General features: G+C 35.3%; 6 protein-coding genes across 7 annotated transcripts; 1 reads left to right on the top strand and 5 right to left on the bottom strand.

Annotated features, from left to right (window-relative positions):
- The first annotated feature begins 610 nt into the window (after nt 1-610).
- Septin4 (septin 4) lies at nt 611-106,169 on the top strand. 2 transcript variants are annotated; one of them, XM_073977338.1, is made up of 5 exons: nt 611-1,067; nt 33,006-33,539; nt 91,398-91,756; nt 92,850-92,950; nt 93,019-106,169. In XM_073977338.1, the coding sequence occupies exons 2-5, from the start codon at nt 33,260-33,262 to the stop codon at nt 93,680-93,682; spliced, it is 1,404 nt and encodes a 467-aa protein (XP_073833439.1). In that variant the 5' UTR covers nt 611-1,067; nt 33,006-33,259; the 3' UTR covers nt 93,683-106,169. The 2 variants fall into 2 exon arrangements, with proteins under 2 accessions (XP_073833439.1, XP_073833441.1); XM_073977340.1 differs by lacking the exons at nt 611-1,067; nt 33,006-33,539 and adding an exon at nt 83,124-83,695.
- Nucleotides 106,170-112,614: 6,445 nt separating this feature from the next.
- Nucleotides 112,615-113,321, bottom strand: LOC141397260 (uncharacterized). Its single transcript, XM_073973363.1, has 3 exons — nt 113,139-113,321; nt 112,796-113,066; nt 112,615-112,675 (listed from the first exon to the last, which is right to left on the bottom strand). Exons 1-2 carry the CDS (start codon nt 113,242-113,244, stop codon nt 112,804-112,806), a joined length of 369 nt encoding a protein of 122 aa, XP_073829464.1. The 5' UTR covers nt 113,245-113,321; the 3' UTR covers nt 112,615-112,675; nt 112,796-112,803.
- Nucleotides 113,322-122,332: 9,011 nt separating this feature from the next.
- Nucleotides 122,333-129,695, bottom strand: LOC141399159 (uncharacterized). Its single transcript, XM_073977337.1, has 9 exons — nt 129,171-129,695; nt 128,638-129,105; nt 128,495-128,562; nt 127,019-128,429; nt 124,056-124,742; nt 123,605-123,996; nt 122,971-123,203; nt 122,630-122,900; nt 122,333-122,509 (listed from the first exon to the last, which is right to left on the bottom strand). The coding sequence occupies exons 4-8, from the start codon at nt 128,180-128,182 to the stop codon at nt 122,638-122,640; spliced, it is 2,739 nt and encodes a 912-aa protein (XP_073833438.1). The 5' UTR covers nt 128,183-128,429; nt 128,495-128,562; nt 128,638-129,105; nt 129,171-129,695; the 3' UTR covers nt 122,333-122,509; nt 122,630-122,637.
- On the bottom strand, nt 128,226-129,268 carry mei-217 (meiotic 217). Its single transcript, XM_073975754.1, has 5 exons — nt 129,171-129,268; nt 128,638-129,105; nt 128,495-128,562; nt 128,319-128,429; nt 128,226-128,239 (listed from the first exon to the last, which is right to left on the bottom strand). Exons 1-5 carry the CDS (start codon nt 129,266-129,268, stop codon nt 128,226-128,228), a joined length of 759 nt encoding a protein of 252 aa, XP_073831855.1.
- Nucleotides 129,696-135,635: 5,940 nt separating the features above from the next.
- LOC141399158 (uncharacterized) lies at nt 135,636-138,375 on the bottom strand. The gene is made up of 6 exons (XM_073977336.1): nt 138,321-138,375; nt 137,829-138,134; nt 137,546-137,773; nt 136,888-137,058; nt 136,624-136,809; nt 135,636-136,554 (listed from the first exon to the last, which is right to left on the bottom strand). Exons 2-6 carry the CDS (start codon nt 138,121-138,123, stop codon nt 136,148-136,150), a joined length of 1,287 nt encoding a protein of 428 aa, XP_073833437.1. The 5' UTR covers nt 138,124-138,134; nt 138,321-138,375; the 3' UTR covers nt 135,636-136,147.
- Nucleotides 138,376-146,645: 8,270 nt separating this feature from the next.
- LOC141398467 (uncharacterized) lies at nt 146,646-156,211 on the bottom strand. The gene is made up of 3 exons (XM_073975753.1): nt 155,878-156,211; nt 150,412-150,544; nt 146,646-147,021 (listed from the first exon to the last, which is right to left on the bottom strand). The coding sequence occupies exons 1-3, from the start codon at nt 156,209-156,211 to the stop codon at nt 146,769-146,771; spliced, it is 720 nt and encodes a 239-aa protein (XP_073831854.1). The 3' UTR covers nt 146,646-146,768.
- Between the last annotated feature and the right edge of the window lie 87,582 nt (nt 156,212-243,793).

The raw sequence follows: 243,793 nt of genomic DNA, 5'->3' as shown, positions 1-243,793 counted from the left end.
TATGCGGTCTATGGACAGAAGTCGTTTATGAGGTCTTCTCTTAAAGGCAGAGGGATTTGTCTTTTGTCAGAGATTGTGAGGTCATCTCCTATAGACAGTAGGCCTCTATGAGGGCCTCTTCTATGGACAGAACAATTTAATAAGCTATTTTATAAATAGAAGAGCCTTTGAAAGTCTTCTATAGACAAAATACCTTTTAAGGGTCTTCTTCTATAAAAAAGGCCTTTTTGAGGTCGTCTTCTATAGAAAGAAGTCCTTTTTGAGTTACTCTTCTGCAGATAGAATACTTTTATGGTGTCTTCCATAGAAAGAGACCTTTACGAGATTTTTTTTCTATTGACAGAAGACCTTCATGAGGTCTTCTTCTATAGATAAAATATATTAATGGAGTCTTTTGCTATAGACAGAAGACCATTATGAGGTCTTTTATGACCGGAAGATTTTTATGATCTACTATTTACACAACACTACTATGATATGTTCTGGGGACTTCTACAGAAGAAGGTCTTCCAAGAGCAGAAGACCTTTATGTGGCTTTCCTCCATTATATATTTTCCGCGTACTGTAATTCTCATTGAATTTGCTATGATTTTATTTACCCGTTGTCTTTGGATTGTTGCTTTTTGTTTTGAATCGATGAGTTGTGTGAGAGTGTTGTGCCCTCCAAGCATTTGAGAGTTGTGCAAGTCAGCCAGCCATCCAGCCATTCATTTTGGCCCAGCTACATTCAGTTCATACGGAATTGTTGAGGTGTTCACACGCGGTGTTTCATAAACGTACGATAGCGCGTTTGTACGAAGTGGTGAATGCGGCGCGTTTTTAATAGTCAGTTCGAATAAGAAGAATAACGTTCGTTGTTGTTATTATTCTTGGTGTTTGGTGAATAGAATCAAATAAGAAGAGTGGTGGTCAAAAGTGAAGTAAACGAAAAGAAAAAAAATATTGAAGAAAAAATTCTATTCAGCAAAGGTGGTGTTTCAGATAAATGCGACACATATGCCAGTGAAATAAAAAAACAACAACAGCAGCAATCTAATTTCAAGAAGAAGAGTGATAAAAAATTCTAGGTAATATCGCTGATAGTGTTTTTGTCATAGAAAGTGAATTTGTTGCGGAAGTGGGTGAAATTGCTTTTTGGGTGGTTCAGTGGGATTCTACGAAGAACATTTGGAAAAGGGGTGGATTCTGAGGATACATACACACACGCACACCCTTCCTCCTATGCACATGCACAACAACAAATGTATGGACCGTGCCAAAAACAAAAAACACCGTAATAAAATGAAAAACAAAAAAATTGAAATGCATAAACGCCCCATTCGCAAGATTTATGCTGTTTATAATACCAAACAATATTTAAAAGTAGAAAAATTGGAATTTGAGAAAATTAAAAAAAAAAATTTAAATTAAGGAAATTTATCTTTTTCATGGCGTAGAAATGCGCAATTGATGTATTATTGTGTGTTTATAATAATTTTTTATATAGTCAAGAATTTCTTTTTATTGTCAGTTCTGATGTACCTTCATTCGTTTGCCCATTTGTTGTTTGTTTGTCTGTCAGTTGGGTTTTGTTTATGTTACGGATCAGAAGAAATAACCAACCGCAATCAACAACACTGCATCAACTCAACGGCAGCAATCAAAATAAAAGCAAAGCAAAAACCCAAAAGCAATCAACAAAACCAAAACCTATCGACAATCATCCATAAAGTGAATGGCAGCAAGTTGAATGAAGAAGGATGGATGGAGAATGGAGCATTCAAAAGCCAAACACAAACTGTGTAATGAAAAGAAAAACCTTAGAAAGAAAATTTTGCCCTATGGATTAATGCCCTCCTGCTGCATCATCGTCGTCATGGCGGTAGCCAAATGCCACCCAACTTCGATGGGGGGTTTTCTTAGTTGGATTTAATAACTTTAGATTGCTTGTGTTTAAATAAGTCCAACTGTAAGCGTAAAAAAGTAAAACTTCAGGTAGTGAGAAATAGTATTTCGGAGGCCTGACTACTAATGCTTTTAATATTCGATTTTTCACGCAATAAAGAAATTCCGTTCGGGCGTATGAACCGACAAAAATATGGATTTGGATAGAATTTCAAACAGTATTGCGGGGAAGGTATCGAAAGGAATGGACCGACATATTCCATTTTGAAAGTAGGTCTTATTTTGGGTGTCATTCCCCTCGAAAGATATAGCGACCACCTGTCGTTTCAGTTGGTCACCATATAATTCACTGGTTTTGGACTATTATATCAGGAAGCATGTACTTGCCTACGAAAAACATTATATCGCTGTAAACTAGACGACTAGGTAAACATTTTCAAGGGATCCTCGTACAGACGCTTAACCGGGTTGCTCTGTTTATGAGATATAACGCGTACTATTTTTGCTAATATTTTCGAATTTTTGTGGGGGAGGTACCGGAAGCAGTGGATCTACAAGCACCAGCTTCGAATTTCATCTTATATTCGAAGAAATATTACTTACTTAGCTGGCCCATTACAGAACATTTGTTCCATAGACCGAACTAAGAAAAGATCTCCAACTCTCTCTGTTTCGTGCTTCGTTTTTTTGAATACCGCGCCTTGTCATCTCATCATCCACTTGTTTGCGCCATCTATTCTTTGTCTGCCAATTCTGCGTACACCACCATGTGGCTCGAATTTATACGCTTTTTTAGCGGGTTCATCATCGCTCATTTATATTATATGGCCTAGGAAACGCAATCGCTGCATCTCGATACGTTTAACTATATTGATGTCGTTGTATAGCAGATACAGCTCGTGGCTCATACGACGTCGATATTCACCGTCAATGCAGATTCTACGGACCGATCTTTCGAAGAATTTTTCTCTCAAACACACCAAGCACTGCCATGTCTGCTTGCGCAAGTATCCAGGCTTCAGAACCATACATCAGCACGGGTAGTATCAGTGTTTTGTAAAGCGTTATTTTTGTTTGACTAGATGTGGTTTTGTTTTTAAACTGCTTACTTAAGCCAAAGTAGCATCTGTTAGCCAATACAATTCTTCTTTTTATTTTACAACTGATATCGTTTGTTGTGGTTACGGCGGTGCCGAGGTATACGAAGTCTTTTACTACCTCAAAATTATAGGAACCAACTTCAACAGTTGATCCGATCTCAATGGACGCTTTGTGCGTCGACACCATCAACTTGGTCTTCTCGCCATTTACCGCCAGACCCACTTTCGCACATTCTCCTTTGACCTTCATAAAGGTATCGATTACTTCTTTTACTGATCGCCCCATGATGTCTATATCATCAGCATAAGCAAGTAACATGTGGCTATTGGTGTAGACTGTGCCACTTCTTTTGACGTTTGCCTCTCGTATAATCTTTTCTAGCAGGATGTTGAAAAGATCACACGATAGGCTGTCTCCTTGCCTGAAACCTCTTTTGGTACAAAACTCTTCGGAGAGGTTCTTTCCTATTTTAACTGAAGATCTTGTGTCAGTTAGAGTCATTTTACAAAGCCGAATGAGCTTTTCGGGGATACCAAATTCAGACATAGCTTGGAATACCTTTGAACGTAGCGGGATGTCGAAGGCTGCTTTATAATCGACAAAAAGGTAATATGTCGCGATCTGCATCTCTTGGGTCTTCTCCAGGATTTGCCAAAGGGTAAATATCTGGTCCCTCCCCGATGGATTGTCATCTCAAGCGCGATGGGGAGGTCCAGTAAGCGTAAAGATCCTGATAGCGATGCCGGCGGTAGCAAAGCTACTGGTAGGGCCACCCTTGCCGGTAAGGTTGAAGGTGAACGCTGAAGCTAAGAACAATCCACAACGTGGGAAGTCAACGGTGCAGTATGTAACATTAATATAGTTCAACTTCGGCGGATGAACAAACCACACTATTGTAAACCAGCGTCTGTCTCGAAGCGAGCGGCTTTACGAGAAATGCTGTGCCTTTTAAGCTAGATCCAAGATGGCAGCCCCATCAAAAAGGCTAAGAGCCTTGGGTTGACAACCTACTGCTCCTAAAACACAATTTGTCACTGAAACCAATTTTGGCACTATGCGCCCACGACTTGGCGTAAAAGCAATAAATAATAATAATAATATCTGGTGAACTTGCCAGGTCTAAAGCCACATTGGTATGGTCCAATTATTTCGTGGACCATTGGCTTTAGTCGTTCGCACAATATCCCTTACACTATCTTATAGGCAATAGGGAGAAGACTTATGACCCTATAGTTGGAGCATACAGTCTTATCTCCTTTCTTGTGGACGGGACACAGGATGCTCAGGTACGCGTTCTTCCTGCCAGATGGTGCAAACTAGCTGATGCATACACCTTATAAGCGCGTCGCCTCCGGTTTTAAACAGCTCGGCTGGTAAGCCATCGGCTCCTGCTACTTTATTATTCTTAAGCCGGTTGATTGCTGTTTTTACCTTATCTTGGCCGGGCGGTATACATTCTATATCATCTTCTGGTATTGGATCATCGTGGTATCATCGTCTTCGCTACTATTGGATACCAGCAGATTGGAGAAATGTTCCTTCCATATCCTGAGCACGCTTTCTGTATCTGTTACCAGATTACCTTGCTGGCCTCTACAGGAGGATGTGCCTGTACCAAAGCTATATGTTTGATGTTTCACACTTTGGTAGAATTTTCGGACTTCATTCTGGCTCCTGTACATCTCGATTTTTTCACACTCCCGTTTTTCCATTTCTCTCTTTTTCTTGCGGAAAAGACGTTTCTCTTCTCTCCTTTTCTCCCGATATCTCTCTTGTGCACTACGCGTTGCTACAGATTGTAAAGTAGCTCTATATGCCGCATTTTTCTCTTCGGTAGCAGCACGACACTCCTGATCATACCATGAATTCCTTTGTGGAGGTCTCTGGTATCCAAGTATGGACTTTGCGGAAGTTTGCATGGAGTGGGCAATATTTTGCCATTGGGCTGTTATGCATTGATGTCAACGCCTGCACGTTGTCGTAACAACAGAGAATAAAGAATTCAAATGAGAGTTATGCCAGCCGTTGTTTAACAAAGGCACATTACTCTCCGATTAACTGTCTCTCAATTATTTTGAACGCCGGTGGTGCTCAAAATATTTTGTCCATTAGTTTCTCTGAGCGAGTCTTTCCTTTGCTAAACCACAACAGATGAGAAAAAAAGAGAGCACATGTTGTTGTTGCAGTCACGTTAATGTATATGGGTGATCTTGGCTGTTGTACACAAATGCTGTTATGTTGTCGGGACAAGGAGTGCTCTCATTAAGCAATTGGGCTAGTTGAGTGAAATATGCTGTGGCTATCTGTTGTGTTTGCAGCCTATCGATGTCCAACTTCCGCGTTGTGTCTGTTCGTGTTTTATTTGCACGTTTAGACGGGCACGTACCTTTGCTGCAACAAGGTAGCGGTCCGAATCAATGTTTGCGCCTCGGAACGATCGTACATACAACACGCTCGATGAATGTCTTCCATCTATCACAACATGATCAATTTGATTACTTGTTCTTTGATCTGGAGACAGCCAGGTGCCCTTATGAATATCGAGATGATTAAATCTGGTACTGCTAACTACCATGTTTTTTGCAGCTGCAAAGTCTATCAGCCTCATACCATTGTCAGATGTTTCACTCTGTGGAGACTGAAATTCCCGACTGTAGGGCCAAATATATTCTCCTTTCCAATTTTGGCATTAAAATCGCCTAGAATAATGTTAATGTCATGGGCAGGTCGACGGTCATATGTTTCTTCTAAGCGCTCGTAAAATATATCTTTGGTCTGCACGTCCTTTTCTTCAGTGGGATACGTATTTCAGCAAGTCTTTCATTCACTGGGGTGAAGCTGGATACCAGATGTTTTAGTCTCCGACTAACTACAAATCCGCAACCAAACTCATGCTTTACGTCATGGCAGCTATAATACAGTGCGTCACCTTTAGGTGTTGTTGTGACGCCTTTCCTTTAGTATTATTGGTTTTATATGAGAAGATCCATTCCACCCCCTTGGAAATATAAGTGTCTCATTTTGGGTTTCTATGCGAAGATTTATTGGTCTTCGGTGACCAACAGGTCTTCTATCAGAAGAACAATTGGTATTTTATACGAAGATCTTATGATGAGAAGACCCATTAGTCTTCTATGAGATGACCTGTTGGTCCGTTATGGGAATACACATTGATCTGCTATCGGTCTTCTATGCGAAGACTTATTGGCCTACTATGAGAAGATCTATTGAATTGGTCTTCTATGCGAAGATCTTCGTATAGAAACCTAATAAATCGTATCTTAGCAGACCTTGTCATAGAAGAACAATATGGGAAGAATATTATTAGAAGCATTGGTCTTTTATGTGAAAACCTATTGGGTTTTTATGAAAAGATTCCTTGGTCTTCTATAATAGAAGACCTATTGGTTTTCTATGAAAAGACCTATATGCCATCTGTGAGAATTCTGTGATAAATTAATAAGAAGATCTACTGGCTTTCCAATAGAAGTCCTAATGACCTTCTATTGATTTTGTATATGGGGCTAGTTAAGACGGTACCCTTTTTCGGGCGTCAGAAGTAGTGTGATTGTTTTTTTTTTCTTTAGATCCAAGGCTGAGGGTATATCTCTGTCGGCACAGCTGACTGATACTTTCATACTTGTTTATTCTATGAGAAGATTAGTATACCTACTTTGCTTTGGAATTTTCATCCATTCCTTGTTTCTAATTAATCACACAACAATGTAGCGATGGCAATGGCTTTATTAAATGTTCTACAAAAGCAGTATTTGCTTAGGACTTATATACACATGTAAGACATGTAAGGTTTCCAACAAAACTAATCCCTCCAGCAATTCAAGGCTTTTATTTGAGGATTCCAAGATTTGCATGTAGAAACAATTTCACTTTCATTGATTTGTTCGTAAGTGCTGATGTAAAGACGACACTACTGGTATACATGCATATATTCGGATGTGATATTGACTACCGAAAATTATTAAAGAACAAGTAAGAAAGTTTTAGTCAGCTGTGCTGACGGAGATATACCCTCAGCCACTGAAATAAAAGACAAGTAAAAAAGTATCAGTCGGCTTTGTCGACTGCTATCTGAATTGAAACTTTCATCTACTGTTAGATCGAAAATATCGATTAGGATTAAAGTTCAAAAGTGTTGCAGAGGAGGTACTTAAAGGAATGGACCGACATAGTCCATTATGGAAGTGGATCTTATTTTGATAGTCATATTCTTTTTTATATATATTGGGCTCAATAGTGATTTCAGTGGGTCATCCTATAACTTTTGGACCAGTATGCCACGAAGCAGGGAATTGTCCACGGAAAACATAATACCGTTGTAAGCAGGACAACAACAAACAGCATCGGCATACATTTCCAAAGGATCTTCGAACAGTCCTTAAACTGCACTTAGACACAAATGTTGAACTTTTGTGGAGGACGTACCCTAAGGTACCTCCATTTTAGAAGTTAAACTAAATTTGGACAAAATATTAGGAGATCCAAAGTTTGGAACAAATTTGTTCAAGAGATATCGTGCATACCATTTAAGTGACATTTTTTAAATATTCGGGGGAGTACCGGGTGTGGACCGGTATTGCCTATCGTGGAACTGAAAGTATGACAAACTATCAGGATGGCCAAATTTTGGACCAAATGGGTTAGCTCGAGAGTTATCGTGCTCTCCAGCCACTACATATGGTGCCATAGGTGTTTTTTCACACCTTTCGGGCTGTTTTCTCGATAATTATGGTCTTACCCCTGAAAAAACTTTAACCGTCGTAATTGAGGCAGTAAATTCCGGTTGCTTCATCAAAAATTAAAGTGTTTCGAGAGCAGGTCTTAAAGTGAACTTATCCGTAATTTTGTGTGATAGGTACCCGAAGGAGTGGACAAACATAGTCCATATTCGAACCTGATCTATATGTGGTAGCTATATTAGGATGTGTAAAGTATGGACCAAATCGGTCACTCCCTTCAAGAGTTATCGTGCGAACAATTTTTCCGAACATTTTTGAGCTTTTGTGGGGGAGGTACCTGAAGGAGTAGACCGATATGGTTTATGTTCGAACTTAAACTATGTTTGGATAAAATATTACGAAAGCTAAATTTTAAACCAAATCGGTTGATCCGCTCGAGAGTTGTCTTGCGCTTCAACCACTACACACGGTGTCATAGGGGTTTTTTTGCATCTTACAGGCTATTTTCTCAGGAAGAATGACCTTGCGCCTAATGAGACATGTACCGTCGTAAGCGGGGCAGTGAATACAAGTTGCTACAACAAAAATCAAAGAGATTCGAGAACAGGTCCTAAACTGGACTTTTCCGAAATTTTGTGTGGGAGGTACCCGAAGGAGTGGACCGATTAAGTTCATACTAGAACCTCATCTTAGTATGGTAGAAATTTCACGATGTGCAAAGTACGGACCTAATCGGTTACTCCCTTCAAGAGTTATAGTGCGCACAAATTTTCCGAACATTTCCGAACTTTTGTGGGGGAGGTACCGGAAGGAGTGGAGCGATATAACCCATCTTCGAACATAAACTAAGTTTAGACAAAATATTACGAAAGCCAAATTTTGGATCAAATCGGTTCATCCGTTCGAGAGTTATCATGCGCACCAGCCAACCAGACAGACTGACTGACGGACATTGCTAACTCGACTCCAAATTGTATGAAACACATTTCGTCCAAACATACTTGGGGTCTAACACCATTATTTCGATGAGGCATATTTTGCCCGTATGAAAGTGTATATACCCTCGTTAGCATAAATGCTGAGGGTATAAAAATCGTTGTAGAGAAGTATTCGTTATAGGGATGTTCGATTTGTAACATTTTCATCTTCACATGCAGTTCGCCGTTATCAACAAAAATCAGGAAAATTCAAATGCTTTTAACTTTGGTAATAAACGAAATTAGTCAGTAAATTAGCTGGCAAAAATTTTTTCACGAAGTCCTACCGATAGCAACAATGTTGAAAACTTTTTTTGTACTTCTCATTCCTAATATCCCGAAGTAATTTTAGCGATTGTTTGAGCAAAAAAAAGAGTTTTAGAATTCCATTACTGAACTAATTTTTAATTGTGCCAATATTGAAGGTAATTTTGTTTTAATTTCAGTTCCATTTATTTTAAGTTACGACATGCCGCTCAACTGTAATACAATGTAGAAATTATTTTTGTTGTTGCAGTGTTATTTTCGAAAAATGTTCAGTGGTTTGAGTCATGCAATGTATTTTATATTATTTTTGCTATTGTTGTTGTTGGTGGTGTTGTTTCTATTAACATGCTATTCGAGCCAAAGTTATGACTCTCTGTTATCTTCGCCTTCGACAGTTGATTAATTCTGACGTTTGATAATATGACTAAATCGAAAGAAAACAAAAATGATTAAATCATCAGGTATTTGGAATTTGATGAAATGTGGTGTTTTATCGAATCGAAAAAAAAAATGTAGCGGCCTCTTTAATTTAAGATTTAATAATTGTTTCTGACAAATCAGAGATTTATTGTCAATTATTTTCTTTCTCTTCACTCATTATCTAATATTCTACGAATATTGATTTCGAAATGAGCATTTATTTCAATGTCCTTAACCTGACACAGTATTCACATGTCCTTGTCGTTCGTTATGTTGTGTAAGCAAAATTTCTTGTGTGCTCATTTGTTTGGCATCAAATGGGTATAGAATTGCATTCCATTGCAAATCCCCAAACACATAATAAGATACTAAAACAACGATGACGACAACAACAACAAACCTAAGGAATAACAAAAAAGTATTTGTTAAAAGTTCAAGGTATTTTTTTTACAGAAAATAATTGCAACAAAAAGGATAATCAAGTGTCACTTGGAGAACTATGCATTTTGAACACCAACAACCACCCCTTTTTTGCAATGGGGAGGAAAAACTGCCATATACTACGCAATAATAACAACAACTTTAAGTTTTTTTTAAGTTTTTGTTCTGGTGCGACGAGTTTGTTTTCACACGACCTGCTACAAAACTTCGTTTTATTTTACTTGGCGTGAAATTGAGGGACAGTGAGAGAGAGGGTGGGTGTTAAATGCAGGGGGTAGTTGTACCATTGCATAGCATAGGGCAAATGTCAAAATGGCCTTGATGCGCATTTGTTTCTGTTTGCTTTGCCATATTATATTGAATTACGAAATTTGCTAAAGTGCATTCTTTTGAAGGATACTTGGTTTGTGAAGTCTAAACTTTATTTCTTTCGTTCTTTAAAGGCTTTTTTTAAAGATTGGTTGAAGATTATATAAATGTATTGAGATTTAAAGGGTATCTATGAATAAATATATTTTTACTTATATACATATGGGGATTTCTGATTGATGCAATAATAATGCTCAGCCATATTAGAAGGGTATCAAAATACGATTAATTAAAAAAATTGAAATTTGTCAATAAAATGTTCCCGAAAAAAAAATAATTAAAAAATTACATTATATTACATAAAATTATATTTTTAACATTTGTTTTGTTGTGTTATTTAGGAAATTATATAAAAAAAATTAATATAAAAAATTTCAAGAAAATCGAAGGGTACAATTATTGATACAACATTTTTTCTATAAACGTAGATATTTTCAAAAACAGAAAAAATAATGCAATATACGTGTTTTTTTAAATATTTTTTCAATAAAGGTGGAATTGTTTTCAGTAAACGTAGATTTTTTTTAAAACATATCTTCTCAATAAAAATGTAAAAGATCCCCGTCTTTTAAAAATGTTTTTAATAAAAGTGGATTTTTTAAATAAAATTTTCAATAGGCGTCTATTTAAAAAAAAAAACATTGTTTGAATAAAAATCAACCTTCAAAAAGGTAAATTTTTTTAAAAACATTTTTCAATAAACGTCGATTTAAAAATAAAAATTGCTTCATAAACGTAGATTTTTCTCAAAACAAATACACGTGGTTAAAACAAAAAAAAAAAAAAAAACAAATTAAAAATGTGGGTTTTTTTAAAAATATTTTTTTAATAAACGTGAAATTTTAAAAAAATATTTTTTTAATAAACGCGAATTTTTTAAAAAATATTTTTTAATAAAAACTTGGACTTTCTAAAAAATATGTTTTTTTTAAAAAAATATTTTTTTAGAAAAAACATGGATTTTAAAAAAATATTTTTGCACTTTTTTTTAATAAACGTGGAGTTAGTAAAAAAATATTTTTGCAAATTTTTTTTAATAAACGTATATATAGATATATAACTTCACGTTTATTAAAAAATCCAAATATATTAAAAAAAAATTTTTAAAGAATCCACGTTTATGAAAAAAATATTTTTTAAAGAATCCACGTTTATGAAAAAAATATTTTTTAAAAAATCCACGTTTATTAAAAAATTTTTTACAACATCCACGTTTATTAAAATAGTATTTTTTTAAAAAATCCGCTTTTATTAAAAAAAAAAATATTTTTTAAAATACACCTTTATTGAAAAGATTGCAGACCGGCGAAATATCTTCTGTAGATGGAGGAAATTTAGAGGTCTTTTACGGATAGAGGACCTTCTGGAGATATTTTATGGATGGAGGACTTCTTAGAGGCCTTTTATAGATTGAGGACAGAAGTATATATTATATATTAAAGAACCCACGTTTATTAAAATATATTTTTTCTTAAAGAATACACGTTTATTAAAAGATATTTGTTTAAAACATCAACGTTTATTAAACAACATTTTTTTAAAAATCCACGTTTTTTAAAAAAATATTTTTTTAAAAAATACTCTTTTATTAAAAAATATTTTTTTAAAAAATACTCTTTTATTAAAAAATATATTTTTAAAAAATACTCTTTTATTAAAAAATATTTTTTTAAAAAATACTCTTTTATTAAAAAATATTTTTTTAAAAAATACTCTTTTATTAACAAATATTTTTTTAAAAAATAATCTTTTATTAAAAAATATTTTTTTAAAAAATTCACGTTTATTAAAAATATTTTTTAAAAAAATTCACGTTTATTAAAAAATATTTTTTTAAAAAATCCACGTTATTTTTTAAAAAATTCACGTTTATTAAAAATATTTTTTTTAAAAAATCCACGTTTATTAAAAAATATTTTTTAAAAAATCCAAGTTAATTAAAAAATATTTTTTAAAAAATCCAAGTTTTAAAAAATCCACGTTTATTAAAAAAAATTTTTTAAAAAATCCACGTTTATTAAAAAATATTTTTTAAAAAATCCAAGTTTATTAAAAAATATTTTTTAAAAAATCCACGTTTATTAAAAAATATTTTTTAAAAAATCCACGTTTATTAAAAAATATTTTTTAAAAAATCCACGTTTATTAAAAAATATTTTTTAAAAAATCCACGTTTATTAAAAAATCCCCGTTTATTAAAAAATACTTTTTAAAAAATCCACGTTTATTAACAAATATTTTTTAGAAAATCCATGTTTATTAAAAAATACTTTCTAAAAAATCCACGTTTATTAAAAAATATTTTTTAAAAAATCCACGTTATATATATATATATATATATATATATATATATATATATATATATATATATATATATTATTATTATTATTTTTTTGTAATATATTTTTTAAGAAATACTTTTTTCAATTAAGGTGTAGTTTTAACAAATATTGTTTAATAAACGTTGATTTTTAAAAAATATTTTTCAACAAAAAAGGATTTTTAAAATATATTTTTTTTAAAACGTGGATTTTTTAAAAAATATTTTTAATAAACGTGGATTTTTTAAAAAATATTTTTCAACAAAAGAGGATTTTTAAAAAATATTTTTAATAAAGGTAAATTTTTTAAAAAATATTTTTTAATAAACGTGGATTTTTTAAAAAATATTTTTAATAAAGGTAAATTTTTTAAAAAATATTTTTTAATAAACGTGGATTTTTTAAAAAATATTTTTCAACAAAAGAGGAATTTTAAAAAATATTTTTTTTAAAACATGGATTTTTTAAGAAATATTTTTTAATAAACGTGGATTTTTTAAAAAATATTTTTAATAAAGGTAAATTTTTTAAAAAATATTTTTTAATAAACGTGGATTTTTTAAAAAATATTTTTTAATAAACGTGGATTTTTTAAAAAATATTTTTTAATAAACGTGGATTTTTTAAAAAGTATTTTTTTAATAAACGTGGATTTTTTAAAAAAATTTTTTGATAAACTTGGATTTTTTAAAAAAATATTTATTAATAAACTTGGATTTTTAAAAAAATATTTTTTAATAAACGTGGATTTTTTAAAAAATTTTTTTTAATAAACGTGGATTTTTTAAAAAATATTTTTTAATAAACTTGGATTTTTTAAAAAATATTTTTTAATAAACCTGGATTTTTTAAAAAATATTTTTTAATAAACGTGGATTTTTTAAAAAAAAAAATTAATAAAGGTGAATTTTTTAAAAAATATTTTTTAATAAACGTGAATTTTTTAAAAATATTTTTAATAAACGTGAATTTTTTAAAAAAATATTTTTTAATAAAAGAGTATTTTTTAAAAAAATATTTTTTAATAAAGGAGTATTTTTTAAGAAAATATTTTTTAATAAAAGAGTATTTTTAAAAAAAAAAAAATTAATAAAAGAGTATTTTTAAAAAAAAATATTTTTTTAAAAAACGTGGATTTTTAAAAAAATGTTGTTTAATAAACGTTGATGTTTTAAACAAATATCTTTTAATAAAAGTGTATTCTTTAAGAAAAAATATATTTTAATAAACGTGGGTTCTTTAATATATAATATATACTTCTAAAATGTCCTCAATCTATAAAAGGCCTCTAAGAAGTCCTCCATCCATAAAATATCTCAAGAAGGTCCTCTATCCGTAAAAGACCTCTAAATTTCCTCCATCTATAGAAGATATTTCGCCGGTCTGCAATCTTTTCAATAAAGGTGTATTTTAAAAAATATTTTTTTTTTAATAAAAGCGGATTTTTTAAAAAAATACTTTTTTAATAAACGTGGATTTTTTAAAAAATATTTTGTTCATAAACGTGGATTCTTTAAATTTTTTTTTTAATAAATGTGAATTTTTTAATAAACGTGGATATTTTTAAAAAATATTTGTTAATAAACGTGGATAGTTTAAAAAATATTTTTTAATAAACGTGGATAGTTTAAAAAAAATATTTTTTAATAAACGCGGATATTTAAAAAAAAATATTTTGTAATAAACGTGGATATTAAAAAAAATATTTTTTAATAAACGCGGAGTTTAAAAAAAATATTTTTTAATAAGCGTGGAGTTTTTAAAAAAATATTTTTTAATAAACGTGGAGTTTAAAAAAAAAACTTTTTAATAAACATGGAGTTTTTAATTTTTTTTTAATAAACGTGGATTTTTTAAATTTTTTTTAATAATCGTGGATTTTTTAGAAACATTTTTTAGTAAACGTGGATTCTTCAATATATAGGATTTTTTAAAAACATGGATTTTTATTACATGGATTTTGTTATTATTACATGGATTTTTTAAGAAATACTTTTGCAAAAAAACGTTATTTGTTCAAAAAGTATTTTTTCAATAAACGTGGATTTTTTAAAAAGCGTTTTTTCAGTAATTGTGACTATTTTAACTAATATTTTTTATATTTGATATTTTTTAATAAACATATATTTAAAAAAAAATTTAAATAAACATGGATTTTGTAAAAAAATATATTTTTTCGATAAAAGAGGATTTTTAATTTTTTTATATATAAGTGGGATTTTTTCAATAAACGTGTATTTAAAAAAATAATATTGTTTTAATAATCGTGGATTAAAAAAATATATATATTGTTTAAAATATAATTTATTTAATAAAATATTTTTTTAATAAACATCATTGCATATATTTTTAATAGAATTCGACTTGGTCAAGGCGCGATATCTCTGGAACCGTTATTCCAAAAAAAAATGAAGATCTACTGAAATGTTTTGCTGGGGGACAGCATCAACACAAAAAAAGCACAAATGCATTTTTAAAACCCACTTGTGGGTGGTTTTAGCTCATACTTAAAAAGGTTTTACCCCCCATTCTTCAACAGATTTTAGTATAATATAAAATTTTGGGTCCTAAGACATTAGAAACCATCTTGAAAAACATTGAATGTTTTCCACAAGGCGAAGTTAAAAAAAGCGCATAACTAACAATCCAATTACATGTAAAACTTCTCTACAGGTGGTAGTTTAACACTGATCTAATACGCACTCGTTTATATAGGAGAAGTCTCCTTTGACCCTTGTGGGAACAGGGTTTTATTAGAATTGTAGTTGAAGCTTCATTCGTTGTAGACCTTTCCGGTTAATATCTTCTACTAAGTTCACGTAAAGAAATCTACAGCATTCCCTTTTTGTAAAATCTTGTATATCACGGCGGCTCCATCTCCCCAAGTAATTACCATCTATTTAAAGTTTTCTTTTCTTTGTTTTTTTTTTCACAGTTTTTTTTTCTTTCAGTGACAACGCTTTTCATTCATCACTGAAAAGTTCTTCTCCATATGAATTTTTGCCACCCAAGAGACCTCTAATAAATATTTAAATTTTATTTGTGTCACAGTGAATTTACAGAATTATAACCTCATCATCCTAAGGCTAATGTCGTTTATCTTAGAAACAAAACAAAAAAGCAACAACAACAACGACGTTGACATGATGATAATTATGAGAATTGTAAAGTGCAATTTCTTTTGTTTTTGCTCTAAACGCTAATATTGTCATAGAAGAAAAAATATAGAATAAAAGGAAAACACAAAGGGAAAAGAAAAACTTATTGGGTACCCTATAATATGTGATGAGAATTGGCAACTAACTGGATACCACATATGTATGTCTGATGTTCTACCTACTAAAGCCCACTAAGAGACCTTCTATCTAAACAAGGCCTCACAAAGTTATTTTTCTCTATAGTAGACCTCGAATAAGTCGTCTATCTATAGAAGATCTCTAAAACGTCTTTCCTTAGTAAAAAAACACTAACAGGTTTTCCATCTAAAAGATCTTCCATCCATAGAATACCTTTAAAAAGTATTATTTTCACAGAAGACATATAAAAGGCCCTCCATATAAAAAAGTCTTTAAAAGGTCTGTAGTGCTATTCTCTAACACGTTTTTTGAGTTACCGACAAAATTATCGAAAAACATCGGTAATTACCGAAATTATAAGCAATATAATTTTACCGACAATTGCCGGTAACTCAAAAACTGAGTTACAGCATCCCACTATTGAAAGGTCTTCCTTTTACAGACGTTCTCGAAAAACTGTTCCATATATAGTTGACGTCTAAAAGGTCTTCCATATAAAAATGACCTTTCTAGGTCTTCTATCTATAGGTGGGCCTTACATCTATAGAATACCTCCAAAAGATCTTCCATTTACATAAGACCTGTGAATTGTCTTCCATCTATAAAAAAACTCTCCATCTATAGAATACCACTGAAAGTCCTCCATCTATAGAAGACCTCAAAAGGTCCATATGTAAAATACCTTTAAAGGGTCTTATCTCAATAGAAGACCTCTGATAGGTCTTCCATTTAGAGAAGACCTGTAAAAAGTCCTCCATCTATAGAAGTCTAAAAGAACACCTAAATGGTTTTCCGTCAATAAAAGACCCCAAAAAGTTCTTCCTTTTACAGAAAACTTCGAAAAGGCCCTCCAAAAAAAGGCCCTACTTCTAAAATGTCCTCAAACTAAAAAAGGCCTCTAAGAGCTCCTCCATCTATAAAATACCTCTAGAAGGTCCTCTATCCGTGAAAGACCTCTAAATTTCCTCCATCTATAGAAGATATTTCGGAAAGTGGATTTTTTAAAAAATACTATTTTAATAAACCTGGATTTTGTAAAGAATATTTTTTAATAAACGTGGATATTTAAAAAAATATTTTTTATTAAACGTGAATTATTTAAAAAATATTTTTTAAAAAATCCACGTTTATTTAATTTTGGATATTTTAAAAAAATATTTTTTTAATAAACGTGGATTTTTTAAAAAATATTTTTTAATAAATGCGGATATTTAAAAAAATATTTTTTAATAGACGCGGATATTTTAAAAAATATTTTTTAATAAACGCGGATATTTTAAAAAAAATATTTTTTAATAAACGTGGAATTTAAAAAAAAATATATATTTTTTAATAAACGTGGAGTTTAAAAAAAATATTTTTTAATAAACGTGGAGTTTAAAAAAAATATTTTTTAATAAACGTTGAGTTTTTAAAAAAAAAATATTTTTTTAATAAACGTGGATTTTTTTAAAAAATATTTTTTATTAAACATGGTTTTGGTTAAAAAATATTTTTTATTAAACGTGGTTTTGGTTAAAAAATATTTTTAAATAAACGTGGATTTTTTAAAAAATATTTTTTTAATAAACGTGGATTCTCTAGAAATTATTTTTTAATAAACGTGGATTCTCTAGAAATTATTTTTTTATAAACGTGGATTCTTTAAAAAATATGTTTTTTAATAAACGTGGATTTTTTAAAAAATATTTTGTAATATACGTGGGTTCTTTAAAAATATTTTTTAATAAACGTGGATATTATAAAAAAAATATTTTTTAATAAACGCGTATATTAAAAAAATATTTTTTAATAAACTCGGATATTCAAAAAAGTATTTTTTAATAAACGTGGAATTTAAAAAAAAAATATATTTTTTAATAAACGTGGAATTTAAAAAAAAAAATTTAATAAACGTGGAATTTAAAAAAATATATATTTTTAAATAAACGTGGAATTTAAAAAAAATATTTTTTAATAAACGTGGAATTTAAAAAAAAATATTTTTTAGTAAGCGTGGAGTTTAAAAAAAATATTTTTTAATAAACTTGGAATTTTAAAAAAATATTTTTTAATAAACGTGGATGTTTTAAAAAATATTTTTAATAAACGTGGATATTTTAAAAAATATTTTTTAATAAAAGTGGATTTTTTTTAAAAATATTTTATTTAAAAAAATATTTTTTAATAAACGTGGATTTTTTAAAAAATATTTTTTAATAAACGTGGATTTTTTAAAAAATATTTTTTAACAAACGTGGATTTTTTTAATAAACTTGGATTTTTTAAAAAATATTTTTTAATAAACCTGGATTTTTGTTGGCGTTTTTTATTTTTTTAAAAAATATTTTTTAATAAAAGAGGATTTTTTAAAAAAGTATTTTTTAATAAACGTGGATTTTTTAAAAAATATTTTTTAATAAAAGTGTTTTTTTTTTAAAAATATTTTTAATAGAGGAGGATTTTTTTAAAAATATTTTTTAATAAATTTAAAAAAATATTTAAAAAAACGTGGATTTTTTAAAAAATATTTTTTAATAAAAGTGGTTTTTTTAAAAAATATTTTTAATAAAGGAGTATTTTTTTTAAAAATGTTTAAAAAACGTGGATTTTATAAAAAATATTTTTAATAAACGTGAATTTTGTTTTAAACAAATATTTTTAAGTAAACGTGTATTTAAAAAAATATTTTTTAATAAACATGGAGTTAAAAAAAATATTTTTTAGTTAACACGAATTTGTTAAAAAATATTTTTTAATAAAAGAGGATTTTTAAAAAAAATTTTAAAAACTTGGATTTTTTAAAAAATATTTTTCCAAAAAAACGTTATTTTTTCCAAATGTATTTTTTCAATAAACTTAATTTTTTTTTAAAGCGATTTTTCAATAATCGTGTTTTTTTTAAAAAAAAATATTTTTTTATATTTGATATTTTTTTAATAAACATATATTAAAAAAAAATAAATAAACGTGGATTTTGTAAAAAAAGTATTTTTTCGATAAAAGAGAATTATTTAATTTTTTTAATACAAGTGGGATTTAAAAAATAAAATATTTTTTAATAAACATGGTTAAATGGTTTTCCGTCAATAAAAGACCCCTAAAAGGTCTTCCTTTTACAGAAAACTTAGAAAAGGCCCTCCAACTATAAAATACTTCTACTTCTAAGAGGTCCCCCATCTATAAAATACCTCTAGAAGGTTCTCTATCCGTAAAAGACTTCTAAATATTCTCCATCTATAGAATATATTTCGACGGTCTGCAATCTGTAAAAGACCTTTAAACGGTCTTCCATTTATAAAAAATCTCGAAAATATTCTCCATCTATAAAGACATCTAAAAGGCCCTGCATCTTTAGAAGACCTCTAAAAGGTCTTCCATCTGAAGAAGACTTCTAAAGTATCCTCCATCTATAAAATACCTCTGAAATGTCGTTCATCTTTAGAAGATCTTGAGAAGCTCTTCCATCTATAAAAAAACCATTAGAAGGTCCCCCATCGATAAAATACCTCTAAAACATCCTCCATTTATAGAAGACCTTTAGAAGGCTCTCCATCTATATAAGGCCCCGAAGAGGCACTTCATGTATAAAAAAACGTTTAAAAATTCTTACATCTTTAAAAGATCTCGGAAAGCTCCTCCATCTATAACAGACCTCGAAAAGTTCCTTCATATATAGAAGATCTTTAGAAGGTCCTCCATAATATACCTTCAAAAGGTCCTCTATCTATCAAAGACCACTAAAAGCTTCTCAATTTTTAGAAGACCTATAAGGTCCTCCATAAAAAAAATACCCCCGAAGGGTTTTCATTAATAGAAGACCTCAAATGGGTATCCCGTCTGTAAGACTTAAATTTACAGAAGATCTCAAATAGGTCCCTTATCTATAGAAGGCCTTTAAAAGATATTTCAACTATAGAAATCCTTTAAAAAGTTCTCAATGTTTAGAAGAGTTCTAAAAGGTCTTCCATCTCTAGAAGACATATAAAAGATTCTTAGTTTATAGAAGACGTCTAAAAGGGCTTTGATCTATAGAAGACATGTAAAAAAACATCTAATAGGGCCTCAATTTATAGAAGACTTCTAAAATGTCTTCCATGTAGAGCATACCTGTAAAAGGTTATCCATTTATAGAAGTTCCCAAAAAAGTCACCAATCTATAGAAGACTTCTAAAATGCCCTACATCAATAGAAGACCTCTACAAGGCTATCGATCAACAGAAAACCTCTAGAGGTCTTCCATATACACCGACTGTAGGAAATTTCTTATCTTAGCCCACACAAAAGTCACATCACAATACCACCGCATAGCTGTGGAACTTTAAATAGCAGATGCCAATGATCTTAAGGGAATTATGCGGAAACATACTAAAATAAATAAAATATTGGGCAGTTGTTGGAATTTATCTATTAAAGAATCTGCAGATGTTAAGGTCGTAATTTAGTTAAAAGGTATCTGAAGCATCTCACACCTGTACCAGAACAAAAAACAGAACTGTAAATTGTAATCAAACTAAATAATACCGTTATAAAAAGCCTTTCAAAATAACCTGGCAATCCAGCATGACTGTTCAAATATTCCGCCCAAAAGTATGCAAATTATTTTATGTTTCTTAAGGTAAGGTCACATTAGGCAAACATATGTTCTGCGACAGCCAGTGTGCGCTTACTAAGAGCAAGTGAGCGTAAATAGTGCATTGAAATTTATGCTCACTTGCTCTCAGTTTGCGCACACCGACTGTCGCTGGAGCAAATATTTGCCTAATTTGCCCTTACCTTAAGAAAGATATAATAATTTGCATACTTTTTGGCGAAATATTTGCCTAATGAGACCTTACCTTTAGACATCTCCAATCCAATACTAATGTTCAACTTTAAATACAGAAGTCCTCTAAAATGTCCTCCATCAATAGAAGACCTCAAAAAGGCTATCGATCAATAGAAGACGTATAAAGATCCTCCGTCTACGCCGATTGTAGGGCATGTCTTATCTTTGCCCACACAAAAGTCACATCACAATACGACCGCATAGCACATTGCTGCATAGCTGTGGAACTTTGAATAGCAGATGCCAATGACAATATTCAAGGTTCGCACACCGTTACCGACCAAGTAAAACAAACAAACAATGGAGATGCAATCTAACCGCAAAACTGACTTTGACAATAAGCTAAGCGGCATCATCGGCTTAAGCAACAACAAAAATACGACAAACAGCACAGCTGCTGTATACGCTTTTCATTACACACACCATTCAATGCGTTATGCTGCTGGAAAATGAGACGAAAAACACAACTAAGACCGAAAGAACGTTGGGTGGCAAAGTACAGAGGGAAAAAGCTTTAGAAGAACCTTAAACCCACATTCAACAACAAATAACAACATCATCCTCATCATCGTTACAACAAACGACGACGATGACAGACAGACCCAAAGCACATCATTAAACCAACAACAAAAACAAAACAAAGAAGAAAAAACAACGCTAAATAAAATGACAAAACAAATGAAAAACTAAACAATTCTGACGACTTCTTCACATGGACAACTTTTTGTTGTTGTTAAGAAATATTCTTTTAAGCAGAAGAGTTGCCACAAAATATTGAGGATTATGGGGAAATATAGCCAAATTTGGGCAGTTATAGGAATTTATGGAACTATTTAAGAAACTAAAACGTCATGGCTTAGCAAAAGGTGTCTGCAGCACTTCATAGCTGTACTAGAACTCAAAACAGAACTGCAAACGAGAATCAAACAAAATAATACCGCTATAGAAAGATTTTCGAAATATCTCAGGCGTGGATCTTTTTGAAAAAATATTTTCCATCACACAAACAGCGTGGATTTTTTTAAATATCTTTTCCATCACACTAACAGCGTGGATTTTTTTTAATATTTCCAGGTAATCCAGCATGAATATTCAAATATTCCGCCCAAAAGTATGCAACTTATTTTATGTTTCTTAGACAACTCCAATCCAATAATATTATTAACAAGTAAAAAGTGTCAGTCGGCTTTGCCGACAGATATATACCCTCAGCCAATGTGAAGCGAAAGTTTCACCTCCGGACAGACCGAATGTATTTAAGGACTCTTCAGAATTTTGTGGCCATTTTTGGACATTTGAACTTGCCGACAAAAATGTGGATTAGGAATTAACTGCACTAAGACACAAATGTTGAACTTTTGTAGGACAGATATGGGCCATTTTAGAAGTTAAACTAAATTTTGATAAAATATTAGGAGATCCAAAGTTTGGACCAAGTTGGTTGCCCCATTCAAGTGATATCGTCCTAGCATTTTAGTGACATTTTTTAAATATTGGGGAGAAGTACCGAAAGTTGTGGACCGGTATGGCCAATGAAACTAAGTTTGGATATAATATGACGAAGACCAAATGTTGGCCAAATCGGTTGAATAGTTCGAGAGGTATCGTGCGCTCCAGCTAGCAGGACAGACAGACGGACGGACATGGCCAGATTGACTCCAAATTGTCTGAAACACACTTCGTCCAAACATACTTGGGGTCTAAAACCATTATTTCGATGAGGCACATTTTCATTGTATCAAAGTGTATATACCCTCCTTAGCCTAAAGGCTGAGGGTATAAAAATGAATTAAAGGTGGGGTTTAATAATGTTCAAATTGAAATATAGGTGTCTTCTTTGCATCACGCATATTTTGTTTCTGGGAAGAGATTCAACAAACTCTTGCTTAGTTTGTAAATGAAAAACCCTAATGGGGCTCCTATATATAGAAGTGCCTTAAAACACCGACGTAGCCAGGGGGGGGGCCCGGGGGGCCCGGGCCCCCCCCGAAATGATTTTAGTTCCCATATAATATTAGCTTATGTTACACGTTTTTTTAATTTTTGAGTAAAATTTTAAACTGTTTTAAATTGTTAAAGAAATATGTAAAGTAGTTGGAAGCATTACAGAGAATTATTTAACTGCATTGTCCAACATATTTGAAAATATAAAAATAATGAACAAGTTAGGCTTTTTGAGCAATTTTTTGCATAGTTCTTGTTAAGTTTTAACGTGTTGTTTAAGCGTTTAATCGGAATTTTAGGCTGACTGTAAGTGTTACTGAGTTCAGAACGTTTGTAACATATTAGGTCCAATACTTTGGCTTATAAACAACATCAGAAAAGACATTTTTGCGATATTTTGTTTTTGAAGTTTTTTATAAGAGCAATTTAACAATAATATGTAAAACCGTTGCTTAATCTTTGTGGTTTTAAGTGTTTGTATATGTTCTCTAACACGTTTTTATAATGAACTATTTTGAAATTCATAACAATTACAAATTATGTTTGAAAATTGCAAGAAAAGACTATGTATATCAACCATTTTTATGATATAATTTTTGTTCCACCGCAGTGTCGTAAATGTCTATTGACAACAGGATTTTTTCTCGAATTTTTATGTTTTGTTCGACCTTTCGAATGTTAATAAAATCAAAATTATTGAGCTTGAGGTCAATGTTTATATTTTACTAGCTGAACCCGGTGCGCTTCGCTACCCCGAATAAGGTAAAATATATTTTGACAAATTTATTTGTAGGCCAATTTTCGTCACTCATTGCAACATTCATTAAAATCGGGTATATAAAGCGTGTTTGGTGCTTAAAATACATGAAATCGGACGAAAATATATATGGGAGCTATATCCAAATCTGAACCGATTTCAATATAATTTGAAAAATTTATTTCTAGACCCAATTCCGTCACACATTCCAAATTTCATTGAAATTGGACATACATACATAGCCTGTTTAATGCATAAAATACATGCAATCGACCGAAAATATATATAGGCGCTATATCCAAATCTGAACCGATTTCAATATGATTTGGCAAATTTATTTCTAGACCAAATTCCTGCACACATCCAAAATTTGGAGACATTATCTGTTACCATTCTATAGATATTTGCATATAAAATCTAAATTTTTTGGAGGTACCTCCGATTCTGATGCTATATGTCCGGATCAACGCGGAATTTCAGAAATTTTTATAGCCTATATTACCTTCAGGTCATGCAGTGATATACTCTGAAAATTTCAGGAAGATCGGTTCAGCGGTTTTTGATTCCATAAACTTCAAACAAACAAACCTACAAACATTTTTCTACTTTATATATATTGATTTATGATATATTACATTTTATTTCCAATATTTCAAAATTACAATGAATTTCATCTTCAGAGATTTTTCTGTCGATTTCTCTTTGAATAAAACCAGAAGAAAACGTCATAGAAACCCACAGCACTTGTATTTTGGAAAGTACTTTCAATGGATGCACATTTTTAGAAATGTTAATTTTTCCTCCTTCGGTAAAGGACCTTGTGGCGAGAAACGAAATCTAAAAACTGATCGGAAACAGGTTCTTTTTCGTCAAAATCTCAACAAGTACCACTCGACTTTGCGGACAGGAATATACCCTGAGCCTGTGTGAAATGAAACTTTCATCTATAGGCAGATCGAATAGCGGCTACACAGCCAAAATCCTTAAACCCAAAAAACTATGCATGAGGAGATTTTCAGAAATTTGTAGCCATTTTCGGAGGTATGAACTTGCAAACTAAATAAGGATTTGTATCATTGATCACAAGTGTTGCGGAGTAGATATGGAGAAATGGACCGGACCGACATAGTTCATTTTGGAGTAGATCTTATCTTTCAAAAGATATTTTCACCTTTTGACTCTTATGTCAGGAAATATGGACTTGCGCACGAAAAACATAATACCGCTCTAAACACAAGGAATACCTTCAGAAAAAATTCTAAAAATCCTCAAATAGACCTTAAACTGCACTTAAACAACTATTTTGAAGGTTTGTGAGGGAGGTACCCCAATATGGCCCATTTTCGAGCAAAAACTAAGTTTGGAAAAAATATTAATAAATCCAAAGTTTGGACCAAATGAGTTGCTCCGTGCAAGAAAACTCGCGCATACCACTTTAGCTAAAATTTTTGAAATTTGGAGGAAAATACCAGAAGAAATAGACCGAAAAACGCCATCTTCGAATTTTGTTTATAAGGCTCGCTGAAATATTGCGATAAACAAAGTTTGGACCAACGCAGTATCCGGTTCGAAAGTTGTCGTGCGCACTAGCCACTACACATTATTGCCTTAGGTATTCTTTACAGCTGTCGGGCCATTTTCTCTGGAAGTATAGACTTGCCTCGGAAAAACCTGTACGGTAATAATAGGAGCCCCGAGAACACTTGTTGCAAAAAAAGCAAAGCGTTTCCAGAGAATTTTTTATTTATTCATTTATTTAGTTCATATGTTTACTTATAAATAAATTATTAGCATAAAGGAAGTGAAGCCATGACCATTGAGGACTTAAGCTTACACAGCTTATCCAGAGAGGTCTTAAACTGCAAGTTTGCCGAAAGAGTAGATCGATCTTCGAAGTTGATCAAAATATCACGAAGGCCAAATTTTGGACCGAATCGGTTGATCTGTTTGAGAATTATCGTGCTCTCCTGGCGGCTACCCAGACGAACGGATATAGCTAAGTTGACTCCATGTTTTCTGAAACAGATTTCTTCCAAACACACTTTGGCCCTAAAGCCATTATATCGATGAGGCACATTTTGGCTAAAGGCTGAGAGTATAAAAAATGTAGATTGGGAAAAATTGTGTTTATGGATTTTTGCTAAAAGAATGTATACATGTATAGACCTTGGATTGGGCGACATAATTTCATTTTAAAAGAAGTTACGACTGAATTCCAGGGTTTCCTTTGTTCCTGATAAATTTATGAGAAGATCCAACATTTCTATAAGAGAAGTCCGACGATTGGACACCAAAATTAGTCTATTGACAGATGCACGATTTGGCGACAGAATTTGTCATTTACATAACTAGTTCTCGGCCTTCAGAAATTCTTTGTGATAAGTAGACATAGGATATTGCATATTTTTTAAAATTACAATGTTAAGATATTTGAAAATTAAATGTTATGATATTTCTAAGGTTTTCCATTGTATTCTCTTTCTTTTGGTCTTACCGAAGTGATATCACTGAATTTCATAACATTCACTGTAGTTGTGAATTATTTGATAAATGATACGCCCAAAAATATATGGTATTATTAATATATTCATTGTTTTGACCATATATTAACTGTGACATATTGTCAAAAAGTTCTAAAAACAAGGTAAAATTGGTCAAGAAGTCTTACGCTATTTGAATTAAAAATAGTAATGAAACTTATTTCATCAGTAGAATAAGTCTAAAATAAGGTTTACATCTTTGCTAAATAAGAAATTTTCGCTAACATTAACTTTCAAAATTTTGGTCAGGTGGGCCCCCCCCGAAATGAAATCCTGGCTACGTCCCTGCCTTAAAATGTCGTACGGCAATAAAAACCGTAAATGGTCTTCAATTAACGGGTCCTGTGTTGTTATTTTATTTAAAAAATTCCCCTAAAATATATTCTACCTACTGTACTAGAACCCTTATACATTTTTATATCTACAGAACACTTCTAAAAGGTCGTAAGTGAATTTCATATTCGTTTTTGAGTAGCTCAAAGCAAGAATTCCTAAAACAGAAGAGTTGCCACAGAAACAAATGGATTATGGGGGAAACTACCTAAATAAATAAAATATTCAGCAGTTATGGGAATTTATTTACTGAAGAATATGTAGAAATTAAGGTCATGGCTTTGAATGTTTCTCTAAATAACCTGGTAGTTCAGTTAGGCTATTCCAATATTCCGCCCAAAAGTATGCAAATTATTTTTGCATCACAGATATTTTGCTTCAGGCCTTATTGATTCCAAAACCTCTATTATTGTTCGCAACTTAAAATCCATAATTGGGCTCCTTTCTATAGAAAAATGTATTGTGCGCAAAGAAACCCCTAAAAGGTCTTCTGTAAACATGTGACCTCTAAAAGGTATTTAATCTATAAAATACCCTCAAAAAAGTGTTCTGCCTATAGAAGACCTCCTGTCTATAGAAGAACCCTAAATGGTAGTCTGTCTATTGAAACCTTTAAGAGGTCTTCTATCAACAGATAACCCCTAAAAGGTATTTAATCTATAAAATGATCCTAAAAAGTATTATATTTACAGAAGGCCCCTTAAAGGTCTCTGTTCTCAAGTCCATCCATGCACAATGGAACTCATACCTGTACTTGAACTCCAAAGAGAACTGCAAATGCTAATGAAACCATAGAATGTCGTTACAGGAAGTCTTTAAAAATAACCTAGCAGTGGCACTCTGTCTATTGAAACCCCCAAGAGGTCTTCTATCAAGAGAGGACCCCTAAAAGGTATTTCAACTATAAAATTATCCTAAAAGGTATTCTATTTACAGAAGGCCCCTTAAAGGTCTATGTACAAACATATTTGTTCTCAAGTCCATCCAAGCACAATGGAAAATTTTTAATTCTTAAATCAGAAGAATAAATAAAATATTGACCACTTATGGGAAATTATCTATTGAAGAATCTGCAGAAGATAAGATGAAGTGACATCGGAAGGAACTCATACCAGTACTTGAACTCCAAAGAGAACTGCAAATGCTAATCAAACTATAGAATGTCGTTACAGGAAGTCTTTAAAAATTACCTAGTAGTCCAGTATGTTTATTTAAATATTCCCCCCCCCCCCCCCCAAAGTATGCAAATTATTTTGTGGTTCTTTTACAAACTCGATCCCACAATTATGGTTAAGTTGAAATATAGGTGGCGGTGTTGCATCACAGATATTTTGGTTGTAGGAGAAAATTTCAAAACCCCTATTTTGGCTCGTAACTAAAAACCCTAATACAGATCCTGTGTCTATAGAAGACTCTCGAATTGTCTAAGAGGTGTTGAACTTTCAGGGGGGAGATGCCTGAAGGAATAAGACGAAACATGGTCATACTCATTGCGTTATTGCTTTCTGTGGTAAAATAATAAATTATTTTCGTCATGTAAGAGACCTTGTTCTATTAAATTTTAGTATAATCCCAGTGTGGGAGATGTTATTGTGTTCGTTGACTTCTGCGTCATTCACAAAATTCAATGATCCTCCCGTAAGAAACTTGTCGAATTGTTCCATATTCGCTCCATCATAAATTGTCCTACACGATGGAAATTTTTAGGACTCATTCAGTCGAACAGTTGGTCTAAAAGCCAAGCATTAGTTCATATCCTAAGCATTTCCACCTGACACAAAGTGATAAGGAATGGGTCAGATCACCTATTAATAAATCAGGAGTTTTATTCCATTAGAGAGACAACCATTGTGTCGAAGGACAAAATAAATTCGTTTGGCTCTTTGAATGATAAAATCTACTACTGATAACTCTAAAGAAATCTATTTTATCGTTGAATTGGGTAGAAAAACCAACAATTCGGATGTACTACGCAAAGTTTGTATCTGAGCGCTATAGCTGAGCATTTGCCCACTACCAGCTGAGGGGCCCTCGGGGCGGCTCAGGCATATCACTCATGGGTGTTAGATGATGCTCAAAGGAAAGATCTTTTCAGTTCGAAAAAGTAGTGGTATTGGCTATCCTAAAGGTACAGGCATTTCAGTAAATGTTCTAGAACAAGGGCACAGAAGCGAGCCTTGGATTATCCCACCTCGAACAGGTCTTTCAGTAGAAATACGGTAGCCAACTTTCTATTTAATGCTCCTTTCCTTAAGAAAGTTCGCCACTAATCTTCATGTCTGGGCATTAAAACCTAATTGTCTCAGTTAGGCAAGATCCCCTTTACCACACAGATTCGAAGCCCCTTACGTCAAGCTCTATGGGTATAGTTCCATTTATAACAAAAGAGACGGAAACCGTAATGGCGGTCTCAAGCCAAACTGGAAGTCCTTTAGGATTCTTTGACTTCAACTATCTTTTTAAGGCAATTAAGAATGAAAGACTCGTGTAGCTTCCCAAAAGCTGAAAGCATCGAAATAGGACCATAGCTTTTCCCAGGCGTTTGGGAAGTACTCTAAGTTCAGTTATTGTTTGAATAAAATAGAAAATAACCCCAATTATGTCTAAACCAATAGACATAATTGGTCGGGTCTGCTTGCAGAAGTCTAGCCAACACAGCGAGTAAGAAGAAACCGGGCTTGATTCAATCGATCGAGCTTGAGAACGTTTGCAAAGAACACCGATCATCAATTGCCTCCACAACCATGGAAATAGAAGAAAATGGTCAACCGGTCCATTAGCGGATCCAAAGGCGTTCTTCAATCTATCAGCTAGAGCTTTAGCAGTGTCTTCCTCCCTTAACTCCCCAACTGGATCTCTGTAGGCCACTCCTGCTGCAGCCTTAACCTTAGCGAAGTTTTGGAAATGCTCTTACTCGAAGATGAGGATTGGAATTGCCAATAATATGAATAAGCTTCGTTTTATCCACTTTTAGAGTGTGAACTCGGTTGGGATCATTAGTTCTGCGCATTGTGCGGCAGATTTGCCTCCGTTCTCCAATAAATCCCAATATCTTGGGGTAAGCTCACCTAAGGACTGATGAGTCCATACCATTTCTAAAGACTGATTTTAAATTACTAATTTATTACCGATAAATTACCGACGTATTATTAGTCCGTTTGGGGCAGTTAAGGCCTGGGTACATAAGCTGTCTCGCCTGGTTACCTTGCTTTCCTCCTTCATTTCTGACATAACAAAAATAAAAGAATAAAGAAGGCCGAGCCAATTCCGAACTCGGTTGTACATTTCTTTTTTATTATTTTATCAGAAGCAATCAAGACAAGCGAACGAGGCAGCTTATGTACCCAGGTCTTTAGATAAAAATATAACAAGATTTGGACAATCTATTAAATACGTTGCTAGTGCCTGAAGGTGTGCTTGGCTTTGAGATCTTCTCCTATAAAAACTTCGCCCCTTAGACTTAAATTAAAAAAGTATTATAGATCTGACACCTGGATTGTTACCAGAACCAACCAATATAAGGCTGTTAGGAAATCAGTGGACCCATCTTCTTTTGAGATTTTGACAACGCAAGATTCCACCTCAACTATAGTGATTATATATTTATGTTTAATAAGCACATGCAGTTCCTTCTCCACCACAGCAATTTTTGTATAGACACTTTTGGTAGTGACATTTGAAACTAACTAAGCTAAATCTGTTTGAGGCCGAGGCTTATGTTCATCGATGGTATTCCTTTCATTTATGAAAATCTTAATGCGATATCACATAGTTATCTCTGGAAGTATGGGCTTTTTAAATTTAAATTTAAAAATTCATCACTATAATCAGGACTACCTTGGGAAAAATACATAATAATTTTCGAACAGTCCTTATACTAAAAATGTTGATCTCTTTTAGGGTGGTATCCGATCTATGTATGTTTGGAAGTTTATTCCAAATCGGTTACTCCCTTCGAAAATTATTGTTTTTACCAGCCGGCGGTTCAAGTGGCAACCTTGCCTTAGATAATATTGTAGGAAGCTGTTGCTTGTTTTTCACGAACACACACATAAAAACATACACATTACACTTCTTTAAAAAAAGAATTTATTTAGTCCGTCTGTTCAGAAGAAAAGTTCAAAGGTATTGGGTTTCAGAAAAAAATGCTATGTAGATGATACATAGACAAGTTTGATATAAGAACAAGTAAAAAAACGTTAAATTTGATCGGGCCGAACTTTTTATACCACCATTAAATATTCTGAACTAAAATGGAGTAATTAGTTTCTTTTTCTACCCACAATTTTAGGTGGAGAAGCTTTTCGAAGGATATCCCAAATGCCTAAATTAGGCTAGAAAAAGTGGCGTGGATTTTTTTAAATATTTTTCCATCACATCAACAGTCGTGGATTTTTGGATTTTTAAAAAAAATATTTTTCCACCACGCCACTGGTTGAGGATTTAAAAAAAAAATTATTTCCCTCAAAAAATATTTTTTCCTCACACCAACGGGTGTGGATTTTTTATATATGTTTCCATAATACCAACCGGTGGGAATTTAAAAAAAATATATATATTTTTCCCTCACACCATCATGTGGGACTTTTTTTTTTTGAAAATATTTTTTCCCTCACACCATCCTGTGGAAATTTTTTCAAATATGTTTCCTTCAAACCAACAGACGGGGTTTTTTTTTAAATATTTTTTAATAACACCAACGGTCGTGGATTTTTTAAAAATATTTTTCCATCTAATAGGCCTGAATTTTTTTAAATATTTTCCTATCACACCAGCAGGCGTGGATTTTTTTATTTTAAAATATTTTTCCATCATAGCAACCGAAGTGAACTTTTTAAAAATATTTTCCACCATACCGACAAGCGTGGATTTTTTAAAAAATATTTTTCCACCACACCAACAGTCGTGGATTTTTTTAAAAAATATTTTTCCACCACACCAATAGACGTGGACTTTTTAAAAAATATTTTTCCACCACACCAACAGACGTGGATTTTTTAAAAAATATTTTTCCACCGCACCAACAGACGTGGATTTTTTAAAAAATATTTTTCCACCACACCAACAGACGTGGATTTTTTAAAAAATATTTTTTCCACCACACCAACAGACGTGGTATTTTTTAAAAAATATTTTTCCACCACAACAACAGACGTGGATTTTTTTAAAAAATATTTTTCCAACAAACCAACTTGCGCGGATTTTTTAAAAAATATTTTTCCACCACACCAACAGACGTGGATTTTTTAAAAAATATTTTTCCACCACACCAACAGACGTGGATTTTTTGAAAAATATTTTTCCACCACACCAACAGACCTGGATTTTTTAAAAAATAGTTTTCCACCACACCAACAGACCTGGATTTTTTAAAAAATACTTTTCCACCACACCAACAGACGTGGATTTTTTAAAAAATATTTTTACGGCAATACCCGAAAATTTGTAATGTCCACCACAATGCTGCTGTTTTACTGTCAAATGTCAACATCTGAAGGATCCGTGTACTGCTATCGATATCACAGTCGGCCTCATGGCTACTTTCATGCTATATTCTATGGTTGTTCCTTTTTTCACCTCCTGAAACAGATCGTTTATATCTTTGGTAATAATGGTCTAGAAGACCTCATTGACCCAGTAAAAATACGCATTACAAAACACCCTAATAAGCCATTATTTTTAAAAGGGCATGTCGCGCGAGGTGTTTAGTTATTTTTGCCACTTAAATAAGTACTTTAAAACGTAGGACTTCTGCTCCTAGAAGACCTCATAAAGGCCTTCTGTCCATACAAGCCCACATGAAGGTATTCTGGATATAAAATATATCTTAAAGGTAGTCTGGCCATAGAAGGTCCCTTAAGGTCTTCTGCGCTTAGAAGACCACATAAAGGTCTTCTGCCCTTAGAAGACCTCTTAAAGGCATTCTGACTATAAACACCCCATAAAAGATAAAGGTCTTCTGGCCATAAAAGGCGTCATAAAAGTCTTCTGTCCACAGAAGATCTCATGAAGGTCTTTTGTCGACAGCAGATTTCATAAAGGTCTTCTGCCTATAGAATATGTCATAAAGGTATTCTGTCCATAGAAGACCTCATAAAGAGTTTCTGAAAAGACCTCATAAAGGTCTTCGGGTCACAGAACACCTGATAATGGTATTCTGTCTATAGAATACCTCATAAAGGTCTTTTGTGCATAGAAGACCTCATAAAAGTCTTCCGTTTATAAAATACCTCCAAAGATATTCTGTCCACCGAAGATCTCACAATGGTCTTCTGTGTATAGAAGCCCTCATAAAGGTCTTCTAATCCCTCCAACTTGTTGTGCAAACCTTGTTACCTACCTCAAAACTAGATACCGATAAAAATGATCATTACTTAATCTTATCTTTGCTGCTTGCTGACCTGGTCTATGCAACAATGTAACAAGCTAATGTCAATTACAAAGTTATCCATCAAAATGCAGATAAAAAACGCGCTGCTGTTATCAACAAAGACCTAATACAAACATGAACTCTTCCAATTAACTATAATAAAAACAACAACATACATACGTTCATCAACGCAGGTTCTCCAGGCTTTATCAGAATTATTAAAAACAACAATACCACAGAGATACTGATAAGAATAGATAACAACACCAACAAGTTGTGGGCAATCAGAACAATTTAATTGCGAAATTTAATTAAGAACAAAATGCCCTTAACCCGATGACTATTACGCTGGCACAGCAAATCGGAAAGCCACCAACAAGATAAAGCAATATACACCCACTTCTCTTACACTTTTCTCTCTCTTCTTTGAAATAAATTAAATAAAATATTAATAAAATATTTTCTTTGTTTATTGTTACAGAAAAACGAAATATAGATACAAAAACAACGAAAACACCAAACGGAAAGTAGAGTAGAACTCTACAAAAGTGAAGCGGAAGCGAATTTATTAAACCCAGTTTAACCAACAGCCTCAAAACGGCCTATATACCGCAACGTCGTTTATTTGGGGGTGGCAGTTTAACAGGGTCCGCTGGCGGCTCTGTTAATAGCACCCCCACCAGTACCACCGGCGGTGCCGGTGGCGTTGGTGGTTCATCATATGGTGGTCACAGCATGGATCATGGCATCACACTGCATCGCCAACAAAATACCAGCGGCAGTGGTAGCATTTTAAATAAATCCTACAGTGTTAATATAGCCAATGGTAATAATAATATTATCTCCTCCTCCTCCACAACATCATCGTCATCATCGATAAATCATCAGCAGCAGCAACAACAGCATCAAACTTCAACACATTTGAATGCAAATCACAACAACAATACACCCGTTAGCGGGCTCGGAGGTACTGGTGGTCTCAGTACCAAATATAAGCCACCACTATATCCAAAACGTAAGTAAACAAATTTTATTATTTTTATTTTGATCCAGAGATTCCTAAGAAAAATTGAAATAGATAACAGCAATGTTAATTTAAGATATGAAGAGGTAAATATTAGAGGATTTTTCAAGTGAAGAGGAGTAAATTATTGAAAATGAATGTATGAAATTAAATTTTTTGGCGTCCTTTTCAGTTGGGGTTATATAGTTTGATTTAGACTCAAAGTGCTTACATTTTTTTATTTTTTACACTTTTTTTACGTTTCTACAATTTTTTCGTTTCTGTACTTTTTGGAAAATGTACAATTTTTTAGTGTTCTCCCTTTTGCAACTTTTACCACTAAAAAGTACGGGAGCGAAGCTAATAATAAACTTTAATTACAGTTCTACTACAACTATTTACCAAACAAACGATTATGACAGTTCTGGGTTAATGTGTTACTGGTGCAAAAGTTAAAAAATAAACCACTGACAAATGGTAAAGCGGTGCTAAAAAATAATAACAAATAACAATAATGTTAGTCTACTATACCTACAACAATACTTGATTTTCAACACCCATTTTTTGTAAATTCTTTTAACTTAGCCATTCCATAACGTCTTTATTGCCATTTACAAACAATTCCACCACTTCACCATTCATTTGTTATAATTAAATAGGAAACAAATTCCAAACCAATGAAAAATGTACGATCTCAAACTAAGTAGCAAGTTTGTAACAACAATAAATTGTTAGAATGTTTGAAATGTCTAATAACGACAACAACAAGGTTAGACTGACTTATTGTTCCGACTTAAGCTGTGATTGTTGTACTTACTTTCATTTGAATTCTTTGTAAGGTGTCTGTAGCGGTGTTACTTTTTCGCATTCTTAAAGAAGTACTTGTGTGATGTGGTGTGTCTTCTTCTTTCGGCTTGGGAACATCTTCTTTTAATGTAATTCATCAAATCTGTAGGAAACTGCCTAACATGATCTTACAGGTTGTTAATAATTTTTTTTTTATTTTGAAGACCAGTGTTGGCATTTAAACTTTCATTAAGCCTTCATGGGCTTAAATTTCTCCCCTTTTTGCATTCTCCCTGAAAGCCGATTGTCAACACAGCTGATAAACATTTTAACGTCATCACAAATGCCTGACCACTTTTTTATCCATTTATGGGCGTATACCGCGATGACATAAATGTTCACAGCACATCAACCGCATGTCACCAAACAATGTTGTTAGGCTAGCTAACCAAACAATCGATCCATCGATCAATCAACCATCCAAAACTATTGGACCATGGCGTCATGGTGTTTGTTGCTTTGGTGCATTTGCAGAGAGAGAACGTGCACTTAAAACGTTTGATCTTGTCATCGTCATCTATGGATCACCATTTAAATTTGGATTTCAAGTTTTAATAAGTTTGACCATATCGTCGTGACATGGACAGATAACTTTAATAGCTATCCAAAAATTCAATCCAAAACAAATTAAGAAAATGAACGAAAATGGAAACTAAGCACACGCAGCATATGGAATTCGGACATTCGAAAATATAAATGAAACCCATTGGAAAAATGACAGCGATCAGTTTATTTAGTTGTTGGAGAAACAGTTTGATGTCGTGTTTAGAAACCTCGTAGATTCTTAAGGAGAAAGGGCAAGTGTTAGGAAACATTTGTGTAAAGTAACAAAAGCCTATAGTCGGGGCCGACTAATAACCAACGCCGCCCTGCATCATTATAAAGGTTTGATTTTCCACTTTCATTTTAAGGCAATTATTTTGGAATATCCCTATTATCAGTGGAGATATTTGCATAATAGTTTCAAAGTAAGTCCTCAAGACTTATAATCAGGCACTTTTGTTTTTGTTGTACCAACGCAAATATATTCGTTCGTATATTTTATATTATCTGGTCCCTGTTCCTCTGTATCCAGATTCAAAAATTCTGCAACCTGAACTGGCTGCGTCCATAAAGAATCAGCAGACAGCTGAATGGGGTTAACTGGGCAGCTAAACAAATGCAGCGTGTCGTGTAGTACCTATCCACATGCAGGGCATTTTTTTATTTATTAATCAACTTCACAATAATTCTAAGCCATTTGTTGGGTATCGTGGCATCATTTCGGGCCTAATACAAATTGAGGCGGATGCTTCGTCCGGATCTTTACTGGGCTAAAACCACTCGTGTTTAGCTTGGTAGCTGTTGTTCTTCTGCAGCCACGGGTGGTGGATGATCGTCGAGGACGATATTCGCACAGTAGGCTGCCAGAGCCTCTGCAACCGCATCAGTGTGAATGTCCCTTAAACCTACCTGGTATGCACTTTGATTTAGAGGTTCTCTTTTATATCTTTGGACCTCTCTCTCCAGATCTCGATAATCCTCCCTAACTTGCCTGGGGGGTTCAGGCATATCCACCAGATGGTGATTTGCTTGGTCTTGCCTATAGCATTTAAGCATCGTCAACTTCCTGTTGTGTCGACGCACAGGAAGGATCTTGGTCTCCTCATGTAAATGGTCCACTGCAGACATGAGGTGACGCCCTGTAGCTGTTCTCAGGGCAGCATTCTGGCAGATTTGTAGCTTATCCCATTGCGTATCCCTTACGTCAGCAAAACCACGCTGGCGTCGCATGGCTTACCACAGACCGACCTATCGCGTTGTATGTGGTTAACAAGGTTTCTTTATCCGCACCCCAAGTACTGCCGGCTAGGACTTGAGGACCTTGTTCCTGTTTCTCAGCTTATCGCAGATAACTGTAGTATGCTGGGACGACTTATACATGCTATCGAATATGACCCCTAGGACTTTGGGGTAGTTTGAGGTCGGAATAATTGCACCGTCGACCTGCACATTCAGTGGGAGCTTCATCTGCGCCGCCCATGTTGTGAACAGTGTGGCTGTTGACTTGGTGTTGGATATTTTCATATTCCTCGCGTGGAAAAACTCCACAAGATCAATGAGATAGGCATTTAGCCTGTCACAAACATTACCGATATTGGGACGTCATCATTACCGATATTGGGACAATCATCCGCGTACGTAATTAACTCAATGTCGTCGGGAGGGCGTGAAATTTCAGAGAGGTAGAGGTTAAACAGTTCCGGAGATATCATCCCTCCTTGGGGAACTCCCTGCTTCACTCTACAGGGTTTGGACTTCTTGTCTCTGAATTCCACGTATGACTGGCGACCACACAAATAGTTGATGACCCAGCGTTTCAGACAAGGCCGGAGTGTAGTATTCTCGATATCCTCGAACAGCCTAGCATGGCTGACCGTATCAAATGCTTTGGTCAGATCCAATGCTACCATCACTGTTCTGTGACACGGTTTGTCCTGGTTGAGTCCTCGTCCAATATATGTGGAAATGGCGTGCAGTGCTGTTGTGGTACTATGCTGCTTCCGGAATCCGTGTTGAAGATCCGCAACTGGATAACACGTTCTGATGCTGAGGAGGAGTAATGCCTCGAGTATCTTTGCTACTGGCGACAGAAATGAAATCGGCCTGTATGACTCACCTCTACTGGCATCTTTGCCAGGTTTTAGCAGCCTGCCCATCTTCCATGCATCGGGAACTATTAGGGTGGCTAGCGATAAGATGAGATCCTTGCTTAAATACTCGACTCCTGGGTCATCCAGCTGTTTTAGCACCACCATTGAAATTCCGTCAGGTCCAAGCGCTTTAGATGACTTTGCGCCTCGGATAACATCTGCAACATCATCCATTGTAAATTGTGGCGGTTCTTCCTCGGCTGGAAGAGATCGCAAACGACGCAAAACACTTATCTTCGCCCGATCGCTATCGGGGTGCTCGATAAATTGTCGGCAGAAATAGCCAGCACACCTCTTCGGATCTGTCACAGCCACGCCGTTAAACATGACAGATGTCCGATCGTCTCTCCTACCAGGGTTAACCGTTGTCCACAATTTATTACAGCCGGCTCCAATGTTGAAGCACTTCAAATGTTCTAGCCACTTTTTCCGCTTGTGTTCACCGACTAATCTATTGGTTTCCATTGTCAGTTTCCTGACTCTGGGGTCGTTAAGGTTCGTACGGCGAAGCTCATCACGCTCATTAGCTAATCCCGTCGCCTCTGCTTGGAAATTTGATCTTATTTCAGGTATTTGACCGGCAGGAATTAAGCGGGCGGCTGCAGCAGTGATGATGTCTCCAAATTTCCTCTCTGCTACCCGAACATCAGAAGGACTGGACAGTTCTCTGAAGCGTTGATTAGTGAACTCTCTGAAACCTTGCCAATCCGCTTTTCCACGATTAATGAAAGTGTGGCGTTCAGAGGTTATGAAGTCTGGTGGTCTGTTTATGGTAATGAGGAATGGGAGATGGTCCGACCCAGGGGAAATGACGGGTTGCCATGTCACGTCATTCGCCAGAACGGGTGACACGATGGATATGTCAGGCGAACTGTGGCAGTCTCCTCTAATCCTGCGTCCTTGTTCGCAGTGCAGAATGTGGAGCAATATATTTGCTCAGCCAGGTCTGTACCTCTCTGGTCATTCCCTAGAGCTGAATGCCATAACTCATGTGGCACATTGAAGTCCCCTAGGACCAGCCGGTTATCACCTCGCAACAGAGATCCGATGTTAGGCAAATAACGCGTGGCACAGCTATTGACCGGCGGAATATACACATTGAGCAGTTCTATCTCGCCGGTTCCACACCCTACCGCTACCCCCATACACTCCAAGTATGGGTCCCTAGGGTCTAGCTCAGGCGAGATAGGTCTGAACTGGACAGACTGGTGGAGTAGGAATGCAAGCCCTCCACCCCCACTTCTCGTACGATCCTGGCGAAGAACGTTGTATTCATCACAACTCCGAAGGCTGCTGTTGTTGCTCAGCTTCGTTTCCTGGATCGCCGCGACCATAATATTTCTCCGACTCATAAAGTTCACAATCTCATTGATCTTGGTTCGAAGACCATCGTAGTTAAACTGAAGGAATGTCACATCCTCAGGAACTGGGACAGCAATACGCGGTGTTTATGGCTGCGGCTGATACTGCTATCGGGGAGATTGTGGGAGAGTTTCATAATCCGAAGATGTTGACAATAAAGACTCACTGGAATTCATGTTGGTGCAGCAGGGAGCAATATAAACCCTGTCGTAATACTCCCTCAGGAAGGTCAGGCCTGAACAGTTCCTGAAATGCACCCATCCTCGGCAATCGTTGCATCTCATTGACACCGACCTATTGTGGATGAGACGTTGGCAAACGGTGCAAAACCATGGCCCTGGGTTACTTTTAATCCCGACACGGACCAAAAGAATTCGGAGCAGGGATTCCGGGACATGCCGCTCCCAAAATAAAAATAAAGGCGAACACGAACAAGTAGTTGCTGAGGTGACGGCCCCTGGCCGAGAAGATGATTCCTCGGGTCAATCCGGTACATAGAACCGGCCGTCGCGAGATTGGATCGGTCACATGTTCCTACTTTGTCTCTTCAACGCAATTAGTCACATGCGTATGATGCACTAGTCCATTACGGCTCTTGAACGGAATATCGGTCACTTTCTTCTTATGTTTTCTTATGTTCTAGCACACCATGGCTGCTAACCAGATTGATTATTGGTCGCTTTCATATTATATTCAGGCTCTTGATATGAACGTTAGCTTCTGACCCACTATCGCCCTCGAACGAAATATCGGTCACTCCCTCAGTATATTCTGGTCTACGATGGTTTTTGAACGAAATATCGGTCATTCATTTTCTCAGGCCCACGACGGCTATTGACACCGAGTCTTCGAAATTTGTCTATAATGTTCTGGCTCACAGCAGCTCTTGAACTTAATACAGATCACTTTCACTGTCTCTGCACTGATCACCGAAACCTCCTCTACGATCGCACCTGTTGCATTTCACATTTCCTTGTTTGTTGTCCACTTCCTTCCTTATATTTCTCCACTTTCTGTTCGCCAGTTGATTTTTCTTCCTTCAGCTTCTTCGCCCAGATTTATCTTAAGCTCACTCAAACTCGTAGTATTTCGACAAGGTTGCAAGAATCATTATGACGAACAGCTCTTCCTTCATGTCTTTGTCCGTCTCGGTTAACTTGTAGACTGATGACTCAGACTCGCACGTATGTCCTTGTATGCCGCCATCTTCCCATTCACATAGCCAATAATGACATGTGACATTAAAGCAATTTCTCCACTTTCTGTTCGCCAGTTGATTTTTCTTCTTTCAGCTTCTTCGCCCAGATTTATCTTAAGTTCATTCAAACTCGTAGTATTTCGACAAGCTTGCAAGAATCATTATGTCGAACAGCTTTTCCTTCATCTCTATGTCCATCTCGGTTAACTTGTAGACTGATGACTCAGACTCGCACGTATGTCCTTGTATGCCGCCATCTTCCCATTCACATAGCCAATAACTGCTTAAAATGCATCACTTTCTGTATAGGATCTTTTGTCCAGTGATTTCTTTTAACGTAACCGGTTTCGCTGTTGTTTAGGCAGCAAATCAGATATATCGGCTGTGGGAGTGGCTTCTCTGTCATCGAACTTTGAATTCTCATATTATGATTATTTCCGTTCTTTTTCGTTTACTGGTTCCCGAAACTCAATTTTTCTTTGTAAACAATTGGAGCATTTTCTTGTTTACAATTTCTTTTTCAGCTGCCTGCTGCGATGTTTCAACTTGCTGACTTTCGACGCACTCGTACGTTTCTTCGTGATACTCTTTGAATACAGAAAAAAAAATTTAGCCATTTGATAAAAAAATTCAAAGATTCAATCAAAAATTTATCGATTTTCCGGCGATAAAAAAATTGTCATATTGACAAAATTCGATAAAATTATTTGATCACAATGTAAAAATACAACTGATAAAATATTTCACATATTGAAAAAAATATTTATCAAAATATTCCACATATTCCATTTTATCAGTTCAATAAAAAAAAAACAATAAATATTTTATTCAATATGTGAAATATTTTATCAACTGTATTTTTACTTTGTGATCAAATAATTTTATCGAATTTTGTCAATATGACAATTTTTTTATCGCCGGAAAATCGATAAATTTTTTTATTGCTTTGTTCCAGAACCTGCAAGAAGCTACTATTTTTTACTACGATAGCATTTTTCTCTTTATGTTATCGGAAAAAATAGTAAAAATTAGTAGATTCTTGCAGTTCTGGAACAGACCAATTTATAATATTTTATTTGTGATCAAATAATTTTATCGGATTTCGTCAATATGAAACTTTTTTATCGCCGGATTTTTTTTCTGTGAAGTGGGTCTTATTAATGTCTTCACTCGCCCAGTTGATGAGACTAGGAAGTCTCTCTCTATTTCATCTTAAAATTTTGACTACCGCCTCTTTCTGACGCACCATGGTTGACTATCCTATTTTCATTTCGGATAATCTCCAGACTGCTGCTTCTTTTTGCTGATCGAATATCCTCCCAATTAAGACAGATTATCAGTTTTCCTGCGTTCTTTGTTTCGGCCACTGATCCGGGTCGAAATAGAATTAGCGTTTTCTTAGGGAACAAAAGAAGTTTGGGAAGTTTCTCAATTAGTCCAACCTCCCTAGCTTTCTTACACCCTGTGGGCGTGCCTTCAATGGATTATTCTTCAGCTTTTCCTTGCCTTTCGGGTTTGTCATTGTTAATTTTTACGGGTTTCGATCAATTTAGTGGTAAGTTCTTTGGCCTTCTTCATACTTTTCTGGTTTGGATTCGGAACAGAAATCTATTTCACCACTTTGCTAAGAGCATCGGGTTTTGTCTTTTCGACTTTTTGTTCGTCGTCGCATCCTACTTAAAAGCATCGGCTTCAACAGCTCCAGGTTCTGGGAGGAAGGTCTTATCCACCTGAAACTCAAGTCGAGGCATATGACAAAATGTCTCATGAACCTGAGTTCGCTTCTAATGAAGCAGAGTTCCTTCTCAGGGTGTATATTTGGATTCCTTCCCGTGCATTTGCGGCGATACAGCACAACGGTTTTATAATGCGTTGCGTCTCTAACTCCTTTAATTTTCCATCGCCAGTCAATGTGTCATCCCGTTTTACCACAGACGTACCTATAGCGTTATATGGTTTCTTTATCTGCACCCCAAGTGGTGCCGGCAGGGAACATTAGGACCTTCTTCTTACATCTCAGCTTCTCACAGATATCATGCTGTAGAATGTGATCCCTAGAATCTTGGGGTAGTTGGTGGTCGGAATTCTGCCAACTTCGAGCCTAGATTTTGTGATGGATTGACATATTCCTCGCGTGGAAAAAGTTGGTAAGATCAGTGAAATAGGAGTTCAGGATTTAACAAATGATCTGGTACCTGACTCCAAGATAGTACAATTATCCGCATACGTTACGATCCCAATGCCGTCTGGTGGAGAGGAGGCAATATCAAAGGCCTTGTGATAAGTCGAGCGCCGCCATCACTGTTCTATCACGGGGCTTGGTCTGGTTGACTCCTCGACTAATATGTGCGGAGATGGCGCGCATCGCTGTTGTCGCAACCTTACGCAACCCATGCTGATGATCGGCAACTGGATAGGTATTTCTGACGCTGTGAAGGATTAAAGCCTTAAGGGTCCTTGCTACGGGCGACAAAAACGAAATCGGTCTGTACGATTCGCATTCTTGCCTTCACCAACCTGCCCATTTTCCAGACTTTCGGAACGAAGTGTCTGGCTAGCGACTGGTTGAGAACTTTAGTGAGATACTCGACTCCCGGCTTATCCAGCTGTGTCAGCATTACCATGGAGATTCCATCGGAGTTCAATTTGCAAGACATGTTAAACTATTGAAAAAGGTTCCCATCATTTGTATGTAGTATGTATTTACGATTCTCTATTCAGCAAGTGTCCGCCGCCCTACAAGGTCATCAAATCGCCTAATCTTTATGGCGACGACCTATCAACTTTTTATTACTCTCTAATGTAGTTTTAACAACAATGTTTTCTTTATGGCCTTTTGATATGTTAATTCATGAACAAAATCATGCGATAAATAAAATGTCTAAGTCACGATCGTTTAAGGTAATGACTTGAGGCGATTTGAGGTAGTTAATGGTGGTGGGTGGATAGTTTATCAGATCAACGACATTCAAATAAACGTTTGTCTTTTTGTTGTTGTAAAACAAAGAAAAGTGTTGCAGAAAATGCTTAATTGAATAAAAAAACTAAATAAAATTTCCAAATTGGCTTCGAACAACCATTTAAAGGCGGATAAATAAAAGTTTAAGTTTGCTTAAATGGTTGTGCGGTCTTCATGTTAAAGAGGCCACGAAAAACAATAAAAAAGTCGTGCACATGGACAAGCGAGAGGAGAAAAACAAAAACCGCGAAAACATGCCATAATTGTTGGCTAATTTATGAATGAATAGATGTACGGAATAGTACGGAACTAACTTATGAAGCATGAACAAAAACTTTATGCAAACATAAAAAATATGTGTGTCATCAGCATGTTAACATGCTTTTGTTTTTTCTCTTTTCGATACATTGCTAAATGGCAAAAAATATGACACAAGTAGCGAAATGCATTTACTAGTGCAGTTACTACCTTGTTGGATTTACTGCATTGCTGTCCGAATGCTTTTTTGTTTGGTCTACTCCCCTAGAGGGCAATTGAATAAACCATTCAATCGTTTGCATTCATTCATTTCCACCTCAATTTTGTTTTCATTCACATAGTGTTGAGCGTTTTGAACAAATTCGCACAGCCTTTACTTTAGCCTCCCTCCTCCACCTCTTAACAAAAGTGCAATTTAAGGTTTCCAAACCATTTCCGTTTTGAGATGAGGCAAACAGAAGCCCACAAATCGTTTGCTAACATACAAGTGTTTGACACAAAGTTTCCGATTTTGGTTATGTATTTTTTTCAAATATTGACAAAGTGAAAAGAAGAAAGTTTGAAACAAATTTGTTGCAGTTGACCTGATCTCCGTCCTATTACTATGGGCATATTGAAAGGATTTAAATATGGCACGTAAGCAGTTTATAATGCCTAATATTTACCCTAGAGGCATCTCGAAAATTGTTTTTGTTTTCTTTCTTCATCTGTACTATTTAAAAACTTATGGGAAAGAGGATTGCCCGCCCATCCCCAGGGAAGTCTATTTACGCCAACTTTAGAAATATTATTTTCTTCTCTCTTTTACCTCTAAATTCATTGCGTTAAGGGAATTGCAAACTATTCCCAAAAATATGCCATGCTTCAGAAACTTTTTTGAATTGATTTCGAATTTCATTTCGTTACAATGCAATGCAATTTTATGTCCAAATATAGGACGACCACATCAATGCAACGGTAAATATATGAAAGAGAAGTACAGTGGGATCAACCACCGTGAAATGAAATTTCTAAATATAGTCCCAATTTACATTAGGCGAGTTTACTTGCGGCAATTGTCAGTTTGTTGGAGAGAGAGGTGAGGCATATGGTAACCCTTTGCCTCTCACCACCCTATCTCACCAACAAACTGACAATTGCCGCAAGTAAACTCGCCTAATGTAAATTGGGACATACAGCACAAATTTTTTCAACTACAAAATTCGTCCGCAAAATTATAGTCTCATTACGGTAATAAAACGTTCTTCATTACTGTAATGAAAAGTTTTTCATTACTCTAATGGAACTATTTCGTTACTGTAAAGAAACTTTCTTTCTTACTGTAATGAAGCCTTTTTCATTATTGTAATGAAACCTTTTTCATTACTGTAATGAAACATTTTTCATTACTGTAATAAAACAGTATTCATTACTGAAATGAAACCTTTTCATTACTGTAATGAAACCTTTTCATTACTGTTATGAAACCTTTTCATTACTATTATGAAACCTTTTCATTACTGTAATGAAGTCTTTTCATTACTGTAATGAAACCTATGCATTACCGTAATGAAACCTTTTCATTACTGTAATGAAACCTTTTCATTACTGTAATGAAAACTTTTCATTACTGTAATGAAACCTTTTCATTACTGTAATGAAACCTTTTCATTACTGTAATGAAACCTTTTCATTACTGTAATGAAACATTTTCATTACTGTAATGAAACATTTTCATTACTGTAATGAAACATTTTCATTACTGTAATGAAACATTTTCATTACTGTAATGAAACCTTTTCATTACTGCATTGAAACATTTTCATTACAGCAATGAAACCTTTCATTATTGTATTGGAACCTTTTCATTACTGTAATGAAACCTTTTCATTACTGTAATGAAACCTTTTCATTACTGTAATGAAACCTTTTCATTACTGTAATGAAACCTTTTCATTATTGTATTGAAACTTTTTCATTACAGCAATGAAACCTTTTCATTATTGTATTGGAACATTTTCATTACTGTAATGACATCTTTTCATTTCGATATTGTAATGGAACTATTTCATTACTGTAATGAACTTTTTCATTACTGTAATGAAACCTTTTCATGACTGTAATGAAACCTTTTCATTACTGTAATGAAACCTTTTCATTACTGTTATGAAACCTTTTCATTACTGTAATGGAACCTTTTCATTACTGTAATGGAACCTTTTCATTACTGTAATGGAACCTTTTCATTACTGTAATGAAACCTTTTCATTACTGTAATGAAACCTTTTCATTACTGTAATGAAACCTTTTCATTACTGTAATGAAACGTTTTCATTACTGTAATGAAACCTTTTCATTACTGTAATGAAACCTTTTCATTACTGTATGGAAACTTTTTCATTACTGTAATGACTTATTTTTCATTGCTGTAATACAACTTTTTTATTACTGTAATGATTTTTCATTACTCTAATAAAATCTTTTTCATTACTGTAATGAAACCTTTTTCATTACACTAATTAACATTGTTCATTAGTGTAATGAACATTTTAGTATATTGAACATTTTTCATTAATATAATGAAACTTTTCCATTAATGTAATGAGAGTTTTTCATTAGCCAAATGAAAATTTTTCATTATTGATATGAAAATTTTCATTAATAGTATAAAATAATTTCATTACTTACTTCACTTAGGTGGCTCTGCTTGTGTTCAAAACATTCGTCTCATAAGCCACGTTCCCCGATCTCTTACAATATCAACTCAGTTTGGAGAGATAACACGTCTTCGATGTCATCTTTCACCCGTTCTTTCCATCGAAGTCTTGGCCTACGAGCTTTTGTTGTTGTTGTAACAGCCTATGGTATGATTGTGTGTTCGTTTTCCTGTTTAATCCGGCTCTGGCTCTATATATCTCTAGGTCTAGGAATGTGGTTGCTTCGCTAGATGTAACCACAGAGCTGCTTGAGTTAGTACAGGCCTACTAACCGCATGCTTTGCAGATGTTTTAGACGGTGTCACCAATCACTTGCCCTATATGTATTCAGACGGCTAAACCATCCCGAACGTAGTTCAGACAATACTTATCTTGCTCGACGTTGCAGATGACATTCTTTAGCTGTGATAGATGTACTAAGAGCACCGCTTTCACATCTGTGTGGAAGCTATTTAAACTTGCTCCATACACTTGCTGATCTAGGGGTTCTCTCTTATATCGTTCAACTTATCTCTGTAGTTCATGAAGATCCCTCTTGGCATGCATGGGTGGGAGTGCTATCCACCATACGGTGATTAGCATAACTATCATGGTAACACCGAGTAAGTAGAGCAACGTGAGCATGTAATTGTATTGCCGTACTGGAAGAATATTCGTCACCACATGCAAACGGTCCACAGAATACATGAGGTGACACCCTGTTGCAGTTATAAGGGCGGCTTTCTGACATTTAAATATTTTTTCTATCGCGTTGTTCTTATATTCGCGGAACAAACTGGTATCACATACTTTACCGCCTACCGTTATTTCGCGTTATATGTGGTTAACAAGGTTTCTTTATACGCACAACTAGTGCTGACGACTAGGGGCTTGAGGACTTTGTTCCTACATCTCAGCTTGTCGCAAATAGCTGTGGCATGCGCGGAAAACTTGAACATGCTGTCGAATGCGAACCCTAAAATCTTGATGTAGTTGGTGGATGGAATTCTGCTACCATCGGCCATGATATTCAACTCAGTACTCACCTCTGCCCTCCATGTGGTGAACACAGTGGCCGTAGGCTTAGTTGTGGATATTTGCAAATTCCTCGCGTAGAAAAAAGTGGTAAGATGGATGAAATAGTAGTTCAGACTTTCGCAAATGACAGCAGGGAAGGCACTTGACAGCAAAATCGTACAATCATCCGCATGCCACCCCCATACAGGAAAGTTAGAAGTGAAACAGTTCCGAAGATATCACCACAACTTCGGTAACTCCCTGTTATACTCTACAGGAGTTTGAATTCTTGTTCCCGATTGGCGTCCACACCTTTAATTGATTATCCAATTTTTCAAACTTGATTGCTTGGCAGTACCAAAGGCTTTTAATAAATCGAGCGCCACCAACAATGTTCTATCACACAGTTTGCTCTGGCTGAGTTCACGACTAAAATGTGCGGACACGCTCTTGAAGTTTTGGGCTGTTTACGTAACCTATGGATAACTATTTCGGATGCTGTGGAGGAGCAAAGCCGCAACAGTCTATGCTACTGGCGACAAAAGCTAAATCGGTCTGCATTTACCTTTGGTGGCATCCTTGCCGGGGTTCAGTATCAGAAGATTTTTTGTCTTCTAGAAGAATTCCTAGTACTCTCCATGAATGTCAGAAAAAAATCTTTAAAAAATCTACGAGGCCAGAAAAAAATTTTTAAAAAAATCCACGATGTCAGAAAAAATTCTTAAAAAATCCACGAGGTCAGAAAAAATTCTTTAAAAAATCCACGAGCTCAGAAAAAATTCTTTAAAAAATCTACGAGGTCAGAAGAAATTATTTAAAAAATCTACGAGGTCAGAAAAAAATTCTTTAAAAAAATCCACCAGGTCAGAAAAAATTCTCTAAAAAATCCACGAGCTCAGAAAAAATTCTTTAAAAAATCCACGAGCTCAAAAAAAATTCTTTAAAAAATCTACGAGGTGAGAAAAATTTTTTTAAAAAGTCCACGAGGTCAGAAAAAATTCTTTAAAAAATCCACGAGGTCAGAAAAAAATTCTTTAAAAAAATTCACGAGGTCAGAAAAAATTCTTTAAAAAATCCACAAGGTCAAAAAAAATTCTTTAAAAAATCCACGAGGTCAGAAAAAATTCTTTAAAAAATCCACGAGGTCAGAAAAAATTCTTTAAACAATCCACGAGGTCAGAAAAAATTCTTTAAATAATCCACGAGGTCAGAAAAAAATTCTTTAAAAAATCCACGAGCTCAGAAAAAATTCTTTAAAAAATCTACGAGGTGAGAAAAAATTCATTAAAAAATCTACGAGGTGAGAAAAAATTCTTTAAAAAATCCACGAGGTGAGAAAAAATTCTTTAAACAATCCACGAGGTGAGAAAAAGTTCTTTAAAAAATCCACAAGGTGAGAAAAAGTTCTTTCAAAAATCCACGAGGTCAGAAAAAATTTCCTTAACAAAATCCACGAGGTCAGAAAAAATTCTTTAAAAAAATCCACGAGGTCAGAAAAAATTCTTTAAAAATCCACGAGGTGAGAAAAAATTCTTTAAAAATCCACGAGGTGAGAAAAAATTCTTTAAAAATCCACGAGGTGAGAAAATATTCTTTAAAAAATACACGAGGTCAGAAAAAATTCTTTAAAAAATCCAAGGGGTCAGAAAAAATTCTTTAAAAATCCACGAGGTGAGAAAAAATTCTTTAAAAAATCCACGAGGTCACAAAAAAATTCTTTAAAAAATCCACGAGGACAGAAAAAATTCTTAAAAAAATCCACGAGGTCAAAATAATTCTTTAAAAAAATCCACGAGGTCAGAAAAAATTCTTTGAAAAAATCCACGAGGTCAGAAAAAATTCTTTAGAGAATCCACGAGGTCAGAAAAAATTCTTTAAAAAATCCACGAGGTCAGAAAAAATTCTTTAAAAAAATCCACGAGGTCAGAGAAAATTTCTAAAAAATCCACGAGCTCAGAAAAAAAATTCTTTAAAAAAATCCACGAGGTCAGAAAAAATTCTTTAAAAAAATCCACGAGGTCAGAAAAAATTCTTTAAAAAAATCCACGAGGTCAGAAAAAATTCTTTAAAAAAATCCACGAGGTCAGAAAAAATTCTTTAAATAAATCCACGAGGTCAGAAAAAATTCTTTAAAAAAATCCACGAGGTCAGAAAAAATTCTTTAAAAAAATCCACGAGGTCAGAAAAAATTCTTTAAACAATCCACGAGGTCACAGAAAAATTCTTTAAAAATCCACGAGGTCAGAAAAAATTCTTTAAAAAATCCACGAGGTCAGAAAAAATTCTTTAAAAAATCCATAAGCTCAGAAAAAATCTTTAAAAAATCCACGAGCTCAGAAATTCATGAAATTCATGATGTGGCACCCTGTTGCAGTTCTCAGGTCCACATTCTGCCAGGTGAGAATATTTTTCCATCGCGTTTCAATTATATACGCGGACTACACGGGCGCCGCATAGCTTACGACAGACCGACCTATCGCGTTATATGTGGTCAACAGCTCAAGTGCTGCCGAATAGGGACTTGAGCACCTAGTTCCTACATCTCAGCTTTTCGCAAATAGCTGTGGCATGCGCGGACGACCTAAACATGCTGTCGAATGTGACCCCTAGAATCTCAGGGCAATTCTGCTGCCATCGGCCATCATATTCAACTCAGAGTTCATGTGTGTCGTCCATGTGCTGAACAGGGTGGTCGTAGATTTAGTGGCGGATATTTGCATATTCCTCGCGTGGAAAATGTGCTAAGATCAGTCAAATAGAAGTATCAGGGAAGATACCCGACGTCAAGATCTTACAATCATCCGCATACGTTACGATCTCAGTACCGTCTGGAGGGGATATAATACAGGATATTATATATTACCCCACCTTGGGGAACTTCCTGAATCCCACGTACGACTGGCGTCCACACATACATATAATTGATTATCCAACGTTTCAAAATTGGGCGGAGGCCGATGTCCTCAAACAGCTAAGTTTGACAGTGTCAAATGATTTAGACAAGTTAAGCGCCGCCGTCACTGTTCTACACACAGCTTTCTCCGGTTGATCCCTCTACTAATGCATATGTGTAGAGGTGGCGTACAGCGCTGCTGTTTGCTTGACTGCAGTAGGTGGCCACCCTAAACATTTTCCAGACTTCGGGCACGATGTGGGTGGCCAGCAAAAGGTTGAGAACTTTCGTGAGATACTCAACTCATGGCACATCCCGGCACCATTACGGGCCAATCGCTTTGGATGATTTAGCGTTCTTAATGACATTTTCAACATCATCCATAGTAAAATGTAGTGGTTCCTCATTGTCAAAAAAGGATCTAATGCGGCGCATTACTCCATTTTTCGCCTTGTTACTCCAGGGGTGCTTGACAAATTGTCGATGACAAATAACCAGTAGGTCTCGTTATAGAAGACCATTAGGACAGCTTATTGAAGACCAGTGAGTCTTATTATAGAAGACCAGTTGGTCACATAAAGATGGCACGAGGGTCTTCTACAGTTCTTTTATAAGCAGTATATCTTGTTATAAGAGACCAGCAGGTCTTCTCATAGGGTAAAAGTAAGCCTGGAATAGGACCAATTTCCTCTAAGAACTTATTGATTTTAAAAAACGACAGTAGGTCTTCTTCTTCTTAAAGTAGACCAATAGGTCTTATTATAGAAAACCAATAAGCTTTCTTATAGAAGAGCAGTAGGATTTTTTTAAAAAGGCCGGTAGTTCTTCTTATGGAAGACCCGTGTGTCTCCTTATAAAAGGCCACTAGGTCTTCATATTGAAGACCAGTACGTTTTCTTAAAAAAGTCTAATTTGAGAGGACTCTCTTATAGAAATCATTTTACAGGAGACCAGTCGGTGTTCTTACAGAAGACCAACAGGTCTTCCTATAGAAGGCAAGATGGTCTTCTTAGAGGAGGCCAGTTGGGCTTCTTAAGGAAGGCAAGTCTTCTTATAGAAGGCCAGTTGGGCTTATAAAAGACCAGACCTCTTATAGAAGACCAGCAGGCCATCTTAAAGAAGACCAGTAAGGCTTCTTATAAAAGACCAGAAGGTCTTCTTATAGAAGTCCAGAAGGTTTTCTTATGGTAGACCAGTAAATCTGCTTATAGGAGTTTAGTATTGAAGACTTGAAGGTCTTCTTATAGTAGGTCAATAATTCTTCTTATGGAAGACAATTAGGTCTTCTTATAGGAGACCAATAGGTCTTCTTATAGGAGACCAGTAGGACTTCTTATAACAGACAATTAGGCCTTTCTTTAATAGACCAGTAGATCTTCTTGTGGAAGACTACCTTAAAGAAGACCAGTGGGTCTTCCTCTGATTGAAGCCCAGTAGGTCTTCGTATAGAATACTAGTAAGTCTTCATATAAAAGGCCTCATGGGACTTCTTATAGAAATTTTCTTTTAGACGGGAAATGGGTCTTGTTATGTAAAGCGATTGGGTCCCTATATAAAATATCAATAGGTCTTCTTATAGTTTGCCAATAGGTCTCTTTATGGAGCAATATATGTACCCTTTGAAGTTCAACAGGTCTTTTTTAGGAAATGGAAGACCACACCTATGTCTTATAGTATCTCAGAGCATATATACATATATTAAAATTGTTACGTATATACATTTAAAGAAATATATCGTTTACAAAATTGGTGATAAATATTCGACTAATTGCGTGCACGCACATCTGTCAATAAGTCAATTAAACATAACAGAAATAATTGACAAAAAAAAACTTGGCCCACTGTCACTTGTTATGCCATGCACCACAAACAATGAACTATTTATGGACTAGAGCAGCAAAAAAATACCAAAAAAAACAAAAGAAAAAGAAAACAAAATTTTTGATGAAACATTTGTGTGGCTGTGATATGCCACCACACCATTCTTCAGGGAGCTAGCAATCAATCCATCCAACCAAACAGCTATCGGTGGCAAATGCAATATGCTCCATCCATTGTCCATGCGTCCAAATCGTCAATTTGCTCAATCGAGGTAATTTCAGTTCAACTTTGGGCGATGCGATAACAAAACAACCAATCATCCATGCCGAACATCCATACATGCAATTTCTTGGGCAGCATTTGAAGACCAGACAAGCGTTTCTTCCATCAACAAAGTTGCAACATCGAAAAAATGTGTAAATGCCACTCGACAGATACGGCCGGTGCCACATGTATAGCAGCGCGTACATGTCCATAAAATTGTATTTCAATTTTGTTGATTTTTTATTTTTTAAAAAAAATTTCAACACCATTTTCAAAAATAAAAAAAGCTAATATAAAAAATAAATTACAAAAAGCTACAAATCACAATAACTCTCTAATTTTTCATAATTCCCAACAGACAAAAACAAAATCAATGAACCCGTCTTTGTCCATAAAAAATAAATAAAAAAACAATTACAACAACCACAACAATATAAAGAAAACTTTATTGCAGATTGTTTTTCTTGTCAAGCTGATGTGAGATGAGATGACTGGCTGGCTGGTTGGCTATGTTGTTATTAGCCGCTACTTTATGGGTTGTTGTTTTTTTCTTGCTTTTTTGTTTGAGGGGTATGCTCCGCTGTCTAAATTGATCTTAATTGGAATCATTGTAATTGATTCATTTAACAATCATAACAACAACAGCAACAAAAACAATAACATATTGCAAGAGTGTGTTCATCTGTGACATATTTAATTGAAGTAGCGAAACCCGCCTGGGATTTATTACTCAAAAGAATTCTGCTCAGATGTCTTAAAATCTAAGAGACACTGTGGGCACAGTGTCGCAAAAAATTATATAGAAGAAGGGATTCTTAGTCCAGTTAGACTTCTTATAAAAGACCAGTTGGGCTTCTTATAGAAGACCATTTGGGCTTCTTATAGAAGACCATTTGGGCTTCTTATAAAAGACCAGTTAGGCTTCTTATAGAAGACCATTTGGGCTTCTTATAGAAGACAATTTGGGCTTCTTATAGAAGACCATTTGGGCTTCTTATGGAAGACTAGGTATGCTTCTTATAGAAGACCATTTGGGCTTCTTATGGAAGACTAGGTATGCTTCTTATAGAAGACGAGTTGGGCTTCTTATAGAAGACCAGTTGGGCTTCTTATAGAAGACCACAGAGACTTCCTATAGAAGACCACTTGGGCTTCTTATGGAAGACCAGACTTCTTACAGAAGATGAGTTGGGCTTCTGATAGAAGACCAGTTGGTCTTCGTAAAGAATACGATATGTCTTCTCATTGAAGACCGGTTTCTTAAAGAAGACAATTTAAGCTTCAGAAAGAAGACCAGACTGTCTTTTTATAGAAGATCAGATTGTCTTGCCACAGAAGACCGGTTGGTGGTCTTAAGAAGACCACTAAGTCTTCTTATGGAAAACCAGTAGGTCTTCTTATAGAAGACTAGAGAGGAGCACTGAGTTGAAGGTCATGGTCGATGACAGCAGAATTCTGACAACAAACTCTACCACAAGATTAAAGAGGTCACATTCGACAGTATGTTAACGTCGTCCGAGCATGTCGCAACTATCTGCAAAAAGATGGGATGTAGAAACAAGTTCCTCAAGTCCCTAGCCGGCAGCACTTGGGGTGCGATCGGTCGGTCTGTGGTAAGCTATGCGGCACCATTGTGGTCCGTGAATATAAGTGCAGCGCGATGGAAAATATTCAATCCTATCATAATGGCACCCTGAAAACTGCATTTGAGAGCCTCCTCATGAATTTATTCTGAGCTCGTGGATTTCTTAAAAAACTTTTTCTGAGCTCGGGGATTTTTTAAGGAATTTTTTCTGACCTCGTGGATTTTTTAAAGAATTTTTTCTAACCTCTTTGATTTTTTAAAGAATTTTTTCTAACCTCGTGGATTTTTTAAAGAATTTTTTCTAACCTCGTGGATTTTTTATAGAATTTTTCTGACCTCGTGGATTTTTGAAAGAATTTGTTCTGACCTCGTGGATTAGTTAAACAATTGTTTCTGACCTCGTGGGTTTTTTAAAGAATTTTTTCAGAACTCGTGGGTTTTTTAAAGAATTTTTTCTGACCTCGTGGGTTTTTTAAAGAATTTTTTCTGACCTCGTGGATTTTTTAAACAATTTTTTCTGACCTCGTGGATTTTTTAAACAATTTTTTCTGACCTCGTGGATTTTTTAAAAATTTTTTTCTGACCTCGTGGATTTTTTAAACAATTTTTTCTGACCTCTTGGTTTTTTTAAAGAATTTTTTCTGACCTCGTGGATTTTTTAAAGAATTGTTTTTGACCTCGTGGATTTTTTAAAAATTTTTTTCTGACCTCGTGGATTTTTTAAACAATTTTTTCTGACCTCTTGGTTTTTTTAAAGAATTTTTTCTGACCTCGTGGATTTTTTAAAGAATTGTTTTTGACCTCGTGGATTTTTTAAAGAATTTTTTCTGACCTCGTGGATTTTTTAAAGAATTTTTTCTGACCTCGTGGATCTTTTAAAGAATTTTTTCTGACCTCGTGAATTTTTTAAAAAAAAATTTCTGACCTCGTGGATTTTTTAAAGAATTTTTCTGGCCTCGTGGATTTTTTAAAGAATTTTTTCTGACCTCGTGGATTTTTTAAAGAATTTTTTCTTACCTCGTGGATTTTTTAAAGAATTTTTTCTGACCTCTTGGATTTTTTAAAGAATTTTTTTCTGACCTCGTGGATTTTTTAAAGAATTCTGACCTCGTGGATTTTTTAAAGAATTTTTTCTTACCTCGTGGATTTTTTAAAGAATTTTTTCTGACCTCTTGGATTTTTTAAAGAATTCTGACCTCGTGGATTTTTTAAAGAATTCTGACCTCGTGGATTTTTTAAAGAATTTTTTCTGAGCTCCTGGATTTTTTAAAGAAATTTTTCTGACCTCGTGGATTTTTTAAAGAATTTTTTCTGACCTCGTGGATTTTTTAAAGAATTTTTTCTGACCTCGTGAATTTTTTAAAGAATTTCTTCTGCCCTCGTGGATGTTTTAAAGAATTTTTTCTGACCTCGTGGATTTTTTAAAGAATTTTTTTGTGACTTCGTGGATTTTTTAAAGAATTTTTTTGTGACTTCGTGGATTTTTTAAAGAATTTTTTCTGACCTCGTGGATTTTTTAAAGAATTTTTTCTGACCTCGTGGATTTTTGTAAAGAATTTTTTCTGACCTCGTGGATTTTTTAAAGAATTTTTTTCTGACCTCGTGGATTTTTTAAAGAATTTTTTTCTGACCTCGTGGATTTTTTAAAGAATTTTTTCTGACCTCGTGGATTTTTTAAAGAATTTTTTCTGACCTCGTGGATTTTTTAAAGAATTTTTTTCTGACCTCGTGGATATTTTAAAGAATTTTTTCTAACCTCGTGGATTTTTTAAAGAATTTTTTTCTGACCTCGTGGATTTTTTAACGAATTTTTTCTGACCTCGTGGATTTTTTAAACAATTTTTTCTGACCTCGTGGATTTTTTAAACAATTTTTTCAGACCTCGTGGATTTTTTAAACAATTTTTTCTGACCTCGTGGATTTTTTAAACAATTTTTTCTGACCTCGTGGATTTTTTAAACAATTTTTTCTGACCTCGTGGATTTTTTAAACAATTGTTTCTGACCTCCTGGATTTTTTAAAGAATTTTTTCTGAACTCGTGGGTTTTTTAAAGAATTTTTTCTGACCTCGTGGATTTTTTAAAGAATTCTATCTGACCTCGTGGACTTTTTAACAATTTCTTCTGACCTCGTGGATTTATTAAAGATTTTTTTCTGACCTCGTGGATTTTTTAAACAATTTTTCTGACCTCGTGGATTTTTTAAAGAATTTTTTCTGACCTCGTGGATTTTTTAAAGAATTTTTTCTGACCTCGTGGATTTTTTAAAGAATTTTTTCTGACCTCGTGGATTTTTTAAAGAATTTTTTCTGACCTCGTGGATTTTTTAACGAATTTTTTCTGACCTCGAGGATTTTTTAAACAATTTTTTCTGACCTCGAGGATTTTTTAAACAATTTTTTCTGACCTCATGGATTTTTTAAAGAATTTTTTCTTACCTCGAGGATTTTTTAAACAATTTTTTCTGACCTCATGGATTTTTTAAAGAATTATTTCTGACCTCGAGGATTTTTTAAAGAATTTTTTCTGACCTCATGGATTTTTTAAAGAATTTTTTCTGACCTCGAGGATTTTTTAAAGAATTTTTTCTGACCTCGATGATTTTTTAAACAATTTTTTCTGACCTCAACACCATTTTTTTAAAGAATTTTTTCTGACCTCGTGGATTTTTTAAACAATTTTTTCTGACCTCGTGGATTTTTTAAACAATTTTTTCAGACCTCGTGGATTTTTTAAACAATTTTTTCTGACCTCGTGGATTTTTTAAACAATTTTTTCTGACCTCGTGGATTTTTTAAACAATTTTTTCTGACCTCGTGGATTTTTTAAACAATTGTTTCTGACCTCCTGGATTTTTTAAAGAATTTTTTCTGAACTCGTGGGTTTTTTAAAGAATTTTTTCTGACCTCGTGGATTTTTTAAAGAATTCTATCTGACCTCGTGGACTTTTTAACAATTTCTTCTGACCTCGTGGATTTATTAAAGATTTTTTTCTGACCTCGTGGATTTTTTAAACAATTTTTCTGACCTCGTGGATTTTTTAAAGAATTTTTTCTGACCTCGTGGATTTTTTAAAGAATTTTTTCTGACCTCGTGGATTTTTTAAAGAATTTTTTCTGACCTCGTGGATTTTTTAAAGAATTTTTTCTGACCTCGTGGATTTTTTAACGAATTTTTTCTGACCTCGAGGATTTTTTAAACAATTTTTTCTGACCTCGAGGATTTTTTAAACAATTTTTTCTGACCTCATGGATTTTTTAAAGAATTTTTTCTTACCTCGAGGATTTTTTAAACAATTTTTTCTGACCTCATGGATTTTTTAAAGAATTATTTCTGACCTCGAGGATTTTTTAAAGAATTTTTTCTGACCTCATGGATTTTTTAAAGAATTTTTTCTGACCTCGAGGATTTTTTAAAGAATTTTTTCTGACCTCGATGATTTTTTAAACAATTTTTTCTGACCTCAACACCATTTTTTTAAAGAATTTTTTCTGTCCTCGAGGATTTTTTAAACAATTTTTTCTGACCTCATGCATTTTTTAAAGAATTTTTTCTGACCTCTTGGATTTTTTAAAGAATTTTTTCTGACCTCTTGGATTTTTTAAAGATTTTTTTCTGACCTCGTGGATTTTTTAAAGAATTTTTTCTGACCTCGTGGATTTTTTAAAGAATTTTTTCTGACCTCGTGGATTTTTAAAGAATTTTTTTCTGACCTCGTGGATTTTTTAAAGAATTTGTTTCTGACCTCGTGGATTTTTTAAAGAATTTTTTCTGACCTCGTGGATTTTTTAAAGAATTTTTTTCTGACCTCGTGGAGTGTTTAAAGAATTTTTTTCTGACCTCGTGGATTTTTTAAAGAATTTTTTCTGACCTCGTGGATTTTTTAAAGAATTTTTTCTGACCTCGTGGATTTTTTAAAGAATTTTTTCTGACCTCGTGGATTTTTTAAAGAATTTGTTCTGACCTCGTGGATTTTTTAAAGAATTTTTTCTGACCTCGTAGATTTTTTAAAGAATTTTTTCTGACCTCGTGGATTTTTTAAAGAATTTTTTCTGACCTCGTGGATTTTTTAAAGATTTTTTTCTGACCTCGTGGATTTTTTAAAGATTTTTTTCTGACCTCGTGGATTTTTTAAAGATTTTTTTCTGACCTCGTGGATTTTTTAAAGAATTTTTTCTGACCTCGTGAATTTTTTAAAGAATTTTTTCTGACCTCGTGGATTTTTTTAAATAATTTTTTCTGACCTCGTGGATTTTTAAAGAATTTTTTCTGACCTCGTGGATTTTTTAAAGAATTTTTTCTGACCTCGTGGATTTTTAAAGAATTTTTTCTGACCTCGTGGATTTTTTAAAGAATTTTTTCTGACCTCGTGAACTTTTTAAAGAATTTTTTCTGACCTCGTGGATTTTTTAAAGAATTTTTTCTGACCTCGTGAACTTTTTAAAGAATTTTTTCTGACCTCGTGGATTTTTTAAAGATTTTTTTCTGACCTCGTGGATTTTTTAAAGATTTTTTTCTGGAATTTGTTCTGACTTTTTAAAGAATTTGTTCTGACCTCGTGGATTTTTTAAAGAATTTTTTCTGACCTCGTAGATTTTTTAAAGAATTTTTTCTGACCTCGTGGATTTTTTAAAGAATTTTTTCTGACCTCGTGGATTTTTTAAAGATTTTTTTCTGACCTCGTGGATTTTTTAAAGATTTTTTTCTGACCTCGTGGATTTTTTAAAGATTTTTTTCTGACCTCGTGGATTTTTTAAAGAATTTTTTCTGACCTCGTGAATTTTTTAAAGAATTTTTTCTGACCTCGTGGATTTTTTTAAATAATTTTTTCTGACCTCGTGGATTTTTAAAGAATTTTTTTTCTGACCTCGTGGATTTTTTAAAGAATTTTTTCTGACCTCGTGGATTTTTAAAGAATTTTTTCTGACCTCGTGGATTTTTTAAAGAATTTTTTCTGACCTCGTGAACTTTTTAAAGAATTTTTTCTGACCTCGTGGATTTTTTAAAGATTTTTTTCTGACCTCGTGGATTTTTTAAAGATTTTTTTCTGACCTCGTGGATTTTTTAAAGATTTTTTTCTGACCTCGTGGATTTTTTAAAGAATTTTTTCTGACCTCGTGAATTTTTTAAAGAATTTTTTCTGACCTCGTGGATTTTTTTAAATAATTTTTTCTGACCTCGTGGATTTTTAAAGAATTTTTTTTCTGACCTCGTGGATTTTTTAAATAATTTTTTCTGACCTCGTGGATTTTTAAAGAATTTTTTTTCTGACCTCGTGGATTTTTTAAAGAATTTTTTCTGACCTCGTGGATTTTTAAAGAATTTTTTCTGACCTCGTAGATTTTTTAAAGAATTTTTTCTGACCTCGTGGATTTTTTAAAGAATTTTTTCTGACCTCATGGATTGTTTAAAGAATTTTTTCTGACCTCGTGGATTTTTTAAAGAATTTATTCTGACCTCGTGGATTTTTTAAAGAATTTATTCTGACCTCGTGGATTTTTTAAAGAATTTTTTCTGACCTCGTGGATTTTTTAAAGAATTTTCTCTGACCTCGTGGATTTTTTAAAGAATTTTTTCTGACCTCATGGATTTTTTAAAGAATTTTTTCTGACCTCGTGGATTTTTTAAAGAATTTTTCCTGACCTCGTGGATTTTTTAAAGAATTTTTTCTGACCTCGTGGATTTTTTAAAGAATTTTTTCTGTCCTCGTGGATTTTTTAAAGAATTTTTTCCGACCTCGTGGATTTTTTAAAGAATTTTTTCTGACCTCGTGGATTTTTAAAGAATTTTTTTTCTGACCTCGTGGATTTTTAAAGAATTTTTTTTCCGACCTCGTGGATTTTTTTAAAGAATTTTTTCTGACCTCGTAGATTTTTAAAGAATTTTTTTTCTGACCTCGTGGATTTTTTAAAGAATTTTTTCTGACCTCGTGGATTTTTAAAGAATTTTTTTTCTGACCTCGTGGATTTTTTAAAGAATTTTTCTGACCTCGAGGATATTTTAAAGAATTTTTTCTAACTTCATGGATTTTTTAAAGAATTTTTTCTGACCTACAAACATGTCATATGCTGTTACAACAACAACAGAGGACCAGTGGGAATTCTTATAGAAGACCAATATGTCTTCGTGGAGGAGAGCAATGAATCTTCCAGTGAGTTTCTAAACACTGTGCGACGTCTAATAGCATTGACATTAAAATTCTCATGAGTTGATGAAAAGAAATGTGTTTTTTTTATTTGTGGTGGTTGTTGTTTTTTATAATGGAACGGCATCAATTTTACTTTTAATTTTTTTCGTCTTCATCATTTCACTTTTTTATGAAATCTGCAATCTTTTGGACGTGACAAAATTAAGATTTCATTTGTAATGTAACAAGGGAAGGAGATCAAAGGAGAGGAGGAACATGTTTAATGGACTCAACTGTATCATATGTTGACTAGAATTTGGAATACTTTTGAAAATTATTCATGTATGTATATCAATATTCGTAGTGAGAAGCCATTGGAGAGTCCATCAAAATTCCCTTATTATGGGTTTACACTCTCATTTATTCCCAAAATTATTCCCTAAAATTATTGCTTACCAAATTGCGTTTCAAATATTCTCATCCAGTTCAACATAAATAATTTATAAATTAATTATTTTTGTGTAGCTATAACTACTTTTCTCACGCTTACTTCCGTATAATTTTTTGCTCTCATCCGCATTTCGCCTTAAGAAGAATTACTAACAAATATTTAATTTATGTTTACTGGCTGTTTGGCTGGCGTATTCCAGAAGCCCTGACCACACTCACCATAATGCTAAGTTGTATAAAAAAACATTGTCCACTTGTGGTGGTGGCCAATGAACCAAACCTAAACGACTTTATGTGGTGGTTCATTCCATCCGCCACCAATCACTTTACTTTCAAAAAAAACATAAAAAAGTTCCAGCTAAGTATGTTGTCTATTAGAGTTGAGACGACAACGAAGACCGGCTATCCATAAAAGGTAACCCGCATGGACCTTTTTTGGAGGGGCCAACAATAGCGCAACAACAAGAAAAACCAAACAACAAACCTAAACAAAACAAATGAAATCAAACGATTGGAATTGAAGAAGAAAAAAAAGAAATGTGACATAAACATCCATGTGAAGTGTACAACAATCGAAACGCTTTTGGATTCCAAAGCGTTGTTTGTTTTCAACAAGGTAGCTAGGTAATCGATCGAATGTTGATTCTAACCAGAGAACCATCATTAATTCGTAGCCATCGATGATGACATTTGCCATTTGAAAGCCAAGGTAAAATTGAATAGAAAATGTCTATAGAATGGAATAGTGCAGAATTAAAAAAGAAGAAAAGAGAAGAAGAACTGGTACATAGGACTTATGCTCGGCAGTTTAGACACACATTTGGGTTAGGAAGGCAATTTGTTTTTGTTGAAGCAACGCAAATATGTTCGTTCGTGTATTATTTCAGTTATCAGGTTCTGGTTCATCTGTATCCAACCTCAAGAATTCTGCAACCTGGACTGGTTGCGTCCATAAGGAATCAGGAGACAGGTGAGTGGGGTTAGCTGGGCAGCTAAATAAATGCAGTGTATAGTGGGGTCCAATCCACTTGCTGGGCATGTGTTGGGTATCGTGGCGTCAATTCGGGCCCAATATGAATTGAGGGGGCTGCATCGTCCGGATCTTAACTGGACTAAAACCATTCGTGTTTGCCTTGGCAGTTGTTGTCTTCTGCTGCGATGGATGGGGGGTGGTCTCCATGTGCGGCATTCACACTGTACCTCTGTACTGCCTGCGCAACCATTTTAGTGAGAATACTATATAAGCCTGCCTGATAGGCTCGTTGGTCTAGAGGTTCTCTTTTATACCGTTGGACCTCTCTCTCTAGATCATGAAAATCTCGCGTGACGTGCCTGTGTGGAGGAAGCCTGCTCATTAAATCGCGGCACGGATGCTCACTGCGATAACACCCAAGCAGGTACTGCATCGACAACATCTTATTGTATTGACGCACCGGTAAAATCTTCGTCTTCTCATGAAGATGGTCCACTGGTGTCATGAGGAGGCACCCTGTTTCAGTCCTCAGGGCAGCATTCTGGCAGGTTTGAATGTTCTTCCACCACGTAGTGCTAACCTTTGCAGACCACGCTGGCGCCGCATAGTTTACCACAGACCGGCCTATTGCATTGTAGGTGGTCAACAAGGTTTCTTTGTCAGCTCCCCAAGTGCTGCCGGCCAGCGAATTGAGCACCTTGTTCCTACCTCTGATCTTATGGCAAATAGCTGTGGCATGGGTGATGAGTTAAACATGCTATCGAAAGTTACACCTAGTATTTTGGGGTAGTTAGTGGTCGGAATCAGTGGGAGCATCATTTCAGCTGTCTATGTGGTGAACAGTATGGCAGTGGATTTAGCCGCGGATATTTTCATATTCTTCAGATGGAAGAACTGCACTAGGTCATCTATGTAGACCTTTATTTAAACTATCACATATGTCATCGACGATAGGCCAAGATCGTACAATCATCCGCATACATCACGATCTCTATGCCGTCTGGAGGATGTGGAATTTCCGAAAGGTAGAGGTTAAACAGTTCTGGAGATATCACCCCTCCTTGGAGAACTCCCTGTTTCACTCCACGGGTTTTGGACTTCTTGTTCCTGAATTCCACAAATGACTGGCGTCCGCCCATATAGCAGAGAGTAGTCTTCTCTATATCTTCGAACAGTTTGGCATGGGTGACGGAATCGAAAGCCTTCCATTGGTCAAGAGCCACCATGACTGTTCGGTCGCACGGCCTTTTCTGGTTCGGTTTTCTTCTAATATGTGTGGATATGGCGTCTAATTCTGTTGTATTGTTGGGAGTAGTGCCTCTAGGATCTTTACTAATGGCGACAGGAGTGAAATCGGCCGGTACGATTCACCTCTGCTGGCATCCTTGCCAGGTTTCAGTAGCGGGGGACCACCCTGCCAACTTTCTGTTATAATATGGGTGGCAAACGATAGGTTTACGACACTTGTTAATTACTCAACTTCAGGTTAATCCCGTTGCTTAAGCATTACCATCGATATTCGGTGTGGGCCCAACGCGTTGGATGATTTCGCGTTTCGGATGGCATCTGCAACATCGCTCATCGTAAATTGTGGTGGTACCTCCTCGGCTGGAAGGGCTCTTCTTACACGGTGTAGCACACTTCTCTTCGCCCTCTCACTCTCGGGGATCTCTATGAACTGCCAACGAAGTCTTCTTATAAAAGACCACGAAGTTTTCTTATAAAAGACCACGAAGTCTTCTTATAGAAGACGACGGAGAGTTCGTATACAAGACCACGAAGTCTTCTTATAGAAGACCACGAAGTCTTCTTATAAAAGACCATGAAGTCTTCTTATAGAAGACGACGGAGAGTTCGTATACAAGACCAAGAAGTCTTCTTATAGAAGACCACGAAGTCTGCTTATAGAAGACCACGAAGTCTTCTTATAGAAGACCACGAAGTCTTCTTATAGAACACCACAAAGGCTTCTTATAGAACACCACGAAGTCTTTTTATAGAACACCACGAAGTCTTCTTATAGAACATCACGAAGTCTTCTTATAGAAGACCACGAAGTCTTCTTATTGAACACCACAAAGTCTTCTTATAGAAGACCACGAAGTCTTCCTATAGAAGACCACGAAGTCTTCTTATAGAAGACCACGAAGTCTTCTTATAGAAGACCACGTAGTCTTCTTATACAAGACCACGAAGTCTTCTTATAGAAGGCCACGAAGTCTTCTTATAGAAGACCACGAAGTCTTCTTATAGAAGACCAGGAAGTCTTCTTATAGAAGGCCACGAAGTCTTCTTATAGAAGACCACGAAGTCTTCTTTTAGAAGAACACGAAGTCTTCTTATAGAATACCACGAAGTCTTCTTATAGAAGACCACGAGGTCTTCTTATAGAAGACCACGAAGTCCTCTTATAGAAGACCACGAAGTCTTCTTATAGAAGACCACGAAGTCTTCTTATAGAAGACCACGAAGTCTTCTTATAGAAGACCACGAAGTCTTCTTATAGAAGACCACGAAGTCTTCTTATAGAAGACCACGAAGTCTTCTTATACAATATCATGAGGTCTTCTTATAGAAGGCCATGAGGTCTTCTTATAGAAGGCCATGAGGTCTTCTTATAGAAGACCACGAAGTCTTCTTTTAGAAGAACACGAAGTCTTCTTATAGAATACCACGAAGTCTTCTTATAGAAGACCACGAGGTCTTCTTATAGAAGACCACGAAGTCCTCTTATAGAAGACCACGAAGTCTTCTTATAAAAGAACACGAAGTAAACGACCACCACGAAGTCTTCTTATAGAAGGCCACGAAGTCTTCTTATAGAAGACCACGAAGTCTTCTTTTAGAAGAACACGAAGTCTTCTTATAGAATACCACGAAGTCTTCTTATAGAAGACCACGAGGTCTTCTTATAGAAGACCACGAGGTCTTCTTATAGAAGACCACGAAGTCCTCTTATAGAAGACCACGAAGTCTTCTTATAGAAGACCACGAAGTCTTCTTATAGAAGACCACGAGGTCTTCTTATAGAAGACCACGAAGTCCTCTTATAGAAGACCACGAAGTCTTCTTATAGAAGACCACGAAGTCTTCTTATAGAAGACCACGAAGTCTTCTTATACAATATCATGAGGTCTTCTTATAGAAGGCCATGAGGTCTTCTTATAGAAGGCCATGAGGTCTTCTTATAGAAGGCCATGAGGTCTTCTTATAGAAGACCACGATATCTTCCTATAGAAGACCACAAAGTCTTCTTATAGAACACCACGAAGTCTTCTTGTAAAAGACCACGAAGTCTTCTTATAGAAGACCATGGAACTCTTCTTATAGAAGTCCATGAGGACTTTTTGTTAGTTAGTTAGTTTCTTGCCCATTAGGTCTTCTCATAGAAGACCATTAGATCTTATCCATGAGGGTTTCTTATGTAAGACCTTTAATTCTTCTTAGAGAACACTATTAGTTCTTCTCATAGAAGATAAATGGGTTATCTTTTAGTAGACATTTAGGTTTTCCTGTAGAAGACCTTCTGGTCCTCCCACAGAAGACTTTAGGTCTTAGATCATAGATGGAAGTTCTTCCCAAAACAAATTTTTAACATTCCGCCTAACTTGTGTAATATGTAAAAACGCTACCCCAGACATTTCCTCCGTTCCCTTAAGACCTCTACACAAATACATTTCACTTAGATGTTCGTCGAAAAGAAATGAAAGAATTATGGAAACATTTAACACCTTAACACCAAAAGCAGCCATGTAAAACAACAAACAACTCTTACACCTTGGCACCCTAAACTCCCCGACCCCCCGAAAAAAACCTCTTGATAACAAACATTTTTGTGGGCGTTATGTTTTTATCAAATTTCAAAAAAAATAAATTTTCTATTTTGAAATTTGACATGTTTTTATATAACATAGCATAACATCCAACAAAAACAACAACAACAATGTGGAGCTATTGATGTGAAGCTGTTGTTGTAATTTGAGATAATTAAGAAAATAATCCCATTCTTATCTCTCCGTCGCGTATCTGTGTGACGACACCCACTCGCCAGATTGTGATGGCATGGAGTGGGGGGAGAGGGGGGGAAGTGGGAATCGAATTGGGGGAGTTGATTTGGGTGCAAACAGAACTGTCTAAATTTGATATTTCAGTGCAGGCACAAATACTGGCTGTTGTGTGTGTATCTTTCACCTGGGAACCCATGTCACATCAAATGGGAACTGTTTTTGATGGCTGCTGGCTGCCGATCATTTCACAACTTCTAATTTATTGAACATTTAAATGGTTGTCAAATCAAGTTGTTGCCCATTTATTTCGGTGTGGAGTTTTTGTTGGTAAGGTGTCAAAAATGATATTGATAAAGTCATGCCATGCTCTTGTCGTCTCCACGCCCGCGTTCGTAATGGGCCATTGTCAAAGAGATTTATGGAGAGCTGTCAAATTAGGAATGTAATTTTTAAAGTTTACATATTTTTATGCCGCACAAAAATTATCTTTTGGTGTAGCTGTTGTTTTAACGGACGAATTGAAATGATCGGAAAATACATAAATAATTCTCATGAAAAATCCAGGAATGGTAATGAGAATAGATTTCTTCCCTCACACCAAAAGAGCATTGCCTTATTCTGTCTGTGACATTATGATGTTGCCAAAACGCCAAGAGGCAAACAGAAAAATGCCTATATTCTATGGTAAAACTACTGCAGGTTTTCTGTGAAAGTACGTCTTTTAAAGGGTTTATAGGGGAAGAATATCATACTTGCTACTCTGTTCCTGAGAACTTATTACTCATCACTGATTTTGCACTACCTGAGAGAACATTTTTTCATTGTTTCCTGGTAGATAGAATTCCAATGTTATGTCACAAAAATTCTTCCTGAAGACCTATTTAACAGTTCAGGACCTCTGCCTCTGCCCCAGATTTTTTTTAAATACTGATTTATGGTTTTTTCAGAATATAATTCATAGGCAGAGTTATTCAAAATGTTTTCTTCAAATATGACACATCAACCCTTATCACCTCCCCTTTCCTCATCACCTCTTTAGCACAATTGTATTTTCTTTTCCCAAACCCTGATTTTTCTCAAGGTATTCCAGTGCGTTCATCCTCATCTTCGGAGAAGGTTGAGATGTAAAACCTAACTATATATAATATATGTAGGTGAATATTGAAAGAATTTATTATACCCTACACCACTATGTGGGGAGGGTATTATAAGTTGGTTTTGGCCAAAAAGTTTGTAACGCATCGAAATAATGGTCGTAGACCCATACTTATATATACCAAAATGAATGTCTCCACGAGCTGAGTCGATCTGGCTATGTGTGTCCGTCCGTCAGTCCGTCCGTCCGTCCGTCTGTCCGTCTGTCCGTCTGTCCATCTAAACCTTGTAATCACGCTACAGGTCGCAATTTTGATCGGATCGTCACGAAATTTTGCATGTTGATAGGGGTCCCGGAGGGGAAGAAGCCTATTGATTTTGGTGATGGTCGGATAATATTTAGGGGTCGGAAAGGGCAAAAAACTTAGGTGGATAAAATGACAACATTCTTTTCCAAAGTGAATATCTCAGTTTCTATATGGGGTATACCAAAAGCAAAACCTGACAATGAAAGTAGAAAATATTACCTTTCTAATGATGTAAAGCAGGTGCTCGTAGGTGATCAAACAACGAAGATATCACAATAGAAGCAAATAAAACCCCAATTTTCATTTTTGCGATTTTAATTATTTTGACGAATATCACAGCTTTGGTTGAAAACTTTCCAAAAGCAAATTCTGACTCTGAAAGTAGAAGATCCCCTCTTTACAATGATGCAAACTAGGTCGGCGTTGGTAACCAAATAACGGAGATATCGCAATAGTCGGTAATACATCCCATTTTTCTATTTTTTTGGAAATCACGCTACAGGTCGCAATTTTGATCGGATCGTCACGAAGATTTGAGGGTTAATGGGGGTCTCATAGATGAAGAAGGCTATTGATTTTGGTGATGGTCGGATAATAATTAGGGGTTGGACTGGGCAAACACTTATTTGGAGAAAAGTCAACATTTTATTTTAAAGCCAATATCTCTGTTTCTTTAAGAGGTATATCAAAAGCAAAACCTGGCGAGGAAAGTAGAAAATATCACCTTTACAACGATGTAAAGTAGGTTCTCGTAGGTGGTCAAATAGCAGAGATATGGCAATAGTCGATAATGCATCCCATTTTCCGATTTTTTTGTAATCACGGTACAGGTCGCAATTTTGATCGGATCGTCACGAAATTTTGGGGGTTAATGGGGGGAGAAGGAAGCCTGTTGATTTTGATAATGGTCGGATAATATTCAGGGGTCGGAATGGCAAACACTTATTTGGAGAAAGGTCAACGTTTTATTTCAAAGCCAATATCTCTGTTTCTTTAAGAGGTATATCTAAAGCAAAACCTGGCAAGGAAAGTAGACAATATCACCTTTACAAGGATGTAAAGCAGGTTGTCGTAGGTGGTCAAACAACAGAGATATCGCAATAGTAGATAATGCATCCCATTTTCCGTTTTTTTTTGTAATCACTCTACAGGTCGCAATTTTGATTGGATCGTCATGAATTTCTTGGGAGTTGATGCGGGTCCCACAGAGGAAGAAGCCTATTTAGTTTGGTGATGGTCGGATAATATTCAGGAGTCGGACTAAGCGAAAAGCTTATGTGGAGAAAAGTCAACGTTTTTTATGCGAATATCTCCGCTTCTGGTTGGAGTATTCCAAAAGGAATACCCGTCAATGGAAGAAGAAAAGATCTCGTTTATATTGATGCAAAGTATGTTGGCGTAAGTGAGCAAACCGAGATATAGCAAAATTCAGTAATATACCCAATATTTCCATTTTTTGTAATCACGCTACAAGTTGGAATTTTGATCGGATAGTGACGAAATTTTTGGGGGTAGATGGGGGCCCCACAGAGGAAGAAGCCTATTGATTTCGGATAATATTTAGGGGTAGGAATGGGGAAAAACTCATGTGGAGACAAATTCAAAGTTTTATTCTTTGTGAATATATCGGTTTCTAGTAGGGGTATTTCAACGGCAAAGCCTGTCATTGGAAGAAGAAAATATTACCTTTACATTGGTGTAAAGTAGTCTGGCGAAGGTGGTCAAACAAGGGAGATACCACAATAGTCGGTAATGAATTCAATTCTTCCATTTTTTGCAATCAAGCTACAGGTCGTAATTTTGATCGGATGGTCACGAAATTTTGGTTGCTTATGGGGGTCCCAGAGAGAAAGAGGCATATTATTTTTGGTGGTAGTCGGATTATATTCCCTAAAAAAAATGTTTACCAGTGAAAAGTTTATGCACAGGGGTAGTGGTGTAGGGTATCACATGGTCGGCCCCATCCCGACTATAGCCTTTGCTCACTTGTTCAATATTTATTTTGCTATCTTTTCCTTATTTTCTTTTTTTCAATCCCTTTGTTCATTTTGTTGTCTATGAAAGAAGAGGAGCACTTATAACTGTATTTTTAGCTTAGCTATTATGGACTGCAAAAGAAACAACGAAGCAACCAACCACTTATCGCCCATTGCACTTTAACCACAAAGCATTGAAGATGGTGGTGATGATGATGATGCGAATGATAATAATAAAGAATAATAATATCAGGGGAAGGGAGGTAGAATATCGTCGCTTCGTTCTGATGATGACGATGATGCCTTCAAGTGGTCCGGTGACACATTCATTGTTTATGGAAGCATTTTCAAGTGTTTCAAGAATTCGCTTGAAAATAAAGGTAGAAAGGTAAAAACAAATCGTGTTGTGGAAGATTATGGAATCATGTGAAGGTTGTTTGGATTCCATCATGTTATCATGAATGCGAGATGTTGTGGTGGATTGAATAAATTTGTAAAGGTTATTTAACTGAGGCATTACTTTGAGGTACAGTTTTATTTATTCTCATAGAAAACCAACAGGCTTCTCTTAGACGATCAATAGGTCCTCTCATAGAAGACCCATAGGACAACTCACTGAAGACCTATAGGTCATATCACCAAAGAACAGACGGGTTTCTTAGAGAAGACCACCAGGTATTCTCATAGAGGACCAAAAGTTCTTCTCATAGAAGAACAAAAAAGACTCCTCAAAGAAGATCACCAGGCCAGACTAACCTTCTCATAGAAGACCAATAGGTCTCATAGAAAATGTCTTGTCATAGAATGACAATAAGTATTCTCATTGTTTGCGTAGCAAACCTCTTTATTTATTTTAATTAATTATGAACGATAATCGTTTTAAGATTGATTTACTTGCCCACACAAATTGAGCACTTCAAGCGACAAGCGCTAAACGCTGGCCGTTTAGATTGTGTCGCAGTCAGTTGGAGTGTGTAACATATGTTGAGAATGTCAACAAATAGTTTAGTGGGTACTAAAAACACAGAAGAAAAGAGAGGCAACAGCAACCAAAAGAACTTGGTTTTTTCCTTCTTCTTGAACAAACCGCCAAACTGTAAGCAAGGAATAGAACAATCAGCAACTTTGTACAAATTAAAATCAATGATCCCCACTTGAATTAAATAAAACTGAATTGCCAAACTGAAGTGTACAAATATAAACGCCTGTGGTTTTATTATTTTGTATTGGAGAAGTGGATCATTGTGGTGGCCAATTAGTAGTGGCCGCATATATCGTGGAAAGGTGTGATACGAGTTGATTCCAACACCGCATCTCATAACCTCACTCGTTCAACCATTTTGGGAGACGAACATTCTGACACACAACATTACGGCTCCCTGGTATAGGCAAACTATTGTCGCCCGCTCTTGCGTTTGTCTCGGACAAAGGGTTGTTGCTGTCGTAGAATAAGGCCCGACAAGAAGTAGTTGTTGTCGGTGATACCAGCCGGAGCTGCCTGAATTACTTGTTGTTGTTCCCCGTGTGCAGCTAGTAAATCTGAGTAGCTGGAATCTTTGGCCGTTGTTGCTGGTGTTAAAGTTGAGTGCAGCTAGTAAACCAGAGCCGCATCAACTTTTGACTCCTGTTCACAGAGGGTGTAGCTCGTAGATCTGAGTGGCTGGAATATTTGGCAGTTGTTGCTGGTGTTAAAGTTGATTGCTGTTAGTGGACCTTAGCTGTTTCCATCCGTGGGCGGTCGTTATTGACGTTGACATTGCGTGTAGTGAAGAAGCCTGTGTTGCCAAGACCTTTGGGCTGTTGCTGTTGCCATTTGCCGTAGTGGACGTGGTTGTCGCTAAGAGAAGCCAGTGCCGAGGTGTGGATTTTGCTGGTAACCAGGTAAACACTCATATAAGGCCAATTACGTCTTCTTTTAGAATACCAATATGTCTTCTAGTAGGTCAATAAGTCTTCTCTTAGACCAAGAGGTCTCCTCATGGAAGACCAGTGGTCTTGTCACACTCACGAAAAGTACTAAACTCCACAAGAGCAGATAGAAAACGGAATAGTACTAAACACATGTGAATAAATCAAAAACGTTTGCTGGTTGATAAAATTCACAGTGGTATGCTGATACTAACTTATAGGGTTGTTAAGCAATCACATGTGTGTGTGTCTGAGTGTGTCATTGACAATACGCACGGCAAACGTTTCCCAAAAATACTTGTCGTTTCGATGGTGAATGAAACAACTCAGCAAAGCATAGGCGAAGTTACATTTCAGCAATTCCATCTTTTTACATTGAAAAGTTTGTGTTTTTGTTTTGGTTGTGAGAATGAAACGATTCAGAGAAGCTGAAAAGTTTGTGGCTTTGTGTGATTGGTACGGGAATCGTTTTGTTTGTTTCCGTTCATTGCCAATAGGTCTTCTCACAGAAAGCTAATGGGTCTTCTCACAGAAGACAAATGAATCATCTCACGGACGACCTCCTCTCACAGAAGACCAAGAAGTGTTCCTATAGTTCAATAGGTCCTCTCTCAGAACAGCAATGGGTCTTCTCACAGAAGACCAATGAGTCTTCTCTCAAAAGAAGACTAATAGTTCTTCTCACAAAAATAGACCAATAGAAGTCTTCTCACAGAAGACAAATACGTCTTCTCACAGAAGACCAATAGGTCTTCTCACAGAAAGCTAATGGGTCTTCCAACAGACGACTAACGAGCCATTTACAGAAGACCAATAGGTCTTCTCACAGAAGACAAATGAATCATCTCACGGACGACCTCCTCTCACAGAAGACCAAGAAGTGTTCCTATAGTTCGATAGGTCCTCTCACAGAACAGCAATGGGTCCTCTCACAGAAGACCAATGAGTCTTCTCTCAAAAGAAGACTAATAGATCTTCTCACATAAAGAGGCCAATAAGTGTCCTGAGAGAAGACCTCTCACAGAAGACCAATAGGTCTTCTCACAGAAGACCAATAGGTCTTCGAGTAGAAGACCAATAGGTCTTCGAGTAGAAGACCAATAGGTCTTCGAGTAGAAGCCCAATAGGTTTTCGAGTAGAAGGCCAAAGGGTCTTCTCGTGGAAGGCTATAGGGGTTTCTCACAGAAGACCAAAGTTTTACTCAAAGAAGACCAAAAAATGTTCTCACAGAAATAGATCAATGGGTCTTCTCACAGAAGAGGACCAATAGGTCTCTTCACAGAAAAAATACCAAAAAGTGTTCTGAGAGAATATCTCTTATAGAAGTCCAATATATATTCTCGTAAAAGTACAATAGGTTTTCTTATAGTTGGATAAGTCCTCTCACAGAAGACCCGTCTTCATCTCACAGAAGATCGATGGGTCTTCTCACAAATGATCAATAAGTCTTCTCACAGAAGACCAATCGGTCTTCTAGCAGAAGACCAATAAGTCTTCTCATAGAAAACTAATGGGTCTTCACACAGAAGACCAATAAGTGGAACAAGTGGTAAAATCACAGAATGTGGACCTGAGAACTGCAACAGGGTGCCTCCTCATGGATTTTTTTAAAGAATTTTTTCTGACCTCGTGGATTTTTTAAAGAATTTTTTCTGGCCTCGTGGTTTTTATAAAGAATTTGTTTTGACCTTATGGATTTTTTTAAAGAATTTTTTCTGGCCTTGTGGATTTTTTAAAGAATTTTTTCTGAGCTCGTGGATTTTTTTAAAAAAATTTTTCTTACCTCGTGGATTTTTTAAAGAATTTTTTTCTGAGTTCTTGGCTTTATTTAGACTTTTTTCTGACCTCGTGGATTTTTTAAAGAATTTTTTTCTGACCTGGTGGATTTTTTAGAGAATTTTTTCTGACCTCGTGGATTTTTTTTTGAGCTCGTGCATTTTTTAAAAAAATTTTCTGAGCTCGTGGAGTTTTTAAAAGTTTTTTTCCACCAAGTAGATTTTTTTTAAAGAATTTTTTTCCAGCACATGGATTTCTTAAAGACTTTTCTAGCACGTGCATTTTTTAAAGAATTTTTTCTGACCTCGTGAATTTTTTAAAGAATTTTTTCTGATCTCGTGGATTTTTTAAAGAATTTTTTCTGACCTCGTGGATTTTTTAAAGAATTTTTACTGACCTCGTGGATTTTTTAAAGAATTTTTTCCGACCTCGTGGATTTTTTAAAGAATTTTTTCTGACCTCGTGGATTTTTTAAAGAATTTTTTCTGACCTCGTGGATTTTTTAAAGAATTTTTTCTGACCTCGTGAATTTTTTAGAGAATTTTTTCTGATCTCGTGGATTTTTTTAAAGAATTTTTTCTGACCTCGTGGATCTTTTAAAGAAATCTTTCTGACCTCATGGTTTTTTATAGTAATTTTTCTGACCTTGTGGACTTTTTAAAGATTTTTTCTGACCTCGTGGATTTCTAAAGAATTTTTTCTGACCTTGTGAATTTTTAAAGAATTTTTTCTGACCTCGTAGATTTTTAAAGAAATTTTTCTGACCTCGTGGATTTCTAAAGAATTTTTTCTGACCTCGTAGATTTTTAAAGAAATTTTTCTGACCTCGTGGATGTTTTAAAGAATTTTTTCTGACCTCGTGGATTTTTTAAAGAATTTTTTCTGACCTCGTGGATTTTTTAAAGACGTTTTTCTGACCTCGTGGATTTTTTAAAGAAATTTTTCTGGCCTCGGGGATTTTTAAAGAATTTTTTTCTGACCTCGTGGATTTTTCAAAGAAAATTTTCTGGCCTCGTGGATTTTTAAAGAATTTTTTCTGGCCTCGTGGATTTTTTTAAAGAATTTTTTCTGACCTCGTGGATTTTTTAAAGAAATTTTTCTGGCCTCGGGGATTTTTTTAAAGAATTTTTTTCTGACCTCGTGGGTTTTTTTAAAGAATATTTTTCTGACCTCGTGGATTTTTTAAAGAAATTTGTCTGGCCTCGGGGATTTTTCAAAGAAAATTTTCTGGCCTCGTGGATTTTTTAAAGAATTTTTTCTGACCTCGTGAATTTTTTAAAGAATTTTTTCTGACCTCGTGAATTTTTTAAAGAATTTTTTCTGACCTCGTGGATTTTTTAAAGAATTTTTTCTGACTTCGTGGATTTTTTAAAGATTTTTTTCTGACCTCATGGATTTTTTAAAGAATTTTTTCTGACCTCGTGGATTTTTGAAAGATTTTTTTCTGACGTTCATGGAAGAGCACTAGTACTTCTCCTAGAAGACAAAAAATCTTCTGATAGAAGACCAATAAAACAGGTGTCCTCTAAAAGACGACCAATACCAAAGGGCGTTCTCATCGAATCCCAAAGAGTCATTTCATAGAAGACCATAGGTTCTACTTTTCATAGAAGTCACACAAGAACAAAAGGATTTCTCATGCATTTTAAAATTAAATTTTGACTCCAAAATTCCATTTGCATACACTAAATGTCACATTTTTACTTCCTCCATAAGGTCGGGATAAAATGAGACTCTGCATTAAAAAAAGCAACAAAATTTGAATGATGTAATTTAAAAGATGAAGCGATACATATGTTTCCTGGCGACACTTGAAAAGCCTACATCTACTCCACTTTCCCCCTCAATGCAACGGCTCGCGTGCTGCTGATGTAGCTTCTTTCGATGCCGTGTATTATGCCTCCGTGTGGTGGATAATATCTCTATTATAAATGTGGGTTAATCGGTTGGTGTCACACTAATGAAAAAAAATCACAAAACAATTTAACACCAGCAACAACGACATCAGCGAAAATGTGTTACACGCTTCAATCCGCCTGTCCGTACTAATAATAATAATAACAATAATGGAAAAGAAATATCACAGCAACACTTCCAACCAACACCATTGTCAGGAAATTTATAAATAGAGGGAGGGAGGAGATGCGGGAGATGAGGATTTGGAGCGACAGATTTAAAGCACACATATTGTCATAATGAAAAAGTAAAATTATATCAGGGACACATGGACGGATGGATGGATGGCATGACTGTCAGTCAGTCACAGAAAAATTCTGGGTTGGTGTGTGTGACGTTCTTCGTGTCTTCTTAATATTCTCCAATGCAAATGTACTGCATCCTGACTAAATACACCATTCAATTATGATTGCCGACAATATTGCATCGCATGCAGCAGTCAGGCAATATTCATCTGAATGAAGCGTGTGAAGCATCATGATGATTCTTAGTTGCAAACATTTTGAAGACAGTCCCCCAATATTTTTCATGTGTGAAGAGATACACTGTGGATAAATTAAAAAGGAAAAGGAATTGAAAACAAATAAAAAGTATAAGTCGCGGTTTAGGCGTGGATTTTTTAAAGATTTTTTGTGAAGTCGTGGATTTTTTAAAGATTTTTTTCTGAGCTCGTGGATTTTTTAAAGAATTTTTTTCCCAGCACGCGGATTTTTTAAAGAATTTTTTTCTGACCTCGTGGATTTTTTACAGAATTTTTTTCTGACCTCGTCGATTTTTTAAAATTTTTTTCTGACCCCGTGGATTTATTAAAGAATTTTTTCTGACCTCATGGATTACTTAAATAATTTTTACTGACCTCGTGGATTTTTTAAAGAATTTTGTCTGAAGTCGTGGATTTTTTTAAAGATTTTTTTCTGACCTCATGGATTATTTAAATATTTTTTCTGACCTCGTGGATTTTTTAAAGAATTTTATCTGACCTCGTGGATTTTTTAAAGAATTTTTTCTAATCTCGTGGATTTTTTAAAGAATTTTTTCTAAGCTCGTGGATTTTTTTAAAGAATTTTTTCTAAGCTCGTGGATTTTTTAAAGAATTTTCTCTAAGCTCGTGGATTTTTTAAACAATTTTTTCTAAGCTCGTGGATTTTTTAAAGAATTTTTTCTAAGCTCGTGGATTTTTTAAAGAATTTTCTCTAAGCTCGTGGATTTTTTAAACAATTTTTTCTAAGCTCGTGGATTTTTTAAAGAATTTTTTCTAAGCTCGTGGATTTTTTAATGAATTTTTTCTAAGCTCGTGGATTTTTTAAAGAATTTTTTCTAAGCTCGTGGATTTTTTAAAGAATTTTTTCTAAGCTCGTGGATTTTTTAATGAATTTTTTCTAAGCTCGTGGATTTTTTAATGAATTTTTTCTAAGCTCGTGGATTTTTTAAAGAATTTTTTCTAAGCTCGTGGATTTTTTAAAGAATTTTTTCTAAGCTCGTGGATTTTTGAAAGAATTTTTTCTAAGCTCGTGGATTTTTTAAAGAATTTTTTTCTAAGCTCGTGGATTTTTTAAAGAATTTTTTCTAAGCTCGTGGATTTTTTAAAGAATTTTTTCTAAGCTCGTGGATTTTTTAATGAATTTTTTCTAAGCTCGTGGATTTTTGAAAGAATTTTTTCTAAGCTCGTGGATTTTTTAAAGAATTTTTTCTAAGCTCGTGGATTTTTGAAAGAATTTTTTCTAAGCTCGTGGATTTTTGAAAGAATTTTTTCTAAGCTCGTGGATTTTTTAAAGAATTTTTTTCTAAGCTCGTGGATTTTTTAAAGAATTTTTTCTAAGCTCGTGGATTTTTTAAAGATTTTTTTCTGACCTCGTGCATTTTTTAAAGAATTTTTTCTAAGCTCGTGGATTTTTTAAAGAATTTTTTTCTAAGCTCGTGGATTTTTTAAAGAATTTTTTCTAAGCTCGTGGATTTTTTAAAGATTTTTTTCTGACCTCGTGCATTTTTTAAAGAATTTTTACTGATCTCGTGAATTTTTTTAAGAATTTTTTTTCTGACCTCGTGCATTTTTTAAAGAATTTTTACTGATCTCGTGATTTTTTTTAAGAATTTTTTTTCTGACCTCGTGCATTTTTTAAAGAATTTTTACTGATCTCGTGAATTTTTTTAAGAATTTTTTTTCTGACCTCGTGGATTTTTTAAAGAAAGTTTTCTGACCTCGTGGATTTTTTAAAGAAAGTTTTCTGACCTCGTGGATTTTTTAAAGAATGTTTTCTGACCTCGTGGATTTAAAAAACAAATTCTGACTTCGTGGATTTTTTACAGAATTTTTTTCTGACCTCGTAGATTTTTTAAAATTTTTTTCTGACCCCGTGGATTTATTAAAGAATTTTTTCTGACCTCATGGATTACTTAAATAATTTTTTCTGACCTCGTGGATTTTTTAAAGAATTTTGTCTGATGTCGTGGATTTTTTTAAAGATTTTTTTCTGACCTCATGGATTATTTAAATATTTTTTCTGACCTCGTGGATTTTTTAAAGAATTTTATCTGACCTCGTGGATTTTTAAAAGAATTTTTTCTAATCTCGTGGATTTTTTAAAGAATTTTTTCTAAGCTCGTGGATTTTTTTAAAGAATTTTTTCTAAGTTCGTGGATTTTTTAAAGAATTTTCTCTAAGCTCGTGGATTTTTTTAAGCAATTTTTTCTAAGCTCGTGGATTTTTTAAAGAATTTTTTCTAAGCTCGTGGATTTTTTAAACAATTTTTTCTAAGCTCGTGGATTTTTTAAAGAATTTTTTCTAAGCTCGTGGATTTTTTAAACAATTTTTTCTAAGCTCGTGGATTTTTTTAATGAATTTTTTCTAAGCTCGTGGATTTTTTAAAGAATTTTTTCTAAGCTCGTGGATTTTTTAAAGAATTTTTTCTAAGCTCGTGGATTTTTTAAAGAATTTTTTCTAAGCTCGTGGATTTTTTAAAGAATTTTTTCTATGCTCGTGGATTTTTTAAAGAATTTTGTCTAAGCTCGTGGATTTTTTAAAGAATTTTTTCTAAGCTCGTGGATTTTTTAAAGAATTTTTTCTAAGCTCGTGAATTTATTAAAGAATTTTTTCTAAGCTCGTGGATTTTTTTAAAGAATTTTTTCTAAGTTCGTGGATTTTTTAAAGAATTTTCTCTAAGCTCGTGGATTTTTTTAAGCAATTTTTTCTAAGCTCGTGGATTTTTTAAAGAATTTTTTCTAAGCTCGTGGATTTTTTAAAGAATTTTTTCTAAGCTCGTGGATTTTTTAAAGAATTTTTTCTAAGCTCGTGGATTTTTTAAACAATTTTTTCTAAGCTCGTGGATTTTTTTAATGAATTTTTTCTAAGCTCGTGGATTTTTTAAAGAATTTTTTCTAAGCTCGTGGATTTTTTAAAGAATTTTTTCTATGCTCGTGGATTTTTTAAAGAATTTTGTCTAAGCTCGTGGATTTTTTAAAGAATTTTTTCTAAGCTCGTGGATTTTTTAAAGAATTTTTTCTAAGCTCGTGAATTTATTAAAGAATTTTTTCTAAGCTCGTGGATTTTTTAAAGAATTTTTTCTAAGCTCGTGGATTTTTTAAAGAATTTTTTCTAAGCTCGTGAATTTTTTAAAGAATTTTTTCTAAGCTCGTGGATTTTTTAAAGAATTTTTTCTAAGCTCGTGGATTTTTTAAAGAATTTTTTTTTTAAGCTCGTGGATTTTTTAAAGAATTTTTTCTAAGCTCGTGGATTTTTTAAAGAATTTTTTCTGACCTCGTGCATTTTTTAAAGAATTTTTACTGATCTCGTGAATTTTTTTAAGAATTTTTTTTCTGACCTCGTGGATTTTTTAAAGAAAGTTTTCTGACCTCGTGGATTTTTTAAAGAAAGTTTTCTGACCTCGTGGATTTTTTAAAGAATGTTTTCTGACCTCGTGGATTTAAAAAACAAATTCTGACTTCGTGGATTTTTTAAAGAATTTTGTCTGACCTCGTGGATTTTTTAAAGAATTTTGTCTGACCTCGTGGATTTTTAAAGAATTTTTTCTGACCTCGTGGATTTTTAAAGAATTTTTTCTGACCTCGTGGATTTTTTAAAGAATTTTTTCTGACCTCGTGGATTGTTTAAAGAAATTCTTTTAAAGGTCTCTTGGTCCTAAAAAAGGTCTCCTGCCCATAAAAGTCCTCAGAAAGGTCTTCTATCCATAGAAACCTCATAAAGGCCTTCTAACCAAAGAAGTCCTCATAATGTTCTTCAATCTAAAGAAGACCTCATGAAGATTGTCCTCATAAATTTCTTCTGGTCCTCATAAGGGTCATCTGCCCATAAAAGTCCTCATAAAGGCCTACTATCCATAGAATCTTTTGTGGTCTTATCCGATTTTTCCCCAGTGTAACTGCATAAATCTATTCAGTTTATTATTGTTATGGCCCGAAAGAACACCCACATTATTCGAGCATAAATGATGCAAGTGCTTTCTTAACGGCATCTTGGTCTCCATCAATGTTCTTCTATAGACTTCCCCCTTCATTGTACGGCAAACTTTTCTTTCACATTTATACACAATATGTTTAATGATGTGTATGTGTTTCGCCCTTGTTATTTGGAACTTTTCCTAGTCGGTCAGGCAGGCCTTTTCCTTCCTGACTACATTGTGTTTTTTCGAAGGGGATAAATATGCAAAGATATGAATGAAGACTTGCCGGGCAATGTTGCCAAGATGTCTGTGTTTACATTACAGATTACCAAGTCAAAATAATCAATAAGCGGAGCGCATATCATCATCAAATGATATGTATTTTGTAATTACTTGGAAGACTTGTGAAATACTAATAATGACAATGGAAGGAGAGGGAAAGAAAGGGGGGGGGGAGAGTATTAAGGTTTCATATTTTTTAATAAGAGTATCAATTGGGGCCATAAATATTTCAGTAATACGGCGTTTATATTATAGACTTTTGCAGGGTTAACCTTCTTTATGAGGATTTATTTGAAATATAAGCAATGGAATTGACATTTAAAACCCAGTCAGTTTGTTAAATCCGGTTATATATAAACGGGGTATAATGACTTGGAAGAGGAGATGTGATTATTTATTTAAAGTATTAAATTAAATATTTGAGCATATAAACATTTGAGTTAAAAATGTTATTTTTTATAAGATTTAAATTACAACAATTTCCCCCTCAATCGTCAAGTTGTACAACAAATTGTATTGTGTGGTCTTCGTACCTGTCGTCTATCGGCCTTTTGTTTATTTGATTTGACACTTGTAAGGCGACAACCTGATTGTATTTCTTTTTTCCTTTCCAATCTCTTTTCTCTTGTGTGTTTCTCTATTGCTCGCCCTCGTTATTCTTTTCTTCTTTTGACAAATAACCGTCCGTCCATCCATTAGTTGAGTTGTGTGGCTGTCATTGTAAGTCCATATTGTGGTAGTTTTTCTTTTCACCTTTTGTTTTGCTCTGACATTTCGATGGGCCTGTGACAAATAAGGGTGTTTGTTGAACTAGAGACCATAACAATTGGGGGTGGTGTCAGCAGAAAAGGAAAATAAGAGAGAAAGTGTGGAAAATGAGTTTCATGTCATTCATTGAAAGAGAAATGGGTTCTTAACACCGTAAAAAGCAGGTGGGACAAGGCGCTATAGTCCGTGTTTATACGTTCAAACTGGAATGTTAAATTTTCTTCTCAATTTTAAAATTTCCTTGCAGTTTGGGCACGCAAATAATAGGTCTGTTCGTTTACTCAATAATTTGTACAAATTTGTACAAGTCCAGCAACTTCTTGTAATCGACTAAGATCTTTTGCATTGTACTGTAGAGTAAACGAACAACATCCAGTAACAATTTGTACAAATTGTAAGTAAACGAACACACATAATGTTTGTATAAATTTTCTGATTCTTCTTCACACTCATTTTCTCGTTTGATCATGCAAAGGCAATACTAAGGCAATATTGCTTATAGAAATAAAATTAAAGTTAATTTTAAATACATATGTAAATACGTATGTATATGTTTACTATTAGTTTTTACAGATAATTTTTTGTTCAATTTGTTTATGTTGCCGGCGGAGAAAATACAATAAAAGAAAATGCAAAAAATCTGCAAACAATAAAGAATCAAAATAGAATTTGCGAGTACAGGGGTGTGTGTACCCCCTCTTATTCCTCTCTACTCCCTCGCCAATAAACTCAATTTTCTTTCCCATTAACTTTGAACGTCTAAACATCGACATAGAAAGAAATTTATATTACAAACCAGAGATGGGAATTATAATTTCATTAAAAATATAGTGCAGTAATTTTGGTTTACCTGCATTGGAGCTGTGTTCGTTTACATACCTGAGCTTACCAATTTTAACCTGTAAAGCGTTCATTAACCCCAAAAAGTGGTAAAACTGAATCAATTTTTAAGAGAGAGGGAGAGGAGAGGGAGCGGAAACGCCTTTCTCTTCTACTGCAGGCTACCAGACAAATTTCTTCGGGTAAAAAATGGTAGAACTGATTTTTCGACATTTGTTTGAAAGACAGAAGAAAAAAAGCGAACGCTGACAAAACAAAATTAAAAACTTTGAAATAAAAGAAGAAAATTGAATTTTTATGTTTATTTTAGACATTGCTACCAGATCTACCATTTTTTCGTTCCTTTACTTTTCTGGTAAAACTGGTCATGAGAGAGCAAGTTTGAGCAATTTTGACAGTTTTCTCTTTTACCACTTTTACCATTAAAAAAGTAAAGGAACAACGCTTAGACTTAACTGCGTTTTGGCGTTAGAGGCCAATTTTATTTTTGTGTGCTTATAAGTTTTAGGTCAAATATTCCTATACAGGGGTGTGGTCTTGTAGGGGCTCTAAATCTATAGAGTAGTTCTGGAACCAAAATTTATTATTATAAAAAGACAAGCAACAAGTTCTTTTGTGTTGACAATACCACAAGTATTCAGGTGATACTATTTGGTCAACAAGGCTTCTTTATCTTCACCCCAATTGCTGCCAACTGGGGACTTGAAGACCTTGTTCCTGCATCCCGGCTTGTCACAGTGGCATGTGCGGACAACATGAACATGCTACCGAATGTAACCCCTAGAATGACATTCAACTCAGTACTCAATCCGTAACAATTGGGGGTTCATGTGGTGAACAGAGTAGCCATAGATTTAGTGGCAGATATCTGCATATTCCTCGCGTGGAAAAAGGTGTAAAGATCGGTTAAATAGGAGTTCAGTTGTTCACAGATGTAATCAGGGAAGGTAACTGATCGTGCAATCATCCGCATACGTTACAATCTCGATGCCGTCTGGAGGGGACGGAATACAGGAGAGGTAAAGGTTAAACAGTTCCGATGATATCATCCTATCTTGGGGAATTCCCTGTTTCACTCTATGAGGCTTGGACTTCTTGTTCCTGAATTCCATGTACGACTGGCGTCCACGCATATAATTGATTATCTAGCGTTTCAGACTTGTCGCAAGGTTATCTGCTCAATGACCTCAAACAGCGTGCAATAGTATCAAATGCTTTTTATAAGTCAAGCGCCACCGTTACTGTCTACTACTATCTGGTTGAGTCCCCTCGACAAATATGTGTGGAGATTGGCGTGCGGTGCTGTTGTCGTGCTGTGCTGTTTACGGAATCCATGCTGATGATCGGTAACTGGATAGCTATTTCTGACGCTGGGGAGGACTAAGGCCTCAAGGGTCTTTGCTACGGGTGACAAAAGCTAAATCGGCCTGTACGATTCACTTTTGCTGGCACCGTTGTCTGGCTTCAGTAGCGGGACCACATTGCAAATGTTGAGAACTTTAGTGAGATAATCCACTCCCGGCTCATCCAGCTGTTTCAGCATTCCTTCAGGATCCAAGGATTTGGATGGTTTAGCATTCCTGATGGCATTCGCAACATCATCCATTGTAAACTGTGGTGGTTCATCCTCAACAGGAAGAGATCTGATGCGTCATAGTACTCTTCTCTTCGCCCTGTTACTCCCGGCGTGCTCGATAAACTGTAGATTGAAATGACTTGCGCACCTCTTCGAGTCAGTCAACGTAACGTCGCCAATCGTGACTGAGGTCCAATCTTCCCTCCTTCCAGGGTTCGAGAGTGACTTAACCGTTGCCCATAATTCACTTATACCGGCCCCAATATTTAAACTCTTCAAACGATTTAACCACTTATTCTGAGTATGTTCGCCGACCAACCTATCAGTTCCCGGACTCTGGGGTCATTGGGTTTGGCTCGACGAAGCTCATCACGCTCATTTGCTAATCCCGCCGCCTCTGCTGGGAAGTTTTACCTCACTTCGGGTATTCGACCAGTAGGTATATGGCGAGCGGCTGCAGCAGTGATGATGTCTCAGAACGTCCTTTCCGCTATCCGAACATCGGCAGTATTGGGCAGATCTCTGAAGTGGTGATTAGTGAACTCTCTGAAACTAGGCCAATCAGCTTTCCCATGGTAGGTAAAAGTGCGACGTTCAGAGGCGATGCAACTGGGCGGTCTGCTACTGGAGACAATTATGAGAAGATGGACCTATCGAAGAGGAATGACTGGTTGCAGGTGACGTCGGTCACCCAGGCGGTTATGACCTACCAAAAGCTGTCTAATTTTAGGCTTGTAACATGAGATATAGCTATTTATCGGCGGATGAATAAGTTCAGCAACTCTACCTCGGCAGTTCCACTCCTAACTGCTACCCCCATACATTCCATGTACGGGTCATTAGGGCCAGGCGCAAAGGAGATGGGTCTGTATTGAACAGACTTCTTGTGCGATCCTTCCTCAATACGTTAAGCTTGCTTTCCTGCACCGCCGCGACCTCTTCCGACTCATGATGTCGACAAGGAAATCCTCGATCTCACTTATTCGTCGATTATAGGGCTACCTTCATCCAACCTATCTATGTCTGATCATGGATACTTGCGAAAGTAGATGAGGCAGAACTTGATGCGTTTGAGAGAAAAATCATCGAAAGATTTATGGATCATTAGGATTTGAGAGTGAATATCGGCGTCGTATAAAGCATAAGTTGTGCCAGCCGACCGACGTCTATATAATAAAACGTATGGTGCTACAACGATTGTCATGTCAATAGGATGCCGCTGCCAGAGACACGCCCCAAAATAAGGCTAAAGCTCCGATGAAGAAAGGCCAAATACTTCTCCCCGAAAATTGGAGAATGTGGACTATAAATTTTTGCTTTTAGAAGTTGTTGATTTCTCTTGCCGAGTTTGAGCCAACAACCGATTGGCGCCCAACAATTATATGGTGGGCGAATAGATTTGAGGCCCTATAAGAATAGATTTCGGGCGTATATATCCATAATGTATTCTATTTTATATACGACTTATTTATTTGTAAACTTTAGCCATACCCGCCCTATACAAAGAGCAAACAAACGCTCTCTTAACACAGACAAACCCCCATACCCACGACTCAAGAAAATAGGACATGCGCAGCTCATAACGGTAGTATTGGAATGACAACATAGAAATTATGTTATACGTTTTGTTATCATCAACAATAGAAATTTTCCGCTAAGGAAAAATTGCTGGTGTCCGCTGATAAGTTGGACATTTTTAAAAGAAAATGGTGCAATTTTTGAAAAGAAAAAACTCCACAAATCCGTAAAAAATATTGCGCAAGAAAACAGTTTTTGAATCGAATAAAATATTAACGAAATTTCCTATAGAAATTTGCTGAAATTCAAGAAACACGAATAAACAAAAAAATAGAAAAGACAACAAAAGAAAACTACCACCAACCAACACTCCCAAAAAGAACGCGAAAAACAGAAAATAAGTTCAAGAACTCAACACAAACCTCAAATTTTAAGGAATTTCAAAAGAAAGAATTTTGCTACACAAGGTGTTCAACAAACGATTTTTAAACTCGGGGATAGTTTTAGATAAGTTTTATATACAAAATTCCAATAACAACAATCAAATAAGAAAGCGGAGCAAGTGGTACACCAAGGACTCAAAAGCAACGACCTACTACACCCCTCAATAGGACAATAAACCAGTAACACTTTCATAATGTGTAAGTGATTTGCCTTTGTAATCCATATGTATTTTTTATGACATATCCCACATACGTGGGCTTTATGTCACCCAGCAGCTTCTTTTATCTAAATCGACCACAAGGAAGTACCATTTAGCAAGGATGCTTGATAATACTTCTTCGTGTGTTTGAAGTGAATGTTACAATTGACGCCGAGAATCATTTGAGTGTTGTGTAGGTGCCCTTTTTCTTCTTCTTGTTTTTTCTGTCTCGTTTAGTTGGAGAACACGGAAGTTCTTCTTCTGTGTTGATGTCACCTGCAAGTGGCTGTACTATGTCATAATTAGTCGTTTATTGTTGTCCCATTCTCTTGTAATTATTGTTCTAACTGAAGACCTACATGCTGGTTGGTTGCAAACTTCTGTGTTGCTTGTTAAAGATGGCATCAGAAGTAGCAGCATTACCAGCAACATGGGTATTGTTCTTCAGCACGAAACTCTTTGTTTTTATCCCTAGGCTATTTTGTGGTTATTGGAGATGGAAGGTCGCAAAACACGAATTTATACACCCTTTAAAAATCCACGCTAATGTTGGATAAAAATAATTTTTTAAAAAACCCACGCTAATGTTGGATAAAAATAATTTTTTAAAAAACCCACGCTAATGTTGGATAAAAATAATTTGTTTAAAAAATCCACGCTAATGTTGGATAAAAATAATTTGTTTAAAAAATCCACGCTAATGTTGGATAAAAATAATTTGTTTAAAAAATCCACGCTAATGTTGGATAAAAATAATTTGTTTAAAAAATCCACGCTAATGTTGGATAAAAATAATTTCTTTAACAAAATCCACGCTAATGTTGGATAAAAATAATTTGTTTAAAAAATCCACGTTAATGTTGGATAAAAATAATTTGTTAAAAAAATCCACGCTAATATTTGATAAAAATAATTTGTAAAAAATCCACGCTAATGTTGGATAAAAATAAATTCTTTAAAAAAAAATCCACGCTAATGTTGGATAAAAATAATGTCTTTAAAAAATCCACGCTAATGTTGGATAAAAATAATTTGTTTAAAAAATCCACGCTAATGTTGGATAAAAATAATTTGTTTAAAAAATCCACGCTAATGTTGGATAAAAATAATTTGTTTAAAAAATCCACGCTAATGTTGGATAAAAATAATTTGTTTAAAAAATCCACGCTAATGTTGGATAAAAATAATTTGTTTAAAAAATCCACGCTAATGTTGGATAAAAATAATTTGTTTAAAAAATCCACGCTAATGTTGGATAAAAATAATTTGTTTAAAAAATCCACGCTAATGTTGGATAAAAATAATTTGTTTAAAAAATCCACGCTAATGTTGGATAAAAATAATTTGTTTAAAAAATCCACGCTAATGTTGGATAAAAATAATTTGTTTAAAAAATCCACGCTAATGTTGGATAAAAATAATTTGTTTAAAAAATCCACGCTAATGTTGGATAAAAATAATTTGTTTAAAAAATCCACGCTAATGTTGGATAAAAATAATTTGTTTAAAAAATCCACGCTAATGTTGGATAAAAATAATTTGTTTAAAAAATCCACGCTAATGTTGGATAAAAATAATTTGTTTAAAAAATCCACGCTAATGTTGGATAAAAATAATTTGTTTAAAAAATCCACGCTAATGTTGGATAAAAATAATTTGTTTAAAAAATCCACGCTAATGTTGGATAAAAATAATTTGTTTAAAAAATCCACGCTAATGTTGGATAAAAACAATTTGTTTAAAAAATCCACGCTAATGTTGGATAAAAATAATTTGTTTAAAAAATCCACGCTAATGTTGGATAAAAATAATTTGTTTAAAAAATCCACGCTAATGTTGGATAAAAATAATTTGTTTAAAAACTCCACGCTAATGTTGGATAAAAACAATTTGTTTAAAAAATCCACGCTAATGTTGGATAAAAATAATTTGTTTAAAAAATCCACGCTAATGTTGGATAAAAATAATTTGTTTAAAAACTCCACGCTAATGTTGGATAAAAATAATTTGTTTAAAAAATCCACGCTAATGTTGGATAAAAATAATTTGTTTAAAAAATCCACGCTAATGTTGGATAAAAATAATTTGTTTAAAAACTCCAAGCTAATGTTGGATAAAAATAATTTGTTTAAAAAATCCACGCTAATGTTGGATAAAAATAATTTGTTTAAAAAATCCACGCTAATGTTGGATAAAAATAATTTGTTTAAAAAATCCACGCTAATGTTGGATAAAAATAATTTGTTTAAAAAATCCACGCTAATGTTGGATAAAAATAATTTGTTTAAAAAATCCACACTAATGTTGGATAAAAATAATTTGTTTAAAAAATCCGCGTTAACGTTTGATAAAAATAATTTGTTTAAAAAATCCACGCTAATGTTGGATAAAAATAATTTCTTTAAAAAATCCACGCTAATGTTGGTTAAAAGTAATTTGTTTAAAAAATCCACTCTAATGTTGGATAAAAGTAATTTGTTTAAAAAATCCACGCTAATGTTGGATAAAAATAATTTGTTTAAGAAATCCACGCTAATGTTGGATAAAAATAATTTGTTTAAGAAATCCACGCTAATGTTGGATAAAAATAATTTGTTTAAAAAATCCACGCAAATGTTGGATAAAAATAATTTGTTTAAGAAATCCACGCTAATGTTGGATAAAAATAATTCGTTTAAAAAATCCACGCTAATGTTGGATAAAACTAATTTGTTTAAAAAATCCACGCTAATGTTGGATAAAACTAATTTGTTTAAAAAATCCACGCTAATGTTGGATAAAACTAATTTGTTTAAAAAATCCACGCTAAGGTTGGATAAAAATAAATTGTTTAAAAAATCCACGCTAATGTTGCATAAAAATAATTTGTTTAAACAACCCAGGCAAATGTTGGATAAAAATAATTTCCTTAAAATTCTACGCTAATGTTGGATCAAAATAATTTCTTTAAAAAATTCACGCTAATGTTGGATAAAAATAATTTCTTTAAAAAATCCACGCTAATGTTGGATAAAAATAATTTGTTTCAGAAATCCACGCTAATGTTGGATAAAAATAGTTTCTTTAAAAAATCCACGCTAATGTTGGATAAAAATAATTTGTTTAAAAAATCCACGCTAATGTTGGATAAAAATAATTTGTTTAAAAAATCCACGCTAATGTTGGATAAAAATAATTTGTTTAAAAAATCCACGCTAATGTTGGATAAAAATAATATCTTTAAAAAATCCACGCTAATGTTGGATACAAATAATTTGTTTAAAAAATCCACGCTAATGTTGGATACAAATAATTTGTTTAAAAAATCCACGCTAATGTTGGATACAAATAATTTGTTTAAAAAATCCACGCTAAGGTTGGATAAAAATAATTTCTTTTAAAAAATCCACGCTAATGTTGGATAAAAATAATTTCTTTTAAAAAATCCACGCTAAGGTTGAATAAAAATAATTTCTTTAAAAAATCCACGCTAATAATGTTTGATAATAATAATTCCTTTAAAAAATCCACGCTAATGTTGGATAAAAATAATTTCTTTAAAAAATTCACGCTAATGTTGCATAAAAATAATTTCTTTACAAAATCCACGCTAATGTTGGATAAAAATAATTTCTTTAAAAAATCCACGCTAATGTTGGATAAAAATAATTTCTTTAAAAAATCCACGCTAATGTTGGATAAAGATAATTTCTTTAAAAAATTCACGCTAATGTTGGATAAAAATAATTTCTTAAAAAAATCCACGCTAATGTTGGATTAAAATAATTTCTTTAAAAAATCCACGCTAATGTTGGATAAAAATAATTCTTTTAAAAAATCAATGCTAATGTTGGATAAAAATAATTTCTTTAAAAAATCCACGCTAATGTTGGATAAAAATAATTTGTTTAAAAATCCACGCTAATGAAAAAAATTCTTTAAAAAATCCACGCTAATTAAAAAAAAAAATGCTTTAAAAAATCGACGCTAATGAAAAAAAATCTTTAAAAAATCCACGCTAATGAAAAAAATCTTTAAAAAATCCACGCTAATGAAAACAATTCTTTAAAAAATCCACTCTAATGAAAAAAATTCTTTAAAAAATCCAAGCTAATGAAAAAAAATCTTAAAAAAATCCACGCTAATAAAAAAAATCTTAAAAAAATCCACGCTAATAAAAAAACAATTCTTTAAAAAATCCACGCTAATGGAAAAAATGCTTTAAAAAATCCACGCTAATGAAAAAAATTCTTTAAAAAATCCACGCTAATAAAAAAACAATTCTTTAAAAAATCCACGCTAATGGAAAAAATGCTTTAAAAAATCCACGCTAATGAAAAAAATTCTTTAAAAAATCCACGGTAATGAAAAAAATTCCTTAAAAAAATCCACGCTAATGAAAAAAATTCTTTAAAAAATCCACGCTAATGAAAAAAAATTCTTTAAAAAATCCACGCTAATGAAAAAAATTCTTTAAAAAATCCACGCTAATTAAAAAAATTCTTTAAAAAATCCACGCTAATGAAAAAAAAATCTTTAAAAAATCCACGCTAATTAAAAAAATTCTTTAAAAAATCCACGCTAATGAAAAAAATTCTTTAAAAATCCACGCTAATGAAAAAAAATCTTTAAAAAATCCACGCTAATGGAAAAAATTCTTAAAAAAATCCACGCTAATGGAAAAAATTCTTTAAAAAATCCACGCTAATGAAAAAAATTCTTAAAAAAATCCAAGCTAATGAAAAAAATTCTTTAAAAAATCCACGCTAATGAAAAAAAATTCTGTAAAAAATCCACGCTAATGAAAAAAATTCTTAAAAAATCCACGCTAATGAAAAAAATCTAAAAAAATCCACGCTAATGAAAAAATTTCTAAAAAAAATCCACGCTAATGAAAAAAAATCTTTAAAAAATCCACGCTAATGAAAAAATTCTTTAAAAAATCCACGCTAATGAAAAAAAAATTCTTAAAAAATCCACGCTAATGAAAAAAATTCTTTAACAAATCCACGCTAATGAAAAAAGTTCTTAAAAAAAACAGCTAATGAAAAAAATTCTTTAAAAAATCCACGCTAATGAAAAAAATTCTTTAAATAAAATTCACGTTAATGAAAAAAAATTTTAAAAAATCCACGCTAATGAAAACATTCTTTAAAAAATCCACCTTAATGAAAAAAATTCTTAAAAAAATCCAAGCTAATAAAAAAAAAATTTTAAAAAATCCACGCTTAAAAAAATCCAAGCTAATGAAAAAAAAATTTTAAAAAATCCACGCTAATGAAAAAATTTTTTTAAAACGTCCACGCTAATGAAAAAAATTTTTAAAAAGTCCACGCTAATGAAAAAATTCTTTAAAAAATCCACGCTAAAGAAAAAAAATTCTTAAAAAAATCCACGCTAATGAAAAAAATTCTAAAAAAAATCCACACTAATGAAAAAATCCTTAAAAAAATCCACGCTAATGAAAAAATTCTTTAAAAATCCACGCTAATGAAAAAAAAAATCTTTAAAAAAATCCACGCTAATGAAAAAAATTCTTTAAAAAATCCACGCTAATGAAAACAATTCTTTAAAAAATCCACGCTAATGAAAAAAATCTTTAAAAAATCCAAGCTAATGAAAAAAAATTCTTTAAAAAATCCACGCTAATGAAAAAAAATCTTTAAAAAATCCACGCTAATGAAAAAAAATTCTTTAAAAAATCCACGCTAATGAAAAAAATTCTTTAAAAAATCCACGCTAATGAAAAAAAATTCTTTAAAAAATCCACACTAATGAAAACAATTCTTTAAAAAATCCACGCTAATGAAAAAAATCTTTAAAAAATCCAAGCTAATGAAAAAAAATCTTTTAAAAATCCACGCTAATGAAAAAAAATTCTTTAAAAAATCCACGCTAATGAAAAAAAAAATTCTTTAAAAAAAATCCACGCTAATGAAAAAAATTCTTTAAAAAATCCACGCTAATGAAAAAAAAATTCTTTAAAAAAAATCCACGCTAATGAAAAAAATTCTTTAAAAAATCCACGGTAATGGAAAAGATTATTTAAAAAATCCACGCTAATGAAAAAAAAAATCTTTAAAAAATCCACGCTAATGAAAAAAATTCTTTAAAAAATCCACGCTAATGGAAAAAATTATTTAAAAAATCCACGTTAATGAAAAAAATTCTTTAAAAAATCCACGCTAATGAAAAAAAATCTTTAAAAAATCCACGCTAATGAAAAAAATTCGTTAAAAATCCACTCTAATGAAAAAAATTCGTTAAAAATCCACGCTAATGAAAAAAATCTTTAAAAAATCCACGCTAATGAAAAAAATCTTTAAAAAAATCCACGCTAATGAAAAAAAAAATCCACGCTAATGAAAAAAATTCTTTAAAAAATCCACGCTAATGAAAAAAAAAATCCACGCTAATGAAAAAAATTCTTTAAAAAATCCACGCTAATGGAAAAAATTCGTTAAAAAATCCACGCTAATGAAAAAAATTCTTTAAAAAATCTACGCTAATGAAAAAAATTCTTTAAAAATTCACACTAATGAAAAAAATCTTTAAAAAATCCACTCTAATGAAAAGAATTCTTTAAAAAATCCACGCTAATGAAAAAAATGCTTTAAAAAATCCACGCTAATGAAAAAAATTCATTAAAAAATCCACGCTAATGAAAAAAATGCTTTAAAAAATCAACGCTAAATACTTCTTTAAAAAATCCACGCAAATGAAAAAATCCTAAAAAAAATCCACCCTAATGAAAAAATTATTTAAAAAGTCCGCTAATTAAAAAAATATTTTTTTTAAAAATCTACGCCAATGAAAAATGATTCTTTAAGAAATCCGCTCTAATGAAAAAATAATTAAAAAATCCACGCAAATGAATTTTTTGTATTTTTTTTTTATTTTTTTTTTTTTCATTTGCGACGTTCACAACATTTTTGTAGTAAACATATTAAAAAAATTCCATCCCTGTTATCCACACAAAAGGGCGTTTTTGTTTTTCTCCTGCTGTTGGTCTTCTTAGGCTTTCAAGGAGCCTTTCAACACTTGTAACTTGAGGTGTGCCACGCAGTCAGGCAGCCAAGGCACCCAGTACCTAACATGCTTTTACGTTTTGTAGTAGCACGTGCCAGCGTTTCCCCCCAAATATGTCCTGCATTCAATGAAAAGCGAGAAATTCTTTCAAAGACATGCAACCAGCAATTCCTTCCACCCGAAGAAGGAACATTGAACACATAATTGCAGCTGTATTGCATGTGAAAAAGATTTCAAACACATGTTGTGCCACATCCGCCTGTTTGTCTGTCTGACATTGAGGCTGTGTTTGCAGTCTCCCCCTTCCATGTTTGTTGTAGCTATCAGGAATCCATTTGAATTCGCTTATAATTATGTATTTAGCATTGAAAAAATAAATTTATCCCTTATTTGGCTTCCGTTGTTTACATTCCGTCTGAATTGGATGAAAGCAAATGGCATTGTTTAAACGGGTAATTAGCGAATTGCCCACATGGAGTTTGGAATTGGAGGAAGAAGAAACAGATTTAATGTGGACAATAAGGGCATCATTATTAAGGACATATTGGGTTAATTCACGGTATTCAGAAGCTTAACTCTCTCAAATTACATATTTTTTCAAATCTTTCCTCTTCCTCTTCGTTTCTTACATAACCTAACATTATTTTTCAACCATAACTAACCTCTCTCTCATTTTTCTCATTTAATTACAGCTAAAACACCATCATTTGATAAGGATCGTGACTATATAGGTTTTGCCACCTTACCGGAGCAGGTTCACCGCAAATCGGTAAAGCGTGGTTTTGAATTTACTCTCATGGTTGTTGGAGAATCTGGTTTGGGAAAATCAACACTCATCAACAGTCTCTTTCTGGGTGATATGTATAAAAATCGTGTTATACCACCAGTTGAGGAACGTATTGAGAAGACCACACGCATCGAAAAGAAAACCATGGACATTGAAGAGCGGGGAGTACGTCTAAGGTTGACAGTGGTGGATACACCCGGGTTTGGAGATTCCGTTAATTGTGAAGATAGCTGGAGAGTGTGCACGGCTTATATCGATGAACAGGTAAGAAGAAAAAAAGACAATTAGAATAAAAAAATCTAAAAAGTTTACAAAGGAAATTTGTGATTCAGCCTGGCTGAATACAAGTTTCCATAGGAAATTTGTGATTCAGCCTGGCTGAATACAAGTTTCCATAGGAAATTTGTGATTCAGCCTGGCTGAATACAAGTTTCCATAGGAAATTTGTGATTCAGCCTGGCTGAATACAGCTTTCCATAGGAAATTTGCTGTTCAGCCTGGCTGAATACAGCTTTCCATAGGAAATTTGCTGTTCAGCCTGGCTGAATACAGCTTTCCATAGGAAATTTGCTGTTCAGCCTGGCTGAATACAAGTTTCCATAGGAAATTTGCTATTCAGCCTGCCTGAATACAAGTTTCCATAGGAAATTTGCTATTCAGCCTGGCTGAATACAAGTTTCCATAGGAAATTTGCTATTCAGCCTGGCTGAATACAAGTTTCCATAGGAAATTTGCTATTCAGCCTGGCTGAATACAAGTTTCCATAGTAAATTTGCTATTCAGCCTGGCTGAATACAAGTTTCCATAGTAAATTTGCTATTCAGCCTGGCTGAATACAAGTTTCCATAGGAAATTTGCTATTCAACCTGGCTGAATACAAGTTTCCATAGGAAATTTGCTATTCAGCCTGGCTGAATACAAGTTTCCATAGGAAATTTGCTATTCAGCCTGGCTGAATACAAGTTTCCATAGGAAATTTGCTATTCAGCCTGGCTGAATACAAGTTTCCATAGGAAATTTGCTATTCAGCCTGGCTGAATACAAGTTTCCATAGGAAATTTGCTATTCAGCCTGGCTGAATACAAGTTTCCATAGGAAATTTGCTATTCAGCCTGGCTGAATACAAGTTTCCATAGGAAATTTGCTATTCAGCCTGGCTGAATACAAGTTTCCATAGGAAATTTGCTATTCAGCCTGGCTGAATACAAGTTTCCATAGGAAATTTGCTTTCAGCCCATAAGAAATCTTTTATTCGGCCTAGCTTAATAAATAGTTCCATGGGAAATTTAGAATTTCTCTTTAGGAACCTTTAGAGGGAGTACCTTGTTGACCTTTTTATTTATTTTTTTCCTTTCAGTTCCGTCAATATTTCACCGATGAAAGTGGTTTGAATCGACGCAACATTCAGGATAATCGAGTCCACTGTTGTTTATATTTTGTGCCGCCATGGGGTCATAGGTAAGTTTCCGCATACTATTTCCAATAAATCCTATGAATTAATATCCTCCTTCCCTTTTTCCTCTCAGTTTACGTCAAATGGATTTGGACCTCCTTCGACGTTTACATCGCAAAGTCAACATCGTCTTGGTTATAGGCAAAGCTGATTGCCTAACTAAAACCGAGGTTCGCAATCTAAAAGAACGCATTCTACGCGATTTAGAAGATAATCACATACAATTATATCAATTCCCCGAATGTGATTCCGATGAGGATGAAGATTTCAAACAACAGGATCGTGAACTTAAAGCCTCCATCCCCTTTGCGGTGGTTGGTAGTAATGTCATATTGGACATAGCCGGGAAGAAGGTGCGCGGTCGCCAATATCCCTGGGGTGTGGTAAATGTTGAGGATCCCGAGCATAGTGATTTCATCAAGCTACGTACCTTCCTCATTTCCACACACATGCAAGACTTAAAAGACACCACCCAGGATGTCCATTATGAAAATTTCCGTGCTCAATGTATTTCGCAAATATCACAACATGCCCTGCGCGAACGTGGTAAATTGAAGCGTGATTCAATTAGTTCAACAAACGGGTTTGAAGCTGCCATAACTGAAACAGATCGTTTGCTACTGCAAAAGGATGAAGAAATCCGACGCATGCAGGATATGCTGACGCAGATGCAAGAGAAGCTGAAGCAAACACATCTCATGGAGATGAAAAAGAATGACAGTGTCATAGATGTTTAGAAGTGTAGCAGCAGACACAATTTTGTACAGCAGCAGAATCGAAGGATGGCAATGAAGGTGAACCTTAATGGCTATAATAGTTATAGGGTTACATCATTTCTTTGATAGAAGAAGATTACCAGTTATACATACATCACATTACACCAAGTGTTGAAATTGATAGCGTTTCGCGGAAAGACGGTTCAAAGAGTTGAAATGCACAAAAATAAAAAAATGAGGTTTTTATTTTTCAAAGTGAATTTGAATTACAACTAACAACAAAAGCAACAAGAACAACAAAAAGCACCAAATAACCAAACAACAACAACAGCAACAATTAGTAGTTTCATGGCAAAACAACAACAACGATAAATGATTTTCCCTTTTTTATAAAGCAGAAGAAAAAAGAATTAAACAAAATAGAAAAGTTTATTAAGGTAAAAAAACAATTTTGTTGGTAGAGTTTAAACGAGAAGAAATTTTAAGGAATATTTGTTAGAAGAGATAATAACGCTTTAAGCATAACTGGATAATGTCGTTTCTTATGCAGACGAGTTTCTTATTGTTATTCACCTTTAAAATAATACTTTGTGTCTATTAGGTTAGAAGTGATAGATTTTTATCTAATTTCTCAAAATTTAAATTTTAGCGTGTTTCGTTTCTAGTGAATTGGCAACACTGTTTAGATATAGGCTTAACTTTCTTTTATTTTTCTAAAAGAAACTCATGAAGATATCACCAGAACATTTTATCCCACCTTGTGTAAAGGTTTTCATTGGGGGTTTGTATCAATACTTTTAGGCGATTACATATAATACCCACAAAAACTATTGAATATACGTCAAATTCAGTTTTAATGACCTTTTCCTATAAGGAATTCAACAAACCGGTCCCAGATGACAACGAACGCAATAAGGAATACATTTTCCTCGTCATAATGTTGCTTCTCGTCTTGTGCAAGACGGTTAATAACCCATCCTGCTGCCGAAATATTCTTCAAGCTTCTTCTTTGTGTCTATTAGGTTAGAAGTGATAGATTTTTAGCTAATTTCTCAAAATTTAAATTTTAGCGCGTTTCGTTTTTAGAGAGTTGGCAGCACGGTTTAGATATAGGCTTAATTTTCTTTTACTTTTTCTAAAAGAAACTCATGAAGATATCACCAGAATATTTTATCCTAACCCTTGTGTAAAGGTTTGCATTGGGGGTTTGTATCAAAAAGTGTTGCATACTTTTAGGCTATTACATTTAATAACCACAAAAACTATTGAATATACGTCAAATTCAGTTTAAATGATCTTTTTCTTTAAGAAATTCAACAAACCGGCTCCAGATGATAACGAACGCAATTGGGAACACACCTTCCTCGTCATAATGTTCCTCCTGTCTTGTACATGACGGTTAATAACGCAATCAATTTAGATTTTCTTCGCCTCTTCACCCCTACTTGCCAGACGATATTATAATTCAATAAAAGAAAGGGTGGTTGTAGCGTAGGTAGATCCGGATAGTGTAGTCATCGTGGGATATGGGTCTAAGATGAAGAATGTGAAAATACGATTGTGTTCTAAGAGGAACTAAATGAAAGGCGTGCATTTAAATTGAATAGCAGACAATTTTGGTAGTGTTGAAAGTCTTTACATATAAAGGAGAAAGGCAAGACTTGCAGATTGATTATCCACAGATGCCTGTATTGAACATTTCCTTGCCTAATATTAAGGGCTTTGAGATTGCCGATGAAATATCATAATGCGGATACTAATGTTCTGAATACTTTGGCAATGATGTCTTAAAGCGCAATGAACACGAACAGTTTTGACTGTCATTTTCATCGAAAATCAATTGCTTCAGTCAACAAAAACAATGAAAATGTTTATAATGTCTGACGGTCAACGATATTTGAGCAAAAATCGAAAGTCAAAACTTATCGTGTGTACCCTGCTTAAGCCATCAATCTGCAATTTAATCAATAAGTGCGAGCGTTATGATAATATAGCATGACAAATCTATGCGAACATTCAATCAGAAAATCAGTTCGGTTAGGTTTAGGATTAAGGACGCGCGATAGTAATAATTCAGCCGCTTCATTTGTAGACCAAAGGTCTATTGTCTTCATCCTGTAAATATAAGAGAAAATATAGAATGGAAGAACGATATAAAAAGAAAGGTAGACGGCGAGTAGTTGGGAAAGAGATGAAAAAGGATTCAAAGAGAAAGTCGTCTAGGTCTATGTTTAGGTTATGGGATGTGTAGCCAATATATATTGACTACGCCACTCGGAGACCTTTCGGTCCATTGTGATCATCCATTAATCAGAAAAAGAAGTTCAGATGTACCTGAAAAGACAATAGTAGAGAAACGAGAGAAAAATAATGAAACAAGTAAAAAAGTATCAGTCGGCTTTGCCGACAGAGATATACCCTCAGCCTGTGTATATTGAAATAATTTTTTCCCAAAATACTTATGTATGTATTTGGGGGGTTTTAAAAATTTTGGGCGTTTGAACCGACAAAAATGTTAATTAGGATTAAAGATCTAAAGTTTTGCGGAGGAGATACTAAAAGGAATGGATCGACATTGACCGTTATGGAAGTGGATCTCCAGCCACAACATATGGTGTCATAGGGGGTTTTTACACTCTTCGGGCTGTTTGTTCAAGAAGTATGGACTTGCCCCTAAAAAAACTTTTACCATCGTAATTGAGGCAGCGAATGCAAGTTGCTTCAACAAAAATCGAAGTGATTCGATATCAGGTCTTAAAGTGAACTTATCCGAAATTTTGTGTGGGAGTCCATATTTGAACCTGATCTATATCTGGTAGATATATTAGGATGTTTAAAGTATAGACAATTCGGCCACTCCCTTCAAGAGTTACCGTACGAACAATTTTTCCGAAAATTTTTGAACTTTTGTGGGGGAGGTACCTGAAGGAGTGGACCGATATGGCTTATCTTCAAACTTAAATTATGTTTGGACAAAATATTACTAAGGCCAAATTTTGGACCGAATCGGCAGATCCGTTCGAGAGTTATATTGCGCTCCAACCACCTCACACGGTGTCAGAGAGGATTTTTTGCAACTTTCAGGCTATTTTCTCAGGAAGTATGGACTTGCCCCTAATGAAACTTTTACCGTCGTATGGAGGGCAGTGAATACAATTTGCTAAAACAAAAATCAAAGCGATTCGAGAGATGACCCTAAACTGAACTTTTCCGAAATTGTGTGTGGGAGATACCCAAAGGAGTGGACCAATTGAGTCCGATTTGAGACTCCAAATTGTCTGAAACACATTTCGTCCAAACATACTTGGGGTCTAAAACCATTATTTCGATGAGGCACATTTTGTCCGTATGAAAGTGTATATACCCTCGTTAACATAAATGCTGAGGGTATAAAAAGATGGTAGGGTTGAGAAAGTAATAATAAATGGATTATTAAAGATTAAAAAGGCAATAAAGAAAGGAGGATGGTTTATTTGGTGATGGTAGAAAACTGTCAGAGAAGTTGTTACGCTTATGGGTTGCGCCATCCCAGCCAATTCAAATTTTTGATGATGTTATTTATGATTGTTGGTTCCATGTTTGAGTAGAAGGTAAAGCTTGGAGGAAATCATACTCCTATTAATCTATATCGCTTTCGAGTTAACATCGGGCAATAGTCTCCGTTTCCTCCTCATCTTCACAGAGCCTGCAATAATCCACGCCATCATCCTGTCATTTGTCGATAAAAGCTCGGATGTTGCAATGACCGGTAATGACCCCCGTCAATACCCTGATTTCTAATTTGCTCAAATTTAAGAGTGAAGTTTTTCTGTTTGTTGATAGAGTCGACCAAATGGCCCTTGACACGTTGCATCTTGATTCATTATGCCATAGTTCCTTGGCTCGTTCTTCAATGAACGTCTCCACTCTCCGAAAAAGGTAACATAAGGGTGGTTTGATTGAATCAGTGATTGCTAGACTTGTTGATTGGGATCAATGTCTTGCCAGTTCATCTGTCTTCTCGTTTTCCATAATGTCACAGTGTCCCGGTACCCAGCAGAGTCGGACAGCGTTTGTGAGGTTCACCAAAGCCGTTCTACACTCAGGAATGGCCTCAGACTTGATGTTGGAGAATTTGATGGCTTTAAGAGCAGGTTGACTATCAACGAAGATAGGTACCGGTTCAAAGATTTCTGCATCCAGACTTTTTATCAACTCTGCAGTCATTTTGATCGCGAACATTTCGGCTTGGAAAACACTACAGTCGCTGTTCAACCTATATGGGTATTCGAGACAAAGCTTTTCGCAGAAGACGGCAGCGCCGGTACCTTCTTCCATCTGGGAAAGCCAGACCATCCAGAGGAGGGTTACTACGGATCCAGTCATCTCTACTAGGGACCTCAACATCTTCAAATCTTTGGACTGGTGATAAGTAGTCGCTGAATTTCCCCGGCAGATTTAAGCTAAGGTTTGGTCCTAGCTCCCGAAGAATGCATGCATGTCCATAGGTGTTGTCACGCCAACGATTCAATTCATGTAGCCTTAGGGCACTACGTGCTGCTTGACCTTTGATGCTGAGTCTCATGGGCAAGAGGTTCAACATCGCATTTAGAGCTGCTTGCGGTGTACTTCTCACAGCTCCAGTTATCAGGATCGAGGCTGCCCTTGTCTATGTTGCCGGAGTTCGATTTATGTCGAAGAGGAAGTCTCAGTACCCAACAGGAAGTGATTCCATTCTACCTAGTTGATGTCTACACATGTTAACAACCTTGGAGTTGATAAAGCAGCATTTGAGAACCAAGAGTGCCGCCTGGCTGTGGAAAAACACCACCACCGTCCTCTGAGAACCATTTAAGTTGACTTCAGCTAGCTCCAGAGCCTTTAATATAGCTAGAATTTCCGCTTAGATGATGGTACTGATGTGATTCAACTTATGTTTAGATGTTTTCGAATTAGTTTGTGATGTTACACATTGGAAGATGTACAGATTCCTCAATTCTAATATTGCTAGTTTATTGGCAAAGTTGTTCCCGACAGTGTCACAGTACCCAACAGGAAGTGACCATTCTGCATATTTGATGTCTACACATGTTAACAAACATGGATTTGATAAAGCAGCATTTGAGAACCAAGAGTGCCGCTTGGCGGTCGAAAAACATCACCATCGGCCTCTCAGAACCATTTAAGTTGACTTCTGCTAGTTCCAGAGCCTTTAATAAAGCTAGAATATACGCTTAGAAGATGGTACAGATCTGATTCAACTTATATGATCGTCTGAGAGCGAGCTTCTCGCAGAACAATCTTCAGTCCCAGTGTCCTCTTCCCTTTTGGGACCATCTGTGGAAATGGTCTTTTTCATGCGTGCAGTCAGTCAAGATCATAGTTGGTCTGAAATTAAGTATTGGTAAGAAGTAATTACTGATTTCCAGAGGCAGGAGACAGGTACCATACAGCCTACATGACGGGGGTTATCATGAACGGCAATTCCCCGTGAATTTTTTCACTTTTTCCCTTAAGTTTCAACGGCGGAAAGACAAAACTCACGGGGAAATTTCATTCATGATAACCCCCGACATATCTAACATCTTCATCTCCCTGAACCAAAAAAGATTTCTGGCTCCTAAATTGTCAACTAGAATATTCAGTCTGGTTATTTCAGGACAATCTCAGGACTCTATCTTAACTTTCACCTAAGAAGGAAGTAGAGCCTTAAGTTGTTTTCTGTCTATAGAAGAGCTCTCCAACGGATCAAACGATTTGGACTATCTGCCTAAACTTAGGTCTAAGGTTCTAAGATGTGCATATCCATCCACTCCTTCGGGTGCTTCCCCACAAAATGGCAAATTTTTCGCAAAAAATGGTACGTACGATAACCACATCACATTTGATCGAGACATACGGGTATGTTCTGAGACACACTTCACCTCTCACTTCACGCCTCAAGCATTTTGTCCATCCCATTTACTCCTTGGGGCTAAGATTCATTAGAGTATTTAAAAAGAAGAAGACACCCTAGTCCATCCATAAAATACTCGAAAAATAAGCGTAAATTGGGAGAACAAAATGCTTGAGGCGTGAAGTGAAGTGTGTCTCAGAACATACCCGATAGATCGGGACTATATATGGACTATATCAATGCATTCGCAATTGTGCAGTTTATGTATGTGTCTCGGATCATTTTGAAAATTTTTTTTTAGTAGGTTGTCCTTGAGGCCCCTATTGGGACGGCACATTTTGTTTTGGAGGCAAGTCCATTCTTCCTGTAATAATGGCCTAAAAGGCCTTAAACACCCTACGGTGACCAACTAAAATGACTGATGAGCACGATAACTTCCTGATTTGAGTATCCGATTCGGCCAAAATTTTACACAGAGTAAAAGGGAGGTGTGAGGATCCCTAAGGAATTGTTTTCGAAGGCCCACCTTGTGGTTGTGATTTAGAACTATAGATTTTTTGTGGGCAAATCCATGTTTTCCTACATGATAGTTCAAAAACTCTAAAAAATCTTACGGTGACCAACTAAAATGGCGGATTGACACGATAACTACCGAAAGGAGTGGCTGACATTAGTCATAATATTTCTCTCAATCGCATATGAAGTTCGAAGATGAATACTTTCCGACATGATGACCCACAAACTCTATAAATCCACGGGGACTAACTAAAGTGGCTGGTGGCCACGAAAGCAATGATTTACAAAATTAGATCCAGTTTCATGATGGACTATGTCGGCCCCTTTTTTCAGGTCCAGTTTAAGGCAACTTCTCAAATCGCGTTGGCATTTTAATAGCCGGCAGTCGATGTGGTCGTGAGAACAATATTATCATGTTTTTGAGGTATGGACCCCGAAATCCTTCGTACACCTCCCCCACAAATGCTTTTAGTAGTCTTTGTGACTTTACTTTTTATACCCTCAGCCTTTGGGCTAAAGAGGGTATATACACTTTGATACGATGAAAATGTGCCTCATCGAAATAATAGTTTTAGACCCCAAGTATGTTTGGACGAAATGTGTTTCAGACAATTTGGAGTCGATCTAGCCATGTCCGTCCGTCTGTCTGTCTGTCCTGCTGGCTGGAGCGCATGATAACTCTCGAACGGACGAACCGATTCGGTTCAAATTTTGGCTTTCGTAATATTTTGCCCAAACTTAGTTTAAGTTCGAAGATGAGCTACATCGGTCCACTCCTTCCGGTACCTCCCCCACAAAAGTTCGAAAATGTTCGGAAAGTTTGTGCGCACGATAACTCTTGAAGGAAATAACCGATTTTGTCCATACTCAGCACATCGTGAAATTTCTATCAGACTTAGATTAGGTTCCAATATGGACTCAATCGGTCCAGTTCGGAAAAGTTCAGTTTAGGACCTGTTCACGAATCGTTTTGATTTTTGTTGTGGTGAACTTAAAAGTACAAGGTACACAAATAGAAAGAGTGAGAACCTTTAAATATCTTGGGATGTTAATAAACGACAAATGGGATCCCTCGAAAGAAATAAAAAGTCGAATAGAGATGGCGCGAGATGCTTTCTGTAAATATAGTAAAACCCTGAAAAGTCATGACATAAATATAACAACAAAAATACGTTTTATAAAATGTTATGTTTGGTCGGTGCTGTTATATGGAACAGAAGTTTGGACGCTCAAATCCTCTGATGAAAGAAAATTGGAATCCTTTGAAATATGGATTTACCGGCGAGTACTGAAAATACCATGGACTGCGAAAATTTCTAATGACGAAGTACTAAGAAGGATAAATATAAGCCGGCAATTAATAACAACTATAAAAAGGCGCAAAATAGCGTATCTGGGACATGTATTAAGGAACAACAAATACATAATTTTACAAGCAATTCTGAAGGGAAAAATTGAAGGAAGGCCAGCTAGAGGAAGGAAAGAAACATCCTGGCTCAAAAATATCATGGACTGGACAGGTTATACCAACGAAACCGATCTGCTGAATGCTGCAAAACACAGAGAGCTGACAACCACTATACAATAAGATAATAATTAAAATGCGATAAATATTAAAAAAAGATGAATTGTACGATCACTTATATCCGGATAACGGATGAGTAAATAAAGAAGAAGAAGTGGTAACATCTATTCACTGTCCTCTATACGACAGTACAACTTTCATCAGGGGCAAGTCCATACTTCCTGAGAAAATAGCCTGAAAGTTGCGAAGAACCCCTATGACACCGTGTGTAGTGGTTGGAAGATAACTCTTGAACAGATCTGCCGTTTCGGTCCAAAATTTGGCCTTCGTAAAATTTTGTCCAAACTTAGTTTAAGTACGAAGATAAGCCATATCAGTCTACTCCTTCAGGTACCTCCCCCCAAGAGTTCAAAAATGTTCGGAAAAATTCTGCGCATGATAACTCTTGATGGTAGTGACCGATTTGGTCCATGCTTTACCCATCCCAGTATATCTACCAAATATATATCAGGTTCGAATATGGACTACATTTGTCCACTCTTTCGGGTACCTCGCACACAAAATTTTGGATAAGTTCACTTTAAGAACTGCTCTGGAATCAATTTGATTTTCGTTGAAGCAACTTTTTCATTCACTGCCTCAGTTACGACGGTAAAAGTCTTTTCAGGGGCAAGTCCATACTTCTTGAGAAAGCAACCCTAAACATGTAAAAACCCTCTATGGCACCATGTAGTGGCTGGAGAGCACGACAATTCGAAGGTGGTGCTTGTAGGTCCACTCCTTCTGGTACCTCCCCCACTAAAGTTCGATAATATAAGCTAAAATAGTACACGAGATATTTGTCGGTTCATACGCTTAAAATTTTCAAAACCCCTTAAATATATACGTTTTTGGAAAAAAAAAGTGTTTCACTTCACACAGGCTGAGGGTATATCTCTGTCGGCAAAGCCGACTGATACTTTTTTACTTGTTTGATTTCGAGTTGATCTTGAATTGTTCTGAAATGTTAAGCGCAGCTTGTCTTTGTGTGGTCCCTATAATAAAGTTATCAGTTTATTCCGAAAAACCGGACCAAAGGAAGTAATTCACGAGGACATTAGTGTTAAAAAATGAACATCCTAAATGATCTTCTTGTAATAAATAAAGGTTGGAGGATTTCATCCAAGTTGGCTGTGTAGTTTTTCTGTCGGTGTAAAGACTAGTTACACTATTTCTGATATCTCCCAGCTCGGACTTGAATCGTTTGAAAGTGATTACCGCTCTACAGTTATTTGAAGTGTTTAAAGCATTATTTTAAAGGGCTCTGAACAATACGAAAACTTGTTTGAACCAACAAAAATGTGACTTCGGATAGGTCTCCGAGTTAAGTAGCTGTCTTATAGCAACTGCCAGTTGCGCATCCGTCAAACTAACCCCACTTTAAAAATATAGTATATTTCATATAGCTCGCGGTTTATACGATGCCGTTAATATCCACTTGCCAATACCGATATTGTGATGAAATTTTTAATTAACTTTTATCTGATCTTTCGGTTATTTTAACAAAATTATGGTTATTAATTTTGTATATCGAAAACATTGTAGCAAAGGCTTTACATTAACAAGCATGGCATACTTTTAGGCGCGTCATTGTAATAACCTCAAAAAATTGTATTTTTCTGGTCTCTTCCATATTTAACTTAAAAAAAAAACTAATGAAAATAACTAATGGCCTGTTTCTCTAAAACGATTCGAATTTAATTTCGTTCGAATTGCTACCAAACTCCTATAGTTGTAGAAAAAAAATTATTTGATTGAAAAGACCATGGTGTAAGAAAGAAGGTGATACAATAATACCAACTGATGTCTTCATTTGCTGTCAAAACATATTTTCAATCAAAAATAAATAACAAATATTTCGCTTCTATAAAAAATATTTGTGTACAACATCTTTGTTTAAGCTTCGCGAATAATATTTTAACGTTTTCTTCTAACTTTTGTGGATATTTCGCACAAAAAAAAATTGACAGCAAATGAAGACTACAACCTAACGTCAACTATTGGATCACCTTGTTAAATTCGCCTTGGAAAAGACAATGAATCAAATATTTTTCAAAAAATTGAAGTTTGGTAGTAAGTCGAACGAATTTGTATTCGAATCGTCTTACCCTGCGTTTACAAATGCCAGTATTGGCAAGACAATAGCAAAAATACAAACCTTTTTCACAAATACATTTATAAATTTTTAAATATGTATACCCCTCATACCAATTGCGGATATTATTCGAATGTTCGACACAACTTTCGAAAACGATATCACATTCGAAGAATTGGCAATTGTTTTTCGGGTGTACACAAGCACGTTGTTCTTTTGTTCGTCAAAAGTTTAAAAACGATATCGTTTTCGAACATTTGGCGAATGTTTTTTCTTCACAAGAAAAATTGTTTCGAGAAACATTTTTTACTTTGAAAATTTTTTTGTTTCAAAAAAAAAATTTACGTTGTTTGTAAAAAATTCCCATTTGCTTTTTTCAAATAATTTCGATATAAATGCTACGTATAATATAGACAATAAGTGTTGATAAAGACAACATATGGGTAGGTTGCCAAACACAAGACTACAATGTTTATCAACAGTTAAATATCGCGTCGCAAACATAAAGAAATAAAAACGGAAAAGGTACATAACAGAAACATCAAGAAACTCCACAAAAAATGTTTTTCGCCACTATCGTAAAACTATCGTCAATCATTCGCTAATAATATTATTAACGATATTCGAAATCGAAGGATTTCCTGCCACAAACTGAGCGACGAGTGAATCGTTTTTAATTCATTCTCGTGTGTCGTTCTCGAACAAAATATCCGCAAAACTCTCGAGAAACATTCGAAAACGATATCGTTTTCGATAGCAATGGTATGGGGGGTAAAGAAAATTATGAATGTATTGGTGAAAATGGTTTGTAACTTTGCTATGGTCTTGCCAATACTGTCTGTGTGTAAACGCCTAGTTAGTGAAACAGGCCATAAGATTTACCTTGCTATTAGTTCAAAATTTCTTTAAATATTCTTTATTTTTTTCATCTCAAAAGCTCTGCCACATTTTATTAATGCAAAAAACAAAGTAATTTTTAAAGCAAACAGCAACAAAAAACATTTTTAATACAAATCAGAAATAATGGAAAACAATTTAAAAAAATATATTAAAATTACAAAATATCAGAAAAACAAATAACAAACAATTAAAAAAATCCTTCCCCACCATCATTTTCGAATTATATATACATAAAGAAAATACAAACATAACAAAGTTGATATATAATAATAAAACAACATACCTTCAAACATTTAACCAAGACTATAAGGAAAACAATTACAAAACAAACAAAATAAGAAAAATCATTTTAAAAAGTCAATCAACTCTAATAAAAGGACACACATGGACACAGCAACAACAACAGAATGAAAACAGTAAGCCAAAAAAATGCAGGATATAATATCATCAACATGGAATAAAAATAGAAAAGAGAAGATAGATGCCTGTTATACTTAAAAAAAATAACAAAAAAATATTTAAAAATAATAAATAGCAATAGTATTGAAAAAAAACTAGCCCAGAAACAAACAATAGAACAAAAAAAGTATTTAAAATATTCTAATAACAAAAACAACAAACGACATTCAAACAATGTTAAGGCTGCTAACACAGCCAATTTACTACAAGAAATTAATACAAATTACAACAAAAAAATACCAAAGTAAAACATAAAACTAAACATGTTTAAAACATTACAAAACACTTAGCATCATACAATACACACCACACACACATACAAACTATGTACTACTATAATATAAACATACAACTACTATTCAATCAAGCATTTCCTTTTTCGAATCCTTCCTAATTCTTTTTTTTTAAATAAACTTCTTCCTTAGGCTTATTTTTTCATTTCTGTTTTCCTTCTTTAATTGGAAAATAATCTTAGTTAATCTAAATATTTATATATACATAAAAATAATATAAAAATTTGGCGAAATGAAAACACACATTCGCATCACATCATTACGTACATATAAAAACAATATGTATACTACAAATGTATTTGAATTTTTTTTTTTGTATTATATTATTATGTCGTATCAAATATCATTAGTGTTAAGTTTATTAATATTGAATATATTTTATATATGAATTTAGTATTCTATTCTGGTCCTTTTTTATAAAAAAACACTACACACAACAAGAACAACAGCAACAACAATATTTTTTAATATAGACGAATTCAACAAACAAAATCGATTAGAGTAACAAATGAAAAGATCCATTGGCTTTATAGCTTATTCGTCTATATTTACTATTATCAACTCCTCTTTTTAACTATTTTTATAATTTTTATATTGAATATTTTCTACACGTATTATTTTTATTGAAATTTCCTTGTTTTGTTATTTTACTTAAATTATTCTTGGAATAAAAATTAAAAAAAAAACATATTTTTTATTATAGTCATCTAAGGTTATATTGAATGAACATCAACAAAGTGGAAACAAAAAAAAACAACAAAAACGCTCATAAATAAATAAATTATTAACTTTCAATTATACAAAAACAGTGTTTTCATTTTGGGAGTGACAAGGGAGACTTTTCTCATATCAATGAGGGCAGCCCGATTCATATTACTTTTAATCGTCAAAATAAAAGCGGTTTATTTTAAGAAACCACCCGTAGAGAAGTTTTAGGGGTCGATTATCGATAGCAATTATCGTTGAGTGGAGTTGTCAGTTGTAAATTTCCTTCAATACGTTCGACAATGTAGATTGAGCCATGCAATTGTTGTAATCATTGTCATGGAACGTTTGGAAACTTCCCTCCGCAAAAAATCTCAATGCATCGCACACTTTTAAAAGTGGGGGTATTGCTGTTTATCTGTAACTTACTTTGAAGTCATCCTTTAACGTTTCCACAATGTAAACTACGGCATCCTTTTCAATCCAAAATACGCTTTAAAAAATAATCTACTGATTATACAGATCTTTCCCATATGAGCTTGAACTTACAGTGCAAATGGCAATTCCAATAGATTCGACTTGTCCCTCAAATTTCCTCTAATAGATGCAATGCCCAGTACATTTCCTTCATCATCAAAAAATAATTCCACTGAACTTATTATTTTAAAATAGTTTTTTTTGCGAATTTTGCCTTTTGGATTCACAAGTTTGAAAAAACACTTATCGATAACACGTTTATCGACAACGCAGTGGGGTTGACATCAATAATACAACATTTCATCTCAGTTGTGCTGACAATTCGTCGGTGTCATGCTTAAGTGTTCCATACGCCATTTTTGACATTTTGAGATAAAGGTACCTTGCAAGGTTTTCAACCATGCTCTTTCAGATTTTTTGGTCGGTTTTTCTCTATCTTTTATAGTTTCTGAGATATTCAGATGCCAGTATGTTCCATATCCGCTTTGTGACCCAAAAAATCTTGTCGTTTTGTTCCATATCCATAAAGCCTGGCGTATGGAACAAAACAACTTTGAACTTTTTAGTTCCATATCCATGTCGTTTGGCGTATGGAACAAAAAGAGACAAAAACGAATTGTTCCGCACCAATAATGATGGCGTATGGAACAAATTGTTTTAAAGGACTTGGTTTAAAAACTGAAGAATAATAGTTTCTAAATCCAAATTTTTTTGAGTATTGTATTGTTATATGATAATGAATATTTATCAATCGTTTAAACCAAAAATCCCTAGTTTAAAGACAAAATTTTGATGTAAGTCTACAAAAATATACGCAAAAACGTCCATTCGACTTGAAACTAACCGACTACAAAAATGGTATTATAAGAAAATCGCGTTTAAATGTTTTATGTTACCTTAGAAATGCAAAATATCAATCCGTTTTGTCCGATCGAAATTTTGACCACAAAAAAATAGTGATAAGTGGAGGAAGTCACTTAAATAAATGTTAAGGAAACCTATAATAATGGTCCATATTGTATTTATATGAGAAAAATAAATGTTTCATTTAAAGTCCTGATTTTTAAACTCCACCGTAGGTAGCACTTCATATAAGGGAGGTGGAACACGATTGATAAAAAGTGTTTTGGTTTAAATGTGACAAAACGTGTTCCATGTGACACAAACTGCCAAAAACATGAAAAAAAGATTCCATGGAACAATTCAGAAACTTTTTGCAATTATAAAAATTGGCCATAACTTCTAGACTATCACAGATATCTGACTAAAATAAACTACTGATATATTCTATGAGCTTTGAGTTTTTCTCGAATCAGGCAAATGGCGTATGGAACACTTAAGCATGACACCGACGAATTGACAACACAACACAAGTTTAGTGGCAATGCATAATCGACTCCTTGCCTTGTGGCAATCGGCTAAATACCACTCCTCTGATAAAGATCCATGTTCGATATGCAGTTGTTTGGCCACCATATGTGGAGAATAAAACGTAGGCATCTATTTACGAAGGCTTATTCTTGAGCTCATTGGAAGCAAGCCAACTTTCGCATCTATATAACAGAACTGACAGAACATTATTTTTAAATATGAGTATCTTTGTCTTCGTAATTGATTCGACCTCCATATTTTAAACAAACACGTATCGTCACGTGTACTTCCATTTTCCGTTATTTGACTGCCTAGGTACGAAGTTCGCCACATGTTCGATGTTCTGTCCATACAGAGAGAGAGAGAGAGGTTGCCTTTAAATAGTGTTTTAGTGGAGTGATTTGATCTTACCCACATTAATCGTTAAGCCATATGTATTCGAAGTCGATGCTATGCCGGTTTTTTTGCATCTGATAACCGCTTAGATATTAAACGATGTCATCAGCATATACATACAAGGTCGTTCAGGTGTTCCATCTTTAATTGGTGCCACACAAGTATTTAATCAATAACAACAAGAAATAGCAGCGATGACAGCACATAACCTTGACTTATTCCGGATTTTACGGTTATAGCGGGGTGGGCTTATTATCATGTCTTCCTCTGCATTCAAAAGGGTGGTATTGTGCTTTGATTAAGTTGCAAATCTTGTCGGGGACACCTTTTCTGCTCATAGCTTCCCATATATGGCAATATGGTCGACACAGGATTTGCGACTGCGGAATCCGGCTTATTGGCGCCTAAGCGTAAGTAAAACCCTTATTTCTACACCTAATTCCGTCTCAAATTCAAAATTTCATTGAAATTGGACATACAACGCGAGTTTGGTGCATCGAATACATGAAATCGGCGGAATATACATATACGAGCTATATCTAAATCTCAACAGATTTTGCATCAAAAGGCATATACGGTAACATGGGGCGCCTTCGCCACGTTTTTGTTCAAAATGTTCTCATACCGACACCGTTCAAGTTTTTTCAAATATTATTTTTGGTACAAATATTAGCATATCTTGACTATAAGTTTTGATATATAAATGTTTATAATGTTGTTTTTAAAATATTATTTTTGAGAATTTACAAAATGTCTAGAAAGTGGCGTAGCCTCCCCACCCATGGGGCAGCTTCGCCATCGATATTGAACATTCTCCAACGGACTCTAAAACTGTAATTGACTATGCTTCTTCCTTAAATATCAAAATTATGATAAAAACGAACATGTTGTCTATTGAATAATCAAAAATTATCTTAAAATTCACAAAAAGTAACCGATTCTAGCGGTTAAATGAAGTAGGTACCTTGAATTTAGGTACAAAAATCATAATATAACTAAAACAAGTTACGTTTAGGATAATAGTTGATTTTAACTTCACATTATAGTGTGGTGTATCTATGGAATAATGAAGTTAAATTGAACATGACAAATTTCTAACATTTACCCACCACGCTCCTATCATGGCGTAGGCGCCCCACCCCTTACATATTTCATAATATAATATATTGACATTTGCAATTGCTCTTTTCATGCGAATTATTGGGATTTTTATTCTTCAGTAGTTGTCTTCTAACGGTATAAAATGTGTTTTTGATATCACAAAAGGTAAAGAAGATATCACAACAAATACTTACCATAATTATTTTTTTTTCAATACCCTTATATTTTGCGAGAAAATCGGCGCTGGCGGAGCCGCCCCAGTGAAGCTGCGCAAACTTAAAAGAATTTAAATAAATAAGTTGAGGAATTATTTTTCAAACAAGGATTTTTATTATTTTTCAGACGTCAATATTCTAAGAATTATTTTTCTGACAATTTCTTAAAAATTATTTATCAAACTTGGATTTTTTAAATTATTTTTCAAACGTGGATTTTCAAGAATTATTTTTCAAACAAGGATTTTTAAAAATTATTTTTCATACGTGGATTTTCAAAAATTATTTTTCAAATATAGACGTTCTTAAAATTATTTTTCAAACATGAATTTTTTAAAATTATTTTTCAAACATGCATTTTTTTCAATTATTTTTCAAACGTGGATTTTTTAAAAATTATGTTTCGAACTTGGTTTTTTTCAATTATTTTTTAAACGTGGATTTTTTTTAAAAATATTTTTCAAATGTAGATTTTTTAAAAATTATTTTTCAAACTTGGTTTTTTTAAAAAATTTTATAGTTATTTTAATTATTTTTTAAACGTGGACTTTTTAAAAATTATTTTTTCAAATGTAGATTTTTTAAAAATCATTTTTCAAACATGGATTTTTTTAAAAATTTTTAGTTTTTTTAAAATTATTTTTTAAACGTGGATTTTTAAAATTGTTAGTTTTTTTAAATTATTTTTAAACGTGGATTTTTAAAATTTTTTATTTTTTTTAAATTACTTTTTAAACGTGGATTTTTAAAAATTTTTATTTTTTTTTTTTTAATTACTTTTTAAACGTGGATTTTTTAAAAACTATTTTTCAAACTTGGATTTTTTCGTTTATTTTTTAAACGGGGATTTTTAAAAACTATTTTTCAAACTTGGGTTTTTTCGTTTATTTTTTAAACGGGGATTTTTTAAAAATTATTTGTTAAATGTAGATTTTTTTAAATTATTTTTCAAACGAGGATTTTTTAAAAATTATTTTTCAAACTTGGATTTTTTAAAAAATTATTTTTAAAACTTTAATATTTTTAAGAATTATTTTTCAAACGTGTTTTTTAATTATTTTTCAAACCTGTATTTTTTAAAAATTATTTTTCAAACGTGGATTTTTAAAAAATAAGTTTTTAGACGTGGATTATTTTAAAATTTTTTAAAATAAAAAAAAATTTCAATTATTTTTTAAAGGTTGGTTTTTTTAAAAAAATTATTTTTAAAATGTTGATTTTTTTAAAAATTATTTTTCAAACGTTTGTTTTTTAAAAATTGATTGTTTAAAAATCATTTCATGGATTTCTTAAAATTTGTTTTTCAAACTTAGATTTTTTAAATTATATTCAAAAGTGCATTTTTTAAAAATTATTTTTCAATCATGGAGTTTTTAAAGATTATTTTTAAACATGGATTTTTTTAAATTATTTTTCAAACGTGGATTTTCTACAAATTATTTTTCAAACCTTAACTATTTAAAATTTATTTTTCAAACGTGGACTTTTTAAAGTTTTTTTTTTTCAAAGGTTAACTTTTTTAAACATTATTTTTCAAACATGGACTTTTTAAAAAATATTTTTCGATAAGTTGAAGCATTGATGCCTTTCCAATGGGACTTCTTTCTGTTCGATTTTAACATCCGAAAATATTTTAAGTTGATGATTAAATGAAAATACTGTACTCACCGGGTATATTTTTTAAAAAATATTTTTCAAACATGGATTTTTTTAATTATTTTTTAAACGGAATTTTTTTTAAAAATTATTTGTTAAATGTAGACTTTTTAAATTATTTTTCAAACATAGATTTTTTCAATAATTTTTTAAATGTGGATTTTTTTTAACAATTATTTTTCAAATGCAGATTTTATAAAAATTATTTTTCAAACGTGGAATTTTTAAAAGCTATTTTTCAAACGTATTTTTTTTAATTATTTTTCAAATGTAGATTTTGTAAAAAATATTTTTCAAACGTGGATTTTTTAAAAACTATTTGTCAAACTTGGATTTTTTCAATTATATTTTAAACGGGGATTTTTTAAAAATTATTTGTGAATGTAGATTTTTTTAAATTATTTTTCACACATGGATTTTTAAAAATTATTTTTAAAACGTTAATATTTTTAAGAATTATTTTTCATTTTCGTGGATTTCTTAAAAATTATTTTTCAAACGTGGATTTTTTAAAAATAATTTTTAAACATTTATTTTTTAACAATTATTTTTCAAAAATGGATTTTTCAAAAGTTGTGTTTTTAAAAATTATTTTTTAAACATTGGTTTTTTACAATTATAATGGTTGATTTAAAAAATTATAATAATTTTTCAAATGTTGAATTTTTTTTAAATTATTTTTCAAACGTGTTTTTTTAGAAATGGATTTTTTAAATATTATTTTTCAAACATGAATTTTTTAAATTATTTTCAAGGTGAATTTTTTAAAAATTATTTTTCAAACGTCGACTGTTTAAAAATGGTTTTTCAAAAGTGAACTTTTTAAAAATTATTTTTCAAACGTGGACTTTTTAAAAACTATTTTTCAAACGTGGATTTTCTAAAAACTATTATTCAAACGTTAACTTTTTAAACACTATTTTTCAAACGTCGACTTTTTAAAAATTATTTTTCAATAAGTTGAAGCATTGATGCCTTTTCAATGGGACTTCTGTCCAATTTTTAACATCCGAAAATAATAGTGGATGATTAAATAAAAATACTGTACTCACCGGGTATATTTTCTGTAACTCACGGGGGAAATGATTTGTGAAATGTTGATTGTTGAATATTTTTTGAAAATGTAAGTTTAAATTGTTTGTTCTTTATTTTTTGATTTGTTTTATATTTACTTCACTAGTATAATTAAATATGTATGAAAACTTAAACACTATTTTAGGTTAGTCTCCAGAGGAGTTTAAGTTAATGTTGTATTATGTAACTACTTATGGCCTATAGGCTTTGTTACGATGAAAGAAATAAATTAAATTAATTATTTTGAGTTTCGAATCTCGTTCCAAATATCGGAAATATTGATGCGTTATTTTTAGCCTTTATTCTATTAATAGAAACTGAAAACATATAAAGAAGAAATATTAATAAAATAACTTATATTTATAACATGTCAGGGATTTTATTCAGTTGCCCCATTATCTTTTGGTATTTATAATTTAATTGTAAAAAAAACTTACCTAAAATATTAATCTTTGTAATATTTTTCAATGTAATCATCTAACCACTGCTTAAATTGTGCCACATATTCATCCACAACTGTTACAAAAGGCACAGCGCCAAATTGTGGAGGTGGATTATCACTGACACCAAAAATGTGTCCTATAGAATGTTCACATAATATAATCGATGACAGAACATCAATGGGCAGAACTTCATGGCGTAGACAAAGTTTGGCAAATGATTCGGAAAATTGTTTTAAAACAGTGAGGCCTTGTTTTGTGAGACAATCTACAAATGAGAGGTAAATAAGAAATTTCTATAATTTTACTCTAACATGTGAGTGGAGATGTAAATTCTTACCTGGTCTTGCTGTCCTTGTTGCTACAAAATATTTTTGTAGCAGATCCGAAGCCTCTGGAGTATGATCAACACAACGTCGAGATATATTAACCACAAAATCGGTCATATCTTTTGAACTGATGGATAAGTGATCTATCGTAGATTCAAATGTACGTACAGAAGCCTGCTCTAGGATATAATTGATTAGGGTTTCATGATTATCATCAGCTACATAAATGGGTATACCAAAAATTCTGCAAAAGGGGAAATAAATACGAAAGTTATGAGAAGGGAATAAAAGAAGAATAACAAGTAAAAAGTCGTTAAATTCGGCCGGGCCGAACTTTTTATACCCTCCACCATAAAATAGTCTTGATTAAAATGGAATAATTAGGGTCCTTTCACAATTTGAGGTGGAACAACTTTTCGACAATGGATAGACTCCTACTGCCTCCCACTATTGCTTAAATTACACTGTGAACACAAATGTTGGGACAGAAATAATTCCTTTTGGAGATGAAAGCCCTTGGTGTGTGTATATTAAAAACCCCGAAGGACAGATGCGCCGTGAGTCGAACTTCCGCGTTATGGCGTGATGAAGTTTTTACAAGAGACCCTGTTGAGCACTTAAGTAACAGTGAACAAAGATATAACGCTAATTCCTGATGGCCCACAGGGTCTCTAACAAAAATTTCATCACGCCATAACGCGGAAGTTCGACTCACGGCGGATCTGTCCTTCGGGGTTCATAATATACTCACCAAGGCCTTTCTTCCCCAAGAAAGGTAGGTGAAAGGTACTACCTACGGGGCTAAATCAAAGAGTCAACATATCTTTAAATTTTTTGGCGGAAAAATTTTATAGCTCCAGGGAACTTCAAGAGTCAAATTGAGGGTACTTTCATCAAAACAATGTAGACCCTCAAAAATGGACCCATGTTGACGAATTTTAGTGAAGAAATTTCGTGACCACTGAAAATTCCCGAAAATCGGGAGGTACAGTTATATGGGGGGATATACCAAAACATGGACGATTATTTTTGAATAGACAAAATTGTAGCTAAAATTCGCAAAATACCGATCATTACAGCTAGTTCGGTTAAAAATTGCAGTTAAAATTATCAAAATACCGAAAATATGGGGGCTATAGCAAAAAATGGACTTATCTTGACGTTGCTTTGTTGGAGATGTTTTATGACCACTGAGAACTTCAAATGTCAAATTACAGATATTTTTGGGTTAAAAACTGTAGCTAAAATTCTCAAAATACCGAAAATTGGGAGGTACCGTTGTATGGGGGCTATACCAAAAACATGGACCTATGTTGACGATGTTCGGTTGGGATGTTTCATGACCACTGAGAACCTCAAATGGCAAATTGCAGATTGTTCGGTTAAAAATTGTAGATAAAAATTCTCAAAATGCCGAAAATCGGGAGGTACCGTTATATGGGGGCTACACCAAAACATGGACCTATGTTGACGATGCTTGGTGGAGATATTTCATGACCACTGAGAACCTCAAATGACAAATTGCAGATGGTTCGGTTAAAAATTGTAGATAAAAATTCTCAAAATGCCGAAAATCGGGAGGTACCGTTATATGGGGGCTACACCAAAACATGGACCTATGTTGACGATGCTTGGTGGAGATATTTCATGACCACTGAGAACCTCAAATGGCAAATTGCAGATAGTTCGGTTACAAATTGTGGCTAATATTCTCAAAATACCGAAAATCGGGAGATACCGTTATATGGGGGCTATACCAAAACATGGACCTATGTTGACGATGCTTGGTGGAGATGTTTCATGACCACTGAGAACCTCAAATGTCAAATTGCAGATAGTTCGGTTAAAAATTGTGGCTAAAATTCTCAAAATACCGAAAATCGGGAGGTACCGTTATATGGGGGCTATACCAAAACATGGACCTATGTTGACGATGTTTGGTGGAGATGTTTTATGACCACTGACAACCTCAAATGTCAAATTGCAGATAGTTCGGTTAAAAATTGTGGCAAAAATTCTCAAAATACCGAAAATCGGGAGGTAGCGTTATATGGGGGCTATACCAAAACATGGACCTATGTTGACGATGCTTGGTGGAGATGTTTCATGACCACTGAGAACCTCAAATGTCAAATTGCAGATAGTTCGGTTAAAAATTGTGGCTAAAATTCTCAAAATACCGAAAATCGGGAGGTACCGTTATATGGGGACTATACTAAAATATGGACCTATGCCCATATCCTTTGGGATATAAGTTTGTTGATCACTAAGAACCCTAAGTGCCAAATTATAGTTAATTCGGTCTGCAAATATGGCGAAGAACGTCAAAATACCTCAAATTCGGAGGTACCGTTATATGGGGGCTATACCAAAGAGTGGACCTATATACCCCATCTTCGAACTTGACCTGCCTATGGAAAAAAGACCCTCGGGTGCAAAATTTCAGCACTCTATCTCAATTATTGCGAACGCTAGAGTGATTACAACAGACGGACAGACGGACAGACGGACATGGCTAGATCGTCTTAAAATTTTATCCTGATCAAGAATATATATACTTTATAGGGTCGCAAATGATTAGTTCGATGTGTTACAAACAGAATGACAAACTTAATATACCCTCCATACTATGGTGGAGGGTATAAAAATAGGAAATAGACCGGTAAATTGATTAGATATATTACTGTTGGTTAAGCGATCATCTTAATCAATAGTGAAACGGTCGTAGAATATGGGATAATTTTTTCAATGCATTTATTAGGCCCTAATAGCTTAACTCGAATGGAATTAATAACTAGACATCGGATTTTAGCATGTTTTTTATTTCTTATCCGATTGGACTCAAATTTTGGATCTAGGCGTTTTGAGGGTCAATTTTTCGATATTTGGGGTCATATCAAATATATGCAAAAAATATGCAAAATATATGCAAAAAGTATGCAAAATATATGCAAAAAATATGCTAAATATGCAAGTGTTTTTTTGACAAAAATCGTCAATTAAATTTGGAAAATCATCAAAAAAGCATTCTAAATTAAGTTTTTTGACGTTTAACATAGTTTTTTGCAGATTATTATGTTATTGAGACTCTCCAGATATTCCGCCAAAGCAATAAATCTAGACAACAAGACTTAAATCCGTTTTCACAAGGTGACAAAATGTCAAATAACCCAGCATTACTATTACAACATAATTTGCTCCCTATACAAATGTAGATAGATAATGGAAAAATTTCAAAAACTCAATCAGAAATGTCAAAATCAACATGTTCAAATATGATGATAGTTTCTAATCGGCTAAAATTGTCTAGCAGAAAAACAAAGGAGCTGGAGTTAGTCATCGCTATTTTTGTTTAGATAAAAGCGCAATTTTTTCTAGTTTTTGGAAAAAGGGTTCGTTTTTTAGCGCAAAATGGGAAAAAGTACTAAAGTATCATTTACGATTCCAGGTTCTGGAATATAACTATAATTAGAAGTATACTTTTTGAATATCCACATATTTGATTTGAATATATTTTATAGTGTTTAGTCCTATATTTGTGGTCAAAAAACTTCTTTGGAAAAACGCTCTAACTGCCGCTTTAATATTGATGACATGGTTTTAGTTTAATGCACTAAAAATACATAATTTTATATGTATATTGTAAGCATACAACCGCTTAATGCAGAATTGGGATATGTTCACTCCTCGGCAAAAAGTAATGCATTATTTTTAGATTCACTTTTGGCATTTGTGTTGAGATGTGTATTATTTTATTGTTGTAAAATAATTTCAGCTTAATCTCGGGTTTTGTTGTTTTCAAATTTTAAAAACAACAAGTTTTATTTAAAGTGGGATGTAGTTAAAATTGATGTAAAGAACACCAAATGATTAGTGCAAAATGACATCACTCAGAAAAACCACACAATAGCGTGGTAGTGGTAAAATAAGTCAAACCCTTGGAATTATCTTTAACATGGCAAAACCACTCACATATTTCTGCTAGAAAAGCATTTGGAATGCTAAAAAATATAGTTCTGTTATTCCTGCTACAGGAAAACAATTTTGATAACACAGTCGAAAAGAAATTATACAATTAATTAACTTTACCCGACCGTGTACTCGATAATTTGAACTAATTATTACAAATGTTTCGAATTTGGACAGTTGTTTAATGGAGGAGTTGCTGTAAAAATTTTTTTCAGCAACATTTAGAAAAAATTACCGAGTACAAGGATATAACACCTTTTATAACACGTTAGTCTTGTTGTCTAGGATATAAATAAATATATTAAGAAAAATATTCGCCGCAATATTGTCATTAAAATTGCCAAAGGCACTATACACCTAAAAGGCAAAGATTTCAAGGAATCTTAATTTTCAAACAAAACACGGAACGCCCTAGGGCCAAAAAAAAAATTTTTTTTATGCGAATTGGTCTATAATGTGACCTGTACTTTGTTTTCAAAAATACCTGGATAAGTGCGAATCTATGCAGATAATCAAAAGGAACTGTGGGTCTATTTTGTTTCCTTTTGCATATTGCAAACTCATTCACTAAGACATAATACCCTTAGGGTATTAAAATATAGTTATCAGTGCAATCATGAATAAAAAATCCGTGCAATTCCGGTGGGTGCCACCGTGGTGCACACCCGCCTTGCACGCTAAAGGTCGTGGGTTCGATTCCCCGGCCAGTCAACATCAAACACTTTTCAACGGTGGCAAAATACCCCTTAGTAATGTTGGCGACATTTTCTGAGTATTTCAGCCTTGTACAACTTCTCTACACGTGGTGTCTTAGACACGCCGTTCGGACTCGGCGATAAACAGTAGGTCCCATATTATTGAGCTAATATGAATCGGGGTGCACTCATTGATATGAGAGCAGTCTCCCCTGTCCCGCCTGGGATGTTTGTGGAACAATTATATTACATAATTTGTTTCCTTTCCCAAAATTCACAATTTTTTTCCATATTTATACTCAAAAAGGGAATATTTTTGTCGATTCGACTAGAATATGCCATCATGAAGCGAATCTAGTAGCTTTCAACTTTTAACAAATATTGATTTTAAAAGAGTTTCACTTTCTAAAATTATTTTCCGTGCGGAAAATTCGGAGGGAAATATTCATGATTGCCCTGTATATGCTTTATATGTTTTAAAAACATGTTGTCTTATATGTTATATGTTTTTAGTAAAATATGAAAGATTTTATGTAATATTCAATATTGTCTTAGTCTTAATTTCTAGCTCATTTGTTATTCTGTCAGACAATTTGGCCGAGCAGAAACTATCAACATATTTGGATACGTTCATTTTGACATTTCTGATTGAGTTTTTGAACAAATTTGTATTAGAAAGCAACTTATGTTGTAATAATAAGGCTGGGTTATAGGAAATTTTCTAAGTGTTTTAGTCCAGATTTATTGCTGTGGCGGAATAATAATTAATAACATTATAATCTGCTAAGAAATCGACGTTTAACGACAATAAACTTAATTTAGAAAACTTTTTGATGACTTTCCAAATTTAATTTGACGATTTTCGTCAAAAAAATTAGTTGCATATTTTGCATATTTTTTGCATATTTTGCATATTTTGTGCATATGCAAAATATGCAAATATGCAAAAAAATAAAAAATATGAGCCTGTCATTGCATTCAGTTTTCTTCAAAACGAATTTTGGTCCAATCAGAATTTTCGTATCTTTATTAATAAAAAAATATGCAAATATGCAAAATCCGATGTCTATTAATAACACAATATCTCAAAAATATGCCACTGGTCCAGCTGGAATTCAAAACTAAGTATTTGTCAATCGCTCTAAGACACTATCCTAGATAAAGCAGTGGGAAAAATGAACTATCCTAGATTTCTCCTGATAGACATGTCAATTATATTAGAGAATTAATTGAAACCAGGGTTTAAAATGCTAACGCCATATTAGCAAAAGCACCGAATATTTGCAGCTTTGCCTGCTAAAATTTCTTCGAAATATGCTTAGCAACAATGAACAACGGCAACATGTAGCAACAAATTTCACAAAAATATTGCTAGCGATGCTGATGCTATTTGATATTGTTGCTATAATAAAAAAGCGTCGAACACGCATACTCATATTTTGCAGCACACATGATCAACACATATCAGAAAAGTGAATAAGCAACAAAGTTTCAACGGCTTAGTCATGTTTTCAGCAAACAATTGTTTTTGAGATCAGGGTTACCAGTGTAATGCATTAAAAATCACGATATAATTAATTCCACTTTTTCGTTGAAAGGACATGTGAATTTTTGGTGAAGAAGTTCAAAATATATTTTTTTATTTTTAAACAATAATAATTAAAGGGCGAGTACATAACACTGCGTTTACAAATGACAGGACAGTTGACTTCATGTATTGATTGTCAAAATCCCACAACTTGCCTGTGTGACGTAGGCGTCCCGACAACTGCAAAAACAGTTTCAACATTTTGAATGAAAATCGTCGATTTCTTTTTGTTTTCCGTTCACATATTTTGTTTATGTCCATGTTCTTTTGTTTTCAACACATTTCAATTTTTATTCCACCTATTTTTACAAAAAATGCCAAAAATTTGTCCTGGGAGACAAACGACAAATGTATGTATGTGTTAGTAAATCAGAGTTGTATTTGAAGACAAACTGTCTGGTGTAAACACCTAGTAAGCTGCCTTGCCTTCTTAGTCCCAATTTACATTAGGCGAGTTTACTTGCGGCAATTGTCAGTTTGTAGGTGAGAGAGGGTGCTGAGAGGCAAAGGGTTAAAGAATAAAAAAGAAAAGGGCAACCCAGTTCGAAATTTGCTCGGCCCTCTTTATTCTTTTATTTTTATTATGTCAGAAATGAAGTAGGAAAGCAAGGCAATCAGGCAAGGCAGCTTATGTACGCAGGCCTTTAGTATCCTTTAGGTTCTACCATATAATGGGAGCATTTTGACAATGACACCTTTTTTATACCCTCCACCATAGTATGGAGGGTATATTAAGTTTGTTTTTTCGTTTGTAACGCATTGAAATACTCATTTACCCTATAAAGTATATATATTCTTGATCAGGGCAAAATTCTGAGTCGATCTGTGCACGTCCGTCCGTCCGTCTGTGGTAATCACTCTAGCATGCACAAAAATGGAGATAGAACGCTGAAATTTTGGGAAAATGCGTCTTTTGTTTGCAGGCAGGTCAAGTTCGATGATGGGCTATATCGGTTCATGTTTTGGTATATATAACGGTACCCCCCAATTTACGGTATTTTGCCGGTTTTAGCTACATTTCAGACCGATTTAGCTATAATTTGACATTTAGGGTTCTTAAGTGTCAATAAACTTATATAACAAAACTTGTGGACATAAGTCCACGTTTTGGTATAGCCCCCATATAACGGTACCCCCCGATTTACGGTATTTTGACGTTTTTAGCTACATTTTCAGACCGATTTAGTTAAAATTTGACATTTAGGGTTCTTAAGTGTCAGTAAACTTATATAACAAAAGCTGTGGACATAGGTCTACGTTTTGGTATAGCCACCATATAACGGTACCCCCGATTTACTGTGTTTTGATGTTTTTAGCTACATTTTCAGACCGATATAGCTATAATTTGACATTTAGGGTTCTTAAGTGTCAATAAACTTATATAACAAAAGTTGTGGACGTAGGTCCACGTTTTGGTATAGCCCCATATAACGGTGCCCCCCGATTTACGGTGTTTTGATGTTTTTAGCTACATTTTCAAACCGATGTAGCTATAATTTAACATTTAGGGTTCTTAAGTGTCAATAAACTTATATAACAAAAGTTGTGGACATAGGTCCCCGTTTTTGTATAGCCCCCATATAACGGTGCCCCCCGATTTACGGTGTTTTGATGTTTTTAGCTACATTTTCAGATCGATATAGCTATAATTTGACATTTAGGGTTCTTAAATGTCAATAAACTTATATAACAAAAGTTGTGGACATAGGTCCACGTTTCAGTATAGCCCCCATATAACGGTACCCCCCGATTTACGGTATTTTGACAGTTTTAGCTACATTTTCAGACCGATTTAGCTATAATTTGACATTTAGGGTTCTTAGGTATCAATAAACTTATATAACAAAAGTTGTGGACATAGGTCGACGTTTTGGTATAGCCCCCATATAACGGTACCCCCGATTTGCGGTGCTTTGACGTTTGTAGCTACATTTTCAGACCGATGTAGCTATAATTTGACATTTAAAGTTCTTAAATGTCAATAAACTTATATGACAAAACTTGTGGACATAGGTCCACGTTTTGGTATAGCACCCATATAACGGTTCATTTAAGTTCATATTTTCGTATAGCCCAGATACCTCCGAACTAGCTGTTAATGACATTTGAAGTTCCCACGTTATGAACCGATTTTCGATATTTTGAAAATTCTAGCTAAATTTTTTAACCGAATTAGGAGTTATTTGACAGTAAAGGCTCCCATCAAAAACTGTCAACATAGGCTCATGTTTTATTATAACCCCTATATAACAGTACCTCCCAATTTCTAGCCCACCAAAAAATGTCAACATTCATAGTTAGATATAGGCACCATAAAAAAGGGCCTCCCGAAAGAAGCATAAATGTACATAAACATTATCTGACATTTTAACGTACCCACTTAAAGTTGGGGACAGGAATGAAAAGTAATTATTCCATTTTAGTTCAGAATATTTTATGGTGGAGGGTATGAAAAGTTCGGCCCGGCCGAACTTAATGCTTTTTTACTTGTTAAATATTATTTTTCAAACATGGATTTTTTAAATTATTTTCAAAAGTGAATTTTTTAAAAATTATTTTTCAAACGTGGATTTTTTAAAAATTATTTTTCAAACGTGGATTTTTTTAAAATTATTTTTCAAACGTGGATTTTTTAAAAATTATTTTTCAAACGTGGACTATTTAAAAATTATTTTTCAAACGTGGACTATTTAAAAATTATTTTTCAAACGTGGACTATTTAAAAATTATTTTTCAAACGTGGACTATTTAAAAATTATTTTTCAAACGTGGACTATTTAAAAATTATTTTTCAATAAGTTGAAGCATTGATGCCTTTTCAAAGGGACTTCTGTCCGATTTTTAACATCCGAAAATATTTTAAGTGGATGATTAAATAAAAATACTGTACTCACCGGGTATATTTTCTGTAACTCACGGGGGATTTGATTTGTGAAATATTGATTGTTGAATATTTTTTGAAAACGTATGTTTAAATTTCTTGTTCTTTATTTTTTGATTTGTTTTATATTTACTTCACAGTATAATTAAATATGTATGCAAACTTAAACACTATTTTGAGTTTCGAATCTCGTTCCAAATATCGGAAATATTGATGCGTTATTTTTAGCCGTTATTCTATTAATAGAAACTGAAAACATATAAAGAAGAAATATTAATAAAATAACTTGTATTTATAACATGTCAGGGATTGTATTTAGTTGTCCCATTATTTTTTGGTATTTATGAATTAATTGTAAACAAAACTTACCTAAAATATTAATCTTTGTAATATTTTTCAATGTAATCATCTAACCACTGCTTAAATTGTGCCACATATTCATCTACAACTGTTACAAAGGGCACTGCCCCAAATTGTGGAGGTGGATTATCACTGACACCAAAAATGTGTCCTATAGAATGTTCACATAATATAATCGATGATAGAACATCAATGGGCAGAACTTCATGGCGTAGACAAAGTTTGGCAAATGATTCGGAAAATTGTTTTAAAACAGTGAGGCCTTGTTTTGTGAGACAATCTACAAATGAGAGGTAAACAAGAAATGTATAATTTTACTCTTATATGTGAGTGGAGATGTAAATCCATACCTGGTCTTGCTGTCCTTGTTGCTACAAAATATTTTTGTAGCAGATCCGAAGCCTCTGGAGTATGATCAACACATCGTTGTGATATATTAACCACAAAATCGGTCATATCTTTTGAACTGATGGATAAGTGATCTATCGTAGATTCAAATGTACGTACAGAGGCCTGCTCTAGGATGTAATTGATTAGGGTTTCATGATTATCATCAGCTACATAAATGGGTATACCAAAAATTCTGCAAAGGAAGCAATAAATATGAAAGTGATGAGAAGGAAATAAAAGAGGAATAAAAATAGGAAATAGATCGGTAAATTGATTAGGTATATTACTGTTGGTTAAGCGATCATCTTAATCAACAGTGAAACTGTCGTAGAATATGGGATATTTTTTTTTAATTTAATTTAATTGCATTTATTAGGCCCTAATATCTTAACTCGGATGGAAATAACACAATATCTCAAAAATATGCCCCTGGTCCAGCTGGGATTCAGAACTAAGTAATTGTCAATCGTTCTAAGACACTATTTTAGATAAAGCAGTGAGAAAAATGAACTATCCTAGATTTCTCCTAATAGGCATGTCAATTATATTAAATAGTTAATTGAAAAGAATTAACCATCATTTGTTACGACTTACTTCATAAACTTATTAAACATTTGATGATCTTTGGTGTTATATTGAAATGAACGCCAATGGGCCCATACAGCTGCCTGCAAGGGGTATTGATGTGCACTGCTACTACTTATGGTCACCATTGATGATTCTAGATCTTTGTATAGTTTATCAGCTCTTAACAGTTTCAAACGTGACCAATCACCAACATAGTAAACACCACCTTGAGCCAAGATAAGGGGATCAGCTTCAATCCATTGATGATTACGATAACCATTGCTTGAAGGTGGTTTTGTATCTTCTGTGGGGCCAATGAAACGTGTAGCCATTTGCCCCACGGTAGTCATAAGATAATTTGTCATATATGTGTCATTGCCAATTGCAATTATGGGTATGGGTGGTATGTCGGGATTGAGCTGTTAGGAGATCATATTAGTCTAAAGAAAAAAATTGCCTTAAAGTGAATTATTATTACCCCTATGGAAGCCAAACTGAGAAGTAGTCCCATTTTGAGGGTCACAAAACAATCCATGGGTACACGATCCTGACACAGCTGGGCACTTAGGGCATAAATAAAGGCAAAATCGGAATACTGTTCCTTGATAACATCATATAACTGCTTCACAGACAGAGGCATCATTGTGGCATCTGTTGTAGATTTATTAATTCGCAGGCGTGTAGGTAATGATGTGGTAGATGATTTACTGGTGTCAGTTTTTGCTGATGAAGTCTTTGAGATATTGAGTTCAGGATTTGGTAGAGGACTGTTTGATTTTTCTTTACCATCATTGGATTTGCTGGGAATATCGAATGTTCGGGCACTTTCAGATGGAATTGTTTGTTGCTTTGGCGTTTCTTCTTTATTTGCATTGGACTTATTGGGAATATCAAAAGTACGGGCACTTTCAGCTGTAGAATTTTTTTGGTTCGATGATGCATCCATAGCTTGATTTAAAATATTTATAGAACTTTGTAGACTTGGTAGATCTTGACTACTCTGCACCGATGATGATTTGCTATAATTTAGCTCCAGATAATCCATTGGATGTTTACTTTCTGTTGGGGTTTGTATCAGTGGCCTCAGATGTGGTGGCGGACATGATGGAACCATTTTCTCTGTTATGCTAGGTCGCACTGAATTTATGTCTAGTTGGGTTTCACACTGAAAAGAGAAAAGTAGAAAGAAAAGGTGGATTTTTAAAAACCTTTTTCAAACGAGAATTTTTTAAAAATTATTTTACAAACTTGGATTTTTTAAAAACTAGTTTTCCAACCTGGATTTTTTAAAAATCATTTTTCAAACCAGAATTTTTAGAAATTAGTTTTCAAACATCGATTTTTTAAAATTTATTTTTCAAACGTGGATTTTTTAAAAAATATTTTTCAAGCGTCGACTTTTTAAAATAAATTTTTCAAACGTGGATTTAAAAAAAAAATACTTTTCAAACGTGGATTTTTTAAAAACTATTTTTCAACCGTTGGTTTTTTTAAAAAAATATTTTTCAAGTGAGGATTTTTTAAAATTATTTTTCAAACGTGGATTTTTTAAAATTATTTTTCAAACGTGGATTTTTTAAAAACTACTTTTCAAAGGAGGATTTTCAAAAAATTATTTTTCAAAAGTGGATATTTTTTAAAAATTATTTTTCAAACGTGGATTTTTTAAAAATTATTTTTCAAACGTGGATTTTTTAAAAATTATGTTTCAAACGTGGATTTTTTAAAAATTATTTTTCAAACGTGGATTTTTAAAAAATTATTTTTTAAACGTAGATTTTTTAAAAATTATTTTTCAAAAATATTTTTCAAACGTGGATTTTTTAAAAATTATTTTTCAAACGTGGATTTTTAAAAAATTATTTTTCAAACGTAGATTTTTTAAAAATTATTTTTCAAACGTGGATTTTTTAAAAATTATTTTTCAAACGTGGATTTTTAAAAACTATTTTTCAAACGTGGATTTTTTAAAAATTATTTTTCAAACGTGGATTTTTTAAAAATTATTTTTCAAACGTGGATTTTTTAAAAATTATTTTTCAAACGTGGATTTTTTAAAAATTATTTTTCAAACGTGGATTTTTTAAAAATTATTTTTCAAACGTGAATTTTTTAAAAACGAGGATTTTTTAAAATAATTGTTTAAACGTGGATTTTTTAAAAACAAATTTTTTAAACGTGGATTTTTTAAAAACAAATTTTTTAAACGTGGATTTTTTAAATACAAATTTTTTAAACGTGGATTTTTTAAAAATTATTTTTTGATCGTGATTTTTTTAAAAACTATTTTTTAAACGTGGATTTTTCAAAAACTAGATTTTTTTTTAAAATTATTTTTCAAGCGTCGACTTTTTAAAATTCATTTTTCAAATGTGGATTTTTTAAAGACTATTTTTCAAACGTGGTTTTTTTTTAAAAAATTATTTTTCAAACGCCTATTTCAAAAAAAAAAATAATTTTCAAACGTGGATTTTTTAAAAATTATTTTTCAAACGTGGATTTTTTAAAAATTATTTTTCAAACGTGGATTTTTTAAAAATTATTTTTCAAACGTGGATTTTTTAAAAATTATATTTCAAACGTGGATTTTTTAAAAATTATTTTTCAAACGTGGATTTTTTAAAAATTATTTTTCAAACGTGGATTTTTTAAAAACTATTTTTCAAACGAGGATTTTTAAAAAATTATTTTTCAAACGTGGATTTTTTAAAAGTTATTTTTCAAACGTAGATTTCTTAAAAATTATTTTTCAAACGTGGATTTTTTAAAAGTTATTTTTCAAACGTAGATTTCTTAAAAATTATTTTTCAAACGTAGATTTCTTAAAAATTATTTTTCAAACGTGGATTTTTTAAAAATTATTTTTCAAACGAGGATTTTTTAAAATAATTGTTTAAACGTGGATTTTATAAAAACAAATTTTTTAAACGTGGATTTTTTAAAAACAAATTTTTTAAACGTGGATTTTTTAAAAACAAATTTTTTAAACGTGGATTTTTTAAAAATTATTTTTTGATCGTGATTTTTTTAAAAACTATTTTTTAAACGTGGATTTTTCAAAAATTATTTATCAAACGTGGATTTTTTAAAAATTATTTTTCAAACGTGGATTTTTCAAAAATTATTTTTCAAACGTGGATTTTTTAATAGTTATTTTCCAAACGTAGATTTCTTAAAAATTATTTTTCAAACGTGGATTTTTTAAAAATTATTTTTCAAACGAGGATTTTTTAAAATAATTGTTTAAACGTGGATTTTTTAAAAACAAATTTTTTAAACGTGGATTTTTTAAATACAAATTTTTTAAACGTGGATTTTTTAAAAATTATTTATCAAACGTGGATTTTTTAAAAATTATTTTTCAAACGTGGATTTTTTAAAAATTATTTTTCAAACGTCGATTCGTTTCAAGTATTTTCAAGAATATTTATTATGACTCACCTGTCTGTCAACTTTTCTAGAATAGGCCCTTTCCAAAGCATTCAACTGTTCAAAGTCAATGTCATCCAGTTCTTCCATTTCAATATCATCAAAATTTGGAACAGTAGAAGGTTTTTCTGACACCTTATTTGTACCAGGCTTGTTAATAACATCTGTGGGTTTCTTGAACAAGTCAATACGAGCTTCGGGTTTGGTAAAAACAAAATCGCCTTCAGTCTGCTTTGTAGATGTCGCGTTCTCAATACAATAATCATTGCCTCCGTCAGAAGAAAAATCCAAAGGGATTTCATTTTCCTTTTCATTCGATGTTGGTTCCTTAGAAATAGCCACATCAACATTTTTAATATTTCCCTCTGGAATATCCCTTTTAAATGAAGTTGTTGTACGATTTGTATTAAAACTTTTCTCTTGCAATTCAACTTCTTCTAGTATTTCCATTAGTTCCGTATCTTCGAGGGTTATGTGATCAATATCAGGTGAGGTTATAATAACCGAATCCATAGATTCCCGATTCTTGTTTGGTGAATGAAATTCCTTTTCATTTTCTATCTCTGTTGGGGATTTTTCTTGTATTTGTTCTCCATAACCGGGGCATAGCTCGCCTAAATCCAAATTTTCAATTTCTTGGGTATTTAAAATATCGGATGTTTGATTTCCTGTTAAATTATCTGAAGCTTCTGCCACATCAATGTCCTCAGATTCCATAACCGTAATTGAAGCTTCAACATTTTTGGGACTTTGTGGTACCTCTTTTACGGAACCTGAAGTTAATGAAAATGGTTGTGAAAATCCTAGATTATCATCATTTGGGTGGACTTGATTGAATATCGAAAAGTCAATTTGGGAATTAAGTTGAGAGTCATCCAGAGGCTGATTGTTAAAACGCAAAACACTACAATCGACATTACTGTCTTCCAAAACATCCTCACGTGTCGTCCTTTCTTTGTGGGAAAATGCCGATATTCCAACACTTTGTTCCACAATACCACCCGCTGTGGCTCTACATGAATATAGTTCGAGGCGAGAGCTTTGACTTAATTGCATTTGTGTTGGATCTAATGGTGTTTCTGGTGGACTATCAATGTTTAGCAATGCATTCATTTGCGTTGAGGATATATCCCGCAATGATGCAAAATCAGTACTCAAATTGTTGTTATATTCCATGCTTGAAATTCTTGAGATTGTTCGGTGTAATTATAATAACCTGTTATAATGTAACGACTTCCCAGTAACAGGGGAGAATCGTGTACGTGTTCGGGAACTCTAGCGGTAAGGGCTCGATAAGTTTGATTAAATTTACGTGGTGTTTCAACACTGGCAGCTGGTAATATTCGCACCAAACAATATTCTTGGGTATGTCGCAGTTTGGGATATTCACTCATGGGACGATTGCAATTTGTGCACAAGGGGGCTATAGAAGGAATGAAATTAGGAATTATGTAGTTGTAGTTTTCAAATGAGATCTTACAAACATACCCTCAGCAGCATGTGATTTAACTTTGTTACTGGAACAGCCTGCGGAACAATACCAAACAGATTGTAGGCTGAAAAGCAAAAACAATACTATGTTCAATAATCCGAGACGGACCTACATAATTTCATGTAACATTCGTACTTACATGATTTTCTCTGGAACCGTTATTGCCGACAAAATACCAATCAATAGTGACAATCCTGTGCGATAGACATTCAAATGTGGTTCAAAACACAATTCAGATTGTAACGGTAAACCCAAAAAACGCACCAACACATGAACCTGATCAATGTCAATGAATTTTAGACATGATTCCAAATCACTATAGCGTGCAACAAAATCTTTAATTATTTCCCGGACAATAGCAAATACACAATATTTGACGGCATTATAAAATTCCACCGGCTCTTCAATACACAAATGCAATAAATCCAATGTGTGTCCAAAAAAATCCGAGTAGACGAATGTTAACCTTACAATTATTGCATCCAAGGCGTCTTCAGGACGTTTTGATTGTTTATATTTATTGAGATAGTTATGGGTAGTTTCTTCAATGGCTTTCAGCAATTTGTTACTGCGCACAAAGTTGTCGATTTGTTTTTGATCGCGGAAACTAGAAAGGAAATTAATTTTATTACGTTTTATTTTTTGTTTTAATTGTATTTCTTTCCTACTTACGATTGTGTCAAATAAGGATTGATTGTGCTTGATCGATTCTGTTGTCCACTTATTGCAACTGATGATATCGTGGATGTGGTATTATTATTCTCTGCCATTAGATGCTTGTGAGTTAAGCGTTTGTTTTTATTTTAGTTTTCCTTGTGTTTCTTAATTTTTTCCACAAAATAACTTTTAAAAATTAATTTCGCAATGACAAAATAATGATTTGGCGCCTTTTTCAATGGTTCACTATGGTGAATAAGAGACTCTTATTATGAGTTCATCATTGATGACCATCGGAGACACGAATACGGATACAAAAGAGATAAACCAATAAAAGTAAGTACCCAAAACAAAACTCGAATGTGGGACATATAAAAATGATAATCAGCTTATCGTTTGACTACGAAGCCAAGGCGAATTTAATTTCATTAAAAAATTTCATGAAATTAGGCGTTCTTAAATCGAATTCCCCACTACAGCAATTTTATGACTTACTCCCGGTCCACACTAGAGTGATTTCATTGTAAAAATTGAATGAAATTATGCGTCTCTTGATCGACTTCCATAGTAGAGTAAAATCATAAAATTGCTGTAGTGGGGAATTCGATTTAAGAACGCCTAATTTTATGAAATTTTTAATGAAATTCACGCTAGTGTGGACCGTGACTTATACTATGTTTACATTTACGAAATCCACTTGATTTCAACTGTCAATTCCATTGCTCAAACGTCAAATGAAATCGAATCGATTTCAGATGAGTTTTCATTTGACGTATACGCAAAGGAATTGACAGTTGAAATCGAGTGGATTTCGTAAATGTAAACATAGTGTTATAGAGGAAAAAACGGATTTGGTGTTGAGTTACAATAGCTCTGTTCCTTTACGCGCGAGAATAGTCAAGTTTTACAACTTTTTACTCGAAAAGCGTTCCTTCGCTTTGAATTATCCATGGCACACTTACCCAGGTAGTGGTATCATACCAGCTGATCGAATATGAAAAGTCAAATCTCTTTATAAAAAATTATTTTTCTTGTAATTTCCCCAATTTTACATCGGATTGAAAGGGTTTCATTTCCAAAATCAAAATAGTTTTGATTTCTATCCTGCAAAAAATATTCACACATTGGCCCGTTCTTCCATCTTGCCTTTAAAGTCAATTTTTGTTATACCGTACTTTAAGAAAAGTAGGGAATAAAGTTCACATTACCAAAGATTTGTTATTACATCTGTCATTTGAAGTATGTGTTACATTTTAATATCTTTGTTACCCGGCGCCTCTTTCTATATTTTGTAAATTTATTTTATAAAATATTTTGTAAATAAATAAATAAATTAATAAATAAATAAATTAATAAATAAAAAAAAAAATAAATAAATAATAAATAAAAATAAATAATTTTTAAAAAATCCACGTTTGAAAAATAATTTTTAAAAAATCCACGTTTGAAAAATAATTTTTAAAAAATCCACGTTTGAAAAATAATTTTTAAAAAATCCACGTTTGAAAAATACTTTTTAAAAAATCCACGTTTGAAAAATAATTTTTAAAAAATCCACGTTTGAAAAATAATTTTTAAAAAATCCACGTTTGAAAAATAATTTTTAAAAAATCCACGTTTGAAAAATAATTTTTAAAAAATCCACGTTTGAAAAATAATTTTTAAAAAATCCACGTTTGGAAAATAATTTTTAAAAGTACCACGTTTGAAAAATAATTTTTAAAAAATCCACGTTTGGAAAATAATTTTTAAAAGTACCACGTTTGAAAAATAATTTTTAAAAGTACCACGTTTGAAAAATAATTTTTAAAAAATCCACGTTTGAAAGATAATTTTTAAAAAATCCACGTTTCAAAAATAATTTTTAAAAAATCCACGTTTGAAAAATAATTTTTAAAAAATCCACGTTTGAAAAATAATTTTTAAGAAATCCACGTTTGAAAAATAATTTTTAAAAAATTTACCTTTGAAAAATAATTTTTAAAAAATCCACGTTAGAAAAATAATTTTTAAAAAATCCACGTTTGAAAAATAATTTTTAAAAAACCCACGTTTGAAAAATAATTTTTAAAAAATCCACGTTTGAAAAATAATTTTTAAAAAATCCACGTTTGAAAAATAATTTTTAAGAAATCCACGTTTGAAAAATAATTTTTAAAAAATCCACGTTTGAAAAATAATTTTTAAAAAATCCACGTTTGAAAAATAATTTTTAAAAAATCCACGTTTGAAAAATAATTTTTAAAAAAATTCACGTTTGAAAAATAGTTTTTAACAAATCCACGTTTGAAAAATAGTTTTTAACAAATCCACGTTTGAAAAATAATTTTTAAAAAATCCACGTTTGAAAAATAATTTTTAAAAAATCCAGGCTTGAAAAATAATTTTAAAAATCCACGTTAGAAAAATAATTTTTAAAAAATACAGGCTTGAAAAATAATTTTTAAAAAATCCACGTTTGAAAAAAAGATTTTTTTAAAAATCCACGTTTGAAAAATAATTTTTAAAAAATTCACGTTTGAAAAATAATTTTTAAAAAATCCACGTTTGAAAAATAATTTTTAAAAAATCCACGTTTGAAAAATAATTTTTAAAAAATCCACGTTTGAAAAATAATTTTTAAAAAATCCACGTTTGAAAAATAATTTTTAAAAAATCCACGTTTGAAAATTAATTTTTAAAAAATCCACGTTTGAAAATTAATTTTTAAAAAATCCACGTTTGAAAAATAATTTTTAAAAAATCCAAGTTTGAAAAGTAATTTTTAAAAAATCCACGTTTGAAAAAAAATTTTTTAAAAAATCCACGTTTGAAAAATAATTTTTAAAATATCCACGTTTGAAAAATAATTTTTAAAAAAATCCACGTTTGAAAAATAATTTTTAAAAAATCCACGTTTGAAAAATAATTTTTAAAAAATCCACGTTTGAAAAATAATTTTTAAAAAATCCACGTTTGAAAAATATTTTCTAAAAAATCTACATTTAAAAAAAAAGATTTTTTAAATCCACGTTTGCAAAATAATTTTTGAAAAATCCTAGTTCGAAAAATAATTTGAAAAATAATTTTTAAAAAATCCACGTTTGAAAATAATTTTTAAAAAATCCACGTTTAAAAATAATTTTTAAAAAATCCACGTTTGAAAAATAATTTTTAAAAAATCCATGTTTGAAATATAATTTTTAAAAAATCCAAGTTTGAAAAGTAATTTTTAAAAAATCCACGTTTGAAAAATAATTTTTAAAAAATCCACGTTTGAAAAATAATTAAAAAAACACGTATGAAAATAATTTTTAAAAAATCTACGTTTGAAAAATAATTTTTAAAAAAATCCACGTTTGAAAAATAATTTTTAAAAAATCCACGTTTGAAAAATAATTTTTAAAAAATCCACGTTTGAAAAATAATTTTTAAAAAATCCACGTTTGAAAAATAATTTTTAAAAAATCCACGTTTGAAAATTAATTTTTAAAAAATCCACGTTTGAAAATTAATTTTTAAAAAATCCACGTTTGAAAAATAATTTTTAAAAAATCCACGTTTGAAAAATATTTTCTAAAAAATCTACATTTAAAAAAAAAGATTTTTTAAATCCACGTTTGCAAAATAATTTTTGAAAAATCCTAGTTCGAAAAATAATTTGAAAAATAATTTTTAAAAAATCCACGTTTGAAAATAATTTTTAAAAAATCCACGTTTAAAAATAATTTTTAAAAAATCCACGTTTGAAAAATAATTTTTAAAAAATCCATGTTTGAAATATAATTTTTAAAAAATCCAAGTTTGAAAAGTAATTTTTAAAAAATCCACGTTTGAAAAATAGTTTTTAACAAATCCACGTTTGAAAAATAGTTTTTAACAAATCCACGTTTGAAAAATAATTTTTAAAAAATCCACGTTTGAAAAATAATTTTTAAAAAATCCAGGCTTGAAAAATAATTTTAAAAATCCACGTTAGAAAAATAATTTTTAAAAAATCCAGGCTTGAAAAATAATTTTTAAAAAATCCACGTTTGAAAAAAAGATTTTTTTAAAAATCCACGTTTGAAAAATAATTTTTAAAAAATTCACGTTTGAAAAATAATTTTTAAAAAATCCACGTTTGAAAAATAATTTTTAAAAAATCCACGTTTGAAAAATAATTTTTAAAAAATCCACATTTGAAAAATAATTTTTAAAAAATCCACGTTTGAAAAATAATTTTTAAAAAATCCACGTTTGAAAAATAATTTTTAAAAAATCCATGTTTGAAAAATAATTTTTAAAAAATCCACGTTTGAAAAATAATTTTTAAAAAATCCACGTTTGAAAAATACTTTTACAAAATCCACATTTGAAAAATAATTTTCAAAAAATCCACGTTTGAAAAAAAAATTTTAACAAATCCACGTTTGAAAAATAATTTTTAAAAAATCCACGCATGAAAAATAATTTTTAAAAAATCCACGTTTGAAAAATAATTCTTAAAAAATCCACGCTTGAAAAATAATTTTTAAAAAATCCAAGTTTGAAAAACAATTTTTAAAAAATCCACGTATGAAAAACAATTTTTAAAAAATCCACGTTTGAAAAACAATTTTTAAAAAATCCAGGTTTAAAGAATAACTTTAAAAAAATCCACGTTTGAAAAATAATTTTTAAAAAATCCACGTTTGAAAAATAATTCTTAAAAAATCCACGTTTGAAAAAATAATTTTTAAAAAATCCACGTTTGAAAAATAATTTTTAAAAAATCCACGTTTGAAAAATAATTTTTAAAAAATCCACGTTTGAAAAATAATTTTTAAAAAATCCACGTTTGAAAAATAATTTTTAAAAAATCCACGTTTGAAAAATAATTTTTAAAAAATCCACGTTTGAAAAATAATTTTTAAAAAATCCACGTTTGAAAAATAATTTTTAAAAAATCCACGTTTGAAAAATAATTTTTAGAAAATTTAGGTTTGAAAAATAATTTTTAAAAAATCCACGTTTGTAAAATAATTTTTAAAAAATCCAAGTTTGAAAAATGATTTTTAAAAAATCCACGTTTGAAAAATAATTTTTAAAAAAATCCAAGTTTGAAAAATAATTTTTAAAAAATCCATGTTTGAAAAATAATTTTTAGAAAATCCACGTTTGTAAAATAATTTTTAAAAAATGCAAGTTTGAAAAATAATTTTTAAAAAAATAAATGAATAAATCTTACATTTAGTAAAAAAATAACGTTTGAAAAATAATTTTTAAAAAATCCACGTTTGAAAAATAATTTTTAATAAATCCACGTTTGAAAAATAATTTTTAAAAAATCCACGTTTGAAAAATAATTTTTAAAAAATCCACGTTTGAAAAATAATTTTTAAAAAATCCACGTTTGAAAAATAATTTTTAAAAAATCCACGTTTGAAAAATTATTTTTAAAAAATCCACGTTTGAAAAATAATTTTTAAAAAATCCATGTTTGAAAAATAATTTTTAAAAAATAAATAAATAAATAAATAAATAAATCTTACATTTTGTAAAAAAATAACGTTTGAAAAATAATTTTTAAAAAATCCACGTTTGAAAAATAATTTTTAAAAAACCCACGTTTGAAAAATAACTTTTAAAAAATCCACGTTTGAAAAATAATTTTTAAAAAACCCACGTTTGAAAAATAATTTGTAAAAAATCCACGTTTGAAAAATAATTTTTAAAAAACCCACGTTTGAAAAATAATTTTTAAAAAATCCACGTTTGAAAAATAATTTTTAAAAATGCACGTTTGAAAAATAATTTTTAAAAAATCCACGTTTGAAAAATAATTTTTAAAAAATCGACGTTTGAAAAATAATTTTTAAAAAATCCACGTTTGAAAAATAATTTTTAAAAAATCCACGTTTGAAAAATAATTTTTAAAAAATCCACGTTTGAAAAATAATTTTTAAAAAATCCACGTTTGAAAAATAATTTTTAAAAATCCACGTTTGAAAAATAATTTTTAAAAAATCCACGTTAGAAAAATAATTTTTAAAAAATCCACGTTAGAAAAATAATTTTTAAAAAATCCACGTTTGAAAAATAATTTTTAAAAAATCCACATTTGAACAATAATTTTTAAAAAAATCCACGTTTGAAAAATAATCTTTAAAAAATCCACGTTTGAAAAATAATTTTTAAAAAATCCAAATTTGTCGATTAATTGCTTAATCCTCGTGGTGTGTTGTGTTGAAATTTTCATCGACGGTTCTGATTAAAACGATGTAATTTTTTTCGTGAGTAAGTGCCATGCTTCGCGACAAAACGACAATTTAAAAAACTTATAAAATGACTCCCAAAATTATATCCAATTGCACTATAATCCAATTAAAATCCAGTTCTCGGATAATGTTAAAATATTAATAACGGGTGGTAATTTAGGTCAACCACGCCATGTTTTTTTTTTTTTTTTTTTGAGGTCACACTTGATGACATCAGTGGTCCATGGTCATTAAACTAAAGCTTCTGAATGAAAGTGGTATATTTTAAAACAAATATTTTTTTATTAATATGCAAAAATATTTACAACATTTACAAAACGTGTAAGATACAGAATATATGCTACTTATTAATGATAGTCTTGTAATCTAGTTTTTTGATTTCAAGACTATCATCTATAAGAAACTAAATTTAAAAAAGAATATTAAATAGACATTTTAAATTCTTAAAACATAATGGTGTGCTGAATATGTAATAAATATTTAAATGTTTTTTCTGCAATAGTTAACATTGGAAAAAATAGACTGAAAAACTGTGTATTGGACATACGCAATACGCATACTCAAAGGAAACATTGGACAAGTGTTGTTTATGATTTGTAATTAATGTCTGCATTAGGATTCAAATATTATTCTAGACCCTTTATTATAGTTAAACAAACACATACTTTATATTGCTTCCCTTTCTAAATGCAGATTTTAAAATGAATTGAATTTCATTTTTTTATTTCACAATAAAAAATAGACACTTGAATGTGTAAGATTAACTGCCAAATATTAACTACCTTCCTCAAGCTTGATTTGAGCCTTCCCATGCATAGAAGGATCACCACATGCTTTACATTTCTGTAGTGTTGTTGCTTCCCCTTCCTTCCCCTTCCCATGTGTTGTACAATTTTCCTGGAGCAAATTCAATTTGGTTTCCAAACTTTTTACTCTTGATTCTAGTTGTGATATTAAATTGCGCATGCTACGATTCTCTTCCTCTAGGCATTTAAATTTGTTGGCATATATAATTTGTGATAATATATTACGCATACCACGATTCTCTTCCTCTAGACGTTTAAGTTCTTTGGATTTTTGCATATCATTAACATTCGCTGCTGCTGCAGGTGAATCACATTGTTGCAGTTCTTCCACGACATCATCCACTTCAACAACGGCGTCCTCAATGTACATATGATCTATGAAAAAAGGACAAAATGAAATTTAATATCACAATTTTCAATAGGTTATTATTTTAGTGTATTTACCTGGATATAAAACTACTTCATCACCTTCGGCATTCTCATGATTTAAGGGAGATTTGTTGTTTATTGTCTTAACTGTCTTTGTATCACATATTTCTTTAGGTCTATCATCTAAATTATTACTACATTCCGAGTCTCTAATACTGTCTTCGACCTCTTCAACAATGACATCTTCAATGTCAGCAGCATCTAGTAATTGTTAGGAAAATGGTTAGCATCACAGAATCTCTGTATGTGTAGTAGAAACATCTTCTTTGATCTACTTACTTTTGGGAAATACAACTATTGTCTCATTAACAGTATTTGGTTTAAACTTCTTTGCGGGAATTGTGTCTTCCATTGTCTGAGGACTGTCGCTTCTTACATTGACAACTATTTGATGAATTGGTTTCTCCACAATTTCTTCTATTTGAACTGTGCTCCCTATTTCAATGTGATCTGTAAGAAAATAATAGAAAATTAGAACACATAAAATATAGGACACTTGGAAAAGTTTCAACGAAGTACATATTTTCTAAATGACACCTGGGACCTCCTTAATTATCACCGAGATTGAACAGCGTGTCAATTTAGTACGACACCACTCCTGAAGAATCATATCATTGCCAGAAAATATGGCCATCATTTTGCTAGAGTAAATTTGCCACTGCCCAAAAATGAGATGTTCTGTTCAGGAATTGAGCCATCGTAACGCAATTGTAAGCACGCCCTTCTCACACACTGAATACGCGAGTTCGGTATCCACTCCTTACAACATCACATTTTTCAGCAGTTGCAAAATAATCTACTCATAAACAAAAACCCTACGCCGCATTTCCTGAGTACTTCAGTCATGTACAAATTCATACGGCAAATAAGAGGAGGTTTCATGCCAGGATGTTCATGGAAGATATTTGTATGTATAAACACCCGTATCAATACTTACTGCTTGGAAATATCACAACACTTTGATATTCATCATTTTCATTTGTGGCAGCTGTTGTTGTGTTAACCTCCTTCTCTGCTACATCATTTTGTCCATTCTGTTCTTCTTCCTGAATGTGTTCACCATCTTCGACATCATTTTCTATGTCAAATTCAACAGTTGAACTATTACTATCAATGTAATCGACTTCTTCGATGGCATCTTCAATGTCAATATATTCATCTGTTTCTGGTTACAACAAAATAAGTTATTAGCCTGCACAAACAAATTCCATGTGACTTACCTTCCAAAATAACCACTTCTTCTAGAAATTCAACATTTTTAGGTTTATCTGTAATTGGTGGAGGCATATTGAGTGTGGGTATGGCATCTTCCATTAGCTTTTTGCCCCGTCTCAAATACAAGTGGGGTGCAAAGTGATTTGCACATATAAACATTCTGTTGTGATCAATTAGTTTGTATCGATTTATTAACAGTGTCTTCAGTTTTCCTCTAAGCATGTGGAGCGATGTGGTGCTGTAGTGGAATTTTTTGCCATTTTCACAACCCGGAACAACGCACAGTCTCTTTGATGGCATTGTGATGGAGTCTGGAAGAAATACATACGTATATTGAGATGAAAAAGGTTTAGGATACTTATTTGGATTATTTTAAGTAATGTTTCACAAGGAGACGAGACGACTTCTTTCAGTGATGATGGGGGACCAAGAATTACAATATCAGCCAGTAGTATAACAACTGTGGCCACAAATATGTCAACGAGGATTTTACACACTTTGACTTGGATATGGAATTCTAAAGAAGGATGTCCTGTCCAAAACTTCCTCATCTTATTTATTACCTTTTTAAATTTTTGTTTACAAACAGCGAAACACAACAAAATAACCGAAAAAACATAAAATGTGTGGTGAGGAAAATGTAAAATGTGAAAAATGTGAGGAGGAACACCAGCAAACATTCAACACAGAGTGATTACAAAACAACCACTGTGAATGTCACATTAAGAAAGAGCGCGAGAGAGGGAGTTGCCATACCGAATATATTATTTAGCATTGCCAAATAGTTAGGATCAACGAAATAAAAGCTCTGTTCCAGAACTAAAAAGTTTTTACAATTTTTACCACTTTTACACATTTTGCGTTCCCGTACACTAAATTTATATGAAAATCGTTTACGACTTTTACCACTTTATAAAGTACGGGAACAGGCCAAAAGATTTGGAGAAGAGATTTATAAACCAGAGATAAATAAACCAGTTAATAAATCAAAGATAAATTACAAACTTACCAACTTACAAACTTGATTGATGTACGGAATAGTCGAGAGTAGTCAGCTGATGCACATCCGTTCCCGGCAAATTATTTTATGACTTCTACTTCCATAGTTACGCAGTTGGCTTTGCAATGTTTATAAATTCATTTATAGTACGTTTACATTGTACTGTATTTAATAAATCAAGAGGATTTAAAGATCAACTTCGTTGCATATACGTTAAATATATGTTCATAAAGGTGAATAACACGGCAAAATGTTCTAAAGTAAATATGCTTCGCTTATTACTCCATATAATGGCTATATTCACATATCTGGCATTCTCTTTTCGTCAAATAAATCAATACGGACATGTATCTTGGTAATAACAGCTAGTGTAAACCACTCAACTCATAAGCCAATAAATCATGAATATGATAAAGTTCTATTGTAACAGCTTGGTCGCGTCGTCCGTGATTATTTTTTTCCTTAAAACATGTCTGTCGTAATAATGTCATGTTCACACGAGCAGTCTAACGACGTACACGAATTAACCCGTTTCCACGACATTATTCGTAATTAAGAGAAACATAAACAAAATTTCCTTCATTTTTGTTTCCTTGTTTTCACGAAAATGTGAACCGAAAACACATAAAATATACATGGCCTGTTCCCGTACTTTATAAAGTGGTAAAAGTCGTAAAAATTGTAAAAGTCGTAAACGATTTTCATATAAATTTTGTGTACGGGAACGCAAAATGTGTAAAAGTGGTAAAAATTGTAAAAACTTTTTAGTTCTGGAACAGAGCTAATAAATTGAATAGGAAAAGCAATAGACTTTCCTTCAAATGTATCTTCCGTATTCGGATTTTGGCGATCATACAATTACAAGTTGAATATTTTAGATGTATATATAATATCTACTGTGTAAATTTATTCTGCAATGGTGAGTTCTCTATTCCTCGCAGCATTTATAAGGTTGTTCTCATCTGGCGTATTTGTAAAGTCTAGAATATTTTTTATCCATGACATTTCTCTTCTTTCTCTTGGCCTTTTTCCCTCAATTTGGCATTTTATTATGTTCTGGATGATTGAGTATTTTCATTTCTCATTATGTGTCCGAAATAAGATGTTTTCCTATTTTTTATGGTGGTAAGCAGCTGTCGTTCTGTGTGCATTCTTCGTAGCACTTCTTCATTTGGTATACGCTCTGTCCATGGAATTTTTAGAGTTTTGCGATAAATCCATATTTCAAACGCGTTCAATTTATTTTCGTCCGTTGATTTTAATGTCCATGTTTCGGAAGCATAAAGTAAAGTGGACCATATGTAGCATTTAATAAATCGCATCTTCGTTGCAATGTTGATGTCATGACTTGTTAATGTTTTATAATATTTGAAAAAAGATTGTCTGGCTACTTCAATTCGGCACATTATTTCCTTTGACGCATCCCATTGGTCATTTATGAGGACCCCGAGGTATTTAAAGTTCCTTACCCGTTCTATTTCATAATTTTTTATTATGAGCGATGTGCTGTTTTGGTTATTTCTCCTACTTATTACCATATATTTCGTCTTCTTAATATTTATTTTTAGACCGTAAAATTCGCTTTTTTCATTGAGTAAGGTAACTAGTCTCTGTAGGCCATGTAGACTACTGGCAATTAATGTTGTGTCGTCAGCGTATCGTATATTATTTATTCAGCCTTATTACGGTTGGCGTAGTCGTATCCAAAATTGCAAATTGACGTGTCGTAACGTCTAATTGGTATTATGTATGTCGTACACGACATTTTCGCAACGACTAATTGGTATTATGTATGTCGTATACGAGATATTACAACTCTGTATGCCATTCTTTTACAATTTTGCTACCACGAGAGGCGTTTTATTACGAGAAACGCTGTGAAATTAGTCGTTAGAGATTTTGTTGACGACAACAGACAAATTTCTTAAAACGTAAATAAAAACGAACAAATAAAATGGATTTAAACTAAAGGTATGTGTCTATATAACAAAAAGATTATATATTCGTATAAATTGTATAATATTGCACATGTTTTAGAACAAAAGTCACCACAAAAAAGCAGTTTGACACAATGGTCCAGATTTTGAACAACAATCCAAATTTGGCCAGAGGTTACAGCAATGGATTAAAAAAAATTAGCGTGAAAGAAGAGTGGAATAAAATTAGTACGAAACTCAACATTTTAGGACCGCTAGTACGAACAGGTGAGGGTTGGATGAAAGTCTGGGCTGACTGCAAATTCAAGTTAAGGAAGAAGTTAGTTCACAATAAGGCGGAATGTCGTGCTACATGTGGAGGATCCTTCAAGCAGTACATACTAATAGACACGGAAGAAGCAGCATTAAGCTTGTTACAATTGGATACAATTGTAAACGCGGGCAATCAGTCAATTGGAATCCAGCAGCCTTCAACGCTTCGAGAAACAACCACTGAGGAAGAACTGTTTGAAGCATGTATAATCCATGAAGATTTAGAAAACCACGATCCCTGCACAGTTACTCCCCAAAGCGTAAGCAGGTCTCATGCAAAAGAGCCGCAGGTCGTAGTGAATCAGGATCCCCGCACAATAACCCCTGTAAGCATAGGTATCACTCATGGAAATGAGCAACAGGTCCAAGTGAACCAGGATCCCTGCACACTAGTCACAAATACCCCTCACAGAAATGGATTTCAGCAACAACAACTGAGTATCAGTCATGGAAAATATGTTTGATTCTTGTCGTAACTGTTTTCGTCTTACGTTTAAATCGTTCGGAGTATATTCATCCTCATCGTCAGATATAAAATAACCCACCCTTAAGATTTTTATGGTTTATTAATAAATAATTGTTTTATTATTTTAACTGACTCTATTTTTTGTTTTCTTTTTTATAACGGGGTGGCGTGTAATAGTCGAAAATGTTAATAATCTTCAACACCCTGTATTTTTGCAATCTATTACAAAACAGGCGTAGTCGAAAATTTTACATAATACCAAAAATTATTGACTACGACAACGACTACGTCTACGACACTTGAACGCCTACGACAATGCCAACCGTAATAAGGGTGATTACTTCAGAGTAGTTTAGCCTTACACCAATTTGTTCGTTTTCTACCGCTTCTTGAAATATTTTATTGGAATATATGTTGAATAATAATGGTGAAAGGATGCATCCTTGTCTAACGCCTTTGGATATTAATACAGTGTCACTAAGTTCTCCATCGACTTGAATATTTGCAGTTTGCTGCCAGTAAAGGTTTTTTATGCATCTTATTTCCTTTTCTGCTATACCGGTATCAATCAAAATTTCCATCAATTTTTCATGCCTGACCGTGTCGAAGGCTTTTTCGTAGTCGACGAAACATAAGAAAATATCTTTTTGGACATCCCTGCATTTTTGGATAAGGACTTGAATACTTAACAGTGCTTCTCGCGTTCCCATGCCTTCTTTAAAGCCGAATTGTGTCTTTCCCATATATGCCTCACACTTGGGGTATATCCTTTTGTGTAGTATTTTAATGAATATTTTTAGGACATGGCACATTAGACTAATGAGTCTGTAATCACCGCATGTTCGGGCATTTGCTTTTTTTGGTATAGCTATAAACGTGGACTTTAGCCAGTCATTTGGGTATTGTCCTGTGTCATAAATATGATTGCAGAGTTTCAACAGTAGCTGAATGTTGTTATCTTCTATTAATTAAAGAATTTCAGCGGGTACTTCATCAGGGCCGGCGGCTTTTTTATCTTTCATTGATTGGATTGCCGATTTAATTTCGTCTTCGGTGATCGGGTTTCCTGTCATGTCCGATTCGGTGATACTGTTATTTTCTGGTCTTTCATCATCTGTAAATGTCGTTTTAATATATTTGTACCAAACACACTTTCTTTCTTCTGTCTCGAAAATAGCTTTTTTGTTTTCATCTATGAGTAGAGCGGGATGAGTTTTCCGGTATATTCCGGATGCTTCTTTTAATTTTTTGTGTAAGTTGAAGTCGTCATGTAAACTGGGCGTTTTTTGCAGCTCGTGTGGCGTTTTTAATTTCTTGGTTTATTTCCCAATAAGTTTCGTAGTTGCTGTTTTTGTATATTTTTCGTTTTTCGCGAAGTTCTAGAATCTCTGCTGTGATCCAGGATTCTTCCTTTTGGTTTGCTTTTGTTCCTAGGATATTTGTGGTTGTTTTAAAAATTATTTTCATTTTGTCCCACAAATCTTCAGTGTATTCTCTGTTGACACTATTAAGTTCGGTGTTCATATATTCTTTTACCCTTTGTTTTATTGATGGATCCTTCAGTTTTTCTACATCAGGTTTGCTTTTTTGGTTCTTTTTTCTCGGCATTCCCAACTTTATGCGAATTTTACATAATAGGAGTTTATGGTCGGAGGGGACATCAGCTCCGGGATATGTGGAACATTTCAAAACACAAGAACAGTATCGTCGATTTATTATTATATAGTCGATTTGATTTCTAACAGGATTTTCTCTACTGTCTTGTGGCGATCTCCATGTATACAGTCGTCTTTGGTGATGGCAGAATAGAGTATTGGCTATTTTCATTTTGTGCTCTTGGCAAAATAGTATAAACCTGTCCCCTCTTTCATTTCTGGTGCCTAGTCCGAATTTTCCCGTAACATCGGTTGTTTCTATTTGTCCCACTTTGGCGTTGAAATCTCCTTGGATAATCGTGATCTCATGTGGCTTTGTCATTTTCATAAGTTGTTCAACATCGTTGTAATATGTTTCTATTTCATCGTTATTTGCATCACACGTAGGTGCATAGACCTGGATAATATTTATATTAAGTGGTTTGGCACATATTTTTATCATCATAACTCTCTCCGATAATGGGATGTATCCATTTACACAATCGGCTATTTTATTCTCTACAATGATTGCAACACCTCTCCTGTGAACACCCTCGTTGTTTCCCGAATGATATACTTTCGTATTCTGTGATCTAAATTCGCCACTTTCGGTCCACCATGTTTCACTGATTCCTAGTATATCTATCTTCATTCTTTTCATTTCGTGTATGGTATTGTTTAGTTTTCCTGGTTCGTAAAGGCTTCTTACATTCCAAGTTCCGATATTTATGTTTGTTTTATTTTTACCTCCGGGGATTCTTAGCACCCTCGATTGGCCGGAGACTGAGGGCCGTGTGTTATTTCTTATATCCATAGCATTTGTATGATTTTCTAGGGATGTTACTTTAGTGGTTTCCCGTTGCCTTCTAAAGGGTTTGTAGTTTTCCTTCTTCAATTCAGCCACTCCTCCTGGAATTCAGACGCTGTTTGCTGCCGCCAACTGTTGATCAGACGCTGCCTTTGTTTTCCTTTTTTTTGGTTCGCCCCGCATATTTTATTTTTGCGGTACCCGCCATATCTGATGAGCGTTCCCCTATCCACCACCTGAGGAGGCGTCCGATGGGAGAAAAAAAAAATGAACAAAAAATAACTCCACACGGATTTTTTTAACTAAACACATTTCATTAATTTTTTACACAAATTCCGAATAATTTTGTATTTCCAATATATTTTTTATGTTTCTATTTTCAAAATTAAAGAGAGAGATAGAGAGACATGTCAGAACAATGTTTGTGTATGCAGACTTTCAGTTATTTGTATCCTTTTTGTTTCTAATTTTTTACGCGATTTTAAACTAATGGACAAGAATTGTGTGTGGAATTAAGAAGGAAACACAACCATCTTCCTTCTGCATCTATACAAAATGTTTAGTTCATTAATTTTCATTCATCCTTTTCCTTTTTTCTAATAATTTTTGTGTTTTCAACACATTTTTTCAATTTTGAATTTAGACATGTCATAATTAATTTTTTCGATAAATTCTCTCATTTGTTAGGGATGGGACATACTTATTCGTCGTTCAGAGAGTATTTCTAATCGAACAACGTAGAAAAAAATCGTCGTTCGTTCATAGAATTTTGTGTGGGGAAATAAGTAATTTATTCGTAGTTATGGGTCGAACAACGAATAGAGAACGAACGACGTACCGTGGAAACGGGCTATAAATATAATATTAAACAAGTAAAAAAGTATCGGTCGGCTTTGCCGACAGAGATATACCCTCAAGCTGAAAACACATCCAACGTTTGAGTAAAGTTTTGTGTTGGGCGTTGAGAAAAAACAACAGGGCGACGTCGACACCAAATTCCAGCGTTGATCTGTTTGCCGGCTTATATTTCAAATGAATTTTTCGGCATCATGCCCAAAAGTGTAAAAACAGCCAAAACGACACAAAACTTTACCCAAACGTTGGATGTGTTTTCAGCTTCAGCCGTGTTGTTGTTGTTGTTGTAGCAGCATATAATGCTAGGTTGGCAGTCGCTACGTTTGTGAGATATTGCGCTTATCATTTAGCAAATATTTTCAAACATTTGTGGGAGAGGTACCGGAAGCAGTGGACCGAAGAAATATTACGATATCCAAAGTGTGGACGAACGCAGTATTCGGTTCGAGCTCTACAGCCACTAGATATGGTGCCATAGGGTTTTTTGCAACTTTCGGGCTGTTTTCTCAAGAAGTATGGACTTGCCCCTGAAAAACACGTTTACTGTCGTAATTAAGACATAGAATGCAAGATGCGTCAACAAGAATCAAAGTAATTCGAGAACAGGTCTTAAAGTAAATTTATCCAAAATTATGTGTGGGAGGTACCCGAAGGACTGAGCAAAACAAATATAGTCCACATTCGAACCTGATCTATATCTGGTAAATACATTAGGATGTGTAAAGTATGGACCAAATCGCTCACTCCCATCCAGAGTTATCGTTCGCACAATTTTTCCGAACATTTTTGAACTTTTTTGGGGAAGGTACCTGAAGGCGTTGAACGATATGGCTTACCTTCGAACTTAAACTAAGTTTGCACAAAATATTACTCGTACGAAGGCCACATTTTGCACCGACTCAGTAGATCCGTTCGAGAGTTATCTTGCGCTCCAACCACTACACACGGTGTCATAGGGTTTTTTTTTTGCAACTTTAAGGCTAGTTTCTCAGGAAGTGGACTTGCCCCTTATGAAACTTGTACCGTCGTATGGGGACCAGTGAATACAAGTTGCTACAACAAAAATCAAGCCGATTCGAGAGCAGGTCATAAAATGAACTTTTCCGAAATTTTGTGTAAGAGGTACCCGAAGGGGTGCACCAATTGAGTTCATATTTCAACCTCATATTACTCTGGTAGAAAGTTTACGCTATACAAAGTATAGCGAACATTTCCGAACTTTTGTGGGGGAGGTACCGGAAGTAGTGGACCGATGTAGCTCATCTTCGAACTTAAACTAAGTTTGGCCAAAATATTACGAAATCCGAATCGGTTCATCCGTTCGAGAGTTATCGTGCGCTCCAGCCAGCAGGACAAACAGACGGACGGACATGGCTAGATCGACTCCAAATTGTCCCAAACATACTTGGGGTCTAAAACCATTATTTCGATGAGGCACATTTTCATCGTATCAAAGTGTATATACCCTCTTTAGCCTAAAGGGTATAAAAATACAAATACCTACATTTATTTATCCACTTTGTTAAATAATTTTTTTACAAATTATCCTCGGTGTTGGTTTTATTCTTAAATACTTTCCTCGTTTTTTGGATAAATACTTAAAAATGTTCGTCGTTCCTTAAAATTATTCTCGTTGTTGGATAAATTCTTAAAAATTATCCTCGTTGCTAAATAAATTAAAAAAAAAATCCTGGTTGTTGGATAAGTTCTATAACGCGTGGTTTTACCGAAGGCTGAGGTTAGCTCAGCCGTTTCCAGGGTCGACTTAAGGACCCACGAACCTTAAGTAAGAACAACAGTTAATTGTGCTTCAATGCTTTATTGATACAATTACGTATATATGAATATTCAATGGTTTTGAGATTAGTCGGGGATGTAGTGTATCTCGGATGGATGCTTGTCGGCCTGATGATGATCGGTTATGGCGATGGGATTAGTGATAGTCGGTTGGCTGTCGGCTCGACAGTCGTCGGATAGGTGGATCGGCTCGGTTATATTTGGTTGTTGGTCGCTCGTCGGCAATCGTCGAATGTGTTGCTCGGCTCTGGGTAATCGGATGCCGTCGGATACGGTCGGTAGTTGTCGGCGATATTCTTCTCGGCAGTACTCGGCTCGGTGTTGGATCGACAATCGGCTGGGCGGCTTTCGGGTGTTTGACCGTACTCGGCTGTTGAGGATCGGTTCTGCTACTCTGCAAAGAGAAGAGTCGGAAGTGGTTAGGAAACGGAGCGAACAAATCGACAGGAGCTAACGAATCGGCAGGAGCGAACAAATCGCAAGGAGCGAACGAATCGGCAGGAGCGAACAAATCGCAAGGAGCGAACGAATCGACAGGAGCGAACGAATCGGCAGGAGAGAACAAATCGCAAGGAGCGAACGAATCGACAGGAGGAACAAATCGCAAGGAGCGAACGAATCGACAGGAGCGAACGAATAGACAGGAGCGAACAAATCGCAAGGAGCGAACGAATCGGCAGGAGCGAACAAATCGCAAGAAGCGAACAAATCGCAAGGAGCGAACGAATCGCAGGCCGACGGCTGTTGCTAGGTTCGGTTCAAGTGACTGCGGACAATGCCACACGTCTTATCTTGTACTTCGTTTAACGCCAGCACTCCACAAATTCAGCAACGAAAACTAAACATCTTATCCATCCGGGTTTACGGAGTGAATTAGAATTATTTGTAAGGCGAGACAACCAGGAAATACACTGAAGTTTAAATAATGTATGAATGAAGTTGTAATTATGCGTGAAGTTGGGATTATGCATGCACTGATAAGGTGGTTTTGTATTGATACTGGATGTAATATTAGAGGGGCGGTTTTGCAATGTAGCGGTCACGTTACAGTTCCTGAAAATTATTCTCGTTTTTGTATAAATTCTTAAAAATTATCCTCGTTGTTAAATAAATTAAAGAAAATATCCTCGTTGTTGCATAAGTTCCTGAAAATTATTCTCGTTTTTAGATAAATTCTTAAAAATTATACCCGTTGTTGGATAAATCCTGAAAAATTGTCTACGTTGTTAGTTGAATTCTTAAAAGTTATCCTCGTTGTTGGATAAATGCTTAAAAATTATCCTCGTTGTTGGATAAATTCTTAAAAATTATCCTCGTTATTGGATAAATTCTTAAAAATTATCCTCGTTTAAATTATAAAATTATTCTCGTTGTTAGAAAAATTCTCCACATTATTAAATTAGTTCTTAATGAGGAGCCACTAGTATAAAACTCCGTACACACTGGAGTTTTTGCCGGGTTAACCTTCTTTATGGGGATGTGTTTGACATATATGTATATAAGCAATGGAATTGACCAAGGCGTATTTAACAAGGTGATCCAATAGTTGACGTTAGGTTGTAGTCTTCATTTGCTTTCAAATTTTTTTACGCGAAATATCCACAAAAGTTAGAAGAAAACGTTAAAATATTATACGCGAAGCTTAACCAAAGACGTTGTACACAGATATTTTTTATACACAGTTATTTATTTTTGATTGAAAATATGTTTTGACAGCAAATGAAGACAAAGGTTGCTATTATTTGCTCTGTTCCAGAACCTGCAAGAAGCTACTCGTCTGCTCCGTCGGAAAAGGTCGTAAGTCCACTTTTTTTGGAAATCGCGTTTTTGTTACAGGATGATAGTACAAGTCAAAACACGTCGTATGATACAAAGAAAATGGTAGTATGTCGCGTTTTTCTATACGTTTTGCCCTTGTCGGAAAAGGTCGTAAGTCCACAAAACGTACAAATTTGAGAACGAAAAGGTCGTAAGTCCACAGGAAAATGTATACTTTAAAAGAATACTACATCTAATGTAGTTCAGATATAATGTTTAACGTCATCCATGGTTGGGGTATAATGTAAAGAACTAGCCCACACCTTTGGATGATAATCGGATGATATTTGGCGGAGCCTGTGGACCAAACTTTGGACAAAAATGTGATAATTTCTATATTGCAACGAAAATTTACTTTTGAAATCTATTTTCTTCTCTAAGCGAACTGATTATGAAAGAGGGACTTAGGGCCTTTTCATTTATACAAATTGGGATGCTGTATGTGTTCAAATACCTCATGTATTGAAAAATTTGTAAAAAAATCAAAATGTTTACTGTTTTCTCTGTCGTATATCTTACTTAACTTTATCAACTGGTTTCTCTAGGGACATTTATTCACATAACGAGATTAGTTTGTATTCTGAATTCAATAAAGTAATACCTTATAACGGACGGGTAAGTGCACTTTTTATATTATTAAATGACCGACTTAGAATTTTACTCTGGTCGGGTCTTATTGCTAAAATATGTACCCAGAATTGGGGAAACGGAATCGTTCGTAAGTTTTATATATATAGCGCATTTAAAAAATAGGGCACAGGTGTAACCCGCTCCTACGAAATTCAACAAAATATATAGCCTACTTCCACCAAGGGACATCCCTGTGCCTAATCTGAAAATTACATGGAATAAGTACTTAGTGTCGGAGATTCAACAACCGTTGCCTCGCAAATTAATTTTCTGACCGATACTTTCATAACTTTTGCAAAAAAGCGTTTTTTAAAAAATAGGGCCTGCCCCCGCCCCTTCCAAATTCAAACAAATATAGTGCCTATTTTCACTCCGGTTGTTCCTTGTATATTCTCTGAAATTTTCAAAAAAAATCGGTTCAGCCATTTTTGAGTCTATGCGAAACATACACACATTGTCTATTATATATAAGATTTCACCCAAAAGTTTTGGTCCATTAAACCCGCTAATAATTATCTCATCACCATGTTAAATTGCAAGCTTATTCTTTGTCTTAAACTCAAATCATTCTTAAAATTTCGCTCGGATCAGAATATTACTGCGATCTACAGAACAGCTACAAAGTAGGGTAAAAATTGTGGATTTGGCCATTTCACACCTTTCGATCATAACCAACATCTAATGGGGCCACTTCTGGTCGGAACCCGACCTCTCCACAAAATTTCGTGACGATCGGTCCAAAATTGAGGCCTGGAGTTTTATTTCAATTGTTAAGGATGGACGGACACACATAGCTAGATCGCTTTATCTCGTCAAGATATGAAAAATGGCAAGGGAAGGGGGTCTACGACGAATACTTCGCGATGTTACACGAATATTGGACAAAACAAAATTATAATACCCTTTCCACATTGTTTTGTAAAGTATAAATATTTTATTTTAAAAACGTCCGTAAATTGTAGGAAAAGGTCGTAAGTCCCTACAAAAATACAAAACTGAACAAGGAAAAGGTCGTAAGTCCAAAGACTTGCAATTATCTCCCAAACGCGACGGAATTTTATCAAACAAAGTAGAGGTATTGAAGCGGAATAAATAAACGAAAAATATTGCCTTTACCACCATAATAAAATCTTTAATACAGAAAGCACTGGAATGTTTTTTCTTCCTCCTGAAAAATTTATTGAGAGGGACTTACGACCTTTTCCGACGGAGCAGACGTACTACTTTTTACTACGATAATATATTTCCCTTTATGTTATGGAAAAAAATAGTAAAAATTAGTAGATTCTTGCAGTACTGGAACAGACCAATTGTATCACCTTCTTTCTTACACCATGGAATTGACATTTAAAACCCAGTGACCAGTGGGTTTGTTAAATCCGGTTATATATAAACGTACTATAACAACTGTGGCCACAAATATGTCAACGAGGATTTTACACACTTTGACTTGTTTATGGAATTCTAAAGAAGGATGTCCTGTCCAAAAGTTCCTCATCTTATTTATTACCTTTTTAAATTTTTGTTTACAAACAGCGAAACACAACAAAATAACCGAAAAAACATAAAATGTGTGGTGAGGAAAATGTAAAATGTGAAAAATGTGAGGAGGAACACCAGCAAACATTCAACACAGAGTGATTACAAAACAACCACTGTGAATGTCACATTAAGAAAGAGCCATGGCACAATTAACCAGGTAGTGGCATCGTAAAATTTTGAATATGTTATGTCAAAACTTTCTTTTTGTTGTTGGGGCAATTACAACAAAAATATTTTTTTTATAAAGGGATTTGACCAAGATCTATTTAACAGGTCACGTAAGTAGCACAACAACAACTACTTTTTGGCTGAAAATTCTTCAACATGTCAAAATGTTTGTTTACGTTTTCATACAATTCATTCACAATAACAAAAAGTTTGACAGATTGAAACCAATCAGCTGGTCTTTTTACGCCACCTTATTATTTCATCATGGATTTGACTTTTCATATTCGATCAGCTGGTGTGATGCCATGGAAAGAGCGCTAGCGAGGGAGTTGTCATACCAAATATATTATTTAGCATTGCCAGATAGTTAGGATCAACGAAATAAAGATTAGAGTTGTATAGTTCATGAACGAACTAGTTCAATTGAACGATTCATTGAATAGAGCGTATGAACTAGATCAGTCGATATAGTTCAATAGTTCACTGAACTATATTCAGTCGGCGACCGTACGATCAACGAACGAACGATTCACAATCTAGTTCAACATGTCGTTCACATATGCATAAAGTTACGCCGTCGTCAGTGTTAAGTGATGCCTTCGTAATGTGATAAGTTTGTTTACGTTTTGGATCAAGGTACAATGAATAGCTATTCGAAATTGAAGATTTCTTCAAAAACACAACAAATTCCACATATTCCCATACTGAATGTGCCTTGTTCTGGATAGAAAAAAATAAACACACACGCACAAAGCTTTTTCGCGATGACAGTTTCTACACACACACAACATAATATTTTTGCTATTGTTTGTTTCTATTTGGTGTATGTATGCGTTTGATTGAACGATTATGATCCGAATGATTGAACTGGATAGTGAACTATGAACTAGATTACTGAACTAGTCCAGTTAAAAGAGCTGAACTATTGAACTAGATATTTCAAATGAACTAGATTGTACAACTCTAATAAAGATTTTAAGCGATTTTAGAAATTTTATAGTGTAGTTATACTATGTTTACATTTACGAAATCCACTCGATTTCATGTTTCATCTGTCAATTCCTTTGTGTATACGTCAAGTGAAAACTCATATGAAATCGATTGGATTTCATTTGACGTTTGAGCAATGGAATTGACAGTTGAAAGCGAGTGGATTTCGTAAATGTAAACATATTATTACACTAGAGTTTTTTGCCGGGTTAACCCACTTCGAGAGCATATATTTGACGTTTGCGCTATGGAATTGACATTTGAAATCCAGTTAATAAATTAAATATAAATTTCAAACTTACCTTAAATATAGCTTTGTTCCTTTACTTTTTTAATGGTAAGAGTGGTAAAAGAGAAAAGTGTCAAAATTGTTCAAAATTGCTCTCATGAACATTTTTACCAGAAAAGTAAAGGAACGGAAAAATGGTAGATCCGGCAGTAATGTCAAAAAATCATTCGTCTTTTATTTCACAGTTTTTAATTTAGTGTTGTCAGTGTTCGACTTTTTCTTCGGTTTTTCGTCCATTTTGTGAAATAATCGTCAAAAAAAGTCGAAAAATCAGTTCTGCCATTTTCTACCTGCAGAAATTTTGCTGGTAGCCTGTGGTAGAAGAGAAAGCCATTTTCGCTCTCCCTCCCCTCTCACTCTCTTAAAAATTGCTTCCAGTTTTGCCACTTTTCGGGGTTAAGGAACGCTTTGCAGGTTAAAAATGGTAACAAATGGTTAAAATGGTAACCTCAGGTATGTAAAGGAACACAGCTTATATGTATGCTCATAAAGGTGAATAACCCGGCAAAAAGTTCTAAAGTAAATATGCTTCGCTTATTACTCCTATCTTCTTCTTTATTTGCATATTCGATCTCCGAATATACGCGACCAATACAATTATATATCATTATTTGTTACAAATTTTAAGGTATATTCATATGTATATTATTCGTGATCTCCATAAAAGCTTCTCTATTTCTGGCTTCACTCAGTAGGATTGAGAGATTTCCAATGCCGGTCCATTTCAGATTATTGTCAATCCATGATGTTTATTTCCGTCCTCTGGATAGCTTCCCTTCAATCGTTCCGCCGATTATGGTTTGGAACAGCTTGTATTTTCGGTTCCTCATTATATGTCCAAGATATGACACTTTTCTTGTTATTGTTGTAATGAGTTCACGTTCTCGATTAACCCTTGTCAAAACTACTGAATTGGTTATCATATGTGTCCATGGGATTTTTAGGATACGTATCCACGTTTCAAAAGATTCCAGTTTCTTTATGTCAACGGCTTTTAAAGTCCTTACTTCTGAGGCGTACAGCAAGACCGACAAGACATAAGTTTTAACAAATCGAATTTTTGTTTCCATGTTTATGTCATGACTGCATAAGACATTTTTATACCTTCAGCATTAATGCTAACGAGGGTATACACACTTTCATACGGGCAAAATGTGCCTCATCGAAATAATGGTTTTAGACCACAAGTATGTTTGGACGAAATGTTATTTAGACAATTTGGAGTCGATTGAGCAATGTCCGTCCGTCTGTCTGTCTTTCCTGCTGGCTGGAGCGCACGATAACTCTCGAAAGGATCAACCGATTCGGTCCAAAAGCTGTCGTCGTCTATTTATTGTAGTAATTCGGAAGGAATTTCGTCTGGTCCACAAGATTTTTTATTACGTAATAATTTTACTGCAGATTCCATCTCAGTTTTAGATATTGGGTTCCCTGTGAGTGGTTGTTGGTTAGACGAAACGTTGTTTGGTCGGTTACCGTCAGTAAATGTTTGTTTTATGTATTCACTCCATACTATTATTGTTTCATTTGTCTCAAAAACAACTTTGTTTTTAATATATAGTATTTTTAGTATTGATTTGTAATATACTCCTGAGGCTTCTTTAAGTCGTTTATGTAAATTGAAGTCGTCATGAAGCTCCTGGAGATGTTCAATTTCCTGACACTGCTTGTTTAAGTGCTCAATTTTTGCGGTTCGTATAGCCGATTTAATTTCTCTTTTAAGCTCAAAGTATATTTCATAATTTGTGTGTTTATATTTTCGGCGCTCTTCCATCAATTTGAGTATGTCGTTTGTCATCCATTCTTTATTTTCATGTTTTTCTTTGTAGTTTCCTAGGTTATTGCTGGCAATATTTTTTAATGTATTTTTGATAGAACTCCATATGTTCTCTACTTCCTCCCTGTTTATATGGTCTAATTCATGATTTATATGTTGCTTTACAATTGCGTGTGTATTATTCCTATAATGGCTATGTCCCGGTCCACACTAGAGGGATTTCATTGAAAAAATTGCATGAAATTATGCGTCTCTAGATCGACTTCCATAGTAGAGTAAAATCATAAAATTGCTGTAGTGGGGAATTCGATTTAAGAACTCTTAATTTCATGAAATTTTTTAATGAAATTCACGCTAGTGTGGACCGGGACTATACAAGAAAAAAAAATGCTGCAACAAAATGACATGTAAACAATTTAAATGTATCTTCTGATAAACAAAACACAGTGATTAGTAATATTTAATGTTTATTATAATAAAATAAAAAATATATAAAAAAAAAACTAAAAACATTTCAACATTTCGGAAGTGGATGGACTATATAAGAAAAAAAATGCTGCAACAAAATGACATGTAAACAATTTAAATGTATCTTCTGATAAACAAAACACAGTGATTAGTAATATTTAATGTTTATTATAATAAAATAAAAAATATATAAAAAAAAAACTAAAAACATTTCAACATTTCGGAAGTGGATGGGATGTTTACAATTACAAATTTAATTACAATTTTAAATATTACAATATATACAGTATATTACAATACAAAAAAAAATTACAAAATTTGATTTGCATACATTTATTTCAATTTACATACATTTATATTTCAATGAGTATTGTGAATGGGAAGGGAATCGAGCATGGAATCGATGAATATGGGAATCGATGATTTTTGGTTTGAGAAATTTAAAAATCAAATTATCGATTTTCTATTTTGAAGTCGACATGTGATCTATGTGACTACAAGAAAAGAAAAAGATGAAAATAACGCACGCTAACCTCTAAAAAATTTAAATCATTCCAAAACAATAGTTTATTGCTTTTGTGCAATTGGTGACTGCGTCAGATCTTGACTTTATATATAATAATTGTCTCATAGTTGGAGTTGTAGGTAAACGTTGTCTAATTTTTATGAAACATTGTTCTATGCCTCCATGTGATGTTAATTTTGTTAGATTTACATTTCCATAGTGATCAAGTAGTATATGAAGTATATGTAAGCTTTTATAATGTAAAGTATTCAAGAAATTTATTCCATCTCTTACAATTCTTCTTTTTTCATCAAAACTGTAACTGTTGCTCGTAGTAACTAATTGTATTATTGGTGTAAAACCGATAAGTAGTTTCTTCGTGACTTCAAATTCATCTCTATCGTCAGATCTTTCACATCTTAACGAATTTATGATGTTTTCATCGAAAACTTTATTAAATCTACTCACAACCTTATAATCATAACCTTTAGCTAACCCATTAATGTGTTTCATTTTAAAGGTTAAAATTCGTTTTACAAACTTGAATTTGGCGAAATGACCGTCAGTTAGAAAAACCATATTTAATTCTGAACAAACGAAGATGTTCACTTTCTGCATCAGCTATGTTTAATACAACTTTAACGTCAATGCCACGTACTTCTTTGCGAACATATCTCAACAATTTTCGAAGACGTTCTGCTGTACAATACCTTCGCGAAAGACTAAAACCTACTAAAATATTTTTATCGTAATTATAGATGTTCACTAAATAAAAACAATATGCTTTACGCAATACGTTATTATGACGTACCCATAGCTCATCATATTGTAGTGAATATCGTTTTTCGCGCACGGATTTTTGGGAGAAATACTCTCTCAAAATTTTTTTAGGTTCTCGGTCGAAACATAAATAGCCTTTTTGGAAATCGGTATTCTAAGGTATATGATCTAGGTACATTCCACATGAATTCGTCTGTAATAATATCATAAGTACTCGCCGAAGCTAGAGCAAAAAAAAAAATTTTGCTTGTTTAGGGGTATATTGGGTGGAGTGGAGCTTGCAACCTCGGCTTTTCTGCCATCATTATCTTGACTCATGTAATCATTATTGATATTATTACTATTATTGACGGAATCCCTATTGTAACTGTTATATGAAGTGGGAATTGTAATTGTAGGTTTGTCGTTATTTCTATTATTATTAATTGTTTCCCTTAAGGAGAGTAAGACTTGCGCCAATTCATCTGATGGTTCATCAGGTACATAGCTAGTATTACTATTTTCACTAGCGGTTATTGTACCATCGGTGTCATTATTATTGTTTGCCATTTCAGCCATTGCCATTTCATCCATTTCATAATAACAAGTATCACTATTTTCACTAGCGGTCATTGTAATATCATCATCATTTAATACTAAATTACCGGTAGATACATTGAGCTCTGTAAATCCTTCGAACCCTTCTCTTATTTTACCCTCTGCGTTATCGTAATTCCCTTCCCGCAAAACGCATGAAACTGTTGATGACATTATACTTCTATTTTCTTCTGTGATTTTTTGGTGACTGTTTTGTAATTGCACGTCTATAGGAACATCGTCAACAAAAGCCTTTGCTGCAGCGGCTGCAGTTAGGTGAAGACTTGTGCTTGCGTGCTTTTTACAGTATTCGTGGATATTTTTATATCTTGAAAAAGGCCGGATCATAAATGAACCCAATACTCCTCGGATAGTTCCAGGAACTGGTGGAAACAGTACACAGTACTTGCAAAAACCACCTTTTAAAAGCTTAGAATAGACTAACCACGGCGCATATTGTTCTAGCCAAGCATAGTTAAATTTCCTTTGTAAAGTTTGAGCATCACTTTGAAAATCATACTTAGCATCAGGAACCCATGGTCGGAGAAGAATATCCCTTCTCCTTTCAGCTGACAGTTGACCTCGTCCAACATAAGGGCCCACGTCATTTATGTGGCATCCATCATTTGCATCGATTTCCATATTGATTGCAGAAGGGGCTTCAGGAGCCGACGACTGTGGATGAGTGTCATCGCTTCCACTACTGCTGTTGCGATACTTTTTCCTCTTTATAGATGAGATACCTTAAAAGCGATGGCAACAGTAGGTACGGTACTTATGGAAACATTAATTAAAAGCTTACCTTTTTAAAATAGTTTCTAATATCCATTAGTGTTTGCTTTTTATTGTTTGCCACTTCAGCCATTGCCATTTCATCCATTTCATAATAACAAGTATCACTATTTTCACTAGCGGTCATTGTAATATCATCATCATTTAATTCATTTAATACTAATTTACTGGTAGATACATTCGCTATAGTGGTCATAGGGGCGGTATTACTATTTTCACTACTAAAATCAGCTAAATCACTGGTAGATACATCAGCGACGACAATTGATAAATCACTAGATGTATTGACCATTATCATTATTGCATACTGGCATTGCGCAATTGCTATTCCTACCGTTAAATACATTGAATATTCCCTGTCAGCATTTGGAAGTGAGTTTCTCACTTCCTCTATCAGAAGTAATCGTATTCTGAACTTATATTCTAGAAAATAGCGATCTTTTATCATTTTACAATAACAATTGCATTGCTATCCCTTTTTGAACTTCTTGAATAACTACCTAGTGTCAGAAAAGGAGATCGAAATTCTGTTATTGCTTTTTTACACTAACAATGCTACTACTTACGACTATCGCGTGGGCAGACACATTCTCTGGTCAATGCAGTCACTTCGATTGTTTACGTTCGTTTGAGGCGTGTACAACCTTCAACTAATATAAGAAATTAGTCTATCCGATGTTTATATGGTGCGGTGGTGCAGTGGTTAGCATGTTTGCTTTGCATTCTTAACGTCATGGGTTTGATTCACAGGCCAGGCAATATCACATTTTTAAAATTACAACATTAATGTAGACGACAATTTCAACTAAGAATAGTTCTTTAAAACCTTGGGTACTTTGGAAAAATAATTCGAATAAAAAAGTAAAAAGAAAAAATAAAATAAATACAATTTTTTTTTCGTCACAACCAATTTTATCGCTAAAAGTACTTCTAGGAAGTCTCGAAAGCGACATTTACAAGTAGTGTCGTAGACGTGGTTCATTTCTTCCCGAACGGTGTGTCTACTTCAATTAGAATGCGAGATCGCGGATGTGCATTTCTATCACCTGGGAGTGACTGCTTCGGGTAATGGGCGATAAAAAAATGCTTGCTGGGTTATATTTGGTAGTTTTGTTGTTGCATATGGGTGGTCATTATGGACCATTCTGTTACCGTTTGTACTAGTAACTACATTTCCAACATTTTTATTGAATTCATGCACATGATCTAGAGCTGGCAAACAATCGATGGAACTATCGATAATATCGATACTTTATTTTGAATGTCACTATCGTTTGATAGTTTTTTTTTGGCTAATTATAATTGGCTAAATTTCCAATGTATTTTTGCGTATTTATCATTCCTCCATGGTATTTATTTAGAATTCATGGATACTCCCAAACCAAAATGTTAGTGTTCAATTGTTTTCTAATAGTACGTTTACATATAACTGGATTTAATAAATCCACTGGGTTCCAAATTTTCATGAAGATGGTTAACCCGATAAAAACCTATAATATAAACATGCTGTAAGACAACATTAGAATGCATATCACTGTTTTGAGATCCAGATTTTTTTTTTTTTTTTTTCAAAATAGTATAGCAGACGAAGAATGGGTAATTTTTACTGCGATAAAATGTTTGTTCTTTATAATTCGAAAAATAGTAAAAATTAATTATCTCTTGAAGTTCTAAAACAGACATATTTTTAGAAAATGCAAATGTGTTTAAACAGCTCAAATACCCTATAGCATGCGGAACCATTATATGGGAACTATAATCAAAATCGGACCTACAAAGTTGACTTTTGCGGTTTTAACGGGTTTTCTTCACCAGGAACCAATACTGGAAACTTAAGATCTACAAATATTTTTGTCACCTCTTTTCACTGTGTGTTGAAACGAAAGCGCGATAGTATCGATAGTTTGAAATGAAAATATCGAATCTTGCGGATATCGATAGTTTGCCAGCTCTAACATGATCTGGCAAATTAGGCATAGGGTCGTTTAGTAATCGCGCTGCCCCGGTCGATATAAGGTGTGTACGATAACTTTCCCAGCAAAAATTACTCAGTCAATTCCAGCAACCTCTCTCAGTGAATTTTACTCTCTCAAGCAAGACAAATTGCAGAAAGTTATCGAACAACAATTTGTAAAAACTTGCAAGGAATCAACTGTTTTGAAAAAGAAGAAGAAAAGTTTTTGCATCAATTTGATGTTCTTGTTTTCCATGATTTTTTTATATTTTTCAGCTTTTGATGTTTAATTTTTTGATATTTCAATATTTATTTTTGTTTTCGCCAAACAAGAATAAAGCAAAACAAATGTTTTCAAATCAGCTGATCAGACTTGCAAATTTTTGCGGGACAAATTTTCCCAGCAAAAATTTGACAGTTCTCAGTCACAAAACTCTCCAAAAATCTCTCCAAACTCGCTCTCTTTTGCTGGATAATTTTGTTATCGAACAGCACTCAGCAATAATTTGTACGAATTTGTACAAATTATTGGGTTATCGTACACACCTATAAACTTTATATCCTTAGGGTCGTAATGATGCGAGCGTATGAATAGGTGCATACTTTCATTGTACATGCCCATACCGTATTTTTCCACCAATGGAATGTAGCGCTTCAGTCGTGTCATCTGAAACCAACAAAACAAAGAACCACTTACTTTACGAAAATAAAAAAATCCAATCCTCTGTAAATGATGCAACCGTAACCCACAACCCAAATAATTTTTTACCCTGTCTGTTGATTCTTTTGGTCTGCCTGGCTGGGGTATAGTTTGTATAGTTTGAGTTTTCGTCGCTCCTTGTTTCCTTTTGCTTTTTAATTTATTAATCGTGTTTTTTAATTTTCAATTGTTAATTGACTTTCTTGACTTTCACATTTATCATTCATCATTCATAATATTCAAATAACTGTTCTTTCGTTGAAAGCGTTGACAGCTCCTATTTGATCATGGGACATTATCTACATCATCTATGAATGACAGAGTTGTATCAGCGATGTTTTATATTTTAGCAAACACCCTGTTAATGTTAAGATGGTGTTGTCATAATAAAATTGCTATTTAGCATTGCCAGATATGTAGGTTGAACGAAAAAACATATTTACATTAGAACATTTGTGGAATACAACCTAAATTTGGAATATAACCTGGCTATTGCATCCAAGGATCGCCAATCTTTATTTGCTGCCTTGCAAGGAGGCGCTCGAAACCACACACACACATTAGAACATACCCAGCAAAAAGTTTGCATCCGCGGATGCAGTTAAATCACTAGAACAATTGCCGCTGGAGTACATCTTTTCCTATGAATTCACCTATGAATTTTACAAGAGAGCGCGCATCTAGGATGCACTCCATTTTGCTTCCACGGAACACAGCTAGGATGCACTCCATTTTCGATCCAAATCACAGCCTTTGATGTAGTGTTTTGGATTGAATTTAAATGCAGTCTAATGATGCTATAAAATGCAACTCATTGCAAGTATCCCAAAATAAATAAAATACATTGCTTATTCGTGTAAAACAAGTATATTAACTTTATTACATTAACACAAATTATAAAAACTCTCCATTAAATTTGATCGTAACTGAGTTTACTTCCTCTACTCTGCTTTTTATGACATCGAAATTGATATTGCTTCATCATCCAAATGGTTTTTCATTTTTCCTCCAACACCAGTTCAGATTTCCAAAAAAACTCTAGCTCCACTTTAAAAATAATTTGTGTCTCGTGAATTACAGCAATGTTCGTATCTTTAGTTTGTATTTCTTTATTTTTAATAACACAAATTCTCAGAATTTTAACACTCTTTCTTGTGTTCAGAAAAAAAGACTGCGACTGTAGGGATCAAAAAATTGGTTTGCTTGGCTAGGGTCTTTAAGCGAGTGCTTCCAAAATGTATCGAGCGCAGTGCATTTTCATAACTCCGTGTGGACTGCATCGAAAGATGTATTGAAATCATAACTCTGCATTGCACTATTTCCAAACTTTTTTGCTGGGTATTTATTAGACAATTTTTCCTTGCGACAACTCGTCGGTGTCATGCTTAAGTGTTCCATACGCCATTTGCCTGATTCGAGAAAAACTCAAGTTAATGTTTAAGGCGATACAGGATAAAAATGGTGCAATATTGCAATACTTTAAGAGCTCAGTTCTACTTAACTAAACTCATAGAATATATCAGTAGTTTATTTTAGTCAGATATCTGTGATAGTCTCGAAGTTATGGCAAATTTTTATAACTGCAAAAAGTTGCTGAATTGTTCCATGGAATCTTTTTTCATGTTTTTGGCAGTTTGTGTCACATGGAACATATTTTGTCACATTTCAACCAAAACACTTTTTATCAATCGTGTTCCACCTCCCTTATATGAAGTGCTACTGTGGAGTTTAAAAATCTGGACTTTAAATGAAACATTTATTTTTCTCATATAAATACAATAAAAACCATTATCATAGGTTTCCTTAACATTTATTTAAGGGATTTCCTTCGCTTATCACTATTCTTTGTGGTAAAAATTTCGATCGGACAAAACGGATTGATATTTTGCATTTCTAAGGTAACATAAAATATTTAAACGCGATTTTCTTATAATACAATTTTTATAGTCGGTTAGCTTCAATTCGAATGGACGTTTTTGCGTATATTTTTGTGGACTTACATCAAAATTTTGTCTTTAAATTAGGGATTTTTTGTTTAAACGATTGATAAATTTTCGTTTTCATATAACAATACAATATTCAAAAATATTTGGATTTGGAAACTATTATTCTTCAGTTTTTAAACCAAGTCCTTTAAAACAATTTGTTCCATACGCCACACTTTTCCGTAACTTGGTAAAAATGGACAATTTTTTGTTCCAAACGCCATCATTTTTGGTGCGGAACAATTCGTTTTTGTCTCTTTTTGTTCCATACGCCAAACGACATGGATATGGAACTAAAAAGTTCAAAGTTGTTTTGTTCCATACGCCAGCATGATGAAATAATAAGGTGGCGTAAAACGTCCAGCTGATTGGTTTCAATCTGTCAAATTTTTTGTTATTGTGAATAAATTGTATGAAAACGTAAACAAACATTTTGACATATTGAAGAATTTTTCGCCAAAAATGAGTTGTTGTTGTGCTACTTACGTGACCTGTTACATAGATCATGATACGCCAGGCTTTATGGATATGGAACAAAACGACAAGATTTTTTGGGTCACAAAGCGGATATGGAACATATTGGCATCTGAATATCTCAGAAACTATAAGAGATAGAGAAAAGCCGACTAAAAAATCTGAAAGAGCATGGTTCAAAACCTTGTAAGATACCTTTAACTCAAAATGACAAAAATGGCGTATAGAACACTTAAGCATGACACCGACGAATTGTCAGTTTGAAGGAGAGAGAGGTGAGGGATGTGGCAACCCTTTGCCTCACACCAAAAAAAAAAAAAACATAAAAGCTGTGTTCCTGAACTAAGTTTTTACAATTTTTACGACTTTTACACATTTAATCGAAAAAGCGTTCCCGTACACAAAAAAGTTGTAAAATGTTCACTTCTCTTTAAACAAAAATGGCGCTGAATGACGCTCTCTTTAAAAACTTTTTACACGACAAATTTGGGCGAGTAAAAAAATAGTAACATGGTTGCCGGGGTCTGATTGGCTGATACGCCGACTTTGACATTTGTTCCAGTTTTTTTGACGTATTTTCAATTTTTCCGTTCCCGAACTTTTTTTTGGAAAACCTTTTTTGTGACAACAATTTTTCTCTCTTTCTCTCTTGTACGATATTTACTATTAAAAAGTACGGGAACGAAGCTAAAATGTGAGTGGGAAAATGAAATGTGAGGAGGAACACTAGCAAACACCCAACACAGGGTGATTACAAAACAACCACTTTTAATATTTTAAGAAATACGCAAGAGAGGGAATTGCCGTAACAAATATATTATTTAGCATCAGAGTTCGAAAATAAACAGTACACTAACATAGTGTACCGCTCCGAGAACAGTATCACTAAAATATTTTTAGCGTTAGTGTTCCGGAACACAAACACTAAAAAATATTTTAGTGATACTGTTCCGGAGCACAACGAAAAACGTAGTGTACCACATTTTGGTACACTAAAAACGTTGGGTACCGCAGTCGGAACACTAAAAATCGTAGTGCTCCGCAGTCGGAACACTAAAAATCGTAGTGCTCCGCAGTCGGAACACTAAAAATCGTAGTGCTCCGCAGTCGGAACACTAAAAATCGTAGTGCTCCGCAGTCGGAACACTAAAAATCGTAGTGTTCCGCAGTCGGAGCACTAAAAAATCGTAGTGTACCACATGTCGGAACACTAAAAAATAACGTAATGATAATGTACCACACACGAGTTTATTATGATTTGGGAGGAAAATTAAATATTTATAATTTTTGAATTAAGTACAAATTAAGACATAAAAACACAGATACACCTATTATATCCATGTATGTATATTAATTAATACATTAATTAATAACGTTGGGAACTTAAGTAGAAAATATGACAAACTTTAATTCGGTTCTTGTACAATGGCACAATAGAAAATACCACAAAGGAGTTTATTATGATTGGTGAGGAAAATTAAATATTTTATAATTTTTTTTATAAATACAAATTAAGAAATAAACTATAATAGAACACGTTAAAAACGTCTGATTTGATTTTTGGAGAATGGATCAATAAAAATCGTAGTGTTCGGCTGCGGAGCACTAAAAATCGTAGTGTTCCGACTGCCAGATCACTAAAAATTTTAGTGTTCCGACTACCGGATCTCTCAAAATCGAAACAAAGGATCAATAAAAATCGTAGTGTTCGGCTGCGGAGCACTAAAAATTGTAGTGTTCCGACCGTCGGAACACTACGATTTTTAGTGCTCCATTGTCCAAAATTCAAATCAGATATTTTACACATTTACTTCTAATTTTTATTTATTAATATGTATTTATTTATCCTAAAAACATAAAATATTTAATTTCCCTCATAAATTATAATAAACAGACGATTACCTTAACGTTATTTTTAGCGTTTTGGCTCGTGGTACGCTACGATTTTTAGTGTTCCGACAGTCGGAACACTACGATTTTTAGTTCTCCGGCAGTCGGACAAACTATGATTTTTACTTATCCGGCAGTCGGAACGCTACGATTTTTAGTGATCCGGCAGTAGGAACACTACGATTTTTGTGCTCCACAACCGAACACTACGATTTTTATTGACCCATTGTTTCGATTTTTAAAGATCCGGCGGTCGGAACACTACAATTTTTAGTGATCCGGCAATCGGAACACTACGATTTTTAGTGATCCTAAGGTAGAAACAATACGATTTTTAGTGCTCCACAACTGAACACTACAATTTTTATTGATCCATTGTTTCGATTTTTAGAGATCAATTTTTAGTGATCCGGCAGTCGGAACACTAAAATTTTTAGTGATCCGGCAGTCGGAACCCTACGATTTTTAGTGATCCGGCAGTCGGAACACTACGATTTTTAGTGCTCCATTGTCCAAAAATCAAATCATATATTTTACACATTTACTTCTAATTTTTATTTATTAATATGTATTTATTTATCCTAAAAACATAAAATATTTAATTTCCCTCATAAATTATAATAAACAGACGATTACTTTAACGTTATTTTTAGCGTTTTGGCTCTTGCTACGGTACGATTTTTAGTGCTCCACAACCGAACACTACAATTTTTATTGATCCATTGTTTCGATTTTTAGAGATCCGGCGGTCGGAACACTACAATTTTTAGTGATCCGACAGTCGGAACACTACGATTTTTAGTGATCCGGCAGTCGGAACACTACGATTTTTAGTGCTCCATTGTCCAAAAACCAAATCAGATGTTTTTCACATTTTCTTTTAATTTTTATTTATTAAAAAATATATATATATATATATATAATATTTAATTTCCTCAGAAATCATAATAAATTAATGTATGGTTCATTACCTTATAGTTTCAAAACGTGGTATAAAACGATTTTTAGTGCTCCGGCACAACGATCTTTCTGCTTCATTCCACAAAAACTAAATATTGTTTTTTCATAATTTTGACCATATTTCCAATGTGTTTAACTAATTTAAACATACATGGATGTAACAGTTTATCTTAATTTGTATTTGATCAAATTTAACCAAATTTTTAATTTTCCTAAGAAAACATAATACCTTTATTATTTTTTAGTGTTCCAACACGTGGTGCACTATGATTTTTAGTGATCCGGCAGTCGGAACACTAAAATTTTTAGTCCTCCGCAGTCGGAGCACTAAAATTTTTAGTGCTCCGCAGTCGGAGCACTACGATTTTTAGTGCTCCGGCAGTCGGAACACTAAAATTTTTAGTGCTCCGCAGTCGGAACACTACGATTTTTAGTGCTCCGCAGTCGGAGCACTACGATGTTTAGTGCTCCGGCATGCGGTACACTACGATTATCGTTGTGTTCCGGTACAGTATCACTAAAATATTTTTTAGTGTTTGTGCTCCGGAGCGGTACACTATCGTAGTGTACCTATCCACCTTGGTACGGTACAGAACGGTACGGTACGATATTATAGTGTTTATTTTCGAACACTGTTTAGCATTGCCAGGTAGTTAGGATCAACGAAATAAAGAGTTGAAGAGATTTTAGAGTGCAGTTACACTAGAGTTTTTTGACGGGTTAACCCCCTTCGAGAGGATTTATTTGACGTTTGCGCTATGGAATTGACATTTGAAATCCAAACCCACTGGGTTAATCCGGTTAAGTGTAGCTGGGGTATAATAAATAAATCAGTTAATAAATTAATGATAAATTACAAACTTACCATAAATATGATTGATGTAAGTTAAATATATGTATGCTCATAAAGGTGAACAACCCGGCAAATTAGAACTTTTTGCCTGGTTATTCACCTTTATGAGTAAATATGCTTCGCTTATTACTCCTACCTTCTCTTCCTTATTTGCATATTCGATCTCCGAATATAAGCGACCTATACAATCTAATATATAAAAGACAATATGTGTGTTCGTTTACTCAAAATTTATACAAATTATTACTGGATGTTGTTCGTTTACTCTACAGTACAATGCAAAAGACCTTAGCCGATTACAAGAATTTACTGAACTTGTACAAATTTATACAAATTGTTGAGTAAACGAACACACCTAATGTGTGTATGTTATTATGTTTGTTTGTATGTTCCGTATAGACTCAAAAACGGCTGAACCGATTTTCTTGAAAATTTTAGAGAATGTACAGGAAACACCCGTGGTGAAAATAAGCTATATATTTTTTGAATTTCGGAGGGGGCGTGGTACCTCCCCATGCCCTACTTTTTACATATCCAAAACTACTGAACTGATTTTCCTGAAAATTTCAGAGAATGTACAGGGAGTACCCGTGGTGAAAATAGGCTATGCATTTTTTTGAATTTCGGTGGGGGCGGGGTACCTCCCCCATGCCCTACTTTTATATAAACCCTATTTTAACACGTCCACTTTTTAAATATGTTACATATCCAAAACTACTAAACAGATTTTCATGAAAATTTCAGAGAATGTCCATGGAGGACCTCTGGTTAAAATAGGCTATAAATGTTGTTTAATTTAGGTGGGGCGGGGTAACTCCTCTATGTCTGATTTAATAAAAAACGCTATTTGAGCAAAACGGAAATGAACGATTGAATTAATTCTTCCGAACTATTACTCTCTGAACCACCCTGCTGCGGACTTGCACCCTCCGAACCACCCTGCTCCGAACTTCCACCCTCCGAACCACTCCGCCCCAAACATCCAACTTCCGATCTACCCCGCTCCGAACCACATTGCACCCAACTTCCACCCTCCGATTCACTCTGCTTCGAATTCGTCCCCTCCGAACCACCTTGCTGCGGATTTCCACCCTCCGTTTCACCATGTTTCGAACTTCCACCTTCCGAACCACACCGCTCCGAACTTCCACCCACCGAACCACCCCGCTCCGAACTTCTACCCTCCGAACTTTCACCTTCAGAACCACCCTGCTCCGAAGTTCCACCCTCCGATCCACCCCGCTCCGAACTTCTACCTATCGAACCACTCTGCTCCGAACCACCCTGTTCTGAACTTCCACCCACCAATTCACACTATTTCAAAACTTTTACCCTCCGAACCACCCTGCTCCCAACTTCCACCCTCCGCTCCACCTCGCTCCGAACTTCTACCTTCCGAACAACTCTGCTCCAAACCACCCTGCTCCGAACTTCCAGCCTCCGATCCACCCTGCTCCGAACTTCCACCCGCCGAATCACCCCGCTCCGAACTTCCACCCTCCGAATCACCCTGCTCTGCGGAGTACCTCCCCAATGCAGTATTTTTTAAAAACGCTATTTTGAGAAAGTTAATTTGCGAGGCAATTGTCGTTGTGTTTCCGACCCTAGGGACTCACTTGGCGACCTTAAAACCAGACCACGCTCATTTTTTTAAATGTTATATCTTCGAAAACTTCTGAGCCGATTTTCCTAAAAAATTTAGGGATATTTCTGGTGAAAATAGGCTGCATATACAGTGACACAGAAAAGTATACATACACCCTACAAAAATGCAGTTTAGGCTAAATCGTTGGGTTTTTTACAGCAACAACTGCACTGTGTGGCCCTTTGGTGACAAAATAACCATAATTACACAAATTTATTTTAATCTAATACGTATATTTAATACAATTAAAGAAATTCAATTTTCACAACACAGAAAAGTATACATACACACCAAGGAAATACGAGCATTATCGTAAAATTTATGGAATTAGTAGCAAAATTTATAAATTTTTTAGTTTTGGCGAATGTATCTGGGTGTCTCAGATATATTTTAGAGAAAACAAATCATTTTTGGCGGTTTTATGCCGTTATTTAAGGTCGGACTTCTTGTGTAGCACATTAAAGCTGACCCTTGCTTAACTCTCTGCGTTTTTAGGTATTGTACTTTATAAAAAGCACAAAATAAGTTTCATATTGCAAATCTTGAGACCCAAGAAAGCTTTGGAGTTCTTATTGAGCAAAATATTCCTTCCTGGACGTCGATTAATGCACGTTTTTCTTCAAATTTCTCAGGAAGTTAATATATTCCGCGGAATTCCTGGCGCAAATTAAATACAAAATGCATTGAATTGCCAAACCTGTACAAAAATACAAACCTGTTCCCAAAGCTTCTAAAGCAACAAAATATAAGCACTATCAAAAAATCATGAAATTTGTACTGTGAACAACGTCGTTTTCGTATTATGATCATTACCGTTACTATAGGCGCGAAACGTTTCGTATAATTGTACATTTCTGAGTCAATTGATGCCCAAGGATTGTATCCGACAATATTACAAGGCAATTCAAGGCCATCTATATGTAATTTGCACCAAGATTTCCGCGGAATCTGTTCACTTCCTGAGAAATCTGGGGGAAAACGTGCATTTATCGACGTTAAGGAAGGTATATTATGCACAAAAACAACTTCAAAGCTTTCTAGGGTCCCAAAATTTGCCATCTGATACGAATTTTGTGCTTTTTTATAAAGTACAATACCTAAAAACGCAATAAATTAAGCAAGGGTCAGCTTTAACGATGTATATAAGAAATTTGACCCCAAAAGAACGGCATTTGACCCCAAAAGAACGGCATTTGACCCCCAAAAATTATTTTCTTTTCTCTAAAATATATCTCAGACACCCATAGACATTCGCCAAAACTAAAAATGTATAAATTTTGCTACTAATTCCATAAATTTTACGATAATACTCGTATTTCCTTGGGGTGTATGTATACTTTTCTGTGTTGCGAAAATTGAATTTCTTTAATTGTATTAAATATACGTATTAGATTAAAATAAATTTGTGTAATTATGGTTATTTTGTCACCAAGGAGCCACACAGTGCAGTTGTTGCTGTAAAGAACCCAACGATTTAGCCAAAACTGCATTTTTGTAGGGTGTATGTATACTTTTCTGTGTCACTGTATGTCCCCTGGTGCCTGGTGAAAATAAAGTATATATCTTGTGGAATTTCGGCGGAGCGGGTTTTGAAAATTATTTCGATAGACAATGGTGGCCGACCAGCCCACTTTTTTAAATATGTTATATCTTCAAAACTTCAAAATCGATTTCCATGTAATTTTCAGATGATGTACATTTTTTTTTATTTTCCGGTAAAATTTTAGTATAACGGTACTGGAAACGGAATATTTTTGTATTTCATCTTAAAGACAACTATTCGGCCTACAAAATTGTTTTTTGAATGTTGATGTTTTTGACGAATGTTCCACCAATATATATGCCTTTACGAACGTTAGAGACTGATTCTTGAAAAATTCTTTCGGCGTAAATATTAAACAGTAATGGTGATAGTATGCAGGCTGTCTAACTCCTCTCGATATTGCAATGGATTCTGTAAGTTCTCCATTAATGCCGACTTGTGAAGTTTGGTTCCAATCATGGCAGAACTACCAGGTAGTGGTATCACACCAGCTGATTGAATATGAAAAGTCAAATCCCTTTATAAAAAAATTATGTTTGTTGTAATTTCCCCAACAACATAAAGAAAGTTTTGACATAACATATTCAAAATTTTACGATGCCACTACCTGGGTAATTGTGCCATGGTTCCAATATAGAAATGAGGATTGCCATGCCAATAGAAATGAGGATTGCCAATAGAAATGAGGATTTCCACCATTTTGTCATGCTGTACGGTATCGAAGGCTTTTTCATAATCCACAAAACAAATGTATACATACGTCCTTTTGTACATTTCTGTATTAAAACTTGTATAGAGAGTAGGTCTTCTCTCGTACCCATACCTTCTTTAAATTTAAATTGCGATAGCCCCATGTATTCTTCACATTTTTTATACCCTCAGCCTTTAGGCTATGAAGGGTATATACACTTTCATACGGGCAAAATGAGCCTCATCGAAATAATGGTTTTAGACCCCAAGTATGTTTGGACGAAATGTGTTTCAGACAATTTGGAGTCGATTGAGCAATGTCCGTCCGTCTGTCTGTCTGTCTGGCTGGCTGGAGCGCACGATAACTCTCGAACGGATGAACCGATTCGGTTCAAATTTTGGCTTTCGTAATATTTTGCCCAAACTTAGTTTAAGTTCGAAGATGAGCTATATCGGTCCACTCCTTCCGGTACCTCCCCCACAAAAGTTCGAAAATGTTCGGAAAATTTGTGCGCACGATAACTCTTGAAGGGAGTAACCGATATGGTCCATACTTTGCCCATCGTGGAGCGTGTACCAGACTTAGATCAGGTTTTAATATGGACTCAATTGGTCCACTCCGTCGGGTACCTCCCACACAAAAATTTGGATAAGTTCAGTTTAGGACCATCTCTCGAATCGCTTTTATTTTTGCTTTAGCAACTTGTATTCACTGCCCTCCATACGACGGTATAAGTTTCATCAGGGGCAAGTCCATACTTCCTGAGAAAATAGCCTGAAAGCTGAAAAAAACCCCTATGACACCGTGTGAGGAGGTTGGAGGGCAAAATAACTCTCGAACATGTCTGCCGATTCGGTCCAAAGTTTGGTCTTAGTAATATTTTGTCCAAACATAGTTTAAGTTCGAAGATAAGCCATATTGGTCCACTCCTTCAGGTACCTCCCCCACAAAAGTTTAAAAATGTTCGGTAAAATTGTGCGTACGATAACTCTTGAAGAGAGTGGCCGAATTGGACCATACTTTACACATCTTCATATATCTACCAGATATAGATCAGGTCCAAATATGGACAATATTTGTCCACTCCATCCGGTACCTCCCACACAAAATTTCGGATACATGTTCACTTTAAGACCTGCTTTCGAATCACTTTGATTTTTGTTGAAGCCACTTGCATTCGCTGCCTCAATTGCGATGGTAAAGTTGTTTCAGGGGCAAGTCCATACTTCTTGAGCAAACATCCCTGAAGTTGTAAAAAACCCCTATGGTACCATATGTAGTGGCTGGAGATCCATTCTTTTTAGTATATCCTCCGCAAAACTTTTGATCTCTAATCCTAATCAACATTTTTGTCAGTTCAAACGCCCAAAATTCCCTAAATACATGCGTTTTTTTGGGAAAAAATTGTTTCAATATACACAGGCTGAGGGTATATCTCTGTCGGCCAAGCCGACTGATACTTTTTTACTTGTTATATATTCTGGAATGTATAATTCTTAGAAAAATTTTGAGAGCGTGGCTCATCAAAGTTATTAGTCTGTAATCGGTTCATTGTCTTAGGTGTTTTTCTTCGGAATTGTGATGAAAGTAGATTTCAGTCAGTCTTGGGGGTATCTGCCTGAGTCGTAGATGTAATTAAAAAGCAATACTAAAAGTTGTATGTTTTCGTCGTCTATTAATTGTAGTAATTCGGAAGGAATTTCGTCTGGCCCACAAGATTTTTTATTACGTAATAATTTTACTGCAGATTCTATCTCACTTTTAGATATTGGGTTCCTGTGAGTGGTTGTTGGTTAGACGAAACGTTGTTTGATCGGTTACTGTCAGTAAATGTTACATACTATTAGTTTTTCATTTGTCTCAAAAGCAGCTTTGTTGTTAATACATATATATGGGGTTATCATGAATGAAATTTCCCCGTGAGTTTCGTCTTTCCGCCGTTGCAACTTAAGGGAGAAAGTGAAAAAATTCACGGGGAATTGCCGTTCATGATAACCCCCATAGTATTTTCAGTATTGATTTGTAATATACTCCTGAGGCTTCTTTAAGTCGTTTATGTAAATTGAAGTCGTCATGAAGCTCCTGGAGATGTTCAATTTCCTGACACTGCTTGTTTAAGTGCTCAATTTTTGCGGTTCGTATAGCCGATTGAATATCTCTTTTAAGCTCAAAGTATATTTCATAATTTGTGTGTTTATATTTTCGGCGCTCTTCCATCAATTTGAGTATGTCGTTTGTCATCCATTCTTTATTTTTATTTTTTTCTTTGAAGTTTCCTAGGTTATTGCTGGCAATATTTTTTAATGTATTTTTGATAGAACTCCATATGTTCTCTACTTCCTCCATGTTTATATTGTCTAATTCACGATTTATATGTTGCTTTACAATTGCGTGTGTATTACTCCTATAATGGCTATATAAGAAAAAAAATGCTGCGACAAAATGACATGTAAACAATTTTAATGTATCTCCTGATAAACAAAACACAGTGATTAGTAATATTTAATGTTTATTATAATAAAATATAAAATAACTTTATATATGATAATTGCCTCATAGTTGGAGTTGTACGTAAACGTTGTCTAATTTTTATGAAAAATTCTTCACCGCCTGCATGTGATGTTAATTCTTTTAGATTTACATTTCCATAGTGATCAAGTACATAAGAAATGTTAAGCATACTTCTATGAAGAATATGTAAGTTTTTATAATGTAAAGTATTCAAGAAATTTATTCCATCTCTTACAATTCTTCTTTTTTCATCAAAACTGTGACTGTTGCTCGTAGTAAATAATTGTATTATTGGTGTAAAACCGATAAGTAGTTTCTTCGTGGCTTTAAATTCATCTCTATCGTCAGATCTTTCACATCTTACCGAATTTATGATGTTTTCTTTGAAAACTTTATTAAATCTACTCACAACCTTATAATCATAACCTTTAGCTAACACATTCATGTGTTTCATTTTAAAGGGTAAAATTCGTTTTACAAACTTGAATTTGGCGAAATGACCGTCAACGCGCACAGAATCCTTCCTATGCAATGAGGTATATCAAATGCGTATAGGTCTTTGTACCCAGGAATAATAGTAATATAGTTAGAAAAACGATATTTAATTCTGAACAAACGATGTTTACTTTCTGCATCAGCTACATATGTATGTTTAATACAACTTTAACGCCAATGTCACGTATTTCTTTGCGAACATATCTCAACAATTTTAGAAGACGTTCTGCTGTACAATACCTTCGCAAAAGACTAAAACCTACTAAAATATTTTATCGTAATAATAGATGTTCACTAAGGGGTAGTTTACACTATATGTAAATGTCATATGACATGAAATTTTCCATCGTTATATATTCGCTAATATGTGTAATATTGGAGATTTTCCTTACGCCATTTACTCTGTGCGTCCAGTTAATAAATTAAAGATTAATTACAAACTTACCAACTTACAATCTTGATTGATGTACAGCAGAATAGTCGAGAGTAATCAGCATGATGCACATCCGTTCCCGGCAAATTATTTTATGACTTCTACTTCCAAAGTTATTGCTGTTGGCTTTGCAATGTTTATAAATTCGTTTATAGTACGTGTACATTGTACTTCATTTAATAAATCAAGAGGATTTAAAGATCAGCTTGATGTTAAATATATGCTTATAAAAGTATATAACCCGGCAAAAAGTTTTAAAGTAAATATGCTTCGCTTATTAATCCTATAATGGCTATATGTATATATCTGGCATTTGCTTTTCGTAAAATAAATCATGGTAATAACAGCTAGTATAAACCACTCAACTGATAAGCCAAGATATCATGAATATGATAAAGTTCTATTGTAACAGCTTAGTCGCGTCGTCCGTGATTATATTTTTTTCTGAAATGTAGAATTAGAAATATATTAGTCGTGTTTGTCGTAATAAATATAATATTAAACAAGTAAGAACAGACTATAGTCGGACGGGGCCGACCATGTGATACCCTATACCACTAAACGCGTCTTCTTGGGATAAAGTTATAAGATGTGCATTAGAAATTTTACCAATTTTCACACAAAAGTTTTGATCAATTTAACCCGCTAAATATTATCCGATCATACCGTTGACTTGCACGCTACTTCTTCATCTCAAACCAAAACTACGTTTAAAATTTCGCGCCGATCGGACTATTATTGCGACCTACAGAGCGGCTACAAAATCGAGCAAAAATTTTGTTTTTGGTCCATTTCATCCCTTTAACATTTCACGATCATCGCCAAAAACTAATCGGTCCAAACCCGACCTCCATACTAAATTTCGTGACAATCGGTCCATAATTGCGGCCTCTAGCTTGATTACAATTTTTAATGGACGGACAGACGGACGGACGGACGGACGGACACACATCGCTAAATCGCTTTATCTCGTCGAGATATGAAGTTTGGTATACCACATGAGGGGTCTACGACGAATATTTCGCGGCGTTACATGAATTTTTGGGAAAACAAACTTATTATACCCTTTTCCACATTGTGGTATAGGGTATAAAAATACAAATACCCAGATTTATTTATCCACTTTGTTAAATATTTTTTTTATAAATTATCGTCGGTGTTGGTTTTATTCTTAAAAATTTTCCTCATTTTTGGGTAAATTCTTAAAAATGTTCGTCGTTCCTTAAAATTTTTGTCGTTGTTGGAAAAATTCTTAATAATTATCCTCGTTGTTGGATAAATTCCTTAAAACTATTCTCGTTGTTGACTAAATTCTTAACAAGTAAAAAAGTATCAGTCGGCTTTGCCGACAGAGATATACCCTCAGCCTGTGTAAATTGAAACACTTTTTTCCAAAAAAACCTTATGTATTTAGGGGGTTTCAAAATTTAACGTTCAAAAGTTTTGCGGAGGAATGGATCGACATAGACCATGGATGTGCCATATGGGGTTTTTACACCATTCGGGCTGTTTTCCCAAGAAGCATGGACTTGCCCCTGGATATTTCCTCAGGAAGTATGGACTTGCCCCTGATGAAACTTTTACCTTCGTATGGGGGACAGTGGATACAAGTTGTTACAAAAAAAACCAAGGCGATTCGAGAGCAAGAGTTTACCGATTGAGTCCATATTGGAACCTCATCTAAGTCTGGTAGAAATTTCTCGATGTGCAAAGCATAGACCAAATCGATTGCTCCCTTCAAGAGTTATCATGCGCACAAATTTTCCGAACATTTTCGAACTTTTGTGTTGGAGGTACCGGAAGGAGTGGACCGATATAATCCAGTACCGGAAGGAGTGGACCGATATAATCCATTTTCGAACTTGAACTCAGTTTGGACAAAATATTACGAAAACCAAATTTTGAACCGAATCGGTTGATCCGTTAGAGAGTTATCTTGCGCTCCAGGCAGCAAGACAGACGGACGGACATGGCTAAATCAACTCCAAATTGACTGAAACGGATTTCGTCCAAACATACATGGGGTCTAAAACCACTATTTCGATGAGGCACATTTTATCCGTATGACAGTGTATATACCCTTTCTATCCTAAAGGCTGAGGGTATAAAAATGATGCCCGTTGTTGGATAAATCCTGAAAAATTATCTACGTTGTTGGTTGAATTCTTAAAAGTTATCCTCGTTGTTGGATAAATTCTTAAAAATTATCCTCGTTTTTGGATAAATTCTTAAAAATTATTCTCGGTGTTGGACAAAAATCTTAAAAATGATTTTCGTTATTGGATAAATTGTTAAATATTATCCTCGTTTTTCGATTAATTCTTAAAAATTATCCTCGTTGTTGGATAAATTGTTAAAAATTATCCTCGTTGTTGGATAAATTCTTAAAAATTATCCTCGTTGTTGGATAAATTCTTAAAAATTATCCTCTTTTTGGATTAATTCTTAAAAATTATCCTTGTTGTTGGATAAATTCTTAAAAATTATCCTCGTTGTTGGATAAATTGTTAAAAATTATCCTCGTTGTTGGATAAATTCTTAAAAATTATCCTCATTGTCGGATAAGTTCTTAAAAATTATCCTCGTTGTTGGATAAATTCTTAAAGATTATCCTCTTTGTTGGATTAATTCTTAAAAAATTATCCTCATTGTTGGATAAATTCTTAAAAATTATCCTCGTTGTTGGAAAAATCTTAAAAATTATCGACGTTGTTGGAAAAATGCTTAAAAATTATTCTCGTTGTTGGATAAATTCTTAAAAATTATACTCGTTGTTGGATAAATTCTTAAAAACTATCCTTGTTGTTGGATAAATTCTTAAAAATTATCCTCGTTGTTGGATAAATTCTTAAAAATTATCCTCGTTGTTGCATAAATTCTTGCAAATTATCCCTGCTGTTGGATAAATTCTTAAAAATTATCCTCGTTGTTGGATAAATTCTTAAAAATTATCCTCGTTGCTGGATAAATTCTTACAAATTGTCCTCGTTTTTGGATAAATTCTTAAAAATTATCTTCGTTGTTGGATAAATTCCTCAAAATATTCTCGTTGTTGGATAAATTGTTAAAAATGATCCTCGTGGTTAAATAAATTCTTAAAAATTATCCCCGTTTTTGGATAAATTACTACAAATTATCCTCACTGTTGAATAAATTCTAAAGATAATAAAATTATAATTTTAATTTTTTTGAAAATAAAAATGCACAATGATGGCTAACTTAATAAATTTTCCATGTAGTTTTCAATGGCGCCAGGCAGCAACATATCCTTTTATGCCTTGTCGTTCCTAGTCGCCTATGTGTGATTGATGTTTGTGTCTTAAGTTTTTTGTTTTTTTTTACATTTACAGCTTTTCTACCGCTTAATGCTACCAATATTATTACACTGTTAATATACCAACAATGCATAGAAGGGACTTATTACAGAGATTAAAAAGCTTAAGATAATATTTTTAATGTCGAACGTGACATTGACAATGTGTAGCTTCTTCTTTTCCTATTGTCAATATCGATGACTGACTGCATGTTTGTCCATTGGCAACATTTAAAAAGACCTTTTACTGCGATTAAAACCCTAACGACAATCACCAAGGAGGATAAATTACTTAATGTGGCGACACCTTCCTTTAGCTAATGTCACCTGAGCTGCGAAATGCATTCGAAGGGTCTGCTTGAATACTAATCGAATGCATTGTAGTTTGGAATATTTAATGACTTGGCTATGTCATTGCCATGTTTTTAATTTAAAACGCAACAACAACAACAACAAACTCCAGTGACAAACGTTTTGTAAATTTTCTCTTTGGCTGCATGCCGGTGCAATGAATTGAAATGTAGGGAGGAGAGCAGCTCCTCCGTGTGATTATCATTGGCAGTTAGATGTTATTAATTGTAGTCCCATCATCACGAACTCTGAACACTTTTTGCAGTTATATTGCGGATTTCTATGCGTGTGCATTGCATTTTCTTTGGTCTTTTTGGCTGGCTGACATGTTGAATTCGTTTACGCACAATTGTCAGTTACTTGCAGTTAGTTTAACCGCTGCTTGTTGCATTTCAATGCTCATTGGCAAGCGTGCGATTTTTGTTTAAAATTCATTGCCGCTGAGATGTTGATGTTTGAAAGTTTGTGCTGTTTTCTTAAATTCTTCTCGGGCTATGGTTTAAAACCTAAACAAAATTCCAAAGGTATTTCAGTGAAACCTTGTTGCCAATTATCCGTTGCTGTGTGATGAGTTGTCAGTCAGTAAACATTGCAGATGCCAAAAAGATATGCATATTAATGCCAAGTTTGTGCCAACATTTTCAAACCCTCCTCGTATGCAAAATTTGTTTACAGTGCAAATAAATTTCTATTTCTTCTTTTTATGACTTTAACTTTGTATGAAATTTATTGCTAATTTTGTGTCATTTTTTCCATCCACTTAACAGCAATAATTTTTAGAGCGTGCTATACCTACCTACCTGTCTCTCTTATCATTTGAGTGGCTAATTAAAGTAATAGAATGCATAATCAGATATGTAATTTTCTTTCAATAAATTACAAATAAACACATTTGAATTGAAAGTATTTGAATACAGACAGAATTCTGTGCAGTGCTGCAAAATGTAATTGGCAAATTATGATGTATTTAAAAGCAATGAAATAAAGAGCACAATTATGTGCCAATGAAGAGAAAGTTCCATAGATTTGTTGTCAATTAATTTTATGACAATTATTTGAAATAGAAATGAAAAGAAATCATATTTTATGATTTATCCATAAACGTGGACATTTTTTTAATTCATTCAGAACAATTGAATAATTTTTAAAAATTTGTCGAACAACGATGGTAATTTTTAAGAATTTATCCAAGAACGAGGATAATTTTTAAGAATTTATCCAACAACGAGGATAATTTTTAAGAATTTATCCAGCAACGTGGACAATTTTTAAAAATTTATCCAACAACGAGGATAATTTTAAAGAATTTATCCAAAAACGAGGATAATTTTTAAGAATTTTTCTAACAACGTGGACAATTTTTAAAAATTTATCCAACAACGAGGATAATTTTTAAGAATTTATCCAACAACGGGGATAATTTTTAAAAATTTATCCAACAACGACGATAATTTTTCACAATTTATCCAACAACGTGGACAATTTTTAAGAATTTATCCAACAACGAGGATAATTTTTAAGAATTTATCCAACAACGAGGATATTTTTTAAGAATTTATCCAACAACGAGGATAATTTTTCAGAATTTACCAAACAACGAGGATAATTTTTAAGAATTTATCCAACATCGAGGATAATTTTTAAAAATTTATCCAACATCGAGGTTAATTTTTCAGAATTTACCAAACAACGAGGATAATTTTTAAGAATTTATCCAACAATGTGGACAATTTTTAAGAATTTATCCAACAACGGATATAATTTTTAAAAATTTATCCAACAACGAGGATAATTTTTCACAATTTATCCAACAACGTGGACAATTTTTAAGAATTTATCCAACAACGTGGACAATTTTTAAGAATTTATCCAACAACGAGGATAATTTTTAAGAATTTATCCAACAACGTGGACAATTTTAAGAATTTATCCAACAACGTGGACAATTTTAAGAATTTATCCAACAACGAGGATAATTTTTCAGAATTTACCAAACAACGAGGATAATTTTTAAGAATTTATCCAACATCGAGGATAATTTTTAAAAATTTATCCAACATCGAGGATAATTTTTCAGAATTTACCAAACAACGAGGATAATTTTTAAGAATTTATCCAACAACGTGGACAATTTTTAAGAATTTATCCAACAACGAGGACAATTCTTAAGAATGTATCCAACAACGAGGATAATTTTTAAGAATTGATAGAACAACCAGGATAATTTTTAAGAATTTATCCAACAACGAGGATAATTTTTAAAAATTTATCCAACAACGAGGATAATTTTTCAGAATTTACCCAACAACGAGGATATTTCTTAAGAAGTTATCCAACAACGAGGATAACTTTTAAGAATTCAACCAACAACTTAGATAAGTTTTCAGGATTTATCCGACAACAGGTATAATTTTTAAGAATTTATCCAAAAACGAGAATAATTTTCAGGAACTTATTTGACAAGGAGGATATTTTTTTAATTTATGTAACAACGAGGATAATTTTTAAGAATTTATCCAACAACGAGGATAATTTTAAAGAATTTATAGAACAACTAGGATAATTTTTAAAAATTTATCCAACAACGAGGATAACTTTTAAGAATTTATCCAACAATGAAGATAATTTTTAAGAATTAATCCAAAAACAAGTAAAAAAGTATCAGTCGGCTTTGCCGACAGAGATATACCCTCAGCCTGTGCAAATTGAAACACGTTTTTCACAAAAAAAATATGTATTTAGGGGGTTTCAAAATTTTGGTCGTATGAACCGACAAAAATGTTGATTAGGATTAAAGTTCAAAAATTTTGCCGAAAAGGTACTTAAAGGAATGAACCGACATAGACTATGGGGGTGACATAGGGGGTTTTTACACCCTTCGGGCTGTTTTCTCAAGAAGTATGGACTTGCCCCTGAAACAACTTTTACCATCGTAATTGAAGCAGCGAATGTAAGTTGCTTCAACAAAAATCAAAGTGATTCAATAGCAGGTCTTAAAGTGAACTTATCCTAAATCTTGTGTGGGAGGTACGGGATGGAGTGACAAATATAGTCCATATTCGAACCTTATCTATATCTGATAGATATTATGAGAATGTGTAAAGTATGGACAAAATCGGTCACTCCCATCAAGAGTTATCGTGCGCACAATTTTTCCGAATATTCTTGAACTTTTGTGGGGTAGGTACCTGAAGGAGTGGACCGATATGGCTTATCTACGAACTTAAACTAAGTTTGGAAACAATATTACGAAGGCCAAATTTTGGCCGGAATCGGCATATCCGTTCGAGAATTATCTTGCGCTTCCACCCATAAACATGGTGTCATAGGGTTTGTTTTTCAACTTTCAGGTTATTTTTTCAGGAAGTATGGACTTGCCCCTGAGGAAACTTGTACCTTCGTATAGGGGACAGTGAATGCAAGAAGTTACAACAAAAACCAAGGCGATTCGAGAGCAGGTCCTAAACTGAACTTTCCCGAAATTTTGTGTGGGAGGTACTCGAAGGAGTTTACCGATTGAGTCCATATTGGAACCTCATCTAAGTCTGGTAGAAATTTCATAATGTCCAAAGTATGGACCAAATCGGTTACTCCCTTCAGGAGTTGTCGTACGCACAAATTTTCCGAACATTTTCGAACTTTTGTGGGGGAGGTACCGGAAGGAGTGGACGGATATAATCCATCCTTGAACTTGAACTAAGTTTGGACAAAATATTACGAAAGCCAAATTTTGGACCGAATCGGCAGATCCGTTCGAGAGCTATCTTGCGCTCCAACCACTACACACGGTGTCATAGGTTTTTTTGTAACTTTCAGGCTATTTTCTCAGGAAGTATGGACTTGCCCCTAATGAAACATACAGCGTCGTATAGAGGACAGCGAATACAACTTGCGTAAACAAAAATCAAAGCGATTCGAGACCAGGTCCTAAACTGAACTTTTCCGAAATTTTGTGTGGGAGGTACCTGAAGGAGTGGACCGATTGAGTCCATATTGGAACCTCATCTAAGTTTGGTAGAAATTACACGATGTGTAAAGTATGGACCTAATCGGTTATTCCCTACAAGTGTTATCGTGCGCACAAGTTTTGCGACAATTTTTGAACATTTGTGGGGGAGGTACCTGAAGGAGTGGACCTATATGGCCCATCTTCGAACTTAAATCGAATCTGGACAAAGTATATCGATACCCAAAATTTGAACCGAATCGATTGATCCGTTCGAGAGTTATCGTGCGCACCAGCCAGCCAGACAGACAGACAGACAGACAGACAGACGGACAGACAGACGGACGGACATTGCTAGATCTACTCAAAATTGTCTGAAACGGATATCGTACAAACATACTTGGGGTCTAAAACCATTATTTCTATGAGGCACATTTTTGGTCGTATCAAAGTGTAAATACCCTCTTTAGCCTAAAGGCTGAGGGTATAACGAGGATAATTTTTCAGAATTTACCCAACAACGAGGATAATTTTTAAGAATTGGTCCATACTTTACACATAGTTAAATTTCTACCTGACATAGATGAGGTTCCAATATGGACTCTAACGGTCACGCCTTCGGGTACATCCCACACAAAATTTTGAAAAAGTTCAGTTTAGGACCTGTTTTTGAATCGCATTGATTTTTGTTGTAACACCTTGTATTTGCTGCCCCCATTACGGCAGTACAAGTTTTTTAAGGGCAAGTCCATACATCCTAAAGAAATAGCCCGATGTTGTAAAAAAACCCTATGGCACCAAGTGTAGTGGTTTGAGCGCACAATAACTCCCGAACGGATCTGCTGATTCGGTCCCAAATTTGGCCTTCATAATATTTTGTCCAAACTTAGTTTAAGTTCGAAGATGAGCCATATCGGTCCACTCCTTTAGGTACCTCTCCCACAAAAGTTCAAAACGTTACACTAAAATGGTGCACATGATAACTCTCGAAGGTAGTAACCGATTTGATCCACATATTGCACATCGTTATATTTCTACGAGGCATAGATTGACTATATATGTCAACTCTTTCGGGTACCTCTCACACAAAATTTTGGAAACATGCAGTTTAAAGCCTGATATCGAATCGCTTTGATCATTGTTGTAACAATTTTAATTCGCTGCCATTACGACGGTACAAGTTCCATACCGTCCATACTTCCTGAGAAAATACCCCGAAAACTTATCCTACAACGTTGATAATTTTTAAGAGTACAATTTTTAAGATCTAACAACGTGGATAATGTTTAAGAATTTATCCAATTTTTAACAATTTATCCAGCGATGAGAATAGTTTTTAAGAATTTATCCATAAACGAGACTATTTTTTAAGAATTTATCCACAATGGATAATTTTTAAGTATTCATCCAATAACAATCATCAGTTTAAAGATTTATTTAAAAACGATATTTCAGATATCATTCCTTCCGTTTCTAAAATGCGTAATGCTAACCACCATGCTCCACACAAATACGTGTTATTACGTTTTCGCTATTTATTTAATTTGTTATTGTCAAAATTTGGCCAGGTGATTGATATGATATATTTTCTTATTAAAGTCAAGGCCCTCGACATTCTTTCGTAAAATATAAACATATTTAAATAATTTATTACTTTTAATTGAATTACAATATCAAAATAAGAATGGAAAATTGTTGTTATTGCTGTTTTCTTCATCATCAATCAATCAAAGCATTGTCTTATGCCTAATTAACATTGAATTTTTTTGTTTTATAAACTTTTTAGCAGATTATTTAAAGAAATGTAATCAATATTGTGATAGAAACTATCGAAAGGCGTTATGTTTGCCAAAAACCATTCGAATAACTAAGAGGGGGTGGGGTATGTATCTGGATATCAATTTTGTAAATGCCCTAAGGCTTATTGTAATTTACCTCGAATATTTGAATAGAGCCGTAGTGGGCGTACTTGAACCAATAAAACATTTCATCAATTAAATGAAGGAGGGTAAGCTAAATATTCACCAACACACACACACATAAATATCAAATGTTAACTGGTTTTTGTTTAACATAAAAGATAAAAAATATTTCCCACGAAAACTCCAGGAGGACAAGAGAGTAATTTAGAATATCGTAGTAATATCTTATTCGTCAAAAGAAAACGAGACAACCGCTAGATCAGGATTATTCAGTAGGTAATTTCAGTACAAGAGCACCGCTTCCTCTAAAATCTACAATCCACCCAGCCTACAGGCCTCTTTATTTTAACAATAGTTGAATGGCGTACTTTCATCAGTCATGGGGAAGCTGACAGGAGAGAAGAAGTTACCAAGCCATCACCATCGTAGCATTCAGAGTAATGTGTCGTAGGTTTAACCCAAGAGTGTGGGAATTGCACTATAGAAAAATAGGAAATTTACTCCAAATTTAACATAAATTCCAGTGTAGTCAAATTTTGGATAATTCCCGACAGGAGAGAGAGCTAGCTGATGCTTTCTCAAATACTCATCCGATTTTTTACAAATTATTCATTGAGCATGATGATAGTACAGGGTGAAATTCAGTTTAATGGTCTCCCAAGCGAAGATATACACCGCAATTTACTGGTGGCACGCCACTAGCAGAATTACCGGAGAACTACTAACTTTTTGTACGTCTAATATCTCTAACATAAATTGCACTCTAACCCAGATGCAGGCCTATAATAAGCAGGTCACCGTATTAGTTGAACCCAAAGACCTTGAACACACATTCGACTCGCCAAACTTTATTCAGGATATAACCGTAAGGGTCTATAGTATAGTAAGCCTCCGTAGGACCGAAATGTATGCTAAAGACTTATCGATTACCCCATCCTTCTGATAACGTTTTAAAAACAATGGCCATATCAATTCAGGCTGGAGTTCCCGACCTTTAAGTCATCAACGTGTTCACACCGGCCACAGAAACGCTTGTAAATGGCCTTGTGCCAGAGTAACAAGCCTCCATCTTACACCTTTTGGAGGGAGATAACCGTATGATTCTTGGTAATTTCAACGCGCAAATGTCGTACGAACCAAACCGATTGTAGACCAGTTGGACTCTTCGGAATTTTGTCCATCAGGAAAACTGCACCAACTCCCCAACATTAGTGTTATCGCTTCTGCCTTTTACGACCTGACAAACCCCTGTCTCTCTGGCATCTGGCCATATTCCGATTGGAGAAGCCGAGCGACATCATGGACCCTAAGAAACATTCTTTCTGAATGAGATTGATAGCAACACCAGTCAACAGCCGCCCCCTCAGACAGAGCGGGCAAATGTTTACGACATCAATTTTTCGGGCGGCCAAACGTGCCATACCTGCAGGAATTCTACATGAGATGCTCAATCATTCAACACCGGCGGCACTCCTAGCAGAAGAACGCGACCAATTGCGCCAGTCTACATCGTATGGCCCAAGGATCCATACTCTGACAGAAGAAATAAACAACTTAGATAAACAGCGTCGCAGAGACATATGGTCGAGTCACCTAGAACATTTCAAAGCTAGGTCTCATAAGCTTTGGACCACAATGAAGAATCTAACTGAGGCCGACATCAATAAAGGTAACATAGCTGTACATTTTTGGAGTGCAGATATTACAGTTGCCAAGAAATGTGCTTTGAAATTCTGTCAGCAGTTTATCCTATATTCAACTGAACAGAAAAGGGCAAAAAATATATCATGAGGAGAGCCAACATCGATTCTCAAATCCAATTCACGTTTGAGGATATGAAGCAGTTACAGCCAGAGCTAAACCGTCCAAAGCTCTGGTAGCAGATGATATCTCAATGGTCATACTTAAACATCTCGGTCCGTCTGCTAAAACATATCTAGCAGATATCCTGACTTTATCCATGAGGTCGTCTGTTATGCCAGAGATGTGGAAAATAAAGGGGATTATCCCACTCGTAAAAACCGACAAAAAACCTAGCCGTGGAGAATCTTACTGGCAACTCTAGCAATTTTTTGGAGTCTCTGCTGCCTCTGCCAGGTAAATTCTGGAAGAATGCCCGAGATAAGGCTTAACTGTCAATTAACTGGGATGACTCTCACGGTAACACCCAAGCAAGTACTGCAACGAAAGTATCTCATTGTGTTGCTTTACTGGGAGAATCTTTGCCTCCTCATGTAGATGGTCCACTGAAGACTTGAGGAGGCACCCTGTTGCTATTCTCAGGGCGGCATTCTGACAGGTTTGAATCTTTCTCCAATTCGTATCACATAATCCCGGGGACCAAACTGACGCCCAATAGCATACCACAGACCGACCTATCGCGTTATATGTGGTCAACAAGGTTTATTTATCTGCATCCCAAGTGCAGCCGGCTATGGACTTGAGGACCTTGTTCCTACTTTTCAGTTTGTCGCAGATAGCTGTAGCTGTGTATAAAGTAGAGTCGAAAGTGACCCCTAAAATTTTGGGGCAGTTTGTGGTCGGAATTCTGCTACCGTCGACCACGACATTCAATTCTCTTCCAAACTGCGCTGTTCATGTGGTGAACAGAGTGACTGTAGATTTTGTGGCGGAAATCTGCATATTCCCCTCGTGGAAAAAGGTGGTAAGATCGGTTAAATAGGAGTTCAGTCTCTCACAGATGTCATCAGGGAAGGTACCTGACGCCAGGATCGTGCAATCATCTGCATACGTTACGATCTCGATGCCGTTTTCAGGGGACGGAATACAGGAAAGGTAGAGGTAAAACAGTTCCGGAGATATCACCACACCTTGGGGAACTCCCAGTTTCACTCTAAGGGGTTTGGACTTCTTGTTCCTGAATTCCAAGTACGACTGGTGTCCACACATATAGTTGACTATCCAACGTTTCTAGCTTGGCCGGAGGGTTTTCTGCTGAATATACTCAAACAGCGTGGAGTGCTTGACAGTATCAAAGGCTTTTGATAAGTCAAGCGCCACCATCACTGTTCTATCCCACGGCTGTCTCTGGTTGAGTCCTTGACAAATATATGTGGAGATGGCGTACAGCGCTGTTGTCGTGCTGTGCTGCTTTCGGAATCCATGCTGATGATCAGGAACTTGATAGCTATTCCTGATAAGGCCTCAACTGTCATAGCTACGGGCGACAAAAGCGAAATCGCTTTGTACGATTCACTTTTTCTGGCAGCCTTGCGTGGCTTCCGTACAGCGATCACCCTGCCCATTTCCCAGACTTCGGGAACAATGAGGGTGGCGCAACTTGGTAGCTATTCCTGATACTGGGGAGGCTAAGGCCTCAAGAGTCGTTGCTACGGACGACAAGAGCGAAATCGGCCTGTACGATTCACTTTTGCTGGAATCCTTGCCTGGCTTCCGTATGTCCATTTCCATTCCCAGACTTCGGGAACAATGAGGGTGGCTAGCGACAAAATGAGAACTTTAGTGAGATTTCCACTCCCGGGGGAGGGGATGGGGATTCCATCAGGGCCCAACGCTTTGGATGATTTAGCGTTACTGATGGCATTCGCAACATAATACATTGTAAACTGTGGTGGTTCATCCTCGGCAGGAAGAGATCGCCCTGTCACTTTCGTGGTGCTCGACGAACTGTCGATTGAAATAACTTGCGCATCTCTTCGGGTCAGTCAAACCCTTCCAGGTTTCGAAAGTGACTTAACCGTTGCCCACAATTCACTTATACCGGCTCCAATGTTGCAACTCTTCACATGATTTAACCACTTTTTCCGCTTATGTTCGCCGACCAGCCTGTTAACTTGCAGTGTCAGCTCACTGCGGGGTCATTGGGGTTGGCTCGACGAAGCTCATCATCGGGTATTCGACCAGCAGGTACAAGGCGAGCGGCTGCAGTAGCGATGGTGTCTCGCAACGTCCTTTCCGCTACTCGAACATCAGAAGGATTGAGCAGATCTCTGAAGCGGTGATTGGTGAACTCTATGAAACTCGGCCAATCAGCTTTCCTATGATTGACGAACGTGCGGCGGGTGATGAAATCGGGTGGTCTGCTAATGGAGACAAATGTAGGGAGATGGTCTGATCCAAGGGAAATGACGGGTTGCCAGGTGACGTCATATGTCAGACCAGGTGACAGATGGTTGTGTCTGACGAACTGTGATAGTCTCCTCTAATTCCGGTAGGGGAGTCCTAATTGACCGTGCAAAACGTAGAGCTGCCAATCTGCTCAGCCAGCGCTGTACTCCGCTGGTCGTTTCCGAGGGCCGAATGCAACATCTCATGATGCGCATTAAAGTCCCCCAGGACCAGACGATTATGACCTTTCAAAAGCGGGCTAATGTTAGGCACGTAATCTGAGATACAGCTATTTCTCGGCGGCATGTATAGGTTCAGCAACTCTATCTCGGCAGTTCCACACCTGACTGCTACCCCCATACATACCATGCACGGGTCATTAGAGACAGGCTCAAGCGAGATAGGTCTGTATTGTACAGACTGGTGCAATAGGAAAGCTAATCCCCCACCTCTACTTCTGGTACGATCCTTCCTTAGCAAGTTGTAACCATAGCAACGTTGTAAGCTACAGTTGTTGTTGAGCTTGGTTTCATGCACCGCAGCGACCTTGATATTCCTCCGACTCATGAAATCTACTATTTCCTCGATCTTACCTCGGAGTCCATTGCAATTAAATTGTAAAAAGGATACATTTTCCGGGATTGGGACAACAACGGCTGGTGTTAAAGGCTGCATGTGCGGTTGTTGTCGAGGGGACTGCGGGGGAGTCTCGTAATCAGATCCGATGACGACTCACTGGGGACTGTAGTAACACAGCATGCAGCAACATAGTCCCTGGCGTAGTCCCTCACGTGGACAAGTCCAGAGCAACCCCTTATATGCACCCACTCCTGACATCTATTGCATCTCACCGAAGACTGGATGTGGGTGAAGATGCGGATGTGACAAACCGAGCACAAATATATTGGTCCTGGGTTTTCCTCCGCCCCGGCACGGACCAAAAGGATTCGGAGCAGGCATTCCGGGATAAGCTGCTCCTGTCGGTATATTTTCACGCCTTAATATAGCCCCCATAGAACGGTACCTCCCGATTTACGATATTTTGAAGGTTGTGACCCCAATATTCCCCCGAAAGAGCAGACATTTAGTCTTCGTTGGTGATATAAAACTTTCCCCCATAAATTTGTCGGTACATGTCCAAGCCTGCATTTAGCTCCCATAGAACGGTACCTCCCGATTTTCGGTATTTTGAAGGTTGTGGCCACAACAACCCACCGAAATGGCGGAAATTCGTAACCCACGTTTAGGTCCTCCTAAAATTCATTAAAATAACCCACGTTTAGGTCCTCCTAAAATTCATTAAAATAACCCACGGTTAGGTCCTCCTAAAATTATTTAAAATAACCCACGGTTAGGTCCTCCTAAAATTATTTAAAATAACCCACGTTTAGGTCCTCCTAAAATTCTTTAAAATAACCCTTTAGGTCCTCCTAAAATTCTTTAAAATAACCCTTTTGGTCCTCCTAAAATTCTATAAAATTACCTAGGTTTTGGTCCTTCTAAAATTCTTTAAATGAACACAGGTTTAGGTCCTCCTAAAATTCTTCAAAATAACCCAGGTTTATGTCCTCCTAAAATTCTTTAAAACAACCCACGTTCAGTTCCTCCTAAAATTCTTAGAAAATACCCACGTTTAGGTCCTCTAAAAATTCTTAAAAATTACCCTCCTAAAATTCTTTAAGATTACCCTGTTTAGACCCTCCTAAAATTCTTCAAAATAACCCAGGTTTAGGTCCTCCTAAAATTCTTTAAAACAATCCACGTTCAGTTCCTCCTAAAATTTTTAGAAAATACCCACGTTTAGGTCCTCTTAAAATTCTTAAAAATTACCCTCCTAAAATTCTTTAAGATTACCCTGTTTAGACCCTCTTAAATTCTTAAAAAAATACCCCCGTTTAGGTCTTCCTAAAATTATATAAAATAACTTCCGTTTAGAGGAGGACCCTTTAAAATAACACACGTCTCCTAAAATTCTTTAAAATAACCCAGGTTATGGTCCTCCTAAAATTCTTTAAAATAACCCATGTTTAGGTTCTCCTAAAATTCTTTTAAATAACCCACGTTATGGTCGTCCTAAAATTCTTTAAAATAGCCCAGGTTTAGGTCATCCTAAATTTTTTGAAAATAACCCAGGTTAAGGTCCTTCTAAAATTCTTTAAAATAACCCGCGTTAAGGTCCTCCTAAAATTCTTTAAAATAACCCGCGTTAAGGTCCTCCTAAAATTCTTTAAAATAACCCAGGTTTAGGAAATCCTTAAATTCTTTAAAATAACTTACGTTTAGGTCCTTCTAATATTCTTTAAAATAGCCCAGGTTTAGGTCCTCCTAAAATTCTTTAAAATAACCCACGTTTAGGTCCTCCTAAAATTATATATAAAATAACTTCCGTTTAGGTCCTCCTAAAATTCTTTAAAATAACCCACGTTTAGGTCCTCCTAAAATTCTTTAAAATAACCCACGTTTAGGTCCTCCTAAAATTCTTTAAAATAACCCACGTTTAGGTCCTCCTAAAATTCTTTAAAATAACCCACGTTTAGGTCCTCCTAAAATTCTTTAAAATAACCAACGTTTAGGTCCTCCTAAAATTCTTTAAAATAACCCACGGTTAGGTGCTCCTAAAATTCTTTAAAATAACCCAGGTTTAGGTCCTCCTAAAATTCTTTAAAATAACCCACGTTTAGGTCCTCCTAAAATTCTTTAAAATGACGAAAGTTTAGGTCCTCCTAAAATTCTTCAAAATAACCCAGACTTAGGTCCTCCTGAAATTCTTTAAAATAACCCACGTTAAGGTCCTCCTAAAATTCTTTCAAATAACTCACGTTTAGGCCCCCCTAAAATTCTATAAAACAACCCAGGTTAAGGTCCTCCTAAAATTCATTAAAATAACCCACGTTAAGGTCCTCCTAAATTTTTTTTTAAACAGATTTGGTCTTAATATGTTAAGACCTAAACCCATTATGACGCATCAATGAGGCACATTTCTGATCGTGACATATTTATCCTCTGTGTCCATATGGCTGAGAATACAAATCATTTTCTTGTTTATAATACAATACCCCCGACTAGCTAAGTAGTACATCGCTTATGTATGTGATATACATTATACGCAATAGTGTGAGAATATCCATCACTGCCACTAATCCATTATTAAAGGGTTAAGAAAGTCAATAGCTCTGATGTCAAATGCCAAAGTTTTGGGAAAATATTTCATTAACAAACTTCAGAAGCAAAACGTGTTGCTGGACACTGGCCCATGGTCATGATAATCACATTGCCAAAAAAACTAAATTGCCAAAAAATCGCATAAAAATATGCCTGTAACCAGAATTCCAAAGCAATTTTGTGTTTCACTTTCAGTTAGTAATGCGAGCCAGTTAATGAATGTGAGTGTCATCTTCTTGCCTAGTGGCAAAATGCCAATGACAGGCAGTTGGTCAAAGAATGTCCACAATTCCAAAGCCATTGTTAAGTACTTGACGAAATTTTTACTGCTGCTGTTGATAATGAAAGTCTTTCATTTTGTGGTTTGCGGAATTTTTGAGAAAAAATGTCTCTCAACAGTTTAAACTTTAGTTTGCAAAGATGAGGAGGTAGAGGAAGCTAAAGAAGAAGAGGAAGAAAGAAGACGAAACACAAAATTGTTGTCAGGAAATGCTTAACAAGAAATTTGTTGTTAATGATGTTGTAATCCCCCCAACTCCAAACTAAAAGTGAAATTAAAAATATTTATTTAAGAAGAAATGTTGTTGCTGCTGCTTCTTCTTCGACGACCGTTCGTATGGTATTCATTAATCATATCGGGCCAGTTTGTTTTCTTTTTTATTGTTATTTTCTTAATTTTTTTTGCTAAGGCCATAACGTTTATTTCCATAGGAAGGTTAATTAAGTTGACTTTTGCCAATTATAAGCAGATTGATTTATGGCCTTGCTGTTATTGTTGTTTTCTTAAGGGATGAGAAAATAAGTTAACAATTTTAATTTGTTTAAAATTGTCATATGTAGTTAAGTTAATTATATAATTGTTGAGTAATGACCCTTTGGGGGAATAACTGGAACTGAATGTTTAGACCCTAGTGCTCCATATAAAAAAATCTTGTTATTTTAAGCGACAAAAAGGGGAACACTTCGTAATAAGTCTACTCCCAATTCATCATCACAATTCAATTATGTTCGTATTCATCCAATCCTCTTCATAATAAGTTTCTTGAAAATAGGTTTGGCATCTTACACCTCTTTTTTGTTGTTGACATAACAACCAGAAATGTGACGACAATCAGACACCAATAATGAATTCCGCATAACCATGCAGAAAAGTAGCACAAAAAACTCCTCACATTACATTTGTTTATTTTTCATTACAAAAGAAATTTAATTAAAAAAATTTCATAACAGGAGTTTTTTTTGTTGCTGTGGTGCTCACAGAAACGACACATGGGACGCCTACAACACACCTGTGTAAATTTTTAATTGTATGCGAAGGAATTTATGCGAAAATACGAAAACCTTCAGCGCATAACTGTTACTGATGTTGGTGTTGTTGCCGTTGTTGTTTACTTCTGCGCTGACAAATGACAATGTGTTGCGAACAAAATCCACTCCTTAAATTTGGTTTTTACCCGCAATAACTGTTTCATTTGCCATGCTCTGAGACCCATACCAACAGTGTTCGTGAAGTTGTCATTTGTTTACTTCACAGGAAACCTTCAAATGGTGGATATACACACATTTGCGAAGAGTGTGACACATATGAAGGTGTCTTTGAAGAATACAAAAAGTTTAATAGAAATATTCAAAAACCAAACATAAACATGAGCATGGAAATTAGGGAAAGCGATCCCAAACATTATTTCAGAAATAATATATAATTGTTCCACAAACATCCCGGAAGGGACAAGGGAGACTTCTCTCATTTCAATGAGTGCACCCCGGTTCATATTAGCTCAATGATATGGGACCTACTGTTTATCGCCGAGTCCGAACGGCGTGTCTAAGACACCACTTTTATAGAGAAGTTGTACATGGCTGAAATATTCAGGAAATGTCGCCAACATTACTGAGGGGTATTTTGCCACCGTTGAAAAATGTTTGATGTTGTCTGGCAGGGGAATCGAACCCACGACCTTTAGCCCGCAAGGCGGGTGTGCATACCATTGCACCACGGTGGCACAGAAATACAAGTTTAAAATAGAAGAGATCTGATGAAACATTATTGGACATATTCACCGGTTTGACTTGGGGGAATCTTCGACTAGAGGCCATCCCCTCAACACCATGGCTGCGGCAGTATATTGTGGAATGTCAGCTGAGAGCTTTTTTTGGTCCGTGCCGGGATATAGCAGTATGAATGCACTGCTGTGGCGTTATCAGCCTCCAGGGTTATTGCGATAGGAGTTATATTATGAGTCCACCGCAGTCTCCCCTACTATCTCATTTTATTGTTCAGCATCCTAGAAATGTATCGGTTGGAAAAGTGGGTAAAATCGTCAAAATTTCGAAAATCGGGAGGTACGTTTATATGACGGCTATACTTAAACGTAGACCGATATTGACCATTTTTTGCATAGAGGTATTTGGTTCACTCAGAACTCAAAATGCCAAATTACAGCCAAATCAGTTGGAAAATTTCGCTAAAATTGTCAAAATACCGAAAATCTGAGGGTACTTTTATATGGGGGCTATACCTAAACGAGAACCTATATTGAATATTTTTAGCAAGGAGGTAGTCTATTCACTCAGAACTCAAAATGCAAAATAACATCCAAATCGGTTGGTAAATTTGGCAAAAATCGCCAAAACACCAAAAATCGGGCGGTACCTTTATATGGGAGCTATACCCAAATATGGACCTATATCCACTAAAAATGGTTTTCTATCTCTCTGGCTTGTTATAAACCTACGTTTAAAATTTGGAGGCGGTAGCTCGATTAGAACTATTTTTGGGACTCTTTTCCATACAAGTGGGACCACTGTGCAATGGTCTCCGCAACAAGTTCGACATTACTGCCATACAGGAAATACGATGGATTGGGAAAGGCGTCACAACAACACCTACAGGTGACGCACTGTATTATAGCTGACATGACACAAATCATGCGTTTGGTTGGGGATTTTCAGTTGGTCGCAGGATAAAACATCTGGTCTCCAGCTTCAACCCAGTGAATGAAAGACTCGCTCCAATTCGATTAAAAGAAAAATTCTTCAACATCAGCTTTATTTGCGCTCATGCTCCCACTGAAGACAAGGACGAACGGACCAAAGATATATTTTACGAGGGCTTAGAAAAAAAACGTATGACCGTTGCCCTGCCCATGATAATAAAATTATACTAGGCGATTTTAATGCCAAAGTTGGAAAGGAGAATATCTTTGGCCCAACAGTCGGGAAAGTCAGTCTCCACAGTGAACCATCTGACAATGGTATGAGGCTGATAGATTTCGCAGCTGCAAAAAAATCTTTAAAATAACCCACGTTTAAGTCCTCCTAAAATTCTTGAAAATAACCCAGGTTAGGGTCCTCCTAAAATTCTTTAAAATAACCCAGGTTAGGGTCATCCTAAAATTCTTTAAAATAATTTACGTTTAGGTCCTCCTAAAATTCTTTAAAACAACCCAGGTTAAGGTCCTCCTAAAATTCTATAAAATAACTCACGTTTAGGTCCTTCTAAAATTCTTTAAAATAACCCACGTTTAGGCCCTCCTAAAATTCTATAAAATAACCCAGGTTAAGGTCCTCCTAAAATTCTTTAAAATAACCCACGTTTAGGTCCTCTTAAAATTCCTTAAAATAACTCACGTTTAGGTCCTCTTAAAATTCCTTAAAATAACCCACGATAAGGTCCTCTTAAAATTCTTTAAAATAACCCACGTTAAGGTCCTCCTAAAATTCTTTAAAATAACCCAGGTCAAGGTCCTGATGATAGACTTCGCAGCTGCAAAACACATGGTAGTAAGCAGCACCAGATTTAAACATCTCGACATCCATAAGGGAACCTGGCTGTCTCCAGATCAGAAAACAAGAAATCAAATTGATCACGTTGTGATAGATGGAAGACATGCATCGAGCGTGTTGGATGTACGATCGTTTCGAAGAGCAAACATAGTCTCGGACCACTACCTTGTTGCAGCAAAGGTACGTACCAGAGTAAACGTTGCAAACAAAGTGCGAACAGACACGGAAGTTGGACATCGGTAAGCTGCAATCACAACAGATAGCCATAGCATATTCCACTCAATTCGCCCAATTGCTTAATCAAACCACTACTCGTCCCGATAACATATCAGGACAATGACAAAACATTGCCCACTCCATGCAAACAGCTGCAAAATCAGTACTTGGATACCAGAGACCTCCCCCAATGAGTCCATGGTATAACCAGGAGTGTCGTGCTGCTACCGAAAAGAAAAATGCGGCATATAGGGCTACTTTACAATCAGTTGTAACGCGTAGTGCATGAGAGAGGTATCGGGAGAAAAGGAGAGAGGAGAAACGTATTTCCGCAGGAAAAAGAGAGAGATGGAAAAGCGGGAGTGTGAAGAAGTCGAGATGTACAGGAGCCAGAATGAAGTCCGAAAATTCTACCAAAGAGTGAAGCATCAAACTGATGGCTTTGGTACAGGCACATCCTCCTGTAGAGATCAGCAAGGTAATTTGGTAACTGATACAGATAGTGTACTCAGGATATGGAAAGAACATTTTTCAAAACTGTTGGTATCCAATAGTAGCGAAGTCGACGAAGATACCACAGATCCAATCCCAGAAGATGGTATTGAATGTATACCACCCGGCCAAGATGAGGTAAAGACAGCAATAAATCGGCTGAAGAATAATAAGGTAGCAGGAGCTGATGGCCTAACAGCCGAGCTATTTAAAACCGGAGGCGACACGCTGATATGTATCAGTTTGTAAGCTCCATCTGACAGGAAGAACGCGTACCCGACGATTGGAACCTGAGCATCCTGTGTCCCTTCCATAAGAAAGGAGATAAGACTTTATGCTCCAACTATAGGGGCATAAGTCTTCTCCCTATCGCCTACAAGATAGTGTCAGGGATATTGCCGAACGAAATAATTGGACCTAACCAATGCGACTTTAGACCTGGCAAGTCCACCATCGACCAGATATTTACCCTGCGGCAAATCCTGGAGAAGACCCAAGACCCAAGAGATGCAGAACGACACCTACCAACTTTTTGTCGATTATAACGCAGCCTTAGACATCCCGCTACATTCAAAGGTATTCCAAGCCATGTCTGAATTTGGTATCGCCGCAAAGCTCATTCGGCTTTGTAAAATGACTCAACTGACACAAGATTTTCAGTTAAGATAGGAAAGAACCTCTCCGAAGAGTTTTGTACCAAAAGAGGTTTCAGGCAAGGAGGCAGCCTTCCGTGTGATCTTTCAACATTCTGACAGAAAAGGTTATACGATAGACAAACGTCAAAAGAAGTGGCACAATCTACACCAATAGCCACATGTTACTTGCTTATCCTGATGATATAGACATCATGGGACGATCAGTAAAAGAAGTAACCGATACCATTATGAAGGTCGAAGGAAAATCTGCTAAAGTGGGTCTGGCGGTAAACATCGAGAAGACCAAGTTGATGGTGTCGACGCGCAATGCGTCCATTGAGCTCGCACCAAATGTTGAAGTTGGTTCCTATAATTTTGAAGTAGTAAATGACTTCGTATACCTCGGCACAGCCGTAAACACAACCAACAACATCTGTTGTGAAATATGAAGAAGAATAGTGTTGGACAACAGATGCTACTTTGGCTTAAGTAAGCACTTTAAAAACAAAGCCACAACTCAAGCAAAAATAACGCTGATACTACTTGTGCTGATGTATGGTTCCAAAGCCTGGCTACTTGCGCAAGCAGATAAGGCCTATGTAACAAATCGTCGTGGTTTAGCAAAGGAAAGACTCGCTCAGAGAGACTAATGCACAACATATTTTGAGCACCACCGCCGTGGCGTGAAACATTGAGTTCCCCAATGTAGGGTGATATCAACGAAACAGTTTATTATCTACCTTTCTTGCATTCCACCGCCTCCAGACGGAACTGAGATCGGTACGTATGCGGGTGATTTTATAATTTTGGCGTCAGGCACCTTACGTAGTTTCATTTGTGAACACTAGGGATTGAAGCAGGGGGGATCCCCGAGGTGGGGTGATATCTGCGGAACTGTTAACCTCTGCCTTTTTTACATTCCACCGCCTCCAGACGACATTGAGATCGTGACGTATTCGAATGATTGTATGATCTTGGCATCAGGTCCCTTTACTGGTATTATTTGCAAAAGGCTGAACACCTATTTGCCCGATCTTACCAAACATCCGCCACTAATTCTATGGCCACTCTGTTCATCACATGGTCTGCGGATATGAGAAGGGAGTTGAATATCTTAGTCGATGGTAGCACAAGATCTAGGGGTAACATTTGACTGCATGTTCACGTCGTCCGAGCATGCCGCAGCGGCAATCTGAGATATAAAATCAATATTCTCATGTCCTAAGCCGGCAACACTTATGCTATAGACACAGAAACCTTGTTAAATACAAATAACGAGGAAGGTCGGTCTGTGGTATTTTATGCAGCACCAGTGTGCCATGCAATGGAACATTTTTCAAAGTTGTCAGAACGCCACTCTGAGAATCGTAACGGGGTGCCCTCTTATGTCTTTAGTGACCAACTGCATGTGGAATCTAATACGTTTTATACCATCAACATTTATGCTAACGAGGGTAAAATGTGTCTCATCGAAATAATGGTTTTAGACTCCCAAGTGTGTTTGGACGAAATCCGTTTCAGACAATTTGGAGTCGATTTAGAAATGTCCGTCCGTCTGTCTGTCTGAACTGATTAACCGATTTGGCTTTCTTAATATGTTGTTAAACTTAGTTTAAGTTCCAAGATGGGCCATATCGGTCCACTCCCTCGGGTACCTCCACCACAAAAGTTAAATTTTTTTCGGAAAAATATGCGCCCAATAACTCTCGAAGGGACTAACCGATTTAGTCCATACTTTGTACATCGTAATATTTCTGCCAGACAAAGATCAAGTTCAATAATATGGACTATATCGGTTCACGCCTTCGGGTATCTCCCACACAAAATTCGGAAAAGTGCAGTTTAAATCGTTTTGATTTTTGCTGTAACATTATGACGGTACACGTTATTTCAGGGGCAAGTCCATACTTCCTGAGAAATTGGCCCGAAAGCAGTAAAAATCCGTTATGGCATTATGTGTAGTGGCATTTTTTTGAGTGGCAAGTCCATACTTCTTAAGAAAATGACTCATAAGTTGTAAAAAGCCTTCGAATTTCACCACAGGCCACGATCACGGCAACTCTCGACCCGAATACTGCGTTAGTCCACACTATGGATATCGTAATATTTCGTCGAATATTAAATACAATTCGAAAGCGGTTCTTTTACGTCCACTCTTTCCGGTACCTTCCTCACAAAAGTTCGAAAAACTAAGCAACCGACATGGTCCAAACTTTCGTTATCGTAACATTTTGTCCAAACTTAGTTTATTTTCAAAAGTGGGCCCTATCGGTACACTCCTTGAAGTACCATCTATATAAAGTTTTAGGGTCTTCATGTGGCCCCGTGTACAGCGGTATTATGTTTTTCGTGGGTAAGTCCATGTTTCTTGATATAATGCTCCAAAAGCTCTAAATTATATGTTGACCAACTGAAATGACAAGGGGGCGCTATATCTATCAAGAGGAATGACTCCAAAAATACAATTCACACAGACTGAGGGTACACCTTAACAACACATCACGAAATAGAGAACTCTTTAGTCAAATCATAAATAACATTTAATGAAAATAGAAACTATGTAATTGTATGATCGCTAATATTCGAAAATCGAATAAGAAAATAAAGAAGAAGAGGGTACATCTCTGTCTGATACTCTTCTACTTGTTCAGTACTGCTACACATGCTTTCGTTGCAGTATATGCTCGGGTGAGAGTGTTGTTGTTGTAACAGTGTTTTTATACCCTCCACCATAATATGGAGGGTATAATTAAATTTGTCATTCCGTTTGTAACACATCAAAATATTCATCGGAGACCCTATAAAGTATATATATCTCGATCAGGGTAAATTTCTAAGTCGATATAACCATGTCCGTCTGTCCGTCCGTCTGTTGAAATCAAGATACAGGCCGCAATTTTTAAGATAGAGCTTTGTAATTTGGTATGGAAGTTTCTATTACTCCTAGGATGTTTGGTATTGCAAATGGGTCGGTCCACGTTTTGATATAGCCCCCATAGAACGGTACCATCCGATTTTCGGTATTTTGAAGGTTTTAGCCCCACTACCACACCGAAATGGCTGAAATTTGGTACTTAGTCTTCGATGGTGGTAGAAAACATTCCCACAGAAATTTGTCGGTATAGGTCCACGCCTTCATATAGCCCCCATAGAACGGTACCTCCCGATTTTTGGTATTTTGAAGGTTGTGGCCAAAATAATCCACCGCAATGGCTGAAATTTGGTACTTAATATTCGTTGGGTGTATAAAGCTTTCCCCTTGAAATTTGTCGGTATAGGTCCACGCCTTCATATAGCCCCCATAGAACGGTACCTCCCGATTTTCGGTATTTTGAAAGTTGTGGCCAAAATAATCCACCGCAATGGCTGAAATTTGGTACTTATTTTTCGTTGGGGGTATAAAACTTTCTCCCAGAAATTTGTCGGTATAGGTCCACGCCTTTATATAAAGTCTAACCCCCCCCCCATTGAACGGTACCTCCCGATTTTCGGTATTTTGCAGGTTGTGGCCACAATAATCCACCGAAATGGCTGAAATTTGGTACTTAGTCTTCGATGGTGGTTTGAAACATTCCACAGAAATTTGTCGGTATAGGTCCACGCCTTCATATAGACCCCATAGAACGGTACCTCCCGATTTTCGGTATTTTGAAGGTTGTGGCCAAAATAATCCACTGAATTGCCTGAAATTTTGTACTTAGTCTTCGTTGGGTGTATAAAACTTTCCCCCAGAAATTTTTCGGTATAGGTCCACGCCTTTATATAGCCCCCATAGAACGGTTCCTACCGATTTTCGGTATTTTAAAGGTTGTGGCCACAATAATCCACCGAAATGGCTAAAATTTGGAATTTAGTCTTCTTCATAAACGAAGGGAAATTGTTCCATTCTTATACCCTCAGCATTTATGCTAAGGAGGTTATATACAATTTCATACGGGCAAAATGTGCCTCATCGAAATAATGGTTTTGGACCCCGAGTATGTTTGGACGAAATGTGTTTCAGAAAATTCGGAGTTGATTTAGCCATATCTGTCCGTCTGGCTGGAGCGCACGATAACTCTCGAACGGATCAACCGATTAGGTCCAAATTTTGGCTTTCGTAACATTTTGTCCAAACTTAGTTTAAGTTCGAAGATAGGTTATATCGGCCCACTCCTTCCGGTACCTCCCACACAAAAATTCGGAAAAGTTCAGTTTAGCAACTGCTTTTGAATCGCTTTATTTTAACTTAAAGTTCAAAATTGTTCGGAAAAATTGTGCGCACGATTTGGTCCATACTTTGCACATCTTTAAATATCTACCAGATGTATTATTATATTCGGGTACCTCGCACACAAATTCACTTTAAGACCTGCTCTCGAATCAGTTTGAAGCAACTTGCATTCGCTCCCTCAATTACGACTGTAAAATTTTTTTCAGGTGCAAGTCCTTACTTCTTGACAAAACAGCCCAAAACATGTAAAAACCCCTATACCACCATATGTAGTTGCTGGTGAGCTCAAACCGATTACTGCGTTCATCCGCACTTTGAATATCGTAATATTTCTTCGAATATCAAATGTCCTCCCCCAACAAAAGTTCAAAAATATTCGCTAAAATGGTACGTGCGATATATCATACACGCAGCAACGGATTTGGTCCAAACTTTGGATCTCTAAATATTTTGTCCACACTTACTTCATTTTCAAATGTGGGCCCTATCGGTCCAATCCAACATTTTTTCCTAGTGGCGATATTATGTTTATATTCAAGTATTGTACAAAAGACCTATTTGGTCTCATTTCGGATATTCAACCAGCAGGTATGTAGCGAGCGGCTGCAGCAGAACATCAGAAGGTTTGGGCAGATCTTTAAAACAAAAATTAGTGAAATCTCTGAAAAAGGTTAATTAGCTTTCTAAAAATTGATGAAAGTGCGTTAATTTCGAGGACCAAACGCCACAACTCATGAAAAAAATTAAAGTCCCCCAAGAGCAGTCGGTTGTGACAATCCGGGCTAATGTTGGGCCTAAAACCTGACGTACATCTATTTATCGGCGAAAGGGAACCACCGTAGTACAGTGGTATGCATGTCCGTCTATGCACTCAGAAGGTCTGCGGTTCAACCCCTGACTAGAACATCAAAATTTTCGGAGGTAGCAAACCCCCATAAGCGTAATATTGCCATACATTTCCTGCCAAGAAAAACTTTGACTATGACGGACTTTGGCTCATGAGCATTGAAGTCCCCCAGCATTAGATGGTTATTGTCCTCCAAAAGGGATCAGATATATAACGCAGGGCACAACTATTCATCGGCATGAATGCATAAATCAACTCTATCTCCGCGGTATCATACATTATTTGTCAGTCCCACTTGAGTTAAGCTCAATCGAGATAGGTCTGTACGGGACAACCTGGTGTCCCGTAAATAAAGTAAGTTCTCCTACTCCGCTTATTGTACAATCCTTCCGCAAAATGTTGTGATCATCGCAACGTTGCAAGTTTTGTTTCTCCGATTCATAACGTCTACAAACTTGTTGCGGGACCGTTGCAATTGAAGTGCAGTAATAATGCATTTTTGGGGCCCTGAACAATAATATGGGATATAAGATGCTGCTTTTGCTGATATTGGCCAGACTTTGAGGATGTTTTGTATTCCGAGAACGACAATAAATCTGACGACGAAGTTGGAAACCACATTGGGAGATGTTTTGACGCAACACGCGGCAACATAACTTCTGTCGAAGTAGTCATAGAGGCGGCTAAGACCAGAGCCATGGAAGACTGCCTCTCGCCATGTTAATTCCGTGTATAGAACCGGGCACCATGGTATTGCTCATCCGTAAGTTTTGTTGTTTATCTCTGGGAGTATGTAAACATGTTTTATTAAAATTTCTAACACTATTCTGGAACAGGTCTTAATGTCGAACTTTTGTGGGGGAAGTACTCGAAGTAGTGGATCGATATAGTTCGTCTCCGAACATGAAAGAAGTTTGGAAGAAATATTACTTACTTAGCTGGCCCATTGCAGAACATTTGTTCCATAGACCGAACTAAGAAAAGATCTCCAATTCTTTCTGTTTAGTGCTTCGCTTTCTGGAATACCGCGCTTTGTCATCTATTCATCCACTTGTTTGCGCCATCTATTCTTTGGCCTGCCAATTCTGCGTGCACCGCCATGTGGCTCGAATTTATACGCCTTTTTAGCGGGTTCATCATCGCTCATTCTTATGATATGGCCTAGCCAACGCAATCGATGCATCTCGATACGTTTATCTATACTGATGTCGTTGCATAGCTGATACAACTCGTGGTTCATGCGACGTCGATATTCACCGTTAACGCAGATTGGTCCGTAGATCTTTCGAAGAATTTTTCTCTCAAACACGCCAAGGACTGGCTTATCTGCTCGCGCAAGTACCCAGGCTTCAGCACGGGTAGTATCAGTGTTTTGTAAAGCGTTATTTTTGTTTGACGAGTTGTGGCTTTGTTTTTAAAGTGCTTACTTAAGCCAAAGTAGCATCTGTTGGCCAATACAAGTCTTCTTTTTATTTCACAACTGATGTCGTTGGTTGTGTTTACGGCAGTGTCGAGGTATACGAAGTCTTTTGCTACCTCAAAATTATAGGAACCAACTTCAACAGTTGGTCCGAGCACTATGGACGCATTGCGCGTCGACACCATCAACTTGGTATTATCGCCGTTTACCGCCAGACCTACTTTAGCAGATTCTTCTTCGACCTTCATAAAGGTATCGGTTACTTCTTTTACTGATCGTCCCATGATGTCTATATCATCAGCATAAGCAAGTAACATGTGGCTTTTGGTGTAGATTGTGCCACTTCTTTTGACGTTTGCCTCTCGCATAACCTTTTCTAGCAGGATGTTGAAAATAGCACACGAAAGGCTGTCTCCTTGCCTGAAACCTCTTTTGGTACAAAACTCTTCGGAGAGGTTCTTTCCTATTTTAACTGAAGATCTTGTGCCAGTTAGAGTAATTTTACAACGCCGAATCAGCTTTGCGGGGATACAAAATTCAGACATGGCTTGGAATACCTTTGAACGTAGTGGGCGGCCGAAGGCTGCTTTATAATCGACAAAAAGGTGTCGATCTGCATCTCTTAGGTCTTCTCCCGGATTAGCCGCAGGTCTAAAGCCGCATTGGTAAGGTCCAATTATTTCGTTTACCATGGGCTTTAGTCGTTCGCACAATATCCCTGACACTATCTTGTAGGCGATAGGGAGAAGACTTATGCCCCTATAGTTGGAGCATAAGATCTTATCTCCTTTATTATGGACGGGAAACAGGATGCTCAGGTTCCAATCGTCGGGTACGCGTTCTTCCTGCCAGATGGAACTAACTTGCTGATCCATACACCTTATCAGTGTGTCGCCTCCGGCTGGTAGGCCATCAGCTCCTTATTATTCTTCAGCCGGTTTATTGATGTCTTTACCTCATCTTGGCCGGGTGGTATACATTCAGTACCATCTTCTTGGATTGGATCTGTGGTATCTTCGTCGACTTCGCTACTATTGGATACCAACAGTTTGGAAAAATGCTCTTTCCATATCCTTAGCACACTATCTGTATCGGTTACCAGATTACCTTGCTGGTCTCTACAGGAGGATGTGCCAGTTCCAAAGCCATCTGTTAGATGTTTCACTCTTTGGTAGAATTTTCGGGCTTCATTCTGGCTCCTGTACATCTCGATTTTTTCACACTCCCGCTTTTCCATTTCTCTCTTTTCCTTGCGAAAAAGACGTTTCTCTTCTCTGCTTTTCTCCCGATATCTCTCTCGTGCGCTACGCGTTGCTACTGATTGTAAAGTAGCCCTATATGCCGCATTTTTCTTTTCGGTAGCAGCACGACACTCCTGGTCATACCATGGATTCCTTGGTGGAGGTATCTGGTATCCAAGTACTGATTTTGCGGCTGTTTGCATGGAGTGGGCAATGTTTTGCCATTGTCCTGATATGTTATCGAGACGAGGAGTTCTTTGATTGAGCAGTTGGGTCAGTTGAGTGGAATATGCTGTGGCTAACTTCTGTGTTGTGCCTGTTCGCACTTTCTTTGCTACGTTTAATCTAGTACGTACCTTTGCCGCAACAAGGTAGTGGTCCGAGTCTATGTTTGCACCTCGGAACGCTTGATGCATGTCTTCCATCTATCACAACATGATCAATTTGATTTCTTGTTCCTTGATCTGGCGACAGCCAGGTGCCCTTATGAATATCGAGATGCTTAAATCTGGTACTGCTAACTACCATGTTTCTTGCAGCTGCAAAGTCTATCAGCCTCATACCATTGTCATATGTTTCACTGTGGAGACTGAATTTCCCGACTGTTGGGCCAAAGATATTCTCCTTTCCAATTTTGGCATTAAAATCGCCTAGAATAATTTTAATGTCATGGGCAGGGCAACGGTCATAAGTTTCTTCTAAGCGCTCTTAAAAAATATCTTTGGTCTGTTCGTCCTTGTGTTCAGTGGAAGCATGAGCGCAAATGAAGCTGATGTTGAAGAATTTTGCTTTTAATCGAGTCTTTCATTCACTGGGGTGAAGCTGGAGACCAGATGTTTTAACCTCCAACCAACTACAAATCCGCAACCAAACTCATGCTTTGTGTCATGGCAGCTATAATACAGTGCGTCACCTTTAGGTGTTGTTGTGACGCCTTTCCCGTTCCATCGTATTTCCTGTATGTCAGTAATGTCGGCCTTGTACTTTTCAAGTACATCTGCCAATGCGTAAACTGCACCTTCTCTATAAAGAGTGCCAACATTCCAGGTGCACATTCGCAGATCATGGTCCTTAAAACGTTTGCGGGGGTCGTCAACTTTTGAGGGATTTGTTTTTCTGTTCTTTCGTTTTTTCATAGTAGGCTGTTTTTCTAGGGTAGGGTTACTAACCCAACGCCTAAACCCAAGTTTTTAACGTTCTTATGGGTGAGGGTGTTTGTCAGTTCTCCTACCGGGCGCGTCCCCACCGGCGGATAGGGGGAGGTGGATGGTCGGGCTACTCTATCATTTACGAGGGAAATCACTTGTGACATGACCCGTCTAGGGTGGAGTGGTACGACCATCTACCTCTGGAACCTCTGAGGTTCCCGCGGACAAAAAACTGACTACGGGGGTGTTCCCCTAAAACAAAAAACAAACATGGAGGACAAAGAAGGAATAAAAGATACGGTGCAGGGCCTAAATAACCCAGTACCGGCGGGGAATAGTGATCTGCCTGCGAGTCACACCTCGTCGTCGCCGGTACTGCTACAAGCACGCAACCGAAAGGTAAAAAAGATGAGGAGAAGGGGAAGCGAAGGGAGAGTTTAATCTGGACCCAGCCGTCCGAGGATGGGAGCGACCCTGACTCCGAATCAGACAGCAGTTGCAAAATCAACACCACCGTTGTGGAGAAGCCCGTTAACGAGGAGGTCCACAAGATGGTAGAAGAGGTAAGCGAAAGCATATCTAAACTTACAACGGAGAAAAAAGTTCGGTGGACTGGAGCCCAGAGACGTAGGTACCAGAGGATCCAGGCACAGCTAAACAAAAAACAGCGGGCCGCACCAAAAGAGATCAACAATCCCTCCACTTCTTCGGAAGCGGCGAAGAGGATACGATCTCCAGAGGAAGAAAATACCGCCAAACCAAGTAAGAAGTAAATGAGCTTCCCACCATCAAATGCCCTAAGCAATTCCTCTCAAAACCCACGCGAAGGAGACTGCCCAAAGAACCCTTCGACGGAGGGCGAAAAGGAGTGCTCGGGCACGAAGAAGGTGAGCGCGACCGCGGAATCCTCTGGAAGTACCAAGGGCTCTGATAAGAAGCCCAGGGCCTTCCAGACGAGGAAGATGGGCGCAGAGACTGGCTCGGAGCCGCCATCTACTTACGCCAAGGTGGCCAGGAAGAACTACAGGGACTAGAGGTGCTATGCAGTGATCGATACCAGTAGAGGGTCCGGCAGATTACCTAAAGAACATCAGCAGGTCATCGAAAATATGGTCAGCGATAAAATACTGGAGCACATTCTAAAGAGTGGGCCAATAAAAATAGTCAGCAGCGAGCTCAAAGGGAACCTCTTAGTATACCACTTGGGACCGCACGCGAACCCGGCCGCTCTCGAGGAAGTCATCAACAGTGTGACAACTCCTTGGGAAGGCGGCAAATAGAAGCTGTTGAGGAAGGACGAGATACCTCATCTGACTAAAGCGACGGTTTACGTCAAAGGGTATGGCTGCAAGTTCGAGACAGAACGCATGCTCGAGGTCTTTGGCAAGCAAAATGAGACCTTGGAAGTGAAGAGGTGGGAAGTCTTCCACAGGGAGGAGAAATAGGATGGCACTCTCCTTGCGGTTGGAATTGACGACCTCTCACTATCCAGTCTTACAAAGACAAAGGGCAAGGAGTACTACATCTGTAATGCAGTCACCTTTAAAGTTGGAAGGGCACGAGTCGGGGACGAAGAAGAGGATGCCCACCAAACCAGCAAGGAGGACAAACCACCGAGCAATACCGAAGAGGGGGTCGAAGCCATCAGCGACTCCCAAGAAGCACGCTTACTGGATGACTCATGATTGAGGTCATCCAGATAAACCTCCATCGGAGCGAAACGGCAACTCAAGCCCTGATGGATAAAATAAACAAAGGTAATATACACATCGGTTTAATGCAGGAACCTTGGACCGTAAAGAACGAGGTTTCCGGACTAAACCACATTAATTACCAACTCTTTTACGCTAATACAGGAAACCGACCGAGGACCTGTATTATATGCCATAAAAACTTATGCTTTCTTTTCTCCCCAGAGTTGTCAACCTCGGACGCCACAGTAATGGTAATATATACCTAGCATCAATTTACCTGCCGTTCGACTCGCCGACATTACCACTTTTGTCGGAGCTACAGCAACTGGTGAGGAAAATCAAGCAAACAGGTAACGAAGTACTAGTAGGTAGCGATGCTAACTCTCACCACATTTCGTGGGGTAGTACTAATACTAACAAGAGGGGTCAAGCCCTACTAGAATTTTTGAATACTAACGACCTGATAACCCTTAACATAGGAAATACTTTCATATTTTTAATTTTGGCCAATGGCAGTGTTAGGGGGCGACCTCCCTTTTACGTATTCACCATGATCCGCATCATGATGGGTTATGAGAGGGAAATTGAAAACCAGATACAGAAAAAGTCTGATAATTTTTAAGGTCTCCATGTTTGGCATCCCTAATTACTATTAAATAACAATATGCCATAATTTAATATGCAACAATTTGTTTATTTGTTTTCCAGTTGTTTGTTGCTGTTGTTGTTGTAGTTTCATGCGTTTTACAGCTAAGTGTCTATTAATACCGTTTTCTGTTCTACAAAACAGTTGTTGGCCACAACAACTGTGGGAGTTTTTTTATGGTTTTCTTGTCATTTTGGGCGATGAGTTTATACAGTTTTTAGTAGATTTATGACAGTTCTGTAAGCGTTAAGAAAGAGTGTTTTGAGGTAAAACACTATACGAAAATAATCCGAAACTTATTTTGCTATAAACGTTTGTTTGAAGTAAAAAATATATGTAAGCTTGATCGATCCTCAGGGAGACTGAGGTTATACTTGGTCGGTGCTAATTGCAGCTATTAGGGATCTATACCTACTATGTCAAACTTTTAACCTAAAACCTCTAACAATTGTGATCCAAAGTCATTGATTCGTTCCCAAGTCCATTTGCTAATTATTTACATGTGAAATGTTTGCGTTTGTGTCTTAAGTCTTTTGTTTATTAAACATGTCATTTGCGACCATTGACATTGTTTAAGACTTTTGTTAATTTAATTATGGAAAAAATTTGTCATTATCCATTTATGAGTGTTTTTCATTCAAATGGAAGTTGTTATTTTTTTGGGTTTATAAAGAAAAGAATTTATAAGAGAAATAACAACAACATTATTTTTGATTTCGTTTTCTAGGTCGCATAGGTCTACCGCGGCTGACCATTATCAACATTAATTTCACAGTGAGTATTTTATTGTTTGTTGATTATTGTTTTCTTGCAAAGTAACATTTTCAATTAAATATGAAATAATGACACACTTCTACGGTAAACACCAACACAATGGATAATTGTTTCGCACCAATACCCCACCTCTTCTCACAGTAAAAAAAATAAAAAAACAATAATGACATTAAAATCGAAAGCCAAAAAATATGAAAAGAATTGCAAATATTTTACAGCAGCTACAGCAACAGGTGGCAAATATGTATTTAATGGCATGATTGGAACAGAAGAAATCTATTTACATACACACACACATATACACATATGTGTGTGAATGTACAAACATATAAACGTTTTTTAATAAACCATAAATGTTTAGGTAGTTTGTCTTCATACATGGCTTTACTGTCAAAATACTCGGTAAATAATAACGTTTTCTTTTTGTTGGCCCAAAAAATATTGCATATCGGATATGTTTAACGGAACAAAGAAAGTTATGGCAAATAAACAACTTTTCTTTATTATTTTTTCGTTTTTTTTTTTTGAAGGGGGCTTAGCTTTCGTTAAGATGTTTATTTTGTGGGTGCTTACAGGCAGGTGCTAGTGTCAAATAACAATTTTAATCAACATCCAATGTGGGCATTTAAAATACAGGAAATCAGGAATGGTCTGTTAGAAAGTGTGACGTATATTATATACTGTTCCGACGTATATAAAAGTCCTATACGTGTTGTTTATCCAATTGCCTAATCCAGAAAAGGACTACGAAAAATCTCTAAGATAATGCAAAACTTATGAAAACGCAGACGTTAAGAGAACATCATGAGCAACGTTCTACAAATTTGCCGGGCACCACTGGTAGACAGGTATCAAAACACCTGAAGGAACAACAATATGTATTAAACAACAGACTGGGTATCACAGTAGTGTCATGGTAAGCATAGCCGCCGGAGACATAATGAAAAGACTAGGGGAAAAATTAACAAAAGAGTATATTAAGGAAGGGACTGGGTGCTAGCATTAGTTGCTGTTGGAGACACTGCGAGGTTGTCTTATCTTCCAACGACGACGATAAATCCGATAACGAAATTGGGAACACACTGCGAGGTGTTCTGGCGAAGAAGGCAGAAACATAACTCCTTTCTCAGTAGTCCAGGAGGCTAAGAGCAAAGCAGCCTCGTAAGGGCATTCTGTGGCAAACGAAACCATCGGCATATTAGGTCACGGAACGCCACCAACAGGTTTGTTGTGTATTGTTTTACTCCTCTTGGTATATGGGATACCTTTCACATTTACTCTCATGTGGTTAAGCTCCAGTCCGATCTCCCTGAGTTCCTTCTCTGTCATTTACAACAGGTCCTTACTGAGTGTACAAAACACTCCACATCTCTAAATATGATCCCCTAAACATCCCCTATCAATGTGTGCACCTAGATCATATCAACTCATTGATGTGAGTCATACTTTTTATGGCCGAGTTTCTGCGACCTCCCAGCGTTTCCCAACTGACCGAGAGTGACAGGGCGAAGAGAAGAGTATTACGTCGCATCAGATCTCTTCCTGCCTACAATGGATGATGTTGCCAATGCCATCAGGAACACTAAATCATCCAAAGCGTTGGGCCCTGATGAAATCTCCATGGTAATGCTGAATCAGCTAGATGAGCCGGGAGTGGAGTATCTCACTAAAGTTCTCAACTTGTCGCTATCCACCACCCTCATTGTTCCCGAAGTCTAGAAAATGGGCAGGGTGGTCCCACTACGGAAGCCCGGCAAGGATGCCAGCAAAAGTGATTCGTACAGACCGATTTCGCTTTTGTCGCCCGTAGCAAAGACCCTTGAGGCCTTAGTCCTCCCCAGTATCAGAAATAGCTATCAAGTTGCCGATCATCAGCATGGATTCCGTAAGCAGCACAGCACGACAACTGCGCTGCACGGCACTACCACACATATTTGTCAAGGACTCAACCAGAGCAAACAACCCTCCGGCCAAGCTTGAAACGTTGGATAGTCAATTATATGTGTAAACGCTAGTCGTACGTGGAATTCAGGAACACGAAGTCCAAACCCCGTAGAGTGAAACAGGGAGTACCCCAAGGTGGGGTGATATCTCCGGAATTGTTTAACCTCTACCTCTCCTGTATTCCGCCCCCTCCAGACGGCAACGAGATCGTAACGTTTGCGGATGATTGCACGATCCTGGCGTCGGGTACCTATCCTGATGACATCTGTGAGAGACTGAACAACTGTTTAACCGATCTTACCACCTTTTTCCATTCGAGGAGTAAGCAGATGTCCGCCACAAAATCAACAGCAACTCTGTTCACAACATGGACAGCGCAGTTTGGAAGAGAATTGAATGTCGTGGTCGACGGTAGCAGAATTCCGACCACAAACTGCCCCAAAATTTTAGGGGTCACATTCGACAATACTTTCACGTCGTGCGCGCACGCCACAGTTATCTGCGACAAACTGAAAAGTAGGAACAAGGACCTCAAGTCTCTAGCCGGCAGCACTTGGGGTGCAGATAAAGAAACCTTGTTGACCACATATAACGCGATAGGTCGGTCTGTGGTAAGCTATGCGGCGCCAGTTTGGTTCCCAAGATTATGTGATACGAATTGGAAAAAGATTCAAACTTGCCAGAATGCCGCTCTGAGAACAGCAACAGGGTGCCTCCTCAAATCTTCAGTGGACCATCTACATGAGGAGGCAAAGATTCTTCCAGTAAAGCAAAACAATGAGATGCTTACGTTGCAGTACCTGCTTGGATGTTACCGTGTGAGCCATCCCAATCACCATCTTGTGGGTAGGCCCGACACATACAGGCAGATCACGAAGGATACCCATGCTCTAGAGGGAGAGGTCCAACGATACAGGAGAGAACCCCTAGATCAACAAGCATATCAAGCAGGTTTAAATAGTATTCACACGGATGCAGTTGCCAAGGCCTTAAGCAATTATAGTGTGAACAAAGTCATTGAAATACATCCCCCATCTATTGCAGCTGAGGAGCGTCAGCTGACACGACAAACTAGAGTACTTTTGGCTCAACTACGCTCGGGATATTGCAGTCGCCTAAACTCTTACTGGGCGGAAATCGACCGCAGTATGTGGCATGGGCCCGCACGACACACCTTTTCAACTGCCCAGCCAAATCTACTCACCTAACTCCAGGGGATCTGTGGTTACATCCCATCGAAGCAACCACTTTCCTGGAACTGGAACATAATAACAACAACAGTCGATGCGTCTGAAGAGCTACTCAACTAATAGCGAAGCCAGGTCACGTAATTTGGTGACTGTGTGGGTTCGAGTCCTTGGCTTTCCTTTTTCACTTCCAAAGAATTTTCGATCATCAAGCTTAACTCTAAACGAGAAAATTAATGGAAATGTTTATGTTTGTAAAGCGCCGACAGCTCTACCTTGCGTTACATGCCTGACATTAATTTGTTTTTGATGGGCGATAACCAACTGGTGCTAGGGGACTTCAATGCTCATCACGAGCTTCGACATTACGTCCCAGTCAATAACCGGAGAGTAACAGCGCTGGCCCAGCAAATACATTTCGCACGTTGAGTGAAGACGCTCCTACGAAGATAAGAGGAGACACACAGCCCGCCAGGCATCACCATTGTTGTACATGGTGTGATAAATGATAAATGAGCGTGATGAGCTATGTCGTATGAACCCTGAAGAAGACATGCTAGTAAGCGGAAAAATGGCTAGACCACCTGAAACAATGCAACGATTAAATCATTTTCAAATCCGGGAAGAAGTATGATAGAACGGCTGTTACTTGCGAGGATCTCGAGGTCCGAGGTTGGTTCGAAAACCGGCTTGTACAGCAAGCTTGTGATTGAAGCTTGCTCCTCGAAAACTTCAATCCTTCCACAATAGGCGAAACCTGTTGGGGACGCTCTTTGACCGAATATGGTGGTGGTTTCGAAGGTTTCAGAATTATGGTAATCGGACTGTTTGATTATACTCTTGAGGCCTTAGGTTATCAGTAAAAATGCGCCCCTGTGGTGGGTGACGTAAGGGATGGAAGATACAAAGGAACGGTCCTGACCGGTTTTTACATGGCAAAGCCCTGGATTTATCTTGGTCCCTCTTTCATCTCAAGTGGACACAGACCTCCCCTTGGTGTCACCTGGGGTAGCTGCCTTTAACACCCGTTAAAGGTAGTGAACTAACATGTACCACGCGTTCACCCATAAGAACGTTAAAAAATTGGGTTTGGGCGTCGGGTTAGTGACCCTCCCCTAGAAAAAGCAGCCTTCTATGAAAAAACAAAAGAAAAGAAAAATAAATCCCTCAAAAGTTGACGACCTCCGCGAACGTTTTAAGGACCATGATCTGCTAATCTACACTTGGAATGTTCGCACTTTTTATAGAGAAGGTGCAGTTTGCGCATTGGCAGATGTACTTGAAAAGTACAAGGCCGACGTTACTGCCATACAGGAAATACGATGGAATGGGAAAGGCGTCACAACAACACCTAAAGGTAACACACTGTATTATAGCTGCCATGACACAAAGCATGAGTGTGGTTGCGGATTTGTAGTTGGTCGGAAGTTAAAACCACTGGTCTCCACCTTCACACCAGTGAATGAAAGACTTGTTACAATTCTAATAAAAGCAAAATTCTTCAACATCAGTTTTATTTGCGCTCATGCTCCCACTGAAGACAAAGACGAACCGACCAAAGATATATTTTATGAAACATATGACCGTTGTCCTGCCCATGACATTAAAACTATTCTAGGCGATTTTAATGCCAAAATTGGAAAGGAAAATGCCTTTCGCCCAACAGTCGGAAAATTCAGTCACCATAGTGAAACATCTGACAATGGTATGAGGCTGATAGACTTCGCAGCGGCAAAAACATGGTAGTTAGCAGCACCAGATTGATCACGTTTTGATAGATGGAAGACATTCATCGAGCGTGTTGGATGTGCGTTCGTTCCGAGGTGCAAACATAGACTCGGAATACTACCTTGTTGCAGCAAAGGTACGCACCCGGTTAAACGTAGCAAACAAAGTACGAACAGACACAACACGGAAGTTAGACATCGGTAAGCTGCAATCACAACAGATAGCCACAGCATATTGCACTCAACTAGCCCCATTGCTTAATCAAAGCACTCCTCATCCCGATAACATATCAGCGCAATGGCAGAGTATTGTCCACTCCATGCAAACAGCCGCAAAATCCATACTTGGATACCAGAGACCTCCACCAAGATAATTGGACCATACCAATCCGACTTTAGACCTGGCAAGTCCACCATTGACCAGATATTTACCCTGCGGCAAATCCTGGAGAAGACCCAAGAGATGCCGATCGATACCTACCACCTTTTTGTCGATTATAAAGCAGCCTTCGACAGGCCGCTGGGTTCAAAGGTATTCCAAGCCATGTCTGAATTTGGTATCCTGTAACATCCTGCTGGAAAAGGTTATACGAGAGGCAAACGCCAAAGGAAGTGGCACAATCTACACCAATAGCCACATGTTACTTGCTTATGCTGATGATATAGACATCATGGGACGATCAGTAAAAGAAGTAACCGATACCTTTATGAAGGTCGAAAAAGAATCTGCTAAAGTGAGTCTGGCGGTAAACGGCGGGAAGATGGTGTCAACGCGCAATGCGTCCATCGCAACCAACGACATCAGTTGTGAAATAAGCAAACAGAGAGGATTGGAGATCTTTTCTTAGTTCGGCTTATGGAACAAATTTTCTGTAAAAAGTCAGCTAAGTAAGTAAGTATGTTGTGTATGACCTTTTTAACTATTAGAATGGAACCCAGCAAAAATTTGGATCCGTTAGTCAGTATGTAACTCATTACAAAGTAATGTATAGAAAAATAACTACTTATATTACTCATTACTAAGTAATGAGTACGGTGGCACAGAGCTTGTGTGTCTGACTACCAATCCGAGGTTGAACAGTTGAGTAAAGACATGTACGCGCTTAAACAACCCTTAATGTACGTACGCGTGGCCGAGCGTGCAGTGTGTTAGGCTACAAAGCAGAAGTTAATGTGTTCAAATTCGGGAGAGGACGAAATAAAAAAAAATTAAATAAAAAAAATATGAAGTGTGTTGAAATTGAAAACAAATTCCAACTCAACTGTTCTAAAAATAGAAAATATAATTTTTTAACTTATTGCTTATTTTTCAACTTCCAGTGGTCATGAAATAACTATTTATTCTAGTGTTCAATTGGTCATAGAATAACTAGTTACTCAGTGCGACATGTCCTTGTTAAAATAATGGGTTAGTAGGGGGTTTTGTAAGTAGTTACGACTACTAAAAAGTACTATAACAACTCATTATTTTGGGAAGACTTTTTTCCTTTTATTGTAGGTATTCTATTATACAGAATCGTCCTTTACTTTTTATTCAATAGAAGCCTCTTTTGAAGACCTTCTTTTCTATAGTAGCCTCCTTTGGAGACTACCATGCTATAGGGGGCCTTCTATTCTATACAAACCTTCTTTAAAGACATTCTATATAAGCCTTCGTTGGAGGTGTTCTAGAATAGAAATAAAATAGAAGTCCCCTTTTGAAGCCTAATATTCTATAGAAACTCCTTTTGGAGGCCTTCTATTCTACAGAAGCCTCCTTTGTAGGTCTTCTATTTCTATCTCCTCCTTTCTATTCTATAGAAGTCTCATTTATGCTATAGAAGTCTCCTTTGGAGTCCTCCTATCCCATAGAAGCCTCCTCTTTTTTAGGAAGATAGAACGGATGTTACTGTCAAAGGCGTGACAACTACGGATCCGAAGAGGTAAGCGTATTATTTTAAGCGACAGTTTATAGAGCATCCCGAGAGGGATAGGGCGGTAAGGAGTGTGCTACGCCGTATTAGATTAGATTCCTCCTATGCAAGGGGATACCACCACGTTAAGCAATGTTGCAGATGTCATCCAAAGCGTTGGGCCAATAAGGAATCTCAATGGTAATGCTTAAGAAACTAGATAAACAAGGAGTTTAGTATTTAAAAATTGTCGTCAATCTATCGTTATAATCCATACTGGCGGGGTGGTTCAGCTACTGAAGCCAGGCAAGGATACCAGCAGAGGCGAATCGTACAGGCCGATTTCCTGTCACCAGTAGCAACGATTCTAGAGGCACTATTGGTACCCATGATGATAAGCTATTTTCCAGTTGCCCAACATCAGCATGGATTACGGAAAATACACCACTTTACACGCCATATCCATACACATCAGACGAGGACCAGAACAGGCCTTTCGACCGAACAGCCATGGTGGCTCTGGCCCTATTCACGGCTAAATCTACTGTCACACCAATCACCACCTGGACTACTGAACTTCTTGGTCGATGGTGGACTGATTCCGACTAAAAAAATCCACGCTTATAGGGGCTGGTTAGGCGGTCAAAAATAAGTTTAAAAATCCACGCTTATAGGGGCTGGTTATGCGGTCAAAAATAAGTTTAAAAATCCACGCTTATAGGGGCTGGTTAGGCGGTCAAAAATAAGTTTAAAAATCCACGCTTATAGGGGCTGGTTAAGCGGTCAAAAATAAGTTTAAAAATCCACGCTTATAGGGGCTGGTTAGGCGGTCAAAAATAAGTTTAAAAATCCACGCTTATAGGGGCTGGTTATGCGGTCAAAAATTAGTTTAAAAATCCACGCTTATAGTGGTTGGTTAGGAGGTCAAAAATTAGTTTAAAAATCCACGCTTATAGTGGTTGGTTAGGAGGTCAAAAATTAGTTTAAAAATCCACGCTTATAGGGACTGGTTAGGCGGTCAAACATAAGTTTAAAAATCCACGCTTATAGGGACTGGTTAAGCGGTCAAAAATAAGTTTAAAAATCCACGCTTATAGGGACTGGTTAGGCGGTCAAAAATAAGTTTAAAAATCCACGCTTATAGGGACTGGTTAGGCGGTCAAAAATAAGTTTAAAAATCCACGCTTATAGGGACTGGTTAGGCGGTCAAAAATTAGTTTAAAAATCCACGCTTATAGGGACTGGTTAGGCGGTCAAAAATAAGTTTAAAAATCCACGCTTATAGGGACTGGTTAGGCGGTCAAAAATAAGTTTAAAAATCCACGCTTATAGGGACTGGTTAGGCGGTCAAAAATAAGTTTAAAAATCCACGCTTATAGGGACTGGTTAGGCGGTCAAAAATTAGTTAAAAAATCCACGCTTACAGTGGCAGGTTAGGCGGTCAAAAATTAGTTAAAAAATCCACGCTTACAGTGGCAGGTTAGGCGGTCAAAAATTAGTTAAAAAATCCACGCTTATAGTGGCTGGTTAGGCGGTCAAAAATTAGTTAAAAATCCACGCTTATAGTGGCTGGTTAGGCGGTCAAAAATTAGTTAAAAAATCCACGCTTACAGTGGCAGGTTAGGCGGTCAAAAATTAGTTAAAAAATCCACGCTTATAGTGGCTGGTTAGGCGGTCAAAAATAAGTTTAAAAATCCACGCTTATAGTTGCTGGTTAGGCGGTCAAAAATAAGTTTAAAAATCCACGCTTATAGTGGCTGGTTATGCGGTCAAAAATTAGTTTAAAAATCCACGCTTATAGTGGCTGGTTAGGCGGTCAAAAATTTGTTTAAAAATCCACGCTTATAGTGGCTGGTTAGGCGGTCAATAATTAGTTAAAAAATCCACGCTTATAGTGGGTGTTTAATCGGTGAAAAATATGTTTAAAAATCCACGCTTATAGTGGCTGGTTAGGCGGTCAAAAATTAGTTAAAAAATCCACGCTTATAGTGGCTGGTTAGGCGATCAAAAATTAGTTTAAAAATCCACGCTTATAGAGGCTGGTTAGGCGGTCAAAAATTAGTTTAAAAATCCACGCTTATAGTGGGTGTTTAATCGGTGAAAAATATGTTTAAAAATCCACGCTTATAGTGGCTGGTTAGGCGGTCAAAAATTAGTTAAAAAATCCACGCTTATAGTGGCTGGTTAGGCGATCAAAAATTAGTTTAAAAATCCACGCTTATAGAGGCTGGTTAGGCGGTCAAAAATTAGTTTAAAAATCCACGCTTATAGTGGCTGGTTAGGCGGTCAAAAATTAGTTAAAAATCCACGCTTACAGTGGCTGGTTAGGCGGTCAAAAATTAGTTTAAAAATCCACGCTTGTAGTGGCTGGTTAGGCGGTCAAAAATTAGTTAAAAAATCCACGCTTGTAGTGGCTGGTTAGGCGGTCAAAAATTAGTTAAAAAATCCACGCTTATAGTGGCTGCTTAGGCGGTCAAAAATTAGTTAAAAAATCCACGCTTATAGTGGCTGGTTAAGCGGTCAAAAATTAGTTAAAAAATCCACGCTTATAGTGGCTGGTTAGGCGGTCAAAAATTAGTTAAAAAATCCACGCTTATAGTGGCTGGTTAGGCGGTCAAAAATTAGTTAAAAAATCCACGCTTATAGTGGCTGGTTAGGCGGTCAAAAATTAGTTAAAAAATCCACGCTTATAGTGGCTGGTTAGGCGGTCAAAAATTAGTTAAAAAATCCACGCTTATAGTGGCTGGTTAGGCGGTCAAAAATTAGTTAAAAAATCCACGCTTATAGTGGCTGGTTAGGCGGTCAAAAATTAGTTAAAAAATCCACGCTTATAGTGGCTGGTTAGGCGGTCAAAAATTAGTTAAAAAATCCACGCTTATAGTGGCTGGTTAGGCGGTCAAAAATTAGTTAAAAAATCCACGCTTATAGTGGCTGGTTAGGCGGTCAAAAATTAGTTAAAAAATCCACGCTTATAGTGGCTGGTTAGGCGGTCAAAAATTAGTTAAAAAATCCACGCTTATAGTGGCTGGTTAGGCGGTCAAAAATTAGTTAAAAAATCCACGCTTATAGTGGCTGGTTAGGCGGTCAAAAATTAGTTAAAAAATCCACGCTTATAGTGGCTGGTTAGGCGGTCAAAAATTAGTTAAAAAATCCACGCTTATAGTGGCTGGTTAGGCGGTCAAAAATTAGTTAAAAAATCCACGCTTATAGTGGCTGGTTAGGCGGTCAAAAATTAGTTAAAAAATCCACGCTTATAGTGGCTGGTTAGGCGGTCAAAAATTAGTTAAAAAATCCACGCTTATAGTGGCTGGTTAGGCGGTCAAAAATTAGTTAAAAAATCCACGCTTATAGTGGCTGGTTAGGCGGTCAAAAATTAGTTAAAAAATCCACGCTTATAGTGGCTGGTTAGGCGGTCAAAAATTAGTTAAAAAATCCACGCTTATAGTGGCTGGTTAGGCGGTCAAAAATTAGTTAAAAAATCCACGCTTATAGTGGCTGGTTAGGCGGTCAAAAATTAGTTAAAAAATCCACGCTTATAGTGGCTGGTTAGGCGGTCAAAAATTAGTTAAAAAATCCACGCTTATAGTGGCTGGTTAGGCGGTCAAAAATTAGTTAAAAAATCCACGCTTATAGTGGCTGGTTAGGCGGTCAAAAATTAGTTAAAAAATCCACGCTTATATTAGTTAAAAAATCCACGCTTATAGTGGCTGGTTAGGCGGTCAAAAATTAGTTAAAAAATCCACGCTTATAGTGGCTGGTTAGGCGGTCAAAAATTAGTTAAAAAATCCACGCTTATATTAGTTAAAAAATCCACGCTTATAGTGGCTGGTTAGGCGGTCAAAAATTAGTTAAAAAATCCACGCTTATATTAGTTAAAAAATCCACGCTTATAGTGGCTGGTTAGGCGGTCAAAAATTAGTTAAAAAATCCACGCTTATAGTGGCTGGTTAGGCGGTCAAAAATTAGTTTAAAAATCCACGCTTATAGTGGTAGGTTAGGCGGTCAAAAATTAGTTTAAAAATCCACGCTTATAGTGGTAGGTTAGGCGGTCAAAATTAGTTAAAAAATCCACGCTTATAGTGGCTGGTTAGGCGGTCAAAAATTAGTTAAAAAATCCACGCTTATAGTGGTAGGTTAGGCGGTCAAAATTAGTTAAAAAATCCACGCTTATAGTGGCTGGTTAGGCGGTCAAAAATTAGTTTAAAAATCCATGCTTCTAGTGGCTGGTTAGGCGGTCAAAAATTAGTTTAAAAATCCACGCTTATAGTGGCTGATTAGGCGGTCAAAAATTAGTTTAAAAATCCACGCTTATAGAGGCTGGTTAGGCGGTCAAAAATTAGTTTAAAAATCCACGCTTATAGTGGGTGTTTAATCGGTGAAAAATATGTTGAAAAATCCGCGCTTATTGTGGCTGTTTAATCGCTTATGTAGCCTGTCCGAAGATATTCTGTCTCATAACACATTTTAATTAGAGCCCCTCCACGCTATGTTATTGTTTTAAAAGCCTCCAAAAGGGTTAATGAAAGTACTAAAACTTAAATGATTCTTGAACTTTTTCGGAGTGCGAGAGACGACGATGACACGCGCTTTACATATTAATTAGACAAATCATATTTGTTTACCATTTAGGCTAAACTACGAAACAAGAAATCATAAAAACCACAAAAAACTACGTGCAAAACAATCAAAAACGCCTTACGAGGAGGGCTTGAATGGACAGACGAGAGCAGCTATCATTTGTATGGTCGATGGATGGATGGATGGTCGTCAAATAGACAGACATATCGCACATTAACTGTTTAATAAACAATGGAGCGCACACATGAGCTTCAAAGGTAATTATATGTGTCGCCAATTGTATGCTTGCGAACGTGTAAATGTGGGTAGATATGTGTGTGTGTGATTATGTTTATAGAAAATATGATTATTATTAAAATTTTATTTCAAGTGAAAGTTCTTTCTTTTTGTTTCGTTGTTTTTGTTGTTTTTCACTCACTTTTGACCAAAAACAAAAATATTTTAGCGTAAAGCAGAGACTCTGAGTCTTCTGACTTCCTTGTTAAATTGAAAGAAAAAAAAGCGAAAAAAATTAACAAAAAAATTAAAATCAGTCAACTTTAAATTTTCATTTGTTGACAGTTTATGTTGGCATTATTATTAACTGCTTGGATGGATGGTTGGTTCGTTGGTTTGGTATGTAACATGGCAGCCAGCAAAAATTACAAAAAATAATAACAATATCAAAAAAAGAAGCAGTAGAAGAAGACGAAGCTTATAATTTTTAATGGTTTTTGATGAATACATGTCATATGTACTTTTGTTGTTGTTGTTGTTGGTAGTGCTTACATTCAATTTTATCTGCATTGCATGGCGTCCGTTTTTGTATTTTGCTTGTGATGCGACTTCTTTTTTCTCTTCTTTTTTTGATATTAAATTTATCGTTAAGATTACCTACTTTGATTACATTGAGGCAGGAGGCAGTTATAGCGTCAAGCTGAGATCGTTGGCGTGAGTGGCTGGCTGACTGGAGGTATGTGATTCCGTGTAGAGTTAATATACACGTTGACAATAATTACTCAAGCATGTTTTTTGTTGTTTTCTTTTTGTTTCTTCAACTATGCGTGTGTGTGAGTGCGTGTTCATTGAATTTTAGATATTTATTGTCATTGTTGTCGTCGTGTTATTGTTTAGATCACAAACAGCGGCGTTAACAAGTGAAAATGCAAAGCAAAAGAACAAATTGTTTAATTGGTACGGATTTTGATAGTCCTATACAAGTCTATAGGACGAATGCCAAGGTTGGCTTGTTATGTCTGTCTACCCACAAACATCTCTGGAGGCACTGGAAACAACTTGGGCTTAACTCTAGTTTAGTAAAAACTCTCCGATTTTTGTGAAATTTTTTCCAGATGTATATATTGTTGCGCTGATCATGGGAATGTATAATTTTCTTGGGGGACGGATCCGGTTACCCGGTTATTGTTCCCGAAAGTCCGGGATCCAGAGAAGGTATTACAACATATAGCACCAATTTGGAAAGGTTAAAGTGCGAGCTATAATCTGGCATACATTAATCGGGCACCCATAATAGGCCATTTTCGACTTTTTGATGGTTTTATGGAAATATCCGGGTCCAAAACTCAGTTTTTGGGTTATATCACCCGACCACCTGAAAATAACCCCATCATATGACCATAAGCTTTTCATTGATACCCATCTTGTAGTAATCGCTTCTGTAGAGTCGGGTCTAACCCGGGTTTTGTACCCGGACTTTCGGGTCCAATAACCGGGTAACCGGATCCGTCCCCCAAGAAAATTATACATTCCCATGATCAGCGCAACAATATCTACCTCTGGAAAAAACTTCAAAAAAATCGGAGAGTTTTACTAGACTAGATTTGTTCCACAACTTGTGTATCGCAACAAATTCCTTACTTTTACGCTGTACTTTCCGAAGGCTGACAAATTTGCTAAGATCGGAAACTGATAGTCCATATCCTGTTACCGACTCTTCCGCGAGGGTAAAATTTTTACGCTCCACCACAGTCTGTCTCCTTAAGACAGTCAGTAGATACACTTGATTTGTCAGAAACATTCGACCTTTGTGCTTTGCCACACTTTTTAAAATGCCTCCAAATTATTGGTTTCGTAATAACCCAAAATATATTCCAGGTTCCCCTGAAGTAGGGTTGGAAAGATCTAGTCTATTGCCGCTGCTTTTTTGGGTGAGAAACGCATGACTATCGAGATATTGATATATGCTTCGTCATATTTTGTCCAAACTTAGTTTCAGTTCGAAGATGGGCAATAGCGGTCCACAACTTACGGTACTTCTCCCAAAATTTAAACAAGTGAGCAAAGGCTATAGTCGGGACGGGCCAGACCATATGATAGCCTACACCACTACCCCTGTGCATAAGCTTTTGACTGGTAAACATTTCTTTTAGGGAATATAAACCGACTACCACCAAAAATAATATGCCTCTTTCTCTCTGGGACCCCCATAAGCAACCAAAATTTCGTGACCATCCGATCAAAATTACGACCTGTAGCTGATTGCAAAAAATGGAAGAATTGGATGCATTACCGACTATTGTGGTATCTCCCTTGTTTGACCACCTTCGCCAACCTGCTTTACACCAATGTAAAGGTAATATTTTCTTCTTCCATTGACAGGCTTTGCCGTTGGAATACCCCTATAGAAGCCAATATATTCACAAAGAATAAAACTTTGAATTTGTCTCCAAATGAGTTTTTCCCCATTCCGACCCCTTAATATTATCTGACTATCACCAAAATCAATAGGCTTCTTCCTATGTGGGACCCGAATCAACTCCCAAAAAATTCGTGACGATACGATCAAAATTGCGACCTGTAGCCTGATTACAAACAAATCGGAAAATGGGATGCATTACCGACTATTGCGATATCTCTGTTGTTTGAGCAGCTACGACAACCTACTTTACATCGTTGTAAAGGTAATATTTTCTGCTTTCCTTTCCACGTTTTGCTTTTGATATACCTCTTAAAGAAACAGAGACATTGGCTTTGAAATAAAACGTAGACCTTTTCTTCAAATAAGTTTTTGCCCATTCCGACCCCTGAGTATTATCCGACCATCATTAAAATCAGTTGGCTTCTTCCTCTGTGGGACCCCCATTAACCCCCAAAATTTCGTGACGATCCGATCAAAATTGCGACCTGTAGCGTGATTACAAAAAAATCGGAAAATGGGATGCATGATCGACTATTGCCATATCTCTGCTATTTGACCACCTACGACAACCTAATTTACATCGTTGTAAAGGTGATATTTTCTGCTTTCCTTGCCGTTAGTGTTAATTGCTATCAAATATTGTTCAAAAATTTGTATTAGGGTCTTGAAATTTGATGAAAATCGATGCTTAGAGCTCCAAAAAATATTTTTATGAAGAAATCGGTAGAAACAATTTATAAAGACAAAATTTTATACTGAATTATGTTCCAAATTTTCTATACTACAATACAATTACAAAAAAGTCACATTTGATAGGTTTATGAGTCCGAAACAGAGGAAATATGGTAAAGATAACTCAAATTTCTACCTTTCCAAGCCAAAATTTGATATTTTATCTCAGGAAAGTGAATGCAAATCGATGGGTTCCACCCAATTTCGATGGCTGTGGACATCTACAGGTCCAAAAAATAAAGAAAATTCCACCGCCGAACGCTCCATGTCACCATCAAGTCCTTGGAATTTCAAAAGGTTCTAAGACATTTGATGTGAAGAAACAGCTTAGCGATAGGGGAAGGCAGACGTTGATTTTTTCGAAAGGAAAGGGTTTAATTTTGATGGTTATGATGTTCACACATCTTTTCCTCATAGTATAAGTACCGAAAAATATTTCTGATCCGTTATTACACAAAAAAGAGCGCATATGTTTCTGTGCTTTCCATGTCATGCGATATTTTCTAAATCAAAGACTTTGATGTTGACATGAAGCGTTCGGCGGTGGAATTTTCTTTATTTTTTGGACCTGTAGATGTCCACAGCCAACGAAATTGGGTGGAACCCATCGATTTGCATTCACTTTCCTGAGATAAAATATCAAATTTTGGCTTGGAAAGGTAGAAATTTGAGTTATCTTTACCATATTTCCTCTGTTTCGGACCCATAAACCTATCAAATGTGACTTTTCTGTAATTTTATTGTAGTATATAAAATTTTGAACATAATTCAGTATAAAATTTTGTCTTTATAAATTGTTTCTACCGATTTCTTCATAAAAATATTTTTTGGAGCTCTAAGCATCGATTTTCATCAAATTTCAAGACCCTAATACAAATTTTTGCACAATATTTGATAGCAATTAACACTCACGGCATTTATTTATAATTATAAATAGTTTTTTGTTATAGTTTACCACATCTAACAAAGTATTTGTGTAAATTCTTAGGGCGGTTCTATCCTGGTGAACCATTAAAAAATGCTAATATTTTGACATTTTTGCATAAAGCGAGTAAAAAGTACCATTATGACGCATATGTGAAACATGTTAGGTATAGAAAATATCGGCTACTATATACTCTACATGTCCACAAAATTATAATTTACAATTCCTCTCCTTTCGTCAGATATAACGGTATTTGTAGACAAATATTGGCTGGTTCTATTCAGATGAACCGGAGTGTATATATCAAAATGAATGTCTCGACGAGCTGAGTCGATCTGGCTATGTGTGTCCGTCCGTCAGTCCGTCCGTCCGTCTGTCCATCTAAACTTTGTAATCACGCTACAGGTCGCAATTTTGATCGGATCGTCACGAAATTTTGGGTGTTGATGGGGTCCCAGAGGGGAAGAAGCCTATTGATTTTGGTGATCGTCGGATAATATTTAGGTGTCGGAATGGGCAAAAAACTTATGTGGATAAAAAGACAACGTTTTTTCTAAAGCGAGTATCTCAGCTTCTATATGGGGTATACCAAAAGCAAAACCAGTGACAGTGAAAGTAGAAAATATCACCTTTCCAAAAGCAAAGCCTGACTATGAAAGTAGAAGATTCCACCTTTACAATGATGCAAACTAGGTCGGCGTGGGTGACCAACTAGCGGAGATATCACAATAGTCGGTAATTCATCTCATTTTTCCATTTTTTGGGAAATCACGCTACTGGGCGCAATTTTGATCGGATCGTCACGAAATTTCGAGGGTTAATGAGGATCTCACAGAGGAAGAAGCCTATTGATTTTGATGATGGTCGGGTAATATTTAGGGGTCGGAATGAGTAAAAACTTTATTTGGAGAAAAAGTCAATACATATAAAATATCACCTTTACAACAATGTAACGTAGGTTGTCGTAGGTGGTCTAACAACGAAGATGTCGCAATAGTCGCTAATAAAACCCAACTTCTCATTTTTGAGATTTTAATAATAATGACGGATATCACACCTTTGGTTGGGGGCCTTCTAAAAGCAAAGCCTGACTAAGAAAGTAGAAAATCCCATCTTTGATATTATGCAAAGTAGGTTTGCGTATGTAGTCAAATAATAGAGATATCGCACTTTTTCTGCAATCACAGTATAGGTCGGAATTTTGATCCGATCATCACGAAATTTTCTCACAGAGATAGAAGCCTATTGATGTTGGTGATGTCGACAGTAGTCAAATATAAAATTAAATATTAATTATTTTGGCTCAGTTCGCCTTAAGTCATTTGCTTTAAGGACCAGATAGGTGAAAACTTTCGTATCTCCATAAAAGAAATGTTTTCGAGTGAAAAGATTATTCACAGAGGTAGTGGTGTAGGGTATCACATAGTCGGCCCCGTACCGACTATAGCCTTTTCTCACTTGTTAAAATTTTCCCCTGTCATCCGAAAATTTTCGAAGGAAATGATTGGCAACTGGTTAGCTTTTTCTGATGCTAGTAAGAAGCAAGGCCCCAAGTGTCTTTGCTAAGGACGACAAAACAAATCGAAATCGGTCTCTTCAATTAATCCTTTAATTAATCATTGCCTGCCTGTCCATTTTCCAGATTTCGGGAGGGATGACAGACAACTTTGGGGAGATACTCGACTCCCTAGTCGATGTTGCAACTGTGCAGATGATTTAATCGTTTTCACTTATGCTCACCGACCAATCTGTTAACTTCCAATGTCAGCTCCCCGTCTTTGGGGTTAGCTCAGCGAAGATCATTACTATCATTAGCTAACCCCGTTACCTCTGCTGGGAAATTTGGTCTCACGTCAGATATTCGACCAGTAGTGATTATGTCTCAGAACGTGCTGTCTGCTACCCCAACGTCAGAAGGATTGTGCAGAATGATTGGGACACACAGAAAAATATATGTTAGAAATATGTTTGAATCCAAAAAAATATTTGTTTGTGACCAAAAGCGTAACAACAGGGCTCTCACGGCTGCGAAATGCTGTTCTATAATAAAGAGCTGTGTGTATGGTGTAGTAGGAGACGCATTTAAAACTCTTCCACTATACATAAATCACCAACGTCTTCAGGTCCAAACTATGAAATATTGCAAGAGGATTTTTTATATCACACGTATCCTCTTTGTTAGGATAAGTGAGTCCATTTCTGCAAATAATGGCGTTCACTGTCGCGTTTACCTTCCACTTTTGTAAAATTCAGTCAAATGAAATTTCCGCAGTCAATTTAAAAATCTTGAATATCTCAGAAGACCGCGCGTTTCCGCTGCTGTTTTATAGCACTCCCAACAGAGGAGGATCCAATATTTCAGATTATATTATATACATTAAGACGGGAATGTACGGGAATCACACTTGAAATGTCCACCTGACATCCCTTTTGTTTCCACCACTCCATTATCTTTAATGAATCAAAAATCTATTTATTATAACAAAATATGATACAAAAATTCAAATTTTAAGTGAATTCCTAAGCCGTTTCGCGAGGCAATTCGGCAATTGGCTATAGACTATTTACGGTGGGATACTTAGCTAAAGATTGTAATACAAATATAAAGAATTTATGTACTTTTAAATTTCCTTAAAGTTCCACAAAATTTCCCATATTTTGCACTGTACTTTGTCGAGGGACTCAAGTCATAGTTAGTGAGGACTTTCCTATATTGGGGAAATCACCTCTGGCCAATTCCATACGACGTTTAATTTCTTTTGCCATGTTCAATTATTCGTTCAACAAAATTCCAAAATAAGTAAAGGTTTTTTATTCCTTGTTTATTCCTCTTGGGAACATAGGACTTCTACAAAGTTATTCCATCTATTATGACATAATACTTTAATTTCATCAAATGATTTGTTTGTCTTCTTCAGGTCTGCATGCAATGTTCTCCGCCAATGCATCCCATATTGCTGTCCACTTTATCGAGTCAAAAGCTTTTTTGAAGTCAACTTGTTCTTGTTCTTCTCTCAATGCTTCTTCAACACATTTCTATCTATCGTTTATGATGGTAGCCATTATTTTATATATGGTATTTAAAAGTGTTATACCCCCCCCCAGTTGTTGCAATCTGTGAGATCGTTCTTTTTGGGGAGTTTGATAATGGCTCCTCCGGTTTCCGCTTGGCTGGCTAGGTTCCTTTGATACGCACGTCTATCATTTCTGGCCAATTTTTTAACTTCCTTTGCTACCTCTTTATATTTGCCTATAAAGTCCATATTTTCGTTCCTTTGCATTTTTAATTGGTTCCGTTTATTAGGTTCCAGATTTCATTTGATATCCAAGGTTTTCTGTTTCCTTTCTGTATATAGCCTATATTGATCTCTCCAATTTCATTTAGTAATGTACAGGTTTCTTCCCATGTTCGATTGTCTGATGGTACATATTTTTCCAACGTTTCTCCGAATTCGTAATTTATCACAGTGTTACGCAAGATTGCTACATTAAGGCGTTTTTTGTATCCTTCTTTGTTCCTTCGAATAATCTTTTGTACTTTTATTTTTATTGTGGCTACCATTAGTTCGTGGTCGCTGTCCATATCTGTTCCTCTTTTGGAACGTACGTCTTCTAAGCTCCTTCTCCATTTGCCGCTGATACATATGTGATCTATTTGGTTTTTAGTACTTTCATTAGGCGATGTGTATTTGTGTATATTTTTGTGAGAAAATATTGAGCCTCCTACTACAAGATCAAATGTTTGACATAGCTCAACAAACCTTTCCCCGTTAGAGTTTATCGCACCAATTGTATGTGTTCCCATAATCTCACTCAATCCCGCGTTGTTGCTTCCTATTTTTGCGTTGAAGTCTCCAGTGAGCATTATTATATCTCTTTTTGGGGTCTGGTGTAGGGTGGTTGTGAGCTGGTTATAAAATTCATCTTTAATTGCGTCCTCAGCCTCTTCCGTCGGAGCGTAGCATCGGGTTATAGTAATGCATTTCTTTGCTTTGGTATAAAATCGAGCAGTAATGATACAATCTGAGACAGGGTCCCAAGATTTGAGAGATTGGCCATGTTGCTTTGCTATCAAGAAGCCCACTCCGCTTACATGCTTCGTGTCTTTACCACTATACAACACGACATTACCATTTTTATACCCTCAGCCTTTAGGCTAAAGAGGGTATTTACACTTTGATACGACCAAAAATGTGCCTCATCGAAATAATGGTTTTAGACCCCAAGTATGTTTGTACGATATCCGTTTCAGACAATTTTGGGTAGATCTAGAAATGTCCGTTCGTCTGTCTGTCTGTCTGGCTGGCTGGTGCGCACGATAACTCTCGAACGGATCAATCGATTCGGTTCAAATTTTGGGTATCGAAATATTTTGTACAGATTCGATTTAAGTTCGAAGATGGGCCATATAGGTCCACTCCTTCAGGTACCTCCCCCACAAATGTTCAAAAATTGTCGCAAAACTTGTGCGCACGATAACTCTCGAAGGGAGTAACCGACTTGGTCCATACTTTGCACATCGTGACATTTCTACCAAACTTAGATGAGGTTCCAATATGGACTCCATAGATCCACGCCTTCGGGTACCTCCCACACACAATTTTGGAAAAGTCCAGTTTAGGACCTGCTCTCGAATCGTATTGATTTTTGATGTAGCCACTTGTATTCACGGCCCTCCATACGACGGTACAAGTTTCATCAGGGGCAAGTCCATACTTCCTGAGAAAATATCCTGAAATGTGCAAAAAAACCCATGTGACACCGTGTGTAGTTTTTGGAGCGCAGCATAACTATCCGACGGATCTGCCGATTCGGTCCAACATTTGGCCTTCGCAATATTTTGTGCAAACTTAGTTTAAGTTCGAAGATAAGCCATATCGGTCCACTCCTTCAGGTACCTCCCCCACAAATGTTCAAAAATTGTCGCAAAATTTGTGCGCACGATAACTCTCGAAGGGAGTAACGGAATTGAACCAAACTTTGCATATGGTAATACTACCTCTAAGAATACATCAGGTTCGAATATGGGTTATATCGGTCCACTCCTTCCAGTACCTCCCCCACAAAAGTTCGGAAATGTTCGGAAAACTTGTGCGCACGATAACTCTTGAAGGAATAAATCGATTTGGTCCATACATTGCACATCATGAAATTTCTACCAGACTTAGATGATGTTCCAATATGGACTCAATTGGCCCACTCCTTCGGGTACCTCCCACACAAAATTTCGGAAAAGTTCAGTTTAGGACCTGCTCTCGAATCGCTTTGATTTTGGTTGTAGCAACTTGTATTTATTGCCCCCATACGATGGTATAAGTTTCATCAGGGGCAAGTCCATACTTCCTGAGAAAATAGCCTGAATGTTACAAAAAAACCGCTATGACACCGTGTGTACTGGTTGGAGCGCAATATAACTCTCGTTCGGATCTGCCGATTCGGTCCAAAATGTGGCCTTCGTAATATTTTGTGCAAACATAGTTTAAGTTAGAAGATAAGCCATATCGGTCCACTCCTTCAGGTACCTCCCCCACAAAAGTTCAAAAAAGTTCGGAAAAATTGTGCGCACGATAACTCTTGATGGAAGATACCGATTTGGTCTATACCTTACAAATCTTAATATATCTACCCGATATAGTTCAGGTTCGAATATGGACTATATTTGTCCACTCCTTCGGGTACCTCCCACACAACATTTTGGATAAATTCACTTTAAGACCTGCTCTCGAATCACTTTAGTTTTTGTTGAAGCAACTTGCATTCGCTGCCCCAATTACGACAATAAATGTTTTTTCAGGGGCAAGTCCATACTTCTTGAGAAAACATCCCAAAAGTTGTAAAAACCACCTATGGCACAATATGTAGTGGCCGGAGAGCTCGACCCGAATACTGCGTTCGTCCACACTTTGGATATTGTAATATTTCTTCGAATATTAGATGAAATTCGAAGGTGGTGCTTATAGGTCCACGCCCTCCGGTGCCTCACCCGCAAAATTTCAAAAATACGCTCGAGTTTTTATAAACTTAGCAACCGATTTGGTCCAAACTTCGGATCTCTAAATATTGTCGAAACTTAGTTCATGTTCGAATTTGGGCCCCGTCTGTCCAACCCTTGTGGTACCACCCACACAAATGTTCAACATTTTTGTGTGGTTAAGGGTCTCTTTGAGGATCCTTTGGACATTTTTACCGAAGGGTTTCCTAGTGGCCATGTATACAGCGATATTATGTTGTTCGTAGGCTAGTGTGATAAAAAAGCTCTATCTGTCGATATCCCCGCAAATTTATGAGGTTTAATCCTATCCATATTTTTGTCGGTTCACACGCCCAAACTTTTGAAAACCCCTATTTCAATTCACACAGGCTGAGGGTATATCTCTGTCGGCAAAGCCGACTGATACGTTTTTACTTGTTTGTCTTGATTTTGTCGCTCTTGAGCCATCTAATCTCACTTATTCCCAGAATGGCTATGTTGTATTTACTCAATTGTTTCTCAAGCTGCGCTAATATTGTCTCTCGTAGCGTTCTTACGTTCCATTGTCCTATTCGTATCCTTTTCCGTGTGCCAATAGTCGTCATCGATTTGGTCCAAACTTTTGATCTTCTAATATTTTGTCCAAATTTAGCTTAACATCGAAAATGGTGCATATCGGTCTTCTCCTCCACAAAAGTTCAACATTTTTGTTTATGTGCAGTATAGGATCAGTTCGAATATTATTTGGAAATTTATACCGATGATACTCCATGTCGTCCTGTTTATAGTGATATTATGTTTTTCGTGGGTAAGTCCATGCTTACTAACATAGTGTTCCGAAGCTCTAAGTTATACGATGGTCAACTGAAATCAGTGGTGGACGCGATACGTAACGAAAAGAAATGGCTCTCAAAATAAGATACACTTCTAAAATCTATCCATTCTTTCAGGTACCTCCTCCGCAACACTTTGAGCTTTAATTCAAATATATATTTGTTGTCGGCAAGTCCAAAAAAATCTGAAAACCCCCTAATTCATAATTATTGGGGAAAAGGTTTTTGGTTGCGTAGCCGGTATTAGAGTTGATATTGTCAATAGATGAAAGTTTCAATTCACACAGACTGAAAGTATATCTCTGTCGGCAAAACCGACTGATACTCTTTTACTTGTTTAATAATGAATTTGTTACAACTCTTATGAAGAACTTACTTACCCACTAAAGAGATATAGCGGAAATGTAAAGTAGTAACACATTATAGGCCAAATAAAATAATTAGCACGAATTCTCCTCCTTAAAAGAAAAAAAGTAAAAGTTTATATCTCTATAAAAAATTTCAAAAAAAAAAAAAAAAAAAAAGAACAGATCGAGATCACCTCAGCAAATGTCACTAATAATACTCTGAAAATACAAAATAATAAATATTTATTTAAATTATTTGCAACAGAGCTTTCTTCATGTTTTTTTACAACAATATGTGGGTGTAGATATTGGCAGAGGAGACATCCCATGAATCTCAAGAAACGTTTTTATATTTTGTGCAGGTGTAAATAATTCTGTAAAATTATTATTTAAATAATGGAGAAAGTATTTTTACTTTTTGGTGTAGATATTACGGTAATTAAAAAATATTTATGTATGTTTGTGAAGGCTAACGATTTAAAATGATTAAACAAAATATATATATATGTGAAACCAGGCAGACGGACCTTAATGATTAACTTTTTAGGTTACTTGTGTTTGATTAGGATCATGTCTTTGTCACTACATCTCTACTCATGACAAACTTGCAAAGTACGACAAAAACTTTATTTTATTTCGTCTAAATAACAAATCTCCGAACATTTGCATTTTAAACAAAACTTTCCTGATTAGCACACGCACGTTTTTTAAATGGTTATAAATATTTGTTTGCTAATGATTCATTTCTATGCTAATTTTTCTTACATTTGTACTACCCACATACGAGTATATGAGTCAACGAAAATCAACTCCGCAGTTCTTTGCAAAAAAAATCTTCACTTAATTTCTCTAAAAAATGAAGAGGAGCCACAACAACATTTCACTTTCATTCAAACCAGCAAAAACGCAAGAAAATTACGGACAAAATTCCCCACTGAAACACTATCAATAACGTAAGCAACAGCCTTCCTCATCTTAAGCCCAAGAAATGCTCAGCAATGGGCATTTCTTTCGAAGAAGGCAATACCCTCTGCTACACATACGCATGACGATGATGTCTATGCGTTTTATTACAAAAACAAGCACGCCTTAATTTTTTGTTAGGCAGTTACGAGGGTCAAGAGGGAATTTTGTTCATATAAGGTGGCACACAAGAAGAGTTTTGTAGTCTTACTTGCCAGGTGACATGTAAAATCATCGTTCAGAAAGGGTCTATAGAAACTTAACTTCTTTCAGAAAGGGTCTATAGAAGCTCAACTGCTTTCATAAAGGGTTTAAAGAATTCCACTTCCTTCAGGAAGAGTCTATAGGAGCTCAATGTCGTACAGAAAGAAAATATAGAAGCTCAAATTCTTTCAGGAAGGTTCTATAGAAGCTTAACTTCTTTCAGAAAGGGTCTATAGAAGCTCAACTTCCTTCAAAAAGGGTCTATAGAAGTTCAACTTCTTTCAGAAAGGGACTATAGAAACTCAACTTCTTTCAGAAAGGGGCTATAGAAGCTTAACTTCTTTCAGAAAGGGGTTATAGAAGCTCAATTTCTTTCAGAAAAGGTCTATAGAAGCTGAACGTCTTTCAGGAAGGTTCTATAGAAGCTCAATGTCTTTCAGAAAGGGTCTATAGAAGCTCAACTTCCTTCAGAGAGGGTCTATAGAAGTTCAACTTCTTTCAGAAAGGGTTTATAGAAACTTAACTTCTTTCAGAACGGTTCTAAAGAAGCTCAACTTCTTTCAGAAAGGGTCTATAGAAGCTCAAATTTTTTTCAGAAAGGTTCTATAGAAGCTGAACTTTTTTCAGAAAGGGTCTATAGAAGCTCAACTTCTTTCAGAAAGGGTCTATAGAAGTTCAACTTTTTTCATAAAAGGTGTATAGAAGCTCAACTTCTTTCCGAAAGGGTCTATAGAAGCTCAACTTCCTTTAGAATGGGTCTATAGAAGTTCAACTTCTTTCAGAAAGGGTCTACAGAAGCTCAACTTCTTTCAGAAAGGGTCTATAGAAGCTAAACTTTTTTCAGAAAGGCTCTATAGAAGCTCAAATTCCTTCAGAGAGGGTCTATAGAAATTTAAGTTCTTTCAGAAAGGGTCTATAGTAGGTCAACTTCTTTCAGAAAGGGCCTAAAATGCTCAACTTCTTTCAGAAAGGGTCTAAAGAAGTTCAACTTCTTTCAGAAAGGGCCTATAGAAATTTAACTTCTTTTAGAAGGGTCTACAGAAGCTCAACTTCTTTCAGAAATGGTCTATAAAAGCTGAACTTCTTCCTGAAAGGGTCTACAGAAGCTGAACTTCTTTCAGAAAGGGACTATAGAAGCTCAACTTAATTTAGAAACGGTCTATGGAAGTTCAACTTCTTTCAGAAACGGTCTATAGAAGCTGAACTTCTTTCAGAAAGGGTCTATAGAAGCTCAACTTAATTTCTATCTATAGAAATTTAAGTTCTTTCAGAAAGGGTCTATTATAGGTCAACTTCTTTCAGAAAGGGCCTAAAAAGCTCAACTTCTTTCAAAAAGGGTCTAAAGAAGTTCAACTTCTTTCAGAAAGGGCCTATAGAAATTTAACTTCTTTCAGAAGGGTCTACAGAAGCTCAACTTCTTTCAGAAATGGTCTATAAAAGCTGAACTTCTTCTTGAAAGGGTCTACAGAAGCTGAAGTTCTTTCAGAAAGGGACTATAGAAGCTCAACTTAATTAAGAAAGGGTCTATGGAAGTTCAACTTCTTTCAGAAACGGTCTATAGAAGCTGAACTTCTTTCAGAAAGGGTCTATAGAAGCTCAACTTAATTTAGAAAGGGTCTATGGAAGTTCAACTTCTTTCAGAAAGGGTCTAAAGAAGCTCAACTTCTTTCAGAAACGGTCTATAGAAGCTGAACTTCTTCCAGAAAGGGTCTATAGAAGCTCAACTTCCTTTCGAAAGGGTCTATAGAAGCTCAATTTCTTTCAGAAAGGGTATATAGAAGCTCAACTTCGTTCAGAAAGGGTATATAGAAGCTCAACTTCTTTCAGCAATGGTATATAGAAGCTCAACTTCGTTCAGAAAGGGTATATAGAAGCTCAACTTCTTTCAGAAAGGGCCTATAGAAGCTCGACTTTTTTCAGAAAGGGTCTATTAAAGCTCAACTTCTTTCAGAAAGGGTCTAAAGAAGCTCAACTTCTTTCAGAAAGGGTCTAAAGAAGCTCAACTTCTTTCAGAAAGGGTTTATAGAAGCTGAACTTCTTTCAGAAAGGGTCTATAGAAGCTCAACTTAATTTCTATCTATAGAAATTTAAGTTCTTTCAGAAAGGGTCTATTATAGGTCAACTTCTTTCAGAAAGGGCCTAAAAAGCTCAACTTCTTTCAAAAAGGGTCTAAAGAAGTTCAACTTCTTTCAGAAAGGGCCTATAGAAATTTAACTTCTTTCAGAAGGGTCTACAGAAGCTCAACTTCTTTCAGAAATGGTCTATAAAAGCTGAACTTCTTCTTGAAAGGGTCTACAGAAGCTGAAGTTCTTTCAGAAAGGGACTATAGAAGCTCAACTTAATTAAGAAAGGGTCTATGGAAGTTCAACTTCTTTCAGAAACGGTCTATAGAAGCTGAACTTCTTTCAGAAAGGGTCTATAGAAGCTCAACTTAATTTAGAAAGGGTCTATGGAAGTTCAACTTCTTTCAGAAAGGGCCTAAAGAAGCTCAACTTCTTTCAGAAACGGTCTATAGAAGCTGAACTTCTTCCAGAAAGGGTCTATAGAAGCTCAACTTCCTTTAGAAAGGGTCTATAGAAGCTCAATTTCTTTCAGAAAGGGTATATAGAAGCTCAACTTCGTTCAGAAAGGGTATATAGAAGCTCAACTTCTTTCAGCAATGGTATATAGAAGCTCAACTTCGTTCAGAAAGGGTATATAGAAGCTCAACTTCTTTCAGAAAGGGCCTATAGAAGCTCGACTTTTTTCAGAAAGGGTCTATTAAAGCTCAACTTCTTTCAGAAAGGGTCTAAAGAAGCTCAACTTCTTTCAGAAAGGGTCTAAAGAAGCTCAACTTCTTTCAGAAAGGGTTTATAGAAGCTCAACTTCTTTCAGAAAGGGTCTATAGAAGCTTAACTTCCTTCAGAAAGGTCTACAGAAGCTGAACTTCATTCAGAAAGGTATATAGAAGCTCAACTTCTTTCAGGAAAGTTCTATAGAGGCTCAATTTCTTTTAAAAAAGGGTCTATTAAAGCTCATCTTCTTTCAGAAAGGGTCTAAAGAAGCTCAACTTCTTTCAGAAAGGGTCTATAGAAGCTGAACTTTTTTCAGAAAGGGTCTATAGAAGCTGAACTTCTTTCAGAAAGGGTCTATAGAAGCTCAACTTGCATTAGAAAGGGTCTATAGAAGTTCAACTTCTTTCAGAAAGGGTGTTTAGAAGCTCAACTTCTTTCAGAAAGGGTTTAAATAAGCTCAACTTCTTTCAGAAAGGGTCTATAGAAGCTGAACTTCTTTCAGAAAGGGTCTGTAGAAGCTCAACTTCCTTTTGAAAGGGTCTATAGAAGTTCAACTTCTTTCAGAAAGGGTCTATAGAAGCTGAACTTCTTTCAGAAAGGGTCTATAGAAGCTCAACTTCCTTTAGAAAGGGTCTAAAGAAGTTCAACTTCTTTCAGAAAGGGCCTATAGAAATTTAACTTCTTTCAGAAGGGTCTACAGAAGCTCAACTTCTTTCAGAAATGGTCTATAAAAGCTGAACTTCTTCCTGAAAGGGTCTACAGAAGCTGAACTTCTTTCAGAAAGGGACTATAGAAGCTCAACTTAATTTAGAAACGGTCTATGGAAGTTCAACTTCTTTCAGAAACGGTCTATAGAAGCTGAACTTCTTTCAGAAAGGGTCTATAGAAGCTCAACATAATTTCTATCTATAGAAATTTAAGTTCTTTCAGAAAGGGTCTATTATAGGTCAACTTCTTTCAGAAAGGGCCTAAAAAGCTCAACTTCTTTCAGAAAGGGTCTAAAGAAGTTCAACTTCTTTCAGAAAGGGCCTATAGAAATTTAACTTCTTTCAGAAGGGTCTACAGAAGCTCAACTTCTTTCAGAAATGGTCTATAAAAGCTGAACTTCTTCTTGAAAGGGTCTACAGAAGCTGAAGTTCTTTCAGAAAGGGACTATAGAAGCTCAACTTAATTAAGAAAGGGTCTATGGAAGTTCAACTTCTTTCAGAAACGGTCTATAGAAGCTGAACTTCTTTCAGAAAGGGTCTATAGAAGCTCAACTTAATTTAGAAAGGGTCTATGGAAGTTCAACTTCTTTCAGAAAGGGTCTAAAGAAGCTCAACTTCTTTCAGAAACGGTCTATAGAAGCTGAACTTCTTTCAGAAAGGGTCTATAGAAGCTCAACTTCCTTTAGAAAGGGTCTATAGAAGCTCAATTTCTTTCAGAAAGGGTATATAGAAGCTCAACTTCGTTCAGAAAGGGTATATAGAAGCTCAACTTCTTTCAGAAACGGTATATAGAAGCTCAACTTCGTTCAGAAAGGGTATATAGAAGCTCAACTTCTTTCAGAAAGGGCCTATAGAAGCTCGACTTCTTTCAGAAAGGGTCTAAAGAAGCTCAACTTCTTTCAGAAAGGGTCTATAGAAGCTGAACTTTTTTCAGAAAGGGTCTATAGAAGCTGAACTTCTTTCAGAAAGGGTCTATAGAAGCTCAACTTGCATTAGAAAGGGTCTATAGAAGTTCAACTTCTTTCAGAAAGGGTGTTTAGAAGCTCAACTTCTTTCAGAAAGGGTCTATAGAAGCTGAACTTCTTTCAGAAAGGGTCTATAGAAGCTCAACTTAATTTCTATCTATAGAAATTTAAGTTCTTTCAGAAAGGGTCTATTATAGGTCAACTTCTTTCAGAAAGGGCCTAAAAAGCTCAACTTCTTTCAGAAAGGGTCTAAAGAAGTTCAACTTCTTTCAGAAAGGGCCTATAGAAATTTAACTTCTTTCAGAAGGGTCTACAGAAGCTCAACTTCTTTCAGAAATGGTCTATAAAAGCTGAACTTCTTCTTGAAAGGGTCTACAGAAGCTGAAGTTCTTTCAGAAAGGGTCTATGGAAGTTCAACTTCTTTCAGAAAGGGTCTAAAGAAGCTCAACTTCTTTCAGAAACGGTCTATAGAAGCTGAACTTCTTTCAGAAAGGGTCTATAGAAGCTCAACTTTAGAAAGGGTCTATAGAAGCTCAATTTCTTTCAGAAAGGGTATATAGAAGCTCAACTTCGTTCAGAAAGGGTATATAGAAGCTCAACTTCTTTCAGAAATGGTATATAGAAGCTCAACTTCGTTCAGAAAGGGTATATAGAAGCTCAACTTCTTTCAGAAAGGGCCTATAGAAGCTCGACTTCTTTCAGAAAGGGTCTATTAAAGCTCAACTTCTTTCAGAAAGGGTCTAAAGAAGCTCAACTTCTTTCAGAAAGGGTCTAAAGAAGCTCAACTTCTTTCAGAAAGGGTCTATAGAAGCTTAACTTCCTTCAGAAAGGTCTACAGAAGCTGAACTTCATTCAGAAAGGTATATAGAAGCTCAACTTCTTTCAGGAAAGTTCTATAGAGGCTCAATTTCTTTTAAAAAAGGGTCTATTAAAGCTCATCTTCTTTCAGAAAGGGTCTAAAGAAGCTCAACTTCTTTCAGAAAGGGTCTATAGAAGCTGAACTTTTTTCAGAAAGGGTCTATAGAAGCTGAACTTCTTTCAGAAAGGGTCTATAGAAGCTCAACTTGCATTAGAAAGGGTCTATAGAAGTTCAACTTCTTTCAGAAAGGGTGTTTAGAAGCTCAACTTCTTTCAAAAAGGGTTTAAATAAGCTCAACTTCTTTCAGAAAGGGTCTATAGAAGCTGAACTTCTTTCAGAAAGGGTCTATAGAAGCTCAACTTCTTTCAGAAAGGGTCTATAGAAGGTCAACTTCCTTTAGAAAGGGTCTATAGAAGTTCAACTTCTTTCAGAAAGGGTCTATAGAAGCTCAACTTCCTTCAGAAAGGGTCTATAAAAGTTCAAATTCTTTCAGAAAGGGTCTATAGAAGCTCAACTTCTTTCAGGAAGGGTCTATAGAAGCTCAACTTCCTTTAGAAAGGGTCTATAGAAGTTCAAGTTCTTTCAGAAAGGGTCTATAGAAGCTCAACTTCCTTTAGAAAGGGTCTATAGAAGTTCAAGTTCTTTCAGAAAGGGTCTACAGAAGCTCAACTTCCTTTAGAAAGGGTCTATAGAAGCTGAACTTTTTTCAGAAAGGGTCTATAGAAGCTCAGCTTCCTTTAGAAAGGGTCTATGGAAGCTCAACTTCTTTCAGAAAGGAAAGAAGCTCAACATCTTTCAGAAGGGGTCTATAGAAGCTCATTTTCTTTCAGAAAGGGTCTATAGAAGCTCAACTTTCTTTAGAAAGTGTCTATAGAAGTTCAACTTCTTTCAGAAAGGGCCTATAGAAGCTCAACTTCCTTCAGAAAGGGTCTATAAAAGTTGAAATTCTTCCAGAAAGGTTCTATAGAAGCTCAACTTCTTTCAGAAAGGGCCTATAGAAGCTCAACTTCCTTTAGAAAGGGTCTATAGAAGCTCAACTTCCTTCAGAAAGGGTCTATAAAAGTTCAACTTCTTCCGGAAAGGTTCTAAAGAAAATCAACTTCTTTCAGAAAGGGTCTATAGAAGCTCAACTTCCTTTAGAAAGGTTCTATAGAAGCTCAACATCTTTCAGAAAGGGTCTAAAGAAGCTCAACTTCTTCCAGAAAGCTCTATAGAAGCTCTATTCCCTTCAGAAAGAGTCTATAGAAGCACAACTTCTTTCAGAAAGGGTCTATAGATGCTCGACTTCTTTCAGAAAGGGTTTATAGACACTTATCTTCTTTAAGAAAGGGTCTACAGAAGCTCAACTTTTTTCAGAAAGGGTCTATAGAAGCTCAACGTCCTTTAGAAAGGTTCTATAGAAGCTCAACTTCTTTCAGAAAGCGTCTATAGAAGCTCTGTTCCCTTCAGAAAGAGTCTTTAGAAGCGCAACTTCTTTCAGAAAGGGTCTATAGATGCTCGACTTCTTTCAGAAAGGGTTTATAGACACTTATCTTCTTTAAGAAAGGGTCTACAGAAGCTCAACTTCTTTCAGAAAGGGTCTATAGAAACTTAACTTCTTTCAGAAAGGGTCTATAGAAGCTCAGCTTCTTTCAGAAATGGTGTAAAGAATTCAACTTCTTTCAGAAAGAGTTTATAGAAGCTCAATGTCGTTTAGAAAGGGTCTATAGAAGCTCAACTTCATTCAGAAAGGGTCTATAGAAATCAACTTCTCTCAGAAAGGGTCAATAAAATCTCAACTTCTTTCAGAAAGGATCTACAGAAGCTCAAATTCATTCAGAAAGGTTCTATAGAAACTGAACTTCTTTCAGAAGTGGTCTATAGAAGCTGAACTTCCTTCAGAAAGGGTCTATAGAAGTTAATCTTCTTTCAGAAAGGGTCTATAGAAGCTCAACTTCTTTCAGAAAGTGTCTATAGGAGCTGGAGTGTATAGAAGCACACTTCCATCCTCTACCCACAATTATCACTCCCCCCTCGTCTTTAACCATTAATACATCAATAGCTTTTTAAGTTGGTTATTGGCAAAGAAGACAAACTTGTTTTGCTCTTGTTGTTGTCTTCTTGGAATAGTTCGCGTCTGTGTATGGGTGATTGCGGACGTTGTTCGGCCGCGGTTACTTAGGGTTTGGTATGCACGGTCTTTAACAAATTACCAACCATTGTTGAGACGAAAAAAAATGTTCATGCGATGCGTTGTCCAAAGTTGCTCTAAGAGAAGGGAGGGGAAATTGACAACAAAAATTTCACTTTCTTTTGAGTCACCTTTCGGATGTTTATACAGCCAAACCGAAAACCAACACCACGTGTATCACGATGGAGTGGCCAGAAGGCAATTTAGACAACTGGATTGTGGCAGGGTGGGGGGCACTTTGTTAAGGTTCGTTGTTGGTGCTGTATGGGCGCTGTGACAATGGCATTTGTTGGGTGATCAAAGGCGTTGTTTTGGGTTTCGTTGGGATGAGGTGGCGGCTGTCTTAACCTTTCTTACCATTCAACATGACCTCTTCCACCTCCCATTTGGTGAAAGATCTAAGAAGACCTAATGTAGCCGGACAATGTTATTGTCGCCATTGCATTGTTTATTTACCGGTTATCAACAGCAACAACAACTACAAACAACTGAATTATTATTATTGTTATTATTATGAAAAGCATTGTTAATTGTTAATTGATGTCAACAATTTCACCTTTCTTCTGGTTATGGTGGGATATCACTGGGTGACACTCTCGCTGCCGCTGCTGCCATGGTTATCATATTTTACCAAATTAAAAATAATCAATGAAATTAATTTGTAATGCTGTAATGTTTGTCTTTCTTTTCTTTTTTCATAAACAAAATATTTTGAATTATTACGTGAACATTAACGGCCGGTAATTACGTTAAGGGGGTGACAGCCAATATGTCTGTCACTTGGCATCAAAACATAAGGCGATTGATTGTTCAATTGGAAATGCATTGCCAAAGAGAAAAAAATCAAATAAATAGAAATTCAAATAATTGTCGGGCGTATTGTCATCCCGGTTGGGTCTTAAGTCTTTTAGTTATTGAGCAATCGCTGGTGGCCACAGAGGAAGTGTGTGACTTATGTCTTCTTATTATTAAATTATTATTATGTATTTATAAACAATTTTTATTGGGAGAAATTTTATTGTTCAGCGTGTTTATTTTAAGGCGTAACCGTTCGGACAAACGAAAGTGAAATGCCTGAAAAAATTATTCTTTTGTAGTTACTTCCTACTTAGGTTATGTGTAACCGGAGGTATTGTTATGTCGTAATATCAGCCATAAGCTGATTTGAGGATGCATAATAGATATTTTATTGTCTACAGCATAAAAGTGAATGAATTCGAATAAAAGCAAAATTCTTCAACATCAGCTTTTATTGCGCTCATGCTCCCACTGAAGAAAAGGACGAACAGACCAAAGATATATTTTACGAGCGCTTAGAAGAAACATATGACCGTTGCCCTGCCCATGACATTAAAATCATTCTAGGCGATTTTAATGCGAAAATTGGAAAGGAGAATATCTTTGGCCCAACAGTCGGAAAATTCAGTCTCCACAGTGAAACATCTGACAATGGTATGAGACTTTGCAGCTGCAAAAACATGGTAGTTGACAGTACCAGATTTAATCATCTCGATATTCATAAGGGCACCTGGCTGTCTCCAGATCAAAGAACAAGTAATCAAATTGATCATGTTTTGATAGATGGAAGACATTCATCGAGCGTGTTGGATGTACAATCGTTCCGAGGCGCAAACATTGATTCGGACCACTACCTTGTTGCAGCAAAGGTAGGTAGCCGTCTAAACGTTGCAAATAAAGCACGAACAGATACAAGTTGGAAGTTGGACATCGGTAAGCTGCAAACATAACAGATAGCCACAGCATATTCCACTTAACTAGCCCAATGAAAGCACTCCTCGTCCCGATAACATATCAGCACAATGGCAAAATATTACCCACTCCATGCAAAAAGCCGCAGGAGAGAGGTATGGGGAAAAGGAGAGAGGAGAAACGTCTTTTCCGCTGGAAAAAGAGAGAAATGGAAAGGCGGGAGTGTGAAAAAATCGAGATGTACAGGAGTCAGAATGAAGTCCGAAAATTCTACCAACGAGTAAAACATCAAACTGATGGCTTTGGCACTCGCATATCCTCATGTAGAGACCAGCAAGGTAATATGGTAACTGATACAGATAGTGTGCTTAGGATATGTAAAGAACATGTTTCCAAACTGTTGGTATCAGTTAGCGGCGAAGACGGCGAAGATACCACAGATCCAATCCCAGAAATATAAAGCATCCTTCGACAGCCCTATACATTCTAAGGTGTTCCACGCCATAACTGATTTTGGTATTCCTGCAAAGCTCATTCGGCTTTGCAGAATGACATTAACTGATACTCGGTCCTCGGTTAAAATAGGAAAGAACCTCTACGAAGAGTTTATTACCAAAAGACGTTTCAGACAAGGAGACGGTCTTTCGTGTGATCTTTTCAACACCCTGGAGAAGGTCATACGAGACGCGAAAGTCAAAACAATATACACGAACAGCCATATGTTACTTGCTTATGCCGACGACATTGACATCATGGGTCGATCGGTAAAGGAAGTAACTGACACCTTTGCAAAAGTCGAAAGGGAATATGTTAAAGTGGGTCTGGCCGTAAACGACGAGAAGACCAAGTTTTTGGTGTCGAAGCGCAATGCGACCATAGATATCGGGCCAGCTGTTGACGTTGGTTCCTATTATTTTGAGGTAGTAAAGGACTTCGTCTACCTCGACACTGTCGTAAACACAACCAACAACATCAGTTCGGAAATACGAAGAAGAATAGTGTTGGCCAACAGATGGTACTTCGGTCTGAGTAAGCAGTTTAGGAATAAAGCCACATCTCGTCAAAAAAAAAAAAAAAAAAAACCCTGTAAAAACACTGATACTGATGCATGTTTCCGAAGCCTGGTACTTGCGCTAGCAGACAAGGCAGTGCTTGGTGTGTTTGAGAGAAAAATCTTCGAAATATCTACGGACCAATCTGCGTTGACGGTGAATATCGACGTCGTATGAACCACGAGCTGTATCTGATATACAACGAGATTAGTATAGATAAACGTGTCGAGATGCAACGATTGCTTGCTAGGCCATATCATAAGAATGAGCGATGATGAACGCGCTAAAAAGGCGTATAAAAACGTGCCACATGGCGGTGCACGCAGAGTTGACAGGCCTAAGCTTGGATGGAACAAACAAGTGGATGAAGAGATGAAAAGGTGCGGTATTCTTTTCTTAGTTCGGCTTATAGAACAAATGTTCTGTAATGGGCCAGCTAAGTAAGTAAGCAGTCTTTAGGCTAAAAAGGGTACATACAATTTGAACCGATATTTTTATCCCTCGTCGAAATAATTGTTTTAGACCCCAGGTATATTTGAACGAAATCTATTTCATACAATATGGAGTTGATTTAGCCGTGTCCGTTTTTCTGTCAGTCGGTGCGCACGATAACAGCACGGATTAACTGATCTTGTTCAAATTTTGGGTATCGTAAAATTTGATCCAAACTTGGTTTAAGTTCGAAGATAGGCCATATCGATCCACTTCTTTGAAAATTTACAGTTTAACAGCTTGTCTCGGATCGTGTTGAAATTGTTTGCAACAAGTTCTTCTTGCTGGAGGCAAGTCCATACTTCATGAGATAATGGCCCAAAAGCTAAAAAATCCGTCGGCAGCAAAAACTCAAAAACCCCAAAAACTTCAAGCGATCGTGGTCGAAGGTACTGCGACAGGCACACAGCCTAAGAGCAAAACTAAGAAGGAAGAAACTGAGAAGATCGGGGGAAGTTTATGCTCGACCCAAACTCCGATCTGATAGCTAAAGCAAAACAAATAAAACTATCGTAAAAATCCAAAACAAGAATGAGCTCCACAAGATGGTAGATCAAGTGGGGAAGAACATTACAAAACTCAAAATACACAGTGTAAGGCACAGCCCACAGTCTAGGAACAAATTTAGGGATGAGGAGACTGAGAAAAACAGGAAGAGTTCACGCTCGACCCAGCCTTCAGTGACAGAAAGAGACTAAGACTCCGAATCCGATAGCAAAAGCAAAACAAGTACAACTGTCCTGAAAATACCAAATAATGATGAGGCTGATGTGAGCAAGAGTGTTGCAAAGCTCACAACACACGAAAAACCATCTGTCTGAAGCTCAACGGCGCAAGTTAAAAAAGAAACAGGCAAGCCAAAAAGGCTATACCGCAGGGCCCACCCAAAGGGATCATAAACACTCCCTCCTCTTCTTTCGAAGCGGAGAAGACTATCAGATCTCCGGAAGAACAGAACACTGCAATGCCAACTAAAAGAAAAAGAGAACCACAACTTTGAATGTTTTATGGGAATCGCGTCACGAGAATCTTTCGGCAGAGGGCGACAAAGTGAGCCCATGAAGTGTAGAGCCTGGAAAAGTGGAAGCGGGCTGAGAAGACCTGTAGGGAGTCACAATCTTATGCCAAGACAGCGATGGAATGCTACAAGGACAAACTCTGCTATGCAGTGATCGATACTAATACAGATTCCGGCAAGTAAACCAAAGGCCATTTAGGAAACGGTCAACAACAACATCTTGGATCAGCTAATGTAGCAGCATATTAGTAGCAAAGGGGATATGATTGTGTTCTAATTTCCCCAGAATGCAAACATTGTCGCCCTCAAAGAAATTTTCAGCAGTGAGGAAAGTCCATGTTCCTCAACCAAGTAAGAAACGGAATGTATGATCGAAGTCTTTGGTCGTCAAAATTGGACTTTGGACGTGAAGTGATGGAAAGTCTTCCGCAGAGAGTGTCAAAAATACTCCCCTTGCTGTCGAAAATCTTGTCATGGTCAGTCTGGCAAAGACAAAGGGCATGACCTCCTACGTGCCAAACACTTTCCGCTTCAAGGCGAAAAAGGCGAGGGTCGGCGTGGACAAGGAAGCCAATAATGACAACGAAATGTTAATACCTCCAAAGGCCAAGGGAACAGAGAGTCGAAATCTGAAATCAGCGAAGGAAGATATAGACAAAAATGTTTCAGTAAAGTCATTCGCCGAGAGTTGTTCCCTTATACACACACATGTGTTCGCACAACATCCCCATAGGGGCAAGGGAGATTTCGCTCATATCAATGAGTGCACGCCGACTCGTAGTTACTCAAGGATATGGGACCTATTTGTTATTGCCGAGTCTTAAGATAGCACTTTCATATCAGTTTTTCATGGCTGAAATACTCAGGAAATGTAAGAAAACCTTACACTGAAGCGATTTGCCACCGCTGAACAATTCGATGTTCTGGTCAGGGATTGAAACGCAGACCTTCTGAGTACAAAGTGGGCATGCTTTCCACTGCACCACGGCTGTTACTAATTACGACAAATAATTCTCATTCAATTTATACCTCAGGTCACTGAAGTCTTTTACAAATGTATGTTGAGTGAGAGCTTACTACTGCAGAGAGGTAGCTAAAAGGGTTGGGCA

The sequence above is a fragment of the Musca autumnalis genome, unplaced genomic scaffold (assembly GCF_047663935.1).
Source record: "Musca autumnalis isolate F117 unplaced genomic scaffold, ASM4766393v1 scaffold_3, whole genome shotgun sequence".
Lineage (NCBI taxonomy): Eukaryota > Metazoa > Arthropoda > Insecta > Diptera > Muscidae > Musca > Musca autumnalis.
The sequence above is the reverse complement of the archived record's forward strand: the minus strand, read 5'-3'. Positions and strand labels throughout refer to the sequence as shown.

Coding starts and splice junctions, on each gene's coding strand:
- Septin4 (XM_073977338.1), top strand. CDS start 33,260: ATGGATCATGGCATCACACTGCATCGCCAACAAAATACCAGCGGCAGT. Junction 33,540..91,397: donor GCCACCACTATATCCAAAAC/GTAAGTAAACAA, acceptor ATTTAATTACAG/CTAAAACACCATCATTTGAT. Junction 91,757..92,849: donor CGGCTTATATCGATGAACAG/GTAAGAAGAAAA, acceptor TTTTCCTTTCAG/TTCCGTCAATATTTCACCGA.
- LOC141397260 (XM_073973363.1), bottom strand. CDS start 113,244: ATGACCGATTTTGTGGTTAATATATCTCGACGTTGTGTTGATCATACT. Junction 113,067..113,138: donor AACAAGGACAGCAAGACCAG/GTAAGAATTTAC, acceptor TCTCATTTGTAG/ATTGTCTCACAAAACAAGGC.
- LOC141399159 (XM_073977337.1), bottom strand. CDS start 128,182: ATGGAATATAACAACAATTTGAGTACTGATTTTGCATCATTGCGGGAT. Junction 123,997..124,055: donor TCAGTTTGGCTTCCATAGGG/GTAATAATAATT, acceptor ATCTCCTAACAG/CTCAATCCCGACATACCACC. Junction 122,901..122,970: donor AACAAGGACAGCAAGACCAG/GTATGGATTTAC, acceptor TCTCATTTGTAG/ATTGTCTCACAAAACAAGGC.
- mei-217 (XM_073975754.1), bottom strand. CDS start 129,268: ATGGCAGAGAATAATAATACCACATCCACGATATCATCAGTTGCAATA. Junction 129,106..129,170: donor AATCCTTATTTGACACAATC/GTAAGTAGGAAA, acceptor TTTCCTTTCTAG/TTTCCGCGATCAAAAACAAA. Junction 128,430..128,494: donor TAAATCACATGCTGCTGAGG/GTATGTTTGTAA, acceptor TTCCTTCTATAG/CCCCCTTGTGCACAAATTGC.
- LOC141399158 (XM_073977336.1), bottom strand. CDS start 138,123: ATGCCATCAAAGAGACTGTGCGTTGTTCCGGGTTGTGAAAATGGCAAA. Junction 137,774..137,828: donor AGAAGTGGTTATTTTGGAAG/GTAAGTCACATG, acceptor TGTTGTAACCAG/AAACAGATGAATATATTGAC. Junction 136,810..136,887: donor AATAGTTGTATTTCCCAAAA/GTAAGTAGATCA, acceptor AACAATTACTAG/ATGCTGCTGACATTGAAGAT.
- LOC141398467 (XM_073975753.1), bottom strand. CDS start 156,211: ATGACCGCTAGTGAAAATAGTGATACTTGTTATTATGAAATGGATGAA. Junction 150,545..155,877: donor CAGAAAAGCCGAGGTTGCAA/GCTCCACTCCAC, acceptor ATCCTTCTTTAG/AATTCCATAAACAAGTCAAA. Junction 147,022..150,411: donor TTAAATGTCAATTCCATGGT/GTAAGAAAGAAG, acceptor TTTGCAGAGTAG/CAGAACCGATCCTCAACAGC.